This window comes from Trifolium pratense, linkage group LG2, assembly GCF_020283565.1.
Source record: "Trifolium pratense cultivar HEN17-A07 linkage group LG2, ARS_RC_1.1, whole genome shotgun sequence".
Lineage (NCBI taxonomy): Eukaryota > Viridiplantae > Streptophyta > Magnoliopsida > Fabales > Fabaceae > Trifolium > Trifolium pratense.
This window is the reverse complement of record NC_060060.1, coordinates 11,481,801-11,767,029: the sequence shown is the minus strand read 5'-3', so window position 1 is coordinate 11,767,029 and position 285,229 is coordinate 11,481,801. Positions and strand designations below refer to the sequence as shown.

The 285,229-nt window shown below is 33.2% G+C and overlaps 31 protein-coding genes, 6 long non-coding RNA genes and 2 other non-coding genes across 97 annotated transcripts; 13 read left to right on the top strand and 26 right to left on the bottom strand.

Annotated features, from left to right (window-relative positions):
* Positions 1-674: 674 nt before the first annotated feature.
* Positions 675-8,888, top strand: LOC123910321 (nucleolar protein 6). 2 transcript variants are annotated; one of them, XM_045961416.1, is made up of 26 exons: positions 675-1,133; positions 1,225-1,386; positions 2,038-2,203; positions 2,295-2,417; positions 2,506-2,639; positions 2,743-2,893; positions 3,318-3,385; positions 3,730-3,828; positions 3,926-4,041; positions 4,447-4,621; positions 4,718-4,828; positions 4,932-5,010; positions 5,139-5,282; positions 5,370-5,483; positions 5,721-5,842; positions 5,925-6,007; positions 6,095-6,207; positions 6,294-6,414; positions 6,492-6,629; positions 6,904-7,000; positions 7,158-7,283; positions 7,633-7,725; positions 7,840-7,945; positions 8,056-8,198; positions 8,297-8,386; positions 8,499-8,888. In XM_045961416.1, the coding sequence occupies exons 1-26, from the start codon at positions 996-998 to the stop codon at positions 8,625-8,627; spliced, it is 3,141 nt and encodes a 1,046-aa protein (XP_045817372.1). In that variant the 5' UTR covers positions 675-995; the 3' UTR covers positions 8,628-8,888. The 2 variants fall into 2 exon arrangements, with proteins under 2 accessions (XP_045817372.1, XP_045817373.1); XM_045961417.1 differs by having other exon boundaries at positions 688-1,133; positions 2,509-2,639.
* Positions 8,889-10,332: 1,444 nt separating this feature from the next.
* Positions 10,333-12,529, top strand: LOC123910320. Its single transcript, XR_006810190.1, has 3 exons — positions 10,333-10,540; positions 11,826-12,023; positions 12,114-12,529. It is a non-coding gene; the product is annotated as an uncharacterized LOC123910320 (long non-coding RNA).
* Positions 12,530-15,496: 2,967 nt separating this feature from the next.
* Positions 15,497-15,568, bottom strand: TRNAQ-CUG. The gene has a single exon. It is a non-coding gene; the product is annotated as a tRNA-Gln (tRNA).
* A 657-nt stretch (positions 15,569-16,225) lies between these two features.
* LOC123910319 (vacuolar sorting protein 39-like) lies at positions 16,226-22,974 on the bottom strand. Its single transcript, XM_045961415.1, has 12 exons — positions 22,277-22,974; positions 21,486-21,697; positions 21,238-21,369; positions 21,006-21,149; positions 20,744-20,856; positions 19,959-20,367; positions 19,290-19,613; positions 18,392-18,613; positions 17,878-18,120; positions 17,239-17,685; positions 17,012-17,110; positions 16,226-16,757 (listed from the first exon to the last, which is right to left on the bottom strand). Exons 1-12 carry the CDS (start codon positions 22,674-22,676, stop codon positions 16,557-16,559), a joined length of 2,946 nt encoding a protein of 981 aa, XP_045817371.1. The 5' UTR covers positions 22,677-22,974; the 3' UTR covers positions 16,226-16,556.
* On the bottom strand, positions 22,865-22,938 carry TRNAI-UAU. The gene has a single exon. It is a non-coding gene; the product is annotated as a tRNA-Ile (tRNA).
* A 692-nt stretch (positions 22,975-23,666) lies between the features above and the next one.
* Positions 23,667-32,963, top strand: LOC123910318 (protein AE7-like 1). Its single transcript, XM_045961414.1, has 6 exons — positions 23,667-23,919; positions 24,025-24,130; positions 24,226-24,325; positions 26,332-26,377; positions 26,617-26,890; positions 32,816-32,963. Exons 1-5 carry the CDS (start codon positions 23,808-23,810, stop codon positions 26,715-26,717), a joined length of 465 nt encoding a protein of 154 aa, XP_045817370.1. The 5' UTR covers positions 23,667-23,807; the 3' UTR covers positions 26,718-26,890; positions 32,816-32,963.
* A 3,567-nt stretch (positions 32,964-36,530) lies between these two features.
* On the top strand, positions 36,531-37,277 carry LOC123904180. The gene is made up of 2 exons (XM_045953870.1): positions 36,531-36,776; positions 36,903-37,277. The coding sequence occupies exons 1-2, from the start codon at positions 36,531-36,533 to the stop codon at positions 37,275-37,277; spliced, it is 621 nt and encodes a 206-aa protein (XP_045809826.1).
* A 5,029-nt stretch (positions 37,278-42,306) lies between these two features.
* Positions 42,307-44,323, bottom strand: LOC123910317. The gene is made up of 2 exons (XR_006810189.1): positions 44,050-44,323; positions 42,307-43,960 (listed from the first exon to the last, which is right to left on the bottom strand). It is a non-coding gene; the product is annotated as an uncharacterized LOC123910317 (long non-coding RNA).
* Positions 44,324-49,856: 5,533 nt separating this feature from the next.
* On the bottom strand, positions 49,857-56,290 carry LOC123908048 (succinate dehydrogenase [ubiquinone] flavoprotein subunit 1, mitochondrial). Its single transcript, XM_045958553.1, has 16 exons — positions 55,863-56,290; positions 55,553-55,720; positions 54,785-54,872; positions 54,354-54,500; positions 54,127-54,267; positions 53,781-53,866; positions 53,599-53,691; positions 53,438-53,501; positions 53,177-53,320; positions 52,644-52,831; positions 51,713-51,887; positions 51,459-51,629; positions 51,297-51,366; positions 51,079-51,199; positions 50,958-50,995; positions 49,857-50,185 (listed from the first exon to the last, which is right to left on the bottom strand). Exons 1-16 carry the CDS (start codon positions 55,953-55,955, stop codon positions 50,083-50,085), a joined length of 1,890 nt encoding a protein of 629 aa, XP_045814509.1. The 5' UTR covers positions 55,956-56,290; the 3' UTR covers positions 49,857-50,082.
* A 9,266-nt stretch (positions 56,291-65,556) lies between these two features.
* On the bottom strand, positions 65,557-66,985 carry LOC123909446. The gene is made up of 2 exons (XM_045960287.1): positions 66,725-66,985; positions 65,557-66,607 (listed from the first exon to the last, which is right to left on the bottom strand). The coding sequence occupies exons 1-2, from the start codon at positions 66,968-66,970 to the stop codon at positions 65,636-65,638; spliced, it is 1,218 nt and encodes a 405-aa protein (XP_045816243.1). The 5' UTR covers positions 66,971-66,985; the 3' UTR covers positions 65,557-65,635.
* A 2,653-nt stretch (positions 66,986-69,638) lies between these two features.
* LOC123904179 lies at positions 69,639-71,399 on the bottom strand. Its single transcript, XM_045953869.1, has 3 exons — positions 70,766-71,399; positions 70,049-70,660; positions 69,639-69,931 (listed from the first exon to the last, which is right to left on the bottom strand). The coding sequence occupies exons 1-3, from the start codon at positions 71,397-71,399 to the stop codon at positions 69,639-69,641; spliced, it is 1,539 nt and encodes a 512-aa protein (XP_045809825.1).
* A 5,221-nt stretch (positions 71,400-76,620) lies between these two features.
* Positions 76,621-83,822, bottom strand: LOC123908684 (cytochrome P450 90B1-like). The gene is made up of 8 exons (XM_045959397.1): positions 83,255-83,822; positions 82,731-83,055; positions 82,344-82,496; positions 81,909-82,160; positions 81,631-81,723; positions 81,118-81,196; positions 80,874-80,980; positions 76,621-77,465 (listed from the first exon to the last, which is right to left on the bottom strand). Exons 1-8 carry the CDS (start codon positions 83,467-83,469, stop codon positions 77,214-77,216), a joined length of 1,476 nt encoding a protein of 491 aa, XP_045815353.1. The 5' UTR covers positions 83,470-83,822; the 3' UTR covers positions 76,621-77,213.
* Positions 83,823-97,692: 13,870 nt separating this feature from the next.
* LOC123906106 (ATP-dependent DNA helicase DDM1-like) lies at positions 97,693-103,781 on the bottom strand. 2 transcript variants are annotated; one of them, XM_045955961.1, is made up of 16 exons: positions 103,625-103,781; positions 103,447-103,528; positions 103,014-103,250; positions 102,793-102,894; positions 102,185-102,531; positions 101,874-102,063; positions 101,576-101,751; positions 100,855-100,924; positions 100,580-100,769; positions 100,350-100,442; positions 100,166-100,260; positions 99,951-100,070; positions 99,154-99,273; positions 98,967-99,065; positions 98,767-98,877; positions 97,693-98,258 (listed from the first exon to the last, which is right to left on the bottom strand). In XM_045955961.1, exons 2-16 carry the CDS (start codon positions 103,516-103,518, stop codon positions 98,028-98,030), a joined length of 2,253 nt encoding a protein of 750 aa, XP_045811917.1. In that variant the 5' UTR covers positions 103,519-103,528; positions 103,625-103,781; the 3' UTR covers positions 97,693-98,027. The 2 variants fall into 2 exon arrangements, with proteins under 2 accessions (XP_045811917.1, XP_045811916.1); XM_045955960.1 differs by having other exon boundaries at positions 103,641-103,780.
* Positions 103,782-104,094: 313 nt separating this feature from the next.
* On the bottom strand, positions 104,095-104,879 carry LOC123904178. Its single transcript, XM_045953868.1, has 2 exons — positions 104,838-104,879; positions 104,095-104,706 (listed from the first exon to the last, which is right to left on the bottom strand). The coding sequence occupies exons 1-2, from the start codon at positions 104,877-104,879 to the stop codon at positions 104,095-104,097; spliced, it is 654 nt and encodes a 217-aa protein (XP_045809824.1).
* Positions 104,880-104,973: 94 nt separating this feature from the next.
* Positions 104,974-110,522, bottom strand: LOC123906107. 50 transcript variants are annotated; one of them, XR_006808745.1, is made up of 20 exons: positions 110,224-110,356; positions 110,085-110,121; positions 109,852-109,956; positions 109,657-109,747; positions 109,410-109,552; positions 109,160-109,229; positions 109,005-109,070; positions 108,817-108,874; positions 108,478-108,554; positions 108,261-108,320; positions 108,012-108,140; positions 107,839-107,892; positions 107,458-107,640; positions 107,129-107,205; positions 106,944-107,052; positions 106,599-106,735; positions 106,276-106,478; positions 105,956-106,163; positions 105,743-105,867; positions 104,974-105,655 (listed from the first exon to the last, which is right to left on the bottom strand). It is a non-coding gene; the product is annotated as an uncharacterized LOC123906107 (long non-coding RNA). The 50 variants fall into 50 exon arrangements; XR_006808732.1 differs by having other exon boundaries at positions 106,599-107,052; positions 107,839-107,899; positions 108,261-108,387; positions 110,224-110,362; XR_006808731.1 differs by having other exon boundaries at positions 106,599-107,052; positions 108,261-108,387; positions 110,224-110,361.
* Positions 110,523-112,123: 1,601 nt separating this feature from the next.
* Positions 112,124-116,486, top strand: LOC123909043 (cation/H(+) antiporter 15-like). The gene is made up of 3 exons (XM_045959825.1): positions 112,124-112,628; positions 113,992-114,996; positions 115,091-116,486. The coding sequence occupies exons 2-3, from the start codon at positions 114,130-114,132 to the stop codon at positions 116,321-116,323; spliced, it is 2,100 nt and encodes a 699-aa protein (XP_045815781.1). The 5' UTR covers positions 112,124-112,628; positions 113,992-114,129; the 3' UTR covers positions 116,324-116,486.
* Positions 116,487-129,624: 13,138 nt separating this feature from the next.
* Positions 129,625-132,428, bottom strand: LOC123908845. Its single transcript, XR_006809743.1, has 2 exons — positions 131,320-132,428; positions 129,625-129,907 (listed from the first exon to the last, which is right to left on the bottom strand). It is a non-coding gene; the product is annotated as an uncharacterized LOC123908845 (long non-coding RNA).
* A 5,501-nt stretch (positions 132,429-137,929) lies between these two features.
* LOC123904253 lies at positions 137,930-141,206 on the bottom strand. Its single transcript, XR_006808245.1, has 2 exons — positions 140,694-141,206; positions 137,930-139,282 (listed from the first exon to the last, which is right to left on the bottom strand). It is a non-coding gene; the product is annotated as an uncharacterized LOC123904253 (long non-coding RNA).
* Positions 141,207-144,130: 2,924 nt separating this feature from the next.
* LOC123904177 (cation/H(+) antiporter 15-like) lies at positions 144,131-146,770 on the top strand. Its single transcript, XM_045953867.1, has 3 exons — positions 144,131-144,307; positions 144,406-145,413; positions 145,520-146,770. The coding sequence occupies exons 1-3, from the start codon at positions 144,131-144,133 to the stop codon at positions 146,768-146,770; spliced, it is 2,436 nt and encodes an 811-aa protein (XP_045809823.1).
* A 2,276-nt stretch (positions 146,771-149,046) lies between these two features.
* On the top strand, positions 149,047-152,057 carry LOC123904176 (cation/H(+) antiporter 15-like). Its single transcript, XM_045953866.1, has 3 exons — positions 149,047-149,247; positions 149,702-150,706; positions 150,810-152,057. Exons 1-3 carry the CDS (start codon positions 149,047-149,049, stop codon positions 152,055-152,057), a joined length of 2,454 nt encoding a protein of 817 aa, XP_045809822.1.
* Positions 152,058-156,541: 4,484 nt separating this feature from the next.
* On the top strand, positions 156,542-159,228 carry LOC123904174 (cation/H(+) antiporter 15-like). The gene is made up of 3 exons (XM_045953864.1): positions 156,542-156,739; positions 156,867-157,874; positions 157,978-159,228. The coding sequence occupies exons 1-3, from the start codon at positions 156,542-156,544 to the stop codon at positions 159,226-159,228; spliced, it is 2,457 nt and encodes an 818-aa protein (XP_045809820.1).
* Positions 158,080-162,543, bottom strand: LOC123909570 (pterin-4-alpha-carbinolamine dehydratase 2, mitochondrial). Of its 2 annotated transcripts, none has more exons than XM_045960427.1 (7): positions 162,381-162,543; positions 162,260-162,306; positions 162,095-162,180; positions 161,782-161,905; positions 161,395-161,463; positions 159,740-159,867; positions 158,080-158,815 (listed from the first exon to the last, which is right to left on the bottom strand). In XM_045960427.1, exons 1-6 carry the CDS (start codon positions 162,518-162,520, stop codon positions 159,779-159,781), a joined length of 555 nt encoding a protein of 184 aa, XP_045816383.1. In that variant the 5' UTR covers positions 162,521-162,543; the 3' UTR covers positions 158,080-158,815; positions 159,740-159,778. The 2 variants fall into 2 exon arrangements, with proteins under 2 accessions (XP_045816383.1, XP_045816385.1); XM_045960429.1 differs by having other exon boundaries at positions 159,762-159,867.
* Positions 162,544-163,111: 568 nt separating this feature from the next.
* On the bottom strand, positions 163,112-167,754 carry LOC123909858 (sulfite exporter TauE/SafE family protein 3-like). Its single transcript, XM_045960787.1, has 12 exons — positions 167,319-167,754; positions 167,051-167,210; positions 166,688-166,888; positions 166,209-166,273; positions 166,079-166,118; positions 165,689-165,738; positions 165,515-165,601; positions 165,367-165,417; positions 164,805-165,026; positions 163,887-163,980; positions 163,651-163,791; positions 163,112-163,376 (listed from the first exon to the last, which is right to left on the bottom strand). Exons 1-12 carry the CDS (start codon positions 167,538-167,540, stop codon positions 163,294-163,296), a joined length of 1,416 nt encoding a protein of 471 aa, XP_045816743.1. The 5' UTR covers positions 167,541-167,754; the 3' UTR covers positions 163,112-163,293.
* Positions 167,755-171,943: 4,189 nt separating this feature from the next.
* Positions 171,944-177,555, bottom strand: LOC123907914 (proline-rich receptor-like protein kinase PERK4). 2 transcript variants are annotated; one of them, XM_045958374.1, is made up of 8 exons: positions 176,987-177,555; positions 174,606-175,260; positions 173,731-174,384; positions 173,560-173,630; positions 173,362-173,438; positions 173,079-173,223; positions 172,822-172,983; positions 171,944-172,551 (listed from the first exon to the last, which is right to left on the bottom strand). In XM_045958374.1, the coding sequence occupies exons 2-8, from the start codon at positions 175,129-175,131 to the stop codon at positions 172,303-172,305; spliced, it is 1,884 nt and encodes a 627-aa protein (XP_045814330.1). In that variant the 5' UTR covers positions 175,132-175,260; positions 176,987-177,555; the 3' UTR covers positions 171,944-172,302. The 2 variants fall into 2 exon arrangements, with proteins under 2 accessions (XP_045814330.1, XP_045814329.1); XM_045958373.1 differs by lacking the exon at positions 176,987-177,555 and adding an exon at positions 175,657-175,806.
* A 121-nt stretch (positions 177,556-177,676) lies between these two features.
* LOC123907916 lies at positions 177,677-178,349 on the bottom strand. Its single transcript, XM_045958375.1, has one exon. The coding sequence runs from the start codon at positions 178,347-178,349 to the stop codon at positions 177,846-177,848; it is 504 nt and encodes a 167-aa protein (XP_045814331.1). The 3' UTR covers positions 177,677-177,845.
* Positions 178,350-179,159: 810 nt separating this feature from the next.
* On the bottom strand, positions 179,160-182,046 carry LOC123910033 (plant-specific TFIIB-related protein 1). The gene is made up of 3 exons (XM_045961058.1): positions 181,327-182,046; positions 180,519-180,677; positions 179,160-180,212 (listed from the first exon to the last, which is right to left on the bottom strand). The coding sequence occupies exons 1-3, from the start codon at positions 181,936-181,938 to the stop codon at positions 179,454-179,456; spliced, it is 1,530 nt and encodes a 509-aa protein (XP_045817014.1). The 5' UTR covers positions 181,939-182,046; the 3' UTR covers positions 179,160-179,453.
* Positions 182,047-182,640: 594 nt separating this feature from the next.
* LOC123904173 lies at positions 182,641-185,005 on the top strand. Its single transcript, XM_045953863.1, has 3 exons — positions 182,641-182,667; positions 182,760-183,159; positions 184,902-185,005. Exons 1-3 carry the CDS (start codon positions 182,641-182,643, stop codon positions 185,003-185,005), a joined length of 531 nt encoding a protein of 176 aa, XP_045809819.1.
* Positions 185,006-185,074: 69 nt separating this feature from the next.
* Positions 185,075-187,656, bottom strand: LOC123911075. The gene is made up of 3 exons (XM_045962419.1): positions 187,181-187,656; positions 186,890-187,105; positions 185,075-185,422 (listed from the first exon to the last, which is right to left on the bottom strand). Exons 1-3 carry the CDS (start codon positions 187,412-187,414, stop codon positions 185,348-185,350), a joined length of 525 nt encoding a protein of 174 aa, XP_045818375.1. The 5' UTR covers positions 187,415-187,656; the 3' UTR covers positions 185,075-185,347.
* Positions 187,657-189,845: 2,189 nt separating this feature from the next.
* LOC123911076 lies at positions 189,846-192,386 on the bottom strand. The gene is made up of 3 exons (XM_045962420.1): positions 192,025-192,386; positions 191,231-191,572; positions 189,846-190,465 (listed from the first exon to the last, which is right to left on the bottom strand). The coding sequence occupies exons 1-3, from the start codon at positions 192,337-192,339 to the stop codon at positions 189,986-189,988; spliced, it is 1,137 nt and encodes a 378-aa protein (XP_045818376.1). The 5' UTR covers positions 192,340-192,386; the 3' UTR covers positions 189,846-189,985.
* Positions 192,387-195,465: 3,079 nt separating this feature from the next.
* Positions 195,466-198,578, bottom strand: LOC123911074 (probable polyol transporter 6). 6 transcript variants are annotated; one of them, XM_045962414.1, is made up of 4 exons: positions 198,365-198,495; positions 197,526-197,660; positions 197,255-197,306; positions 195,466-197,160 (listed from the first exon to the last, which is right to left on the bottom strand). In XM_045962414.1, the coding sequence occupies exon 4, from the start codon at positions 197,147-197,149 to the stop codon at positions 195,764-195,766; it is 1,386 nt and encodes a 461-aa protein (XP_045818370.1). In that variant the 5' UTR covers positions 197,150-197,160; positions 197,255-197,306; positions 197,526-197,660; positions 198,365-198,495; the 3' UTR covers positions 195,466-195,763. The 6 variants fall into 6 exon arrangements, with proteins under 6 accessions (XP_045818370.1, XP_045818373.1, XP_045818374.1 ...); XM_045962417.1 differs by lacking the exon at positions 197,526-197,660 and having other exon boundaries at positions 198,365-198,501; XM_045962418.1 differs by lacking the exon at positions 197,526-197,660 and having other exon boundaries at positions 197,255-197,303; positions 198,365-198,501.
* Positions 198,579-203,577: 4,999 nt separating this feature from the next.
* LOC123911073 (pentatricopeptide repeat-containing protein At4g38150) lies at positions 203,578-205,270 on the bottom strand. Its single transcript, XM_045962411.1, has 2 exons — positions 205,106-205,270; positions 203,578-204,869 (listed from the first exon to the last, which is right to left on the bottom strand). The coding sequence occupies exon 2, from the start codon at positions 204,857-204,859 to the stop codon at positions 203,708-203,710; it is 1,152 nt and encodes a 383-aa protein (XP_045818367.1). The 5' UTR covers positions 204,860-204,869; positions 205,106-205,270; the 3' UTR covers positions 203,578-203,707.
* Positions 205,271-206,557: 1,287 nt separating this feature from the next.
* Positions 206,558-217,519, bottom strand: LOC123911072 (DNA-directed RNA polymerase III subunit RPC5-like). The gene is made up of 13 exons (XM_045962410.1): positions 216,696-217,519; positions 216,528-216,596; positions 216,326-216,433; positions 215,190-215,258; positions 214,230-214,319; positions 213,361-213,420; positions 211,299-211,405; positions 211,140-211,208; positions 210,585-210,636; positions 209,322-209,956; positions 207,840-208,037; positions 207,508-207,628; positions 206,558-206,866 (listed from the first exon to the last, which is right to left on the bottom strand). Exons 1-13 carry the CDS (start codon positions 217,083-217,085, stop codon positions 206,795-206,797), a joined length of 2,040 nt encoding a protein of 679 aa, XP_045818366.1. The 5' UTR covers positions 217,086-217,519; the 3' UTR covers positions 206,558-206,794.
* A 2,156-nt stretch (positions 217,520-219,675) lies between these two features.
* LOC123911071 (probable protein phosphatase 2C 80) lies at positions 219,676-223,622 on the top strand. The gene is made up of 5 exons (XM_045962409.1): positions 219,676-219,883; positions 220,723-221,402; positions 221,858-222,182; positions 222,835-222,984; positions 223,102-223,622. The coding sequence occupies exons 2-5, from the start codon at positions 220,843-220,845 to the stop codon at positions 223,396-223,398; spliced, it is 1,332 nt and encodes a 443-aa protein (XP_045818365.1). The 5' UTR covers positions 219,676-219,883; positions 220,723-220,842; the 3' UTR covers positions 223,399-223,622.
* A 955-nt stretch (positions 223,623-224,577) lies between these two features.
* LOC123911070 (vicilin-like seed storage protein At2g18540) lies at positions 224,578-228,649 on the bottom strand. Its single transcript, XM_045962408.1, is given in 9 exon segments — positions 224,578-225,388; positions 225,485-225,820; positions 225,878-226,513; positions 226,622-226,906; positions 227,026-227,106; positions 227,195-227,370; positions 228,254-228,567; positions 228,569-228,606; positions 228,608-228,649. Coding segments are annotated over 9 exon segments (2,316 nt in total). The 3' UTR covers positions 224,578-224,980.
* Positions 228,650-234,101: 5,452 nt separating this feature from the next.
* LOC123910981 (HVA22-like protein k) lies at positions 234,102-237,867 on the top strand. The gene is made up of 8 exons (XM_045962280.1): positions 234,102-234,234; positions 234,448-234,506; positions 234,611-234,708; positions 235,516-235,567; positions 235,685-235,748; positions 237,026-237,121; positions 237,336-237,408; positions 237,501-237,867. The coding sequence occupies exons 1-8, from the start codon at positions 234,202-234,204 to the stop codon at positions 237,614-237,616; spliced, it is 591 nt and encodes a 196-aa protein (XP_045818236.1). The 5' UTR covers positions 234,102-234,201; the 3' UTR covers positions 237,617-237,867.
* Positions 237,868-239,471: 1,604 nt separating this feature from the next.
* LOC123904172 (serine/threonine/tyrosine-protein kinase HT1-like) lies at positions 239,472-244,214 on the bottom strand. The gene is made up of 6 exons (XM_045953862.1): positions 244,021-244,214; positions 242,340-242,475; positions 241,575-241,767; positions 240,821-240,942; positions 240,566-240,721; positions 239,472-239,840 (listed from the first exon to the last, which is right to left on the bottom strand). The coding sequence occupies exons 1-6, from the start codon at positions 244,212-244,214 to the stop codon at positions 239,472-239,474; spliced, it is 1,170 nt and encodes a 389-aa protein (XP_045809818.1).
* A 3,282-nt stretch (positions 244,215-247,496) lies between these two features.
* Positions 247,497-249,888, bottom strand: LOC123908546 (homeobox-leucine zipper protein ATHB-40). The gene is made up of 3 exons (XM_045959218.1): positions 249,707-249,888; positions 249,288-249,598; positions 247,497-247,910 (listed from the first exon to the last, which is right to left on the bottom strand). The coding sequence occupies exons 1-3, from the start codon at positions 249,792-249,794 to the stop codon at positions 247,668-247,670; spliced, it is 642 nt and encodes a 213-aa protein (XP_045815174.1). The 5' UTR covers positions 249,795-249,888; the 3' UTR covers positions 247,497-247,667.
* A 12,922-nt stretch (positions 249,889-262,810) lies between these two features.
* On the top strand, positions 262,811-266,297 carry LOC123904171. The gene is made up of 6 exons (XM_045953861.1): positions 262,811-263,935; positions 264,001-264,283; positions 264,373-264,600; positions 265,010-265,264; positions 265,346-266,016; positions 266,099-266,297. Exons 2-6 carry the CDS (start codon positions 264,008-264,010, stop codon positions 266,295-266,297), a joined length of 1,629 nt encoding a protein of 542 aa, XP_045809817.1. The 5' UTR covers positions 262,811-263,935; positions 264,001-264,007.
* Positions 266,298-272,900: 6,603 nt separating this feature from the next.
* Positions 272,901-275,624, top strand: LOC123909732. Its single transcript, XR_006810000.1, has 2 exons — positions 272,901-272,941; positions 275,553-275,624. It is a non-coding gene; the product is annotated as an uncharacterized LOC123909732 (long non-coding RNA).
* The last annotated feature ends 9,605 nt before the right edge of the window (positions 275,625-285,229 follow it).

The window sequence follows — 285,229 nt, the reverse complement described above, 5'->3', positions numbered from 1 at the left end:
ATAAACTTCTCGCAACTGCCATAGCTTGGAGACCAAGGTTCTCATCCCTATTTTCACGCCATACCACCGAAGAAGATGCTAAGGACCGGATTTTTAGGAATCCTTGCTTGGAGAAGAAGACTAGAAGCTCTATAAATAGCTCCATACTCTCATTTGTAAAAGGATCGAATCCTGAATTATTAAACTCCCAAGGTTGTTGGGAATTGAACTGAGTGTAATCACACCCTTTGATCAATAATACAAACCCCCTTGTTTTTTACCAGAACAATCCGTTTGTTATAGATTTTTAAAATAATCATAATCTAAAAATAATCAGAAAACAGCTAAAAATAAGAAGCTGCTAAGAGTAGCTTCTCAAATAATAGATTTTTTGTAGAGGAGAGAGAAAACAAATATTAAGAGGTGAAACTTATTTTGTAATAAAAAATCACTTTTACATGTTGTATCCAAACAAACTAAAAATTATTTTAGTGATTCTTACTATAATAAACAAACACAAAACAAATTATACTTTTCTATAAAATCTCTAAAATCTAATCTCTAAATTATTTGATATCAAAATCACTATTTTTTTAATTCGTAACAAACGGAACCTCAAATGGGGCCTAAACTTGAAAGAAAATACTATAGTATAAAAATTTATTAGTAATAAATTTATTTATATTTACTAGTTTATATTATAAACCTAATAAACCTAAGTTCAGTTTTGCTCTTCCGTTTCCGTCAACAACAAAAAAAAAGTTTTGCTATTCTCTTTCGTGCAATTCCTGCGCCACCGTAAACTTCCCGTCTGGCCACCCTCTTCCGGTGCTATTCCCTTCTCGCACACACCTTTCCGGTGTGACATCTCCCCTCCGTGTACGACCAGACCTGTCCTACACGCCGCCGCCCACATTGTCAAAGTCAAGTCACAAACAGTTTTATCACCCGCCACTCTCTTCCTTAAACCCTAAACCCCCAAACCTGTTACTATTCACACATACTTCACAGCTTCCATGGATTCAATGGAGTTCAAATTGAATGAACTATTGAAAGAAGTTCAACTAGATTACTCTCTTCAGTTTTCTAAACTCGTAAACGACACCGTTTCATCTATCAAATCATCCATTGATAAAATCCCTCAAGACTATAAGGTCATTGTTCTATCAATTTTTTTTTTATTAGTTTAGCTTTTGAAATATTCAATAATTATTGTGCTCAATGCTTGTTAATTGAATTTTGCAGGTAACTTCTGATTTGGCACCAAATTTTGTTAGGGACATTGGTGCTGATAAAGTGGATTTCAAATTTAAGAAGCCGTCGGTTTTTAAGATTGGTGGTAGTTACTCCATACAAAGTCTTACAAGGCCTGAATTAAATGTGGACCTTATTATAAGGTTGCCAAAGGTACTCATTAATATGAAGCAGATTATTTTTATACAGTATCCATGTATGTTAATCAATGTTTAATTTAATTTAGAGCTTAATTTGCATGCTCTGTCATTGTCAACGCGTTTAATGATCTTAGGGTGCTCCCAGTGAGCTTAACTCAATTGGTAGGTACATCGCACTATATGTGCGGAAGCCAGGGTTCGAACCTCGGACACTCCACTTATTCACCTTTAAGGTGGAATTTCTAGCCACTAGGCTACTTGACCAAAAAAAAAATGATCTTAGGGTGCTTCTAATTTGCTAAAATATGAAAGACTGTATAGGACAACTCCAATTGTACTCTGTTTGACTTTAAAACTGTTCCTGAGACTAATAGATTGGAGGGCAAGAGACTGAACAAAAACTGAATTTTTTGTCCTTCGCTAAATCACATGACAACTTTTTGTCTAGGTACAAGTTGTCTAAAATACCAAAATAATCTTTTGTCCACTAAGCATCCTACAAAACAACAAATTGTTCAATACCTTAAAAGTTTGTTCTGTGCTGTTTTGTCGGTATAAAAACTATATACACTAACTATGTATATGAATTAAATCCGTTATTATTAGTGTTGAGTGTACACTTTGATATTGTAACTGTTTATAACTGTATTTTCTGTTATGATAGGAGTGCTTCCATGAGAAGGATTATTTGAACCATAGGTACCATGGCAAGAGGTGTCTTTATCTCTGCTTGCTGAAAAAGTATTTGGAGAAATCTCCATCTATTGATAGGGTTGAATGGTCTACCCTACAGAATGAAGCTCGAAAGCCCTTACTTATTGTGTATCCGGGTTCGTACTGTGTGTTAGTTTAGCATTTAAATTTGAATGCATATTAATTTTAATACAATATTGGGATGACTAATGGGGGAAATTTTTGCAGCTGCAAAGCTTGTTGATTTTGATGGTTTTTTTGTGAGAATTATTCCATCTGCTACGTCTATCTTTAACTTTAACATAGCAAAGTTAAACCTGACGCGTAATAACATTCATAATTCGAATAACGGTTTGTTCCTTCAACACCTAAATCTGGTTTCTTTGAGATTTTGCTCCTTCTGATGCAACGTATTGATGATTTGATTGTTAATGTTCAGAAGGGAGTTCCGTTCAAGCTACACCGAAGTATAATTCTAGTATTTTGGAAGATATGTTTATAGAGGACACTGAATTAATCAATAATTGTTTTCTTGAATGGAAGGAACTAAGAGAGGCTTTAATCCTACTTAAGGTTTGATATTTGAATTTCTTTTGGGTGTTCGTGCATTATGTTAAGTAAAAATAAAATATTTACGTGGAAACACCGAATTTTATGTTGCTCTTCCGGAATTTAGGTATGGGCTCGACAGAGAAGTTCTATATATGCTCATGATTGCCTGAGTGGATTTTTGCTATCTATCATACTGGCACATCTCGCCTCCAGGCAACAAATTAACAAGTCAATGAAGGCAATTGAAATAATTCGCATTACCTTAAACTTCATTGGTATGTACATATAGACTCTCCTTTGCAATTTGAGCTCATTTTATTTAGCGCTCCTCGCCATGTGTGGACACCATAATTTTTTTGTTATGAAAGTGAACCTATTTACATGGAAGAGTTATGATTGTCATCTTTCAATATGCTACACATTTGTCTCTCCCCCTATACTGATTAATTTTGATGACTATCCGTGTTTGCCTGCCTTATTTTGGTATTCTCAATGCACAATCTAAGTTTCAGTTGACTAGTATATTTGAATTCCATCAAAAGTGTTATATAAACAGATCTTTGCTGCCATGTATAGTTAGTTTCTTACTGAATTTGTAGGCAATTTGCTACTGACTTAAAAATGGGCTTTAGACTGGAAGTGGGGGATTTTAAGAGTTTGATATTAAATAGACATTTATTATTGTGATTGCTTTTGCAGCTGCATCAGAGACATGGAGCCGAGGTCTCTACTTTCCAAAGGAAGGACAGGGAAATATTACTAAAGAGGTCCAGCTCTCTAACCTTTTTTTGTCTGCTTTTGTAAATCTATTTTATATATAGTTTGTGTTCATGTTCCGTTTATGATTGTTCTGATATCCAGATCTCTATTTATAGCTTATTTTCCGTGAAGTTTTTATTTTATTTGCATTCATGTTTCATTTGTTATTTACCCATTTTTAATTGATATGATGGTGTACAATTTTAAATAAATCATATTCTCGTAAGTAGCTTTGTATATTCAATCACTTGCACTACGATGGCTCAATCTATGATTGATGAAAGTTTTTCGATAAAAGTTTCCATTTATATTCTAAGCTATTCATTGATGTGTTCATGATTCCCATTTGCAGGAAAGGATGCAACTTAAAGGGTCCTTTCCAGTTGTCATATGTCATCCATCGGGGGCTTTCAATTTGGCTTTTCGAATGTCTACGATTGGTTTTACTCAGGTATTTTTTGGCTAGCACAGCAACTGCACCTTTTCGTTTCCTTTTTATATTATACATCTCACAAATACTAATTTTGATTATTCATTTGTATGTTCAGCTTCAAGGTGAGGCTGCTTCAACACTTAAATGCCTGGAAAAGTGTAGAGGTGGTGGATTTGAGGAAGTTTTTATGAACAAAATTGACTATGCCGTTAAATATGACTATTGTATGAGGTAATGTTTTTCATCCAGTGTTTCTTTATCAAAAGTAGCATGCATATTGAAAGTATAAAACAGGTTCATGGGACTTGCTCCTTTTGACCCTAAATATAAGCACCCATTTGACTAAAATTTGTCCCGAAATACAAGCTCCTTTTTAAATTACTAGATACATTTATTATTTATTTTCCAAATACACCCCTAATTATGATGCATGTGTATTTTTGTGTTACATGATAACATATAGGAGACTTGCCTTTTTTTCTTTCTTTCCTTTGATTTTCTTTTTGGTGATAAATACCATATTAATTCAGGTGCTGTATTAAATGATTTGTTATTCTGTTGATTAATTTTCATGATGGTTTGCTTCAAGCTGTAAAAGCTGCAAATTTATTTTATTACATGTTTTTGCTCTTATAGAATAAACTTTAAGGGAAACAAGGAGCTATATGCATCAAGATTTTGTTCGGATGATGAATGCTGGAGATTGTATGAGGAGAAAATACATGCTATATTAGCTAAAGGATTGAATGATAGAGCAAAATCCATTCGAGTTATATGGAGAAATGCAGAATGCCAGTGGAGCGTGAATGATGTATGGTTTCAAGCATGACTTTTCAGTATCTCATTTAAAATATGCTTCATGTTTTTCTGTATTCTGTGCTGTCTCTGATTGAATTCACAACTTCAGGGCTTGTCAGTACTTGATAAAGAGCCCTTGTTCATAGGAATTTCAGTCAGTGATTTGGAGAAAGCATTTAGGATGGTTGATATTGGACCAAATGCTGAAAGTAAAGAAGAGGTACATTCTTTTGTTCATGTTCACTCTGTTTTTCCTTTTATGTTCAATTTTTGTTGCTTTGAGTGCACCACAGTCCTAACTCCTAACTCGTGATTTCAAACAGGCTCTTGAATTTCGAAAGTTTTGGGGAGAAAAAGCAGAGCTTAGAAGATTTAAAGATAGTAGAATTGCAGAAAGCACAGGTGAGGCATCTACTGTTGCAATTCATTTATTTTGTTGATCAAGTATGACTAGTGTATCTTTCTTGTCTTGCTGTCTGGCATAATATATCTTGATGACTAACATGGTAGTGCTTTTTTCTCTAAAATAGTATGGGAGTGCAAGAAATGGGAAAGACATCTCATTTTGAAAAAAATAGCTGAGCACGTGCTCAGTCGTCATCTATCTCTATCTAAGGAAAATATTGCAGTAGTTGTGGATCAACTTGATTTCTCTTTGGCTCACGGTGCTGTAGGTAACAATCTTACCTATTCTCCTTTTTTTAGACCCCCTATGCTTATATTATTAACAGTTTCCGTTCTTTGAAATGGTTAACCCACAGATCCTATATCACACTCTGGAAGTTTGCTGGAGGCATTTGATGTTCTATCAAAGCGTCTGCGTCTTATTGGAAACCTCCCTTTGAAGGTGTCTAGCGTACAACCTTTAGACTCTGGTAATTGACCCACCTGAACAAACATTTATTTATTCTAATATGTACTCTTCAAAGGTTTTCTTGTATTAATTTTTAAGTCTTTTGTGTCAATGCTTGGGATGTGTTATTTTAAACCAAAACTGAGAACTTTTTGCCAAAGAAAAATAACAGTTTAAGGGTGTTTAGGTTCTACATTGTTGAATTCATTGAAGCTCGATCTCATCCAAATTAATGTTATGTGTTCATTATCATTTACAGCATTCAGGTTTACATCAGTCTTCCCACCTGAACCTCATCTTCTAGCTAATGAAAAAATTGAATCTCTCAGACTTAATAAGTTGGTCTCGTCATGCATTCAACCACTAGAAATTATGATTCAGGTATGACATTATGCTACAGTGGTACTCAATGAGTTGACCTATACATAGAAAATTTGCAAAGCTTATTTTTCACTCTTTACAGCTGGAAGGTTCTGGAAACTGGCCAATGGATGAAATTGCAATTGAAAAAACAAAGTCTAGTTTCCTTATTCAAATTGGAGAAAGGTGGTGACTTGTGTCCTTTATTTGCTTCGGTATCTTACTTTCTTTTTTTTCAGTGTTTAATTTGACGCAATTATGTTATTATGGCAGTCTTCAAAAGAAGTGGGGGATGACATGCACTGCAACTGAGGATGATGTGGATGTGTTAATGTCAGGATATGCATTTCGTCTTAAACTTTTGCATGAGAGGGCCCTTAGTTTAAGTACGGCTTATGCTTCTTGATGATTATTGCTGATTTAAACGGAAATGCCATTTGAGTTTCACTTATCAAACCTTTTTAATGTGCAGTTGGGAGCGATCAAAAATCGCGGGTACATTCTGCAGACAAGAAACTTTTGATTCGTAGTCAACATGCTAGCATGATCAATGGACTGCAAAGTCGTTACCCAATATACGGACCAGTAGTTAGGTGAACAATTGAAAATTTCTATGTCAAGTGTTAGTTCCATTTATAATCTGTAACTCATAGGTTTCTTATTTGTCCAGACTAGCAAAACGTTGGGCTGCTTCACATCTATTTTCCGCTTGTTTGGTAGAGGAGGCCATTGAGTTATTGGTTGCATATCTCTTTCTCAATCCTTTGCCATTTGATGTTCCCTGCTCGCGGATCACTGGATTTTTAAGGTGTGTTTTCTAATTATTGTTACTAATTTACTCGGAATATGATGGGAGATATTGAGTGTCTTACTAAGCAAAAGGAATTGTGCTCTTTAAACCTAACTTTCTCGGGAGAATGTCATAAATATCATTACCACAGTTAACATGGCCATTCCCTTGCTTAGGGGTTTCACAATTGGGTATGAAGTTAGGACAGACGGGACTGAAACTGAGCATCCAGATTTCTAACCATGGTTATTGATTTGTACATATTATAAACATTTTTTTATTTCATTTACAGGTTCCTGCAGTTGCTCTCAAACTACGATTGGACTTTTTCTCCCTTGGTTGTTGACATAAATAATGACTTGAGCCAAAGTGATGAAAAAGAAATAAATGTAAGTTGTGTCTCTTATTTAAAAACTTGTTGATTTCTTTGTAGTCTGTTATTTTTCGGGGCTCTCCTCTCTTCAATATAAAAAAATGAAAGTAAAAACTTGTTAATGTTGGTCTTGGGAAATATATGTTCTTGATGGTAACTGTATGAATTTTCAGGATAACTTTTTGCTAAGAAGAAAAGGTCAGGGAGAGAATGGAGAAAATGTAGGGCCAGTGATGTTCTTGGCTACATTTTATGATAAAGCATCTGAGGCTTGGACTGGATTATCACCTAGTGCACTGGTTAGTTATTCTTTAAATTGGATATAATTTGAGTTTTGTTCATATATATTTCATAAGGTCTGAAGTTTCTTGGTTGCATTCCTCTCTTTGTTAATTGTATTGTAGTGTCTGTCCTCACTCCGTTTAGTCACTAAATTCTAGGAATAATTTCTCTACAATATATGACTGTCTTGAAATAACAATAAGTTGATAGTAGTGATGATTAATATTCACAATAGTTGGGGTTCAGTAAAAGTTGATCATACTATTGTTTTGAACCTTTATGTCAACATTTCAGTTCTGTTTAATATAGCGAGTGCATGCTAATTGATAATGTGGTGTTTGTTGCATTGTAATGAATTATTAACAGGAACTTAAAAGGTTGGTTGCATATGCCCGGAGCAGTGCAAATTTGCTGACGAAACTCACATTTCAGGAGGAGATTGGTCCATATAGATGGGAGGTAAGTTGAGCAGAGTTTTTAGTTGTTTATTTGTTTCAACTTTCAGTTGTAGTCTTGTAGATTAGAATGAGATTTTTTTTAAAAGTCTAATGAATTATTCAAATCTTGCTGCAGTGCATTTTACGAACTCCTTTAAACAATTTTGATGCAATCATTATTCTCCACAAGGACAAACTCGCATATCCTCAAAGGCTTCTCTTTTCATCAGAAGTTGTTCACGGTATAGTTCTTCTCATTAGAAATTTATGTTTGACCTTCCCCCTGACTTCATCTATCTTCACTTTCACAAGCTTACTACTCAAATGATATTCTCATCGGCAATGTTAACAGGAACGCAAGTTGCTAAAGGACATGCTAGCAAGTTCTTCCAACCCTTTTTGTTGCCTAAAGATTTGAAAGGTAGGCCAGAGGAACTTAAAAATAAATTGATGGTAGACTTCAATCCATCAAGGTGCTTTATCAAAGATTTAGAGGTAAGTACAATGAAAATTATTTGATTTTGAACATAGCGATGTTGTTTCCATCTGGTGGCACCTTGACTAATTTTGATATCCTCACTTGTAATTCGTAGAAAGAGTTTTCTACCACATTCCAGTTATGGCATGATTCTCTAGGAGGTGATGCCATCGGCCTAACGTGGAGGAAATCGTCTCCTACCAAGGTACAGTGCATATATTGTTGATTGATTGCTAAATATATTATGAATTCTGACTACTAATAAAAAATCTAAGCAAATGGATCGTCTGATCACTGTTTTTTATTCTTTTTCAAAGAAGCGGAAGCAAGAGGAAGTGATTGAGGAAGGATATGACCCTCGGAAGGTGCTAAAAGCGGTAGGTGAAGTTGGAAAAGGGTTTGTGAGGAGTGTATACTTTCTCAGGCCACCAAGGATTACAAATTAGTGTAGTATTGTTATTTATGTAAAAATGAGAAAATTTTGTCTCTGGTCAATTTGATTAATTAGAAAAGCAATTTTGGTTAGCGTGGAGAACATAGTTGAATGTAGGATCGATCTGGTAGAGCACTCAAGTTTGTGTAAATTTGGTGCACGTTTATTCTCCTCTCCCACCCGAGTTCGACAGCCCAAAATGAATGAAGAGTTCCAGATTCTTATACATTGTAAAGAAGCTGATGTAATGTGGCATATATTATATGTTTCACCAGTTTTTTTGTACTCTAATAGGGAACACTGGAGTTTTAAGTATCAATTGAAAAAAGGAAAGGCTGAAAGTTGCAACAAGTTGGTGCTAATATGAATACACAAGTCAAAACTACAATGATCTTTACTGATATTCATCCGCCATATTTTCTGATAATAGTACATTGTATTTTTCTAAATAGCATGACTCTTTAGGATGTGATGGGATGAGGATAAACAGTTTTGCTGAAGAAAATTGATGGGTAGATAAAATTCTTATTTTGATTATTTTAGTAATGAATATAAAATAAAAATCGTTTATAATTTGGACGTCATGTTTCCGTCCTGCTTCATGCGACTCGACAATGTGTTTTAATATACATTTGTCTTATCAATCTTGCATTCCAATGTTAATTTTGCTGTGATTTATCAAAGCTACAAAAAACGCTAATAACCTTTCAAAAACAAGAAACACTAATAATGTGTTGGAAAAACATGAAAGGTGAATGAAATATTTGGTAAGGATGGATGTAAAGCTTACAAATCCAAGTACTTTGCTTCGTTTGGAACACTGTCAGGTAGAAAAAAAGCTTCATTCTACTAATAGGCGCGGGTCTCATAATTTCACTTTCCTCCCCATTTGGGTCATGTAATTTTACTTTCCTTGCTTTGGAGAGAAAACTAGATAAAACTCAAGAGCAGCCTTACTCTCTACAATTTAATCATACTTTTTTTTAAGTAGCCTAACGGTTAAAAATTTATCCTTTGATATACAAACTATGAGCACAAATTATCTTTTTTTATTTATTTACCAGTTGAATTGCACACGAATTTTATCCATGTGATGTAAAATTCAGAGTTAACTTTGAACTTTGAAGTGTTGAAAGGAGTGTGAAGATGGGTGCATGGTAAATGTATGTGAAATGTCTGTTTGAACTTTGAACGATTTCATAGTTTATATGATCATATCTATAAGCGTTATGAAGCACGGACACAGACATGTACACCGGACACAACACAAATATTGACACATCAACATCGATAATAATTTAAGAAAATGACATAATTCAATGTAATCATAAATATTGGTATCGTGTCGGTGCCCGACATCGGAACACACTTAATCTTAGAGATGTACTTACTTCATAATTTACAAAGTATAGTGCAACATCTAATTCTAACCAACAAACTAATTGTTATCTTGTTGACGGGTCCGGTTTTGGGCCATGGCAATAGGCCCCAACCCAAGGCCTCAATTAATTTTAAAAAAGATTTAGGTAGTTATAGAAAAATTCTTTTTAGGCCCTCAATATCCTCTAAAACTCATCAAATTTTCAAAGCATATTGAGATGCCTTAGAACATATTGAGCCTAAAGAGAATAAGCCTAGTTATATTGAGGGGTTTAAGTAGTAAATAGAAGGCCCAACAACAATAAAAGGCCCAGAAAAGCAAAAGTATATTAACAACAAAAAAAAATCTCACATTCTCTCCCCAGTAACACACTTCACGTCTCTGTAAGCCCTTCCCTTCACCGTCGAACTTTTCCGTCGCAAGGCCAGCCACCGCACCGCCACCGCACCGCTGCTACCTCCGGTGACAACCGCATCCACCGACCTTCCCTTTGAGTCTGACAAAGTGACCTTCTACTAACAATAAGGAAACTAAAAAAATTCAAAGTTAGTTGATCAGGTTTTTCCTTTTCTAACTTTTAATTTGTTCTTCTTTATTTTCTTTATTCATTGTTTATTGTTGATGATGTTGTTGTTGTTGATATGCTTCAATTCATATATATTGGTACTGTTATTGTTGTCGAACTGGATATTTGATATTTGTTAAAGAGTCCCACGTTGGTTGAGAGATGGTCCGACTAAGTGTTTATATACCGGAGGCAATCCTCACTTTACAAGCCGGTTTTGTAAGGATGAGTTAGGCCCAATACTCAATTCTAAGAATATTATAAGCAAAGTTGCAAAAGGCATTATTAAGATCGATATTTGATATTATAGTTTAAATGGAAAAATCTTGTCTTTTTTTACCAAAAAGAACTAAATTATTTGTTAAGCATTGATATTAGTTCCTCTACCTAAAGACAATGAATAGATTCACCATATTGTCTTTTTTCATCAGCATTGATATAATGATACATTGGTGTTGATGTATTGTTGTCGAACAGGAACTAATAGTCTATTACTAAACAAGGATGTTGTTGATGTTTTGAGAAATTTCTGTACATTTATTTTTATTATTCATCTATGCCTCCTAAGATTAGAAAGTTTGATTCTGGATGTGAGAAGCGTAACAAAAAGTAAAGACTTGACGAGTTAACACAATCTCAATCAGGAGCCCTTGATAAATTTATTATAAAAGAACCGCAAATTCCTGTTGAAAATCAGAATGTTGATATTGGAATTCTTGAAAATATGGTTTCTACTGAAAATATGGAGGAAAATGCTAATGTTAATACTAATGTAAATGCTAATGTTAATGCTCGGGAGAATTTGTTGGAATTTTTAAAAAAATTGTATTTTTTTTTATTAGGGGTCCATTTTTATTATTCGCCCAAGACCTCTAAATACTCAGGGACGGCTGTGCTTGTTGGTGAATCAAATAAATAACACCTTGATCACTATTTCTAGTTGTTGGCAAAAGGGAGTATCCCTTTAGGGTAACTACTTTAGCGGTGAGTTTCTGTGTTATTAACAAAAACTACACTAAGGAGTTTGTTTCAACAAAATCATGGTGCTACTATGATTTTATAGTTTGGTGAAACAACGGTGTGCCACTGTGTTATTAGTAAAAGCTATACTAAAGAGTTTGTTTCAACAAAATCACGGTGCTACTGCGATTTTATCAGATTCACTGCAATTCCAAACATGCACTCATTATTTCATAATTACAAGATGAGGTTGCCTACAATAGATTCTAAATGGGTCTTTGTCAACTGGGTTAACTTTTTGCCAGGTGTTTGTAAGAATGGATTCAAACAACAAGCAGATTGATGAAAAACTACAAGTCAAGCCAGCACAAAAAGTTACATTCTGTCAAAGAAATAAGTCTGGGAACGGGAGTTTTGTGTCGAAATTAAGAGACCACTTTCATGAATTTATCAATGCATCTGCTGATGAACACAAGAGATGCTTGAGAAACACCATTCAAAAGGTATATTTTCGACTGTGGATGTATATATACATATATGAAATCTCTGTTTGTGATTCTCACAAATGACTTATTATATATTGTTTGAAACAGATAGTAAATGCATCAAAGGGTTTTGGAAAAAACAGCGAAAGCACAAAGGAAGGTGAAAACGAAAACTCGGTACAACTTCATTCATCTACAAGGAACTAGATGTGTCAAAAAAAATCTACAAGGAACTAGATGTTTTTCTGAATCATCAGTGGATGAGATGAGTGTTTTGTAAGTTTATATTATATACTAGAAACCTTAGAAGTTAGAACAAATGATTATACTAAATTGTCGTTAATGTATTCAATTGTTCACACCACTTAATGAGTAATATTCAAGTGGGATTTTACACTTTCTTGTGATTATCATTGAGTTTGTATTTGTAGTTAGCATTGTAAACTTATTTGACATTAACTTTCTTCTTCGGTTGTAGAACTTTAGTCCTCTTATGAATTGATTGAAATTAATATTCAATTTTGCATAATAGAAAGCTGCAACAATGTTTATTTAAGGCTTTGATCTCTGATATTTGAAAAGAGGCGCGATAGCAAATCGTATGTATAGAGAAATTAGTTACAGACAGCTAAAAAAAGAGTTACAAGAGTGACTAGTCAATGCTCCTACCGTTAAACGACTTCTCAGATAATGGTGTTCAATAGAGTTCCAAGTTCCTTAGTCTGCACTGCACATAATTTGTAACAAAAAAGAACACAGTTAGAAAACTAAGATTCATATCATTTAGGCATAAATTTTCTGATGAGTACCTTATCATATCATCTTCGACGCAATAAACTTGAAACACAAAAGTAGAAGATTCATAATCATATTTTAAATAAGATATAAGATATTCATTAGAATTTAAAATGCACCTTTGAAGCATGCAAATATATCGATTATTGGATTAAGCTGTTGTGCTATGTACATTGTAATTTATGATTCATGAAAAAGAAAATATTAAAAAAATCTTGCAATGCCTGAGTTTTTTAAACCAGACCTTCTTAGAACTTAATAAGTTGAAATTAGTTTCTGCGTCTCAATATCTAAAAGCTGTTTAACTTGTAAGGACTTCTCTGCAAGTAAACAATAAATTTGTTTTAAATCTCCTATAAACATGAATTCTCATTGATGTTATTAGGAAGTAAAGGATTTAAAGTAAGTAGCTATTAGTTTAGGAAGCATTTTCATCCCACTATAGGTGCCCTTTGACTGAAAAATTGTGGCATAATTAATAATAGTAATCAGCAAAATCATACTAATCAGTAAGTGTTAGTTTCATTGATAGAATATTAGAATAACAATACTATTTATTGAGATAGTTGATAATATAATGTTTTGACAATGTTGTCAATGGAGAAACAGATCTGTTACCTTTAATTAGCACTGCTGATGTTTACTTTACTACATCCAGTGTCTATCCTATAAACAGGCAGGGGAACTTTGCCTGACTCGATGTTTTTGATGTCTTCTTCAAGTATCTCATATTGCTTCTTGATTTCCACTTCAGTTGTTCCTCCAACAAACATGGCTATATTATACCAACGGTCAGAAGTTTCCTTGTCATATATTGCCAATGCATTTTCAAATAGTTTGTTCTTCTTGGTTGTCCATTGTTGATTGGAATCATGAGAAGAAACCATGTTGGATGCTTTGGATGTCATTGCAACCAAAAACCTTTGGAGGATTTTAGATGAGAAGAAGAGGTGTTAGGTTTTTATACACCGTTGGATTTGGTGCGTCTTGAATAATTTGGTGGGTGGACCGAATGTACATTCTCTGATATGATATTAGGTTTTTATATTGGATCTAACTCATCCTTATAAAACCAGTTCTTTGTAAACTTTTTTAAGATATTACTGTACTATATTTCGATAAGATAAGTAATTTTTTTGGCAACTAGTCACTAAATTAGAAAGAATCATTGACTATAATAAGGATGTGAATGAGTGACAAAGCAATAGGTGGAAGACTATGGGGAAACACAAGGAACAAGGAAGTTAATACAATGTGATTATTATAAGTAAACTCGATTCAAGAGATGACACTATGAAACTAGTAATTGGTGTGTGATTTAAACTATATAGGAAAATGCTAAACAGTGCCCCCGGGCACTAGTTAAGGATATAAATATGGAAATTTTATCTCGTAAATTGTGCATTCAATGTTTTAATATGTAAAAAGTTATTCTCTCTCATCATTAACTTTTTCATTTGTTTCTTTTTTTAGTATGCTTAAGTAGTGCCACGGGGGCACTGTTTAGCATAACCCAACTATAAGGAAAGTTTCTAAGGTCCAAACAAAAGTACATGTTATTAATGTTATCCATATAGTAGTATATAAATATGATGATTGTGCAGCTGGTACATTAATTAACGAGATGGATTAGTTCTAAATAGTCTTTTGTGTTTTTGGTCTCGATGCTTTCATATTTGTTCTGGTGTTTGGGAGCATCTCCAATAGTAAACATCATTTGAGATTGTTAATTTATTTTTAATGGGTGTTACTATGCCACAACAGTTGTAAGAACTTCGCTAACTTTTTACCTTAAAATGTACTCTCAGAATTTAATATGAATCTTAAAAGATTCTACTTTTAAGAATTCTGTAATGTTAAACAAATGGAGACAGGAGAGAACAGTATATGAAGTGAACCAACGGTTAATATTTAGCCAATACAAAACAAAAAATAATTAAGCATGGTTAAATGTTTAAATAACATCAGCCAACAACAAATGTCCAACTTCGGCTATAAATAATCAATACTCCACTTCTATCACAACATTTACTCTATCCGGTTCTTATTATAAGCAATTTGAACTTTTCTGATACATTGAAAAAGTGATGTATACGATCCATATTACGTACCAGATACATCATTTTTTCAATGTAAAAAATCAAATTTGTTGATAATAGTGGACGGGGGGAGTATATTAGTCAAATCATCGGTGCATTTATTAGCTTTCATGTAAGAGCGACATATTCTAAATCAATTCTCATTGAACTCTCTATAATGGATTTGGATTTCACACAATTACTACATGGAGATAGTAATTGTTGATTGTTCTTGGCCGTTTGGTCAAAAAGGAATGTATGAGATTGAATATTGTGTTAAACTGTCAAATTTAACTGCTTAAATAGGAGTCGTTTGATCATAAGTTTATGATCGAGATTGTCTACTACGTGAAGCTGCTACATGCTACATTTGCCGATCCAAGTCCCTCATAATGGTGGCATTGCTTTTGTAATTGGTTTTTAACTCTTTTCCAATTTTGAAGAAAAAAGAAAGAAAATAATTTATCATTAGCACAAAGCATGGAATCAATCAAACATGTGTTAAATAAAAATTAAGATTTTAAAACGAACTTTAATTCGTTAGTTGCAACGTATTTGGGCAAAAGCAATAATCGTAGTGAATAGGAATAACCAAAAAAATGCAAAAAAACAAAAAATAGGTTCCACCGAGACTTGAACTCGGGTTACTGGATTCAGAGTCCAATGTCCTAACCGCTAGACCATGGAACCGATTGTTGATAAATATGTGGATTTAATACTTATAACCGTATGAATTTGTTTTTTTTTTTTGAGAAAGTAGCATATATTATAGTAATAATAATTATATATAGTGTTCAACACGCTCTCTTTTATTGGTCGAAATTCATATGAATCTTATAAAAAAAATATATGTCCCATATAAATTTCATGAGACTCATGAATTTTAACCATTAAAAGTATTATATATTGTTTTTATCAATTTATTTTATATAAAATCTTCGTTAATCAAGATAATAATTTGGAGGATTGAATTTCTTTTATTTAATTATGTTGAAATATCTCATCATAAAAGGAAAAACATTGTCCATTTTTAAGGTAGAACTATTTTTGTCAACAAATATACTTTGGGAATACTAATGACTATACCTTAGAAATAATAATTTACAAATGAGAGGAGTGCTATAATCCTCTAAAAGGACTTGTAAATTATTATTCCCAAAAGTATAGCCACTACGTGACCGTAATTTAGGATTAGGAATATACACCATATTTATACAACAATTTCCCACTGATTTTTTAATATATATTACAGTAAAACTGAACCTTTTTTGTTTTTGTACGATATTAAAACTGAACTTTAACTTTGACATTGTAAAGCAACAGTTAAATAGTAACAAGAATACTACATGTCACGGTAGAAAAATTGTGATAATAATGATACAATTATACAACACAGTTCGAAAATGAGGTGGGAAAACTGTCCCCTTTCAATGCTAAAATACATGCCTGACCTCTATAATAACCCCATATTTACAATCACAACAAAACAAAGGCAAAACACATCGCGCTCTTTACATATCAAAACTCGCTTTTCACACTAATGCACTGGAAAGAAACAAGCTTCAGAAGACAAATTACAGTGAAATTGTCATCATAATCCACCAACCAGCAACTACCATGGAAAAACAAGGCAGCTGGACCATCAATTGGTATTAGCCGTATAGCCACAGTTTCATTATTATCGCTTCCTCAATTGAGTCCCTTTGGTCACTGCTTTCATATTTTGAGAATCTTTAAAACAGACGAAGTGCACAAGAGTGCTCCCGTTGGGGTAGACAGCAAAAACACTAGTCCCTATTTTCTTTCGGCACAGAGAACACATGCTATCGCCAGTTACCTTTACAACTGATTTCCTCTGACTATACAGTTCATCTTTCACCTGTGCAAAACAAATTGAATCATGCTAGTTGCTAACAAAACAGAAGTATCTGCAATTATAAATATGCATGTATGTGCAGCTAGTTGTTGTCACGTTGCATCCAACAATACAAGCGCTAGAAAATAAGATGATGTGATTTTGTATGGTAAATCCAATCAGAAGCAGGAACTAACTAATAGTGACTATAGCCACCGATCCTACAAATTCCACTAAAATATTAAACAGATGAAATTTTGATTCCAGGGTACACTTACCTGAAGGTTCTCACTCTGTCTCAAGCTCTTGATCACCGAATAGTTACGGTACATTTCACTAGATTTTCTCAAAAGGGGTCCAAGAAATGATAGCAAATCCTGCAGATTACAGATAACCTTCTTACCAGACTGAATGAACTAAAATGATTGGTAAAAATATAAACTTTCTCCTAACAGGGAAAAAAAATAGTGTCTACAGTTATGGTGCAGCAACAAGCAATGGTTACCTGTAACTTAGTCTCTCTTGGTAAAAGTTTAAGGGCCTGAGCTCCATTTATTCTATCCCACCTGCGGCTCAACAGGTCAAGGACCTCATCAAGCATGATAGTAGAGCCACCCTCATTAAATTCATCCGTATCACCATCACTCTTGCTACTGTCAGTGCTGCTCAAACTAACTTTTGAGTCCTCTGCACCCTCAATCTCAGCAATTTTCTTGGTTCCTCGGCCTCCTTTGCTTTTTACAGATGTTGAACTAACTCTAGACATGGCTGAACTTGGTGAGGTTAATAATAGATGTGAAATTATATTTTCAAAGCTTGCTGTGGTCCTTCGAGGATTCAAATAGATTTGCAGAAGCAATAGGTATATGTTTCTTGAATTTTTTACAGATGGCTGATGCATAGACTCGTACACCCGATCACAATAGGATAATGCCAATTCTGGAACATGAAGCTGCAAACGAAAAGTACACTTAATTATTATCATAGTGTTGCTCATCAGTTTACAAGCCATGATTTATATGACAGTGCCACACTTGTACAATAAAGAATGAACTTAAGTGCATTTGGAATATCAGAAAATGGCTATATCGAAAAAAACTCCCCATCAGAGTAAATAGATGATAATGGATATGTACAGATATACCTTATGTACATACAGAGCCAACGCCAGTTCATGTTGGTTCATTTTTCCCAACAATAATGCACGCTCTTCGTATAAAGCATCTTGAGGAAGACGTTTCAGCAGAACCTCTGGATTGTATCCTGATATACCTTCTAAAGCCGACAATAATTTTTTCCTAGTTGGGGTGTAAGTTTTCTCGTCCCAATTTTGTTGAGCATTTAAGTCAGCATGCCAATCAAGTACTTCAGATAGGTAGATGTTTACCTACATTACAGATTACTGTAAGTAAATACATAATTCTCTTATTATTAACCATATTCATATATTGCGTCAAAAAAAAAAAATATTCATATATAAAACATGCTGATAAAAGAGCACTGAGCTTGTACAATCATCACCAAGAATATTTTTACAAAATTTTCAAAAGCTATTGTCAATTTGTCATGAAATAACCCAACCCTTCTCCACGACCAAAAGAAAACGGAAAACCGATTCATTTCTTAGAGCCTTTAAATAAGATGCGAGAGACCCTCACCATTTCGTTTTGCAGATTGCCAGATATGGCATTCTCATTCATCGCAAGCATGAGCTCCAAGTACCTAGCTTGCATGTTTGGAGAGTGCTGCTTCAAATATGAATTCACCATATCCGCTGGTATATTTCCGGACAGAAAGAGCTCAATAGTTTGGGATGGACAGCTTTCAAGAACAAGCATTGAGAATTCCAGAACAAGTATGGGGTCTGTCTCACATAGTGGCTGCATCAGAAACCCACCAAATAAAAAACTGAGAATCAGAAACTTCACTGAGTTGGAGGTTATGAGTCTTCTCGCAAACTTAAATCCATAAAAAAGGAAACTAAAGACATTTTTCTAATTAATCTGTAAGAGAATACACAAACAATGTTTTCCAGTATTGCAGAGGAAAAGAACTGAATTAGCCAAACATGAAAAATCTAAAACAATTTTTGTTAGCAAAACAATGCCACAGAACAAAAAAAATGTTGAATGACAAAATTTCATCTGATCTAGACTATCATATAAAGCAAAAGAATAATACCTTCATGTGATAAGCAGGTTAAACTCCCCATAACAACTAACATTTTCCATTTCCACACACAAAAAAAATAAAACTTCATGTGATCTCCATTTACACAAGAACCTAATGATAATAATACCACCCAATAACTTGGCCAAATTTTTTTTAAAGAGGGGACTTGCTCTATCTGATTCAAGATTATATGATGTCATACATTCAGACAGTACTGCTTCCTAACTCCCAAGAACCAATACAAATCAGTTTTTTTTTCTTTCTTTTATGAAACAGCCATTGTTAGAAATAAGTTCTTTAGTGTATAAGTCAGCATAAAATTTAGCCAATGTCAGCCCTTCAAAATTAACAAGAAAAATACAAACTGTTCCTAAAAAAAACTACCTTGAGATATTCAACGATGTCCTCAGGCTTGAACCTTTGTGTGATTTCAGACTGACTGGATATTGACTCTTCCACCAACTTGTGAAGAAGTTCAAGAGCTTGTCGGTGCAATGACTTGCACTTGTAAAGTTCTAATAAAGCAACATTAAGGTTGCCTTTCCGGAGTATTTCTTCACATATTTTCATATCACAGTAATTAACACCTCTAAGCAATTCTAAAGCCGCTGAAGTCTGTCCAGTAAGAAGCAATGCTTGGAGTAGAGCAGTATCTAATATTGCAGCCAACTCCCGAGCTACAGAACCAACCGAAATATTACCACGCCCCTGACACCAATAATTTCAAAATGATAGCTTCAGTAACAACTGTGGTAAGTAATAAATTATGATGATTAAACTATTTTGATATTTCAAAATGATTAAGGACAACATGTGTCAAGCAATCTACATTCATCCTGCATGTTCTACAAATAAAACGATATGTGTGGGCATGTGACATGTGCCTGTGTGTAATTGTCAATAAACCTTTATACGGGCATAACAATATCCAGGTTAGCCTCCAACTGAAAGGCGTGAGTTGCAAGTTGTACCAAATTTAATCCATAATCATTGTCAATACGCATCACACATTGGAGATATATTAAACAATGAATAAAAAATAACTAGTTTCACCTTGTTTGCTTTCTTAAACCTATTGTAGGATGCAAAGCTATCCCCAACTGCGTCTAAGACAACTTCTTCAGTCCCCTCTGCAGTAGCCTTCTCAATAAAATTGCCTCGCTTCTTCTGTAAATATTTTATGAGACCCATAAGCATATTATGGTTTGTTTTTTTGGATTCAAGTGCTGCACTCTCTTCAGATGATGAGGGTTCCATATCATCTGAAAGACCTGACGAAACTCTGGAGAGATGGGAAGCATCCCTTTCAATGTCCAACTTCTCTGGCTCATGAACAATAGTTGTCTTTGGAAGGATAATGGATGGATAAAGAGAAAGCACATAGGTTATATCTACTTGAGATGCCAGAAAATGGTCCATAGCATCCTCATAGCTTCCGTTCTCAAAAAGATAATGGGCATATCTATAACAACATGAAACAAACTCATTTAACCTCATTTTCAGAAAAATGCAAAGCAAGCAATGATTAATATGTTAAGCTCAACGTAATTTATAAAAGGAAAAATCTTCCACTAAACAAAGTTACAATTATTATCACTACTGTAGCCATCATTTAAAAACCCACATTAGTCGAACATATGTACACAGATAGAGCTAGAACACATTGTAGACATCATGATCATATTGATACATAGTACACATCGACAGTCAATCCAAACTTAATCAGCCAATAGGGGGCTCAGAAATAGGATGAACTAGTAAATCAAAGGTATTCAGTTCAATAGAGAAAATTGCCTAGTCTGTTTCTTTAGAAAGAATAATCCATGATTGCAAATAACCTTATATGAATTGATCCCTCCTTTGCAGCACGTAGACTTGACTCTTCAGGTGGAAGGAGCTTGCACAATGACAAAGCCTCTTCAAAGTTGCCAGAAGCAGTTAGTTGGACAATCTGCAAAGAAATATCAAAATTCATAACTTTCACCATCTGCAACGAAATATCAATATCCCTAACTTTAAAATAACCAATGAAGACGCATTATTTACTGCATTTCCATTTGTATTAGAGCTGTGGCAAAATGTGTCTATCATTTACAGTACCTGGGCTCCAAGAGGAACGGGGAAGAGGCCTTGAATAGAATTATCCAAAGCAAGTATCACGGAATTACTGCTTTGGCAAAGATGACGAACATTGCGAAGAACAATAGTTTGTATCAATGGATAAGGTTGTCGAAGAGAACGAATCTGTAAAACAATGGCCATATAAAGAACATAGATTCACAACCTCTTTCATAATAAGAAAAAACCATATTTTTTCCTAACAGTCAGTTACCTCCACGAATCTGGACAGCAAAGCAATAGCATACGGCTTCTGAATCACAACTTCCAAGGGCGCCTCTGACCATAAAATCCTGCCTTCAGGAATAAGTTTCCCATTTTGATCCACAAAGACCCCAATGTTCTCCTGAAAAAAATGCATCAACAAATCAAATTACTTCCTCTAACCTAACAAAACAAGCAACAAAGAAATCAGACACACAACATACAACATAAATACACATTCAAAGTAGAGAATAATACCTTTCCAAGAAGCAGCTCCCCAGATGGAAGCGGCACTACTAAAGGCGGCGCTAGTCTCCCAGAAGTAAAAACCTCAGACAAAGCACCGTTTGAAGTATTCAAAATCATATATTCTCTTCTAATCCCCAAACATATATTCTCCCCACACCAACTCATAGACTTCACCACATCCGGTACACCAAACTCTTTCACCTCCACAAATCCCCTACCACCTACATCCACAATTTAAATTTCAACTTCAATTTCAAATTTTAACATCAATTTCAATCAATATTGTCAAATACTCCCTCTAGTAGCAAATGTATCTAGTCCAAATTTTAGACAAGATACATCAACTTTTGTTGACCCGGTTTTTTCTTATATATAGGTATTAGCAACCTATGAAGCACAGACACTCCTTAGATTAGGCGTGTCCCGGTGTCAGACACCGACACGACACCGACACTTATGATTACATTGAATTATGTCATTTTCTCAAATTATTATCGGTGTCGACGTGTCAGTGGCCGTGGCCGTGTCGTGTCTATGTCCGTGCTTCATAGGTGGCACCTATAGCATATAGCATACTAGCGAAATTTGAACTAATCACTGTTCTTCTACTATACACTATTTAGTACTATAAAGTATTATCTCTATAGTTTTGTAGCTTACAGGAATTTAAACAAACCGCTATTTTCTGCTATCCACATCTAACAATTTTTTTCAATTTCGATTTGAATTTGAATTTCAATGAATCACAGCAAAATCTTCATCTATCTAACAATGAAATAACAGAGATACTGAATTATTACCATCATGTCTGAAAATGCAAACGCGCTTTTGCCTCGCGAAACAAAGAAACCCTCTCCGATCATCCCAGCAAAAAACGTTAGCACCTTTAGCTTTAGTAATAACTGCTATAGTTTCCAAACTAGAAAGTCTATGAAAAGCGATGGATTCAGAGAGCGATAAAAGGAGTTCTCTGGATTCAACAACTTCCATTGAAACAATAGGCTTCTTCGCGAAACCAGTAAGGTTCTTTTCAAGCAAGTAAGGTTTTGAATGATCGGAGGATTCAGTTTCCGGTGAGTAAATTCGGAGAGATCCATCGGAGCAACCGAGTAGAAGCTTTGAACCGTAGGATTGGATTGCTTCGATCTTGCCGTTGAAATTGGAGACGAGTTCTAAACAATCGTATGCACTGTGCACCATTTTGTTTCCACAAAACTGTGTGTGCGCTGTCAAATTATTTCGCCATTTTTATGGACTTGAAGTTTACTTGTTCGTTGTTACTCTTTGATGAAAAAGCAGAGACTTTATTTTTTATTTTTTTGTGACAAAAATTATTGATTAATAAAATGAAAAAAGAATTTGTCAAAAAAAAAATAAAATAAGCCGATTGGTCCCGGCGGGGCTCGAACCCGCGACCTTCGGCTCATAAGACCAACGCTCTAACCAACTGAGCTACGGGACCTTGTTGATATTTAAGCTGCACGATTTTATATGATTCATCTTCCACGCATTAATCTAAAATTCTAAATAGAACAATCACAAAACTCACGCACGCCCATATATTGCATCCACTGCACGTGAAGTGTCCGTTACTTTAGTTAATGATCTTAAGTTACTTGATAAGGATTTTGAGATGGATTACAAATGAGTGTGGTGGATAGTCTCTAAACGGGAAATAAAATGTCGGCTATAAACTTGTGTTATTATTAACAACCGTCGACATTTGTTATTTATTAGTTTAATGAACTCTTGTGTTGAATTCATTAGAAGACAAGTAATAAAATTAGTTTAGCTAGTTTTGTTTTTTTTTGTCAAAGTTTAGCTAATTTTAATGCTTTATTTTAGCTACTTTTATTCATCACTGTGTTTTTCTTTACCAATCAAATAACTAAATTTTAAAATAATCAAATAAAATTATACAACTTCAATTATTTTATCGATAAAAAACCTAAAGTAGGACACGAGCACATGCTAATAATAATAATAATTGAAAAAAGGAAAAACATTGTAGTTATCCCTTTAAATTAATCTCAATTGGTAGTACATAGTGTAATATATTCGAGTTTCAAGTGAATTTATTACAACAAGACTATTTAAAATAATAAAAAAGTTAATATAAAAAATTACATTTCAAGTGAATGTTTCATGTAAAAAATTGTGCATCTAAGTTTTACAAAAGTCAAAAATAAGAAAGAAAAGAAAAGAAAAAAAAACCGTAGCTATCCGCAACAAACATTGAACTGAATAAACAAACATCATCAATCACCAGCAGCAGAGTGAAGTAGAAGAAACATTGAAGAAATTCCGTGAAGACTTGTTGTTGTTGAAACGATGACACTTGGTTTGATGAATGCCAATCCTGTAGTTCACGCCAAGAAAGAGAGAATCGCTCGTTCCGAACAACCCAACTCCGATCATTCCATTCATCCTCTCGATATTTATGATATCCTTCTTTTATTTTTATTTTTTTATTTATTTATTTATTCTCTCAGTTTACTTGAAAAAATTGAAATGAATGTTTTGTGATCCTTGACTTTGATTTTGACAAATTTCGTGCGAGATATCAGGGATCCCGAACATCCTTATTCTTTGGAACAGCTCAATGTTCTGTCTGAGGAATCAATTTCTGTTGATCACAAACTCGCTCGGATTCTGTCAGTTTTATTTATGTTTTAATTTTTATAATGTTTTGTTTTGGGATTTATTTTTTTGATGAATTGTGAATTTGTACTTATGTTTGTTTGTGTAGGATAACTTTTACGCCAACGGTTCGACACTGTAGTATGGTTACTGTCATTGGTCTTTGTCTCAGACTTAAGCTCAAACATCACTTCCCTCCTCATTTCAAAGTATGTTCCTTTTCAACCCTTTTGTTTCAAAATTCATTAATATTGTGTTTGTGTTATTGATATGCTGTGAATGGATGGATATGTATTGTGATTGTGTTATTTTGTTTCTTACCTTATTGCATGTCTGGATTTGCGGTGACTTTAGCAAAATTAGTGTCATGTTTGTGAATGGATGGACGGATATATTGTGTTTGTGTTATTTTGTTTCTTAGCTTACTCTATGTTTGGATTGGTAGTGAGTTTGGCGAAATTAACATGGTGTTGTGACTTTGTTGAATCTCGAAAGTGTAGCTTTATGTGAAGCACCTTCTTCACTTTTGCGGGATGTGTCTAACCAACATGACACCGACACAGGTGGTTACATGCTAGTGTCGGTGCTTCATAGGTAGCTTTGGCAAATCATGGTTGCAGGCACACTGTTATTCCACCAAACTTAACCCCGATCCAAATATACACTTCCATTAACTGGTTTTTACACTTTTGCTGTGTTTCACTTAAATATATAATTTGCACATCAATCTCATACATTTACTATATAGAAATTGGTTTATATGTCTGGACCTTCAAAGCAACCAAAACTTGTGGAAAATGGAGAGATTGAGTTTGTGCAGGAGCTATACATCATTTGTAATTTGCGAAGATAACATTTCTACTTTTTTTTTTTTTTTGGAAACAGTAGAGTTTTTCTGAACCTGTAAGAGATAGCAATTTTCAACTAAAGCATTTTTAATGTAGGAAAAGAGTTTGTTTTTCATGATGAATACAAGTAAAATACAAACCAAATATTGTGTAAATTTGAAAACCAATGCTATGAGATAATGCAAGATAATTTTATTTTAACCAAGTGGTTAATGAGTTTTAGTTAAGGTCGAATTGATCGTGAGTATCGAAGTTCGATTCTTGGCTGGAATGGTCTTGGTTAGACTTTAATTACCTTCTAACCACAAACTTCAGTTTACTAGGATCACTTCCCCCTAAGAATCGGCTGGTTAAAAAAGTTGATGTATGAGAAAGAACAGGAGAAGCGTTAAGATTAATAAGTGAAAAGGAAAGTACTATCAATTTTTATATCAGAGAATGGTCTGTTTATGGTACACAATTCTAATCTATAACTTATACATGTGATCTCTAAGTCACACGGTTGCACAAAATTAAGTGATTAGTATTTCTTTAGAGCATTGCAACATAGAAGTGAAGAGAAGCTAGTCAAGAATTATCTATATTAGCAGCAGAAAAAAACCATTTTCAAAATAGTAGTATATGGTCAGACACTAAAGTTAAGCTATGTTTTCAAATTATGGTTCCATGTTAGCCATACCCTGCAATACTTAGGACTCCTGGGGATGTGATACTTGCACTGTGTATAGTGCAATGAAGCTAATCCTCACATAAATTATATTCTATTCTAGCTTTTTAATCAATAATATTGTGGTAGGATATATCAACATGAATTTCATATGTGGAAGTTTCCAGTGCCTCTATTGAGGTATCAATAAAGGCATATTTTGATGCGGAACGAGTATCTGATATTACTTTCTTATTGGTGCCTGTATGTAAATATGCACATTGTTTGATATTCTTCCCCTGTATTTGAGATCTGGCTTCCCTGCATTCACCGCAATTACACATTAAGGACGCCGGTCATTGTTTGACCAAGATCAAGCAGTTCAAATTTGATTTCGGTATTTTAAATTATAAACAAACATTGAAATGTGCATTTTTCTGTACCTTCCAATCTAAGTCGGGCGGCCAAGGATATTACAACTGCATGAATGCGGAAAATTCCTGGCTGCGGAGTATCCAATTTCCTGCATCCGGTGGCCTATTGGCAAGTGTTGTGTCGGTCTTTTAACCCCCATCTCTTGAATCCCTTCTCGCCTGCACACACACTCTCTCTTTTATTGTGAATCACAATTCTCAATGCTAAAATTTCATTTCTACACAGCTTAGTATAATTGTCTTCTCTATGGTTGTTATCTCATTTGTTAATCAAATTTTCATTGCAGGTGGACATCAAAGTGTCTGAAGGATCTCATGCCGATGAAGAATCAGGTAAAGTTTAAAAATTTGCCAAAACATTAACATCTAACCTTTCCCAATAACTTTATTTCCCCTTCTTTTATCTGCATTCAACATCAGGGGACACTGCCAAAAACAACTATACTTTGACGCACCACGGCACACTTACACTTTTACCCCTGCACTGCATCACACTGAGAAACTATAGTTTCCTTTGTATGCCTATTTTCCTGCAACATGAACTTCTAATAATATTTTCAATTTTCATGCAGTCAATAAGCAATTAAATGATAAAGAAAGAATTGCCGCTGCCTTAGAGAATCCAAACCTGCGCCAGCTTGTGGATGAGTGTCTCTACTCCAATGAACTGTGAACAAGAACTATCTGTGAAGACATTAGCAGCTGATGAACTAAATAAAATGTAACCTTTAAGTCTTTAGTTCTTTGGTTTTCATAGGTTGTGGTATCTATCTATGTAAATTAAGTTAGAAATCATTATGTCATGTGTTTGCATCTTTTAACTATAGATATGCATCTGTATATTTGGTTGTGTTGGAACAAAGTTCACATTGGTGTGTGAATTGAAAATAAAATTTTGTCCCTTATCGGGTACTAGAGCATATTAGTATGTTGTAGCATACTAGTGTGTAATTTTGAGGAAATAAATAAATTAAGTCTCATATTTATTTATTTATTTATTTAATTTATGGTGATTTTATTTTTCATCAATTTGTAACTGTCAAGTTTATGGGAGTATAACTCTAATTGATGGCTAGGCTAAGAAAACCGATTTTTTTATTTTCTCATCATCTATCACCCGTATCTCAAGTGGAAAAAAAAAACGAGATAGAGGTGTGTGAATAATTTTCATGGCTCTGATAATCACTTGTTAAGTGGCAAAGGAATATCAATGCAACATGTTCCTAATTCATTCAAATATGACAATATCTACATCAAAAGTCTACTAGAGTTTATCAACTCAATTCTTCCATCACAAATGTAGAAGATGAAAGAGTAAAATTGTTTTCCTGGTTAGTGTTACTTGAAATCTTTTTCTTGTCGGTGAAAAGTGATACATACATACATACATATGTGTCTTTCAATTTGCAAATTTCAGCCCCTTTTTGTTGGGTATTCGATCCAATTTTCTTTCCCTGGTTCTAGTTGAAATGTTATCTCTTTTTTCCTTTTTGTTTACATAATTCTTGTGGTACAAGTACTTTGGCATCACAAGTATATCCTTAAAATATTGCTTCACAACTAGAACTATAAAGAAATCATATGTTTATTGAATTGCTTATATGGTTATGTATGTATATGATATCTATTTACGACTGTATCATATAAAAGAAATTTTGTGAACATGTTGCCTAATTGAGGATCATTCCGAGAAATTGATAAATTTGATTTTATGAAAATAATTATTATCTTTGGAAGATTACTTTCAGTTTGTCATGTGATACTGGTATTAGTATTTACTATTTATGAGTGATCAAAGTATCGCTAGTTCCTTCAAATAAAGAATGGTCTTAGTACTATTGTCCCTTTGATTTGAGATTGGTCTTAGTACCATATTGGAATGACCTTAGTGTCATTATATTGATTGATATTGTAGTATCATCAATACATGTGGTATTGTAGTACCACATGTGGTATCGTAGTACCGTTGATTCATAGATTGATGTCGTAGCATCAATTTGAGTGGTATTATAGTACCACTGAATCACCGATGAATCATAGATTGATGTTGTAGCATCAATTCGAGTGGTATTGTAGTACCATTCAAGAAGGTGTATTCTTTGACCGATTTCTACCGTGCAGTAGCATATCGGTATACAGTTATAACTGGGCTGTTTTATCCTGGGGACGGCGTGGTTGATAGTCTGCTTGCACAATTTTGGGCAGTGCCACGAAACGTCTTAAAGAGAGCGACCTAGTCCGCGACTCAACCCAGTAATCTTTTCGGTGGCTGTAAAAATTATTTTTTAACTTTTTTTAAAATCCGAACACAACAATTTTAAGACGTTTCTTTCTGCCATGACTACCGAAGAAATTACTGGTTCATATTATTATGTCGCTGACTATGGCAAACCATTTTGGTTTAAAGGGAATCACTTCAAACATTAGCAACAAAATAAATCATATTTTTAGAACAATAAAAGAGTTGCTAACGTGTTGAAGGATTATATTTCAATTGTATTTGAAATAATTGAACAAGTTTAAAAATGATAAAAAGTCTAAAGAAGATGCACTTGAAAGTCTGATAACTTGTCTTCTTTTGAAAGAAAAAGTTGTAAAGCAAGATCAGAAAAATAACGAAGTGCTTGTTGTCTCGAACAACAACACTAGAAACAGAAAAAGATACTCATCACTTTTGTTGATGAATGTTGAGATTATTTTTCATAAATCTTATGGAAAATAAAAGTGATAAATGATGTTCTTGACATGTTTCAATTCTTTGGAATTGAAATTGAAAATTAGTTCAATAAGAAAGTCAAGTAACTTCATTTTGTTATAAGGCACAAAATATGATTCCCACATTTTTTTAATGAGAATGAAATTATACATGAAACAACTACAACTTACTCTTTTGAGTTGAACGGTAAAGAAAAATAAAATAAAAATAAAGAACCTTTTGCCGAGCTAGTTGTTACAGTCATGTTTAATTTCGGCATTGCGTCTCATTAGTGGGGGAATTCAATTAATTGATTGTTTTGTGCTAAATAGAGTGCCTAAGTGCAAGAACAAAATTCACTTGTGAAATTTTGTAGAAAAGACAATTTAACTTGTCTTATTTTTTGAACTTGGAGTAATTTGACGTAGGTTCAAATTCTCAACTCCAAGAGAGTTTAACTCACTAGTAGGGCCTGTGAATGTGTATTTGTTGATACACAATTAACATCAAAGCTTATAGGTTGTTGCCTAAATGCTAAAATGGTCATAGAATCAAAAAATGATTTCTATGAAAATGAATTTCTCTTTAAAATTGAGAAATAGTGGCTCTAGTGGGGGCATTGTACCTGGTCACATTCCAGTGATCAGAAGTTGTAATGAGAACATCGAACAAGATGTAATAGAACCTCGAAGAGGTAAGATAGCAAAAGTTGCTAAAAAGTATGAACCTGATTACATGGTTTATAGATTAGAAAAGGATCCAACGAACCTCCAAGAAACTGTCTTTCTTGGATGCTGATTTATGGTTGTAGCCGTAAATGATGAGATAGATTCTCTATGTTGATTTATGGTGGTAGCCGTAAATAATGAGATGAATTATCTATTGTCTAATAAGACTTGACATTTAGTAGACTTGCCTCATGAGTACAAATTGAATGATTATAAATAAATTTTAGAAATGAAAACAAATATATATCTTTTCAACATGTTTTCTCCAATTACAAGAATAATATCCATAAGGCCAAATGGATGTTATAATTACTTTTTTAAATAGTGAATTGGAAGAAGAATTTTTTATGGAACAACCTAAATATTTTTTTTAACTCATGGGCATGAAAACTAAAGTCGATAAGTTGGATAAGACTTTGTAGAGTCTTAAATAAGCCATATGAAATGACATGAAAAGTTTGACAATTTGATGATTGTCAAATGAATTTCGAAGTAAATGTAATCTTGGATATTGAGATTATTGATCCATGAATGCAAATTTCCTTAAATCAATCTCACTATGATGAGAAAGTTTTAAAGAAATATATTTACGGAAGCAAATTTGTTTGTGCATACTATACGATCATAGTGTAAAAACTATGGAAGAACACTGGTGAAAGTGTAAGACAATCAGAATATGAAAGCATATATATGTTGCCGCATTTGATATGTCACTGATTGTACTTGACTCGACGTTGCATATGTCGTAGCATTGCATATGTTGTGGTACTGTTGTGCCGGTTTGTTAGTAAACCGAAGAACTAGCATTGGTATGCTATTGAGAGATTCATGAGATATAAATGACCATGAATCTCATATCATATTATTATTAGAGATTTTCTGATATTCTTGAAGGATACAATGATGTAGATTGGAATACATTATTATATGATTCCAAAACAATTAGTGACTATATATTTGGAATATATAGTAGAGAAATTGTATCTTGGAAATCAGAGAAACATACTATATTGGCTTAATCCAATATGAAGTCTGAAATGATACCATTAGCCACAGCTAGTGAAGAAGCAAGTTGGTTGCTTGCAATTTGAGATTCCTTTATGGAATAATCTATGCCAGATGTGTTGATCCGTTGTGATAGTACCGCGGCTATTGCATAAATTGAGAACCGTTATTATAATGGTAAAAGACGTCGAATAAAAAGAAAGCACAACACAGTAAGATAGTTAGTCTCTAAAGGTGTTGTAAGAATGGGTCATGATCACACTGATGAAAAATTTAGCAGATCCTTTGACGAAAGGAATAGCTAAAGAGGAAGTCCATTACACATCTGGAAAGATGAGACTAATGCCTAAATGAATTTCTCATGATGGAAACCCAACCTAAATGACTGGAGATCCCAAGAAATAGGTTCAATGGGTAATAACAAGTTGTGAGGAATTAAAGATGATCATGCAAGTAAAAATAAGAAAAACATGATTCCTGAAAGCGAAAGGATGAGATAATAAAACTCTTAATGAGATCTATACTCTGTATGAGTGGAGTACCGAGCTTCAGGAGTACTCTTGATAGACTCACCTATATGAATGTGGAACTAAGGCCGGTTCCTATGGAATTTAGAGGTGAATTCCTAGAGCGTTCATGAAACTGGGATACACGTGCAGGGCCATTAAAGCACGGGCTATAAAGATACACCTTAAGAAAAGGTTGTGTGCGGGTTTGAGAAAAATCCGAGATAGAGTTCAAGACAAGTGTCACTCTTACTAAATCGGACTCTTACTTGCTATGTAAAGGTTCAAGTCATAGACACCTTTACTTATGCACAATCTTTTAGAAGCGTCCTACGATATTTTGGAATTTTCTTTTAAATTCAAGTGGGGGATTGTTGGAACAAAGTTCACATTGGTGTGTGAATTGAAAATAAAATTTTGTCCCTTATCGGGTACTAGAGCATATTAGTATGTTGTAGCATACTAGTGTGTAATTTTGAGGAAATAAATAAATTAAGTCTCATATTTATTTATTTATTTATTTAATTTATGGTGATTTTATTTTTCATCAATTTGTAACTGTCAAGTTTATGGGAGTATAACTCTAATTGATGGCTAGGCTAAGAAAACCGATTTTTTTATTTTCTCATCATCTATCACCCGTATCTCAAGTGGAAAAAAAAAACGAGATAGAGGTGTGTGAATAATTTTCATGGCTCTGATAATCACTTGTTAAGTGGCAAAGGAATATCAATGCAACATGTTCCTAATTCATTCAAATATGACAATATCTACATCAAAAGTCTACTAGAGTTTATCAACTCAATTCTTCCATCACAAATGTAGAAGATGAAAGAGTAAAATTGTTTTCCTGGTTAGTGTTACTTGAAATCTTTTTCTTGTCGGTGAAAAGTGATACATACATACATACATATGTGTCTTTCAATTTGCAAATTTCAGCCCCTTTTTGTTGGGTATTCGATCCAATTTTCTTTCCCTGGTTCTAGTTGAAATGTTATCTCTTTTTTCCTTTTTGTTTACATAATTCTTGTGGTACAAGTACTTTGGCATCACAAGTATATCCTTAAAATATTGCTTCACAACTAGAACTATAAAGAAATCATATGTTTATTGAATTGCTTATATGGTTATGTATGTATATGATATCTATTTACGACTGTATCATATAAAAGAAATTTTGTGAACATGTTGCCTAATTGAGGATCATTCCGAGAAATTGATAAATTTGATTTTATGAAAATAATTATTATCTTTGGAAGATTACTTTCAGTTTGTCATGTGATACTGGTATTAGTATTTACTATTTATGAGTGATCAAAGTATCGCTAGTTCCTTCAAATAAAGAATGGTCTTAGTACTATTGTCCCTTTGATTTGAGATTGGTCTTAGTACCATATTGGAATGACCTTAGTGTCATTATATTGATTGATATTGTAGTATCATCAATACATGTGGTATTGTAGTACCACATGTGGTATCGTAGTACCGTTGATTCATAGATTGATGTCGTAGCATCAATTTGAGTGGTATTATAGTACCACTGAATCACCGATGAATCATAGATTGATGTTGTAGCATCAATTCGAGTGGTATTGTAGTACCATTCAAGAAGGTGTATTCTTTGACCGATTTCTACCGTGCAGTAGCATATCGGTATACAGTTATAACTGGGCTGTTTTATCCTGGGGACGGCGTGGTTGATAGTCTGCTTGCACAATTTTGGGCAGTGCCACGAAACGTCTTAAAGAGAGCGACCTAGTCCGCGACTCAACCCAGTAATCTTTTCGGTGGCTGTAAAAATTATTTTTTAACTTTTTTTAAAATCCGAACACAACAGGTTGTTTGCGAGTTAAACCCAGCTCTCATACTCAAAATTCATGCCAAACTTTTGAGTTTGATGTTGAAAGCAAGCAAAAATGCTGTAGCATTTAGTAGAGGTTTAAATCGCCGCAGTATGAATTTTTCAACTGCCATAATTTACCTTATTTTTTCCCCCTTGCACAGTTGCACTGCTATTTGGAAAACCAAGAAAAGATTACATCTTGAAGATGAAACAATTTAGAATTATAAATGATTTTAACGGTCCGAGGCGCAATAGGCCGTGAAAACAGAATTTCTCATAGTCATAGATGTAAGTGCATATTTGGTATCATGTGGTGATTGACACCGAATTTGGTAGGGAGGACTACGGTTCAACCCCTGCAACTATGATCGATAGGGGCTGGAACCACTTGATGTCAGAACTGACCCCCCCGAATCAGATTAGGCGGTCTAGTAGGTCGGATATTGGTGGAAAAATAAAAATAAAATAAAAAAGTATTCATGCATTATTAGAAGCAAGTGTTGACATTAATAAGTCTTCCACCATTGCTTGCAGCTGCTACAAGTGCCAATGTTTGTTCACATGCATCATCCTGTCTTTGTTTCAACAACTGGCCTTATTAGAATTCCTTTTCAGTGCGTATTATCTGTGATCCCACCCATTTGGATTTCCTTTACAATTTCAAAACAATGATTTTTTGTGTGACTAGTTTCTTATTCGCATTAGGTAACTTTGTTGGCGCCATTAGTGGAAATAGTTGGTACTTGTTTGATCTTACTGCTTATGATAGGACCAATTTTTATTCGATCTATTTCGAGTTTAGTGTTGGGTTGAATAAGAGCACCTCCAACAAAAGTTCTTAAATTTAAAAAGTGTGTTCTTAACGAGTTTCACTCGTTGAAGCATATTGATGTGGCGACAACTTATAAGAATGATTGTTTGCTAAAGCAACTCTATCTTTAAGTATACGTTAGATAATATATGAGACTAATTATGCTCCTCTGATCTTAAAACCTCTGATCTTAAAAATAAGTAAAAATTGAATTGTATTTAGTTTAAATTTAGATCAAATATAAATATAATTTGATGTTTGCTTATATTTAAAACGGAATAATTGTTTTACACTATGTTTGGATGCCAAAGAGATAGTGAAGAGAGAAATAGTAAAGAGAGAAATAAGAGAGAAGAGAGGTAGAAGAGAAATCGGATAGAAATTTTATATGGTTTGGATGAATAGAAAAGTGAGAAGAGAGAAATTAATAAAAATGGAAAATAACAAATTTATCCTTTTTTACAATAAAATAAACTAGTTGAATGAGGTTATTGTTGTAAAATGGTTTATTTCACTTCTTTCCACACAAATCTCTCCTAATATGGAGAGATTTGTTTTTGACAGTTACAACTCATTATATTTCTCTCTTTTCTTATTTTTCTTCTCATCCAAACTATATCCCTCTTCATTATTTCTCTCTTTTGTAAATCTACCTAAACAAACACAGTGTTAAAGATTAAAGAATTGTTATCTAATGCAAGGCAAACACTACTCCAAGCAATCATCCTTAACTTGCTTCCCAATCAAAATATATTTTGATTTTTGACCATTGAATATTATGTAACGCGTAGAAAAAGTCAAAATATATCTAAGCAAATAAAACATGGAGACAAAATAAAAACAATAGACATCCAAAATTCCAAGCAGTATTTTATGATTTTTCAATATTCTTACGTCTCTCTCAATCAACCTCATCACATATGAGTTAACAAATTTAATTTAAAGTCATCAAACACACAGTTATTGAATAATGTCTATATAACTCAAAATTTAGTCTACTAATAAAAAGACAAATTTTGTACATGAAAATTGCTGAGTTTAAATTTTGTTAATTAATACTCTTAAAAAGAGATAGTATAAATATATTTGTAAATATTCTTTGAATTTTTTTTTTCCTAAAAAAATAGACTAGTGCATCAATTTTTTTTTTGTCAAGTAGTTTAATAATTAGAAATTTCCCTATTAAAGTGAATAAGTCGGATGTTCAAGTTTAAACTTATTACTTGCATATATAATATAATGTTCCTACCAAATGAGTTAAACTCACCGGGAAGCATCAACCCCTCGTTTAACGGAAAAGCAAAAGAAAAAATAATAAAAAATAATGTCCATATAGTAGTTGACCATCACTACCTTTCCTAAAAGGAATATGCAATGTAATATATCTAAATAAATATTATATATAGTCAAAAAAAATATTATATATATGATATTATATTATATTATCATAAACATTAACATTTCCGAACCAATAAATTCATCTCTGTTCCATTTATATTTTTGTTCTTTTCTTCCCAATACCAAAAAAAGCACTAGTTAATTTGGTATGTTTTTCATCTGTTAACCTAGTGCATAAAATTACTAATAAAAGAGACACTAAAAATATATTTATAATTTTGATACATTTAAAGATTAAAATGATGGTTTGATTGCGTAAAAAAAATGGTGGTTTGATAAATAAAAAATAAAAATAAATAATGTCCACATAGTAGTTGACCATCACTTCCATCCTAAAGGGAATATGCAATGTAATGTAATGTAACTAAATAAATATTATATATATTATCATAAATAAACATTAACATTTCCGAAGCAATAAATTTATAGTACCAAACCAGCATTTGTAACCAACCACATATCTCTGTTCTATCTGTCTTTGTTCTTTCTTTCCCAATACCAAAAAAAGAGCTAGCTAGATTTACCTTAATTTGAATTTAATGGAATTTAGAAGAAGCTTTAGATTGTCAAAATCAGAACACATATTACTATCATCAGAATCTGTGTCTAAAATTTCTGGATATGAAAGACTCTCACAATCAATGAGACTAAATGAGGAATATGATTATGAAGAACACAACAAGAATAAAAGGGGTGTTGGATTTCTAAGTAAAGTCTTAAATTTTACAAGAATTTCGACTACCCAAGAAGCTGCGGCGATGGCGGCGAAGAAGGAGAAGAAACGCAAACGCTCTTCTTGGCTTCCAGATCCAGACAAACGCTGGCCAATTCAAGGGTGGTGAATGATTTTCTATTCATTTAATTAATTTTTTGTGGTTTCTTGGTTTTAATTTTCAAGTGATTAAATCCAACTCAAGTTGTTCTTCTTTTGTATATCTGTTTTGTTTAGATGTGTGAATATTCTAAAGATTGATGATTTGAATGGTGATTGATTCTAGTTAAGTTAAGAAAATTTTTTGTTATGCTTTTGTGGTCAATTATTCTAACTATCAAAGATTTGTGTTTTGAATCTTTGATCAGTTTTTTACCCAATGTATTCACAAAATACTGTAATTCATGATTTTTTTAAAGTCATCTCACGCTTTTTTACCTCATTTTTTTTCTTCTTTTAAGGGGTGTAGATATCTCTTGTTATATTTCTACCAAAAAAAAAGATATCTCTTGTTATAAACATAAATGATATTCATTAAAATTGAAATTGATAGAGTGCATTGATGCAATATAAATTTAGAATGATAACAAAAACAAAAAAAGATGAATTTGTAAGCAAACTTTCAACATCCTTGTTAATATCATAAAACGGCAAGTTGAATAAGCCTACATATCTATATTGAAGTGTCTAAAATATTCATGTCTCCGAATTTGTAGTGTTGGTAATACCAAAGTAACTTAATCATTCAACCTCAAACAAATGAAGACCACACCAAAATAGGAAAACAAATGTATCGTCACAAGACACGAAAGCAAAACAAGAATACAAATGATGAGCAACGGCTTTTGGAACTTGAAGGGCTGTTTTCTGGTTTTTCTTTCCAGTCGACCGCTCTAGATCATTGGCGTTGGATACCAGACGTTAACGGTATTTTTTCGGTGAAATCCAGCTATGCTAGTTTATTATCTTCTAGGCAGGGCGAAACTTTGGATAACAAGGTGTTAGATGCTATACAACGGTTATGGAGAACAAATGTACCATCTAAAATTAGTTTTTTTGGGTGGAGGTTAATTTTAAACAAATTACCAACAAGGGCTGCTCTTCATCGCAGAGGTATATTATTTAATCCCCATGATCTGCCATGTGTTTTTTGTTTCCAGCATATTGAGGATTGTGCACACCTTTTCTTCTCGTGTCATTTTAGTAATGGAGTATGGTACAAAGTTTTATCTTGGCTTCAAAACTCTCTTCCTTTGGGAGCGGCAGGAATCGACCATTTTATGGCCTTTGGTGAGTTGTTCAATGTTAAAGATAAGGGGCGTATTCGTCATTTGGTTTGGTTGGCCACCACTTGGAATTTATGGAAAGTCCGAAACAACGTTATTTTCAATGGTGACATTTTGGATGCATCGGCGCTTTTGGAAGAGATTAAGCTTACTTCTTGGTTATGGTTCTCCCGTCGGTTTGGTCGTAAAGCTTGTATTCCTTTTTCTAGTTGGTGTTTAGATCCGTTGTCGTGTATCCATAACTTTTGAGTTATTTATCATTTGTTGTAAGGGTTTAAGTACCCATTATTTTATAATATAATATCATTTGCTTATAAAAAAATAAAAAAAAAGAATACAAAATATCTAAAATTAAAAATCTGCATTTAATTATTTAAAAGAGTTTAATATTTAAAACGGATAATGTACAAGTTTCAAAAGAATATTATCTCCTATAATGTGGTTAATGGTTTTGGTATATGACAATTATATGGTGCCCAAGTGAGAAAAAAATTACACTGTGTATAATTTTATTTTCTTTTAGATGAATAAGCGGATCCATATATTACATCACACCTCATTAAATATAATTTTGTTTTCTTTTAGATGAATAAGGTTGTGTGAGAGTGAAAAATATTTTCACCCTTATAACTAAACCTTTATCCAAGTAGGTGGAAATAATTGGAAGAACTTTTCTCTCCTGACCCCCCTTTCTTTTATACCCTCCAAAAATCTCATTTTGCCCTTGCGATTTGAAAAAAAATTGCCAGAAAATTTTGGTTTTTACGAACCGCAACCACAGGACTTCGGTTTATACAATGTTGTGATTACGTTAGCTTGATAATGTTTTGTGTTATTGGAATTTTTCAGATTTTAGCGAGAAATTTACATTGCATCGCCGGCGGAAAAAAAATTATTAATATACAAAAACCGTCCCGCCGCACGGACAGGTGGTTTTGGGATGCACTTGAAGCAGCGGGTTTGGAGCCGTTTACCCGGACTAATTTTAGCGTGCTTGACTACGGACTCCTCTGGGCATTTGCTAAAATATGGCATTCGGAAACGAGTTCATTCCACCTTCCATTATGTGAGCTAGCCATCACATTTGACGATGTCCAATGTCTGTCGATTCATAATACGCAGATCTATTGTCGATTGTCGATTCATAATACACAATTCTTTCTATTTTGATTTGCCTACCGTATTTGAAGCGATACATGACTTCGATCTAAGAAATAGGCTCTTAGTCCATCAAGTCCATACATTGATTGTATCTTATTTGACGAAGCTTTGGAAATAAAATTTAATTTTATATATAGAAGAGAAAAAAAAAATATGACCTGCTCCAACTGTAACCTTTTAGACTATAAATTTTATAAGTTTATTTTTTTTACAGTAAATATAAGAATTTTACAAGTTAAAATAAGTTTATTATTCTTCATTTTTGAAAAATGCTTAAAGTTAAGAAAGGTAGGAGGAATTAAAGTTAGAGAATTCATCTCCTAGTCGGTTTGTTGAAAAAGGATAAGGATATAGTGAGTTTTTGGAAGAAATTAGGGAGATGGAGATATTTGAAAGAACAATTTTATTATTCGCTTACTTTTTTGAATAAGCAAATTTTATTAAGGTGTAATCTTTGCACAAGGAGTACAACAGAAATTCCTAAAAGATAGGTACAAAGGGAGAACACAAAAGCAGGAAAAAAAATAGGCCAACACAGTTATAAACTGCTGCGCCTAGAAACAAGAAAAGAAAACACAGATACAAAAAATAACATGCTCCCTGCTAAAAACCAACTCTTCCTCATCTCAACAAGCATACGCTTACTAATAGTTAATTGTTTTTTACCTGCTTGCTTACGACTAGTTATCCTCTATTTATAGCTTTCAAAGAAGAGTTCTACATCTAGTAAAAAAAAAGAGTTCTACATACTTCAAGAACTATTTGATATACACTTCTTCGAAAATTCATTCAAACAGACACACTTTACATATATCTTAATGATTCTTAATTTGTGTTGCGAGAGGAATTATGATTTTTAAGATATCCAATCGAACAACGGCGTCGACGGCGCAACAAAGCACAATCTCATCTTTCCTTGAAGTCCCGCGACCCACACCACATTGCCATTTCGTTCCGATAAAAATGACTGCCCGAATTAGGGGTTAGGAATTGCTAGAGTAACCACTAGGTTTACTGTTTTTGTTTCACATTTGACTAAAAACACCAAACATAAGTTGCAGGAAACATTTAATTGCGGTTCAAAACCTCCATTCAATGAATGAAGAGTGATTAGTCGCTCACATTCATTGATTTTTGTTTTCCTTCAATCATTTTCAATTTTTTTAGCTGGGAACCGAACCCAATACTTATAAGGGTTATGTTAACTTGTGCTCTAAGGGCACATGTTAAGCTACCTAAAAATAGAAATATAGTTTTTAATGATAGAAAACATTTAATGTCTAGAGAATTGAATACACCACAAGTTCAATAAATTTTTTCCACATTTATCTCCTTAACATGTGCCCTTAAGGGCGCAAGTTAACATTCTCCTACTTATAATATACTAGTCAAATCTCTCACTATTAGATCAAACTTAGTGACTTAATCATTTTTAAATTTTGATCATTTTCAACCCAGTTGATACCTAATAGCTACCAAAAAGATATTATTAGAAAGACCGAAATTCAAAAAGTATAAAATGAAAGGAAAGTGAAATGAAAAAAAGTAAGTGGAAAGAAAGTTGATAATTTTATTGTTTGGTATTATTAAAAGTGAAAGGAAAGAAAGGCATGTATATTTAATAAATAAAATAAACACCCTTATACATATATATATATATATATATATATATATATATATATATATATATATATATATATATATATATATATATATGTGCTAGTGTATAATTATATCAATATGTAGAAAGGGGCTATAATGTATTTTGAACCAAAAAATTGTCTACTCAATTTCTTATCGTATTTGAGGGGAAAGAATATTTAATGTGGAACCATATATGTCCCTTTCTTTCCTTTGCCACTATCTTTTGGTCCAAAAGAGGGAAAATTCTTTAACAAGACTTTCGGACTGTTTGTTTCAAATTTTTCATCAAAAAAATCTATTTTTTTATTTACTTGTGTTTGTTTCATATTTTTTCAAAAAATACTTTAGTAAAAAAATCATTTTTTTCATCAATGAGAATTTATTTTCAATAGCTTTTATCAAAATCCATTTTTTTTATCATTAATCATCCTTCACTATCTTAAAAAAATAGATTTTAATGATTGTAAACAAACGGCAAATAACTTTAGATTTTTTTTAAAATCTCTAAAAAAAAAAAAGATTTTCTTGAAAAAAAAAAATTCCAAAAAAAACCATTTTTTTTTAAATCTCAAAACCATTTTTTTTTAAATCTCAACCAAATAGACTCTTTAAGTGCTGCAACATGCATTGACAGCAAAGAAAAAAAAAACAAAAATTACATAACATTTTTAATAAATTATACTTATTATAGCTGAAAATTAATCTATTGGTAAATAAAAAAAAAAAACTTATCTACTAATATTCATTAATATCATTATCAACTTGAATATAAGAAATTGTATATCCTGAAAATATAAAAACATTAATTAGAGAATAATGTAACACAATGTGAAAATGATATGAATCCAACAAGAAAACTACAGATCTGGGTGGATTCGAACCACCACATCTCAGAGCTATAAAGCTCAAAGCGCTCTACCATTTGAGCTACAGATCTTTCAAATATGAGTTAGAAGATGACTTCCATACAATATTGTGATTCTTAAATTCGCTAACAATTTTTTTTTTTCAAAACAAAACTACCTCCATTCACTAACAAAAATGATCGGGTTTTATATTGTTTATCTATAATAGAAGAGTTTAAAATTAATTAAACGACTTGGGATTTATAGTTAAAAAATCCTCTGGTTAAAGATAAATCGCAGGATAAACCATGTACAATAAAGTTGATAAATATTACAACTAAATCAAATTTTCAGCATATACAAAACCACTGTCACTAGACTTCTTTGTACAAGACTTGCTGTATAAAATGGGCACAAAAAAAAAACCAAGTAACAGGAGAAAATTAAACGAAAAGAAAATTAATATAAATGACTTCCAATTAATATCATGCAACTAATTTTTCAAAAAAAATTTTAAAAAAAAAATTTGCTAACATTATTATTATGTGATAATTAAAAAAACATCACGCAAAGTTTTTTTTATAGAAATATATTGCAAAAATGAATTTTTGATGATTAAAAGTAAATAGTAATTAAAAGCCTAAAAACAACCATTATTCTAAAACAAAATTCGTTTTTCTATGCTACATAAAAGAGGGGGCAAAGTTCCTATAAAACAAAATTCTAAAATCCACAATCTTGCTAATATTTTATCATATCGGTTCAATTATAACACGGAAAATCACAGTTAATTAAAAGTTCATGTAAATGCAGGAGAAAACAGAATTTCATGAATTCCAGAATAAAGTATATTGAAAAATATAATAGTAAACTAATTATAAAATAGTTTTAATCCACAATCTTGCGAATATTTTATCATATCGGTTCAATTATAATACGGAAAATCACAGTTAATTAAAAGTTCATGTAAATGCAGGAGAAAACAGAATTTCATGAATTCCAGAATAAAGTATATTGAAAAATATAATAGTAAACTAATTATAAAATATATTAAAAATGTATATTGATGTACAGTAATGAATAAAAACACTTTGAAAAATAGAAAATTAAAGAGTAAACCACCAAGTTAGGGACTCTGGAAAACATTTAGGTCCCTGACTTTAATAATTAGAAGACTACTCATTAAGAGACTTACTTAAGAGTGTATTTAGAGTCACCGACTGATTTGTAGATTTACTCAAGGTTACATCTTTTACCTAAGAAATTAGGTCAAACAATAAATATAAATTAAATATTTTTGGATTAATCAAAAATCAATCTAAAATTTCATTTCCTCAAGACTAAAATTTTTTAAGCTGCAAGTCATACTAAGTTTTCAAAAATGAAGCAATTTTCAATAATAAATAATATATAATAACAATAATAGTAATCTGGTACAAATCAAACCAATGAGTTGTTTTGAACAAAACTCAACTAAAGAATAAAGGTACTCAACAAATATTGTCACAACCAGTTTAGAGCTTTATTTCCACTAAAATTAGTCCAATGAGTTAAATTCCATCCTGAATATCAATTAATATGTTATATCACTATATTATATAAATAAGGAAATAAATACGAAATTAAAATAAACTGAATAATCCAAAGATCATATTATGTTAGGCGGACAATACAACAGGATTAATCATTGGGACATAACATCAATTAAAAAGCTTATAAAGAACTATAAAACATAGAAGTATGTATGTAATGCATTACTGAATTATTTAATTATACTGAAGAAACAGTTCGTTTCATTGCTTATCATAAAATATGGAACCGAAGTCATCTTCACCTTAATGAATGATGAGGATGATCTAACAGAAGACTTGATATCACAGCATTGCTTCAATGAAATTAAGACCAGTTGCATCTTCATGATCCTCTGATATACAACACACTCCTCTTGCTGGAAGACAATCTTAGTCCAAGATTATCCAAAATAACGGATCCATTTACAGAGCTAAATTGCTGACAACAGATTCTCACAATTCTCGAGATTGGAACTATCACTGCACTATAGAATTACAATACAATTGTTCACAGCCGAAGCTGAAACTCCGTTTTACATTTGTTATGTTACAAAAGCAACAGCTGATTAACATGACTGGGCAGATCAAATGAGATTAACCACTGGTAGTAATATTCATAAGTATAATACTTGAAAGAAACCAAGTAAATAATATAACTTGATAATATAATAACAAATTAGGGACCAAATTAAATTCGACCAAATTAATTAGCACAATTGATCATGTAGAAGATTGCTGATGAACCATAAGCGAAAGCTGAATAATAATAATATTGTTCAAACAACAAACGTGTCGATATGGGTTGATTCAAAGGGAGCCAATTGGATTTGAAATGTCTGACTTGATTTTAAGGAAGTTAAGTTGGATTTGAAATGTCTGATACTTTGAACAAAAGATAATTTAGACTTGAAGAAAACCTATGAAACATTTGTGATGATCTAATAAATTTCAATTAGAACTAATTTTAGCTGCATGATTAATTACTTCTAAATTTAAATCAATAATAATTAATTCGAATGAAATTCGATAGATGATACCTTGTTATGTAGTAGTTGAAAATCTTCGATGAATCCATCCCGTGCAGAGTATTGGAACGTAGATAGTAGCGCAAGATACGTAATAATAAAGAGGCATAATGAAAAGTAGCAAGGCAAGGCAACACCACACACAGGGGAAAGAGATCCCGGGCAAAAATCCCCGTGCGATCTCCTCCCAAAAACCAACGAAACTTTTTTTTTATTATTTTTTTTGACCTGCCAAGCAAGCGCACCTGACATGGCAAAGGTCGGATGACAAGATCAGTCAGGATTTAATCCTCAACACACTCAGCGTGCCGAGGCATATAATCCTGATACATCCTACATCCATATTATATTTTACCCTACCCGTAACTCTCAATCATCATATACAATAATACAATTTGAGATTTGCAACATCTTTGAATACGAATTCACCATCAACATCAATAGCTTGTATATCAGAAGCCGATGCATCCATAATTATAACCATCAAGGTGAAATCTCCATAATTCAACAATTCAACGCCGGATCTACGATCTGTTCAACGATCTACCGCCATACCTGCAAAAAATAGCTTCAAAGCTTCGATTTAGGAAAGAACAATTGACTTTTCTATGAACAGACTCCAGAAACTATGTCGAACGTGAAGATCGCACCTCTGCAACGTAGATCGGACCGGCGAAGTTTCAGATCTAAATGAAAACAGAATATCAGAATAAATAACGGTTAACAATATCAAGAACTTAAAAGAGAAACATAACCGATCGAAAACCGGTCATACCTCGATGAAAACACCATCGGCGTGTAGATCGTCATCCGATCTATACAGATCTGGTATCGATCGAGGTTAGAAAGAGGAGTTTCTAACGAGATCTGGAATAGATTGATAGGAGAAGGACGAAGAAAGATGAAACCCTTGAAGGTTGTGAACGATATAACTTTGGGGTTCTCAACCCTATCTTTTATAATGGGTTTTGGTGGAATGAACGGTTGATAGTTGTATTGACGGTGGAGATTAGGTGACGTGTAGCGTTAGGTGCGGCAATTTTTAGGGTAGGGTTGAAATTGTTTATCAGCTGTCACGTTTAAAATAATACTAGGGGCAATTTTGTCAATTGATAGCGTCATGGCGGTTTGGTGTGTTGCCCTACAAATACGGCATTGATGGGCTGGCTGGACAATGGACATAATAGAACAATATAATTAATCATGCTTAAAAAAAAACAATATAATCAATCATGCTTAAAAAAAAACCAATATAATTAGTCACCAAAAAAAAAAAAAAGAACAATTCAACTTTGAACTTTGCGTGCTCATCACATGAATTGCGTTGAGATTTCTTCTAGAAACTATAAAATAAAAAAGATTTGAAAAATAATGTTTTTGTTTTTAATTATCACCTTTTAAAATTAAAATTAGAGGTGAGAAAATATTATTGACCCGATGTAAAAATAAATAAATTATTGATGGTGCTGTGGTATTTCCTCCGGTACTATATATAGGTAGAGCTGTTAAAGGGCCCGGCTCGGTCCGGCCTGGCCCGGTCAAATAAAGGGGCCGGCCCAGTCTGGCCAGTTAATTTCATGGTCCGCCCCGCTTAGTTCGGCCCGATAAGCAAAAGCCTGCTTGGCCCGATGGGCCGGCCCACTAATTTTCATAATATTTTTTTTAAAAAAAAAAACATATTCTACTAAATTTATGTTATATTTCTCAACTAAATCTTCAAGAAGGTAATTCATATCCATATATTTCCTCAAATAATCTCCCAAACAACAATATCTTCCTCTTTATCCTAATCAAACAAACAAATAAATCTCTAACAAATAATCTCATTCTAATCCAATAAGTTTTTTGTCATATTATTATTATTACAACCCAAAAAAAATTCCAAGTTTTATATCTTTCATTCATCCATTGTAATTTAAGTAAAAAAAAAAAACAAAAATATAGAAAGAATATAAAATAAATACAATAAAAAGATGATGGGCTTAAAATAACCATATTCCAAGTTGTATATCCTTTGTTGTAATTGCACAAAAAAAATTAAAAAAAATATAAAAAGATGATATGCTTAAAAATAGGAATAAAACAGATTATAGATAGGAACAAAACACAAATAATAACAATAAAACAACAAAAATAATTAAAAAAATTATATATGAATTTATGCATAAAAATAGGACCAAAATATAACAATAAAAAGAATATAAAAAAATTTCAAATATTTTTTTTAATTCTTTAAGGGGCCGGCCCAAAATTTTGTGGGCCGGCCCATGAAAAAGCCTGACCCGATAAGGTCCGGTCCGATAAGGCCCAGCCCCTTTTTATGAAGTCCGGCCCGTGTAAAAGGATAGGGCTAATGGGCCGGTCCGATAGCTCGGCCCTTTTTGACAGCTCTATATATAGGAATGTTAGAGATATCAATTTCATCTGTAAATGGATTCCCTTGAAAATTGTTGTGTTTGAGGACTAGATGGGAATTTTTCCCATAGAGGAGAAAGTTCCTCGATAGAGGTTTGGGGACGAGGATGAGATTTTATCCCTGTCCCGCGGAGACTCTGTCCCCCGAAAAATTTATTAAAATAATATTTATTAATGTAAACTTTTTTTTTTTTTGGAATACAAGAGGGCCGAAGCCCGACAAATGTAAACTTAAGTACTTTATAATTTTTTTTTTCACCACCAGTTTAATCTGGTTTGTGAGTCAGTTCTGACATCAAGTAGTTTCAGCCCCCTCCAGATCGCAGTTGCGGGGGATCGAACCGCGGTTCTTCCTACCAAGTTCAACGCCATTCACCACTGAACCAACTAACGATGAATATTTTTAATTATATTTTGATACAATGTGTATATACATTTATTTATATATGACATTTATTTTTATCACAAGACTCACAATAATATTTTAACTTTTTAATTTATTTTGTAATTAAATTTTACCTTCTTTCTTTACGACTAGTTTTATTGAAAATAATATACCTTTTTTAAGGTTTATTGATTTCTGCAGGAATTGTGAGGATGATGATGGGATGAAGGAATAATACTCTCCGAAACTGGAAATGGAGAACATTTTATATGGTGGGGCAATGAGTGGTAAAGTACCCCGCTCAATCCCCGCCTCGTTGACATCCATAAGGAAGGTGCAATGGCTGAATCAACAATGACAAAAATGAAAAGATTAGTCTATTTTCTCTCTCTTTCTTCGCATGCCACAAGAGAAGCGAAAAAAGTTGTAGGCTGCACAATTTTTTGGCTTCTCTCGAAGTTCTCTCTTTTCAACTTCGCTTAATTTGTTCATAAAAGAATCCACCAATTATTACTTACTTTCATTGGAGGATGAGCCACAAAGGGCATGCAAAAGAAAGAAAAAAAATTATAGACAAAGTTGTGTTCTTATTTGTAGTAGCTAAATCCAGGATCGATAATGAAAGAAATGAGACACTCTTTAAAAAGATTGAAATGTTTCACTTTGTGAATGAGCAACTAGCAAAAAGGAGTAGGGTCAATATAGTGATTGAGACACTAGCTAGACAAAAAGCCCATAAAATTTGCCATAAGAGAGGTAAATAAGATGTTCCTGGTTTTTAGTAAAAATAAAGTTCCTAGTTAATCATATTTTACTGCCCATCGAGAGGGTATGCCGAAAGGAAGTTACAGGGAAGACAATATATTCATTTGCAAGACAATACAAAGTCTCATACTCTCATGTTGATAAAGATGATGCGATTTTATTCAAACAACAAATGAACATGGACGAGACATTCAATTGACTTGTCAACCACCAAATTCTCCCGATTTAAATATTTTGGATATATGATATGATTTTTTAATGTCATTCAAGTTTTATGGCATAAGAAATCTACAAAATCAGTTGATGATCTTATAAGGCAATAGAAAATTCATTTGATGCATTTTCTACAACATAATCGAATCAAATTTTTACGACTCTTCAATCATGTATGATTGAAATAATGAAGGTCAATGGATTATACAAGTATAAAACTCCATGTTATGTACAACCAAGGTGAATTATCAAGTCATTTGTGATTCATCATTAATTCAAAAGGTCACCCAATATATTTGAAAATGTAAATGCTTCTTAATTACGAGGATGACTATAAGTTTTCCAATGTTTTGGCAGAATTTTGAAAAGCGATATTGAGAAGCTTATCACGATGACGGTTATAACGATCTGTTGGAATTAATTTAATATTAATCATATAAGACATGCTCAACGATAAAGATTAAACATATAATCTTACTTTAATGCGGAAGCCAAATAGACATACGAACATGTATATAAACTAGGATCTACGACATGTTGATTTATCAAAGATCAACATTAGAAATACCTGGATAGAAGAATCCATTAGAGACTAACCGTTGGTGTGACACGTAGCACTCCTGAAACACAAAGAGAGATATCAGATGACGAGCACCTATTAGCTTGTGGTTCTTCCTCAACCGGGACTCCTTATGCCCTGAGCTCTCTTCAGATGGTGAGAAGAGGCGATATGCGGTGTGTCCGGTATATTGGGGACCGTAGCCTATATATAGTGTGATGGCCAATTAGGGTTCCCATTATTCCGAAATGGGTCATCCTGACATCCACTCATATTAAGCTCATATCCAATTAATTAATTAATTCTAAATAGAAATCTGATTAATCTTTTAACTTTATTTGATCACTTAATCAATTAAGGTTCCTAATTGATAAATAGCTAATATAATTATATAAAGATATTTGTCCACATAATATTATTGGAATATAATAAAATATTCCAACACGATCTCGCTATATAAGCGTGAAAACTTTATCGCTAAGGCACAATTCATTCATTTTTCTATTTTTACTTCACCTTAGACTTGAACATTAATGTGTTAATATGTGATGTAAAAACATTCGTTACCGTGGAGAAAGATTTGGATAGACACAAATTTAAATAATATTTTATTTGGACGCGCACACACTAATTTAAAAATGGACAAAACTTACATGCATTTCCATACATGCATTTCTTATTTTTCCACTCACAAAGAGGTGGTTATTTGTGTTTTTTCATTTTGAAAAAATAAAAGAAAATTATTTTTTAATAAAAAAAACTAACTCTTTGTGAGAGAAAAAGTAAGAAATGCATGTATGGAAATGCACGTAAGTTTTATCCTTTAAAAATTTAAATAAAAAATAATATTATTACATCAATCAACATTATTTTATTTTTTTTCTTTAATTTTTGCTTGTTTATGTGAATGTGTCTAACACCACATATTTATATTTGTGGCTATCAAAGAATTTTCCAATAACGTGTCTTCAACTTTGAATTGAAATATTAGTTTATGCTTAATAGCTTTTGACGTGTAACATGAAAATGCAGGTCATGTACTAGATTGTACTAAGCATGTGACCAGTGGAATAGGTTGTCAAAATAATATTGATGTGTGGCAAGGCAAGTTGTACATGCATAGCGTACAAGTCATCGATTTCGTTATAACGAATACGAATTTTACAAAATTCATCGTTGAAAATTTAATTATTTTATATGTTATTGAGACCCGTTAAGATTAACGATTTATGAATTTTTATTAAATATCGTTAATCTTTATGAGACTCAATAACATATCAAATGATTTTCATTTTTTTAATGCTTGTTCAAAAAAAACATATCAAATGATTTTTAATTTTTTTTAATGTATGATCTATATAATATTAACTTTCAATCCAACGATAAATTTTGTAAAATTCGTATTCATTATAATAAAATCGGCAACTTGTGCACCATGCACCATATCATGCACTTGTGCATATTAGCAAAAGCCTTGATATGTATTATTATTACAGATCCTAATTAACCTCAGTCTCCTTGGCGATATAAGTTTCAAGATCTCAACATAGAAAAAGATGCTTCACACAATAAAAACGGTTTTAACTAATCCACGAGCTTCTTCATTTCCACGCTAACTCTCTTCCAATATTAATTCAATGATTGTTTTTACCAACAATATTAATTCAATGATAAAATTTATAATATGTAAACAAATTTACACTGTTAATAAACGACAATCGAAATCAATATATTTGATAATTTAACAGTTACTATTTGGATTGACTTACTTTGAGTTTATTTATTGACATAATTATTTTTCAACTTAACTTATAAAAACACTCATTTATTTAAACAGGTCCTAAATACAATTTAAAACATTATTAAATTACTAGTGTGATGAAATCATTTTTTCATTGCTTTTGCTGGAGTCATCATGGAAATTAACTATGACTTGTTTCTTTTGGGGATATATATGTAGGAAGATTATATGACAAGACACAAGGAAGCGAGGTGAAAGAGAAGGAAAAAGCAGGCATCAGAGCAACACCAACGCTTACGTTTTTTGTGTATGTAGTGTAGTGGTTTATGCAATATACTCATGTATCTGGTCTCTTGCAAAAATAAAAATTGCTCCTAACACAAGTTTTTCAATTGTTACATAAATAAAATTAGAATGAAACACATAAGATGCTCAACTTAACATACAGAGTACACATCGAGTCAAAAAAAAATAACATACAGAGTACACAACTATAAATAACAATTTACCAACATACAAACCGATGAAAAATTTGTATTGCTATTACTCTCTGCTGCAAATACAGAGTATTATTTGAAGATGCTGTGAGCATTAGTTAACATTGGATGACCAATGCAACAATTATCATAAAAATCACACATCTAAGACATTTTATTGAATCTTTTTTCACTTGTGAACAAGCGGAAACAATATGCCTATGCCATCCATGAGTAATAATTAGTATATTATATTAATACACACGAGCCTTAGGAGGGAATGATTCAACCTCATCATCCAATGTATTCAAATGCACTGGCCTGTAATCCAATCGGACTTTCTCGTTCTCCCAGAATCTACAAATTAATACACAAAAGCTTAGTTAACAAATTCAACTTGCACAACTTTATCTCCTCAATTGAGTCATTGAACACCCAAATCAAAATCAACTTTTGTGCGTTAGCACCAACACACATTAAACAGCTTAAATAGTTGGCTTTTTTCGGTTGAATCAAAGCCTTTATGGGTCATAGTAAAACAGTTTGATTCTTTTACGCGGAGATATTTCTCATATTTAGTTTGAAACATCACTAATTAAAATAGTTGGATTATCTCAATTCCATCCATAACATGAATAGTTATATTATCAGAAAAAATGATAGAATCCTCATTCTATTTCACCAATCCACTAATTCGGCTTCAAAGTTGTATTTTAGTCACAACCTTGCACCAACTCAGGCTCAACCGGGACAGGCCAAAAAAATTGGTTGGTACAAATTGGGTCAAACAATAGTCATGAAAACATTCATTTTCATTTCATTCCCACTCCATCAAAACAAAAACACGACCCAAAAGTATGAAGTTTCTTGCTGGAAATAAGCAACTCAATTTCAACACTACACTAAAGTAACTATTTCGTAAGCAGAGGATATAAGGCTCATTTGGTGGTTTGAGTGGAGTGATAAGGAAGTCAATGGTTTGAACTCCACACCCAACATAATACTAACTAACTATACCAACATTTGTTTTTTTATTTTTGACCGTAACTATACTAACATATGTTGTTAAAAATAAAAATTGTAAAAAGCAAACCTAAAGTCATAACTGTATTAATGGAACATGACTTACCCCAATGTGTGTTTCATCCATTTCTCATCATCTCTTTTCTGTAGAATCCAACACAAGATATTCAGTTACCATGTTCATATCAATGGTATGAAATTTGCACATTAAGGGGGGAAAAACTAACCGTGAAGTCCTCACGGGCATGAGCCCCTCTACTCTCTTTCCTAGCTTCTGCAGAGTGCATTGTGATGCAGGCATTTATCAAAAGATTTTCCAACTCAATAGTCTCGATCAAGTCCGAATTCCTGTAAATATACAGATTAAAAACAATATACTTGTAAAATGAACAGGCAGATTCCTTGAAATATTAGGGATATTCAACATTTTCTAAAAAGGATTTACCAGATTAAACTTCGGTCCTCAACCTTGACATCATGGAAACTCTCCCACGTTTTATCAATTAATTGACAACCTGTTACAAAATCAGCAAAGGTAAAACACACACTTGGTAAAAGAAAAGAAAATGGTTGCATAATAAAGTAATATTGGCGAAAACTAGATTACCTTCTTCTAATGTTTCTTGTGTACGGAATACAGCAGCATTATTTTGCATTACTCGTTGCATATTCAACCGAATTTTTGAAGTAGGTAATGATCCATTTGAATTTCTCAATTTGTCCAGCCAAGCAATCGTTTTCTGGCCAGCATCCTTCTCTAAAGGCTTTTGTTTCTCTCCTGTAACATGGATAACATATGCATTGTTATCACACTAATTTTAGTGGGCACCATCCATTTCAATAACGGGAAAAGAGTCTTGCCTGGCTTATTAATTTCTGCAACTCTATTTGCACAAGCTCTACCAAAAACAACAATATCCAAAAGTGAATTTGCACCAAGTCTGTTGGCGCCATGAACTGATGCACAGGCTGCTTCCCCAGCAGCCATCAATCCAGGAACTAATGCATCTGGATCATCACCTTTAATGGTAACTACCTGCATATTGAAGCACATCAGTTCATAGTTTTCAATTTTATTTTGTCTTTTCCAAATAAAAAAGAAAAAGAAATAAATATAAAGAACAAGATTGCAATTTCTGTGCTTACTGGAAACATCATAGAATAAATCTTCCAACCCATTAATCTAAAAAACTAGTCAAGTTTACTATTTGTGATGTGATGTAGATGATTACAGAGAACACCCATTGTCAGTGATGTTTTGAATTTGGCGCAGTAATTGACACTACCAGTCTACCACCAAGTTATACTGTATTTGCAACTTACTGACGTGATGATTCTTTTCTCATTAAAACACAAAATGTACCCAGACCTTGCCATCATGGTATTTTATTTATAGAATAATATTAGATGATCATTTAAACAAATTCAATCTACTTTAGCTCCATACTATTCATATAGGGGTGTCAGTGTGCAACTGCAAAATGACTATATTAAAATTTTGGCTTGAAAACAAAACCAAAAAATTACTATTAATTATGTTCTACATTCTCTTGCTCATATATTATGCATGTTCAGAGCTGTGCAGCGTGCAAATACAGATGAGAGAAAAGTAAGCATAAAGCACTAATTCATCAAGTGATCAATATCAGTGATAGTTTTGATATAAGAAATTTAATCTTAACAGGATGGTGTGATTAATCAACCTTGGTTTTTAATCTTTTCTTCATTACTTTATATTTTTAAGTCTTTCAATTGGAAGTTTTACTTCAAAGTGGTTGTTTAAACTTGATACCTCTCCATGATGATTTGTGGGAATACCACCCATGTTATAATGCACAGTTGGCAAAACAGGAATGGGTTCCTTTGTAACATCCACTCCAGCAAAAATAGCAGCAGTTTCAGAGATACCAGGAAGTCTCTCCTTGAGCACATCTGGGGGTAGATGATTCAAGTGTAGATAGATGTGATCCTTCAGGGGTCCTGCAAAAGATTTCCACTTAATAACAACTTACATAAAAATACAGTGTCAACCTGTCCAACGTGACTGGGAAAACAGTACTTTTATTTATTTCTGATGTACAAAATAGAGTTCACTATCAACGATGACAACAACCGTAATGTACCACCGCGTGAACCAAATGACACAGTCATAATGCACTACCATAAATCAAGTACCACTTAATTCCAAATCCTTCTTAAAGGACACCATAGCATGAACGCTGTCTACTATTGAACAATTCTTCAACAATCTAATAGCATTCTAACTTCTTATACATAAACTCTATGAATACATGGATTGGACATATCAATGAAAAGCACACATACCTACACCGCGACCTTCCCGGATCTCCATGGTCATCGATCTTGAAACTACATCTCTGGATGCAAGATCCTTGGCTGTAGGAGCATATCGTTCCATAAATCGCTCCCCCTCGCTATTCCTAAGAATTCCACCTTCACCACGAGAACCTAAAATGTCCAAAATAGAAATGAAAAAAGTTATATTCCAATTTTACTGGACAAAGTGTCTTGTGAGGTGCAACCAAAGGCAAGCCCAAATTTGCAAATAAAACTTATACTACCAACCTTCTGTTATAAGGCAACCTGCTCCATATATACCCGTTGGGTGAAATTGCACAAACTCTAAATCCTACATAATTTAAGATAAAAGCATATAAACATAAAAGAATCGTTCCATAGGATATCATCTTATTATTAAAAAGCACCAAATTTTAAAGAATAAAAACCTCAAGCCCGATCCCAGCACGTGCAGCCATGGCATTGCCATCTCCAGTGCATGTATGTGCTGAGGTTGCTGAGAAGTACGCTCTACCATAACCCTGGCACAGAATAAAAGATCTCACTAATCCATAACAAGCAAGTATAACAAAAACTTCAATGACAAACATCCACAGAAAAATCATATTACCCCTGTGGCCAAAATTGTTGAAGCAGCTTGGAACCGATGTAGTGTGCCGTCCTCCATATTTAAGGCTATTACTCCTTGGCAACTACCTACACATCCAATATGGAAATTAGTTAACATAATCAATATCTATGAAACAGACACATATTTTTCTTTTTCTCTTTTTCACCATTGTAACATGTTTGATAAAGCAATTGGCATACCGAACATAATATATAATCTGTAGACAACACGTAATTCTATTTATGTGAAGAAACTGCTTATAAATGGCAATAAAACCTGAGACCTTGCTATTAGCGAAATTTGATGCAAATTAAGTGAAAGCACAATGTTTCCTGCAACAACTTACCATCGCTGTTCATTAAAAGATCCAAGGCAAAATATTCCACAAAAAACTGTGTATTGTGTCTCATAGCCTGGCCATAGAGAGTATGCAATAAAGCATGCCCAGTTCGATCAGCAGCGCATGCACAACGGTAAGCTTGACCACCTGTATTGTAGCCATAAATAGAGGCCCAGATCAGGTCACTTCTCAAAAGAAAAAACAGACAACCCTGCTGCAAAACCTGAATATACCTTTTCCAAAGTTTAAGCTTTGACCACCAAATGCACGCTGGTATATTTTTCCCTCCTCTGTTCGAGAAAAAGGCAATCCGTAATTCTCTAGTTCAATAACCGCTTTTGGTGCTTCCCTACACATATATTGGATGGCATCCTGATCTCCTGTAGATTATAGAGCTTGCATCAAGAGCATGAAAGATGATAACATTCCAAAAGAAAAATCTCAGTTCATGTATGCTCAGCTGCTGAAGGCTCGGAAAATTTCCAAAGCATCCTTTTACGTATACAACCACAGGCACAGGACATATTATGTTCGTCAAAGATAAATAATTTTAAATGAATATCTACATGCAAGGATATTTGCAACAATGAACACTTACCTTATAATTTATTCATATTGTATGATATATAATGAAAAATAATTCAAAGGTTGACTGAGTTTATACCTAGCCAATCACTTCCTTTGACAGTGTCATACATGTGCCACCTCCAGTCATCTTCAGTCATATTTCCCAATGCAGCATTTATGCCACCCTAAACATAATTTTTATTCTCATATGAGTTAGCATTGCCATCACATCAAGGGAAAAAAAAATCTTGACTCATGATGTCCACTTAATATAATTAATATACTTTTTATTTCACAACTAACTGTATGAACAGACAAAAACAAGAGTCTAAGAGAAAATCTCTAACTTAATATTTTTTATCAAAACATAAAGTCGACAGAGAGCTATTGAGAAAAACCTAAGTCCTACATAGGATAAAGATAAGGCCTGAACTTAGTTTATAAAAAGTGGCACCACTCATCTTATAAGCTGATTTTGTAAGATAGAGTTAAGCCAAACCCAAATCCTAATATGGTATAAGAGCCTATCAACCCGAGCCACCTACCATTTATTTATATCCACGCACCAAGCCCAATAGTGATGGGTGTGAGAGGTGTATTGAAAAAAACCGAAGTCTTACATAGGATAAAGATAAGACCTAAAATGAGTTTATAAAGAATGACACCCCACACCTTACAAGCCGGTTTTTGTAAGAATGAGTTGAGCCAAACATAAAAACCTAATAAGAGCTGATCAAATCCTTATTTTTTATAAATTTCATGTCTCACAAAGTAGTAATGGTAAATACAAGTCTATAACAGAACATAGAACAAATAGCCATATTAATAAAAAAAAAAACTAACTATTAAACAATATATCATATACCTGAGCTGCAACAGTGTGTGAACGAGTTGGAAAAAGCTTGGTAATACATGCAGTATTGAATCCATGTTCTGAGAGACCAATAGCAGCTCTTAATCCAGCACCACCAGCACCAACCACAACTGCATCATAAGTATGATCTACAACGGTGTAAGACGAATTTACACCACTCTGCGCACAATAAACAAAAAACGATTTAACATCAATAAAATTACTCAACCCTATAATCAATCAATCAAACAACAAAAACTGAATTAAACGAATCGAATTAAAGTAATGTAAAATGATGGAAGAAATCGGAAAGGATTCGTACGGAGAAGAATCTAGAAAGATGAGATCCGATAGAGTGATTGGATCTGTTGTTAGAAGATGGAACGCGAAGGCCACGAGCGACGCAACGCCACATTTTTTGGAAGTAAAGAGAGTGTTTGTATTTGTTTTGATTTGATTTTTGGTGATTCTGGCTCTATGTGCGTGTTTTCTTCTTTTTGCTCTGCTTTTTATATTGTTGTTGTGACTGACTTGTGAGAAAGAATTGTTGTGGTGGCTTCACGAAATGAGAAGAGAAATAATGGTTTAATTACAAACACGTCGCTCGAGGGTTAGATGAAGGAGAATCTAATTTCACTTTGATTAATCAATGGTGTAAAATAAATGGTTACTTGATTAATTCAATCTCATATAAAATTCCTTTCAACTAAATTTTCATATGTCTGTCATTTTATTTATTTTTTTGTTTAATTTGAAAATATTTTCAACAAATTCCTAAAGGTGTAAATCAAGATCATGAGTTTCACAGTAATAGGTAGGTGCTTGGATCAGCTTCGTGTTGGCGATAGGGGCGTCTCCGAGTTTTAGGAGGCTCTGTGCAAAATATAAAAGTGGCTCCTTAATAAAAAAAAATAAAAAAATTATCGATTTAAAATGCATATAATAAAAAAAAAAACATTCTTGTAAACATATAAATTATCAATATTAAATCTTACATTAAATTAAATGGAACAAGAAATACAAAATAATTATCTTTGAATATAACGTCAAAAAGGTCCTTCAAAAAAAAAAAAAACGTCAAAAAGGAACATCATAATCTAAGATTAAATTTTATGCAAAGATTAAAATGGACTAGAACTATATTTACGAGTATAGATAACTAATATATTGATACTCATGATATTTATGAACATTAACAATATATAACTATTATTTTAGGGCCTAAAAATTAATCTATTAATATACATATGATATTTTATAGGTATAAATAATATATAAGTAATATTATAGGACCTCAAAATTTTGAGTTGAGACCCTCAAATTTTGAGGCCCTATGCCGTCGCACACCTCGCACATGCATGCGAGCCTCCTCTGGTTGGCGATCTGATTCAGTCGCTGTTTGGCTTAAAAGAGCCTCTTGCTTGCTGTTGTTAGTGGCAGGGAGTTGTGGCACGTGTTTCGGTTCGTGTTGGCGGTCACTCATTCGCTTTTTAAGTTGCAAATGCACACTCACCACTTTTTTTTTCTATTTGGTTTCACATCCGCATGCTGGTTCGCTGGATAGTGTCTGTGATGAGAGTGCATTTACTTCCGTTTTTTAAGACCGTTGTATTTTGGTTTTTTAAGACCACTTTTGTTGTATTTTGATTATTTGTATACTTGTTTAGGGCTGACAATGTGGTTTGACTGAGTTTTGGTTTTTGTCCCCTCGGTATTATGTATATCTTTTATTTTCATTTTAATATATTTAGGTCGTTGAATAGGGTTACCCTCTGCACGCCATTTGCATTAAAAAAAAAAAGTATTCGGCAGCGTTACAAATTTTAAGGAAAATATGCCACTCAATTAGGTTACATAAGATTTGAGAGATTAGTCTAGGCAATTATGCACAGAATATACATAATTTATGTAAAAAAAAAATAAAAATCATAAACATGTGCAACGTTATAATTATAATGATAATTTCTATTAAAATTGTAAGTAAATCTTCAAGTGTCTATTTGTAATTTTATAGAAAAAAATTGATACAACAAGAATGATGGCCGGGCTAAAACAATATCCGTCATATGAAGGTGAGAGCGATACATGTAAACACTTTATTTTTTTTTTGAATCAACATGTAAACAGTTTATGATGTTTGAGTAACGAACTTTTATATCTAAATACTCTTCCTACAATGTTTCACTATGTTTTTTTTATCATCGATGAAAAACAAAAACAAGCGAACGAGAAATTAGGCTACGTCTCGTAAAATAAAGAAACTAAGCTATGGGAAATTGGATCTTCAATAATAGAGTTCGCTAGCCAAATAAGTATTAGATAAGGGAGAAAGATAGGTAGGGAAAATTTTCAAAGACTAATGATTAAGAAAAACACCCAACCCAACTTGGTTGGCCAATATACACTCCAGTTACCTTCATGCAAAATTTGTACAAGAACTAGTTGTCAATCCTTAGAAACCATTGAACTAATATAATCCACTAGAGAAAAATATGAACAGAGTAGGTAGAACACACCTTAGTTTTCTTTTGAATCAAAGAACACACAGTGTGCTATTATATATATATATATATATATATATATATATATATATATATATATGGCAAATGCTAAATAGTGCCCCCGGGGCACTCTTTAAGCCCTTAAATAGTATGTTTTTTATAGAATTTTTATCGAAATGCGTAAAGTCAACGCATTGGAAATTGTAATGTTTAACTTTTTGAATAAAAAGTTTCTTTAAATGGAATGCTTAAAGAGTGCCCCGGGGGCACTCGTTAGCAAGACCCTATATATATATATATATATATATATATATATATATATATATATATATATATATATATATATATATACAAAATAATTATGAAAGGCAAACGGACAACAAGTTGCGCCGCTAATCTTTTTTGGATGGCAAAATCAATCATTTTGAAAACTACATTCATAGACCTAGGAAAGACATATTGTTATGCATGATCCTTTAAACTATTTTTAAAAGATCAACAACATTTGGTACCAGGAAGCCAAAAATGTCAAACGTGAATGGTATAAAAGCGTGTTGATTCAGAATACGCTTTCTCATGTTTGGCCACTTTGTTTGAAGTATAACTAACAAAAATCTAATAATTTCGGATAATTTAACTTACAAAAATCTAAATCATTCAAAAGCATGCCTTAGTTAAAATATGAGAATTTGTTAATGGTGCACATTTCTCAAACCATTAACAAATTAAACCATTTTCCCAACTTAAAAGCCAAGCCTATTTTGTGCAACCGTAGGATGACTTTGGAAGGGAATGATTAATTAATATTCATATGATTGATATATATAAGTAGGCTGTTATTCACATCCTTACATTCGTTTTTTATTTATACGTATGTACTTGTTATCATGGAGGGGTGTAATTAGAAATAATTAAGCGTGGGTAACAATTTCGTGCAATATAAATGGAAAAGCGAAATCTAGAAGCCCAAGGAGTTTTACAAATGAACCAAGTTTTGGCTCAGGATGTCATAGTTTTTGTTTTTCAGAAGAGGTTTTCTTCATACCCATAGTTTTTGTTTTTCCACCCCAATCAAATTTCAAATTCTCCACAAGAGATGTATATTTATGAAAATTACCATCAAGAAACATAAAAGTTACTCTTAAAAAAATAACAAAAACAAAATATAGTGGGATGTGGCAAAATACATGCGACATTTGGAATTAAAATCAAATGAATGAAAGATGACTTTATTTGACAAAAAATAGCCGATAATTGATAATTCATAAACACCTTATAGCAAATTAATTCTTTGTAGTGTTTAGTAACCACACCTATAGTATTGTATCTAAATCATGTTATAAGAAATATGATTATCTTTTTTACCAAAAAAATTAAAAGAAATATGATTTAAAAGTTTTTACTACAAAATTCAAAAGCAGTAATAGAATAACCTATGATAGATAAGTCAATCTCCAAGGCTGCATTGCATAGTGAGGGTTTAGTTATAAACTTTAGTGTTTCAATGTAACTCTTGGGTATCAATCTCCTTATCAACCGAGGGTATAATATTTGGACTAATTCCTTAAACTCTATTTGTATTGTTACCTAGTTTATGTTGGTGGCTAGGGGTGTGCATGGTTTAAAAACCACATCACACCAAATCATATTTATGGTTTTGGTTTAGATCCAAAACCATTTTATGAAAAATTGATTATTTTGAAAAACTAATTTGGATATGGTTTATAACCAGTTCGGAATCAATTTATAATTGGCTTATAATAAAAATTAGGTTACTTATTTATAACCGGTTTATCTTAAATTTTATTTTATTTTTTATTTTTTAAAAAAATGCATTAATATAACTTTTAATTCATATATATTTAAACTTTTTTTTACAATAATTAAGCCAATTTTTTTTTGTTTAATTGATTAAAAGAACATATTTATTAATTATTGTTTATAAACAAAAAACATAATTTTTCTTTAATTTTATGAATTATTGGTTTATAATTAACTCATAAAAGTTTTTTTTCTAAACCCAAACATATTTCAAACTAAGCCCAAAAAATCAGATTTTTTTAAGCCCAAATTAATTAAAATACAGATTTTTTTAAGAATAAAACCATCAAAAATTTGTTTTTTATAATTATTTTAAAAATAAATAATTTTGTTAAATAAAAAAATAATTAAATATTAAAGGGTGGTTAACGGTGGCCGGCTGCCGGAGCGCCGCTGCCATCCACCGCGCCGGCCGCCGGTGGTCCGGCGTTGACCACCGCGTTGACCACCTCCCTCAACCACCTTATTAATTATTTATTTATTAAATTATATAATTAATTGAATTTGGAAAAAGACAAAACTTATATGCATTTCTTTAGATGCAGTTTTTGCTGTTCTCTCACAAAAAATGTAGTTATTTATATTTTTTAATTAAAAAAAGAAAAAGAAAATTGTTTTTAAATAAAAATAACTTCTCCATGTATCTAGCACAGTAAAAACTGTGTATATGAAACTGTACATAAGTTTGGTCCTTTGGAAAATTGTTTTTTTTTAACAAAAAACTATTTGACTTTTCCTTATTGGGCCTCAATTTAAAAATCAATTTTAAACCAATTATAAAAAATTGGATATGGTTTATAATTAGTTTTTTTGTATTGGATTGGTGAGGTTTTTTTTTTTAAATGGATTTGGTTATTAATTTTGGATATGGTTTGGTTAATGATTTAGTTAAGGATATTTGGATTTTTTGCACACCCCTAGTTGGTGCCTTGGTGGTTTTTCCATCTAACATGTGTTATTAATGGAAGCTCTTATAATATTTGACACACAAAAAAAACAACATTTTTTTAAGAAGCTAAATTAGTCAATTCAAATTGGCACAAGATAGAATCACCAATCCAAGTGGGTTTAAAAAAAAAAGACACTTTAAATAAAAGCAGGTGGAAAAGGATACACAATAATGATTCGGATCAAAAAACCAAAATCACTCTTTTTCGATAAAAAAGATGAAGAAAACTTAGAGAGAAAAATGAACTTTTATTTATCAATCAGTCAATACACAACACAATAATTTTGAGAGAGAGAAAAGGAGAAAAGAGAATAATTTAATTTATATGCACCGTCAGTGTAAAGTTATTTTACACATGCATCTAATAATATACTGACACATCATGTATGATATTTAAAAACACATGATGTGTCACATTCATTAAATGATGTGGCAACACATCATTGGATGTATGTGTAAAAAATCTTTACACCGACAGTGCACAACAATTAAACTCAAAAGAGAATGTAAGAAGAGTTACAGGAAGAAAATTAGCATGAACATTAAAAATGAAGAAAATTGCAATTAGATGTTTTTAAATGAAATTGTTGTCCGATAATCAAAAAGTTATCGCTCGAAGGAGGAGTATATGGATCATTTTGGATTGATTTATTTTTGAGTTTATGTAAAACAACTTATGCAAATAAATAATTTTTTTTATGTATTATTATAAGTTTGTCAAGGTAGTTTGTGAAATTTTTTTTTTACAAAAATACAGTTTTCACTAGTGGAATCTTATAAATTAACATATTTTTTTTGACAAATCTTATAAATTAACATAAAACTTTATTTATTTACATAAGTTGTTTTGTATAAACTCAAAAATAAGTCAATTCAAACATACTCATATGTTTATTCACTTTTAATCTATTAATTTTTCAAATCAATTATAGATAAACATGTTTATCGTTTTTACCAAAAAATAAAATAGTCTTAATGTTCATTCGAGTTTTTTTTTAACCAATGTTTAATAGAGTATTTAATCTATTCATAAAAACAAAATAGAGTATTTAATCTTTTGTTACGGTGAACTTAGTTCACTTGATAAGAATATAATATTTTATATATAAGAGTCGGAGTTCGAATTTTAAATTTAATTTTTTAAAAATTAAACGCACCCAAAATTGAAGTGAGTTTGACTACAATTTATTTTTATTTTTGAATTATTGGCTACAATTCATGATATTGAGTGATTTGATATTTCCTATTATAAGTTTGAAGAACCAACACATTAGGCCCCAAGTACTTTGATGAATGCTCCGGCCTCCGGGTAAGGTCAAAACACAATTATTATTATTATTATTATTATTATTATTATTATTATTATTTTCTAGTGTATATAATAGTAACTTCATTATGTTTAGTTTAGTGGTAAGAAAATTAAGTAATATGTATGAAGTCTTAAGTTCGATTCTTTTTTTTTTTTATGTCAATCTTAAGTTCGATTCTTGTTAACTCCATTATAATTATAGATTAAAATAAAATATGCATTCTCTCGTGATATTTATTTTTCCTTCTTACAATTTATTGAATTTAAATAGTTAATGGATTGACCGAGTTCCTGTTCCACTCAAGTAATTCAAATTTAATTTTTAAATAAAATAATTATAGATTAAATTTTACGGAATTTTAAATTAGCAGACTTTTTACTAAAAATTAAAGAGTTTATCCATACAACAAAAAAGACAAATTTCTTTTATACATCTCAAAATACTTAAATTTTGAGCCACCGTATCTAGATTTTGTTTGTGTCATCATCATATTATAGGCCAATAATGCTCTGGAATCCAACTTTGTTGGGGCCAGTCTAGGTGTACCCTTAAAATATGTGAAGTCCATGGATTATTATAAAGGGAATAATGCTAGCAACACACTCTTTAACAAACACACTCCAACACACTCTCTTTTATTGGTTGAAATTCACATGGGTCCCATAAAAAAATGTGGACCCATATAACTTTTATGGGACCCATATAAATTTTAACCAATAGAAGAGAGTGTGTTATAGTGTGTTTGTTATTGGAGTGTGTTGCTAGCACTCCTCTTATAAAGGAATACCACAACTCGTTCCATGTCAATTCATTATCGTTTATGCGGTTTTTATGAGTAAAAACAAACATGCTTATCCTGCCATGTCTTGCAATTGCATTATGGACCTTTGTATTGCCCCCTTCCCTCCGGTCAATAATTTCATTTCAGTCTACTTTTAAAGGTTGGAGCTTTATCACAAAGATTCTATTAAGGGATCGTTTAGCCCAGCTTTTTTTAGAGTTTATGCAAATAGTTTATGCAAGTTTTATATATTATTATAAGTTTGTCAAGGTAGTTTATAATAAAATAGCTTATAAAATTACAACTTTTACTAGTGTGAACTTATAAAATAGCATAAAACTTAATTTATATTGCATAACCTGTTTGCATAAGCTCTAAAAAAAGTTGGGCCACACGGAACCTAAGAGTTTTATATAATTGAGATGAGATGAGATATAGAGCCTGTTTGTTTCAGATTTAAAAAAATGTATTTTTTTTTTTTTTTGTATTTTTGAAAATAGATTTTCTAAAACCGATTTTCAAAATATTACAAGTTTTTTTATATTTGTTTTTTCTAAATTGAAACACTAGTTTTGACATCATATAACATAAACTCACATTATTGAAGATCAAAACATAGTCAAAATCACAATTTTTTCAAAAAGTTGTATTTCAAAAATGATTTTTATGAAAATCTATTTGAAATAGCTTCAAAATTAAGTGATTTTTTCGAAATTTTGATATCCAAAACAAGTTTCAATAAAATAATTAAATACCTAAAATCACATTTCAAGTATAACTATTCAAAGAATTTTTTTTTTGTCAAAATTCAAAGCAAATTTCTATTTGAAGCTTTTATAAAAAGTTTCTTTAAAATTTTTTTTTACACAAAATTATATAACACTACAAGAATCTATTTTAAAAAATCTATAACAAATATGCCCATGATTTGAAGCTACGTTCCGTTAGATCACTTGTCATATCAAATTCATAACAAACTATCATTAATTAGATTTGTTTCACATCAGGTCAAAGTTTAATCCGTTCAAGAATTATAGTCCATGTTTCGAAAGTTCACAATCCATCGAAAAGAATAATACCTGGGAGTTAGTACAACTTCCAAGAGGAGTAAAGAAAATTGGTGTCAAATGGATCTACAAGACCAAGTACAATGAACAAGGCAAAATTGAGAAGTACAAGACCAGGTTAGTTGCTAAGGGATATGCTCAGCAACATGGATTTGATTTTAATGAGGTATTTGCTCCAGTTGCAAGATGGGATACCATTAGAGTCATATTGGTTGTTGCATGTTCGAAAGCATGGAATGTATACCAGTTTGATGTAAAAAGTGCTTTTCTACATGGAGAGTTAGATGAATACGTGGATCAGCCACCAGGCTATCAGGACGAAGATGGCATGGTATACAAACTGAGGAAAGCATTGTATGGACTCAAACAATCCCCTAGAGCATGGTATAACAAAATAGAGTCCTACTTTGTTCAAGAAAATTTTGAAAAGTGCCCCCATGAGCATACTTTATTTGTGAAGCAAGATGATAATGACAATATGTTGATTGTAAGCCTATATGTGGATGACTTGATCTTTAATGGTAACAATGATAAGATGTTTGAAAATTTTAAAAATTCCATGAAGAACAAGTTTTTCATGACTGACTTAAGCAAGATGAGTTACTTCCTTGGAGTAGAAGTAAAACAGCTTGACTGTGGGATTTTCATCTACCAGCAAAAGTATGCACTAGAAATTCTTGACAGGTTCAATATGAATCAATGCAATAAGGTATGCAGCCCCATAGTGTCCGGGAATAAGTTGACCAAAGATGAAAATGGAAGATTAGTAGATGCTACCAGTAATAGGTAGATGATTGGGTGCCTAATGTACTTGTTAGCTACAAGACTTGATCTCACCTTCTCTGTGTGTTTAATTGCAAGATATATGGAGAGACTTACTGAAATTCATCTAGCCGCTACAAAGAGAGTATTGAGGTATATCAAAGGGTCTATGAACTATGGTGTTTTATACAAGAAAAACTGTGAATTGGCTTTGAAAGGATGGACAAATAGTGACTATGCAGGAGATTTAGATGACAGAAAAAGTACTTCAGGACACTACAAGAAAACAAGCATTTACTGGCGGCCAAAAGCCCTCAGTAATGCACAAATTTCGTCTAAAATGCATGCATTACTGACGGCCTTGGGCCCTCTGCAATTAGCTCGCCAATAATGTTTACTGACGGCCCAGGACCGTCAATAACGTTACTGACGGCCTGGAGCCGTCAATAATGCCCAACGGTCAATTCAAAAGACTTACTCATTTACGACGGCCTGCAGCCGTCAGTAATGCTTGCCTGTTTGAAAATTGTGACGGCCTGCAGCCGTCAGTAATGTTAAACGAATTAAAAAAAAAATTAATAATTTAATTATTTAAAAATCAATATTAATATTGATTTTTAAATAATTAAATTATTAATTTTTTTTTTAAAATTCTAGTTTTAATAATTTAATTTTTTAAAAAAAATATACTGCATAATAAATAATTAAAAAATATTAAATATAATTTTATTTTTACAAAAAAATATTAAAATTTAATTAAAAGCATAATAAAAATACTTAACATAAGCATAATTAAACATAATAATAATATTGTCATTACAAAAAGAAAACAATTAAACATAATATAAATTGTCGTTATGTTATACAAATAATTAAATCAACAACAGATAATTAAAATTACACATCAAGGTTGGTCAGGCGGCTGATATAGTGGTCGCTTCCCCTTGCCACTGTATGTTGGCTGACGCGACCTTCCTCGGCCTCGGCCTCGGCCTCTACCTCCCTCATTTATTATGACTGCGGGGAGTGACGTTCGCGGAGGTCGTGCCACAGGCCTATGAACGAAGTTAATTGGGGCTTGATTGGGATCAAAGCTGGCTTGATTCGGGAAGAAGTTGTCTTGGGGTTGATTGGGGTTGTCATGTGGGATTATGAAGTCTTGTTGATATGGATTTGATGATCTCTGTCGATGGTATTCGGTGAAAGCAGTTTGTTGATTATTTCTACCGCTTCCGCCACTACTGCTTCCACTTGTTTGCCCAACAGGATCAAAAAATTGTAAATGAATTGGTTCATTAAGCATTTGACTCATATCCTCTATGCTCATACTCAGTACTGGATCACCCTCTCGGTACTCCGGCAGCTGATTCAAATTGACCATGCTATTCAAATCCGGTCGATATTCTTGTTCACCGGCATTTTGATTTTGTCGTGCCGATCCCTGAGATGATGATCCAACCCCCGCCGGCGCCGGCGCCCTCTGCCGCGCAAAGAATTCCTGCAATACATGTTGGACCCGTTGGTCCACCCGCTGATCAAATGTTGCTTCGTACTCATCGCGGAATTCTTCTCGATACGTGGCCCTCATTCGCGCTTCATACTCATCATCGGTTTCCTCTCTTTGAGCTGGACGAGAGCGTCCTGTACTAGATGAAGATGAAGATGTGTAAGTGACATCTCTCAAACTAGTTGGGTCACTTGCATATAAAGAAGATGTACACCCAGCAGCGAATTTGCGACCTCGAGTCGCACCACCAGCATTCTTAACAAAAGCCAACGACATCTTGTTTCGACGAACCTCCTCATTATCTCGCCTATGAGGTGGTAGTCGTAGTTGGCTTGCATTATATTCTTCAGCCCAAATTTGCGTCAACCTCTACAATAAATTAAAAAATAATTATAATTAATTAATTATAATGTTTAAATATAATTATAATGTTTAAAAAATAATGTTATAAGAAATAAATAATAAATAATATATATAAATACTTACCGAAACTTCTTGCGCCCTTGCCCCCGTCCATTCACCGGAATCTGCATACTTGTGCATCATGTCATTCATTTCCATAAAGGTGGGTGGACGACCAAATTGTTGAATGAACTCAAGACGAAGCGTTCCGGCAGATTTCGACCCTCCAGAGTGTACGCACGCACGATTGGCTTCATCGGTATTTCTGTTGGCTTTGTTCTTTATACACTTTGCCTTATACTCTTCCTCTTCCCATCTGAGGCACAACATAGGGTATGAATTACCAGCGAGCCAAAGTGGTGATTTTGAAGGATCCTTTTTAATCTTTTTCCGCGCTTCAAAAAGTAAGGTCGACAGACGCTTGGTGACTTTTTTGTTGAATATAGCCTCAATAGCCGCTGTGTGGTGATTTAGCCAAGTTACTTGCGACTACGAAAAATAAAGAAAAATTGTTAATAAATTAGTAAATATATGTTTAGTAATAAAATTGATTGGATAAAAAAGTAATTATAAATAAAAACGTACCCTGAAGCCATTCCAAAATTGTTGATATCCACGCTCATCTGCCCTGACCTCCGTCCAGTTGAGATATGGAGCCTGGAATTTGGATTTCAATGCATTATTGATTGCCTTCGTCGCCGCATTTTGGGGTTGCAAACTGCACAATATATATATATATAAATATATATATATATATATATATATATATATATATATATATATATATATATATATATATATATATATATATATATATATATATATATATTAGTTAAGAATAATAATCATATATATCCAATTAATTTATTAAACACAAATTCTTAATAATAATTAACTTACTCTGTGGCGGTATATGGCATGATGATGGGTCTACCATACCGGTCAACCAACAATTCATTTTGAGGAGCTAGAAGTGCAATATCGGCAATTTCCTCGTCCTCGTGGTCATCATCGTCGTCGTAGGAGTCGTACTCCTCTTCCACACCATCTACGGTTCGAGACTTGGGCATACCCTCCAACCATCGATTCCGAACAACGCGGCGGGGTAATCTACGTCTACGTCCACCGCGTCCGCGTCCTCCGCGTCCGCGTCCTCCGCGTCCGACACCCGGTGGTGGTGGAATATCATCAATGTCATCATCGACATTGTCATCATCGAAATTTTCTTCATCTGGATTCATCTATAATAAAAAAATATATGACAAATATATTTAAATAATTAAGAAATACATGACAAATATATATATAATTAAGAAATACATGACAAATATATATATATATAATTAATTAAGAAATACATGACATATATATATATATATATATATATATATATATATATATATATATATATATATATATATATATATATATATATATATATATATATATATATATATATATATATATATATATATATTGTTTTATAATTCATCATCATTAAACGATAAACAAATGCAACCAAAAACAAATATTCAAGTACAACGATTAATATTATTACAACGCGGATAACTATATTATAAAATTAATTGTCATCCCAATCTGATACATCTTCATCATCACTGCCTTCATCATCACCATTAGCTTCGACGTCCTCTTCATCAACATCACCATCAGAAGGTACTTCTTCGGCTTCTTCTTGTACACAAAGTTGATTAAAAGTTTCAACTGCAATGACATCATCAACATTGGACATCTCATCTTCCTGATATGGTTCATCTTCACGTTCATCTATCTCATTTTTTTCAATCAGACCCCTTGGTTTTGATGTTATTGCGGCACACCAACCTCGCTTATCCCTTGTAGTCGATGGATAAGGGACATAGTGAACTTGTCTGACGTTATGAGCCATAGCAAACGGATCATACAATGGATAATGTTTGTTCATTTTTATGTCCACGGTATTAGTCTTTGAATCATATCTGGTACCTCTATTTGAAGGATCAAACCATTTACAGTAAAACAACACGACTGTTTTCTTGTAATCAAGGTAATTGTATTCGATTTCAAATATGTTCTCAATGACACCGTAAAAATCTCCTTCACCATTTTCAGTCACACCTTTCATACACACTCCACTGTTTACTGTTGTTTTTCCTTCACTCCAACTGTGTGTCTCAAATCTGTAACCATTGACAAAGTAGGTGTGCCATTGTTTAACGGTTGACTTTGGGCCATCAGATAAGTTTCTCAAGTGTTGTATGATACGAGTTACGGGTGTTTGTTGGTACATGTATTCTTTGAACCATGCTGGAAATTGCGAATTGATTTGAGCAGAAGTATGTTGTGTTAAAAACATCCTAAGTTATTAAATATCGTTAGTTATAAGCGAACTTAATTGGAATAAATAATTATTTATTAACTAATTAAAAATACTCACTGTAAATATGGCTCGACTTCATTGCAATTAATCAGCAAGTGAACATGCGCTGAATAGAGAACTTTGTCACCAGGATACAACACTTTCTCACCACCACCATTACGACCAGGCAAGCTGAATATTGACATGTTTAATGGGTGAATTCTCACAGGCCGAGATGTTTCAGTTTCATTGCGAATATGGCTTGATGACAACGTGTCTTTGAAGTAATGCGAACAAAAGTAAATTGTTTCGCGGTGTAAGTATGTTGCACAAATTGAGCCTTCGACCCTAGCTTTGTTTTTCACGGCACGTTTTGCATAACCCATGAACCTTTCGAACGGGTACATCCATCTATATTGAACCGGCCCACCAAGTCTAGCCTCGTATGCAAGATGCACCACAACATGCTCCATAGAATCAAACAAGGCAGGAGGAAATATTCTCTCCAACTTACACAAGATCAGTGGAATGTCATTTTCCATCTTGATGAGATCAGCCTCTCTTAGCGTTGTCGAACACAAATTCTTGAAAAATTGACTGATTTCAATAAGCGGATTCAATACATGTTGGGGTAAAGAACTAAATGCAATCAGAAGTAAAGTCTGGAAAAAAAACATGACAATCATGACTTTTCATCCCACGCATCCTTCCATGGTCAACATCAGCGCATCTCGCCAAATTCGACGAATAACCGTCTGGCATCTTCACTTCTTTTACCCATCGACAAACAGATTTTGCTTCGTCAGGAGATAAAGTATAGTTTGCACGAGGTTTAAGAAGTTTGCCGTTAGATGTCTCCACCAACAACAGTTCGTTACGTTTGCAATACAACCCTATGTCTCTCCTCGCGTTGTCATTATCTTTCGTTTTTCCTTTGACATTCATGACAGTGTTAAATATATTTTCAAACAAATTTTTCTCAATATGCATAACATCAAGGTTGTGACGTAAAAGGTTGTCTTTCCAATACGGCAGATCCCAAAAGATACTTCTTTTTGTCCAGTTGTGCGTTTGTCCATAACCACGCGGTTTAGAGGCAACACCACTTACAACCTCAACCTTTGGAATATCTTTCACTTTGTTCCAGACTTGTCGGGATGTCAAATAATCTGGTGGATCACGAGTCTCGGTGTCACCATGAACAAAAGCATTTTTATTTCTTCTAAACGGATGATCAGTAGGCAAGAACCGACGATGACAGTCAAACCAAGTAGCCTTCCCACCGTTGTGTAACCAAAACGCTTTGGTGTCCATCATGCAAATAGGACATCCTAGTTTACCATGTGTCCCCCATCCAGACAACATCCCATATGCAGGAAAATCATTAATGGTCCACATCAAAGCTCCTCTCATATTGAAATTTCGTTTTTGGTTGATATCATACGTCGCAACACCGTTCCACAATCTCTTCAAATCATCAATCAAAGGTTGTAAATAGATATCAATACCAACAGTTGGACTAGATGGGCCTGGTATTACAACGGCTAAAAACATGTAAGGTTTTGACATGCACATATCAGGAGGAAGATTGTACGGGGTAACCAGAACAGGCCAACATGAATATGGAGTGGCTGATACTTGAGTATATGGTGTAAATCCATCTGAGCATAACCCAAGTCGGACATTCCGTGGCTCCGAAGCAAATTCGGGATAAAATTGATCAAAATGCTTCCAAGCCATTCCATCAGAAGGATGTCGCAACTCACCTGACATTTTTCTCCTTTCATAGTTTTCACGATGCCATGTCATTTTACTGGTAGTTTGCATCGATGCATACAACCTTTGCAACCTTGATATTATGGGTAAATAGAACATCGCCTTTCTTGGGATTGGCTTCCTTCTGACTGACCGTGAATTTCTTGTTACACGATATCTTGGTTCTTGACAAAATTTACATTCAAGTAATGCACCGTCATCTACACCAAATTCGTTGCTATAGTACAACATACACCCGTTAACACAACAGTCAATTCTCTTCGCTCCGAGTCCTAACTTTGCAACCAATTGTCTTGCTTCGTAATAATTTTTTGGCAAATCAAGAGGACGGTCTATTGTTATATCCAACATCAGTTTCGTTATCAAGTCCATGGTGTATTCTGAAACAAGACATTCAGACTTGATACCCAAAAGTCTAATACACACCGTTAACTTTGAGTCTCGAGAGCCTTCACACAACAGTGTATTTGTCTCTTTCAAAAGATCAAAAAATCGCTGGGCTTCCTCATTTGGTCTCTCGACGCTAACATCAGCGTCATATTCATCATCAGCAGGGTCGTCGACATCATTTGGCACATAAATCGGCGTATTAAACCCAAGGGCATTAGTTATCATATTATCCATCTCATTAAACGGATCATAATGCTGATGATAATATTCGGGAACAACAACGGGCTGAAAAACACTGCTTGAAGCACGATTTTGATTCACGGGAACAGTCGTGGAACATCCCTCGCCATGACTTGACCAAACCCAATAATTAGGTTGGAATCCCTTTTTATATAAATGAGACCTAATTTCATCTTCGCTCCGTATTCTTGTACATCGACAAAGTACACACAGACATCTAATTCCCCCTTCACGTATCACAATGTCATTATATTTTACTGTATTGATAAACATTTCGACCCCTATTTTAAATTCCTCTTTAACCCGGCCCCTCTTTCCAGGATTATGTCTATCGTACATCCAATTACGATTGGTAAAATCCATATCTGCGTAGTTTAATTAATATATAATTAGATCAATGTATTAAATTTATTACTTTATTTTTCAAAAGTATTTTGGACATATATATATGTCTACTCAACAATAACATATAAACTTTTAACATTTTATTTTTAAAGTTTATGGTTTATTAAATCTAAAAAATACTAAGTTTTTTAGTTGACAAAACTACCGACTTTTTAACATATATATTATAATTTTTTAAAATATAATTTTTTTTCTTTTTTTAAATACATAGTAATAATAAAATGCTAGTAACTATTTCTAAGTGTACGGTAAAAAAAAACTATCACTAAATATTATAAATTAAAATTACATATATTACTTACTTGGGTGCCGGCGGGTAGAGTCTTACTTGGCGCGCTCCTAACCACAAACTCCGCTCCTAACCCACGACCTCCGATGACCACGAGAATTTGCTAATAAAAATTGTAAACAACAAAATATTAGAACATATACATTTAAATAACAAAGTAAAAATTTTAACTTTAAAAGTAAAACACAAACACTTACCACTTTTTAGATGGAGATATGAAAATTACATTACTTTTTTAAAAATACACAAACTGTTAAAAATTTTCTTTTTTAAAAAGAATTTTTTAAAAATTTCGTGTTTTAAAAAAAGAATATAAATATACTGTTTTTTTGAAAAAAAAAGTACTTATTAAAAAAAAAAAATCTGTTTTCGAAATAAACAAAATTAAATATATTTTTTAAATTTTTTTTACAAAAACAATAATTTTTATACATAGTGATAAGAAAATATTAGTAACAAATTACAAAGTATTAATTAATAACTATTACTAAGTATACGGTAAAAAAAAACTATCACTAAGTATTATAAATTAAAATGACGTTACTTACTTGGGTGCCGAGTAGATTCTTACTTGGTGCGCTCCTAAACCACGAACTCCGCTCCTAACTCACGACCTCCGATGACCACGAGAATTTACTAATAAAAATGGTAAACAACAAATATTAGAACATATACATTTAAATAACAAAGCAAAAATTTTAACTTTAAAAACACTTACCACTTTTTGGATGGAGATATGAAAATGACATTACTTTTTTAAAAATACACAAACTGTTAAAATTTTTCTTTATTAAAAATAATTTTTTAAATATTTCGTTTTTAAAAATAAGAATATAAATATACTGTTTTTTTGAAAAAAAATTACTTATTTTAAAAAAAATATTACTGTTTTCGAAATAAACAAAATTAAATATATTTTTTTAATTTTTTTTTACAAAAACAATAATTTTTATACTTAGTGATAAGAAAATATTAGTAACAAATTACAAAGTATTAATTAATAACTATTACTAAGTATACGGTAAAAAAAAACTATCACTAAGTATTATAAATTAAAATTACGTTACTTACTTGGGTGCCGAGTAGATTCTTACTTGGCGCGCTCCTAACCCACGAACTCCGCTCCTAACCTACGACCACGAGAATAAGAATTGCTAATAAAAATGGTAAACAACAAATATTAGAACATATACATTTAAATAACAAAGCAAAAATTTTAACTTTGTAAAAATAAAACACAAACACTTACCACTTTTTGGATGAAAATATGAGAGTTAAAAGTATGAAATTTAAGAGAGAAGTTAGAGAAAATTTAGAGAGAGAATGGAAATGTAAAAATGAAGTGAAGTGTAGAATGGATTTGTTGAAGAATTATAAATAGGAGAAGTGAGTTAATGTTGTTTCCAACGGTCAAAAATTTAATTTTCGTATAATTCAAACATTACTGACGGCCCCTGACCGCCATAAATGTCCAACGGTCATGCATTACTGACGGCCTGAAGCCGTCGTAAATGCTCCCACTTTTCCTTCCTTCAAGACGCGTTACTGACGGCCCCTGACCGTCACAATTGTCAAACGGTCCATTCATTACTGACGGCCTGCCGCCGTCGTAATGTGTCACACCTTTTCCGTCTTTCAAGAAGCATTACCGACGGCCCTTGACCGCCACAAATGCTCATTTTGACCGTTTTGAATTTTTACGTCCTCCAAGATGCATTATTGACGGCTGAGAGCCTTCAATAACTAAAAATACATTACTGAGGGCCTTTAGCCCTCAATAAGTTTGGTCAAGAATAACTTGTTTTCTTGTAGTGGGCTATGTATTCATGCTTGGATATGGCCCTATTTCATGGTCATCTAAGAAGCAAGCTATTGTCACTCTTTCAACTACTGAGGCAGAGTTTGTGTCTGTTGCTTAGGGGCTTGTCAAGCTATCTGGCTGAGGAGAGTGCTTGATCAACTAAAGCAAGTTCAAGGATGCACAATGATACACTGCGATAATAGTTCTTCTATTAAGCTTTCTAAGAACCCTGTGATGCACGGCAGGAGCAAACACATAGATGTGAGATTCCACTTTCTCTGAGACTTGACAAAGAAGGAGTTGTTGAACTCATTCACTGCAATACTCAAGATAAAATTGCAAACATCATGACTAAAGCTTTAAAGCTTGATCAGTTTTGTAATCTTAGGACTAGACTTGGTGTGTGTGATGTTAATAGTTGTGTTTAGATGCTTATGTCCTAGGTTTTATGTAAATTGTGATCAGTTTAGGAGAGTGGATGTTGGGCCTAGCTAGTAATCTAAGCCCATAGGCGCGCGCAATGACTTGCTTATGTGCCAAAGTCAATTGTGCTTTGTAATCTCCCTATAAAAGGGACTCTTTGTTGTTGCTTAATGATAATGAAACACTTTTACTCCTAACAAAACAACGATCAATAAATCGGCAACTTAAGCACAACCGAATAATTGAGTCTCCTTAGATGTACCCTCGCAGCTCACCATAAATTGAAAGATGAAAGATAAATACTCTATTGTAGTTAAATCTCTATAATCTTCTAAAATTTTCACTAAATTAAACATTGAAGTCCTTATGAATACACCGGCCGGCGGCCACCTATTCCGTGAAGCAGCCATTGCCTAATCCGTATTTGAGCAACTTCGGTCATAATCTTCATGTCTACATCAGACCAAGACTCACGAGCCAATTAAAAATAAGTAATTTATAATTGAATAAATTATAGTATATCTATCTGGTACTCTAATTTATTTATTTTGATGCACCTAAATTATTGTATATCTATTTGAATCTCCAAAGCTGGAGAAGTTGGATTTGTCGGTGCTTTTTTTGTTTGATTATAGCAAATCATTAGTTGTTCACTTGCCCTCCTCTCATATAATTCATTCATCCCCATCCGCATTTTTGTTAGGTTGGATATTTTGTAAACCTTACAAAATTCAGTTAGTTATTGTGTATTTTTTTTGAACGAGACTTTGATAATGAAATACTATAATAGTGTAATTCAAATCAATCAAATATGACACCAATACTGATATATTAACATCAATATGATAAAAATAATTATACCAATCGTTAGTTGATTCAGTGATTGATGATTGACGTTAAACTTGGTAGGAAAAATCACAGTTTGATCCTCCGAAACTACGATCAGAAAGAGTCTGAAATCACTTGAGAACAGAACTAACTTCGAACCAGATTAGGTGGCCCAATGGGCCGAATACCGGTGGTGAAGAAAAAATTATATACAATTTTTTAGGCACAGTGTAGAGACTAATTTTTCGAGTCTTCTGAAACATAAATGGATGACAAACTCTCAAATTTATGACAAAGGATTGAGTCGGCCAATTTTTGAATTTTGTTGTGATTTAAAAGGAGGTACGGTTAGATTTGTCTTAATAAGTCCTAGACCTTGGTGTGGATCTACAAACGTGCGTACATGTAGACCATAGATATTGAGAGGACGAAGGTGCATCAAAAGGAATACAAGAAGATTAGAAAGCGAAAGTTAGCCTAACAAGGAAGCTCTATCTACAACTTTGTGATCTTGCGCTATTCACGGTTCAAGCATGCACATACATGCCAAATTAGTAAGTGTGCTTAATTTGTAACTTAAGCTTAGCTCAAGCTCAATTGGCAAGGATGTTATATTATATATACAGGGACCGGAGTTTGAACTGCGGTAATCTCACTTATCCATTTTAAGCGTGTAATATCTAGTCATTATGCTATTTGATAAAAAAATAATAAAAAATAAATGTGCTTAAATGTTAATCTGGTCTATTTATAAATACAAGACTTTAAAGTTGACTTTTTTTGTGGTTAAGTAGCCGAGTGACTAGAAATTTCACCTTAAATGTGAATAAGCGTCGTGTCCGAAATTCGAAGCCCAACTCCTGCACATGTAGTGCGATATCCCTACCAACTGATGAGCTAAACTCATGGGGACAACATTGACTTTAATAATAAGAGATATTTTGTTTTTTGTTTACTTACAAGTTGATGGTCACATCACAACCACCGCAATATGATTTCCATCCTCTTCCTCAATTGCCTTTTGGGGAAAATAAGACAATTCCCACAAAAATCTCCACTAACGGATACAAATTGACATCCCTATACACATAGTTGACCTTCACTAAGAGTTGTGTAAGCACTGATGCCCACTTTGTTTTGAGGAGAAAACAAAGTCATATTATAGACACTTCTATAAAAGAAATGACCACAAGTAATTTGACTAATTAATAGTGGAAACACCATTGACATAAAGATCGTTAAGAACACACTCTCTAATGTAAAACTTTTATAAACTCGGATTAGGTTTACACTTTTATTTTTGACAAATAGTATACACTTTTATTAATTACAAATTCTACACAAAAGATGTCACCTTGAGGTAGAGACATTGTATTTTATGTGCAGGAGTTGGAGTTCGAATCCCGAACATTCCACTTATTCAGTTTTAAGGTAAAAATTTTAGTCATTAAGTTACTTAAAAAAAAATCTACACAAAAGATAATTGAATCTTTATATATAGTAAGAATAGTAGATTACAGTACTGAAATAATAACAATAATACAAATGAATAAATATTCACTCGTCCTAGTCTTTTGGAATATATAAAAATGTACAATGTAGGTGGACTAGCTACCATTAAAAACCTAATACAGCCTAGAGGTAGAAAGAAACAGATAAATGAAGTGGTCATATTGACATGCCATTGTACTTCAATTGGATTTTTTCCTTCTCCCTCCCTTCACACGTGTGTGAACTTCTAGAGCAAAAAATAACTTGATTGGTTCAAATGTGATGCCTTGAAATGATCTCCAAATCGAACTTAGATTGCCTGATGTAATGGTCACACCAAATTTTAAATCCCGCCTATTAATCGGAGATTGAACGACTCATATTACACAATCAATAGGTAGCATGGCATTACAAACGTTAATTTGAGATCAGATAACCTAGATCTGTAATTGCGTATAGCATGATATCCAAATTCTTCCAAATATACAACCGAAGGCTATATAGTAGGTAGCATTGTCATGTGGTAATTTTCTCCTTTATAGAGTGGGTGATCTAACTAATTGGACTTAATTCATATTAAAGAATGGGCTTGGACTCTAATTTGTAGGCCTTTAGGAAAATCGACAAAAGGGTAGGCAAAAGCTTGATCTTTATTATCAAGCAATTCCCAATTGTAATTAAGGATGAGATGGTGGATGAAAACAGCCATTTCAAGCTTAGCTAATTCTGATCCTGCGCATAGTCGTGGTCCTCCCCCAAATGGTAAGAAATTATTATTGCAAGATGTGCTTGAGTTTGGACAATTTCCATGATTACCATTGTTCTGCACCACCAATATCAACATCATTGTCAATTAAAATAATAGTACTAACTAACATATATTATGTTAACATTGTAAACATGACATGTATTACGAATTTGGATTCCATGCGATCGTAGGTTTTGCATTCACATGTAGTAAGACACATATTGCTTGTTAAACTGAGATCAAATGATGTAAATTATTTGAGTTTAAAATTCACACCACTCGATTTTAATTTAACTACTACTAATATGACTGACTGTGTGAATACGTAAACTTAGTAATCCTAGTTCATGGAGTAGTGACATAGTAATGATGTGAAAAAACAATGATTTGAATAAGTGTCTATTTCTAGTGGATATGCATATCAATATCAAATGGTTTTTATACTAACATTATTAAAAAAGGTAGTAGTAGTAGTAGAAATTAAGAATACAACATCAAATCATGACACATGAAAGCGTGGCCACATCTAACATCTCGAGGCTAAGGATAAATAATAGTATAAGATTGATGATTTCTGGTGTTGGAGCGGACTACGGTACTTGTCGCAAACAATCATAATTGTGTTATCTATAAATTGGTCACTCTTCCCACTTGGCTACATATGTATGTGTATGTTCGATACGGTATTCAACACTAATTTAAAGTAATGTAATAAATAAATCAAAATAGTTAGTTCTAAGTTATAAGAGATTTAATCGACTAAATAAGTTGTTGGAGATTCGATTTTGTAACAATTACTTATGGAGTTGGAAGAGCATAATCTATTCTTTTTGCTAAGTAACTTAGTGACTAAATTTTTTACCTTTGAAATGAATAAGTGACATGTCCGAAATTCGAATTTCAACCCTACATATATAATGTAACGTTTCTACCAATTGAGCTAAACTAATATAGACAATCCACTTTATATATCTAATAATTTTTTTTAAAAGGAGATTAGTTTAATACAGTAACCTAAAAAAATATGGATGAAGTGTCGGTTATTTCGCTAAAGAGAGTAAGAGACTAGAAGAGAGATCGTCGTATTAAATTTAGAGGAAAAATACAAAACGATAGTAAATTTTGTACTCCTCCGTCCCAATTTGATTGATACAGTTGACTGTTGTGCACTTTTCATATATGCTGTTTTAACCTTATTTTTCTACTAATAAACAAAAATAAACATTAGCATATAAGATGTTTGATTTGTCTCGATGAACATTTTTAAAATATCAAATTTTTATAATTTTTACTATTATACAATTAAAAATGTTAATCATCAAAATTATGCATCGGCATACGTGAAACAGTCAACTGTGTTAATCAAAAAGTATAATGTTAAATTAAAGGAATTTTAACTCATATTGATCATGTTGTCAAAAAAACTCATATTGATCATGTTACATTAATCTTAGATATTTACTTACCCTTTTCTCTCTTTTTTGAGTGTTTTTTTTGTTCTTTCTAATTTATCAATTTTTTTTTCAAGTAAACAAACATGCATTCACCAAGAAAATCTATTTCCATCTAAATATTATTTGGAATTTTTTAAAAAAATTCTTCCTCACAACACTTGACACGTCGTAACTTCGTAAGTGAGTTAGGACCATAATGAAAAAATGAATTAAAGAAAAAAGGCATATATGCACGTGCAATTGATAGGCCCACTTTCCACATGGGCATTAATTAGTGACCTGGAAACTAACCCACACGTTCACAAAAGAACCATGCTTGCTCATCATCATAACATCTTTTGGGACCTACATCCGTAGTACTACTGTTTACAACGTACCCGTCGCCGATCATGACACTTCAGCATCCTTCGACTGATCCAGATCGTTCTTAAATGTAAAATAATTTAGTCACATTATTTTATTATCTTTTTAATTACTTTTTTTAATTTTTGTAAAATGAAAATCATTTAAGATCGTGCCTATATAAGAAATATTATTATTTTTCTCTGCATTTTCTTACTATAATTTTGAATATGTATAGTTTTATGAACCCGACCCGAATTGCACACATTCATAGAATATATAACCGTATGATTAAGATTATATGGCCTAAATTTTAAATATGTATTAATTCTATTTATTTTAGCTAGCCATTTAAAATATTTGATTTCGATCGAACTATGGATCATGTAATTGTGTGAGGTCATTGAGCATACAATTTAAGTTCATAGTTTTATACCCTCAAATTCTAAGTTATGGCTTTTAATTTTTGAGTTTGGGTTTGAGTTATACTCAATAAAATTATTGAACCAAATTCTCTTTTGAGATATATGCTTAAAGTAAAAGTCTTGGTAGGACTCTTGTTTTTAATAAATTCTTTATAGGACTTGTGTAATATTCACCTTTTGAACTATTTTTTTTGAGTTGGGTTAAGCCTAAAAAGTAAAAACCTAAATTCAAAATTGGAACTTTATAAGCACATGCATGGAATGGACCCCGTTTGATCCTTTATTGTGATAGTTGACTTCTAATAAACATAAACTACTAAATAAAAATCAAACATAAATTCATAGTGCAATAAAAAAAACTTGTATATAATTTTATTTTATGTACAATTTTTTTACTAGCGTTAGCGATAATTAATTTCTGTTGAGGAACTTATTACATACTCAAGATGAGTCTTTTCTTCACAATTGAATTATTATACATGTTTTATTACAAATAAAATAAATGATTAATATTTTAAGATAATTTTTACTCCATGAACTCTAATCATTCCTTGAACAATAAGCATTGGTTGAGGGTGGTGTATCAATAGATTAGCTAATTAATTAATTAATTATTCATCTAAATGTTGACCCATCATAGAATAATTTATAGTAATTATTAGGGGAGTAGCATGTGCACTTGTGATGAATAAAAAATGTGCTAAATAGCTATAGGACCAAGTCAACATTAACAATGATCAAATATCAACGTTATTTTCATTTGTGTTTGTCAAAGCCGTGCAATGTGTGTACGTTATGTTAGGTCTGATTCTGAAGTGCCAACCATAAAAATTCATTGTGTTCTTCAAATTAGGAAGATAACTTAAAGAAGCTAAAAATCTCAATACTAAGTTACATTTTTGGCAAATTTCTCAAACTTTTAAAAGTGAACCAAATTTTGTTCACAACCACACCTCCAAAGGAAAGCCCAAGTTGGGTTCCACCACAACAACAATTTTAAGTGCTTGGGGACCCCTACCAATCATTATTCTTTTTCCCCCCTTTTCTTAATAATTACAATATTTATTTATATATATAGATTTTTAATTAATTAAGCTTTGGCTTTAAAAAAGAAGGGAAAAAAAAAGAAAGATGCATAATAATGATACAATGCATGCTTTAAAATAAAATAATTTAGTCAATCTCTGCATTCACATAGTCGGTATGTAAATGCTGGGATTACTGACTACTGAGAACCAGACTCGGCGCATTTAAGAACTAACCTGCCATCTCCATGGATTAAAGTGTTGAGGTTGGTCAAAAAGTAATGGATCCAAATGCACGGCTGCAATGACCGGAAGGACTTTCCACCCACATGGAATATCATAACCTTTTTCAAACACAAAAACAAATTTCACTTTACTATAACTATTCTCTATTCCTTTTTCTTATAAAAGAGATTTTGATCTTACTACTAAAAATGAATTTATAGTACTATTTATATATTATATGCTTTTAATGTACTACCTTTGTACCGAACATCTTTAAGAGCCTTCCTATGAAGGAACCTCACAACATTTCCTAGCCTTAGTGTCTCGTTCACAACCTGTAAAAAAATTAGCAACTAATAATGTTATGTTATGCATATATACACTTTAATACATGCTTAAATATAATCTAATTCTCACTTTACGTAAAGATTATCTATTTTTCTTCATTTTTTTAACCAATAATGATGTTCTGTTGCAAACACTTTAGAGGGGCTTTGTCATCTAATATAATATTCATATTCTTTCATTGTTAGTAATAACAATGCTGTGTTTGTGAGCATAACTCAGTTGATAAAAATATTGCATGAAATATGAAGGACTGAAGTTCGAATTTTGATATTTCAATTTATTCATCTTAAAAAGTAAAACTCTAGCCACTTGACTATTTCACCAAAATAAAATAATAACAATGCTTATATGTATTTAATAAAAAGAAAAAAAAGGACAAGAAGACCCTTCTAATTTACTGTATTTATCATATATGACTTACACAGTGAGTAAATTCCATTTTTTTGTAGTCTTCCCAAGTCAATTCTGTTTCCCCTGCTTGCTTTTTAGCTCTGGCAATTTCTCTGTGTTCTTCCTATTGTTTTTCAACAAAAAATAATTAATACAATAAAATTTTAATTTATTTTTTTGTAGATTACTGTATTATAAATTAGAAGCTGAAGTGAGAGAATATGTAGATATATTTTTTAGAATAATAATATAAAAAATTAATAATAATATTCATTGTATCTAACATCATTAATGTTTGTACTTGCTTACCCTTAATTGTTGTATAGCTTGAGGACAATCAGGAAGAAAGTAAATAGCAAGAGCTATAGAAACAGAAGAAGTTTCATGACCAGCAAAGAGTAAACTAAGAATCAAGTCAAGAATTTGCTCTGTTGAAAGATTTGAATGTTTCAAAACCCAATTCAAAAGATCATCTTCCTCCAAATTTTCATTTCCTTCTTTCATTCTTTTCATCCTTTCTTCCATTTTCCCCTCTATGAACTTCAATATTGTGCACCTAGACTATAAAATACAATTAAACATTAAAAACAAAAATTAAACTCTATTTGGATTCATATGAGAAAACTACGGTAACACTGTAATTTTGTCAAACTCACTGATACGTGCGCTAAATATAATGGTAGAGTAACAAATGAGGCTGTCTAAATTATTAAAAAAAGAAAGTGTCATCATTATCATCATTACCTTTAATGCTTTCCAGTATGCAGTTCCAGGAAAATTCAATGGTGGTGATACAACTCCTTTCATGAAAGTAACATACTCTTTTTTTAATTTCTCTGTCTCTATTTTCCCAGGTTGCAAACTCATAATATGTTCTGCCATCAAATTAAATGTGAACTGCAATTTAAGCCAAAAAAAACTTTAGTTTATCTATTGAAAAAACATCAAAAACAATTCTACTAAAAATCAAAATAAACTACTAAATACATGTTTGGTATCACGGTGGATATGTCAGAATCACGGTGATCCACCGTAATTTTCCAAAAGCTACACTCTATAGCTTCTGCAAAATTACGGTAAGTTACTGTGATTCTGGTATATCAATCGTGATACAAAACATAAGGCTAATACCTTTTTAGCTTCATCTTGAGCTGCAAATGTGGATTTTTCCTTCCAAGAACTTAAAACAAGAAGTGTATGTTTCTCAACCTCTTTCAATAGATGTGTTCTAAGTCTAGCATGACTCAAAAAATTGAGTGATATAACACGCATGTCTCTATGCATGTCACCAACCAAAACTAACATAGACCATTTTCCAAGTATTCCACCAATGCTTCTAGGATAACTACACTCAAATAATTTTCCTTCATTTTGTAATATGAACCTATTCAATCCTGCATCTGCTGAAACTATTGCTGGTTCCCCAAACAATTTTGACTTGTAAATTTTACCATACCTGCATATAACTTGAGGTGTTAGTTCAGTGGTATCAGTTTAGCTTATAACTTCAAGTTACCGACTACCGAGTTCAAATACTGTCGGCATGATTGTAAAATGGTCATTAGCGTCACCGATTAATAAAAAATTTCTTGAAAAAAGAAGAAAAGGGGTCATTTTTGTTTCTCTAAAAAAGAGATTTTTATTAGAAATTATACCTTGCTATGTGTTGTTCCATGAATTCACCTATTGTTGTGGCAGAATAAGGTTTCAAGTAACCAAATGTTTCTCCAATAAAAGGCAAACCCATTTTTCCTGGTGGAAGATTAAGCTTGGGTTTGGCATGTTTTCTTTTGATGAGAATGAAAATGAAGATGAAAAGAAGAGAAAGAATTGATGAAAGAAAATAGAAAGTTATGTCTGAGTCAGACATGGAGCTAAACCTTAATTGTTTGGTCTTAATTTATGTTTGTACTTTGTTCTAAGCAAAACAAAAAAAAAAAATTGGTAATTCTTATATAAGAAAAGAGGTACTAGAAAAGGGTTTTTTAGTTTTACAAAGATGTTCCATTTTGTGAAGTAATAAAATTCAATGAAGCAAGTGGTTTCAATGAAAGTGTGAAGCCAATAGAGGGTGCTTTTATAAGCTTCTGTTCTGTCTTTAAAGCAATAAAAATAAAGAAAAAAACGGAAAGTAGTAGCAAAATTGGCTTTACACTATGGAAAAACAGTGCACTTTGCTAATTAAATCTAGTTTATACTTAAAAACCAATTCTACATTTTTTAAAAATAAATAAATATGAGGTTTGGTCCTCTAAATATATCATTTTTTTAACTTTTTTAACTCCGGTAATTTTTTTGTTTGAGTTCGGTTGAGGAAAATTCAAAAACAGATATTTATAGTCATAATTCATTGAGCCATGTACCGCTATAGGATGTAACCCAAAATATTAAGATGTTAGATTTATGAGTCATCTCACTTATAAAATGCGCAACGTCCAATTTTCTAAACAATATGAAGGTTTTGGGTTAAAGTGTTGCGTCCAACTCATTTGTATAGTTGTTCTTAAGCCCAATAAGGATGATTCCCTGACTGTCCCCTCCTGACTCAATATGGTATTAGAGCTGATGGTTCGATGAATGTTTCGACCAGCTCCTTATATCAAAAGTCTTCCTGACGAAGGTGATAGGCGGCGTGTCCCGTTGAAGTAGAGGCAATGGCGGTACAAGTGTATGTGGATGAAAAAGCTTCTGCTTGAGAGTGAACATCAACAATTGAAGGACTCACACTTGAGGGAGAAATTATTGTGACAAATGTGATTGAGTTAAGTTCCACGTTACTTAAAAAAAGTGAAGGTTGAACACTTTATAAAGTCAGATGACCCATAAACCCAACACTTTAAGGTTTTGAGTTATAGTGTATTCACTTTTAAAAAAAAAATTTAGCTACTAAACTACTAAAAAAATATTACTCCCTCCGTCCCAAAAATATAAGATCTCGTTGACCACTGCTTGTATGTCAATACATAATTTTGATTATGAATATCTTTAATTCTCTATTAATAAAAATTATAAAAATTTGATATTTTGAAAATATTCATCGAAACAAATCAAACAAGATATTGTATGATAATATTTACATTTATATACTTTTAGAAAAATAGGTCAAAACAAAACATATGCATAATACATTTAGTCGAATGAAGTTTTATAAAATGTGACGTAGGAGTACTACCTATTGAACCCAAACAAAACATTATATTTAAACCTTAAAAAAAGTCTTCTTTCTTTATATTTATTTTTATTTTATGTGGTTCACTTTTTTCTGTTTCCCCTGTTCTGATCTTTATAGAGAAGTTCAATTCAACGCATGCAAAGATTAATGTGAGACACCTTGTCTTTTTGTTTGTGTATGCTTTTTTTATTAGTTCGTCTATTTGGTGTTTTTATTTTTCTTCTTTCTGAAATGACTAAATGAGTGGATAATTAAGTTAGTCAATTACTAATGTTACCAAAAAAAAATAACTTAGTCAATTAGAAAGTGATCTAATAATGTACCAAAAAAAAAAAAAGTGATCTAATGGGCTTGGATTTATATGTTTGTGGAATTACGGCAGAAAATATCGCCGCCCTTTTGGAGATAAGATGAGCTAAAATTTCCAGACAAGGATCCAAAAGGTTTTAATCAGTTCTTCCGTTTTTATCTGGTTGCTAGAAATTATGTGATGGATAATTAAGTGACTAAATTCAAGTAGTTTAACCAATTGTTAGTCGGTCTAATGATGAAGATTGGCGTCAGACTTGATAAGGAGCATTATGATTTAATTTGCGAACGGGAGGGGCATCAGATTAGACGGTTCGATGGACCAGATACCGGTGGTGAAAAAAAATCCAAGAAATTTTTTTTTTGGATAATACAAGTTGTTGATAAATTATCCTGTATCATCATATTTGAAAGAATTAATGTTCAATTTTTTTTAATAATAGATGAAAATGACAAAACCATCATAAATTTACACACACAAAGTAAGTGATGAAGTCCGAGTTCGAATCTTGGTCATAACGTCTAGTCTAACAATTTCGGCGTTCGGTCCCGGTACCCAAGGATCTAACTGGCTCTGATACCAATTGTAACGGGTAAATTAAATTCTAGGGACGAAACCGATAGAATCAAGTTTCAAAGTAGGAATTCTAATGAATTGAATATAATTCGGTACAAATGAGAAACTACGTGAGAATAGAATAAGAGTTTTTGTAAGAAGAGATGTTTGTTCATTTGTTGATTGATTTGTTGATTGCTTTTCAAAGTGAGGCACAATCTCTTTAAATACAATCCTAAAGGATAAAAAAATAAAATGACATAAAATAAACTATTAATTAATACTTAATTCTTGTCACAATACCCTCCCCTTCAAACATCGCCAATTAAACTAAGACCTTTGCACTTGGCGTTAAAAATCTACCTCATGCAATTAATTATCTAGAATCACGATAAATTAGCAAAATAGATTAAGACAAATGTCCCGATTCAAAAACCCCTTCATAGTTCTCCAATATCTTAAGGTGAACTAATATTATCAATGCATAAATGAACGTTAATTTCTTAAAATCACATTAACATAATTGAATATGTCTAAATTAATCAAGTAATTAATAGTTATTCTTGATGAAGTCACAAAATTTAGCGTTAATAATAGTGAATTATTTCTTCAGTTAAATTCATAAATGACCAAAATATAATAATTCTAGACTTTTAATTGCATATGACTTCAACATATAGTTCAAGTAGATCTAAAGAATATCATCTACTAAGCAACTATATTTTGTCTAATAGTGAGAGATTTTGATAGTATACTAGATGTTGTATGTTCGATCTTCAGTTCAATATTCAGTTCTATTTTTTTTTTTTTAAAAAAAGATCGTCTACTATTATTATAATATATAAAATAAGATAAGACAAAACTTTAGCTACACATAATAATTACAAACATTGCAAAAGAGCTGAGAAGGTATACATAAAATTAGGATGAATTGTAGCATTCAATCTTCTTCTAAAAATTGAATCTCAGTTTTTCAGCCATCATATATGCTCAAACCTTCAATTTTTTATGCAAAATTTGGAACTATATTTTAACTTGGCCCTTCACAAAAGTGTAAGTATATTGACATAATCGCATAAGACGTGACAATCATATTGCCAAGATCTCCCAATATGGTAGCAAGCATCCATAGAAACAGTACCTTGTCTTTGTACCTTGTACCAATAGAGAAAGATACAAGACAACATTTAGATGATTTTACCGCATTATCCTTGTTGAGCCTTAATTTGAAGCTTGTGTAAATGTGGGTGCTCCTTTGTTGAAAACTTTAATTTTTCCTCTATTTTCACAATTTCCACTATTAATCACATCAAAAATCTTTGATTTGGATCATCTTCTGTACATTCTCTATTGTTGTCATTCTGTCTTAATTCCAGTCATTTATTTACTTGTTTTTCTCTCTCCTTATATGTGTTTTTTTTTTACTTTATGATTCAATCCACCATTAGATTTAAAAAAAGAGCGAGGACTATACAAAACTAGTTGAACAAAATCCAAATCCACAAATCTTGCCTTGCTAGGTGTAGTGAGTGTGGAATATAGTATGTGTTATATGTGGTTTTTTTTAGTTATTATTGATGTGTGCATGTTTCTTCTAAAGTTCTAACTAAGAAACAACAATTAATAGTGGAAACTGTGAGTAGAAACATATTATTTGTCATATATTGCCTCACAATCTCTTCTTCAAATGTGTCATTAATATATCAATTCCTCTTGTTCTCGGAGATTTCTTGTACTGTTCCTTTAAAGATTGTGATGGATTGATTACCAAAAAAAAAAGATTGTGATGGATTTACAATTCGGAGAATTTGAGGCTATGTGTCTAAACCCTTTCACATATCATATTCAAAATTACTTATTTTGAAAATATGTCATTATTAGACCTTATAATATAATTAATTTAATAATTTAACTATTTAATCTTTAATTTTTGTTAATTTATTTGTAACTTCAAATTAAAGATTAATTTTTTTAATAAAAGTTAAATAGTTAAATAATTAAACTAATGTTATTTTAGGGTCTTAATAAAGAAATGTCATCAAAATAAGCCATTTCTAACATGTTGTATGAACTTTTATAAAAAAAGAGAGACTAAAATTTAAAACTGAAAATTTAGAGGGATTTTTTAGAGACTAAAAATAATTTTATTTATTTATTTAGAGGACTAAAAACATATTTAATCTTACGATAAAAGAAAAATATAGTTAACCCTTAAAACAATTTAAATTTATCATTGAATAAATAAATATTTTTTAAAAAACCATTAAACAATAGTTTTTGAGCATTAGCTAGAAATAGAATTTCCCTCTTAAATATTAATGTAGGTTATGTTTGGAGGTTAGAGGTGTAAAAACAAAATGGTTGGTGGTGTATAGTTATACTACTCGAAAAATGAAAGGCCCATAACCGAGCCACTCGTGCGGGTGGCCAGCATGGCCAATCATTGCAACCACGAGGCTATCATGAAGAATCAACGTGGCGGGACCACACGTGTGGATGACGTGACGTTTGTGAATAGAGAATACTACTATTAGGAAAAGAGACTAGCTATGGGAACACATAATCTACTATTACACGAAAACAACGATTCTACAAGTGAGTTGAACACCACACTTTAACATAAAACCTTAATTTGTTAGATTTATGAATTCTCTCACTTATAAAGTGTTTAACCTCCACTTTTCTAAGCAATTTGAGATTTAACTCATACACTTGCCACAATAATCTCTCCCTCAAGTGTGAGTTGTACCGCCCGTTAGCCACACTGCTCAACGAGACTCATCGCTTGACCACCTTTGTTAGGAAGACTTTCGATACAAGGAGTCAGTTCAACTCTTCGTCGAACCATCGCTCTGATACCACTGTTGGGTCATCACGATGAGACAGCCGAGGGATCATCCACATTGGGCTTAAGAACAACTCTCAAGTGAGTTGGACACCACACTTTAACCCAAAATATTAAGGTGTTAGGTTTATGGGTCCTCTCACTTATAAAGTGTTCAACCTCTACTTTTCTAAGCAATGTGAGACTTAACTCACATTTGCCACAACAATTTAGTCTCTTTAATTTTAATATAAATAAAAAAAAAACTTTTCAGTTCATTTGATCAAGCATGTATCTAGACCAAATGAGTCGGATACATGTTTTATATTCAATGAAGTTAGTGTTGGGTTTCAAGTTTGAGTGGTTAAGTCTCACATCGACTATGTATAAGACGAATGTTGGGTTTATAAGAGAGATGACACATTAACCTAATACCTTAAAGTTTTGGGTTTGGATGTGGCGTCTCCCTCTCTTGTGGTCATGGAACATTGGCCCATTGTTTCTCATGAGCTCCCCCGGACTCCCCAACAGCGGTATCAGAGCCTAGGTTCGGCTTGGTGGGGGGAGCATGAGGGGATCCTGGTTTGGATCAACTATAGTATGTGGGGGAACTCACACTTGGGGGAGAATGTTTGGTTTCATGTATGAGTGGTTAAGTCTCACATCGACTATGTATGAGAAGAATGTTGGGTTTATAAGAGAGATGACTCATTAATCTAATACCTTAAGGTTTTGGGTTGAGATGTGACGTCTCCCTCTCTTATGGTCCTGGAACATTGACACATTATTTCTCCCGAGCTCCCCTGAACTTCCCAGCACTTAGAAACCTATTTTTTTTACTTATATTCAAAACCGGAGTAGTACATCTCTTAAACTTTGAATTTGGCTGCATTTTAAACTTAGGAGGAGTACATACTAGGAGTAGGTGTTTGACTAGAAAAATGTGAAGACAGTAGCAACTAGCAAGCATGCATACAAGACAGAAAGAAGGAAATAAACCCATATGTTGCACAGTGTAAGCACAGTGCTTTGATTATAATCTGCCATGCGATGCTTACACTCCAATAATAACAATCTGGTCCACAATTGCACAGCTAGCAACACCACCAACCATGTACCAAACTTTTTAATGTGTTTTGACACAAACGAGGTGTTTGAATGTAAATGTACTGACACACATAGGTATATTCATATTCAACTGTAAGAACAAAGCAAAAACAAACAAATTAACCTTCAAAGTTCAAAAGTGCAGTAACTGCATGGGAACAGTCGCATGCAGATGAAGTGATGAACTAGTTAGTAGTTACTATAGCTAAGCTCATTTAAATGCATGTGTAAAAAAATGTGTCAATAAATGAATGAGTTGAGAAAATGAATTAAGAGGGGTCTCAATCATTGCTCACGCGCGGGTTCTGAATGAAAACGTGGCCGCATGATGCTCCAAGTATGTTTTTTCAGTTTCAGTCATATTATTTGTCACTTACCTATATTAATCATAGCTTTCCAAGAGCTCTGTTTTCCAAGTCATAAACATTTGACCAATTCAACTTTGTCACTATATGTGCAAGTGCATTTCTAAAACATATTACAAATTTTATAGCTTAGTTAGAATAAATTCTAATCCATTAGTACTCGTTTCAAAATCAAAATGTATTTAGTTTAAATTTGAACCGAATACATTTAGGTGGTTTGGTTTGAATGTGGTGGTACCAAGAGATCCAGTTGAGATATTCTGAAGATTTTGCTTGGGGAGGGGGGCGGCAAAAGACTTGAAGGTCTTCTTGCAGTGTGGCATGTGGTGGTGTGAGCTATTTGAAAAGTTAGAAATGATTTGGTTTTTAACTCACAAGTGCCGGTGGTGGATGATGTTCTAGATCGTATCATCTTTACTTCATGGAAGTGGCTGGTTGATAAAAAGATGGGTTGTGTATGTTCTCTATATGAATGAAAAACATATCCTATGGATTGTATTCGTAGGTAGTGAGTGGTTTTTTGCTCGCGCTTTGAACTTTCGGGCCAAGTACCCCTTGTACTTAATCCCAAATTGTGGGTGTAGTACCATTTGTACTTTCAAAAAAAAAAAAAGATTGGAGGGAGTATGTTTTAGTTCAACTGATAAAAATTAAAAGTATTAATAGGTTGAATATTTGTGGTATCTTGAATTGTGAATAGAAATTCCACCCTTAAGGTGGATACAAATGATTACCGGAGTTCGAACCCCAGCTCCCTGCATATAAAATACAATGTCTCTGCCAATTGAGTTAAGCTCACGAGACAGTTTCATGTGATATTTACCATTTCGTTGACGACAAAAAATTATAATAAAACCAAGACTTAATTATTTTTTTATAAGCAATGTTAGTTGTTAGTATTACAATGTTATGTTAGTTTTTTTTCCTTTGTCAGGACTTGAACCCTAAACCTCATACTCGTTAACCCTTAGCTCAACTAGTTTAACCAATTGAGCTACCCATCCCACCCACAAAGACTTAATTATAGTTTTGGTCTCCCCATTAACCACACATAAAATTCGACCTTACATTTCAAAATTCTTTTTGGACCTCCTAAAAAATTTAGTTTTAACTTCAAAAGTTATTCATTTTTATTATTTAATTAATAAAATGTAAATAATTAATTTACCCATATTATTCTACATCATTAAATTATATATCACGTCAATAAAAATGTCACATTATCAATTTTAAGCCCAAAAATATGAAGGAGAAATCAAAACCGATTAATTTTAAAATGTGAACTAATAGATGATTAGTTTAAATCACATTTAAAATTGTGAAATTATAGATAATCATATAGCTAAATTAACCACAATTTTAAGTGTAAATTAAATTGGGATCATGCTAACTATAGTGTAACGAATTTTACATTTTTAAGAGTTTGACTACACAAATCTTAAGATATATTTTCCTTAACTTAGTGTCGTGATATACTAACTAATATTTTTCATTAAATTAACTATCTACTTTTTAGTAAAAAAAAAAAAACTATCTACTCAATTCAATCAAATGGTTGTTTAACTAACTACATACTACTCATTAAAAATATTTTTAACGTGATTAACATATCATTAATGCATCTAGTCCACAATATATCTAAAAATAAACTTTATCTTATATTAAGGATCGGAGAAAAAACATTAGTTTATGTTTTATATCAATAATTTTTCTCCATTAAATCAAAATTTATGAACCCGTACGTTATGATAGTAATTATTAACCATTGACATTAGAAGACATCCCTTTTTCTATTAAGTGCCCAATGCTACCATGACAAAGGACAAACATGTTTAAACACCGTAATTACCTACGTGCACCGACTGCATTTAAGATTGATTCAACGACATGAACAAAAGAAAAAGAATGAATGAATTGAATGATATATTACCAAGCCTATATGGTTAAGACAAGACAAAACGTCTTTATTTTTCTCACTATGCCAACCACTTTTTAATCATGCAATGTTTTCATTCTTTCATATTACTACTACTTCTTCGGTTGAGACACACCATCATTTGTAGACAAGTAGACAAAGTTTTTATGATTGAAAAAAGAAAAGCACGATTAAACTATGAAAATTAACTTATAAATGTTAACATGTGCACCAATGACACATGTTAAGGAAATAAAAATAGAAAGTATTAAATGTTGAAGCATTAAATTTTAACTTTTTAAGCATTAAATTTTTGTATCATTAAATGTTAAATTTATATATTAAGATACCTTAACATGTGTCCTATATGCACGGAGAATGTTAACATGTGCACCAAGGGCACATGTTAAGGAAATAAAAATAGACCCCTTATTATTATTAGGGTAAATAGTGTCATACCCCCCTGCAAAATAGGCGAGATTTGCGTTACCCCCCTACAAAATATTTTTTTGAGATTACCCCCTGCAATGTCAAGATTCTTTGCGTTACCCCCCTGGCTCAACAAGTGGGCATATGACATGGAAGAATCTTGACGTGGCATGACACATGGAAATTAATTTATTTTTTATTTATTTTTAATTGCCAACTCATTAATTAATGTGGGTTTTTAATTAAAAAAATGAAAAAAAAAACTTAAAAGTTGTTATATTTTTATGAACTTAAAAGAAAGTTTTTATTTTTTTTTTACTAAAAGTTGTTATTATATATATATAAAAAAATTCTTATATATATATAATAACTAATAATAGAGTAACAAAAAAAAACGAAGATGAAAAAAAAACTAATAATAATAATAGTAACCAAAAAACTAATAATAATAATAATAATAATAATAATAACTAATAATAATAGAGTAACCAAAAAAAAAACTGCAATCACATAGTAACGCAAGAACAATCGCTTTGCCCCAACCCCCAAATTGAAATTGAAAACGAAGAACAATCGCTGCATATGAACGGAACAAAAAAAAAAATTTCTTTAAAAAAAAAAGTTTCTTTAAAAAAAAGTTTCTTTAAAAAAAAGTTTTTTTTTAAAAAAAAAGTTTCTTTTAAAAAAAAAAAGTTTCTTTAAAAAAAAAAGTTTTTTTCATTTTTTTTAATTAAAAAATATATTAATTTCCACGTGTCATGCCACGTCAAGATTCGTCCATGTCATATGCCCACTTGTTGAGCCAGGGGGGTAACGCAAGGAATCTTGACATTGCAGGGGGGTAATCTCAAAAAAATATTTTGTAGGGGATAACGCAAATCTCGCCTATTTTGCAGGGGGGTATGACACTATTTACCCTTATTATTATTATTATTATTATTATTGTTAAATATGCTTGGATTTCCTCCCCAAAAGCTAGCTCAAAGGGTGAGGTTGCTCTCACATATTTATATACACTTCACATCCCGAGAACCGACTTCAAACAAACTCCAAGAACACAATTTCACATTCAACAATTATGATCAACTCCTACTTTAGTTATGGCAATTAATGGTGCCGGTATATGCATTGACTATTAGTGTGAACAATGGTTAGGCATGAAAACATACACATGTAGTTTGTGGTCCATACCATACTCATGTTTTGGGGTTAATTTGTTTATGTTGAATCTTGTGTTTGGGACGGTTGCTAATCCTTGAATAGGAGGAAAATGAAGAAAAACATGATGATAGTTGATTAAATAAGTTTTAAAACGTGTTTGAATATATTAAGGTTTAGGCTTAATTTATCTCATGATTATTTTTATACAAATCCAATGCAAATATTTTGAAATATTTAACATGAATTTTGCACTCATAATATTAATAGGCGCAATTTTACATAATAAAGTCTATTGGTTTATATGACACTCCTCTACTTTAACATAACGTGTTTGAGATCCAGCTGATTTGAACCTCCGTCTGTTGGATCACAAGGGGGCAATCAGGGGATCATCCACATTGAGCTTAGAACAACTATACAAGTGAGTTTAACACTATACTTTTACCCAAAATCTTAAGAATATACAAGTGAGTTTAACACTATACAAGTCATTAGGTTGTTTATTGGTTAAGTCATTCAATTATTTATGCTTCCCTTCAAGCAGAAGCTTTGCCGCCAGACCACATTTTTCAAGAAGATTTTCGATACAAGGAGTCGGTCGAACCCTTCTTAAAACCATCAACTTTGATACCACTGTTAGGTCACGTAGAGGGCAACCAAGGGAATTCCACATTGTGCTTAAAACAACTATACATGTGAGTTGAATGCCACACAATATCCAAAAGGGTTAAGTTTATTGGTCATCTCACTTATAAAATGTTCAACTACTAAATTTTTAAACAAGATGACACTTAACTCAACTCACACTTACTACATTCTTAATATATTCAACCACGCGTCTCAAAAATTGGACTAATAAATACTTTATAAAATATTAAGAATATGCGCATTGTTAATTTACAATTTCATATAGATGGATTAATGACTTGATGTGTGTATATATTGGTTTGTGTGGCTCAACAACACACACACGTGAATCATGGTAAACTACCAAATCCTCATGGGAATGTAGGCCCATTCTTGTTGTAAGATCAAGAGGAATATTCAAATTGGATACGAAAACAAAGCGTGACAAAAGATCAATACTCAAATCCTAACACGACCATTACAAAAAATATAGAGGTTGGATCTGAGCTCTAAAAAAATGAATACCAAAGCTACAATATTTATATGTGTCAATAAGGAATTGTAAACAGATCATGGCTTATTCACTTTTGCTTTCGGCCACGTCCTATCAATATTTAGTCCCCACTCATGCATTCATACTTCAATCAAATAAAATTTTATATTTAGTTGAGGGACAACAAATACAGCCACAATGTAATTAATCACTCAAATACTAAGTTTGAGAAAGAAGCTTCTTCAAGTAGGATAAGGGAAGTAATGATTCCAAATTTGTTTAAACTTAAACATCAGTGGGATTAATAGTTGGCTGAGAATTTCGTCTTTTAGATATTGTAACTCAAATTATAAAGGATCAATGGCCAATTATACCATGAATATTATGATTATAACTTTAGGTTAAAAAGTTTAGCATTCCCTCCCACCCGCTTTTTTTTTTTTTGTTTATAATAGAGTAGAGGATCCAACCCAAAATACTATCTAAATAAATCACCAGTATTAGACCAAACCTAGTCAAAATTAGGATTGATTGTCCAATGTATTTATAAAATATTAATGTTAAGATATACAACTTTTAGATACCGGTTGGATTGGATGTCCGACTCAGACCTGTATGATATGATGATCAATATTGATTTCAAAATCAAAATTACTAATTAAGGTACATGACAGAAACATAAACCACCTCATTCAAACGCTCTTTTGTAAGCAGGAAGCTAATTTAAGCACAATCACATTTGTTGTCAACTAAAGTGCATGAATTATATTTAGAATGGAGCATTGACGCATGTCTTGGTTGTTGTGATGAGCTATCGGGATTTAACTCAGTTTTGTTATTATAAAAAAATAAATAAATGGGCAAATCAGCCAACTAAAATGAGAAACTCAAGTTTGAATCCTAGTAAAATAACGGATATTAGGAGATGTGAAATAAGGAATAAAGTCATTCTCAATCGCTTGAAATGGAGGCAGGTTAGTCTCATAGCCTAACTAAAAGTCCAAGTTGTGGGATACCTTGAAAGACTCGTTAGGGTGCCAAATATTTATGATGGATTCTAAAATTAATTAATATTTTAACAAAGTACCCAATATACTACTTTATTGTCTCCAGCTCAGAATGAGTGACATTTTTTTTTATTAATAGAATGAGTAACTTTACCGTAAAAATAAAAACAGAATGAGTGACCAATTTTTACTAAAATATCACTAATTATCATGTATTTTGTACATTGACATTTATCATAAATGTAAAATGAAAAGATATTGAATTTCGAGCGATGCAAGTAGTATTAATTAGATGATATTATTAAATAAAAAAAGTTTTTTTGAAAAAGCAAAAATTTTATTAAAGAGTGAAATAAGCACAAGTGCTAGAGTGATTTTTTTTTTATTAAATAAAAAAAGTAAATAATGTTGTAATGAGAATTGGAATGGGCAATCATTATAGGACAAATTTATTTATAAACAGGCCACTCATTTTAAAATGAAAAGAGTGTCTCTAAACCATATAAGCATTACAATGATTTATTTTATTTTTTTGACAAAAAACATTACAATGATTTAATTTCTATATTTCACCACAAATCCATACACTCTTACAGCACAAAACCAGAAACAGACAGGAACAACATAACAAAATGAGTGTCATGCATAGAGATCAAAATTATACTGTATTTCACAAAGGAGTATCTACTATCTACTATAAGTCTATAACATCAACATGTATAAACCATAAAGGCATAACATCCTTTCACCTAACCTACTTTCCCTAAACAGTAACTCTGTCACAGCATCTCAAACATAAATCACACAATTGAGCATATAGATTCTATATTAATTAATTTATCAGGTTGAATTATCAAAGATTATAACAAAATCTATGCAATGGGTGTGACGGCTTTAAATTACTATAATAATTGATATCCAATGAAATAATGTTCTATGATCCCCTCCTCCAAATGTGGCCTAAAGAAAAAAATAATTGTGATGCACCTATAATTATTGAGCATATTGTTTATACTTATCTAAAAGGAGGTCCTAAACACATTTGGAAGACCTCATGGAGGGCCACTTATATACTCATTACATTATTTTAGAGCAATAATAATGTCAACTTTTGAGCCACCACCTAATACAACCAGCTTTGATGATATTTTTCATTAATTTCCTTTTTTTTTTCCTTCCTTCTTGCTGATAATATTTGATACCTTGCGCAATGTCTTAAAGGTAAGGTATCACGAGAAGTTGGAGCTGTGGGGGACCATGACAGCATTTAGCCACTTACAACTCATGAAAATACATTAATCCAACAACTAAAGAGGCATTTACTTTTAAGATTTTGCTATTTCATAAAATATAAAATGGCAAAAAAAGAAAAATCAACCAGCTGATTGTATTTTATAAAAAATAAAAATTCTCTTAAACTGCTTACGGTGTTATGGATCCAATTGTTGAGAATGAGAGTCCACTTGATGACATGGAAAATACGTTAAAAATTGCTCTAGACCCTTCAATATGTTCACCGGTCCTCGATATATTTTAAAAATTGAGTGGAAGTGAACATAATGAAAAGTCTAAAGAATAATTTTCAAATAAGTTTGAGGAAGACCATTATGAAGCAGAAATGGACTCTACTCCACATGTACAGGCAAAGGGCGAAATAGCTAGGCCCAAATGGATGAATGATTCTGTGACCACTTAGATATTTGCTATACCCCTTTCCTACATTGAATAACAGTTTCTAACCTTGTTTGAAAGTTGTAAAATAAATAAAAAATAAATTAACATGAATCTCAGCAAATATAAGTAAGCATTGCAACATTAAATGTCATAGGAATAATTCAGCAACCCATGGGTTGAAAGAACATGTTTACTAGTAATTTTTGCCCAAGTTAATCAACATATTTGGACCACATTAGACTACTAACACAAGCTTCATAAAGTGTTTTTTTTTTATCAAGTGGTTTTTCATTAATAGAACATAATATACTATCTTTCATATAAATGCAAATGCTAATGAGTAAAGTACATTGCCCAAGTTACCTTGTTTAAAAACCTTAAACAATATATCCTTAGATACATGTTAGCAAGACTATTAAATGCATGAATATGATTTAACTGAACAAGCCGCGAGGAAAATCAAAACATAGCCTTTGAATCAATATAGTCTGACAATATTAAACAAACTAATCAGCGTAGTTACAAGCCAATATAAGTTGAGTAGATACCAATGTATTGGATTTGTGAATAGTTCCAAGCAAAAAAACATGACCGCTGGCGCTGAGTAGCTTCATTTCTACATCTAGTTCCGTTAGTAGACTTTACAAAATTGAATGCCCTCTAGGACATTACCTCAGACTATTGACATCACTGGCTGAGATCGTCTCAAAAAGTCAATTACATCTCATACCACAAAAAGTAATTTTTTAATATTTAGAAGTAAAAAGTTAATTTCGCAGATACGAAAATTTAGCTGTTAAGAGTGGAAAGCATGCTGCCAGACGCAGCAGAAATCACCACCTCCCATCCAGGCCCTTTAAGGGGAAAGGTACTAACTGGAGCTTTCTCATCGGTTGAGCTATTGATAACAAGATCACTGCGATCCAAAAGCTTCTCCAGGTCTTCATCACTGATATCTTTCTGTATCATTTTGTCCTCGGCTGTTTCTTCATCTCGAAGCAATGCCAAAACATCCTCACCCTAATATCACAGATAAAATACAAACTCCAAATTAAAATATGTAACTCTAAAAACTAATTTCAATAATCAAAATTGTTAGTGCAAGACTTTGAATTATCCTGTTCATATTTCCAGTAAATCTTGGAGTTGGGCTGATTCATTCACCCTAAAGATACAGTACTATCTTGCTAATTAACAATGATATAGCAGTGTTTTCAAAAAAAAAAAACAATGATATAGCAGCTAATCCTCCATAAAATTTTAGCAATCTGTAGTATGTTTATAAGCTTGAGTATATGAGACGAATTGGTGATTAAAAGGGTTGCATGTTCATCAAGTTAGGCCAATCCTAAACAGTTGTGAAAATTTTCTAGTCAAGTTAAATTAAAAATTATCTGGCCATGTAAATAACTAATGCCACACTTTCAACATCATTAGCATGATAGAATATCTTGACAACAAATCCATTTATACAAACACAGGAGAACAGGGGGAAAAAATTATTACAAGCTACTGCTAATATACAAACCTCCATTTCATCCACAATGGAAGGTGCTGTACGCTCCTGATGAAACTGTCCTTTCTCTATCACCACATGCTCAAGTTTCAACTTGCTGAAAGCTCTTTTCAACATTCGACCCTGTAAAAAGGACCAATGTCATGGTCATCTCAATATAACAAGCCACCAGTCTGCCGTACATATTATACTTAGTATACAATATTGCATACCTCTACTGATTGTGCAGTTGCGAGCCTGTAAACGTGAACAGGCTTTGTTTGACCAATTCTATGACATCTATCCATGGCCTGTAAATCCATTTGAGGATTCTGAAGTACAACAAAGTCATTAGCAGATAGTAAGTCAAATACTGTAAAACAATTAGATAATGGCAAACAAGAAAAGTAAAAAATGTACCCAGTCACTGTCATAAAGAATGCAAGTGTCAGCTGCAGTGAGGTTTATTCCCAATCCACCAGCCCTAGTAGAAAGAAGAAAGATTCTGCAATTGCTGTTTGTATCATTGAAGTCCTCGATCTGCTCGTGCACACCAACAAAACAAACTTAAAGTTAGCCTCTTGAATCAGTGAGAAATGATTCAGATCAATATTCTCAAAGAGAACAGCTGATGCCTGATGATAACAGAAGAGTGTTGCAACACAAATCCATGGTTTAAATAGAGATATAGCTTATAAAATCAGAGTTTGTCTACATACATTATGATACACATATAAATAGAGCTCCCACCAATTGCCACTGATGCTTCAGTTTTAATGAAATAATTTAATGCATAAAGACAACAAAAATGTCATACATAGGTTTAATTAAGATATCATAGATAGCAAACTACTACAAAAATCTCCTCTTAGCTTCAGGTGTTGTACAAGCTTCAAAAAAGAGCTTTTAGGATATGTTTTTTTTTTCAAGATACTCTAAACATGCTTTTTAAGGGATTTTTTTAAGAACCTAAACAAATTATCATAAAAACTACTGAACATTTTAAATAAAAGAATACCATTTCTTAATTTTATTTTAAAAAACAAAGCACAACAAAACAGACCCTTAAGTTGTCATTTGACAGAATTCACAATTTGAATTGTATGATTAAAGGTTGCACTATTAATTTCATATTCAAAACCTAAAACAAAACATATTAAAAAAAGTAGTTTGAATTGTCTGATTAAAAGTGGTGCTATCCAAGCATTTTTACAGACCTGACGTTTCCTATCATCCAATTTCACCGAGCCATCAATCCTGCAAACTTCAAAACCCTTTTCACTAAAATAGTAATCCATTATATCTAGCACTTTAGTCCATTGACTGAAGATCAGAACCTGATAGTAATGAGCAAAGGCAGGTGCACATGAGTAGCAGCTTGGCTACAAAAAAAGGAAGCAGAAAGGCACAAACAAGGCACTGTAAAGCATACCTTGTGATTACGTGCAAATAGCCGCTGCAACAATCTATCTAGCAAGTGGAATTTTCCACATTGTTCGATTATCTCATTCACCGGAGGAAACAAATCTAACACGGAAGCAAAATTTAGCTTAGTTTAAGTATCACAGGTCATTTATAAAATAAAACTTGTCATGATCCAATCACATGGTACTTACATGAACCATCATAGGCTGATTCTAAGAGATCGGGATGGTTACAGACTTTCCTAAGTTGAATAACCAAATTATTAAGCTTCGTCGCACCACATCCTGCAATAATTAAATCAGGAAAGTACAGTACATAATACAATTTCTTAGATAGAAACCCACGTAGCTGAAGGTGAACGTGTGTGAGTTGCAAGAGCACTTTTCCTTTCTTTCAAATGAAAAATTGAGAAAACAATTACCAACTGATAGTTTCGCTTCCAAATATTCCCCCAGTTTCTCGTTAATCAAATGATCTTGCAAGCTCTTCTGATGCTCAGTCATGTTGGCATAAATAATTATCTCTTTTTTTCGTGGCAACATTAACTCAACATCAGACTTCATCCTGCGCAAAAGAAATGGCCTAAGAATTCCATGAAGCTTGGCTACCACCTGCATGATACAGTCATTTAGCCTTCTAGTCTAGTTCACGAAATGAAGAATGCACAATTAGCATAAAATCTCATAGAACACTTACTTGATTTCTTCTTTTCTCTTCTATTTCTTCCATTGTTGCTCCATTAGTGCATTTTCCTGACAGATTAAACCTAAAAAGAAATTTGAATGCATTATGTGAAGAAAAACAAGACACACATGGGGTTTCCATCTTGTACTATACCGAGACCAATATTGCCAAAAGGCATAGAAACTGTTATAATATAAATAATATAAACTTCACCAAGAAGGAACAGCCATTAACCATGTTAAAAGATCACATAACAAGGTACAAGTAACAACCAGGTTTGGAAGAAACAGACCTTACATTTGAAGAATTGATAGTGGGTGATGATTAGAGGATGGGGGAGGGATGCCACAGATTCAAATGAAAACGACATCAAAGTTGAAGACACATTTGACAATCTTTTAAAAATTATGTTTGATTAAGTAAAATTCATTAGCAAAAAATTTTAAAAGAAAAATGTTAAACTGGTCAGAGTTTATTGAAATGTTGTAGTAATGGGTCAAATAAATTGCTTCCCTTTGATACGATAAATTACATTGATTCAGATCAGAACGGAAAAAAAAAACTACTTTGTCCTCTATGTTGTTTTCTTACCCCAACAATATAGTAGGGAATAATCAAAAGGATAGCACGTCACACAATCCAGGACATTAGATTTCCAACAGACACATATCACCATATGACAGTAGGAAAGAAGAGAAGTGTGGTCAATAACCCACAGGAAAAGAACACTAACCATTTCTCAAATTCATCAAGTGATGAGAATATATCAGGTAAGATGAAGTTCAGCAATGACCAAAGCTCTGCCAAATTATTCTGGAGAGGTGTCCCAGTCAAAAGAAGTTTATTGTCAACATTAATGTATCTCAATGACTTCACTAATTTGCAATTTGAGTTTTTGAGCCTGTGTCCCTGAGGTCACAAAAAATAAAATTAGAACAAAAACAAACTTATGTAAGTATCAGTGACTGTTGAGTAAAACACATACAACTAAACAGAATGTTTGATACATGCAAATGGGAGAATTTATGTACCTCGTCCACAACAAGATATTTCCAACTGTATGGCGCAAAACATTTCTTAGCATCATTCATCGCAATCTCATACGAAGTTATTACTATGGGAAATTCTGGGCCAACTGTTCTAGGCATATGTTTCCTTCTGATTTGATCTCTCTGACTTTTGTTACCATGGTAGATAACAACACGGAGCGATGGTGTAAACCTATTTACATTTATACAAGAAATGATTATCACAATGAAGAAGCGCAGCACGACAATATAATACTTGAAGTGCTATAAATATATATAAAAAAATAAAAATAAAAAAATAACATCAAATCTACCTAGAAAACTCATTCACCCAATTGGAGAGGGTTGATAGAGGAGCAATTATCATATATGGCCCATCCAATCCTCTTGATTTTAGATGAGAAATAAAGCCAATTGTTTGGATTGTCTTCCCAAGACCCATTTGATCAGCTAGAATCCCATTCAATCCATTTTGCCACAAGGAAATCAACCACTTTACACCCTTCAGTTGATAAGACTTTAATTTTCCACCAGTTAGTAAAGGCATCAGATCCTTCTGCTCTTTCTCAGTTCTTTCTTCTTCAGTCAAATTCACATCTTCAGTCTTCAGATTTTCTTTAGATCTTGTAATCATGGCTTCAACTGCCTTTTTAGCTTTCCTCTAAAGTTATTTCAAACATGATCACATACTACTGATTAGAATAACTCAAACTACATGCTAGCATAACAAATTCACAAAAATTATGAAACATAAAATGTGCAAGCTATAAATCAAATTGCTTTTGTACACTAACATATGAGAATATGCAACTCAAATTTACATCGCACTAATAGCAAAAAAAAAAGAAGCTAATCTGCTTTACGATGTTATTGTTTCTGTAACTCTTATACAAAATTTAATAGTACTCGGCAATGTACTCACCGTATTGCATTGTTTAGCCGCCTTTCGTTTTGCTCCACGACCCTTCTTTTTCACACTCGGCTGGCTCTCTTCCTCGTCCTCCTTCTCTTGTTCACTCGGATTCTAGCATTACAAATTCAAACAATGAGAACAAACAATACAACAAAATCAACAACCTAACATTCAAAAAAACAAAACTACACAGCAGAAACACCAAGAGGTTAGGGTTAAAAAGGGAATACCATTGTGATATCGTCCATTTTCTCCAAAAGAAACTCTGAGTAGAGTTTAGTCTGTGTCAAGAGTTCATCCAACTTATTAAACTGTGTATCATCAAGATTCGGCGCCTCCAACGGTTCCTCTTCTTCCTTAGCACGAGCTTCAAGTAACTTCTTTTCCTCCTCCGCCATTAATTTCGACACAAGCGAAGAAGACCCATCATCTGCAACCACCTCTTCCTCCGATTTCACTTCTACTTCCTTCTCACACACACCATTTCACAAACATCAAAACCAACAAAAAAAAATCACAAAAAATCAAAAAAATAACAAAAATCAAAATAAACCAAAAAAATAACAAAAATCAAAATAAACAAAAATCAAAACAAACCTAACAAGAACAATGAACAAATTTTTTTTACAAAATCACAAACGAAAAATACAAAAATACAAATACCTCTTCTTCTAGAACCGAAGTTGGTGACTCTACAGGAGGATCAACGTTCATCACATTGTTCTTGTCATCCATTTTTCAAACCCTAAATGTAAAACAAATTCACAAATCACAACAAAAAATATTTTAAAAAATAGCAATAAAATAAAATAAAATCAATAGCATTTCTATGGTTACGAATTTGCAATAGAACTTACGAAGAAGTGGAAATGAGAATTTTGAAGTGAAGAGTTTCAGAGAAGATGAAAGCAACGTAAAAAATAATGAGAATGTTGAAATTTTATTGTGAGTGGAGAAATAAATAGTAAAATTAATTAGAGTGCAGAGATTTTTAATTTTTAATTATTTTAACTAGACGGCTGCCCGTGCGTTGCACGGGTTTGGCGGAACGTGATTTGTATATCAATCATGGTTGCTATGTGCCGAGGTAATTAGTCATAAGCATATGCAAATTCCTTAGGGGGAGTATCATTTATATACCAATCATGGATGTTATTAGCCGAAAAAGTTAGTCATGAACATGCGGAAATTAACAAAGGGGGACATCATTTACATCGCAATTGAAATAGTATCATGTCGCAATTAAAACAAAGTAAATGAAGTACATATTCATATCAGAAAACAACAAAAACAAATTAAAGGTCAATTGGATCACAAAACTGGAACCAGCACGGGCACTCTTCTTGTCGTGGACATTTGCTCGTGCATTAGTTTACTATATTTGGCTTGTTGAATAGCAAAATATGACTCCCAAACAATAGCTTCTTGTGAACAATGTTGCTTCCATTGAACACACGTTGGAGGTATCGGACAACCATCCTTCAACTTGACATAGACATAATGATCGGGAATAGCTCCAACACAAATAACCAGCGAATAAGGGTCGGATGATGGGACACCACGCAATGGAAAAAATGTCTCGGATGCTCCTTGTTTCGTCAACTTAACGACTGCTTTGCCCAAAATAGAAGCTACAATGTGTCCCATATCCGGGAAGGTTAACCATTTTTCGATCAATGCAACACCGCGTCTCTTGGACTTTCTCTTTGATGGCAAGAGTGCATCTGTGATATAAGCCAAACGCTTCTCACACCCATATATTTCCAAATAGTCATGATTATGAAGCCGTAGCTCATCAAGCATGCTCTCTTTAATAAGTTCGTAATCATCTTCATTGTTCCTATCGGCTAAGGCAATCACACGATAACCGCAATTACCATCACTTTTGACATCAATAATAGATTCAATATTGAGGGAGCAAGGCTAAACAATAGAACTGATTTTTTAGGTGTATAAAAAACCATTGCTACTCCATGACATAACAGTAGCACCACAGCAGAATTCAAAGGCACAAAACAAAATATATTTCATACATTCTGAACCTATAAAATTACAATGTCACTGCTGTCTTTAGCATGTATTTCGCTCAGCCGCATGCCAATGGTAGTGAGACTGGTGATTCAAAAAAACAATGCTACAAAATTAAAAACATTGCTGCTGAATCAGTACACAGATTCACATCAAGGAGGATTCAAAGTATAAACTACTAATTTTATTCCAATAATTCAAAATAGATAAGATAAACCAACGTTGACATTAGCCTCCATATAAGGAATCAAAACAGTGGGTACATGACTTCAAATGATTGCAATTTAACTAACTTATGAAAACTAAGACACAGTGAGCCAAACATAACATGGACACAACACTAAAATTAAAGACAGGCAGAACCAATTATTTAGGATAATAAGCATCTCTTGCAACCCTTATCAATCATTCCTTCTCTATCTCCACTTTCATCAGCCGCTTTCTTCCTTCCACTTGAGCAACCACATTGAAAAGGATTCATTCATATTCCTCTTAAGAGTAGCTACAGAAGCCTCTTTTTCAACAACCTTCTTGGCTTGAGCAAGGGGAGTAAAGATTATGTCTTCCAGAAAAGCAAAGGGCTGGGAATCTGGAACAACATTATTATGGAAAACACTATAATACCAAAATACTTGTGTTCCAAGAAATACATTAACATGAGTGACAAATGGTCCTTCAACAGTCAGCACAAAATGTTTCAATTATTTTGTTATCCAAGCAAACCCTCTTTACCCTAAAGGATCCATCAGACACAATTGTTTGCCTCAAATGGTTATCAATGGTAAACAACATCTTTTTACACAATAGATTCAAATTCAGTGGGAAACTCTCCGTCATTTAAACCCTACATTAAAAAATAAATCATGATCCTTAAAAACCAAACAGCACTAAAAGCATATAAAAAATTCACAACACATAACATAAATTATACCTTAGATTGAGCAACAAAGAAAGCACATGACTTCTCCATTAGATAACTCATAACTCATGCCTGAATCAAAGAGAATGAACACAGTAGTGGAATCACCATCAATCACCTCAATTTAAACCTTGAACCTACAAAATATCCAAATCACACCCCTATTAAATACACTTTCAGAACCATTAGTATACTTGCAAGACAAAAGTGAATAATCAAACAGACCTTGGGGTAACTTGGAATATATGCTTCACACAACTATTGCAATAGTAAGCACCGAAATCAGGAACCACGACATTGTGACACTTGCAAGACAGATACCACCACTCCTCACCACCAACAACAACTCCACAAACAACAAAAATTCCATCTTCAGCCTAATCCACGAGCTCCCCTATCTTCAGCATCAAGGTCCATACCATAAAGAGCAATCCTATCAAAACAACAATTGGAATTAAACATTAACCACCAAATCAAAAGTGCACACATTAGCAAATGCATCTATGTTATGTTGAACCATCAGAAGACAGATTAGAATTAATTACAAAAGAAACTCCCAATTTGATCCTTGACTTGAAACTGATATGTCCAATTCCATTTAGGAGGAATCAGACAATTAGTACCAAGAACTCCGTCTTGCCACGAGTTTATCCGCATTTGAATACCAGGCCTACCACAAACATTTTTTGTATCCTTGAGAAATAAGCAGCTAAAAAACTTTGACACCAATAAAAAACTCTCTTCTGATCTGAAACAATTGAAAATTGCACACAAAACAAAATCAGAAACCTTGACTTCAACATGAATTTATATGTTAGACTCAGATGAAAGCATTAAGAATGGAATTGATAACACTCTAAATTCTTACCAGCTTGTTCTTGAAAGCAAAAATGATTGCTCCTGCATGTTCAGCTGCATTGCCAACTATTGGTAGCAAGATTATGCTGAGGAAGCTGACAGTAGTATAGGAAACACATGTGGCCTAATCTTGTACGTTTAAAAATCCTAACAGGGATATTAAAAATAACTCTAAGACTAAATGTTATATGAATACCTTGAACATGCCAAACACTGCTTCAATCCAACTTGATTTTAGTAATTTTCGATATTTGTCAGGATTTATGAGCCAATTGCATGACATAATATAGAATGAGTATAAGTGATTGGCTAATTGTTCAAAGGAAAAATCCTAAAGACAATGCTAAGTAATGACCTTATCGACATCTGCATCAGTGTACTGATGTGCAGTATCGTAAGATGATTCAAAACCCTGAGACCTAAGGAACTTGTAAACATGTCCGCGTTTGCTTCCATTCCAGTCACTGAGAAATAAAACATCGTAAATAAAACATTGTTCAAGAGTTTTGAGAAAAAGAAGTCCATATTGAGTTTAATTACCCGCATAACATGATTGGCATTGGCTTGAGTTGGAAATCATTTTGATAAGATTCTACATATTAAGGTATCATATAGACCTACGACAAAATTAAAATTTCACATAAATCAAAATTAATATCAAAATCATTCAAAACAACAATAATAATTAATTGGGATTCATTCATAATGAGAAAGAGAAAGATTATTATTATTACCCTAACACAGAAACCTGCAACACGAAAGTGGCAGAAAAGTTTTCAATTTTTAATAATCAAATAAAACACTACAATGTTGTGAATTCCTTAATCTTATTGAGAAAGAGCTAAGTGTGATCTTTATTGATTAATTACCTTTTTCTGTAATCTGCAACAAATCACCCACACATGGAGAAAGGTTTTCAAACATCTGACCCTCAAAAGCAAAAGCATGTGGAAATTGTGTTTCTGCTATTCCCTTATCATAGGGACTTATTGATGCATTCTTCTTTGCTTCTTTTGGAAATCTCGCTCTCAAAGCTGCTTCTCCTCTCAAAGCTTACAATGCAATGAAAAAAAAGAATGCATCAGACCAAATCATCGATATTGTTCCGTAGAAAATCTTACATCTTACAAGCATAGAAAACAATGTTTTATAAATCCAACCAGACAATGAACCAGGACAAAATCGTGATTGAACTGCTTAAATAACCAAACTATATATAATGTCAGTTCATAGAAAGATTAACAAAGTACCTGTTGCAGCTGCAACAATAAGAGTTATAAGATCACCCGGTGTTTGAATATCAACTGCAGACTTGACGGTCGAAGCGACACGGTCAAAAGCAATAATTGAAACTGAATCAAAACTACCCTCAGAAACTATTAAAGCTACTCTATTAAAGTGAGTTTTTCCTAAAGGAACCCACCTGAATGAGATTAACTCAGAAACTTTAAGAAATGAGCTACTCCACAGAATTCCCAATAGCTCAAGATGATGATCATGATGCTAACCTCAAACCCAAAATTCTGCACCTGACCCTGAACTTCAAACGCGTCTGCAGGATTCATTACAGCTCCATAATTCATATTATTGGCGTCGGAACGACCGGAATTTCGTTAGCTAACCATAGAGACAAACCACACTAAATTCAGAGTTATAGAGAAAGAGCAGTTACCGTTTTAGTGAGCCCCTGTCCAGAATACGGGTTTCACATACTTCTTCCAATTCCCAATTTCTATTGTACCACAAAATCACTTGTGAGTTTGAAAACCCATATAGGGAAATCAATGGCAGAACTGGATCTAAATAGAAATCATAAAACATAACCACCAAAATCAATAATATTAAGCAAAGATCATAAATAGAAGGTTTGATTTCGTTGTACTACTAACCGTGGAAATTCTTTTCCCTTTACCACAAACATTGCAATTTGAGTAGCAGAGCCCAATGCAACAACTAAGGAAATGTCCTGCAGCCATGAAAGTACATCAGTCTCATTCTCATAACCAATTTAATCAAACAAAATCAGAACTAAATGCATGTTTAGAAAAACGATGAATTAGATTAAATCATAACTGTAATTTTGTTAAAGCTCAAAATGTAGTTTTTGCGAGGATTATGCCGGGCAATGACACACAGTAATTTGTCAAACTCATGGTAAATTCAGATATAATGAATTCATCACTCCAACCTAAATATCAGAAAGAAAAACACACTCCAATGACAATAACCTTTTTTACTGCCAATCTATGTGAATCTCTTCGAGTAACCTCGTCTAATCTCTGCTTTCTACACAAAATTAATTCCACATTATTAATTAACAATCTTATAATAAACTCAAAATTTAAACAAAAAAATGATCATCAATTAGTTAGTATACAATGTGAATTTGTGATTGAATGAAAACGAAATTGAATACCTGAAGCACAACCTCAATATCGGCGTCGACTACGGCGTAGAATGTGTCCTATGAACATGGTGATAACTGATAACCATAAACAATGCAAGATCATCAATTAAGTCTATAAATTAACCTATCTTAAAGGTAGGTCTACATAACAATAACATGCTTACTAATCTCTTTGAATAGTGAGTAGTGTAATCAAATCAACACAAAAACCACCGCTAGCAACTCTGGTTTATCCTAAATTCCACAACATATAGTCATTTCAATCATGCTAAGAGCTTGTTTAAATCATTAATTAGTTCAATTATAGAGTTATCCGAATTAATCCTAAAAATCCTAAGTTGACATGCATCATGAATTTGGGGAAAAGCTAATAAAGCTACTCTATTAAGTGAGAGTTTACCTAAATGAACCCACCAGATTTAACAACAGTACGGCATTATTTCGCAAGCCTAAAACCATCCTTTTGTGCCGCTTGAGTACCCAAACCTGTAGTCCTCAAAACACCATTTTGACAGCTTCAGTACCTCAACTTCAAACGCGTCCCTAGACCTCATTTCCTAATCAAAAATTATGAAATTGGCGTCACAACGACCGGAATTGAGTTAGCTAACCACAGAAACAAACGGCATCTCAATCAGAGTTACGAGGAGTGAGAATTTACCTCTTTAGTGGAGCCTCATCCTAGAACACGGGTTTAACCATTTTGACAGCTTCAGTACCTCAACTTCAAACGCGTCCCTAGACCTCATTTCCTAATCAAAAATTATGAAATTGGCGTCACAACAACCGGAATTGAGTTAGCTAACCACAAAAACAAACGGCATATCAATCAGAGTTACGAGGAGTGAGAATTTACCTTTTTAGTGGAGCCTCGTCCTAGAACACGGGTTTAACCCAAACTTCTTCAAAAATCACCGATCAAAATTCCAAAGCTTGCATCTTGTACCCATGTTCATTGCTTCTGATATATTCCCAGAGAATCTCAATTCCATTAAACTCACATGCAATTTACCAAATGAGAAGAAGTGAAGAATGATGTTTTGGGTTTTAACTTGAATAGAAGAAGGAAAAAAAGTTTATGGTTCTTACCTCTAACTTCTCTGTAAAACTTGAACACCATCAGAACCTCACACATGCAATCAAGTTCATAATTTAGTTCTTAAAATTTGATGAACACATCAAGAATTCAAAGGAAATCCATGGATGTTTGATACAAAATTACACTTACCTTAGAGCTTGAGATGAGAGGAACCTATTTATGGAATTGCATGTTGATGAACAGGAGAGAGTGAGAGCACGAGAGAGAGAGAGTGAGAGAGAGATCGTATGAGAGAGAAAAGAGAGAAGAGAGAGAAAAAAACTTCACAAATGAGAAAAAAATTGGGAAAAGAGAAATATATATCCCACCAGGCCCAATGCATGTGTTCCATATAGCAGACCATGTGTAAGTTTCTGCTCCTCAACATGTGGTTTGCTAAGGCTATAGATGTCAACCAACCATTGGATAGAAATTAGGGTTTTGGATTAGGGTTGCAAAGTTTACCATCTTTTATATATATATAGATTTGATTGATTGATTTTGATTTCGATTTCATTTTCCTAGAGAAAAATGGCTTGGGCGGGAAAATTTGATGAAACAATTACCCTTGGTTTTCGATTTATTTACGATTCAGACCTACATGTTGAACGCGAGTTTGAACACTTGAGTAAGGTTATTTTGGAAAGTCGTGTCCAGTGTATTCATATGAACACTTGAGTGCGGTTACTATTCCAACTTTTTTTGTTGGCTTTCCATTTTTTTTAGTTTCCCTTATGTTTATTTTACTTTTTAATTTGTTCTCTTACGTTTAAAAAGTATTAATTTAGTCTCTTACGTTTTTATTAGGTTTCAATTTAGTCATTTCAGTTAGTTTTGTCACTAACGTCGTTTGAACTATACACGTGTCAATGTGTCAAAGTGTCCACGTGTCTGTCCACATATGCAAACTAACTGTCACGTGTGACAAAACTGACGAAAATGACTAAATTGAAAACCGAACAGAAACTTAAGAGACCAAATTAATACTTTTTAAACGTATGCGACCAAATTGAAACATAAAATAAATGTAAGAGACCAAATATATAGCTAAGCTTTTTTAACCTTTGATTAGTTTTGGTAATTTAGCTACCGTTTGACCTAACCTTTTTTTTCTCTATTCTTTTCCTTAAAATAAGAAGTTAAATCAAATAATAACTTTTAAAAGCTCTAGTAAGAAAAAATTAACTTCTATATTTTAAGAAAAATTAAAATATATTATCGAACATATTTTTTAACCTTGTTATAATTAAAAAATAATAATATTTTTTAAAAGGTAAGGTTTACAAAACAAATTTAATGTTAGTTTTAAAGTTATTACTTCTAAATTTATGATTAAAATAACTTCTACACATAAAAAAAGTTGGGTCAAACGATACCTTAGAGTTTGATCCGGAAGGTAAGTAAAAAGTAAAAACTGACCAAATATTATTCCAACTAGAAATTGAATTTGAATTCTCATGAACAATTTATTCCAAGGGGAGCTCATTTTTCTTTTCTCTTTTTGTTGACTCAGATATTTCTCCTCGCTTTTTATTGAGTCAATTTTTTCTCTTTCTAAAATTATATTTATATTAAATTATGTAATTTTAGAAACCATTTGACCGGAAAAGAATTTCATTGAATGATAAATTGTTTAGTCGAATATAAGATTGTTTTTTGAATAAAATAATTTTTTTATAGATTTTATTTATTTATTGGTCAAATATTCAATAACCTAATTCTTTCTCTGCCGCCGCATTCCTTCTTATTTGATTTTTCTTGGTTTATTAATTAGAGTGGTGGTTTATGATCAATTTTAATTGACGACGAATTTGAATGAATATTGATATCTTTGAGTCAAAAATACAGGAGTCCGGGTACGCTCAATTTCTCAAACTATCCAGTTATCCATTTTCTTTTATAGATGAATCACATGTGGCACTTAAAATTTTCAATGGCTGGGATTAAGAGTTTTAAATAAGTCTTTTTATTTTTTAATTAAATGAATAGAAAAGTAACAGATGTTTCGGCATCTCTTGGTATAAATTGCAGCAACTTGTTCTAATGCCCCGCTCTGCAGCGCCACCGTGCTGCTATAGAAGCATTTTTCTCTATTCTCCTTACATGATTTTTCTAAAATTACAAAGGGGAAATTAAACTGCACAAGATAACAACACAACATGATGGAGAGAGTATGGCGTTAGTAACCGTGACGGCCATACGGCTGCAAGACCACGGCATGTGGTAGTGGTAGAGACGACAATGATAGATGGATAGGTGAATTGGGTTTCAGATCTGTGAGAAGAGTTTAGAAAAAACTGACGGCGAGGAGCGGCGACAACAGCGGCGGTGAGAGAGAACAGTGATGAGGTGGTGTTGTGAAGAAGAAGACGGAGTTGTTTAATCAGAGAAAGAATAACAAAATGTTTCGTTTCTTTCTTTATTTAACCTTTTAATTTCAACCATTAAATTCTGTTTTGCCACATGTCACAATCTAACTATTGGGGAATAAATGGAGCTTTTGCTTAATGGAGGATACCCGGACTCAAAATACAGATGTTAGAATTTAAACCAAGGTTAGGAACCAAATTAATTACAATATTTTATTCACAACTCATTATTGAATATACTCCCTCCGGTCCTTATTATAAGGAACACTTTGAAAAAATCACACAGACCAATGAAGCACATTTAACATAGTTATTTTCATTTAATACTCTTATAAATTTTAATTTATTCCATGTATACCCTTATTTAATTACTCTTTATTCAACTAACTTACTTATTTTTAAATTCTCTCTCATAATAAATAAGGGCATAAGTGAAATTGAACATTTAAAATATTTGAAAATTGGTCAAAGTTTCTTATAAAAAGGACCAAATTTTTTGCCCTAAGTGTTCCTTATAAAAATGACCGGAGGAGGGAGTATTAGTCAATAGGATTTTTTTTTTTGGCCGATGACAATCGTATAGTGAGTGTAACATGTTGTAACTGAAGTCTTCAAATTATTTGGAAAAGTAAACTAAAAACAAATGCGTAGTATGTTTGTTTGGAGCTGTCTTTGTAATATAGGAAGGTAAAAGAAACCATAACTAAGCTAAATGCCACCTGAAATATATATATATAGTTGGAATTTTATTTCTAACAAAAAATATAGTTGGAATTAATTTGTTTTCTTCTATATTTAGATAGTTTATGTCATCAAAACTCATATATTTATACAAACATCCACTAAAACATATATAATACAAAATTTAAATCATTGTATTAGAAGAAAAGGGAGGAATTATTCAACTATGGTTAGCAATAATAATGCGATTCCTGCATGTTATCAAACACAAGTTATTCATCCAAATCCAATATGGCAAAGTGATAATGTCCTAAAATATGAGCTCCCTATTCTTGCCTTTCAAATTGGCTTCTGCGTATTGTTGTCTCGTTTTTTCTTCTTTATATATCGACCCCTTCATCTACCTCGACTCGTTTCACAACTCTCTGTAAGTATATATAATAATTTAAGAATTGATTATTTAAATTTGCGGTGACACAATTAATTGATATTTGAGAACTCTCTAATATTTCAAAATCAATTGTATGGATTTAGTTTTAGATCATTATTGTCTCTCCAAAAATTAAATTCAAATATGCAGTGAATCTACTATGTGTATGTTTGGTATCACGGTAGGTCCGTTAGGATCACAGTGAGCCACCGTGATTCTGATATACATACTGTGATACCAAACATAGGCTATATATTTATATTTTATACGTCATGTTTTCGTTTGAGCTATCTATGAAGAAAAAAGTTTGTGCACGGTCTTTATAACAATAATAACTTCAAAATTACATGTCTTCATGTTTTTATTTCTGACGTTAACCTTTGTGTTTATTAATACAAAATTGTCACTGAAGTGGGAATTTCAAATTATTAAATGTAGGTTGGTTTTATACTGGTTCAAGTAGTTGGGAAGTTCGAACGTCTGTACTTCTTTATTTTTCCTGTAACTGGGGTGCTTAACATTGAAGTTCTATCGCACATTGGTATCATCTACTATGCATTTCTCAGTGGTTTGGAAATGAATTTGAATGTCATTTTACATGTTAAAATGAAGAATTTAAGCATTGCTGTTTCTGGAATAATTTTTCCATTGGTGATGGGACCAGCTTTATACACTCTACATCGAAATTTTTATGATATGGGCGATGGATCTAAACTTGAAAAAAGTACAATGAGTGCTTATGTACTTTGGACTTTGGTTCTCACAGTAACAGGTTTTCCAGTTTTAGCTCACTCCCTTTCAGAGCTCAAACTTCTTTATACTGGTCTTGGCGAGGCCGCACTAACAACAGCTATGCTCAGTGACACGTATGCTTGGGTTTTATTCACATTATTTGTTCCATTTTCAATTAATGGTAAAGGGGCGATATACTCTGTGGTAAGCACTATAATATTTATTTTCATTTGCATCTTTGTGGTGCGTCCTATCATTGTGAAGGTCATTGATCGCAAGACAGAAAGAGATGAGTGGGATAATAACAAATTGCTATTTGTGGTTATGGGACTTTTGATTTGCTCACACATAACAGATGTTCTTGGTACACATGCTGTTGTTGGGGCTTTTGTGTACGGGTTGATTTTACCTCATGGTAAATTTGCTGACTTAGTGGTGTCAATCTCAGATGATTTTGCTGGTGGGTTTTTGGCACCGCTCTTCTTTAGTGGCACAGGAATGAGACTCATGGTGATCACAATTTTCAAGCAGCAAAATTGGCCTTTGACGCTTATGATAATTATCGTGTTGTGTTCTATAAAGATTTTAAGCACTATGTTTGCCACTTTCTTTTTTGGCATGCGTTCCCGAGACGGGTTTGCTCTAGGATTGCTTCTCAATACCAAGGGTGCCATTGCTTTGATAATGCTCAATATTGCTTGGGATAGATCGGTAATGATATACTTTAAGCACAATATTTTTTTATCACTTAAAAGTCAAAGTTATAGTAGTTTAATGTATGATTCGTTATAATTTGTCATTGCAGATTATTACTGTACCAACATATGCTGTTTTAACCTCTTCGGTCCTTCTAATGACTATAGTGGTGTCTCCCTTAATCAACGCCATATACAAGTCTAGAAAAAGATTTGAGCAAAACAAACTAAAGACTATACAAAAGCTAAGATTTGATGCAGAACTCAGGATTCTAGCATGTGTTCACAATAGTCGTCAGGCCACTGGAATTACCAGCCTTCTAGAATCTTTCAATGTAACTAGACTTTCCCCTATGCATGTTTTTGCACTTCACCTTGTTGAACTCGTAGGAAGTGCTGCTGCACTTGTCGCTGCTTATATGGAGAAGTCTAGTGGCTCAATTGGAACACAAAATCTTACAAAATCCCAAGAAGAACAAGAGAACATTGATAATACATTTGAAGCATTTGGAGAGGCATATGATGCTATAAGAGTCCAAACCTTAAATGTTGTGTCAGCTTATGCAACCATTCATGAGGACATATACAACTCGGCCAATGACAAACGCACAAGCTTGACCATCCTTCCATTCCACAAACAACTAAGTTCAGAAGGTGTTCTCGAAACAATAAGTGTGGTGTACAGAGATATAAACCTCAATGTGATGCAAAATGCGCCTTGCTCAGTGGGAATCTTTGTTGATCGTGATTTTGGATCAATATCGAAAATGAACTTTCGTATTTGTGTGATCTTTGTTGGAGGGCCTGACGATCGTGAAGCCTTGGCTGTTGCTTGGAGGATGGCAGGGCATCCGGGAATCCGATTATCAGTGGTTAGGATGTTACTATTTGATGACGCTGCAAAAATAGATACCTCGGATCATACTGAAGCACAAGGCGTACTATCTGATGTAATGAATAATGACAAACAAAAGGAGTTAGACGATGAATATGTGTATTCATTTAGACTCAAAGCAGTGAACAATGATGATTCTATATCCTATTCAGAGGTTGATGTCCATTCAGGTGAAGATATTCCCACAATCCTCAACGAGCTAAACACATTTGGATATGATTTATACATAGTAGGACATGGGAATTGTAGAAACTTAAGAGTCTTTTCAAATTTGTTGGAGTGGTGTGATTGTCCAGAACTTGGAGTTATAGGTGATATTTTAGCATCAAATAATTTTGTTTCACGCTCATCTGTGTTAGTTGTGCAACAATATGGGCATGGAGGAATGGTTTTTGGAAAGCAGTCCAACCATGTGACCACTAATAATGATGGTTTTGAGAGAGTGTGAAGACAAAATAAGAATAATGTTGATGAGAAACTAACTTGCCACCATGAAAGATCTTGCTTAGTTTGTTTATGGAAATTCAAGCAAGATTGAGACATTATCAGATTTTTTTGTACTTATATTTTTGTACTTGATATAGTATTGATTAGAGGGTGTTTCTATTGTTCCATTATGGCTTCCTTATGGTTTCCTACACAATGCTGCAATTGACTCCATTTGAATCTCATATAACATGAAAAGAAAAATAACTCGACTGGTTTGAAAATATATAGACAAATTATTGAGTATTCTATTTTAAATTACATGAATATTACACCGTACATGTAATCATGTTATATGGGATTTGGGTTTAGTGCAACCCGATTGTAAGTAATCAGTGCATCTGAATTGTCCGATCAAGATCAAACGATCTTAATTTTATAGTTGAATTTTAATTGTTTATAAAGAAAATCCGAGCTTAAATTATAGACCACTCAATCTTAATATAACCGTCTATATATGACCGACTACACTACAATCATTTTTTTTCTTTTCTGACCGTACACACAAAACCCCAATCTTGTTATGTGGCATAAAGAAAGCTGGACATATTTTGCATTTGTGCATTTTATTTTTAAAATAAAAATACCGTTTTCAATGTAAAATTTATTTGTTTTTGATTTTTTTAACTAGTGTCCTACATACCCATAAAGTATTAGAAAATGTTATAATAAAGTAGGATTAAAGATAGAAAAATCACATTAAATATGTTTTGATAATTAAACTTGCTTGATTTAAGTACATAATTTTAAAACAACAATATAAAAAACATTACACTGTAGGATTTAAAGTGGAAAACAACTTAAAATTTTTAATTACATGACGCATTTTGGATTTTTTTTTCCAAACTGCTCCTGTTAGAATTTTTTTCCAATTGTCCCAACTTTTTTAAAATTAACAGAAATGTCTTACTTCTTAAGCAAATGTTGGTCGCGTCAGTGCCAATGATGCGTTCATTGGGGGGTCGTGCCCTTTCCAATGGCGCGTCCATAACTGACTTTTTTTTTCCCCATTTTTAATTGTTGCCTTAGGTCTTAAAAGTATTTTCTTATATCGCTAAAGGCAATGATTTTTGATATATCATTCTCTTAGATGGTAATAGGCAATAATTTTAAACTGATCTATGAAAGTGTTCTTTAAACGCGAACGTTTTAAAAGTGTTACCTTTTACATTATAATAGAACCGTTTTATGGAAATGATAAAATTGTTGCCTTTAGCGATTTAAGAGAACACTTTTTAAGTCATAAGGCACCAGTTCTAATAAAAAATGAAAAATAATAATAACATAGTTAGTTATGTGAGAATGAATTCTCTCAAAAAAAATTCTTCAATCCTTCCTCAGTTGTTTCAATCTCTACCTTTCAATTCGTAATTTTTTTTTCTCTCTCCTCCCAAATCAATCGTTCAAAAAAATTTTACTCTAAAATCACATGAGAGAATCCCACACACAATTTTAGAAAAGGTGCGATGCGACCACCACTTGTCCAAGAAGTAGGGCAATTATGTATATTTTTTTATAAAAAAAGTAGTGACAATTTTGATATATATTTTTTTTCCGACAAGGGAAATTAAGTAACATTTAAAAGCATAAAAATATAGTTGTTTTTTTTTTTTTTTTTTGATCAAAATATAGTTGTTTTTTTAAGGAAGCATAAAAATATATAGTTTTTGAACCCAAAAAAGTTTTTCTTTGACAGAACCCACAAAAGTTCATAAATATTAAATAGTGGAGTACATACCAAATTAATGCTCTTCATTGATAATTTTTTTTTGTTATGAATAATATAGATGTGGATGTCCATTTGTCTAGGCCCATATTCTTGGCCCATGTAATCTCCTATATATATGACTATCTCACAATGTAAAACACACACCTTGAATAGAACAATACAATAGTCTATTCCTTTCTCTTCTCCCTTTCTCTCCTTCTTCTCTATTCTAGTTATTCTCTAGAAATAGTTCATAACACGTTATCAGCACGATAGTCTCTCTTCCCTCTCTAGAAAGGTATAGCAACCATGAGAGGTGATAATTTTATTTCTTGTATTTTTTATTCTATTTTTTTCGTGTTTTTTCATATTGATTCACAGCCTACGATCTAGAAGTATCGTAGTGAAATTTTTAAAATATGAATCCTGAAGATTCATAGTATGATGAAATTTTAAAATATGAATCCTGAAGATTCATAAACCTACACCTCTAAAATATCAATCCCTGAAGGATTGAAAAAAATAACTGATTTGATCTATTATATAGTTCTTAAAGAACTTAAAAATCCAAATTTTGTTCTCCATGAAATCTTGATGAATTCAATTAGGACACATCCCTGAAGGATGTACAAAATAATTGATAAAATCTATTATATTTATAGAGTTTTTGAAGAACTCATGAATAATTCAATATATTTATGCATCCCTGAATGATTGCACCAATATATGTATTCCTATTACATTATAATATATGTTATACAGTTCCTGAAGAACTCGATGTTGTATGCATTCCTGAAGAATTGCATAAATGATTAATTTTACATTATAATGATGTTATATAGTTCTTGAAGAACTTCTTATAAATTATTTCTTATGAATTACAGAAGAATTCAAAATACATATACATGCATCCCTGAAGGATAGCTTTATCAATTTTTTTTAGAGTTTTGGCAATTTATAATTTTTATTGAATTTATTTTATTTATTGTTATAATAATAATAATAATAATAATAATAATAATGTATAATCTATGCATATCATGCTGATTAAAAATAAATAAATAATAATAATAATAATTTAATATGTATCATCATATTGTAAAGCTAAAGCATAAAAATATTCCAATTTATTTTCAATAAGTTACTAATTAATCTCATTCATAGCATATGTTACATTATAATTATTATTAATTTCATTATGTTACTATTTAATTTGCATTATAAAATTTTAGTACGTTACATTATATTAGTATTAATAAAAATAATTGGAATTATCTTTTATTAGACTGTGTTTAGTATGTTTATCTAATTATTTGCTTAATTTTATTATTTGATGATAGTATATATCAATGATAAATGAATGAAAAATCATTCCCAGAAGTGAATGAAATCTAACCCACTGATGTTACTCCATTCCCATAAGTTAATGTAGTAACACACGATTACCATGAAAAAAAATTTGTGGTCATGGTCGTGGTAATAGTCATGACTGTGTTAATTTTAAAATTTCGGCTTCTCACTAGAAGTGAAAAAAAAAATGAAAAAAAAAGAGTAAAAAGTGGGCAAATTAGTTCCTGAAGAACTAAAGAAGAAAAAGGGAAAATCCAATCGAATGCACAAGGAATAAATTATTCTTAATCATTATGAAGATCACTTGTGATATAGTTCTTGAAGAACTAATGCTTTAATAATAATGATCTCCGATGGATTACTCAAAGAATATGAATTTCCCGAACCATTGTTAATGAAAAATTATATGTATAGTTCTTGAAGAACTTAAAATTCAATATTAAAGCATTTCTTGTAGTATCGCTCAAGAACAATTTTTCATAATCAATGTTTATAAATATTGGTGGTATAATTCTTGAAGAACTAATATTTTAATTTCCCTAAAGATATAGTTCTTGAATAAGCAAAAGTTTAATATCAAGTATTCCAGAAGGATTGGAAAATTGTAATTTTCCATAGCCATTGTTGATAGAGATATATTGTTAAGTTCCTGAAGAACTTACAAAATTTTACAACATGATTACAATCTATATGATATATTTGATCTTGGTATAAGGTGAACCAAAATTAAAAGGAAATCAATAGAAGAATTATTTATGTCTCTTGAATATGCTCTTGAAGTAGCAACTTTGAAAAAAACAAAGTTCAAGAATATTTTGTATATCCATTGTTGTACATACATTGGATGGATATTATTGATATATTAAACTCGTGATTGAATGCATGGTTAAAACGTTTTTTTCTTCCTCTCATAATAATGATTATTCTTTGCTCTTAAAAAAAAATTATTCCTTTTAAAAAAAAAAAAAATTATTCCTCGCAAACATAAATTGATTTTAATTATTCGGTTACATATTTAAATCAATTGATTGATTTTAATTTTAAAATCTTTTAATTGTTACTATATTTTAATTTCTAATTCTACTGAAATCCACATAAACATTATTTTGTTATACTTTATTTTTACTCTTTTAATTCTCATACAAATAAATTATTACTATTTTTTTATTGTGTTCCACCGAAAAGATTTTTTTTGTAGAAACATATTTGTTTAGCTTGAAAATATTCATCGATACTACTTGTTCTGGTAAAAAACAAGGGGGGTTTGTATTATTGATCAAATGGTGTGAATACACTCAGTTCAATCCCAACAACCCTGGGAGTTTAATAAGTCAGAATTCGTCAGAACATAGGGGTTTGTATTATTCAAGATTGATAACTGATACAAGTATGTCGGAGAAGAAATTGAATCTCTTTACAAGAATGAAAATATGGTGGTTTCTCATGATGAGAGTGAGTCTATGTAGAATCAGTGAAAAGTCCTCCCCTCTTCTCTTGAAGAAGATCCTATTTATAGACAAAACATCTCCCTCTTGTTGCTTGATAACCGCCTTGCTTGGAGAGGAATTCATGGGTAGTGGGCGGTTACTTTTACTTCTTCTCCAAGCTTCTTCCTTCTTCTCCAAGCTTCTTCCTTCTTCTCCAAGTTTCTTCCTTCTTCTCCAAGTCATGGTGGATCATGCTTATCATGTGTTTTTCATGGTTGTTTTCATGCTTCTCCTTTAGATGCTCCCATTGGGCTTTTTCGTATTGGGCCTTAACAAATCACACCCTGGTCCATGGCCCGGTACACAGCCCCCCAAGCACGAGGCTTCAAGAAGGCGAAGTGCTTTTGAATGAAGTAACTTGGCAATTATTATGTCTCGGCGTGGTTCTATGTCGCCTATTTGTTGCTGACTCATACTCTTTGTTTGCTTGTCGCCTTGTCCTTCCTTTTGTTGTTTATATTTCTTAGATAATTTGTACGTCCTTCTATGACTTTTGAATATCTTGATGCACGCCATTTGTGGCTTTGAATATTGTTGTCATTGTTTCTTGGCGACTTTGAGCAAGTTGGCAAGTCGCCCTTCCTTCTTTTCCATCGTATTTGTATTTTCGAGCCAGCGTTGTCACCAATCTCGCCTGTTCTTCTTTCGCGGATCGCCTTTCCTTCTTGGAAACGAACTGAAACTTTGTGGCTAGTAACTTTGTTAGTCTATACTTCTGCTTCTTCTACTCAACATGAGTTTCTTATTTTCTTTGACACTCTATATTTGAGGATTGTAAGTATTCTGGCGTAATCTGTCTCGCCACTTGTAGTTGATTTTCGTACTGCCAGGCTTGCACGCCTTATTTTGTAACTATTGTTTCTTTGGAGATTTAGAAAGAATTGGCGCTGCTCGGAGTCGCCCTTCCACTGTACTTTGTGTTTGGTGTTGAAAATAATCTCGCCTTTGAAATTTTTAACTTTGCACCTGCAATGTCTTTAGCACTTTAAATATAATTATATATCATTTATGAATAACTTTATACCTGATGCCTTTTTGGCGATTGTAACTAGTATGGCGATATGTCGCCTTGTTTCGCTGCATGACGAGCGATCTGGTTGTGTCCTTCTTGCTTTTAGAATCATATGACTTGACGTTATGGTGAATCGCCTTGCTTTGGTTGTGTGTAAGCTTCTTCTGGCGGTGTTGATAATCTCGCCTTTCTTTGCTGTATCTTTTTCTGACGCACTCAACTCGTAAGACTTACAGGTAACGCCAAGGCCTTGCAACCTTGTTTAATTTTTCTTTTTCTGACGTACCCAACTCGTAAGACTTACAGGTAACGCCAAGGCCTTGCAACCTTGTTTAATTTTTCTTTTTCTGACGTACCCAACTCGTAAGACTTACAGGTAACGCCAAGGCCTTGCAACCTTGTTTAATTTTTCTTTTTCTGACGTACCCAACTCGTAAGACTTACAGGTAACGCCAAGGCCTTGCAACCTTGTTTAATTTTTTCTTTTTCTGACGTACCCAACTCGTAGGTGACGCCAAGGCACTGTAACCCTTGTTTAATAATATTTTTTTTTTCTGACGTACCCAACTCGTAGGTGACGCCAAGGCACTGTAACCCTTGTTTAATAATATTTTTTTTTTCTGACGTACCCAACTCGTAGGTGACGCCAAGGCACTGTAACCCTTATTTAATAAAATTTTTTTCTGACGTACCCAACTCGTAAGACTTACAGGTAACGCCAAGGCACTGTAACCCTTGTTTAATAATTTTTTTTTTTTTCTGACGTACCCAACTCGTAGGTGACGCCAAGGCACTGTAACCCTTGTTTAATAATATTTTTTTTTTCTGACGTACCCAACTCGTAGGTGACGCCAAGGCACTGTAACCCTTGTTTAATAATTTTTTTTTTTTTTTTTTTTTTTTGACGTACCCAACTCGTAGGTGACGCCAAGGAACTGTAACCCTTGTTAATTTTTTTTTCTGACGTACCCAACTCGTAGGTGACGCCAAGGAACTGTAACCCTTGTTAATTTTTTTTCTGACGTACCCAACTCGTAGGTGACGCCAAGGAACTGTAACCCTTGTTAATTTTTTTTTTTCTGACGTACCCAACTCGTAAGACTTACAGGTAACGCCAGGGCCTTTCAACCTTGGTTTATTTTCTATTTTTGACGTACCCTACTCGTAAGGTTTACAGGTAACGCCAGGGCCTTTCAACCTTGATTTAATTTCTGTTTTTGACGTCCCCTACGGGTGACGCCAGGGCCTTTCAACCTTGATTTAATTTCTTCAGAGCTTTCATATGAGTTGATCTTGAATAATTTTTTGTTCAGAGCCCGCAGCTTAATCATGATTACTGCAAATAAGCTTTGATACATTAGAGGTTCAACGATAATAATATATGAAAAATAAAACAAACGAAAATGATACCGCCATGGGCGGTTTGTCGCGGCGCTCCTCGCCTAGCAAGAAAAAACAATTATGTTTTGGCGTGGCGAGACTGAGTTCCATTGCGGTAGTCATCGCGGAATATGCTTCAACCTGAAATATTAGTTGGCGGCTTCTATCTCGCCGAGTGATAATTATTGAATTTTCATGTTAATTTTCCACATTTGTTCGTTGTCCTGCACTATGATTAACATCAATGAATCAAAATAGAAATCATAGATGAATAAACTAAATTTCCTAATCAAGATTTCAAAAGAATAAATTTCAAAGAAGGTGACATTATAGCAAGTGCTTCAAGTATCTGCACTAAAAACAGGTCGGTTAATAATAAGTCTCATATACTCCATTAGTTTTGCATGTATGATTGATTTTAATTAATCGATAAACGAAACAGATAAAAATGTGATACGTAGAGAAAGCATATTCATGTTAGTTATAAGTAAAAAGCAAAATACTTTGTAAGAAGAATACTGATTTAGTTCTTAACCGAAAAAATGTAGAAACATATGAAAATTTTTATACTTTCTCTGTTGGTTATATTTGTCTTGGTCATTTTAATTTAAAGTGTTGACTTACTTATCAGAGTTGAAGTTCTTTCATGCAAAAGTTCTTTCATGTTTGAAATGTTTACATGAGGTCTTAAGAAAGTTAGTTCATACAATCACACAAAATATTTTATCGTGTGCTAGAATAATTTATAGCAGGATTAAAGATATCACATATCAAATAAGCACAAACAGTTTTGAACCAAACAGAACAGCGATTCTTGAATTTAGATCTTGTAAAGTGGCACACCCAAAGAAAAACAAGTCTCATTCTAGTGATTATTAACCTTGAAATACATAAGTACCGATGTTCTTTTCTTTTACTCATTGATGAGATTATTATTATTATTATTATTATTATTATAGATGGCGATAGAATGTGATTCATGAACTATAAATTAACCATGTTAATAAAACCGATAACGTATATATGCACAAATAATATATTATCACAATAGAGAGAGCGAGAACTATATGATTAAATGGTAAGTTAGAGGAAAAGAACGTTAACACCTGGATCGGGAGTCGCCTGTTTTGGCGCGGCGTGACTGAGTTCCATTGCGGTGGTCATCACGGAACATGCTTCAATTGGAATGTTAATTGGCGACTTGTATCTCGCCGAGTGGTACCAATGACCAATTACTCGTGTTTTATTATCACCTCTGTTGGGGCGATGAATCATTTTCATCGTGAAGGACCAAAACAGCGGTTTTACGAACGATTGTCGCTTGAAGCAGTGTGCGAGCTGATTAGCTCATCGGATCTACGCCATTGGATGATGACCGAGACCGGTTGATATGCTGTGAGCGTGTGACAATGAACGAGATAGAGCTTGCGACAACATCAGACTTTGAGATATCAAAACGCTGCATACTCTCCCTGTTATTTCCAAAGCCTGGCCATATTTCTAACTTGGTGCTATAATTTTATTCATTAGTCTCCCTCTGAATGACAGAACTGTTGATTTTCCTTCCATGTGTGAATTTGTAATTGATAATCCAATCCAAATTAGAGTTTGATGGCTTCATTGGATCAAACGTCCTCGAACTGTGTTATTTTCCTTAACAACAATGTATAATTCTTGCTATGTGGCCTGTCTACATTTTAGCAAACACGAAACAGGCATATACACTAGCACTACTATATTTCATATGTTTTAATGTATTTGTGACAATGAAAATCCCACTTCATATCATTATTATGCGGCCATTAACACCAACTTGATCAATCCACATGTTATTAACCATGGGTTTTTCATTAGTCTTGTGGTGTTACGTTTTGATGTAATACGGCATGAATGCCACTGCTAAATAAATCAAAATAATAAATTGTAGGAAAGTTTCACAGTTAAAACATGTTTTTAGAATACTTTCCTGAGGATTATGAACAGAGTAGATTCTAAGTAGATTGTTGTTCTTCATCGTTCTTTCCAAGCCTGGTCACTAGACCGGTTTCCTCATAGACCTGGTGACGACACAGTGGTTCCTACACGAATCTATCAGCGGCGAGGACAGTTCTTTTATGAATCCGATGGTGGCGACAAATCCTTCATAAATCAAACCGCGACGATATGGCGTGGTTGGTAACTAGAACGAACTCGTTTGGCGACGACACGATGGATTGAGATTCTCCAGGAGTTCTTCTCCATTGGTGATTTCGATGGTAATGGATACTGCGAAACAAACCAAGGCTACCTGTTCTCGCCATATATCAAAAATTGCTCCCTTCCTAATTGCCCCGTACGTGTCTCCCTTTCAAACTTTTCCGAATCAATTTTTTCTCGCGACGTTGGGAGATAATCACTGCTGCTTTGTATGACAAGACATTGTTGTTGTGTCGATGAACAAGATGAAACTTTGAGGCCTGGGAATCGTTTTACCGGGTGATGTTTAATTTTTGTCTAGTTTGATGTGGTAGGCTGGGATCAAATGTTTTTACCGCAGCCCCACGGTGGGCGCCAAAATGTTCTGGTAAAAAACAAGGGGGGTTTGTATTATTGATCAAATGGTGTGAATACACTCAGTTCAATCCCAACAACCCTGGGAGTTTAATAAGTCAGAATTCGTCAGAACATAGGGGTTTGTATTATTCAAGATTGATAACTGATACAAGTATGTCGGAGAAGAAATTGAATCTCTTTACAAGAATGAAAATATGGTGGTTTCTCATGATGAGAGTGAGTCTATGTAGAATCAGTGAAAAGTCCTCCCCTCTTCTCTTGAAGAAGATCCTATTTATAGACAAAACATCTCCCTCTTGTTGCTTGATAACCGCCTTGCTTGGAGAGGAATTCATGGGTAGTGGGCGGTTACTTTTACTTCTTCTCCAAGCTTCTTCCTTCTTCTCCAAGCTTCTTCCTTCTTCTCCAAGTTTCTTCCTTCTTCTCCAAGTCATGGTGGATCATGCTTATCATGTGTTTTTCATGGTTGTTTTCATGCTTCTCCTTTAGATGCTCCCATTGGGCTTTTTCGTATTGGGCCTTAACAAATCACACCCTGGTCCATGGCCCGGTACACTACTATTCATGAAAAATTAAATTTTATATTTGGTAGTACGAAAATTATTGAAGGCTCCAGAAGAGACAATGCATTGTTATATCGAGAAACAAAGTTGCACTTTGCTAATATATTTTATATTTTAAGTCTTAAAGAAATTTGTTACCGAAAGATATTCACATAAATGAATATCATATTGAAACAAGAAACGACGGAAATATTTTATCTCTATATTACGAGACATATTATCAACTTTTGTCTCTAGTTTGTGGTGTACTTATGATATTAGTGCAATTTAAGCACATGTTAAAGTAAACCAGAAGTTTACAAATAAATCATATTAATTTTATCATTGGCAAGATCAGTTGGGTCATTTCTGGTCTATTATGAAGCGAAAAATTTCTATGAATATGTATTGAATGACCAGAAGTTCATTCAATCTAACACTTTTTTGTGTATTACTAGTTCTCGAAGAAAATTGATAAATTTAGTAAACGAGCGTCTCTTATTTTATATATAAGGTGATATTTATAAATCAATACACCGATCATGTGGACCAATTAAATTTCTATAATTTTAATTGATGCATCAACTAAATAGTCACATGTATGTTAGTTATCAACTCACAACCAAAAGTTTGTGAGATTATTTTTGAGAGCTCATTATGTATATATTATTCTAGAAAGTATTTGATAAGTATCATATGTTAATTGAAATTTATACCGAATATCTTGTAGAATATGTTCATACAAACAAAAATAATAATGGACTTGAAGATCCATTCTTTAGACGTCTAAAGTTAATTACATGATCGATACTTATGAGATCAATACTTCTATGTTCTATTTTATATTTTGGGAACATTTAAATATATATGTTGAGATATTGATTCGCTCAAGCCAATAAGTTATTATACGAAAGTCTTCAACTTGCAATTAAGTTTAGTTTTATACTCTAATATTTTTCATATAAGCATTTTTGGATGTGTTGGTATGTTCCAATTGCTCCAATATAATGCAATACGATGAATTATTAAAGAATATTGAGCCAATAGGGACTTGTTTATAGCCCAAAAGGATAATTTTCAAGTGATGATGAATTAGTTTTCCCAATATTAGGGAGAGGGAATAAGCAGCTGAAAAATATGAACCTGAAGTTCAAATGAATCACTTGAAATAAATAGTTATTATTATCTCATCTTGATCCTCATATAAAATAGATTGAACCAGATGTTCAAAAGATGTATCATTTGCAAAGTTTATGAAATCAACTATCAGCTGCTAATGCTCCAATCAAAATGGATGTCCCTGTTGGACAATCTTATATTGCAAATGAATTTTAACCACCCTGTAGCGTGGTAGGTCAGTCGGTTCCAAAGATTAAAATCCTCAAATAAGAAAAGGAGCTAAAAAGAAAGATGACCCAAGTGATGATATGAAAAGATTATTTGACATAATTAATTTTCTAGTTCCATAAGAACTTATCAGGTACCTGAAATTTATGAAAATAAAGAAATCTCGACGAATTATGTCATGAATGGAATACGATGAAACCGAAAGAAAAATCAACGTTGACGATGTTTATTTATATAATATAGCGCTATATATGATAAGAAATAACGAGGATCATAAATCAAAGTCTATTAAGGATTATAGACAATGAAATGATTGACTAAATAGATAGACACAATTGATACAAAATTAAACTAGCTTTGCAAAACGGAATGTTTTTGGACCAATAGTCCATTCCATCTGCAGATGGAAATAATTCGATATGAATAAATTTTCAAGAGAAAAATAATGAAAATCAAATATTTAGAGTTTGAATTGTTATTCAAGTATATTGATAAATGTCTATCATTGATTTTCAAGAAGCATATTCACCTAAAGTGAATTCCAAAACTTCTTTGTAATTAATTAAGTTGAGTAGCATATGAAATACTCAATTTATGTGAAATATGTGTTTTAACGTATTTGACTAGCTCACTTGATAATGATGATTATATGAAAATCCCAGAATGATTTAATTTTCGTAAGACACATATATATTGGAGAGATGACTTAATAAAGATGAATAAGTCTCCTTATATACTCGAACAACATCTATATGCATGTTGAATATTTCCATGTGAGAAATATGAAAATGACAATTTGTTCATTTTAAGAAAATATTTGGCAATAAATTTGTTTAAGATTGTATCATCAAGAGACTCCCAAAGAGCTTGAGATATTGTCATTTATTACAAAATAAGTATTTGAAGAATATTTTGTGAATCATGAAGCTTATATACAAAAGGTTCTAAAATGATTCTATAAGATCAATTACGTACCCTAATTTTTGTACGATCGTCGATGTAAACAAATGCCATTTTAGAGTTCGAGTAAATGGTGAAGAACTAATTGGTTCTGAAGCACCACATTTTGGTTCTAATGGGGACAAATACATTGTTAACCTATTATTTGTTGTCAATATATCATCAAGTATATACTTTGCTATTTTAGATATGCAGGTAATTTGTTTAATCCTCGTAAAACAAACAACAATAACAATCTCATGAAACAAAATGATGAGGAAAGATGAGCACTATAGAAGATAAATCAAGAATGTGATTTGGTTGAAATATATGATTCATCAGATACAAGAATTTGTGAGTTTCCTTCTAAAGAGTTCTTGCAACGATTCAACATGAAGATAATGTCGCACAAACTACATATTTGGAGAAGAGTATATGATCAAGAAGATAAGACAGGTCTTTCTACAAAGTCAACTTCAAGTAAAACTTTTGAGCAACTACTACAACTACATAAGATTATTTGAGTTTCTTCGTCTCATATACAATTGTCTTTATGAGGGGGAGATATAAATATGTTCTGCACTCTTTTTCCCTTCACCGTGGTTTTGTCCCACTGGGTTTTCCTGGTAAGGTTTTTAACGAGGCAGTTCACACACAAAAGATGTTGTACTCTTTTTCCTTCACTATGATTTTTCCCACTGGGTTTTTAATAGTAAGGTTTTAATGAGGCATATCATCGATGGACATCCAAGGAGGAGTGTTATGAATAATATAAATGTGGATGTCCATTTGTCTAGACCCATATTCTTGGCACATGTAATCTCCTATATATATGACTATCTCACAATGTAAAACACACACCTTGAATAGAATAATACAATAGTCTATTCCTTTCTCTTTGTAACGCCCTAAACCCAATATTCAAAAGTTACTCTAATTCAAGAATGCTTTTCAAAATTACGCAGCGGTTATAAATAATAAATAGGCTTGGAGTCAAAATAACTTATGAAAATATTGGTTTAAGGTATTACATTTTTCTTCATATTGCTAATGAAAATAAATTAGCATAAGCATCACTAATAAAAATATTTTTCTTTTCTAACAAGAAACATTTTAAATTAAAAATAAAATGACAGAGTAAATGACTCTAAAAACTCTTCCCCGTGTCACAATCAGAGCGGAGCTTCATCAAGAACTCAAACACACGAGACTCAACAACCTGGAAAACCTGGACTCCCAAGAGTCCAGCACGTAACACATAACACAAAACAGGGTGAGTTTATGCAATAAGCAAAAAAAATAGGAAACATACAACAAGGTATAAACATGATTATATCACGTTAATAATTCATGCAACATTTATACCATTTAATCAACACCTCAATTTACACATCATTAATCAATTAATTAAATCAATCATACAACATTAGTTACTTAGAATATCAGAGATATATTACTAAATATCCAACTCACCACTATACATCATTTAACACTCACCAATTAACACCCACAAATTATCACTTATCATTTAGTACGCAATTATGCAAACATCAACCAACAATTTATCAGTCACACAACATTTCATCTATTGAAATTAAGTATGCAATGTCTCCCTAGACACGACCTATATGCATGTGGTACCCATTGTCATAATTTTGGAAAACTTATTCCAAATGTTTTAGATCATCGTCTCTAAAACAACAGTAAACTAGATCATCGTCTCTAGAATACTCATCAATAGACACAACTTATGAATGCATGAATGTGCATATACCAAACATATAGTTTTATCTCTATTATAACATCAACATAATATGGATAACATAATCCAAATATTCTAAATCATCGTCTTTAGAATACATCTACTCATGATAAATCATCATTTATCATCATCAAGAAATTGAACATCATAGTTATATTCATGAACAATCACACCTCGCCATTGTACATAAGCACGAAACACCGTCATTGTTCATACACACGAACACATCACTAATACACCAAAAGAATTCATACACCAATAAAATTCATCATTTAGTATACGAATAAAATTCATCAATAATCCACGTCAATGAAACTTTATCAACAAACTCACAAATAAAGTTTATCAATTAAATACATTAACTAACACATTAATTTAGTTTCATTCATATATTCATCACCATCATCTTTTCAATATAACGAACAAAGCACCAACTCAAACAAATCATCTCACAAAAATTGAGTAGATTCACACCACAATTTACCATGACTATAACCCACTATCATAGTATCCCATAACTCCCAAAACTCACATAAATGGATTCATGTTTAGTTCTCATTAATCCTAACTCAGCCTACTCAAATTAACAACAAAACAACAACCAATTCATGAAATTATCGATCAAAATTCATACTTTCAATCTATTCAAACATAACAACTTTAACAGTTCAAGCATGAATTTTTATTGTACAAATCACTACTAACTAATAACAACAACATGGATTATTAATGAGAAAGCATAAAAACATAATCTCTACTCATGGGTTTTCTCAAAAAACCCTCTCCTAAGGAGAATAATAGAATACTTGGGAAAGAGAAGCTTAGCTACTCCTTTATTCTATAACTCAATCCTACTTAAAAACATAAACTTCCTTTACCTTTGGTTGTAAAGAAAATGGAGGATGGCAATGGTTCTTGAAGCTCCACCTTGTTCTTGCCTTTTTCCCTCTTTTTCTCCCCAACACATCTGGTGCAATCCGAACTCAATTTCTTCCTCCTCAGACCTTGTTTCAACGATCCGAACGGTCAAAAGTTGGCCTCAGATGTTATGAACCTACCCTCAAAATTTGAAGGACATCCAACGGTTAACGAATCGGGAATCGAAGTTTTTGTGAGGCTGCTGTGTTGAAAACGAGATTTGCATTCCTCATCTCTTCTTTCTCTTCAACTTTCACCAAAACCCTTCTTTTAACTTCTCTCTCTACCTCTTTCTCTCATAAATAAGTCCAAAACCTCTAATTATTTATTTTCTCCCATAACTAACTCCTAAATTATAATACTATCTAATTTAATCTCAAACCACAATAATTACACAAGACATAAAAACACACTTAACATGTCAAAATCAATTTAAAATTCATAAACACACAAATACACATAAGCACATAATTAGACATCATTTAATAAATCATATATCCCTAAAGTATTCCTAATTAAAATTCGGGGCGTTACAACTCTCCCCCACTTAAAGAATTTTCGTCCTCGAAAATCATCTGACTGGAACAACTCCGATAAGACTCCTTCATCCGGCTTTCCAAAAGAACCACCAAAACTCTGCTCACTATCAAGTATGATAAAACTAGTCTATTCCAATCAACACAATTTCGTCTACTATTAACAAGAGATTAAGGGTGATCAGTTCCTCAATTTGTCAATAGATAGCCGACAATCATGACGATGACATATTCCATTTTCACCAAACTACAATAGTGCTCCCATAGCACGAACATCCATTGAGTATCATTCCATAATGAGTACAACACCACTACCGCAAGTAAAATTCAATCCATTATACTCCGGAAAAAACATCATCGCATAAAAACTTCACAACTTCTCAAATGCCCATAAGTTCTCAATTTTCCCTAAATCTCATAACTGTACCAAACCGTATGTTCATATTCGAATCTCATTCCAACCACCGTCTGAATACTACCATCTCAATCTTCGGTTGATGGCCAAGGCTTCCCAAATTCTCCTGACACAATGTCAAAACTTGTCATCTCTAACAGACAGATTCTTTTACACAATTTTCAATTTCTTTCGTAGAACTAACACGACTATTTTACTTTCAAATCATCACTTAACTACTTTCTATGCACCTCAACACAAAATATTTATCTCTTTTGACTTTCCCAATCAGGGCACATCATGTTTCGTCATAACTCCAAACTCTCCTCAAACTTTTCTTAGTTTTTTTTTTCCAAACTTTTCCTCATTTCCCTATTGTGAATCCTTAAGCCACATTCTCATTAACACACCTTCCCAAACAACTAGTCTTTCTCACTCCTTCTATTAGTCCATTGCTGATATACTTTAACCTCATCTCTACATCAAAAGCCTCGTGTGAAATGCTCCAACATACTTTTCCACCTAATGATTTCTCCGTCCTGATTTCTAGTGTAACCTTTTCTCAATCTTAAATCTCTTTTATTTATCTTTGATTATCCATGAGTATTATCTCCACAATTATTGTTCAACTTCCGTTTTGATACATCCGACTTACTACTCCAAGCTCTTATCTGAAAGGTGTTTTTCGTAACTTCCACCGTCATCGGTATACACATCTCAGTTGATACTCAACACAATCTCAACTCCTTATAAGGTACCTCACCATAGTCCTTACACAAATTCATCGAATACTATCCCACTTTCACTCTAGAATAAACTCGACTATCTGCTCAATCTTTGACTTATGACAAACTAAACAGACATACACAAACTCTGCGACATCTTTCTTTTTACTAAGTAATTCCTTACGGTCCCCCCCAACCTCTTTGAGAATATGGTTCGTCAATTTTTTTTTCTAACATGCCCAACTTCACACTACTAGGCGTCATCTCATACACCAATTTCAAATTTCTGATTTTTTTTCAATCAAATTTAATCCTCTTGTCATAAACGCAGAAATGTGCAAGAACTTCCTACTCGATGCATCTACGATCACATTCGCTTTACCCGGATGATAACTCAACCTAAAGTCATAATCCTTCAAAATGTCTAACCACCTCCTTTGCCTCATATTCAACTACACTACTGCTCCACGGCGAAACACTCAACTTAATAGACTTCTTCTCTAGTAGTTCTTCTAACTGTTCCTCTAACTCAGTCATATCTCTGAAGCAGACCCCACGAACGTATGAGCACTCTCCTTCGGACATCTCTACTTTTCCTAGCTTCCCACACTCGAAACATCTCGGAGGGATATAACATTCTCCCCCACTTGTCTCAAACCCACCTGCAACCTTCTGCTGAGACTCCTGATTCCCACACCTAGCTGCAGACCTTTACCGCTGATGGCGATTTTCGCAAGTGTACGAAATCGTGCAAGTAATATATTTAAAACGGTAAGACCGAGTGTCGAACTCAAGGATCGCGTTATACTGTTGAATTGTGATTTTTACTCGATTGAACAAAAGGTTTCAGTTTGATTGGTTGCAATAGCAATAATAATAATAACAACGAAAATTACTTTGTATTTGATAATAATAAAAATGTCAGGGATGAGTTTCACTAGACTACTATTTTAATGTAGTGACTTGATTATGACTATTGAAGGTATTTATCAAATTATTACCGAATTCCCTAAAGTATTCGTGCCCTAATTCCTTAGTGACAGAGTCGTTAATTCTAAAATAATTCCTAATTCCTTAGTGAATTTAAGATTAGAATTAAGCATGAATGAACAAGAATTCTAAATTGGTTTCAAGGGTTTGCATCTATTCCTAAATTACAAAGGCAAGAATTTCTTATATCAAAGCATTCATAAATTCAACTCCCGTATCACAATATGAATCGTAAATCAATTTAACGGTGATCAATCGATAAAAGCATTAAGCACAGATATAAGAAAAATAATCAATAGAATTCTTCAATAATCATAAATCAAATCATAAAATAAGAATAGTCATCTAGGTTTACTCATCCCTAACAATTGAGAAATTAACTACTCATAATATCAATTAGAGATAATAGAGAATAAAGAATTACACATAAAATTGTAGTTGAATGTGTACAAAGCCAACACAAAGAAACTGTTATTCAAAGGTGAAGCCTCGTCTGCGTGCGTGACTGCTTTTTTCTTTTCTCCGTCTGCGTGATCTTTCTAGGTCAATGAAAAGTTCCTATTTATATGAGGGAACAAAGATCCTTAAGAATTACAACCCGTGCCACTAGAAGCAAGTCCTCCTCCCATTACCTTTTGACACGTCATTTAAATATAGAATAAAGCTGATGATGTCATGCTGAACGTGCGCTGATGTCATGCTCTGAAAGGTGAAAAATCGCACCACTATTGGATCAGCTGGGGACGCGAGAAAAACAGAGAATGAAGCTTCTTTTAGCTTCAAAATATTGGGATTTTTTCTAAGTCTTTTTCTTCTTTGGTCTTTTGTCTTCAAACTCTTTTATGTGTTATTTTCTTCATAAATTCTTCTCCTTGACCATACAATACTCTTAAAAACTAACTAAAATACTATAAAATAATAATTAAAAATACTCAAATGACGGAATGTCATCACAACCCCAAACTTGAATTGTTGCTTGTCCTCAAGTAATATGTCTGTCGAAACAAAACTGTCAATGAATTAACAAATTAATTTGAATGATAAAAATCTCAAAAACTTTTTCTCTTCATCCGGCAATAGAACCACCGGTCTTAACTTCCGTGATCCTGCTCAATCAATGCTTTGGTTTTCAAGACTTCAATCAGCTTCGGTTCAATGATCATTCCACACGATGTTCAAAGTTCAACCTTATCTCTCACTCACTAATTCACTCAATTTTGACAGGGTATTCACTCCATCAACATGCAAATGCTATTTTACCTTAAGCTTGAAAAAATTCTAAACCGTCAATCAAAGTAAATACATGACACACATTTTCGAGGTCTTAAAGGTTGTAACTTGGCTTGGGTAAATGGTGGGATAAATTTGGGAAAAGTAGGCTAAATTGGAGTTAGGTATCAACTACTATTCCTTATTGAAAAATTACCATAACCGGGGCTCAATTCATTGTTGATTAGGTACTTAGAGAACTTATTTTTCATAATTTTTTTTTCTTCGAAGATGCCACTATTTTTCATGCTTAATGGCTCTTTATTCTTTTTTATTCTCCTTTTTTTTTTTAAGAAACTCAATTATTTTTTTGTGAGTCTCTATTATTACTATTTTTTTTTTTTTTAGTTCTCTAGTACCCCTACCCCAAACTTAAGATGTTGCTAATTCCAGAAGCAACCCCAAACTTAAAATGATACCATGACAAGGAAATTTAAAGCTTCTACCTAACTCCAAGGAGGGTAAACAGATAAAAAATTTCAGGTCTAAAAAGCTTATAATTGAGTTAGTCACCGAAAAAAAGGGGATATTTTTTTTTTTTTTTTGGCTCAAAGTGGTTTAGCAACAGATATATAATAACAGGGTAGCTTGAAAAGGCTCAGGGTACCAAACAAATATGCCTCTATGTGTGTAAATGTAAAACCAATCAACAGTAGAGAACAGTCGCAAGTTCTAGAAAATATACAAAATATGGATACACTCATAAGATGTGAAAGAAATAGTATACCGTGGAATTTATTTGGCTCAAAGTGCTCACCAGCTGAGGTATCTGAAGGTTGAACTAGTACACCGTGCAAAACTCCATCTTTCCTATTCATCTCTTTGTCTCTTTAACCATTGCACTTTCATGAGCAGTCACACGTCCGCATTCTTTTATGTGCAAGTCTAAGAGATTTTCATCGTGCAAATTCAGGTATTAACACACTGACAATTCTGAAAAGACATAAAAACATTAAACTTGATAATAAACAAAACAATAGAAAGATGAAACACAAGGGATTGTCAGCAGGTGACATCATTGATAGTCTTTTTTTTTTCTTTCTATTTTCTCTTTTCTTTTTTCTTTTTTTGAATGAAAAATGAATGGTAAAGCATAATGGATGGGTTGCCTCCCATGCAGCGCTTCTTTAACGTCATTAGCTTGACGCCTCAACCACTATTAAGGTGGCATATATGACACAAAGAACACATCATCCTTTTTCTTCATTTTGTTGGGTAAGAACTCCATGAACTTGAGATATAGATGATGTTTCCTCCATAACATTTTCAAGTGGAAATTGATGAACAAGGCATAACTGGCATCCAGAACTTCATCAATCTCATATTTTTTCTCAACCTTGTTGCTAAAAAAAATTTGAGGAATGTTTTTATGTTGAGAAATTTCTTGTTCGACATATTCACTTCTCAAAAGTTGAGACTTTTGAGTTTCCACTAGATCATCACCTTTCTTTTTCACAACAATTAGGTCATCTCCAATCTCCAAATTCTCATTCATCTTTTCAAATCCCACTATTTGTTCAAAAAAACTCTCACACCGGCTCTCAAATATTTCAATTGAAACTTGATTCATATGTATGAATTCAATCAAAACATCTTTGATGTGAAAGTTCTTGTCATATAAATCATTGGGTAACACTTGAGGAGGTAACATTTGTTCACAATTGATCTTTTTCATGTAACACTCCTCTTCTTCTTGTGGTGGAACATTATAATCAAAAGTTTCATCCTTATACTCTTCTTCACAAACATCATCCCTAAGAAATCGCACCTGAAGAAGCTCTTGTTCAAGTTCATCTCTCGTGATTTGTCCCTCAAGTATACGACATTGAGCAATTAGAAGACAAGTATCAAGCTCTTCCAATATTTGTTGTAGGACAGAATCATCAAAGTCTTTCATGCTATATGGTGGATAATTATCTCAAACAAAGAAGAAAGACACCACTAGCACGCAACATTAGTAATCTCAACAAATAAAACAAAAATAGAACAAAAATAAAAAAATAAAAAAAAAACTATAATTTTGTTGCAGAGCAAAAAATTCCAATTAAGCAAAAATAAAAATTCAACAGTGATTTGGCAATCCCCGGCAACGGCGCCAAAAACTTGATGGCGATTTTCGCAAGTGTACGAAATCGTGCAAGTAATATATTTAAAACGGTAAGACCGAGTGTCGAACTCAAGGATCGCGTTATACTGTTGAATTGTGATTTTTACTCGATTGAACAAAAGGTTTCAGTTTGATTGGTTGCAATAGCAATAATAATAATAACAACGAAAATTACTTTGTATTTGATAATAATAAAAATGTCAGGGATGAGTTTCACTAGACTACTATTTTAATGTAGTGACTTGATTATGACTATTGAAGGTATTTATCAAATTATTACCGAATTCCCTAAAGTATTCGTGCCCTAATTCCTTAGTGACAGAGTCGTTAATTCTAAAATAATTCCTAATTCCTTAGTGAATTTAAGATTAGAATTAAGCATGAATGAACAAGAATTCTAAATTGGTTTCAAGGGTTTGCATCTATTCCTAAATTACAAAGGCAAGAATTTCTTATATCAAAGCATTCATAAATTCAACTCCCGTATCACAATATGAATCGTAAATCAATTTAACGGTGATCAATCGATAAAAGCATTAAGCACAGATATAAGAAAAATAATCAATAGAATTCTTCAATAATCATAAATCAAATCATAAAATAAGAATAGTCATCTAGGTTTACTCATCCCTAACAATTGAGAAATTAACTACTCATAATATCAATTAGAGATAATAGAGAATAAAGAATTACACATAAAATTGTAGTTGAATGTGTACAAAGCCAACACAAAGAAACTGTTATTCAAAGGTGAAGCCTCGTCTGCGTGCGTGACTGCTTTTTTCTTTTCTCCGTCTGCGTGATCTTTCTAGGTCAATGAAAAGTTCCTATTTATATGAGGGAACAAAGATCCTTAAGAATTACAACCCGTGCCACTAGAAGCAAGTCCTCCTCCCATTACCTTTTGACACGTCATTTAAATATAGAATAAAGCTGATGATGTCATGCTGAACGTGCGCTGATGTCATGCTCTGAAAGGTGAAAAATCGCACCACTATTGGATCAGCTGGGGACGCGAGAAAAACAGAGAATGAAGCTTCTTTTAGCTTCAAAATATTGGGATTTTTTCTAAGTCTTTTTCTTCTTTGGTCTTTTGTCTTCAAACTCTTTTATGTGTTATTTTCTTCATAAATTCTTCTCCTTGACCATACAATACTCTTAAAAACTAACTAAAATACTATAAAATAATAATTAAAAATACTCAAATGACGGAATGTCATCAACCGCACTCGAACTTAGTCTCACAAAAGAAACAAGTGTAGACAGTGTTTAAACACACATTGCATACAAGGGAATGAAACACAAAACACAATGTCTCACACAAACATTTAGGTGACATATATCTTCCCTTAATTTTCAAAATTAAGAATCAGATCATAACGAGAAAGGATGAATATATCGTAACAATGAAATTCCTGAAACTAATCACACATCTTGCAAGATAGTTAAATAGTGACACTAGGTGCAAGTGTAACTATAACAATCAACACATAATAAAATACAAGCGATAGACAAACACAACTGACACCACGCCCACTCGATCTGACTAGACAGACCTGTTCTGATACCACTTTGTAACGCCCTAAACCCAATATTCAAAAGTTACTCTAATTCAAGAATGCTTTTTAAAATTACGCAGCGGTTATAAATAATAAATAGGCTTGGAGTCAAAATAACTTATGAAAATATTGGTTTAAGGTATTACATTTTTCTTCATATTGCTAATGAAAATAAATTAGCATAAGCATCACTAATAAAAATATTTTTCTTTTCTAACAAGAAACATTTTAAATTAAAAATAAAATGACAGAGTAAATGACTCTAAAAACTCTTCCCCGTGTCACAATCAGAGCAGAGCTTCATCAAGAACTCAAACACACGAGACTCAACAACCTGGAAAACCTGGACTCCCAAGAGTCCAGCACGTAACACATAACACAAAACAGGGTGAGTTTATGCAATAAGCAAAAAAAATAAGAAATATACAACAAGGTATAAACATGATTATATCACGTTAATAATTCATGCAACATTTATACCATTTAATCAACACCTCAATTTACACATCATTAATCAATTAATTAAATCAATCATACAACATTAGTTACTTAGAATATCAGAGATATATTACTAAATATCCAACTCACCACTATACATCATTTAACACTCACCAATTAACACCCACAAATTATCATTTATCATTTAGTACGCAATTATGCAAACATCAACCAACAATTTATCAGTCACACAACATTTCATCTATTGAAATTAAATATGCAATGTCTCCCTAGACACGACCTATATGCATGTGGTACCCATCGTCATAATTTTGGAAAACTTATTCCAAATGTTTTAGATCATCGTCTCTAAAACAACAGTAAACTAGATCATCGTCTCTAGAATACTCATCAATAGACACAACTTATGAATGCATGAATGTGCATATACCAAACATATAGTTTTATCTCTATTATAACATCAACATAATATGGATAACATAATCCAAATATTCTAAATCATCGTCTTTAGAATACATCTACTCATGATAAATCATCATTTATCATCATCAAGAAATTGAACATCATAGTTATATTCATGAACAATCACACCTCGTCATTGTACATAAGCACGAAACACCGTCATTGTTCATACACACGAACACATCACTAATACACCAAAAGAATTCATACACCAATAAAATTCATCATTTAGTATACGAATAAAATTCATCAATAATCCACGTCAATGAAACTTCATCAACAAACTCACAAATAAAGTTTATCAATTAAATACATTAACTAACACATTAATTTAGTTTCATTCATATATTCATCACCATCATCTTTTCAATATAACGAACAAAGCACCAACTCAAACAAATCATCTCACAAAAATTGAGTAGATTCACACCACAATTTACCATGACTATAACCCACTATCATAGTTCCCATAACTCCCAAAACTCACATAAATGGATTCATGTTTAGTTCTCATTAATCCTAACTCAGCCTACTCAAATTAACAACAAAACAACAACCAATTCATGAAATTATCGATCAAAATTCATACTTTCAATCTATTCAAACATAACAACTTCAACAGTTCAAGCATGAATTTTTATCGTACAAATCACTACTAACTAATAACAACAACATGGATTATTAATGAGAAAGCATAAAAACATAATCTCTACTCATGTGTTTTCTCAAAAAACCCTCTCCTAAGGAGAATCATAGAATACTTGGGAAAGAGAAGCTTAGCTACTCCTTTATTCTATAACTCAATCCTACTTAAAAACATAAACTTCCCTTACCTTTGCTTGTAAAGAAAATGGAGGATGGCAATGGTTCTTGAAGCTCCACCTTGTTCTTGCCTTTTTCCCTCTTTTTCTCCCCAACACATCTGGTGCAATCCGAACTCAATTTCTTCCTCCTCAGACCTTGTTTCAACGATCCGAACGGTCAAAAGTTGGCCTCAGATGTTATGAACCTACCCTCAAAATTTGAAGGACATCCAACGGTTAACGAATCGGGAATCGAAGTTTTTGTGAGGCTGCTGTGTTGAAAACGAGATTTGCATTCCTCATCTCTTCTTTCTCTTCAACTTTCACCAAAACCCTTCTTTTAACTTCTCTCTCTACCTCTTTCTCTCATAAATAAGTCCAAAACCTCTAATTATTTATTTTCTCCCATAACTAACTCCTAAATTATAATACTATCTAATTTAATCTCAAACCACAATAATTACACAAGACATAAAAACACACTTAACATGTCAAAATCAATTTAAAATTCATAAACACACAAATACACATAAGTACATAATTAGACATCATTTAATAAATCATATATCCCTAAAGTATTCCTAATTAAAATTCGGGGCGTTACACTCTTCTCCCTTTCTCTCCTTCTTCTCTATTCTAGTTATTCTCTAGAAATAGTTCATAACATTTTTATTATTTGATAATTATTGGTGATAAATTTTTGTTGCATTTGTAACAAAAAAAATTGTCGCATTTTTTAATATTTATTAGTGACAATTTCAATTGTCACTTTTTTTTTTGGTAATATTTATGGTTCATAATAATATAAATTCAAATCAAATTCTCTAAGTCTAAATAATCTAGAACGATATATATATATGATTTGTCCCTCTCTGTAAATCTGTTTTGTATGGGGTTTGTTTCTACGGTTAGCTAACGAAATTTCGGTCGTTTCGACACCAATTTCATAAATTTTGGAGCAGTATTGAGTTCAGGAGACGCATCTTAAGTTTGGGGTCTGATGCAGAATTTTGGGCTACGGGTTTGAAGTGTTGTGGCTGCAATTTCTGTTTTTCAGCAAACTCCGAATATGTCAATGGTACTGCTCAAGCGTCAAATTCAGGTGGGTTTCTTTAGAAGCTTTACCTTTAGATTAGTTAGCCCTTTCCCAAATAAACTATGCATGATAACAATAGATAGATTAGGAAAATAGTACCCGAATTATTAATGTATGACAACGTTAGGAAATTTAGGATTATATATATATATATGTAGATATTTTACCGTTGTATGCTATTAACTTGGATGCTGTGAATTTATTCGGAAATTCATTCTTTTCATTTTTAGTAATGTTGAATTTGTATTTGTCTCTAATTTACTCTGTCAATTATTGTAATGAATGAATATTATTATTTTTAGTATAAAAAAAACCAATATATAAAGGGTTATAAGATTTTGGTGTGGACTTTTTGTTTTTCCTATTTTACCCTTTTTAACAAAATTCAAATACTTTCATACCCCCTCCACTCAAGAATATACATCGTACACTCACGTAAGATAATACCTCTAGGAAGCGGTTTCCTACTTTCCTTCCCTTTATTTCTCCAATTCCCCAACTGATAAGTGGTTTCTTTTATCAAGCACAAGCTTTAAGACATTGTGGCAAGGTTCCGATGCACGTCTCTTAAATTAAAATAAGTGTGTTGTAAAATCACTTTTTTGCATTTTTTGTTGTTGTAATTAATGCCAATATTTCTTTTCAATAAAAAAGTTCATTTTTTTTCTTCTATGGCTTTGTTCTCAATTTGGGAACCCAAAATTTGGACTACTCACTAACTCAAGTTGTTATTAGCTTTTTTAAAATAAAAAATAAATAAATTCAATTCTCATATCATCTCTCTACCTCTTTTGTTTTTTATCTGAATTTTTTAAATTTACAACACTTTGGTTTTTGGTGGTTTACGATGTTATTCTTCCTCCAGTCCTAAATATATGAGAAAATTTACTTTTTAGATTCATTAAGAATCTAGTGTATATTATGGACCAAATACATTAAATTTTCAATAAATCTAAAAAGTAAAATTTCTCTTGTATTTAGGACTGGGGAAGTATCTACTATAAATATTTTAAGTGTATCTTAACCAGTGCCCCGAGACACTGGTTAAGGAACCCAAAAAAAGAAAGTTTTAAATTAAAAAATAACACTTTTTAGACTTGTGAGAAGTTGATTGCACAAACTCCAATATCATATTACTATATTTGTTTCCTTAAATAGTGTTTCAGACACTGTTTAACATTTTCCTTATTTAAATTGATGATGTTTGATTTGAAAACAATGCTTCTACTCTTAAACTAAAATGCTTTCCTTTTTTTTTTTTTTTTTTTTTTTTCTTTTCAAGTTATCTAGTGAGTAGAAATTTCACCTTTAAGGTGGATAAGTGGTATGACTGGGGTTCGAACCCCGACCTCTCGCATATATAACTTACTACCAACTAAGCCAAAATGTTTTCCTTTTAATTAGTTTGGGAGTGTCCAACTGGTTTATAATAATTAAGATAATGTTTGAAATTTTATAGGGATCATAAATCAAATTTTAAAATTTTATAGGGAGTAAATACATATTTGCCCCATATCGTAATTTTTCAAAAAGAAGATTAAAAATTTGTACAATTTAGTAAAGTTAAATTTATATTTGGTTAATTGTTTAGAAATGCTAAAATATATCATATATTAATCCTTGAATAAAAAATGTATTTAGTAATTAATCATAGTATCTTTAGTAAAAAAAATCATATTAACTAATATTCAATAATTTTTTTTAAGTTTTACTCAAAAAATATATTTTTTTTAAGTAAAATTAGATGTGTTTACTTGTTCTCTATCAGGAAAAAAAGATGTGTTTACTTGTGATGTATTGACATCCCAACCAAGAGAATTTGAGTGGCAAGAACAGGCACCAACTAGATTGATATTCCAATGACACACAACACCTCCAAATTAATATTAAATAACTAACTACTATCATATATATAATATATTACTATATTTTACAATATATGAGTTGGCATATATATATAATATGACAATATATCACTATATTTTACATGGAAAAGTAAAAATAACTTTACAGTTGTTTGGATGTGTCATCGTTGCACTCTAGAAATTATTCAACTAAAATAATTGTTGCACGGTAGAATAGGAGGATGTAGTAAAGGAGGGAAATCATAACAAATAACAAGTAAAATGCCACTTCAAATAGATAAATATGGTATTCTTTTTTGACCAAATAGATAAATATGGTCATAATTTGTTTTTTTTTTTAATCCTATATTTGGATTCTTTCTGTCATCATCATCATACATACAAAAACAAATAAAAACAATGCAATATTTAAGCTCAATCATTTACCTTCTTGTAGTCACAAATAAAAGGATCAATAGAAGAGAACATTACAAAAGCATAACACAATTTAAATTCATATATTAACTATGGCATGTTATGAAGTAGATGCGGTTAATCCCAGTCGTATATGGCAAACTGCTAATATTCTATCAACCGAGCTACCTGTTCTTGCCACTCAAGTTGTCTTCGTCGTAACCGTGTATCGATTTTTATTTTTTGTCTATAAACCCTTTCATCAACCTCCTCTCATTTCACAAATCTCTGTAAGTATAAGTTGTTTTGTTTATAGTAATAAAATGGAAATTACATTTCACCATATGCATGTTAATTAGTTAATAATTTGTGGGTGTTCCAAATGTAGGTTGGTTTTGTGCTAAGTCAAATAATACGTCGGATATCTCCTTCAGCTTTCTCATATGTTTATCCTGTAGATGGGGTGCTTAACATTGAAGTTCTAACTCATATTGGTGTGGTATACTACTCATTTCTTAGTGGTTTAGAGATTAACTTGGATACCATATTATATGCTAAAAAGAAAGCTGCAACAATTGCGATTTCCGGGATCATCTTTCCAATGGTGATGGGACCTGCTTTATACACTTTACATAGAAAAGTTTATGGCAATGGCGATGGATCTGAACTTGAAGAAAACAAACTGAATGCTTATGTACTATGGACTTTAGTTCTAACTGTGACAGGTTTTCCGGTTGTAGTTCACTCTCTTTCTGAGCTCAAACTTCTTTATACTGGTCTTGGTAAGGCTGCATTAACAGCAGCTATGATCGGTGACACATATGCTTGGATTTTATTCACATTATTTGTTCCATTTACAGTTAATGGTACAGGGGCAATATACTCGGTGTTAAGCACCATAATATTTGCTTTTATTTGCATCTATGTGGTGCGTCCTATCATTGTAAAGGTCATTGATCGCAATACTGAAAGAGATCAATGGGATGATAACCAACTACTCTTTGTGGTGATGGGAATTTTCCTTTGTGCACACATAACAGATGCTCTTGGCACACATGGTGTTGTTGGGGCTTTTGTGTATGGATTGATTTTACCCCACGGTAAATTTGCTGACATGGTGATGTCAATGACCGATGATTTTGGTGGCACGTTTCTAGCACCGCTCTTCTTTAGTGGCACCGGAATGCGACTAATGGTGGCTACCATTTTCGAACACCCAAATTGGCCTTTTACACTTATGGTTATAATCTTGTTGTGTCTTCTAAAGATTTTAAGCACTTTGTTTGCCACTTTCTTTTTTGGCATGCATGCTCGTGATGGTTTTGCTCTAGGCTTAATTCTTAATACCAAGGGTGCTATTGCACTAATAATGCTCAATATGGCTTGGGATAAATCGGTATTATTAATATACTTAAAAGTTATTATTTACTATATTTTTCGATTACTCTTAATTCGAAGGTATAACAATTTAAACTATGATTTGTTCTAATGTGTCATTGCAGATTCTTTTGGCACCATCCTATGCTGTTTTGGCCTCAGCCGTCATTTTAATGACAATAGTGGTGCCTCCCATCATCAATGCAATATACAAGCCCAGGAAGCGATTTGAGCAAAACAAGCTAAAGACTATACAAAAGCTAAGACTTGATGCAGAGCTCAGGATTCAAGCATGTGTTCATAATACTCGCCACGCTACGGGGATTATCAAACTCATTGAAACTTTCAATGCCACTAGACTTTCACCAATACATGTATTTTCACTTTACCTTGTGGAACTCACAGGACGTGCTGGTGCACTTGTTGCAGCCCATATGGAGAAGCCCAATGGCCAATTTGGAGTTCAAAATCTTACAAGATCCCAAGAAGAGCTAGAAAGCATTGACAATATCTTTAAAGCCTTTGGAGAGGCATATGATGCTATCAGAGTGCAAACATTAAATGTTGTTTCAGCCTATGAAACCATTCACGAGGACATATACAACTCAGCTAAAGAAAAAGGAACAAGCTTGATTATCCTACCATTCCACAAACAAATAAGTTCAGAAGGTGCGCTTGAAACAACCAATATTGCGTATCAAGATATAAACCAGAATGTGATGAAAAGTGCACCTTGCTCTGTGGGAATCTTCGTTGATCGTGATATTGGGCAATTTGATTTGGAAAGGAAATTTCATATTTGTATGATCTTTGTTGGAGGTCCTGACGATCGTGAAGCCTTAGCTATTGCATGGAGGATGGCTGGGCACCCAGGAGTCCGATTATCAGTGGTTCGAATGCTCCTATTTGATGAAGCTGCAGAAGTAGACACCTCAAGTCACAATGAAGCACAAGGCATACTATTAGTTGTAATGGATAGCGAGATGCAAAATGACTTAGATGACGAGTATGTGAATTCCTTTAGACTGACAGCGGTGAATAACAATGATTCCATAACCTATTCAGAGGTTGATGTCCATTCAGGTGAAGATATTCCCACAACCCTCAAAGAGCTAGAGAATTTTGGATGCGATTTATACATAGTTGGACAAGGGAATCGTAGGAGCTCTCAAGCTTTTTCAAGTTTATCAGAATGGTGTGATTGTTCAGAACTTGGAGTTATAGGGGATATGTTGGCTTCAGACAATTTTGGTTCGCGCTCATCTGTGCTAGTTGTGCAACAATATGGATATGGAGGAATGGTTTTGCCAAATCAACACAACCACATGAAAACGAATAACGATGGTTCTGAGTCACTTATCGTGAAGACAGAATAAGAGGAGTGTTTAATGATAATACTAGATTTTTGTTTTGTATTTAGATTTGGTACCCGGAGATATTGATTAGAATTATGCTTCTACTGTTTTAGTTTGGTTGCCTACAATGGTAAACATGACTCCATTTGTATCTAATAACATGAAAAGAAAAATAAGTCTTTCTGTTTTGAAAAGTATATTCTTGTTTATGAGTTGATAAAAATATATATAAATCATTGTCTTACCTTCAATTAAGCGACACAATATGGTATTCAAATATATTGGAGATTACTTTACCTTCAAGAAAATAAGAATCCATGTACTCAGTAGAGAAAGTCTTGGTGAATGCATAGAAACACATTGAAGTGCATCCACTAAATATAAGAAAATTTGGTAAATCTTTAAACAATGGAATAATTGATAATGCAAGATAAATTATTAACATAATTCTTAAATCAATTTCGAAAAACGGTTACTAAGACCACTTCATCTTGTATGTCACCTGTACCATATTTGTGTTAATTTGGTTTGTATCTAATTCAACTTTACTAAATTCATTTTTAAAGTGAGAATTGTCCGTACTTATAAATATATATTATTATCATTTTTTATAATAAAATGTAAGACTCTTAACACTGATTTTCTACTGATTGTTCGGTATTTGAGAGAAATCATGAGTTGCTTTCAATTTATTTTAGCAATTTAAAACAACTTACAACATATATGAATCATTTCACAATATATATTTTTCTAGGTATGTTTAATTTATTTTTTGTTGCTTTCAATAGTTAGTTGGTTCGATGATAATTGACATTAGATTTGGTAGGGAGGATCACGGTTCGATCCCTCGCGACTGCAATCAGGAGAGGGCTGAAATCACTTTCTATATAGAAGCTAAAGAGTTACTCTGCATGTTATAACCATATAGGCTTGTAAGGAATTACCACTTGTTTTAGGTTCTTCTTCCAACTGCTTGGTTGCTTCCTGCAAGTAGCTTAGTACCAATTAAGTAGTTTCTTCCAACTCTTGCCAACAGAAGTGGAAGGAACGAGACACAAGTACAACTTAAAAAAAAAAGGTACCGGTAAATTTACCCTATGCGGGAAAGGATTCCCTCCCGTAGAAATCTAACTGGAGAGAGGGCAGTGCTTATATCCACCATTAAAATCCCATATCTCTTTGTTTTGAACTTTTTATTTTATAATCCCATAGGCAGACCTAGATTGAATATATCGAATTTATATATCAACTACAAATCAACAGACTCGTGAGAATGCAAGTGTATTTTACTAGTTTAATGTTATTGGAGATATGAAATCATTTAATTTTTTTTCTGCCATTGAAGAGATTGCCGGGATGAATTGCGGTCGCTCTCTTTAAACCACGATGTCTTCAGAATAAAACAACTCAAGTACAAATGTATCGGAGTTCTACTGCACTAAAGAATCCCCTCTAAAAATACACCCTCAAATATAACATTAAGGCTCCTCAATTATGACACTTGAACCACTCTAATATGGTACCACTCTTAATATGGTACAAAGGATTTCATCAATAATAGAATTATAAGCTATCACTTTACTTTTCTTAGGTGTATTCTCAAAAAGCCCGTGCATTTAAGATTACTTGATAATTAATCATATTAAGTGGGTGGATTAGTGGTGTTGGCTTGGGTTCTTGGAGTATGCTCCTCTCAAGATCTCAGGTTCGATTGCCCCTGATGCCAAGTGGGCTAAGTCCATACAGAGAAAAAACTCTGACTTTAAGTGGGGTCCTCGCAAGTGAGCGGTGAGATTGGTCCCTTGAATTAGTCGGTCTTAAGGCCAGATACTAAATTTAAAAAAAAAATCATATAAAGTACGTAATATTCATTAAAATAAATGAGTTGGATATAAATCATATATATGACAATTGTATCATGTGTTACGTGTTAATTACATAGAGAAGTAAAATAAAAATCACAGTTTTTTGGAGGTGTCATTGTTGCACTATAGAAACTATTCGACTAAAATAATTGTTACACGGTAGAATAGGATTATCAATATATAGAATATGGAAAGGAAATAATAACTAATAACAAGCTAAAAGCCACCTCAAATAGATACATATGGTTATAATTAGTTTTTTTTTCTCTCTTATATTTGGATTCTTTCAGTCATCATCATACATACAAAAACAAATAAAATCAATACAATATTTAACCTCCATCATTTACAAGGGTCAATAGAAGAGAACATTACAAAAACCTAATATAAAATTGAAATTCAAATATTAGAAGAAAAAGGAGGAATTAAAAAATGGGCAGTGAAGGGTACCATCAAATAGCATGTTATAAAGTGGATGTGCATAATCCAAGTAGAATATGGCAAACTCGAAATATTTTAACAGATGAGCTTTGTGTTCTTGCCATTCAAGTTATCTTTACCGTAGTTTTGTCTCGTTTTCTATTCGTTATGTATAAACCCCTTCATCAACCTCGACTCATTTCACAAATCTCTGTAAGTATTAGATCTTTTGTATAGTAGTAATATCAAAAAACAATTATTTTTTTCCCAAGACAAGAGATTATATTATATAAAATCATAATGCACCACTAGCAGATAATGATAAAATATAAAATACACATATTAGTATATTACATTAAAATGTAGCTTTACAATTACACCCTTATAATAAGAAGAATAATTAATCTTGAACAAGAAGAATAATTAATATTGTATTAAAAAAAAAAAATTTATTTTAGGACAAATTATTTTTACAAATAAGTTGCTCATTGTATGATAGATGCAATAAATATCTACTGTATAAAGAGGCTAAAAAAATTTTGGTGTGGATTTTCTATACCTATTCTGGCCGCTAGTAATAATAAAGTCATCGGTACCACGTATCTATCTGGAACTATCTATGAAAGAAAACATATCGGTGTTATACTAATTCAAAATTAAAATGTAGGTTGGTTTTATACTAATTCAAGCACTTGGGATGTTCCCACCTCTGTTTGGCATTATTTATCCTGCATCTGGGGTGATTAACATCGACGTTCTAACACATACTGGAGTTGTATACTACGCATTCCTTAGTGGTTTGGAGATGAACTTGAATACAATTTTACATGCAAATAAGAAAGCTGCAACGATTGCGATTTCAGGAATCATCTTCCCAATTGTGATAGGACCACCTTTATACGCTATGCATCGAAAAGTTTATGCCAATGGGGATGTATATCCACTTGAAGAAAGTACAGTGAATGCTTATGTAGTATGGACTTTAGTTCTCACTATAACAGGTTTTCCAGTTGTAGTTCACTCACTTTCTGAGCTCAAACTTCTTTATACTGGCCTTGGTAAGGATGCATTAACATCAGCTATGATAAGTGACACATATGGTTGGATTTTATTCACATTATTTGTTCCATTTTCAATTAATGGTAAAAGGGCTATATACTCGGTATTAAGCACCATAATATTTGTTTTCATATGCATCTATGTGGTGCGCCCTTTCGTTGTAAAAGTCATTGATCGCAAGACAGAAAGAGATGAATGGGATGATAGCCAATTACTCTATGTGGTGATGGGGATTTTCGTTTGTGCATACATAACAGATACTCTTGGAACACATGGCGTTGTTGGAGCTTTTGTGTACGGGTTGATTTTACCTCACGGTAAATTTGCTGACATGGTGGCGTCAAAGACTGATGATTTTGGTGGTGCATTTCTAGCGCCGCTATTCTTTAGTGGCAGTGGAATGCGACTCTCAATGAGTACCATTTTCGTCCAGAAGAATTGGCCTTTTACACTTATGGTTATAATCTTGTTGTGTCTTCCAAAGATTTTAGGCACTTTATTTGCCACTTTCTTTTTTGGCACGCCTGCTCGTGACAGTCTTGCTCTAGGATTAATTCTTAATACCAAAGGTGCTATTGCACTCATAATGCTCAATACTGCTTGGGATAAATTGGTATGGATATACTAGAAACATATTATTTAGTCTATTTTTCAATTACTTATGAATCAAAATTATAGCAATTTAAACTATGATTTGTTCTAATATGTCATTGCAGATTATTTCTGGACCAACTTACACTGTTATAACCTCTGGAGTCCTTTTAATGACTATAGTGGTGCCTCCCATCGTCAATGCAATATACAAGCCCAGAAAACGATTTGAGCAAAACAAGCTAAAGACTATGGAGAAGTTAAGATTTGATGCTGAACTTAGGATTCTAGCATGTGTTCACAATACTCGTCAGGCTGCGGGGATTATTAGTCTCATCGAATATTTCAATGCCACTAGACTTTCACCGATACATGTTTTTTCACTTTATCTTGTGGAGCTCACAGGACGTGCTGGTGCACTTGTTGCTGCTCATATGGAGAAGCCCGGTGGCCAACCTGGAGCACAAAATCTTACAAGATCCCAGGTAGAGCTAGAAAGTATTAATAGTATCTTTGGAGCATTTGGAGAAGCATATGATGCTGTCAGAGTGGAAACCTTAAATGTTGTGTCAGCTTATTCAACCATTCACGAGGACATATACAACTCTGCTAATGATAAACGCACAAGCTTGATTATCCTACCATTCCACAAACAAGTAAGTTCAGAAGGTGCACTTGAAACAACTAGTATTGTGTACAAAGATATAAACATGAATGTGATGCAAAGTGCACCTTGCTCTGTGGGAATCTTTGTTGATCGTGATCTTGGGCTATTGTCGAAAACAAAATTTTGTATTTGTATGATCTTTATTGGAGGTCCCGACGATCGTGAAGCTTTAGCTGTTGCATGGAGGATGGCTGGGCACCCAGGAACCAAATTATCAGTGGTTCGAATGCTCTTGTTTGATGAAGCTGCAGAAGTAGACACTTCATGTCACACTGAAGCACAAGGCATACTATCTGTTGTAATGGATAGTGATATGCAAAATGACTTGGATGACGAGTATTTGAATTCCTTTAGACTGACAGCAGTGAGCAACAATGATTCTATGTCTTATTCAGAGGTTGATGTTCATTCAGGTGAAGATATTCCCATAGTCCTCAATGAGCTAGAGAGTTTAGGCTGTGATTTATACATAGTTGGACAAGGGAATCGTAGGAACTCTCAAGTCTTTTCAAATTTATTGGAATGGTGTGATTGTTCAGAACTTGGAGTTATAGGGGATATGTTGGCCTCAGAAAATTTTGGTTCGCGCTCATCTGTGCTAGTTGTGCAACAATATGGGTATGGAGGAATGGTTTTACCAAATCAACACGACCACCTGACAACTAATAACGATGGTGTTGAGGCACTTGTCGTGAAGACAGAATAAAAATAATGTCTGGTGAGCAACTAACCTGCACACCATGAGAAGGCTTGCTTAATTTGTTTATTAAAATTCAAGGAAGTTTTAGACAATACTAGATTTTTGTCTTGTCTTGTTTTGTATTTAGATTTCAGTTTTTGGTATCATCTAACAATTACCGCAATTTTTAATTCCCTTCCCCTTTGTTCCATCACTCTTGGTTTGACATGGTAATGTGTAAATAAATTTCAGTAAGCTACTTGTTATTTGCGGGGCCGGAGCCGAGATTTTGGAGGCCCGGGACAAATAATAAAAATAAATACTTGATAAAAAAACTTTTTTTTTCCAAAAAAAGAACATAATCTGTTTAGAAATTAATTTTTTTTTATAGAGTAGAAATTAATTATTTATTTTCAAAGAAACAATAAAATGTATTTTTTTTAAAAAAATAATAAAGTAGTCGAGTTATTTATAAATTTTAAAGTTTTTTTTTTTTGTGACAGTTATAAAGTTTTTTTTATTTCTTTTTATGCAAAGAGTATTTAATTTATAGAATATAAACAATAATTGTGTAAATTCATTATAAAAATCTTAAATAAAAGAAAATAAAACTGTCCTAGGGGGGAATCGAACTCACAACACAAGCACTATAACTTTTGGGCTAGAGCGCGCACCACCAGGCCAACGAACCTATTGTGATTATTTGTCTCCTAAATAATATATTACCAATATCGTTAATGTTGGGCCTTAAAAAAAAAAGAGGCCCCTAAAAATTTGGGGCCCTAGGCTGGAGGCCTGGTTGCCTTGGCCCAAAACCGGGCCTGGTTATTTGATACCACTGTTACTATGTAGGATTAAACTTGTAATAATTCTTGCTAATTGCTATATACCGCAACCATTTTGTTTCCATTCAAATATATCGGAGATTACTTTACCTTCAAGAAATAGTTTAGTGGTATGAGTTGAGACGCGAAAGAGATATTACCTTAACAATCTGAACGATGAGAAAGGCCACCCAAACATACATAAGGAGTGATATTTCTTTCCAATAAATGCTCTTTAGAAAAGGGACCAGCATGCATAAGTCATAAATTTTAATAGAGGATGAAACAAGAGAAACTATTAGCAGAATTCTAAAATCGATATCGAAAAACTGTTACTATATACATACCACTTCATCTTGTATGTCACCTGTACCATGTTATAATCAGAGAGGCTTATCACCTATTTTTGGTTCCTTTTTCTATGTATCTATGATTTTGAATAATGCTTTTGTTGATGTACCTACAACAAATTACTTATTTTCATGTTAGCAATCAATAAAATTGTAGATAAGACAAGACACATGCGAAGAATTGTCTTAAAATCAGGTTTTAAGTTGTTTGATTCGAATCAAGCAAGTCAGAGGGACTTGATGATTCAAATCAAATGGACAGATCAGAAAAGTCTGTTGATTCGAATCAATTAAACATGTTCAACATGTTCTGTGTTTTGAACTGTCATGATTCGAATAATGACATATTTGATTCAAATCAACGCACGTTTTTTCTACAAATACAAAGTTAAGAAGCGCCAAAACGGTCTTAGGTTGGACAAATAGATAATAACTTCATCTATAATCACTGTAGTTGGCAAGCGTTGACCGTTAGATGAAAATCAAACAGATTGTGTTTAAAGTCCATTTAGTGATGTTTTCCACTATAATAACTTAAGAATGTTTTCTATTTGTAAAGTCAATTTAGTGATGTTTTAAAATCAATTTAGTGAAGGATAAGAATATAATTACCTATGTAATTAACATTCTCATTTTCAATTTTTTATTTTAGAGCATTGCTATATTGTGCAACAATTGTTTAAAGTCCAATGATGTAGTACCTATTAGGTACTTATGATACTTATTAGGTACTACAATTGGAGTACCACCCATTTGAGTACCTATTAATTGCCAAGACCTTTGCCATAGGCCGCCCCATAAAAGCAATACTTTAAAGGTGAGCGTAGAAAATTTTTATGTGTCTATGTGGAGGTGGACCTTACTCTCCTGATTCTTGGTAAAATTTGGCACAATGGTCATTGGTATAAGGTGCAACAACAAAATAAAATGCACAAACAACAATCTTGAATATTATTTAAGGCGTTTGCAGGCTATGACCAACTTAATCGTAAAGCATTGCTCATAATAGAAAAACGGTAAGTTGGGTATATCAATAAAAAATGTGAAAACTAGCTAGAGATGGGACTACCCGTGCTAATAGTGACCTCATTGACTTATCTCCGAATAAACTCCACGCATGAGTTTTTAAAGAAAATGTTATGCAAATGTTGACAATCTTTATTGAGAAATGAGTTTTTGCTATGAAATTTCATAACAACTGTCTTGGCATCAAGCTCAAAATCAACATTTTCTAATTGTAAATCATGTACTACTCATTGAAGAGCAAGCAACGACCTTGAGCTTCACTGACTTCCATGTTGTGAAGATGAGCGATCCACTTGGTAGGACAGAGCTTCCATGGACATCTATGATGCATGTATTTATTCCAACTTTATTAAGGCTTGTGGAAAAAGAGGCGTCAATATTGGACTTATAACAACCCACACTCGGTTTAATCCACCTCAAACCAGTTGGTTGTTGTTGAAGTATGATACTCTTATACCCTTCTTGAGCCTCCTGCCAATCGGTTAAGACCATACGAGCTCTGTCATGAACTACTCTTGGTGTCTCTGAATTCCTTCGCCACTACTTATTGTTACGATGTTGCCACATACTCGAGCAACGATGCAAGCAAATAAAGAGTTGTGCTCTGCTGTCAATACTTGCAAAACCAAAAAAACCAGCGTTGCTACGTCGTTATTGGTTGACGCACACAGTTGAATCTTATTCCATAGACCTGTCATTTGCCAAACTTGCTTGCTAGTATCACAAGAGAAAAAAATATGCATACTGTCGTCTATATTGCCTTCGCACAAACACACAATTACTTAGGCAATTAACACCTTTTAGAGTAAGCAAACTCTAGTTGGGATACAATTCCGGCACAATCTCCAAATAATTTTTAATCTTTAGAGTACTTTAATTTGCCATATTAGATTCCAGTTACCTTAAACTTGAAGGTGAGATGTATCAATTGCATCCTCAACACAATAACAGCAGACACTTTTAACTTAATATTTTCCATTCTTTTCAAACCTCCAAATGCACTTATCTTGTGAGACCGAACCAATAATAAGGGGTTTGAAGAACTTTAGATCCCACTTGAACACCCAAAATATTTGTAATTAAGGGGGCATTCCATTTGCTGGTGGCAGCAACTAAAGATTTTTACTATAATAGCTCTAACTTTTTTCTAAAAAAATAAAATAGCAAGGAAATTCTTATGGATGCACATTCATTTAGTGTGACATTATTTCATATTATAAAATACTACATCCATCTTTAAAGAGAAGACCTTGTTGAAAAAGTTACGGAGATTAAAAAAGTGGGGTGTGATATTAAATTTGTTGACAATTAATATTGTTTTTACAATTTTATCATAAAAAAAAAAAGAATGTGTTAATGTTTTTTCCAGACCATTTATTACATATTGTAAAAAATATGCATTTTAATTATGAATATATTGTCCCCGTGAGTTTAGCTCAGTTGGTAGGAATATCGCACTATATGTGCAGGAGTCCGGGTTCGAACCTAGGAAACTCCACTAATTCACCTTTAAGGTGGATTTTCTAGCCACTAGGCTACTTGACAAAATTATGGATATATTGATAAAGAAATAATTAATGCCCTTAAAAATTTGAAATGAATCTTATAGAAAGGACAAAGAAAAATCTAAGAGTATTATATTTAAGGACGAAAGTAGTAAGTGCGGTTTTTTTTTTTTTTTTTTATAACAGAGCATGATGATTAAACCCAAGACTTCATGCATACTATCAAAACTCATCACTACTAGACCAAACCTAATGGCTTTAGTAGGCGCGATTTTAGTAAATAAATACACATTTAAAGGTACTTAGTTAATACTATTCTAAAAATAATTTATTTTGTAAAACATACGTTTGAATAAAATATCCAAACGTAGAAAAACCAAAAAAAAAAAAACATCCAAACGTAAATCATGTTTGACAAATTCATTTTTTTAACTTAAAAATTGACATTTACTTAAAAGTACATTTGCAAATGTTGGTCCAAACACACCGTATTCGTGTGTGTAACATGCTGTTAGGAGGTGTCATTGTTGCACTGTAGAATATGAAGTTAAATATAGAAAGACAAGGAAATCATAAATTCATAACTACTATAACTAATAATTACAAGTTGAATGCCACCTCAAATAGATAAAAATGGCTTTAATCAGTTTTCTCCTATATTTGAATTATTTCTGTCGTTATAAATAAATACAAATAATGCAACCTTTTAAGCTCATTTACCTCCTTGTTACATAGTCGCAAAAACATTACAAGAATATCACACAAAATTTAAATTCATATATGAGAAGAAAAAGAAGGAATTAAATATGGGTGGTAGTGGTGTGCTTCCAGCATGTTATGAAGTATATGTGCATAATTCAAGTCGAATATGGCAAACTGGTAATATCTTAAACGAAGAGCTCCCCATTATTGCCACTCAAATTGTCTTTATTGTAGCTTTGTCTCGTCTTTTATTCTTCATCTATAAACCTCTTCATCAACCTCGTCTCATTTCACAAATCTCTGTAAGTACATGATATCTTTATTCTTCATCTTTATATTTTTTGATAATAAAATGGAAATTACATGTTTGAATGTTAGCAAGTACAGATATTTTCAATGTAATAATTTGTTCCAAATTATTAAATGTAGGTTGGTTTTCTACTAACTCCACCATTACTTGGGAGATTCACGCCTATTTTCACATTCATTTTTCCTGCAAGAGGGGTGATTAACATTGAAGTTCTAGCACATATTGGTGTCATATACACTGCATTCCTCAGTGGTTTGGAGATAAACTTGAATACCATATTAAATGTTAAAAAGAAAGCTGCAACGATTGCAATATCCGGGATTATCTTTCCAATGGTGATGGGACCCGCTTTATACACTATACATCGAAAAGTTTATGTCAACAATGATGTTTTTCAAATTGATGAAAGTAAAATGAATGCTTATGTACTATGGACTTTAGTACTAACTGTGACGGGTTTTCCGGTTGTAGTTCACTCCCTTTTTGAGCTCAAACTTCTTTATACTGGTCTTGGTAAGATTGCATTAACGACAACTATGATCAGTGACACATATGCTTGGATTTTATTTACATTATTTATGCCGTTTTCACTTAATGGTCCAAAAGCAATATATTCAGTGGTAAGCACAATAATATTTGCTATCATTTGCATCTTTGTGGTGCGTCCTATCATTGTAAAGGTCATTGATCGCAAGACAGAAAGAGATGAATGGGATGAAAACCAATTACTCTTTGTAGTTATGGGGATTTTGGTTTGCTCGCACATAACAGATGTTCTTGGCACACATAGCATTGTTGGAGCTTTTGTGTACGGGTTGATTTTACCTCACAGTAAATTTGCTGACATGGTGGTTTCAATGACTGATGATTTCGGTGGCGCATTCTTGGCACCATTATTCTTTGGTGGCAATGGACAGCGACTCATGGTAGAATCCATTTTCAACCAGCAAAATTGGCCTTTGACAGTTATGGTTATAGTCCTATTGTGTGTTCCAAAGATATTAAGCACTTTGTTTGCCACCTTCTTTTTTGGTATGCCTACTCGTGACGGTTTTGCTCTAGGAGTAATTCTTAATACAAAGGGTGTGGTTGCATTGATAATGCTTAACACCGCTTGGGATAGATCGGTATTTATCAACTTGATAATTATTTTTTAATCTATTTTTCAGTTACTCTTAAGTCAAGATTATTGCAATTTAAACAATGATTTATTCTATTGTGTCATTGTAGATTCTTTCTGTACCAACCTATGCTGTTTTAACCTCCGGAGTCCTTTTAATGACTATAGTGGTGTCTCCCGTTATCAATGCCATATACAAGCCCAGAATGCGATTTGAGCAAAACAAGCTAAAGACTATACAAATGCTAAGACTTGACGCAGAGCTCGGGATTTTAGCATGTGTTCACAATACTCGCCAAACTACAGGGATTATCAGCCTCATTGAATCTTTCAATGCCACTAGACTTTCTCCTATACATGTTTTTGCACTTTACCTTGTTGAGCTCACAAGACGTGCTGGCGCACTTATTGCTGCTCATATGGAGAAGCCTAGTAGCCAACCCATAGAACAAAATCTTACAAGATCCCAGGAAGAGCTAGAATGCATTAGCAATACCTTTGGATCATTTGGAGAGGCATATGATGCTGTTAGAGTGCAAACCTTAAATGTTGTGTCAGCCTATGCAACCATTCACGAGGACATAAACAACACAGCAAATGAAAAAGGGACAAGCTTGATTATCCTTCCATTCCACAAACAACTAAGTTCAGGAGGTGCACTTGAAACAACCAATATTGCATACAAAGATATAAACTTGAATGTGATGCAAAGTGCACCTTGCTCTGTGGGAATATTTGTTGATCGTGGTCTTGGGTCATTATCAAAAATGAACTTTTGCATAAATATGATCTTTGTTGGAGGTCCTGACGATCGTGAAGCCTTAGCAGTTGCATGGAGGATGGTAGGGCACCCAAGAATCCAATTATCAGTGATTCGAATGCTCTTGTTTGATGAAGCTGCAGAAGTAGACACCTCAAGCCATGTTGAAGCACAACGCAGCATACTATCTGTTGTAATGGATAATGAGAAGCAGAAGGAGTTAGATGATGCGTATGTGAATTCATTTAGACTAACAGTAGTGAACAACAATGATTATGTATCTTATTCAGAGGTTGATGTCCATTCAAGTGAAGATATTCCTGCAGTCCTCAAGGAGCTAGAGAAAGTTGGTTGCGATTTATATATAATTGGACAAGGAAATCATAGGAACTCCCGGGTCTTTTCAAATTTATCAGAATGGTGTGATTGTTTAGAACTTGGAATTATAGGGGATATGTTGGCATCAGACAATTTTAGTCCGCGCTCATCTATGCTAGTTGTGCAACAATATGGGTATGGAGGAATGGTTTTGGGATATAAATCCAACCATGTGACCACTAATAGCAATAATTTTGAGGCACTTGTCGTGAAGACAGAATAAGAATAATTGTTGGTGAGGAACTAGCCAGCACACCATGAATAAGAATAATGCTTAATTTTCTTTTGAAATTTCAAGCAACTTTGAGAATTTACTAGATTTTTGTTATGTATTTATATTTGGTACCCCGAGATATTGATTAGAGGAAGCTTTTACTGTTGTATTTTGATTGCCTACTAAAGGTCACACTTACCATACTTAATCACATTTTCATACCATCGAGTAATTATTACACATCAGTTACAACCACCAGATTTCAATAATAAAATTGACTTGTGTCAATCATATATGTGGAGAGAACTAGGCTTTTTAAAATTTTGTTGTGCTCAAACTAGTGAGCAGTGGGTATTGGGGTTTTATCAAACAGTCAAAAATATAAGCACGAGAATCTTTCATTTTTAATCATTTCCACTTGAAAAACTAGCACAAGTGAAAAACAATTTCATTGGAACTATGGATAATAATTCTAGCTGATACTTGTTTTTCAAATGAAACAAATGGAGGAAAAACTTACTAACTAGAGTATTTACACTTTCCTCTTCATATTGACAATTCAGTCAGAAGTTTTCCTTCTCAGTAAGCCATGCACATTGAGCTCGTTGATCTTAGCAGCAAATATGAAGTCATTCTCTGTCAGCCCACCTACATGAACATGGATCACTTCAAATGATGCCCTATCGTGAATATAATACATACAAACTAATTCTTATGTTGGATCAAAAAAGAACTAGGGCTGGGTAGAAAAACATGAAAAATAACATCAAATAACAACAAACGAAATTCTGGGAAGAAAGTTAAGCACGATGTTGGAAGGACAATTCAAGGCTAATAGAATGTAATATATACTAATTAATGGCGATGCAATAAAGTTTAACACAGTTAATTTAATTTTGCAATTTTTAAGAGAAGCTGATAGAAACTAGATCATGACGCTCTAAATCGGGTATACACTTTACTATTTTTCAAATAGTATCGTTGTTACTTGTTAGCATGCAGTAGTGCCAATGTGGTTGCTTTTTTTATTTAAAAGAAAAGGGGGAATGAGTTAACTTTTATTAATTAAAATGACACTACTGACCATTTTACAACCGTCGCGGGTGGATTTGAACTTTGTACCTTGAGGTTACAAGGCTAAGCTCTTACCAGTACACACCCTCCAGCAATTCAATCCTGGCTCTGCCCCCGGTTGAACCCAAGCCTATAAGGGGTTTATAAATTGTTTTCAACCAACAATAGATGCGTGAGCTTGTGGTTACTAGTTAGTGCGAACTTCACTGACAATTGTGATTTAAAAATTGAGAAAAAAGTAGAGGGACATTTTATATACAAGATAATTACACTTGAATGGAAGGTAAACTGACAATATATAGGGCAAAGAATAACTCATTGGATAATTTATTTATTTTTCTGTTTTGTTTGGATTGTGTATTAATTGTTGGTTCACTTCAGTTAAAATTGCAATAGCTATGGTATGAAGCAACAAAACAAAAATGTGGTTAAACTAATTACCTGCTTATTTGAGACCTAAAATAATATACACACAACTTCTTTCCTAGTAGTTTCCCTTGAATAAACCACATTTTCATGGATGAAAAGATGATAACTAACACAGTCATTCCTATTCTGCATTCGTCTTCCATGCAGTACCAATACCACAAAGTAGTGTTCATAAGAGAACTTCCCAAATCTGTAGATATTCTATATAAAATCCAGAGCATGCAATATTTCTCTTGGTTTTTCCAGAGAAGAATAATAGTGAAATCAGAACCCTCGAGTACTTTTTTGGTCTTTAAGTAATTCGGGATAAATATATTGTATAGTGACGTTAATTGAATGGATTGATATTGGATAGATACCGATAGATAAATCCAAATCAATCTTTTGTGTGGGGGGATACAATTGTTTTGAAGAATAAAACTTAGGACAAATTACATAGGTCAAGTTGGTCATGCTCCTCACTATAAAGATGGAAAAGAACTATAAAAACTTGATCTAAACAACTTGATAAAGCAACTCAATTTAAATCTAAGTTTTATCCTATGAAGAAGAAATCATCTTATAAATAACGCCAGCCCTACCTATAACACACACTCTTGATATTTTTTATTTTTCATAGAGCAACATCTAATAACATAATTTGAAAGTGAACAATGTATAAATAATGCATACCAACAGAATGAGTCCAAATCTCTATAGTAACATTATTCCAACCCACAAGGTGAAGATCAGGATGATGACCTGCATTATTAACATCTCGTCATTATAATGTTTTCTATGTCCAATGTAATATCAAATCAATATATAGAGGTGACAACTCAGTGATAAAAGCAAGCTCTGAGACGTACTAGTTCATATCTCATACTGGGAAAGTCGTAAAATGTTCATTAATGTCACCGACACCGTTACTAATAATAATTTCTCATTCCCTAACATATAAAAGAATATCAACAACTGCGGTCGGGAGGGGCACTTGATGCCAGATCCCCCAAACAAGATTAGGCGGCCCAGTGGGTCGGATATTGGTGGTGAAAACAAAAACAAAAAGCAGAAAAATACCTTGAGCTTCAGCAAGATCAGCTACAATTCTGAAAAACTCCAATCCTTTGTTAAAAGATTTAACTTTCCATGATCTACTTAATTTCAAAGAACCGCCTTCATTTACCAAATTCCAGTCTGAAACCTGATAACTTAAATGTCAACATTGAATAGCAACAACTATTGATACTCATAGAAATATGCAGAAAACTATTAAGCATACACAGAGGCATCGACACGGATAATAATTTAAAAAAAAAATGACATAATTCAATGTAATTATAAGTATCGGATCCAGGAGTGTTAGTGCTTGACAGGCAGAAAATTGAATAACCTTTGGAATCAGAGAATTCGCAGCATCTTCTGTCATAGGTTTCAAATCCTTTGAATTGCACGGTACACACGTCTTGGTTGATAGATCTAAAGTAACAAAATCAAAAGGAAATTACAACTACAAGTGATAAAATGAAATTAAGAAAGGAAATTAGTAATTACGCACCGTTGGAAGCATTGTTGGCAGTGGAAAATGATGTGGAATCCATTGATCTGAAATTGAAATGTAAAAGAGAGAATGAATGAATGAATGAAAAGCGGAGAAGAGGAATTTGGGAAGAAATTACCGTTTTGGTGGGAATTGGAGAAAGGATTGGAATGGAAATGTAGGGTTGGAAACAGAGAGAGGAAGTAGAGAGTGGCGAAGCTTGAGAAGAACTCGATTCATTGCATTCAAGCTGCTACACATGTTTGTTTTTTGTGCCATTTTTTCTCCTCTATCACTCGTAAATAAATAATGACCGGATATATTTTTAGTAAGAAATAACCTACTTTTTATATTTATTAAATAATTGATTGATTTATTTGATTCATAAAGATCCATTATTCAATAATTTTAAAAAAAATCAATAATTTTTTTCATTATTAGTATTTGGTTCATTGGACCACATAATCTTTAAAAAATAACAAAAACCAAGACTATGTGTATGTGACACTTAAAGAACATGTGTGGGCAGAAGAACGATCATAACTGTAGGAATGACAGAAAGTTGTTGAATATCGATTTATTCTGACAAGCAACGTTTGTTGCAGAGTTGAAAACCCTCCATAATCATGCTCTAACAACATTTGAATGAAATGGTGACGATTCTCTTTCAACTTAACCAGGTCATAGATTCGAATTCAACCTCAAAATGCAGTAGTGTTTGCAGTTCAAAATATGACTTGAAAAATTAGTTTATGAGGTTGGTGTGTGTATATCCAATGTACATGGTTAAATTGGTCCCCTGTATTTAATTTTTGATTGACTTTTACTTGGCCATCTTATGCGTAAATGTTGAATGAATGAATGTTACCATTGAGATGACAAAGAATATATTGCAGCCAACCATTACATAATACAAAATAAATTAAGGAATACAATATTAAACACAATCTTTCCAAATTTGCTTGAATGAAAATGGAATAGCTTAGGTAGACCATATCACAAGTTTGAAAAATGTTATTCTCTCAATAGTTATACATCCCATAATACCACACCTACGATTGAAGGCAAAGATCTTCAAACCCCATATACTCATGATTTTCCATCTTCACAATCATGTTCTCTATTCCTACTCCACCTGTGACACATGAAAGAGAAAATATATCAAATAATCACATTTGACATTTCAAAGAATGAGATGATGCGGGTCTTTTCTAACTTAACTAAGGTCCTGAGTTCGATTCCTAGTTTAGGCATGCAACAACGTTAAAACTCTTAGGGAGAATTTGCTGCCCATTTGAGTCCCACAAAGCTTGAGCGATTAGTCTCCGCAGTTGTGCGTAAAAGATACCTTTTACGCCAAAAGAAATAATGCTAGGCTATGCATCTGAAATTAAAATCATAGAAAGTACCTAAACTGATTGCACTTATGAAAATGGTTGATGCTAGTATGAAGATAATAATTGATGCACGACCAAGGATTGCAATTATCTTTCTCACAACATGTTGACCAGCAAATGCAGCTATGGTTGCAATCAAGACAAAGTATGAAGCTGCAACAAAGTGTGAAAAGTAAATTAATAAAAAAACTAATAGGTAACATTTTTCACAATTGTTGATATCAAATTAGTAACAAATAAAGTATTACCATAAGGTACTGGGAATCGATCTAAATAGTAATATTGTACTACTGACATGGAGGATGAAAAAAGCATGGAAAATGTTGATGTAGCACTTGCTACCTGCAGGAAGACAACAAATTTATTATTAGCTAGAATTTGTATTAACTCAACATGCAAAGCTAGCTCTATGAGGGTGATAATCATCCTTTATAAATTTTAACTTTTTTTGGAATAAAAGTATAAATATATAATGAAATGTGATCCAAAATGAGAACTTCAAAAGTTTTGGTTCAAACTTGAAATTTCAAAAAGTTGAGGGACCGATTTGCAAATATGAAAAGGAGTCGACCTGCATTTTTCTAAAATTTAAGGACTAATTTGCAAATTGTGAAAATTCATAGGGACTAATTTGCAGTTTTTAAAAAATATAGGGACCATTTTACAAAATTAGAAAAATAAATAGGGTCTAATATGTAAATATTTGAAACTTATAGGAATCAATTTGCATTATTTGAAAGAATAATAAGGACCAATTTGTGATTCACAAAGTATAGAAGAAATTTCAAATTCTTAATATTTAGGTTGTATTTGAAATTCACTAAATTTAGTTTTGAAAAAATACTTCATAAAATGTTTCCGTGAGCTTAGCTTAGTTGGTAAGAACATTACATTATATATGCAGGGCCGATGTTCGAACCCCAAACACCCCACTTATTCACCTTAAAGAGTGAATTTCTAGTCACTAGACTACTTAACAAACAAAAAAAACTTTATAAAATACATTCATTTTGAAAATTCATCAAATTTATTCTCCAAACAATGAAATTTACTTTGAAAAAATTGAATAACCCTTTAAAGTTAAATTACCTCAAAAAATTCATCCATCTAACCACACTCATAAGATAGTAAATAGACAAGATCACAATAATTGTATAAGAATATACCTGAGGAGGAATTCCTAATTCTAGAAAAAGTGGTCCCAAAATGAAGCCACCTCCTAAACCAAGCAACCCTCCAACCATACCAGCTATTATTCCACATAAACAATATAGACAAATTTGATGAACCTTCCAATTTGTAATTTCCTTCCCCTTTGATCCAATCACCCTTGTTCCTTTGTATAAGCATACGGATTCAAAAAGTGTAACAGAGATAGCAATAGGAACCTTGTGAATTTGAAAATCAAATTTCATTAATTTGTCATTGGCTTGACATGGTATTATATTATATGTAAATTTCACTAAAGTTAAACATTTAAAAAACTATAAACATTTTATTGATAGTTGATACTTTATAGCAATATTAATCTACGAAGCACAAAAACAAACATTTCACAAACTCAGACACATCGACACCAATAATAATTTAAGAAAATGACATAATTCAATATAATCCTAAGTATTGGTGTCGGGACACGTATAACTCGAGAAGTGTCCGTGCTTCATAGATGTCAATTACTTAATAGGATTAGACTTAATGCATACTAAATATTGGAGATTACTTTACCTGCAAGAAATTAAGAATCCAATACTGAATGGAGCAAGTCTTTGTGTATGTCTGCATATAAATACATAAAAGTGCATCAACTAAATATAAGGAAAAATAGGTAAATTTTAAACAATAAATGATTATATTTAATAGATTAATATATTACCTTAACAATCTGAACAATGAGAAAAGCAATCCAAACATACACAAGGAGTGATAATTCTTTCCAATAAATGTTCTTTACAAAAGGGACCTGCATGATAAATTTTAAAAAGTTGATAAAGCAAGATAAATTATTAACAGAATTCTAATTTCTATTTCGAAAAATTGTTGTCATTACCACTTCATCTTGTATCTCAGTTGGACCATTTGGAAGGGGCTTGTAGTCATCTGCATAAGCATCAGAAATAAGGTTATAACTTAAAAAAACAGTATCAAGTATCAACTAAGCTGCAGTTTATTATGTGTAAATTTAGCTTTTCTGTTTGCATTATTTAATATGAAGTTATAATGGTACATATAATAATTAGTTTGTTTGAAATAATTTATTTACCGGCTTATTGCCGATTGTATCAGTGTTTGAGAGAACTTATGAAAATGTGCTACGACAAGTCTACGATCTAGTGAACTGAAATAACTTATATGAATCCTTCACTCTATTTTTCTATGCTATCTTCAATTTGCTTTTAGCTATAATCATGTTTCAAAATGATCTTTTATAGGGACTTACCACCTGTCTTTGGTTCTTCTTCCAACTGTTTGGCTGCTTCCTATAAGTCAAAGTAGTTTAGTTTCTTACCACCAAAGATTGAAGCAATGAGACTCAACTTCAAAATTTTATTTGTGCAAGGTAAATTTACCTTTTTCAACATTGTTTCCTTTTTCCATGTAGCTATGCCTTTGAATAATGCTTTTGTTGATGTACCTACCATAGATTAATTATTTTCATGTTAGTAGCCAAGGCATAATGGACATAATAGTAAATAGATAAATAACTTCATCTACAACATTGGCGGATTTAGATTGACTGCAATCACCAAAAAAATTTAGTCAAAATAGTCAATAAACATCGACCGTTAAATGGAGATCAAACAGTTTGTGTTTTAACTTAAAAAATCCGATATACAATACAACTTAAAATTGTGATCATATGATCGCAAACGCACGATCGAGATTACAACTTTAAGAAATGTTGACTGCAAGCAATCCATTTTTCATAAAAATTTCTGTTAGAATTAAGGTTCGGCCTAACTCAAATAGTTCATAGCCGTCGAACATTTATAACTACTAATTTGGCGATATATATCTAGTCGATGTGGAATCTCAACAATAATATTACCTATAAATAAGATGATAAGCAAAACTGTGACCATCCAATCAGCAAACATGACATTACATACAACTCCAATACTTATTCCAAGCATCAACATAGGTTGAAAAAGCAAAGCCAAATCATAATCTATAAGTGGCATGTCTAGTGTTGGATGCCTAAGCCTCATATTGTAGTAAACAGTTGACAATGCTGCACCCATTATCATACCTGCATTTACCAATTCAAATCAAGAATATAAGCAAACCACCAGAGTCTAGCGCAAGTGGTTAGTGCACAGTGTGTGTAAACTTTGGAGTACTGAGTTCGATTTCTACTGATAAAAAAAATAGCGAAATATTAGATATATTGAGGTATATTATATAAACTAACACTTGGAAATGGCTGTAGAAGACTTAGGATCAAAGCCAATGATCAAAGCAAGCATTGGAACAAAAATTCCACCACCTCCTACACCTCCAACACTTCCCAAAGCTGCCCCCAAAAATCCAACAATTGATCCAACTATGATTTTCCAATCAAATTTCATTTCCTACATTATAATGCATATCAGATAACTATATATAAAAACAAAAATAATTAACTAAACACTATATATAAATCAATTCATAGCATATGTTAATTAATTTCATGAACTCACAGGCCAAACAGGTTCATAAGAAGATTTTCCACTTTCCCATAAGAAATCAACCATTGCTTTTAGAAATCCATTTGTTTCTTTCTCAACATGATTTCTTGATTCTTTTTCTTTCAAAACTCTTTCAGCTAAACAAACATTGCTGATCATAGTGAGGAGGATGCACAAGGTTAGCCAAGTTGATGCCGTAACCGAAGAAGTTCCATGTTTTACTTCTGTAGCCATGTGTGGAAGATGAGAAATCAGAGATAGGAATGTATGAGAAATGATATGATGATTTAAGACCAATGTTGTATACCAATTTCCTCAACTCTTTTTCTATTGGATTTTTTGTTTCTATTAAGTATATATGGTTGAGAAAGGAAATTTCTGTAAAATTGAGGAGTACATTCTAACCCCTCATCTTGTTTTTTTATAAATAATGTTACATATTAACAAATGCACACTTCTTTCTTAATTTCACTCGATTATTAAGATAGCGGATAATAACAGGAAGTGTAACACATTCTTTAACACGCATTTGATAAACACACTTTCGTATTGGTCGAAGGGGACCTCGAATATGGCTGTGGTCCAATGGTGGACCTCATGGACTTACTTGTTACAACATGTTTCATTTGTGTTGTTACTAGATTGTAATAATATTAAATTTTCTTAACAGAATAAAAAGTTGGATTATATATTGATATACCAAGTTAATCTCAAGGGGCCATCTTCAAACCATATTTCTAAATAAAGTCTATTAAGTACGCTCAGATTGTAAAATGTGTGTGTGAGTTTCCAATAGTTTGTCATTTCGTCTATCTACCAGGAAAAAAAATTGATGTTCCAATGCTGCATTTTTGTTTTAATATAGAAAATCCATTAATTCAGATGTTTCCCTTATATTGTTTGTAGTTCAAATTGATACGAATAAAAACTCATGTTAGTGTTGAGAAAATGCCAACGGTCCTATAGGAAACTTCATAGAAGAAGCATTTTGCGTTTTTATAGTAATCTCGTCGTTTACATTATTTTGGAACAATGTAATCAGGTGTAATTAGTTAAGAGAAGAGAAACTGAAATGTATACATATCTTATATATACCTCGAGACAAATATGAGATTAAGTTTTAGACACTAACGATATAAAATTGTTTTACACACTCACTCATTCCATCTACGGGAGAAGAGGTTCGATCCATACGCGAGGTGGAGACTTTGGTATGGGGTCACCTGTTCGGCGCGCTAATGCTCTTTGGCTCCTTTACTTTAGTTGTAATTAAAATATGTCAAATAGATATTTGTATAAATATTTTATATATGAACAAATCTATAAAAAATGATATCATTTGAGTGATTTGAATTGATGCATGTATAAAAATATTTTAAATTGTATATACACACAAATTATATTTTATTTAATATATATTAATCATGAATTTTATTTTAGTTTTTGTTATACCACGTTAATTATAGATACAAAATTTTTACCGTTGTTTAAGTGTGATTAATCTCTCATTAATCAATTTTTTTCCATATGCAAGAGCTAAGGTTAGAACTGAACCCCTATTCATCTACTATATAAGAAAAGAACATGCATATGAAATTCCCATGTTACCCCTGCTTAAGAATGTGACACATCATCATTTTTAAGGGTATTTTGTGTCATATTTGAAAGTTGATAAATAACTTTAATTTTTTTATTTTATTTTTTCTGGTGGTTACTTCCATTATACTTGATTTATGGACTTCAACTCAATATTCAATTAAGTTAATTTTTAATTTTAAGTTCAACTAATACATTTAATTAATTTAATATGAGAATAAGATGGGAGAAAAACTGAAAAACTCCCGTAAAATAATGTTGAGACTAATATATTATGTTGTCTACTTTTTTAAATTATTTTACGGGTTATATATGTGAATCTAATTTTATTGTTTATATATACGGGCCTTATATTTTTACTCATATAATAATAAAGTTCTCGGATTATGTGGTTAATAACGGGGACATAATCTTTTGTGTTAATTCTGAGGGACCTATGTTTTTCCTCTTATTAATAAGGTTTCTCATTCTTTAATAATTTATGTAGATATTTATATTCATATATTAATACGAGATTTTTTTTTTTGTGATTTATACGAGACTTATATTTTTTATCATATATTAATAAAGTTTTTTTTTATAATTTTACGGGTTATACTAGATCATATATTAATACAGAGACCTAATTATTATTTTTTTTATTCTTACGATACCTATGTTTTTTATTAATATATTAATAAGGTTGATCATTCTTTCATCATTCATACATGACATATATTTATACTCATATATTAATACAAGGATCTAATCTGACACATTATCATTTTTAAAGATATTTTGTGTCATATTTGAAAGTTAGTAAATAATTTCAATATATTATTATTTTTTCTGATGTGGTTTCTTCCATTATACTTGATTTAATTTATGGACTTCAACACAATATTCAATTAAGTTAATTTTTAATTTTTAATTCAACTAAATACATTTATTTAATTTAATATGAGATTATGGTGGGAGAAAAACTGAAAAACTCCCGTAAAAAATTGGTTAGACTAAACCAATAAGAATTCTAAGTCATCTCGAGGTGATTAGTCTTTGCAGTTGCGCGCGGATGATACCATTAATTTACCAAAAAAAAACAATAAGAATAAAATACAAAGTTGAAAATAGTTGAAAAATAAATGACATTTTTTTAGAAGATTTTTTTTTTTTGGAATATTTTTTGTTGTTGATATAAGGACTAATTTTTTGAAAAATAAATTCCCTTTTTTTTTACCGGAACAAAAAATTCACTTGTTATCAATACATTGACCATTCTTTTGGAATAGATTGATCATGAATACATTATGCAGAATCTATATTTATTCTCACTAAACTTGTGTTTTTACTAATATATTATGTCGCCTATTTTTCTAAATAAGTTTATGGGTTTCGGGTTATATTCATATTAATACGGGAATCTAATTTTATTTTTTTTATATCTACGTGCCTTATATTTTTACTCATATATTAAAATAAAGTTTTCGAATTATGTAATTAATAACAGAGACATAATCTTTTGTGTGAATTATGAGGGACCTATGTTTTTCCTCTTATTAATAAGGTTTCCTGTTCTTTAATAATTTATGTATGACCTATATTTATATTCATATATTAATAAGAAAACCTTTCTTTGTGTGATTTACATGAGACTTATATTTTTAATCATATATTAATAAAATTATTTATGTTTTTTTTATAATTTTACGGATTATACTAGATCATATATTAATACAGGCACCTAATTATTTTGTTGATTTTTACGAGACCTATGTGTTTTTATTAATATATTAATAAGGTTGTCCATTCTTTCATAATTTCTACATGACATATATTTATACTCATATATTAATACAAGTTAATCTTTCATAATTTTTAATCATATATAAATAAAGTTTTTTTATTTTTTTAATAATTTTACGGGTTATACTACTAGATCATATATTAATACATAGACCTAATTATTTTGTTAATTTTTTACGAGACCTATGTTTTTTATAACATCTGCGGGACCTATATTTATACTCATATATTAATATGCAAACCTATTTTTTGAGTTGTCTATTTTTATTTTATTTTTTTACAATTTTACGGGTTATACTCATATTTAATATATGGTGACCTAATTATTTTGATGATTTTTGTGAGACTTATATTTTCACTAACATATTAATAAGATTGACTATTTTTAAATAATTTTAGGGACTATATTTATATTCAACAACATAGATCAAACTTATACAACATAGATTGTTGATGAAATGGTAAATTGTGATATGGTTTTACTCAGGGTTGAAAGGGTGACAAAGATGGAAATTGGTAAATTTGGTACTGGAAAATTGGAGGTGGGGAAGGTTATTATGGCCTATGGTCATCCTCATGATTATCTCGCATCGGGTTGCGTTGGAAAGAACTTTTACCCATGTTTTGCTAACATAACCACCAATCTTGGTAACCTAACATGTAAAAATCATGAAATTGATCATTTGTCAAGACAATCACGTTTTAAGGTTATGGAGGATGTCTGGAACCTAGGTTCTATTACAAGGGCGGAAAAGGAACCAGATATGTATGGGAAAAATCTGTTAGCTAGGCTTCCAATCATACAAGCGGGTGGGATGGTGTGTGGATCAGGTGCTTTTGGGGCTTCAATATTTAATTTCGACAATGAAATCGTGGGAATGCATGTTTATGGGGTATTAAGGATATGAATGTCGGCTTGAGTAACGCAAACATCCGCTACTTTTTTTTAAAACAAAAGTAGACTGAAGTCCATGAAGAAAAAAATACTCCGACAAAACTAAACAAATAATCAATAATGAATTGGTTCAAGTGGTAAGGGTCTTGGTCACCTTAAGCATATGCTCAGGGGTTCGATTTTTAGCTCATGCATATGGAGAAAATTCGATTGAGAGGGGAGAACCCATCTTGTGTGTCCCGGAGGTTCCCCGACAGAAATTAATCATCACTGACAACGGTGGAAACTTCGTAGTAATATCATGGTAACCAAAAAAAACTAAGAAGTACTAGTATAATTACTCTAACGTCAAGGCTGTTTTCACTTGCGAAACAAACACATATTAATACATATAGAAAGAAACTTGAATCCAATAATATGAGTGGTTAATCATGTCTATGCACTGCATTCCAAGGTATGACTACGTATAAATCTAAGCACACAGTAATCATATCATATTACATTACATTTGATATAAAAGCAGTGAACAAATTAATGAAACAATCCCCTTAGCATAAACGTACACCTCAAATGCACCCCCCAACAGAGCCTCAAGCTCAAATTCTCCACAGAATAACACATTAATTACTTTCCCATGATGACAAGGAAACAATATACATCAAACAAATACAACCCCTTTGAATTTTTGTCCCTATAATTCCTTCCACATGTATGATCAACAGCTTAAAGCAATGGTTGTGGCGGTCTCGCCTTTGGTGTTGGGTTCATATCGCCACTGGAGAAACTGCTGGTGCCAAAGTCATTGCTGTTACTGTTAAACACTGCATTTCTGAACTTCAGCATATCAGCGTTGTACTGCATTGTGTCATACTCTGAGCTACCTGATGAAGAGGTGTAAACAGTGTTGTGCCCTGGCTTAATTCCGTCCTTCAAGTCATCCAACGAGACATCTCCTTCCAATGTTCTCACAATCTACAAAGTCATAAACCAAAATTTAGGAATATTATGACATATTTATAAATATTTCCTTTTATTCTCATGTTAATTGAACTTAATTGCAGTTTTGGTTTCCCTATTTTTACTCTCTCACGAAATTGGTCCCGGTTTTGTGGTCAAAACTTACGTTTTTGGACCCAAAAGTAGTGACGGTAAGAATGAATTTATAATGAAGCAATGGTGCAATTTGCTCCACTGACATATACTAACTATTAATATTTGCTTTTTGATCAAAAATATATATACCTGGCTCATTTTAGGACGTTTCTTGGCAGAGTGACGAATGCTAGCGGCAGCACAAGCTGCCATTCTAGCGAGTTCTTGAGGATTGTAGTTTCCTTCCAAAAATGGATCCACCAACTCACCAAAGTTTCCATCCTCTAGTCCATGAGTCAATAGTGGTCGAGCCTACTCATATCACAATGGAGTAATTTCTAAAAATTATTAATCGAGAAAAAGAAGAACTCATAATATAAGTGATAGACTTGAAATCAAATACCAACCCAGTCCACTAAGCTGTCATCCATGGTAATTGAGGCATCCACAGGTCGCTTCCCAGTTACAAGTTCCAATAGCATGACCCCAAATGAGAAAACATCAGACTTCTCTGTCAATTTTCCACTTGATGCATATTCAGGAGCTAGGTACCTAAGTTAACATGAAAATATAAACATATATATTACATTTGTATGAAGCAAACCATGAAGAAAACATCATTTTTCTCACATTTATTTATTGAAGTTGATACAATTAACAACATACACAGGTGGGAAAAACAAAAATTACCCGAATGTTCCCATGACACGAGTTGATACATGAGTATTATTATCCGTTGTCAACTTAGCCAATCCAAAATCAGCAACCTACATTTTAAAATGCAATGTTAGCATAATTAACTATTATCTAGCTTAAGCAATAAAAGTTCGTTAACATGAGAGGTAAGAAATTAATAGTTGAAATAGATATAAATAAATAGGATGAAACCTTTGCTTCAAAGCTGTCATCAATAAGGACATTTGCAGCTTTGATATCACGATGGATGATGCGAGGATGGCCTAAGCGCATATGCAAATATATACAATCAGAGAAGAAATAAAATAAAATAAAAAATGAAGAGAAAAACATCATTATAATTAAGGGGAGCAAGGAACTCACAATCTTCATGAAGATAAGCAAGCCCTTTAGCAGAACCTATTGCAATCCTCATTCTAGTTGGCCAATCCATAGTAGGTCGACCTTTTCCATGAAGATGATATTCCATAGTGTTATTTGGAATAAATTCATAGACCAACATTCTTTGGCCACCAGATATACAGTATCCAACAAGTGAAACAAGATGACGATGATGAACACGACTAATGATGTCAATCTCGGCTTGGAACTCTCGTTCTCCTTGTCCGCTACCCGTTTTTAAACTCTTGACAGCTATTTCCTTTCCACTAGGTAAAACACCCTTATGGACATAACCAAAACCACCTTGTCCTATCAAATTTGACTCAATGAATCCATTGGTTGCAGCTGCCAATTCCTCATAAGTGAATGTGCCTCCTTTAATCCCTAAAGCAAGGGTTGGTGAAGGAGGAGGCAAAGGTGGTGGTCCAGTTGAGTAATTTGAGCTCATGTCTGCACTGTTCATTAGGTTAGGAGGAGGTGGTGGTGCACCCCAACCACCACCACCACCATTAGGACCCATTCCACTAGGACCCATTCCACCAGGACCCATTCCATTTTGTAGCCTAACAACATGATCCCCATGTGGACCTCCGTAGTAATTTGGGTTCGGCTCATTGTTGTAATAGTTACTATTCCCTGCATTATATATAGAAATGTTAACAGTGGAAGAGAGAATATGGAAGTTTGAAGAAAGACATAGGATATTAGTGAAAGAAATTAACTTCTATTAGAATAAAATTTGAGTCAATATTACAAATCAACTGGTAAAAGTTGTAACCTCAAGGACAGTTGAAAAACGGCAATGGCACTTCAATTAATAATAAATATAAAAATGAAGAAGGTTATGATTTTGGCACCTTGTGCACGAGATGGGTGATCTCCATAATAGTATGTTTGCTTTCTTTTCTTCTTCCTGGAGCAAACAAGGCAGACGACAACCAAAATGAGAAGAACTGCCCCCACCCCAAGCACGGCTCCAATTAATGCCTTATTGGTATTATCATTGTTGGTACTATCATTGTTATTGTTGTTGGAGTTTCCATTATCATACAAGGTTTCGCTTTCGGTTTGAATCTTTGGTAATGATTTGTGTGGAGGTGGTGGTGAAGAATGAACCGCTCCATTGGGTGATGGTGGGGATGGATTGTTTGATGTAGGTGGTGGAGGAGAAGGTTGTGATTGTGAAGGAGGCGGCGGGGAATCTGAAGGCGGTGATGGTGGTGGTGATTCTGGTGGTGATTCTGAAGGTGGTGGTTGTGAATCAGAGTTATCGGCGTCATCAGGGGTACTATTGTCAGGGGTACTATTGTCAGGGGTGCTATTGTCAGGGGTACTATTGTCAGGGGTGGCATTATCCGGTGTGGCGTTATCAGGGGTAGACATTGTTTCAATCCTTTTTTTTCCTCACAAATACATGTATGAGTAAGAATCTTTTAGGGTTCCGGCCAAAAGTTTTACGTCCAAGATTAACACGCCGCCGGAAGCACCACTTTTAATCAAAGGTTGGGACCCCTGAAAATAAATATATATGCATGTAAATGCATGTCATTTATTGTAAGAATCTCAACGTTGTCAAATAAAGGTGCATGCATTTGCAATTAACCTACATACTCAAAATTAAAATCTAAAATCTAAAATCTAAAATCTAAAAACCGAGTTACTAATCTTATATGATATTTTTTGTCCAATAAGTCAATTTTATTAAGATCATCAAGCTCAACATCATTAGTATACATTCTTCCCGCCTTCTATGAAGGGTTGAAGAAGATACTCGATGATTGAGAAGTTTGGTAATTTCTTAGAAGTTGGAAATTAAGTGTTTGTTTTGATGTTGTAAAGGAAATTGAAAGCAAGATAAATGTTTCTGTTTTTAAAATTTTCAATTGATGATGAATGGAGAAAAGATACCTGAGATGATGAACAACAGGGGTTCTCAACAAAAAGAAAAGGAAAACATGTGCACACTAAAAAGTCCGTAATACGAAAGGAATCGTTGTTTTCTGTCCTCAATAATCTCCTATAAAGCAGGACCTCTATCTTTTCTCAATCAATGCCTTTGTTTCTGCCACATTTTGCTTAGCTTTAGTTTGTTATAGTTTTTACCATTTTTTGACCGGTTTTCATTTCATCATATCGATCGTTCGGTCATAATTTGTTTCAAGATAAATAATTCTATCTCACAACACATATATATTACCTTGAAATAGGATTGCCAACCAAAACATACACACATATTTTAGCTAAAAATAGCAATTATAAAGGCTTTATTTTCAATGTGATGAACTGTAATACTGTGTTCTAGTTGTTTTTTCACACGAACAAGTTGCTATGATAATGTTTCCAGAAGTAATCTGTTAAGAAACTTCTATGATTATATACAATAATTCTTAACTTATAAAAACATATAATAATTTATCAAACTAAAATCAAATATCACGCAATCTTGTGCATAGCTAGGTAAATTTAGTTTACTAGTACAATTGTTTATCATATACTATGTGGAATGGAACATATATAAAAAGAATTATGAAATACAATTTGAAAAAAATTTAAATTGTGCAAATATTAGTATATTGATATCACACCCTTGAAGAAAAATCATTATATATATACACACAAATAAAAAAATGAAAGATAAACTTGATATTATCAGCCACGAAATTAATTTAACATCTCTATTATCAGCCAAAAGGAATTCTATATTTGAAAAATCAACAACACTTAATGCTTCCAAACTCATTTTATAGAAGGAAATTTTTTGTTTCTAATAAGTTTACCAATATCAGAAAGAGTGCTACCACAATTCCAATTGCAGTATAAACATAAAAAATATGTTGAGTTGATTGAACGCCGGCTAAAAGTTAGGTATGACTAACACTTCTGATGGAAAACGTGTTTAGTGTCCCACACACAGTGTCAGAGTACCGACACACAGACACGACCCTGACACATCGACACCAAAAGTAATTTGTGAAAATGATATAATTCAATGTAATTAATTATCTGTGTCAGTGTCGTGTCTATATCGGTGTCAGACACACTTAATCCAGTTTGAAGAGTGTTCGTGCTTCATAGGTGTCTGACACTTGATTGCATTCAATTAATTAATTTCCTATGATCAAGAATTCAAGATCAAGTGTGTGGATAAAGGTACAAGAGCACAATTCTGGAAGAATGAATCAGCAAGCAAATAAAAAAGCAAAATGTAAATGTAAATGTAATATTAACTTCTATATACCTTGTCCGGTGGTTCCAGCGAGGAATTGGTTTGGGGATTAGTCGGATAAGGAAGTTGAGAACCCCTTGCTCGGTGACCAACGAAAATATCTTCATCTGGTGGAAACAGAAGCAAATAACGGTGGTGATTCGAATGAAGCATGGGAGCAATTACAATTAGAATCAGAATCCCTAGTTAGAGATGGTTCGGTTAAAGACGAAACAAGCTTTTCCGGTGGCACCGTTGTTGGTGACTTCAGTGTTTGAGACTTGACTTATTATTCAAAGTGTTAAAGACATTCAAAGTGAGGATATGATATTCAAAGTGAGGATATCCATAGTTAGAGATGAATTTTTATTTTTTTTAAAGAGAGTCATGTTGTCAACTCTTTCAGTATCATGTTAATCAACGTGGATTGGGAAGTTGTTGTTTATCATTTCTATCATGAAGCTAATCAACGTGCACAAGCATTAGCTAATTATGATTGTTCGATGGATTATGGGAGTACCTACTTTGAGGTTTGTCCGACTACTTTTAGTCATTTATTGCGTGATTATCTCTCGTTTAATTTCTGTGTTCTTTTCCCGGGCTTCGGCCCTCTATGTTATCAGAAAATAAAAATTATTAATCTAATTAATTTTGTGATTCACTTAACACTAAAACTTTTCAAACTAATGTACACACAATAAATTTCCAATTACCATCACAACATTTGACACACAAAATATGTTAATTAACGCAATACATAAATAACAACAAAAGGAGTGAAAAATGATATTGCTAAGATACATGAAGCTACCACATCCACAAATTCAATGATACAACAGTAGTGGCTCAAATCACATTATCCTATTGAAAAATCAAAGGCAAAACAGAAAATCTAGCCAAAGCACTGATCAGCAGGGAGAGGACCAGGAATGTAACCTTGTTGAAAATACTGCAAACCAAAAACAACAATAATTGCAACCAATGCTAAATATGATAACCCTTCAACAGCACCTAATAACCCAAAAGGACCATTAGGAAGACCAGAACCAGTTTTTGTTTTAGTATATAAAGACCAACCAACAATTCCCACAACAACAAGGTAACTTATTCCTTCTAATGCACCAATTGATCCACCTGGTCCTGGTGGAAGACCACAACCAGTTGTTTTGAGTGTGTAAAGTGACCAACCTATAACTGGAGTTGAGATTAAACCACCTGCTATTGCTGCTATCTCTGTTGTGCTAATGTTTGTGTCACTTCCTTCCTTTGCCATGCTTTTTATCTTGAATCCTAGATTATGAGATTTTGGTCTTCTAAGTTGGGGGGTTGAATGGGTTATTATGTGCATCTTTGGGGTTGATAGTGGGGAGAATAGTAGCATCTTTGAGGCTTCCATGGTTACAAAACTTGATGAGAGGTTTTGAGAGTGCTTTGAAGAGGTGGTGGTTGTTGTTTTACAGTGAGGATATGATATTCGCAAATAGATAATTTCAGAATAAATAATAGAATTATATTTTGTGTGTGTGTGTGTTGTGTTAGAAATTGATTTTTAGAAAGTTATATTATTTTTTAAAAATATTAAAGTTATAATAAGCCAATTATCAAAATTTAAAATTCAAACTAGAGTATTTGACAAAAAAGAAATAGAACAAAATAAAACATTATGCTAGTATTTAATTTTTTTTTAATACACTCGATTAAAGATATTTTCACAGAATTATTCGTGGGCACAATAGTAGAATAGAGATTAATACTTTAAGATAACTGAGATCCATTTTAAATATTGACATCTTTAACATATGCTTTCTGTACGTACCGGTTAAATATTGAATATTAAACCAAATAGGTTGACGTTCTTATTATTGTCAAAATAAAAATGATGACATTCTTATACCAAATTATCAATATAGTTTGACATTTTTCAAACTGAACCTCTCAAGTGTGCGAGCATGAGTTCCATTTCTATATAAAAATAAAAAATCTAATAAAAATTTATTCTTTAAAATAAGTGTATTTTATAATTGTGTGAAGAATAACTTTTGCTTGTGTAAGTAAACCCAGAAAATAAATTGATTTTTCACACGATCTAAAAATAAAACTTTTGTTTGTTAAAAAAAAACGTTTCAAAAACTTAAACATATGTACAAAAGTCAACTGTTTTATTGTTTCAAAATTACAAATGTGAGAGACATACAAAAACTCAAGATGAGAAAACAAATTCCAAAAATAAAAACACAAGAATCCAATGTTTTCACATTCAAAGCAAATCTACCTTGTTTTGAGGAATGAAATCCAATGCAAATATGATGCAAGTTAGCGTTAAATCGGGTCTTATGGTAGGGGATGAACAATTCCAGCAGTCAACAAAATTTACACCTCAGAAATAAACCAAATGACACAATACATATATATACAATAGTATACTCCTGAAGAAACCTACTCATTTCATTTATCTGACTGAGTTATGTTAGTAACCTACAGGAAAGTGAAGGAACTCATCTCAGTACTCTGGAAAACCTGGCATTGTCTTAGAGGATTGCAGTAGTCGATTATTTGGAGGAGCAGATGAAGGAGGAACTGAAAACGATCTCATAATAGAGCTTGAACTCGAAGCAGGAGGACTGTAAAGTTGGCTTGATTTTAGAGAACTAGCTGTAGCAGGACCATTTGTGACATCTACCATTGATTCAGGTTGTTGGTGGTTGCATTGCAACGTATCAATATCCATTGATTCTAAAATATTCTGATTTTGATGATTTTGTGTCGCACTGGGATGTTGGGATTGCCAAAAAGTTGACTGTTGAATAGCTGTGGAATGGGTTGCATGAGCATTGCTTTTACCATCGGCCTCATCCTTTCCTCTTGACTGATGGACCACGACTGACACCTCATTAGGTTTGTTTGGTTTCAATTCCGGCAAATTTTCTGAGTCCAGAGAAGAGCTAACCTCTATAGCATCAACCTTAGTTGTTGAAGAACGTCCAGAAGCAATTAAGGTTGTGGGAAATGCCCGCTCCGGCGGAACAGCTGGGGTGTAATTAGAGGGAAGTAAATCATCCCAATTCTCCAGTAATTCTTTGTACACTTTACGGAGAGTGACTTCAGTAAGACCGGTTACTTTACAAATTTCGGCCTGGGTTTTGCGTTTGTCTTCTAGTTGGCAAGCCAAATATATAGCGGCAGCTGAGATGCTAATTGGATTCCTGCGAGTGCAGAAGCATTTGTTGATCACAACGTCTCCTATGTGAGTAGCCAGTTCCTAAAATGCAGCATAGAAGCCATTCTCAGATTGTCATATTTGTAATATATAAAGTAAGAGAATAAAATAAACACACTAAGGAGAGGTTTCTATTAACAAATTCACTACCACGAAGTGATCCTTGGACATCCCAGGATTAAATGCATGTCCACACTTTTTTTTTTTTTCAATGAGTACACAGTTCTCACTATGGACATAAAGACCTTTACCGTGACACAGCCCATTGGTTGAGAATAGACCAAAAACAGCAATAGAAAATTCAGAACCTTGTCAAAGCAGAGTCAAATATGTGATGTAAAATCTTACCTGAGCAGATTTATTGAGCTGAAGAAGAGTGCAAAATCTTGGCATATGAACTGATATAGAATTGCTGTTAATAGGTTGACTTAGCTGTAAAGCTTCTCCCAATATCTTGATATATTTCCCAATTTCCTTTTGCGCCACATTGGCTGCAATTGAAATTTCCTGTCATTTCACACAAGTTGCAAATAAGGTAATCAATATCGAGTTTTTACTTAGGATCAAGAAGGGGAGTAAAGGTTATAAATTGTAGAATCGAAACATAAACAGTAAGATCCTATGGAATTGATAAAATTGTGGGATTGTTAATTGAGGAATCATAACAAGGATCGTAAGATTAGGGGCGTGGACAATGTGTGACGTGAACCTTCTCCCTCTAAATCTGGATTCTTCTACCTATGGTCTGTTTGGGTTGGCTTATTTGAGCTTATCTATTAACATAAGCATTTGTGAGACAGCTTGGGTTGGGAGAGCTTATAAAACAATTTATAACATGTCCATAAGCCTTTTTCAGCTTATTTCTATAAGCTATCTAGGATAGTTTATGAAAACAGCTTATAACTTACATGAAAACAATTTGACTTTATTTTATCTCGTTTGTTACATAAATGACTTATATACATAAAGTAGTCTATGATGAAGTTGATTATCCAAACAGAGTCGTAATTTCTTATCTTCATCCTCTTCTACATTTTCTACACCATTGTATTGTACATTGTAATAGGTTACTATTCCTCCTAATTCATACACTAATAGCATTTTCTACATTATGATTCTAACAAAGTTTGAATGAAGAGTAATAGTATGATATAACCTGAAGAGTTCTAGGTTCTTGAGCTTCTCTAATAGCTTGAACAAGAGCAGCAGTAGCAAGAGCTTCAACACTACGATTTCTCAAACAAGTAGCAGAACAACAATCCCTAAATAATTGAAAAGCATGATCAGAAATATCACAATCTAATCCAAGTATCGAAGAAACATCGATAATCTGCATATAAGCCCTAAGATTATCAACAACAACACTAGAAGACGAAGCAGAAGTAGATGATTCAAGAGTGCGTTCGAGTTCAGCAAGATAGCCAGAGAAAGAGAGTGATGATTGAAGGTAAAGTGGATTATGCTCTAAAGACCATGTAGAGAAGGAAGTTATGAAACCCGTGGGTTCGAACGGGTCTTCTTCATCGTCGTTGTTTGTGGTGGTGGTGGTGGCGGCGGTGGTGTGTTGTTCTTGGTTGAGTGTGGGGAGAGGGAGATCTGATGTGACTAGAGATAGGGGATTGTCTTGGGCGCGGAGGTGGAATACGTGGTGAGGATGGGATTGTCGTTCTTCTACGACGCGGCCGCAAGATGTGCATTCTGTGATGGATTTTCCGGTGGTCGTTGTGGCGCAACGACCTTGCGCCGCCGAACAGTATGGGCACTTCATTTTCTTTTGTTTTTCCGTTGCTTTTCTTCTTGTGTTCTCTTATATAGTTATCTCTATCCACTCAAGTTAGCCAATGATTTCTAGTATCTCAAATTATCGGTTGAGATTGTGTAGTATAGTATTGATTTTGTTATTATGTAATTTAAATCATTTTTGGCTTTAAAAAAAAATTAAATTTTTTTTGTTTTTAATTTTATTTTTTTTGTCAAATAGTCTTAGGTACCGTTTGGCCTTGCTTTTTTTTTTCTTTTGAGCTTATGCAAATAACTTATGCAGTATAAATTAGGTTTTATGTTATTTTATAAGTTCATACTATTCAAAATTGTATTTTTATAAGTTATTTTATCATAAACTACCTTGACAAACTTACAATAACATATAAAAATTGCATAAACTGTTTGCATAAGTTCAAAAGAAGAGGAAAAAAATTTAGGCCAAATGGTATCTTAATGTCTACAAAATAATTTAAATTCACCATAAAGGTGAATAAGTGAAGTGTTCGGGATTCGAACCTTAGCTCTTGCACAAATAGTGCGATATTGCTACCAACTGAGTTGGTTTAGGGAGTATGTTTCGAGGAGGGTGGGGGATGGGTCGGATACTATTTTTTGGACCGATCCATGGTTGGAGGGGATTTCGTTACGGGAGCGGTTTGGGCGCCTGTTTGAGTTGGCGGTGACCAAATCTCGTTCGGTCGCAGAGATGTTTGCTTTAGGTTGGGGGAAGATGGTGGGGCGTGGGAGTGGCGGAGACGGTTGTGGGCGTGGGAGGAGGAGATGTTGGGGGAGTGTCAGTCTTTACTTCTTGACATTTCTTTGCAGGATCAGGCTATTGACAGGTGGCAATGGAGACTTGACCCTGACACAGGTTATACGGTCGGGGGAGTTTATCAGCTTCTGACGTCTCAGGATTCAGTTACTGTGGATGATGCGGATAATCTTATATGGCACTCTCAGGTTCCCTTGAAGGTTTCCATCTTTGCGTGGCTTTTATTGCGGGACAGGTTGCCTACGAGAGCAAACCTGGTTACTCGTGGCGTTTTGTCTCCTATGGTTGCCACTTGTGTTTTTGGATGTGGAGCGGCTGAGTCGGCTCATCATTTATTTCTATCGTGTAGTATTGCTGGATCGCTCTGGGATTTAGTTCGCGCATGGATTGGCATTTCCTTGGTGGATTCCACTTCTCTGCATGATCATTTTGTTCAGTTTACGGCTTTATCAGGTGGATCTCGAGCGAGACGGTCTTTTTTGCAGCTTGTTTGGCTCGCTTGTGTTTGGGTGTTATGGACAGAGAGAAATCATCGGTTGTTCAAGGGCTCAACGGGCACACCTCATATTTTATTAGACAAGATCAAACTTTTCTCTTTTAGGTGGTTGAAGACGACGAACATCACGTTAGCTTTAAACTACCATAGCTGGTGGTCTAGTCCATTGATGTGTTTGGGCCTTGTATGATTTTATTTCGATTGTATTTCTCTGACTCTTTTGTAATTTTTTAGTCTTCTTCAGTACGTCTTGTGCTGGGGAGACTGTTTATGTTAATATATATCATTTTGGCTTCTTCAAAAAAAAAAAAAGTTAACGGAGTTTTAATTATTGGTTAATATGTAAAATTGTCGGCTCGGCTCCTCTTATTATACAATAATTCAAGCAAATCCGGGAGCTGACAAATTAGGTGAATTCACCCATATTGTTGCAGTAATGAATTTCGATCGTCTATTTGTGATCTAACAACTCTAAATACACGGTATGGATCTCGATAGTTTCACACATTGAGATTTCGATCGTTTCATTTTCAATCAAATGACTCAGATCAACATTTACAAGTTATATAACATTGGAAAGTGAGAATTTGAAAGTAAATGCATCTAGAGATATGGTTAGAAAAATATACTTAACATTGTATTGAAAATTAATAGAAATATTCAATTTGAGATTTTTTGTTGTTGTTGCAAATATGTCAACTATTATGAACCAGAGGGAGTATATGTTTGATGTAAATTGAATATCATTTTCAGGCAACTATAAAGAGTAATCAGAGCTTATAAAAAATAAAAATCGAGAGAAGTCGGTCGGTTTGTACAAAATCAAAATGGACAATAAAATATTTAAGTGAGAGGTTTAACGTTGTTGCATTCTCAAACTAAATTTAAGTTCAGACATCTGATTAAGTTTAAAAATAAAAAACACATGAATCATCTCATTTAAACACATACTATGTGTATGGTTAATACAAACTATGGGATACATGTCCTATTTGAATCATCTCATTTAAATACATAAATGTGTATGGCAAGTAGTAAATACAAACTATGGGATACATGTCCGATTTTATTCTTTAATGTTCAAAGTTGCCCTTCAAAATTGCATAGTGAAACACTATTCTCAGTGTGGCATTATGAGCTTTGGAAGGACAAAGACTAACTTAGTTTTTCCTCTAGATTCCCTCTTGAGATTTGGATGGTCATTATCAAATATTTTTATTTTAAGATTAGGCTCCTGTACTACTATTTGGCAGAGCTTTGGGGCTTGATGCTTGGTATGAAGCTGGCATCATTTCATTGATAATACTAATATACTAATATCCGCAATACAAAGGGGTGAAGAATCAAAGAATATAAACTAGACATATATGTGGCCACTCGTCCAAAATGTCCGTAACTATATGAGTTTATCTCCTAAAAAACTTAACATCATAATTTGGTTCCGAAAGTAAAATGCTCCTACAACCATTGATAACATCTCCATACTCCAAGCTATCCTTGGAGCAAGAATTGACACTCGAAACATATCAGTTTGAGGCTTGAGTATCTAATTACTAAGGGATATAATAGCTTGTGGTAGTCCCAAGGTTTCACCTTCTTTGACTCCAAATGAAATGGGATACCAAGCTGTTTGAGAGACTCCAGAAAATCACCAATTTCACATCTCAAACACATTCCCCTGCTGTTGATATACTGTTAGGAAAAGCAGCATCTATGTTTAACTTGAGAAATCGCATCAGTGGTTTTGACCATGAATATGCGCCCTGGTTCGGTTCTGGTTATGGTGCAACTGGTGTTTTGTAAATGTAAACCCATGTAAATTTAATTTATACACCTATTAAAATATTTGTTTGCCAAATAATAGTAAAAATATAATTAAATAAACTTGTGCATTTAGCATAGTTGCTGTGTCTACAAGAAAATATAGTCAGTTGAATTTGTCTGACGAAAAACGTGATTTTAATTTACTACTACTGATTTTGAACTTGACTGCAAAACTTGAAAGAACCTATTAAAATACATAATCATCTCGCTTATGGAAGCATAAAAATCCGAGCAGGGCTTCGTTCACTGTTTCTTCTTCGCAATCCTTTGATAGCACTTTCAAGTACAAGCCAGACCTTTGACTGCTCCCTACAATAGTCTTTAAGCACGCCGAGAGGTTATTGTTTCTTTGCCTTTCTCAGCTTGCTTAAGGTTTTTACTAAATTCCTGTGTTCTCTGAAATAGTATGCAGTAAATACATCAGGCCAGAATATATGCATGCAGGGTATGATCATATATTTTAAAAAACAAAAGGGTGCAAAGGCATCAGGCCTGGTTTCCGGATGTTTCTCAGGGACCAGTATAAGTTATCACTCCGATGAGTAAATTAGCAATACATAAGTGCCAATTTTAGGAACTATTCTCAAGGACCAGAATAGGTCTTGAACAATAGCAAAGATGGTGATCATACTGCTTGACATGAATACATTTGGGAATTATTGCGCCAACATCATAGCAACCGATCAATGTATGAAGTAAAGAGAATTCTAATAAATCAAAGTAAGCAAGATCTCAGTTATGGCATAATAAAGCAGACTGATAAAGAAAGCTGTCACACCATATTGTAAACCAACTTCAAACTGATCTTACCATATGATGCAAACAAGCAGTGCTATTTAGTACAACAAATTTGTACTAAAACTATCGGATTGGAAACAAATGAATCTCAGTAAGCATAACCAAAATGGGTGACAGAAGATTACAGACGTTTTGCAACATAAGTCTAACAGACAAATTCACATGACTTTCGTTTCTAACTGTTCAGCATTTTGCTCATGCAAAACAAACCATGCATGTATATAATTTCAGGAGACATCCTGCCCAGAAAATGCTTTCAATAATCCTCAAAACAATGTGCTAAGTAGATAAGTTATCCCGAACCAAACAATCCCATTTGCAAAATGCAACAAATCTAATGAAACACTTGTGACAGAAACCATATTCCAATAACACTAATCACTAACACTGGAGTTGGATTAGCTTCTAGTTTATGAGAACTTTCTAATTAAAATAAGTCTATGCTTCTTTGTTCACAAAAAAAAACCTAAAAGTTTAGGAAAAATCGATTAAAAAAGTAAAAAGAGAGACTAATTTAAACTTATATGAAAAGCTTTTGTTTAACAAACTCCTAATTTTTAATATTTATTTTTTCAAAAGTCTTTTTGTTGAGAAATCTAACTAGTGTTTGAATAAACAACTTAAATAAGCACTTATAGAAAAACACTATCATATAAGTGCTTATGTATAAGCTATTTTTATAACAAAGGATAAAATAAGTTGTTTTCATACGCTATCCTAAAGAGCTTATGGAAGTAATATAAGTTGAAAACAGCCTATGGACGTAGCCTAAGATCTCCCAAGAAGTCTCGCAAGTCACAAGTACTTATGTCAGCATATAAGCTCAAATAAGTCAATCTAAAGATTCGAACAAAGCTCTTGCATATAAAATGCAATATCCCTACCAAGTGAGCTAAGCTGAGACTCTTTTCAAAAAGTTGTAAGCTTTGAACAAAACATAATCCAAATTTTGTAATGCAATATGAAATTAGAAAGATTGAACCAATTTTCCACACAAATAACAATCAACAATTAGTTGTTCTAACTGTAACTAACAGCACTACGGATCGAGGAAGGAAAACGAACCGCGGATTGAATAGGAGGTGGATCAAAATTAACAGAACGAACAGACATCTTAGCGATCTCAGTAATAGCATCATCTCTAACACCAGGAACATCACTCGTCAATTCTTCATAAGCAGCCTCAAATGCCTCTTGCCAAAACCTCGGTAACCTGATCCTACGACTGTTTGTATACACATCCCACATATGTCTCACCACTTTCTCCCTCTCCTCCATTTCCTAAACATACATAAATCCAAAAATGAAATCACATAATAACCAAAAATTACACGAACAGAATACGAAGAAACTTACGAGAACATCGAGGTCATCGTGAATTGGAGTATCCATATCAGTTGTTAAGGAATTAAGATTACCAGACCAACGAAGAGAAACGGTACCAGTAAACATGGACCAAAAAGCGAGAAGCAAAATAGCAGCTAATGCCCAAAATTTGTAACGACCTTTACCAAACAAACCTGAATCGATCGTGTTTTCTTTTTTTATAATACTTGTTGTTGAAGTTGGAAGCGCATCATCATCCTTCATTTCTATAGGTTGGGATTTAGATTTAAATCACACACAATCAATAAAAGATCTAATAGAAAATGTGAATTTATTATTAGTATTTATTATTTTGGTTGCGGTTGTTTTTGCGTCGGTTTGAGCTTCATCGTTGTTGTTTTTCTCCGATTTGATTTTGTGTGAATGAATTGGATGAAGGAAGGAATGTGAGAGAGACACCACCGGCACCGCGTTACTGACTCAGATAGTGATGCGGATGGAGATGGTGAAATGACGGATTTGGTGTTTGTGGGACAGTTTTTAATTAATTATTATTACTTGACTTTGGTCTTATCTTATGTGGCGATATCGTCACCGTTGATTGTTTCTTGTGTCTTTGACATATGCTGTTTGAGGCAACCGACACTCAACGACACCGTTTTCAATATGTGTGCTTTTTTTTTTGTTGGTATTTATTCTCAGAAACATGAGGCACTATTTTAGAGTTCGGTCCATAAATTATTAAAGTTCGGTTAAAAATTATTTTTATTGGGAATTATTAAACTTGAGTTCTTCATAATATTTTATTTATAAACCACTTAAGTCAAAATACTATATTTGATTCATACTTAGAAAAAATGTGGTGCACTTCTTAAGAACCGTATAATTATCTTAAAATTTGTCTGGTTAATTTCTTAAAAATGTAAAAAATATTTTTTTAATATTTTTTTTAACAAGTCAAAATGATATATATATATATATATATATATAGCAAACCTTGGTTGGGAGGTCGCCCTAAGGTAAGGTTACGATCCGTCGGGTTGGTAAAGCAACCAGGATCCTCTTTCCTCCAAAAAAAAAAGCTCTACCGATTGATATATATATATATATATATATATATATATATATATATATATATATATATATATATTAAGAAAAATCTTTCCAGCACAAGGCATGCCAAGAGAGACTGAGTAAGGATACAATAGAGTCAAAATACAAAACCGAAAGAAACTATACAAGACCCAAGCAAAGCATAGGACTAGACCACCAACTATGACAGTTCAAAGCTAAGGTACTACTCGCCGCTTTCAACCACCTGTAGGAAAAAATCTTGATCTTGTCCAACATAGAATGTAAAGAGTTTGCCGAGCCTTTGGATAACCTATAGTTTCTTTCGGTCCACACAACCCACACACAAGCAAGTCATATGAGTTGCATGAAGGAACGTCGAGCTCGAAGACCACCCGCTCAAACAGTAAACTGAACAAAATGCTCTGAAGGAATCTGAGCAGTCACCGATGAAGAGCCAATCCAAGAGCTGACAAGAGGCCAAAGAGCACCAAAAATGCTGCAGAACAAGTGCGGAGTCAACTCAACCTCTCCACAGATATTTTTTTAATATAAAAGTTATTTTTTTTATCTTTAACAAATGTCCAAAGGAATTAGTTGTTTTTATTTATTTTGGAAATAAATGAAAAGAAGAGTTGAATTGTTTGATTTGCAAAAGCTGACTATCAAAAATAATACAAGACAAAACTACACGTGCCAAATTTTAAAGGTATTTAACATTTGTAATATGGACAAAATGTTATTTTGATATTTTAAACAGTGTGTACCAAAGACAATAATTTGTCCTTAGGTTTAGTGTGATATAAGAATTTGAGTTTTTTTCTGTACATTTACTCTTAATATGTTCAATCTTAAAATTCCTTAAAAAAAATGTTTAATCTTAAAAACAATTTTAAAATTAAACACAGTGCAACTAGTGAGTTTATAAGTGTAATCTGCACCTTAGAAAGACGGTTTTGTATGATTGAGTTAAACTCAACCCAAATTCTAATATGGTATCAGAAAGTCTCCCTCAAGATCGGTTGGATATCATCTAATATCAAACCACCAATTATAGGATCACCCACCATTTTTATCGTCGCACTAAACTCAACCGTGTTGGACACGAGGGGTGCATTAAAAGTCTCACATTAATGTGAGATGACCTCAAGATATGTGTATAAATGGGAGCAGTTCTCAACTTACAATACAAGCCATATTTGTAGGGTTGTGTTAGGTTCAACTCAAATTCTAAGATGTCTCAGAGCCTCCTCTAAAATCATTGGACCACTTGCTATTAGACGACCTACCATTTATATCCACACACCAAGTTAAATAGAGATTAGTAGGGCCGATTCCGACAATTTGGAGGCCTGACACCGAATAGCAAAAAAACGCTGACTTATTGAGGATTGACAGGTTTACTTCTTCCGCATGTATAAGTAGACAAGCTAAGTCTGGCTTACAGATTAAACTTTATTACGAGTTCTACTTTTATTCCTCACCCTCCTCCTAATTTTATTAAGCTATTATGACAGAATGTTGCTAAGGTTTTTTTATCGTCGTGTTCAAATGTAATTTGACCTAACGACTTTCCTTTCGGTGGAAAAAAAAAAGACTGAAAATATAATGCAAATACACAAAATTTGACTATCACTAAGAGAAATAATTAAAAATTTGAGCGACAATAGCATCATGCATGTCAATACAAAATATATATATGATACTTATTACTATTTTAAATTTTGGCAAAAAATACATAATGTGATTAAATTACAAAGTATTTTATGTTTTTCCTAAGTTTGATGGAGGCAAAAAGCTTTCAGAAGTCAAACCCCGTATATTAAAATCTACCTCTTCAATCTTCCATCTTTCTTCCAATTCCCTTTTATGATTTGCTGATGCTTCACCATATCTAGAAACAGTAACACGAGTTGTGCCACTATGTGACACATTAATTCCATCAACATACCTATAATCATCAATTACTGACTCTAAACTTGTTTCCCAAAAAATATCATTATCATCTTTGGTTCTCATTGTTAGTAATCTCGAGTCTTCAAATTGAACTAAGAGACCTGATCTTTGACTGAAATACCCCCATATTGTGTGATGGATTACTTCAAAATTTGGGCCACTTTGGGCCTCACGAATTGCTGGGCTTGTTTCTAATTTTAGAATGAAACACTCTTCATCGTTGATTATTTTCTCTCCTATACATGCAGCATCTAAAAATAAGTTTGCTGTAGCCCTTGGATCCAATCCCTGACAAACAAATACTTTAGTTACATTCAACAACATCAACATTCAAATTATGATACTATTATATGTTATCATCATTTGTAAAAAAAAATACATATATTCGATCGAATGATTTAGGTTTGAGAAGTACTGGTAACACACTATCAAACACATGTTTTTCATCACACGCTTTTATTAGTTAAAATTTACATGTATTTCACCAAATTATGTAGGTTCCATATAAATTTGATGGGACTCATGTGAATTTTAACCAATTTTATAGAATCAAATAAAATCTATTTCGGACTGGGCCAATGCCCAATCTATGCGGCCCAACCACTCCATATCCAACCTAACGCCACTCCCTCGCAGAAACTCTCTCGTACGCCAATCACGACAAACATGATAGTTAATGTGCACCACCTAAAGTGGATACACTTCTCCTACGCTCAAGTAGTGTTGGATTCATCTCAATGGCCTTCATCAGCCTAATGTCAGTTGTCCTCAGCTGACACATACGGTTATAATCGTCTCCCCCTATATAAAAGCAAGCTTTGACGCTAAGATACACAATTTTGAACCATTTTTCACTTCACTCTCTCTCAATCAAATACTAACCAGAACGTTTGAGTGTTAACGTGTGTTTTGTAGGTACTTTCCCCACTATACCTGAACTCTATTGCCATCGTAACTTCCTCAGGTCTCACCATCAGAATCACCTAATTCTGTTCGTGGTAGACCAAAATCAATTCACTAAAAAACAATTTTTCATCGCAAAATCAAACATACCTGAAGGAATCGACGAAGAGGTCTTGGAGCACCTTTTGCAATGGGTGATTGTTGATTAGAAGAATGACGCCATGAAACCTTACCATTACTACCACAACAAACCTTGCAACCAGACACAACAAGCTCTAAACACCACAAATCTGGGTCCTTTTGCCATAAAACAAATCCTCCATTTTCTTCAGAGGTTTTTTTCACCTCACAAGTATCACTAGTATGATGAAAATCTGAAGCAGTAATCTTGATTTGTCCCGTTACACACATACTTTCCACTGCATTCAATGCTGGTTGTCCTCCTGTTGCTGCTATATATTGTTGCACTATATATTTGGCCGTTGATGCTTCCTACCACACAATCAATCACCCTTTTAGTCATAATCAAAATTATACTACTACCAATGAACAAAAAAATAACACACATATACGGTTAGTCACACTCATAAAAGTTAAGTACGGGACAGAAGAACACGTGACATAATTGTATAAGACAAAATTATTGAACGAAATTTTTTTAATTTTTTTTGTAATCTATAACAAAGGGATCTTCATTATGCATGAATCTGACAGATAAAAAGATGACAACTTTGAGAATCACATCTTATGATATTATTTGTGTCGTTCTCTTATTAGAGTATGATATGTGGAAATAATATTCTATTTATCATTTTCAAATAATTGAATAGCACAAACAAAAACATAATAATTGTTCATAAATTTTGTGCATAAAAAAAAAGGTAGGTATATGTATTCTTACATGTATACTAAATAAAAAGATATTTACATATTCTAATACTTACGATTGAACAATCTCTAACGGGACGATGAATGGAATGTCCTAATTGAACTTGAAGAGGAATAAGAGGAGAACCAACAAGATAAAGCAAAAACCGAAGCTCGTTTAACCGTGCCGAAACCGTCGGGGAAGACAATTTATCCTCAGTTTGAGCCTTCATCCATGTTAACATATTTTGCCACCTTATTGTCACATTACTTCCCATATTTGAAAACATTTCTTCAGGTATAGGAATTTCAAGAACAGTTTCCAATCCATCTTCTTTATCTATGTTTGGACATAGCCTCCTTAATGATGATTTTGTAGCTGCTTGTTTCATTTCATTAGTGTGAAACAAAAGACAAAGAAAAGAAACAAGACAAGGTATGTAATGTAATGTATGTACGAGGATGAAGTTGATTGAAGATGTGAGATGAGTGAAGAAAATTCAGAGAGAAAATTAAGGAAGAGGGTTACAGTCAAAAGCTAAATCAATGTTTAATTAATGTGAGGGTGTGGTTAATTAGTAGGCTCTCCTTGTTTATAGGTGTCGTGTGGGTACAAAATTGTGGTTTGTTATGTTTTATTGTTTTTGTTTAAGTGTCTATTTAAAGATTTAATCCATGATTTGTGCTTATATAAATGAGTCAGGATCCGTTGACACCAACTAGTTTGACACCAAATGTTACACCTCTCAATAACGTTTTAACCGATATAAATTTTATAAAATCCACCGTTGGATTGAAAGTTTACATCATATAGATCATTTGTGTAAAATTTCAGACAAATCCAAAATCATTTGATATGCTATTGAGACACATAAAGATTAACGGCATTTAAAAAAATACAAAAACCGTTAATTTTGATGTATCTCAATAACATATCAAATGATTTTGGATTTATTTGAAATTTTACACAAATGATCTATATGATGTAAACTTTCAATCCAACAGTGGATTTTATAAAATTTATATCGGTTAAAACGTTATTGAGAGGTGTAACATTTGGTGTCAAACTAGTTGGTGTCAACGGATCCTGACTCTATATAAATATATCCCTTTTACTATATTTTCAAATTTGCATGTATAAACGAAAATATAAAAACTTGACAATAACAATTAGTATTGTTTTTATTAACTTTCGAAGGGTCTCAATAATTTCGACTTCGATCGTGAGGTAAATAAAGTCTAATTAAAAATAGTTCTCACTAAAAATTGAACTCGAGTTTTTCCGAACAATTCAATCTGAAGGAAATTCATTAACCACTTGAGTTCAGTGTCTATTATAATAATTGGTATTTTACATTATGTTTGTCCACTAACAATTAGCATAATCTTGGTTTAAATATGATTTTAGTCGCTGCAAATAAAGTGTTTTTTTTATTTAAGTCCCTATAAATTTTTGTTTGGTTTTAGTCTCTACAAATTTAAAAATTGATGGTTTTAGTCCTTGATAGTATATGTCTCAATATAATCATGACATGTGGTGTCACGTCGTCCAATAAGATATTTTAAATTTTAATTAAAAAAGTGATGACAACACATAGTATACCTTAATATGCCGGTCAGTTTGATCTAGTTGTGAGAGGTTTAGATAGTATGCATGATGTTCTAGATTTGATCCTCATTGCCAACATTATAAACCAAAAATATAGTATACCTTAATGTTTTTTTTTGTTGAATATTTGATAAATAATATGCAATTTGTTTTCCCTCATTTTCCCGTGTTAAATGTGACTTTTGAAGTCATACATATCAATCATCAAAAATATCATCAACCAATTACATGCATCACACCATCAACCAATTCTGAAATTTAAATTAAAAAATTAAAATTTTAATATAAATAAATCATACACAGTTACTCCATTCTCATATATTAAACATTACTATTTTTGAGTCATACGTATCAATTATCAAAAACACATAAAACCAATTATTACATGCATAACACCAACAATATATTCAAAAAAATTCTCCTTAATTTTTATTTAATACTACATGCATGATTATTTAGTTATTCTCTTATTTTTATTTTCATATTTTCTTTTGTGTTTTTCTCTTTCCTTTCCTTTCATTTTTTTTTTGCATATATTCATAAAAATAAAAGACAATTGTGCAAACTTACAGAGGACATTGCTATTACAAAAATAACAACAACAAAAATCCTCTAACCATTTACAACACTATTAAAATAAATTTATGTTCATTAATTATAAAAAAAAATTATGTCCATTATATATATATATATATATTATGTGTATTACAAAAATAAAATATAAATTGGTGTCTCTTTAAATATGGGGTCCTGAGCAGCCGTCCATCTTGAACCGTGTTTAGGACCGCCATTTTTTACAAGTACTTCCTATATAAATTTATTTTATCTTCATGTATTCGTTAAACTATTTGTCCCGGGCGAAGCCTGCTTTATCCCTTAATGTCGAGATGATCTTCGCCTTATAAAAAAATTAAAAAACTATTTGAATATATACCTCAATAGATAAATTTCTTGCTATCATCATACTATTTGACGACAAAAAAATGTGTTAAAAACTTTGGTCGCTTAAACAAGTAATTAGAGGATAGGATGCGGTTGTTACTTGTTTAAGGAACCGAAGTTTTTAACACTTTGTGATCGCCTAAGATCGTAGTATTTGTTGTTTTCCTTTTTGTTGGGTTATCACGAGGTGGACATACGAGGGATCATCCACATTGGGTTTAAGAACAACTTTACAAGTGAGTTGGACACCACACATTAACCCAAAACATTAAGGCGTTAGGTTTATAGGGTCTCTCACTTATAAAGTGGATAGTTTGTCTTCCCGCCCCCATGTTTCTTTTTCATCCCTCTGGCGCGCGCTAGAGGGGTGAAAAAGAAACATGAGGGCCTAATGAGAAGTCATCTATAAAGTGTTCAACCTCCACTTTTCTAAGCAATGTGAAACTTAACTCACACTTGCCACAACACATTTTGTCTTTTCTTTTCTCCTTGATTCAAAAAAAAGTTTGGTCTCCAACTCATTTATATGAAAAAAATTGGTTGAAACGGAACAACCACCACTTGGGAGTAAAGTTTATGTCTATGTTCTCCGACAAATTAGTCATCAACACTGCAGGTGAAAACTTCGTGGTAAAAAAAATTAAAGCAATAATTAAAAAAGAATAGATAAAATAGTAATAGTCACTGAGTTAATTTCAATAAAATAAGAATTAGGGGTGCAATGTGCATACTTGGAGTAAAGTTTCCTAGTGAGACAAAGACGCAACGACCAGAATCCAAATACTAACCAGTTGTATGAATTTTAATTTCTTTATATAAATAAATGAATCGCTAAGTAGGATCTTTTTCACATTCATTCATTTTTCACCATGCAACAACAATTCAATTTAAATTTTTAGTAGAAAGTGTCATATGGTAATATTATAGTTTATTGAGATAGACAAAAAAAAAATATTAAACTTAAAAATAAAGAAAAAAAACCCGATTTAAATACTTTAAATTAAACCAACTCTTACACTTTTATTTTTTAAAAATGAACTGTTACACCACCTCCATTTATTTTGTACCAAATAAGCTATATACAAAGAGTCCTTAATTGTGTCAACAACTCTGAGTTAGCCTAGTAGAGTATGATTTGATTTACATACAACATGTTGCATGATCAACTTCCTATTAGTCATTTTAATGTGAAGCAAATGTATTACAAACTCACTAAGTTCAGAGTCATCTTTTCCTGCTTAAATCTTTAATCCTTATATCTCAAACTAAGCATTATTGCTCCCGGACTTCATTTGTACCTCAACCTTAGAATCTTTCCCAAAGATAGTCTCCATATCTTCTAATGATCTTCCTTTAGTTTCAGGCAAGAAAGAATAATAAAACCACCATCCCAAAGCATTAATACCCACAAGCATAAAGAAAGTTCCACCCAATGTTATAGTCTTAAAAATTGAAATAAAACTAGTAACCACAGCCACATTAGTAATTCTATTCACAACCACACAAACACCAAGACCTTGTGCTCTTAACCTAAGTGGAAAAATCTCAGAACTATAAACCCATGTCACTGGCCCAATTCCAATAGCATTAAAAGCCATCAAAATATACACAACTACAACTATAAAAATTATAGCCCATAATGGTTCTTCACCTAACTTAGAATTTTCAACTATAGCTGAAAAAATACTTAATCCTAACATTGACACAACTACACCTCCTGAACTTACCAACAATAAAGTCCTTCTCCCAATTTTATCTAACAAAAAACTTGATAACAATGTAAATAATGTTTGACTTATTCCAATACCAACCGTGGCTAAAAGTAATGTACTTTTTTCAGTGATTCCTGTTCTTTCAAACACTCTTGGACTATAAACTGCAATACCTTCAACTCCACAAATTTGTTGAAAAATATGAACACCAATAGCTGCAAATAATATCCTACTAACATGTGGTGGGGGTTTATAGAACATTTCTTTTAATGCACCCCCACCACTTTTAGTTTTATGTGGCACATGAACAATGTTTTGGATGCAATTTTCGTCGATTCCAACGGCGATTTTTATTTCTTTCAATCTTTTTTCAGCTTCTTCTTTTGAACTAGAGATTAATAAAAGCACTTTTCTAGAATCACCTAACCTTCCTTGCATTACTAACCATCTTGGTGATTCTACTAATTTTAGCATTAGAATTACTAACCCAATTGAAGGAATTGAAGGAATAGCTAACATTATTCTCCATCCAAGTCTTAAAGATAACTTTCCAAGGAAAAAATTTGAGACATAACCAAGTAAGAAACCTATGTTAATGGAAAGATCAGGTAGAGAAGTTAGAAAACCTCTATAAGAAGGTGATGAAATTTCTGCACTATAAACAGGTGCTATTATAAGTGCAAAACCAACACCGAATCCGGCAATGCTTCTTCCGGTAATTAAGATTGGAAAAGATGAACCATATCCCATTAATGTTGAGCCTAAGAAGAAGAATATCGAAGATAACATGATTGTGTAGCGTCGACCAATGTAATCGGATAATCTTCCGGCAATCATGCATGCTGGTAATGCACAAACATTTAAGATTCCTGCTAGAAGTTGAACTTGCATGTCACTGATCATGAGTTCTTCTTTTATGAATAAGAGTGCTCCAGCCATAACTCCTGTAACTGAAAAATTATTTTTGTTTATTAGTCGATTTTGTTCGGCTAGTTTATGATAAATTCATAAGCTAACAATTTCACATTGTTTAATTTGTATTACTTCTTTTGTACACGTCCAAGAAGTGTAAGCTCAGTAGTAAGATCTACGTCTTCTGTACATAATATATATAAGTCAATTTCACATTGTTCTACCAAGATTATTCTTCATTAACTCTATTTATAAATAATATGTGAAAAAGAGAATAAGAAATTGTTAAGAGTATAATAAGAAAATTAATAAGGAGGAATATATAGGGAGACAACAAAAGGAGAAATTACAAAAAATTTGACATGAAAATAGACTATGGTTACTAGTTAGAAGTGAACCACACCTTTCAAATTTGATGGACTGGTGGGGACTAGGACAACTGCCGAATCAGGAAAGCAATTGTGTACACCTTTTAGGTTTGATGCTTGGTGGTCTGTGGCCTAGGATGATCGCGAATCATGATGACAAATGCGTAGACCTTTCAAGTTTGGCGATTGGTTGATTGTGGATTCGAATGATCAAATTCGTACACCCATTGGCCAATTATGAGTTGTAAGCAATGTTGTCACAAACACGCATTGTGTTTAGGTATGAAAATTGAGTTAAATCAATGGTAAGTAAACAACCCGTTTTTTTATAAACTCGTGAAAACATCAATTTTGAATAAGTTAACTCGTGGTGGAATCGGTAAAATCGAGATAAAATTGAGTTAGTTTATTTTAATTTTATCCGATTTTAAAGAAATTTACTCTTTTCTTTTTAAGTTTGTTTTAATTTTTAATAACCGTAGAAACTTATTAAACTCTTGTTTTTTTAATAGTCTTTTTTTTTTTATGTTTGTATAATTTGGTGGGATAATTTTAGAGGTTTGATACAAGCTTTGTTTTTTTGGATGTTTTTATTACTTTGGTGGGATAATTTTAGATGCTTTTATACAAGTTTTTATTCTTTGAGGTGTTACTACAAGTTTTACTCAAGAGTTTCAGTAATTTGATAATATCGGTCCACATTAACTTTTGGTATAATCAAACGTATTATTATAAATTATAATCGTAATATGATATCGTAATATTAAAACACAACTACTCACCAAAAAAAAAAAAAAAAAAAAAAAAACACAACTATAATATATTAGACAGACAATAGACAACAAAATAAAAATAAAAATAGAAAGTCACTCACTATAACCAAATATTGCAGAGATAATAGTGGCAGCCAAAACACAAGCACAAGCATGCTTGTTGAGACTATTTTCATTTGCACAAATATCTTCCATGGATACTACTTTGTTGTTCCCATTTGTTTCTTTTCCCGTAGACATTTTTTTGAGCCAATTTGTATGATTGGAAAATAATTTTAGTGATGTCCTTTATATATAGAATGAGGAAAACTTTAATTTGCAAATAGTTGTCACCATTAATTTAAATTTTTTGATTGTTCAAGTGACCAAATGTTGTTTCATTATAGAAAGAAATTTTGTCTCTACCTTCACCTCAAAGAAATATTATAATATACTTATTATTATATATTTTTTCATTTCCACATAAAGCCTCTAAAACCCTAGTTGTTTTCAAAAACTCACTAAAAATTACCCTTTGAAGTTATTTTTGTTTTTATTTTTTTAGCCTTTGAAGTTATTGTATAGATAATTAATTAGTATATGCATATATTCTGATCGAACTGATTCCTTCATTCATTTTCAAATTAATTACCAAACTCTATATATACCATTCATTTAATAAAAACTAATTTAATTCGTACAAAAAGAATAAGAAACTAATTAAATTATATCTTTGATATTTTTCCAAACGAATCTAAGATATTTGTCTAAAATATTTGTCCTAAACTCATACGTGTCAAAATATTTTTATGTTCGATGGAATTTAAAGATTATAAAATTGAGTAATACTATTAAAATTAATTTCCCAAAATAAAAAACACCTAAATTAGTTTACACAATGACATTGACATGACAATGATAATATGCCCCCTCTTCTTGAAAGCTTCAACGGCTCCTAAAAAACCCAACAAAGTTATAAGGGTAAATGAGAAGAGTAACATCACACTCTTCAATGCATATTTTTTCAACACATTCTCTTATGAACAGATCCTCTGCAGCTTAAATTTTTTCCTGTGAAATCTTAGCCCTTCATTCAATACTATTTTTAATTAGTCAAACATAATTGAAGAATTGAAGGTGAGGATTATTACTGGACAGTCTCTCGTGTAAAACCCACTAAAGAGGATCTTTCTCCATTCTCTCTGATCAAAGTTTGGTGGAATTCAACCAAGATAATGAATTCAAATGATTAATGAATTTCTCTTGGAATGAATTATTCAGAAGACCCCGAGTTTAATTTCAGGTGAAATTATTCTAATGAGAAATATGATATAACACTTAAGCCATAAAAGAAAAGAGTGTGTTGCTACCACTATTCTAATGAAAAATATGATATATAGAGACATGCTAGGGGAACACAACATTGGCTAAACCGTACATACATGGTGTGCATACATTACAACTATACATAAAGCTTAAGAGATACTCTTGTGTGGTCATATGACCAAATAATTTGGTAAATTTCAATCGATAAAAGAGTGTGTTGCGATCATTATTCTAATGAGAAATATGATATAACACTTTGGTAAATGATCTATATTAAAAACGCGCTTGAAAATCACTCAAAATATTAACAAATGTTGATATTGCTTTGTAAAAGTAGAAGTTTGTGATCTTCATTATTATTATTATTATTATTATTATTATTATTATTATTATTATTATTATTATTATTATTATTATTATTATTATGAGTGGGATGATGACTTGATCGTGTAGGTTCGACAAAATAAATATAATCATGATTGAATTTGAGGTATTTATATTCTTTTTCCCTTGAGTTTTCAAACTAACGTCAATCAGATCATCGTCTCACTCATTAGGATGAAGAGAATGTGAACTAATACTTCCAAAATAAGTATGGTTTAAGGTTTTTTCACATACTAGTATGATAAACATTGCTTATCCAAAAAAAAAAAAAAAACTAGTATGTTAAATTGACACAGACACATAGATCCAACTAAATTCGGGTTGGTATGGATAAATGGACAACCTCCTATAGTCAAGGTAACTCGGTATTCAACAAGAGTGTCTTGATGATATCTCAGACTTAAGTGAGACCTTCCTTCTAAATAAAAGACTTAGGGTTTACAAGGCTAATACCCTAGTCATCAAGAAAATGACATAAATAGAGGCTAAAGAAATAAATCGTAAACTTACTCTCAGCATGGTGCAAGAGCTGTCAAAACGGGCGGCCCGGCCAAATTCGGGCCGGCCCGATTGGGCTTCGGGCTTCATCGGCCGGGTTAAAAAGCCCGGATAAAAAACGGGCTATCAAAATTAGTGTCCGAGCCCGGCCCGGTACGGGTTGTCGGGCTTTCGGGCCGCCCGGTTTTTTTTATTTTTTTTATTTTACATTTATTGCTCAAACTCAACATTATAAATATGATCAATAATTTTCGCGCGTCCTATTTTTACTCATCGGATATATATATATATATATATATATATATATAATAATTCTCGCGCGCCGTATTTTTACTCATCCGTTATCTACAAGTTTCTCACGCACCCTAATTTTACTCATCTGCTACCTACGAGTTTCTCGCGCGCCCTATTGTTACTCATCCGCTACCTATGAGTTTCTCGCGCCCTATATTTTTACTCATCCGCTACTTACGAGTTTCTTGCGCGTCATATTTTTACTCATCCGCTACCTACGACTTTCTCGCGCGCCCTATTTTTAGTCATCCGCTACTTATAAGTTTCTTGCGCGCCCTATTTTTACTCAACCGCCACGTACGAGTTTCTCGCGCGCCCTATTTTAACTTATCCGCTACCTACGAGTTTCTCGGGTGTCTTATTTTTACTCATCCGCTACTTAAGTAGCGGAGGTGTTTTATAATTTATATTACGAACTAAGTTCAAATCATCCAAAACAAATTATTTATATTTATTTTTAATTTTAATTTTTTTATTTTAATTTTTTCGAGCTTGTGGGCCGTCCGTGGCCCATTCGGGCTAGCCCATATTTTAATCGAGCTTTATCGGACCGGACTAAAAAGCCCGGAAATAATTCGGGCTAGGATTTTCAAGGCCCGAGCCCGGGAAAAAATTGGGCTTGGTGGGCCGGCCCATTCGGACTAGCCCATTTTGACGGCTCTTTGCAAGGGAGTGAAAGCTTCTCTATTCCTGGCTTGTACATGTAACAGGAAAATCTCATTTTGTTGTGCCCAAATCCACATACCATAAGTTGAGCATAATTGATCATTTTTAGAAACAAATTATGCACCACTCACACTTCAGTGCCTTACAAAATTGGCTTACAAAATTTCACACATTTTCATTTCTTCGTTCAAAACAAACGCAGCCAATTTTTTCGTCTTCATGAGCTTGATCTATAATGATCTGATAGTCTGATCATATACATTTGAAATAACAGTTTCTTGCATCAGATGTGTCATTTAGACACACGAAAATCAACACCTGACACTGTATACGAATAACTGTGGATGTCGGGTCCGAGAGAGAAAAAGGACCCGAGGTGAGAGGAAAAAATATATAAAAAATTGTATATTTATCCGATTTTGATGTCATAATTTGTGTAAAAACAGCGAACAGTTTCTCTTGCGTAGAGGTGGGAACAGGCCAGGCCGGCCTACATGGCCTTAAGGCCTAGCCTACATAGGCTCAGGCCAGGCCAGCCTATTTCTTTAAATAGAGCAGGCCAATGCTTTATTATAAGCCTATTTAGCTAAAAAGGCCAGGCCGCAGGCCATTAAAAAAGCCTTTGAGGCCTACTAGGCCGGCCTATTTAAGTTAACATGAATAATATTTTTATTACGATTATTATTTATATATTAAAATTTTTTTTTTGAAGCATTTATATATTAAAATTTATACTTTGATTAAATTATAAATCTATTAACTTTTTAAGTAATTTAAGTTTATTAATCTACATTAGTTTTTAACATATATAAATGTATTATTATAAACTAGAATTGAAATATGATGACATATATAGTCAAATTCTCTAAAATATCAAATAGAACATTATTTTATTAGTTCATAAGTATATTTCAAAATAAATATAATTATTTATTTAAATATGTTCATATGAAATAGGCTTTTAAACAGGCTAACAGGCCACATCAGACTTTCAAAAGGCCAGGCTCAGGCCTAGAATTTAAGCCTATGATAGGCCACAGGCCAGGCTCAGACCTTCGATTTTTTGACAGGCCAGGCTCAGGCTTGGCAAAGCCTAGCTCGGCCTAGCCTATTCCCACCTCTACTTGCGTCATCAATGACTTACTTCTCTAACATCTCCAAAATGAATTTATTAGATTTGTTAGCTAAAAATCGGTGTTGGGCATATTGCTCAAAAAATAAATGGACACAATTCACAAATAAATATATCGATGTTGGGCATAGTTCCCTGATAGCTTCAGCTAAGGCATGCTAGCTTTAGGAATCATAGGAAGGCCAATGAACAGAATGTAATTAGCCTTCACTTGTTCAAAAAAATACGTAGCATTTGAGACCATTACTTGTTTGTTACTGGTTCAATCAAAGGACTCAATCATGGAAATGTATGAGAACTTTGCTTTGTCGAGCAAGACAGTATCAAACATATTTGTGCTTTTAGATTGATTGAGTAGAAGGGTTTCAATGAATGTGTCATACATAGTCCAAAATCTTAAAAGCATAAATTCTGGCGAATGCTTTTGTGAAATTGGAAGAGAGAAAAATATAGTAGAAATTTGGAGACCTAATTTGTGATTTGCATACTCTAAATAGTGTGCTCAATTGCATTACATACACCAACACCCAACTGCTAAAATAACTGCCAAAACTAACTTAACCATAAACCCAAATAACTTAACAAACTGTTTACACAAAGGGTGGCAACAGGGTATGAATAGATGGAAACCCAACCAACCTGAACCAATTCGATGTGAAAAAAGATTAGGTTGATTTTGGTAATTACAGTTTGATCTGCATTTTTCCAAACTCAATGTATTTGGTTACTCTAGGGCATGTTGTGTACTTCTAGAACAAACACTAACTTAATTTGAACCAATCCAATATGAAAAAAGATTCGGCTGGTTTTGCTTACGCTATATAGTTCATGTTGTGTACTTCTAGGACAAACATTAACTAATTTGGGAGTAGCACATTTAAAAAGGAAAATGGGGCTTTTATCAACAAGTAAATATAAAATAGTCGGTGGAGTTGAAGGAGTTAAAGGATCGTACTTCAAACTCTAATGAAGGAGAAAAATACTAACACGGACAACTAATATATTAACATTTGCCTATAAAAAATAACAGCAAACTAGTCGAACATTCTTTAGAAAACATTAATAGGTGAACCTATGGTAATCATACATTACACAAGAACATAAAAATAGTTTGGCAAAAGAGTACAATAATCAAGAAAAAAACTTACATGGTCGGAAAATATATTTAAAACGGTCTCTGTGGGATTTTCTTGCCAAAGATGGCCTCCCAAACGGAGGGTGAAAATGGTGCTTTCTTGTCCAAAAACTCCCTAACAGCTTTCTCATCAAAATCATAACCCTTTTCTTTTAATGTCTTGATAACACCTTTTGCTTCTTCAATTCCATTTTCCTTGCAGAAACCATCTACCAAGCCAACAAAAGTCGTCACATTTGGAGAATAATCTTCTCCTAACATCTCTAGACAAAATTCAACAGCATCTTGCAATCTGCTACATTTGTAGAGTCCTTGTATAAGAACTGTGTAACTAAAAGCATTCGGCTTAATGCCATTACTCTGCATTTTCCTGAAAATTCTTATGGCATCATCAGCCTTGTGAGCTTTTGTGTAGCCCTCCACTACAGCAGTGTAAATGACAATCTCCGGAATCGTTCCCCTTTCCCGCATCGAACCGAAAAGCTTCAAAGCTTCTTGAACATTACCATCTTTACATAAACCATCAAGCATAGCCACTGCATTAGGGATAAGACCAGTTTCCTTCATCTTCTTGAAAATCTCATCAGCATCTTGAGGCATAGACTCTTGTGCTGGTTGATTGGAATTTGATGAATTCAACACTCTCGCTTCTTCAGATTGGCTGCTTGCTTCAACCTCTGACTTATTCCCTATTTTATCATCAAAACCAAGCTTAAATTTATCGAGAAAACTATCTCCTAATCGACCACCCTCTCTACTAATTTCCTCGACATTTCTCCCCTGAAATCCAAGATCAATTTGCGACGACTTATTGCCATGATTTTCATCGAACCTTGGACGACGGCCACCTCGATTAAATTCTTGAGAATGCAAAGGAGGCTGATTACTTGGCCTCTGACCTCTCAAAACCCTACCTGGAATCGGTTCCACTGAACTTTGTCCAATACCGAATCCTTCCTCTCTCCTATTACCACCATTTTCATTAAAACTCGTGTCTCCCCGTTGACGGAAAAACTCATCATCCGATTCTCCCGCAGCAGCTTGTTTGACAGTGCCGCCGCGATCACCATTGAAACTAAAATGGCGCACAGTAAAAAGCCATTGTGGCAAAATTTGTTTGGAATTTAAAAGGGAAATTAACCCTTCAATTTTATAAACCTTACGCCCTAACAATGGTGTCATTTGGATGAACCTGTTTATCAATTGCATCAAGCATACATACAAAAGATTAACAATTTCTCAAAAAATCAAAAGAATAAATAAATAGAACATAAGAAAATGAAGCGGGACCAATAATGAGAGAATCAAATCAAATGTGGAAAGATGAATTAAGAAATTAACAGGTAAAACAAAAATGAAGTGATGTTTGCGGAATTGTATGCGAAAAATATATATTTAAGAATAGGAAAAGATGAACGGCTTTCTTACAGTTTACGGTGGCCGGCGACGAAGTCCGTGCGCGATATCCGGCGAGGATTAGCTTTTTTCGGGCGGTTGAGTTCAGTTGGACTCTAACTCGTTTCTGATACAAAGCGAAGGGTTTAATGGATGGAGCTATGGGTATTGTTGTTTTAGGTTTTTTTTTTTTTTTTTTTTTGTTATATACGAAGTAACAAAGCCATTATAAATTAATACGAAAATACATAGATGGAAGAGTCGGGTTCAAAATGCTGATGAATTACATACATTTTTTGGGTTTTTTCACTTACTGCCATTTTTAAGAAAATAAATAAGTGTATATCCTCACCAAAATTCTTACTTTTTACACTAGAAATGAGTTATCTTTTTCATTATTATTTTTTAGTACAAAGAAATGAGGTTTTTTTTTTGACAAGAAGAAATGAGGTATTTATTCATTTGAAAATAACACAAATTTTGTATTTTTTTTTCTACGCAACAAATGTTGTATTATTAAAACTCAAAATGATGAATATGTTAATAAACTCGCATTTCTTAGTAATAGCATAAAATTACATAATGCCTATAAAAGCGACAAAATTAAAATGGTTGAAATATTCAGGTCTCTATATTCATAATGTTAATATTCAAGTCATCATTAGTTGGATTTGTAATAATGAGTCAAAATTGATCTTTCAATTTGCAATAAGGCAAGAAAATTAAAATATCCGCACTCATTGAATTTATTATTTTGTGAATTAAACATGAAATTGGATGAAATTAGTTAAATTTTGCTTATATTCCACCAACTATGACTATTTTAGTGATTATTATTATTATTATTATTATTATTATTTTTTTTTTTTTTATTTACAATGAGTCGGGGATCGAACCCATGACTTATAGCGTACTACTCAAACCCCTCACCATTAGACCAAACCTAGTGGCTTAGTCATTATTATATTTTTGTCCATAGTAATACTTGATAAGGGTAATTTAAAATTAGTGATTGTTATATTTTTGTCCATAGTAATACTTGATAAGAATTTTACCACTGAAGTGAAGTGTATTAATATGAGATAAGTAATAGTACATGCTCATATTAATAAAAGATTATTTTTTTGTCAATATAAGAGATTATTTATCATAAACCTTATGTATGATGAAGCATATATGATTCCGGTTACATGTTATTAAAGTTTGCTCAAAGAGTATATAACACCGTTGCGTTCTTGTCAACAAAAAAAATGACACCCTTGCGTTTTATCAAGGGACCGCTAAAAAAAATTCCTATCAAATTAATAAATCAATCCAAACAAAAATAGATATAAACCAACAAAATTGTTATCAAATGTACTTTATTTACAATGGAAACCTGCTGAGCATGCATAATTAAATTATACGCCATTTTCCGTATATTTCAAAGCCGTTAGAAGACGAAGAAAAAAAGAACAATATAACAACATGAGCTTAGGTTTACGATTATCAAGGTTCAAAAACATTCTGCAGATATTTTATAAACCCAGTTGTAGTTGAAAATTTGAATAAGATGCACGTATATTTGAGTGTGAAATCTATTACCAATAACTATACCTCTCTTAATCGCAAGCAAAAGAAGCACCAAGTATGATTCTCGATAATTCAGTTAATTAAAAGGAAAAAAAAAAAGTGTTAGCAGGATAATAAAAATTCTGCTGAACCAATCAGCTGGCCCTTGGATCATTGCTTACTTCCATCTCCGCTTTTCAAGACCCAATACGAACCTTTTGAGATGCATAACTCACTCACGGCCTGATAATTTGTTCAGAACAAGAAAAGCAAAACAACCATAAGCAATATTTCTTGACACAAGGGAGACAAATGGTACAATTGATAAATATTTCCAGACATTTCACTTGATATGGCTTTGCAGGGCAACATTCATTTTGTTTTATTTAGCAATTGATTAATTATTGAAGCAACTACTCATTTTGGTTGTTTTTGTTTTAAGTTAGTTAAAGCCATTTTGGTTGTGCACGGTTATTTGTATCTACGCTACCCTAACATCATTTCCATGTTCGAACAAGTCATAAAGAAAAAGCTTCACACACCTAGTAACCAGTAACCACCAGCCAAAGCGAACCAGAGAAGGCATTTACAAACACACATTATAGTACGCATGTATATATTGATAAAACTTGTTAGCTTTATACATGCCAGTGACTTATTTTTAAAATTTTTATAAGGGATTAAAAGCCTATAATGTTATAATCATATTACCCAAGTACATAGTTATGCTAATGAGGAATTTGATAAACAAAACATTTTATGGGAATTCGTATGTCCTTGGTGTAAAAAAACCATTGAAACCACACATTAGTTAACTCATCCTATAACTTCAACAGTATCCATATACCTTAAAAAAAATCTAGTTAAACTAGAAGAAAACTAACCTTGATATATTCAGTGTTAGGGACATCCCTACCGAGTTTTCTCCTTGCAGCTTCAAGTATCTCAGCCTTCCTTAGCTTGCCATTGGGTCCACTTCCACGAAGCATATCAATTACAACATCTCTGCAAGGAAGGAACAATATCACCACAAGTGATGTAAGCAAATGGAATGTGTTACTTTCCTTTAAACTCTTTGAACTCTTGTTGTAGAGCATAAAATAATTATTTTTATTTTCCTTCTAGAGTACAGAAGCAAGAGAGATGAAGAGAGATAGATAGATAGATAGAGAGAGAGAGAGAGAGAGAGAGAGAGAGAGAGAGAGAGAGAGAGAACCTGAATAGATCATCTTTCGATGATTTTAACACAAAACAACCATGGATATCGCATGCAACTTCACCCAAGACAGCCTTCAGCTCGTCTTGTGGAACGTCAAGACTATTAGCTGCATCCACATCAATTTTAGAACCTCCTTTTGGAAGCATTGTTTTGGCAAGTGCCAATCCACGCAATTCTTGGCATATCAACTGGAAGCTGCCAATATAAATAAAAGCTACATGAGACAACAGTCATCCAAACAAGAAAATAAAAAATATAGAATTTCCGCCGGGCCAAATTAATTGAAAATTTAAAGCAGCAGCTGGTTAAGATTTTTTCCCTATGTGATTGTCGTTACCCAGACCAAGAGTTATAAATTCGTCAGAAAATACACATCCCTGAGAGATGAGGTTCCAAGGATTGGCATTCCCACCCATCCAAAAGTCTAAACAAGATTCAATCCAAATAGCCCTATGCTGCCAAATAATTATGCTTAGGAAGAAAAAAAGTTCCTACACCTATGACCCCTCATCCTTTATATCAAGTCCCGACTAATAAGATGATCTCTCTTCAGATCTCCCCTCACAACATGAAGCCCCTCATTAAATTCTCTTTCTTGAGACAAACCCTTCACACCTCAAATTTCAAGTGTAAAAGCTATGGATCTTTGACAGGTCAGCCGAGCTTACCCCGTCAAACAATATACTCCCTCCAGTCTCATATATAAGCAAATTTTCGCTTTTTAGGTTCATTCAATTATTAATGTATAATATGGACATTAATAATTAAATGAATCTAAAAAGTGAAAATTTGCTTATACATGAGACCACAGGGAGTACTATTCTATCCGCTTTGTGGCTGCTGCAGTACTATTCTATTATTGCTTATATAAATTGTGTCTACGTAGCTGCTATTTAACTGCTGTAGGAAGTTAAAATCACACATGTGACTGAAAAGGAAAAAGTGGGTATTCGGTTGGTCGGGAGAGACTGGACTCTTGAATTCCTAGGGCGCACTTATTCAACACATCCTTCTCTTTGTAACTACCAAATTATGTGTGTAATCTTTGTTGTAAGTTAATTCTGGAAGTCATATTAATAATAGCAGAATTATCTTCGGTAAAGTTGATCTATATCATACCAATTCTATCATATTTCAAGTCATGACCCATATATACCATCCCTTTTTCTGCTTTCCTCTTCCTATCACACACATTCAAAGATCCTACAGTAGGATATCCATGTTCTGCATTTAATTTTGAATTTCAGTCTATTACAGAAGCAGGTTGAAATGGCAGAATGCTTTAGGTGGAAGGAAATAGCATTAAACGTACTATATTAAAATTCTAGTTTGCTCCATAAATATAAGACATGTTGACAAATACGAAGCATAACTATTGAAATTGAAACATGAGAGTGTTGCAGCGCAATATGGATTAACCTGCCAATGTTTGGCCTTCCAAAAATGACTAAGGGGTTATTTCACAATGGTAAACCTTACCTGCAAACTTTGTGAGTCTGAAAAAGTTTCTTGAGGGCAATTGGCAGAGCATGACGAGTTTCACTTGACATGGTCATATTCCTAGGAGGAGGATCTTCACCCAAACTTGTTGCCGGCGGATCAGAATTTGTTGATCTAACAAGAGCACTGTTGACACCACTAGTTGTTACAGCATTTTTAATTGATTTTTGTTTTTGTTTTCCAGCAACACTAACAAAACCAGATACCTCTCGTTCCAAAATCTTATAAATTTCTTCTTGTTGTTTAACAACAATTGGAAAATCTTTTATAAAGGACTCATCTGGTAGCTCTTTGAACTTCCAATACATTTCTCTTTCTTTTAGATCAAGTTTTTCCAAAGCAAATTGCATCAGAAAGTATTTCACACGATTAGCAAGCTCGCCACCGAGCTTTCTCAGTTCACCTGACTGAACTCTCAAACTCTTGTTAAACGATACGAGGACAAAATTTCTTGCCAGTAATTCTATACCGCCCTCAGGATACAGCAATTTACCTTTTGGGACCCAGTATCCACGCAGCAATAGTGCATGGTTCTGCAGAAAACTGAGCAGCTCGTCATCGGAGTATTCAGGAGCAAAGTGCTTGATAGCACTAAAACGATGAAGTGGAAGGCCCTATCATAAAGTGTTCTGTTAGATATGTTAAAAAAATATATAATAGATGGAATATTACTCTACTCGATTGTAAGGGTATTATAAAATTAATTTAATTCATAAATTCAATTCATATAAACTGTCAGTGTAGGTTTTACACTATCAATCATAACTGACAAACTGTTGATCATTAAAAATGTTTGTGATGGTTGTGACGGACTGACAGTGTAAAACTTTTTACATTGACGGTACTTGAAAATTAAACTATTACCCCCCCCCCCCCCCCCCACTATTACCAACAAAATTATTCTAAAACATAAATTGTTAAAAACAATTAAATAATTGCCCATAAACGTAGTAACAGCATTACAAAATGCAAATGTATTGCTATCTTGTGAATGAAGAACTTCGCCACATGTTAATGATATATGCAGAGAAATATGTCTAATAATAGCTTAACAGTTAAAACACACAACAAAAGGCATAGTTGAATCAGGGATGGAGAATAACTGCTAAGTGAGAGAGAAAAACATTTGGATGCAATCAACAATAGACAAACATAAAAAGCAAGATGCAGAGTGTTGTTGGCTTTAAAGCCACTTTCTCAACAACAACAAGAAATCAAGGTCAAACTAAGGATGCTACAAACCTGAATAAGAAATGTCTGTAGACGCTTTTCCACCGGCAATGATAGGAGATACCTGAACAAAATTAATATAGCATTATAAGAAAAATAAACATACTATTGAGGAGACAAAATCAAGAAGAGGAAGAATACAACAAAAAGAAGAGAGAGATGGATGCATTTGCAGGTACAGCAGAAAGATAGCAAATTTGTAGTCAGAACTAGGATGCACAGATACGGGTATGAGATAGTCAGTTTTAAAAAAATAAGGTACGGGTATTTAAATAAGAAACATGAGCTTTTTTATATAATATGCCATGAGAGAGCTAAATTGTTCAATTCACACGAAAAACATCACAATAAAGTTTATAAAGTCAAAAAATATTTTTGGTTACACCAACAAAGAAGCTCAAATACATAAATGATATTATATTATTAAATAAATATATGAGAAAATGGAGTACTGGACAAGTACCGGTACCAAGTACATACCCGGCTATTACAAGTACCCATGCTTCAGATTCAGAACTAAGGGCTAAAAATAAAGATGTCTGCTTCATATTAAAGGAAGATATTTACCGTTTAGAAGGACCTTTAGCTAAAGCATTGCTGCTCCCTCCAGGACAGATTGTACCAATGTAGTCATACCTTGAACCATTCAAATATTCACAAAAGCATGAATAAATTTACGTATTCATATAAAAGAGAGTACAAAAGAATAAAAGGGCATATTCTTACGTGCTCATTTCAAAGTTTATGGGAGAACTTTTGTGTGCCACCATTTGCTGAAAATATCTAGATGAGATATCATCCTTGCAACCATGGTACTTGAGAGGAACCCAGCCCTGCACAAGATATAGAGATAAAGACTAATTTAAAAAGCAGGGAAAATAAAAAGTACAAACAAAAGAGTTATCATTTGCTTTTGTAAAATATTTCTAATTTGCTAACAAGGAGATGGAAGACTTGTGTAGTGAACAATAGTGATAGAGAGATGGAAGGCGTGCCAGGAAGAATGCATTTCTAGAAACCATGAAAACAATAATTTGGCATTTTCAAAGTTTCTGAAAATACTAGATCCGTTTTCAAAAATTGTAATAGAAAATGGTGAGAAAAATATTGGATTTATATTCTCTTATGTTTATTAGTTGAAATGAAAACAAGAAAAATGAGAAGTAAACAGGCCCTAAAGTTCTAAGCAAATAAAATCACCATTAAGAAAGTCCAAGCGAATAATGGAATAACATACTTCTTATCCATGCATTACAACTATTTTATAATTCATTTTGATAAGACAAGCAAATAGTACTATTACAATAACTCTCTTGACACGCAAGTACCTCTATCAATCTTACTCAACAAGAATGTTTAACAAAATCTAAAAAGTCTCAACAACTATAATGCAAGTATGAATCTCTCTCTCTCTCTTGAAGAGGATTACAACACTCACTCTATGAAGGAGACAATCTTGATGATGGAATGTTAAAACTCCTAAAGGTGAAATATTTACTCCATAACTTTGGAATTTGCATATTTAATTTCCCATGCATTTAATGTAATCAAGTTTACTTGAATGTGGTGCTCTGATAAATTTATGGAGGAAATTCAAACATAAATTTATGATTTAATGTTTGAATTAGTCTTAGGTTTTGATTGGAGTAATTAAGTGTAAAAAATAGGAAATTTGAAGGATCATTGGGCATGTGATGTGACGATAAGGGTGTTGTGCAAGAGCACTGGAGATTTATGGGCAAGATAGAAGGTTTTTTTGGGTATGGAAACTGTATCTGAGAAATTAGGATTTGTTGTGAATTCGTAGGAAAATTGGAAGACATGTAGGGTTTTTATAGTGAAATTAACTGTCACCCAAGGGAAGAAAAAAGAATTAGTTGAGATAAATAATGCCTTTGTTAGTTCGTTACTGTTGATTCTAATCATATGTGTAACCCTTCTATCCCTTTGCTCTTAGTTTCTAATTTTCTTCTATTATTATCTTATGAATAATAGTCTCCCTTTGTTAGTGTTGATTATGTCCATATTTAGCATTTAATCCTACATTCTGTTATTAGTCTTTTCTCTTATTAGGTTTTCATAGATGGTAGCCTAGGCTATTCCATTTGATCCCAAAATTAAAGGATGATGTACTATTTGCTCTTGCATACATATGTATAAGAATTCTTTTAGATATATATGTGAAACATTCAAATTCAAGTAGGTACCTAACTTCTTTGGTTAGTTCCACTTTTTCCCTCAGCTTTTACGTTTTCAGCTACTGTGAGAGACCCGCTGTCCATAGTCAATCAGTGACCAAGGTAGCATTGTTGTCCATTTCAAACATATTTTATCTAATGTCTACCCCAAGCACTACTTCTTCCAAGTAACTGAAGTAGGAACTATTTGGACCAGTATAATGTAGTGGATATATGTTTAATGGATCAATGATTGGCTGATCATCTCACACCACAAAGGCTACTGATAATGCTGAATCTGAAAAGGATGAGTGGCAATAGTTTCATTACTAGCTTGTTTGTATCCATGTCATGGATAAGAGAGAGAGAGAGAGAGAGAGAGAGAGAGAGATTCGCCGGAAAAACACATCGGACTCATGAGTTTGCCTGAGTATGCACGCGTCATTAAAAAACCAATAATGAAAGCGAGTCAACTCGTGTTGAGAAGGTGGACTCGTAAACTCTATCGAGTCTACGAATAGACTCGCGAGTTTAACAACCAATGACATAATTGCATCCCGTTCACAAATCATAATGAACAAAAATTGCTATATGTAAATTACATGTTATACCTCATCACCATCACTCTTTTCCTCAATTGAAGAAGAAGAAGAAGGCTCCGTCTGCTTATTCTGCAACAAAGAAACAAAATCAATTAGCTAATTTGATGCCCAGATATGTGTTGACAGACTGTAGATAGAGAACAACAATAACAACAAAAGCCTTTTCCAACTTGGTTGGGTCGGGTTCGTGAATCGATTGATGGCATAATATCATGGCGTGCATTAGGTTTGAAAAAAACAACAACTTGATAGATAGTAGGAAAAAGTACAAAATAATACTAAGGTAGAGATTGGTGTACTTCAAAAGGACTGCTTGTAAACTATCGTTCTGATGAGATAACAAAATCATTAAGTAGAGACGGCACAAATGAAACAAAGATGCTGATGACTAAATATTAAATTGAACATATGACTAGAAAAGGAAATGTTCCTACAAGCATGCAGCAGCAATTTAAAATTTTTGGCTTCACATATTCTTATGAGGGGGAGGGGGAGTACAATCACCAAGCATGTGTGAATATAGAGGGGGTTTGTTAAACTACATTTAACGAATTATATTTGAATACCTGTGAAGAATCATAAACATTGGACGACTCAAACACAACATATAATCATATTTTTAACGAGTCTGAAAACTATAGGTGAAACTATTAAGGAAGATTTAGAGGTAAATAGTTTGGCTATCAACATGATTAATGATAGATGGTGTCGTTTGATCCATGATAGTGGGCGGGTAAGACTTAGTTATTGTTGTTGTAAAAAGTGTGTAGAAAAATATTTCAAGATTAAAGTGACATTAGGGCCATCCTGCAAAAATTACAATTCCTGCAGCTTATACTTGTGCAGTCATTTCTAGTTAGCTGTAACAAAAACAGTACCTGCGTCTTTGACGTAGCAACCTTCCCAGAATCAAGATAATGTCGTGATGGTCGGAGCTGCACAACTGCATGAACTGGATGAAGGTGCAACTGCAACGAAGACAGAGGCAGTCAGATATACAAATTTTCCCAAATTAAAAATAACTAAAGTTATCACCATGATGTAATTCATAAATCTCTCATGTTATCAAAAGAAACAAGAAGACATCAATCATAAATTTTTTAAAAAATGACTGTGGGTCAGAACTCCGAAATATTCTAGACAAGCAAATTGAGTATCACAATGATAAAATCCATGAAACCTTCAAGTTATCAGAAGAGAACAGAAGACAGAGACATAAATGAATCACAAATTTGCAGATAAGAGAAATATGATGGGTCTCAATTCTTAAGTATTTAAAATGCTGCATGTAATCATAAATAATAAGTTGACAAGTGAAAGTAAGTCAAGCTTGCTGGGTTGTTCGTGTGAGAATCTAATAAGTATAACCTGTTAAGAGTCTTTACAAAATCAGATTTTATCATTCAAACATACTCACTACTCAAATATCTAAATACCGTGATAACAATAAAATAGTCACAAATTAAAAACCTAAATCATGAAAATAAAAATCCTTAATAATTTACATCTCAGGAGGAAGTTGATTTCAAGGCATGATTTTATTTCAATCTTCCTCATTTTCACAATTTCATTGAAACATACCTAGCAACACACTTCTAGCTGGACTAGCTTTTCATTAAGAAACACATTAATTAATTGCCCCTTCTTCAGTTCAAGACCTGAATAAGATATAACTCGACTCAAAACAAGAAGCTCAGCCTCGGAAGCATTTTTGCAAAATTCACCCGTCCGAAATTTATGAAAAAATTAAATGTTCAAACCCTAACACAATGTTGTTCAGGTAATATACCACTTTGAAACAAAACTAGACATCGTAGAATAGAATGAGACACAAGTACCTTATCTCCCATAAGAAGCCCAACAGCACAGCCATTAGCAGGAGGTGGTTTCCACGTAGTTGATAGAGTCTGGAGAGGATTAAAATTATAGCAGCAAATTCATAAGTTAGTATATAATACTTTTCTGAGACAACTTCACAAACAATGCACGTAATGTTTGCATTCAACATTGAATCAAATATATCAAAAGTCTGCCCAGCAATTCGATAAACAAAGAGGAGTATATTTAGAAAATAGAATTAAAAATTAGAAACAAAAAATACATCTACAACAACAGTGCAAGTGTGCAACCAAGCTACCCCACTAGACGGGATTAACAACATGAATCAAAGCTCAAACAATGTATTGGGGTCTATAAAATTAGCACAGTTGTATCTTCCATGCAAGCTTTTCACATTTTTAAATTTTTCTATTGTAACTGTTTGAAATATTTCAAAAAACGGTATGCTTCTTTAGAGCAAACCGGCAGATTTTCTGCTAGTGAGTGAAGCAGGCTTTCAACAAAACCTAAAATTTCATTGTAATTTGCACATCCAATCAAACACACAATACACATCAAATTCTAAAATTGAACCACAACAAAAATATAAGCTATGCTCAGAAGCAGAAAGTAAACAATAACACTATTCTCAAATAATCTAAGCTAATTCTGATCTTGGATCCCTCCTTTTAATTATGATGAACCATTGTGTGGGATCAGTCATAGGTCTAGACATGGTGGAATCTTTCTTTCAACTTCAGGTGGAAGCGAGAAGTAGAGTCGCCCTTGAGAGAATCCTCCTAGACTAACACAGATTTTCCTAAAAAATGACTTCTTGCTTATACATATAGAAGGAGGGGAACAACGGTTATCCGAAGAAGCAAGCCACAACCAGGGCCACCGCAAAGATAAATTGATCACGATTGATTATATATATAGGTCTTATTCAGAAATACAAAGATATCAACTTTTTACCCCAAACACTAAACACACCAGACCTTGATCACAGTTCATTGCCGGCAAGGTCTATCTTATAAATTATAATGCTTAGCAAGAACATCTAAAACACCATATTGCTAGTCTTTGCAGCAATTTGGTGTGTTAACTTTTATAGCATCATTTAATCAATCATTGTAATAAGAGTTAATGAAAAGACCTGCTTGGTATAATTGAGTCCATTGGCATTGTCTCTATCAATATTACTTGACTCCAAATCAACAGATAAATCAACCTGCACCTCTGAAGTTTTAGGTTTCAACCTAATCTACACAATAAAAAAAACACCATAATTAGTCAATACAATACAATACAATCACCAATTATTTACTAAAAGAAACAAAAAACAATAAGAAACACACCTCTTCGCAATTCTCCTCGAGTTCATACGGTCGCCATGAAGGTCTCAAAGGATATTGCATAACATACAACTAAAAACAACAACAACAAAAAAAAAAATTAAACAACCGATGTAAAATCGTCAAATCCATTTTGAAACACACAGTATATTTCAGTAAGAATTAACAAACCTTAGTTTCATCATCAATAGAAGGCGAAAAATACACATCAATTTCGCGAACAACTGTGTCTTCTTCATCCATTGGAACGACTTCATGATTGAAATCCTGTACAGCTTCAGTCATTTCTACATCTGTGGAAACAACAGTCCTTGAATCATCCTCTCTAGCTTCAAAGTTGGATGATGATTCAGTGCCATTAGGTTCAGACTTGGTATGTTCTACTTCGTTCTGTTTAACAGTTAAATCAATTTCTTGTGGTTCTGTTTTGGTGGAAGGTGGTTCGGGTTTGGGGACGAGTTGAGGTTCTTTTTTAGGTTTAAGTTTTGATGCTTTTGGCGCGAATCGTCGTGAAGTGGTAACCGGTGGTTTTAGGTCGTCGTCGTCGTAGTCGAAATCCATGAGAAAGTTTTGTGATAGTGTTTGGTTTGTGTTTGATGAAGAGAAAGCGGCGAGTGTGAGCGTTTAATGGGAAGAAAATATGGTGGTAGATGGTGTTCCGGTGGAAATAGTGGTGTTGACGGTTATGAGTGGTGAGTGTGAAGAAAAAAGGAAGGGTTTAAGGGTAGAAGGCGGTTTAACGCCGCGAGAAAGATGGAGCAGTGGATTGCAGAGTTTGAGTTCAGATCCACTACAGTTATTATTATATGCTCTAGTTTCCAGTTCTTCGACTGATGTATGACACGTGGCAGGAAAACAAATCAACCATTCTGATTAGAAAGAGCAAAATAATATATTTTTAATTAGAAAACAAAAAGAAAATACATTAAATTACAACGGCAAGTTGCGAAGAAAGGAAAGAGCGGCGGAGTGGATCAGTGAAGTTGTTGTGTGAGGAAGTAGAAGAAAAGTTTATGTGTTTCGTTTTTCTTTTATTTGTTTTATTTTTATCTGGACTGTTGAATTATTTTTTGCCACTAATAGCGAACTGGAGTAAAAATGGAGGATAATCAAATGGAGGTGATCTCAACTAGCTGAGTATCGGCTTTGGTTAGTGCTATAATGTAACGCGCTAGTTCGGTTTGATTTTTTTTGTTTACGATTAGTTGTAAATCAAACTCATGACCTATGGCGTACTATCCAAATTTCTCGGGACTACACCAAACCTAGTGGCTTATTAGTTTGGTTCAATTGCGAGAAGAAGAAAAAAATTGTAAAAAAAATAAATATTGAGGAAAAAAAATAAATAATCACAATCAAGAAGTAAAATGAATTATCAATAATTCTTTTTTTTTTCATTGACTTAAAGAAAAAATTCAAAATAGTTTAAGATTCTGCAATCCATAGACTCTTTAATCCGTTAGTCAATTTGGTTCTATGTTAAAAATAACTTTTTTTTTATATAAGCATTAAAAATGGCTGTTAACTTTATAAAAAAACCGGATGTGACACTTTTTGGCCATGTGGCACGCTGAGTAGACATATATGTAAAAGCCCGATTTTCGTTACTTTGTAGAGTTTACTTTATTTTGAGTTTTGATCTCTCATTCTTTCATGCATTGTTAGTTTTTATCGTGTTTAATATTTTTTGTGTCCAAAGCTTTTCCAATTTAAAATTTTACAGATTTGAAAAGTAATAGTTATGCATATGAAAAACAATTATTTTTCACTCTTGTTTAAGTTGATAAAATATTTAAACAAATTTATGATTCAACAATACCTATGACTCTTGATCATAAAAATAATGCCTATAACTCTTGTTTTATATATGTTGAGCATTCTTTGATTTTCAAATGTCTACCACATATATGATAACATAGTTTTCACATAACCTTGAAATTTCATGTAAAATCTAGATTTCCACATAATACCATCTCAAACATTACATTCTTCATTGTTAAGTAATTCATCCAAAGTAATACACCTCCAACTTAAAGAGAAAACCATATTATGATTAGTGTCCATCAACTTGGCAAGATAGTGAGATCTTGACCTGTTTTCTTAGGGCGTCTGACTTATAACACTTGGACTCCACGTGAAGTCAAGTGGCGTAGCTCTTGGTAAATGGGAGTACGTTGGTGGCAAGGGGATCTGATTTCATGCTGTAAAGTTAGCCACTATTTTCACGCAGTTTTAAATTACAGCCGTCTGATCTCAAATGTGTGGTTCAGATCATTTTGAATCACTTTTTAACTTTATTGATCTGAACCGTCCGATTAATAATGGACAGCCGAGTTTGAAAACAACGTCAAACTTACATTTATTGGTCTGAGTCAGCATATAGTTTAGAAATGCATTAGGATAGATAAAATATATTTTGGAGAATTTGGAGAAAAACACAGTTGATTGATTACTTGTGTTTGATATATATTTCATCCGTACCAAAATGGGTGACACAGTTGACTGTTTTACGTATAGTGATGCATAACTTTGACGATTAAAATTTGTAATTGTATAATAGTAAAAGTTAATTTTTTTTGATATTTCAAAAATACTGATCGAAACAAATCCAACAACATCTTATATGTTAATATTTATTTTTGTTTATTAGTAACATATAGTCAAAACAATATGTGTGAATAGTGTACAACAGTCAATTGTGTCGCTCAATTTGGGACGGATGGAGTATATTCATATTTTACACCTCATCCCCACTTTCTAAACTTTTTTTGGATAGCCAGCAGTGTCTTTTGTATAAGTCGTAAAAAAGAAAAGAGTTTTTAATAAATATTTTAACCTTTTATTATGCAATAAACAAAATAAATATATCTAATCTCATACTTTTTCTTTTTTTATCATAAACCTAACCTTCTATTGGTTTGAAAAGTCATTACATAAATAATTTAATTCATAATATTTAATAAACTCATAATATATAGGAGTTTAAAGTGTTTCAAGAGTAAATGAAAAGTATAATATTTCAAAATATAGTTTTGTTTTATTAAAAAACAGAATTTTATCCAAAGATTAGGAGAAAAAAAAAGCGTAGTAAGATAATCCAACAAATTTCTAAACAAAATAAATAAATAAATAATCAAATATGAAATATCCACCACTATAAATAAAAATCCAAATAAAATAAAACACCAAGTAGCTGAAGGCGGAGAAATAAAAGTTTGATACCTTTATTTAAAATTGAAATTTGAAAAACTCTATCCCCAAATCCAACCTCTTAGGTTTTTGTGGTTGCAAACTCTCTCAAATTTTCCACAGAACCCTCCAATTCCTCATCGTCAATCTCTCGTTATTCTTCTCACCAGGTTTGTTTCCCATTCGTTGCTACTCTTATCCCTCTCATGTTCACTGTTTAGGGTTCACAATTTTTTCACCTGTTTAGGATTTTTTTACTGATTTAAAGTTGCTTATTTTCATGCTTTATCGTTTTTTTTGTTATTGGTTTATTAGTTTTTTTTTAATACTACAATTGTTGTCCTTATAGAAACATAGCTATAATCAGAATATACAATTTTTATTGGATTAGAGAAGATAATAGATGACGTATTTAACAAAAAATAATAATTAAACATTTAGGGACTATTTTGTAGTTTTTCATTATAGTTTAGGGACTATTTTGGTTTTTTTTTTTTTTTTTTTTTCCTTTTCTCGTGATAGTTTACCAACTAAATTGGAGAATTTTAAGGGTAGAGAAGTGAGGAATCTCTAATTTGAACTCAAGTCTTTGCAAATCAATGTCTCAAACAATAACTACCGACTGAACTGCAACTTACTGAATACTATAATTTAAACATCTCCAGTCATGCAATTTATGAAATTTTTGATATATTTAATAATATTTTTTATTAAATTAAAAGGTTAAATTTGTTATCAAAGTATTACTATGCTAAGTTATACTTTATAAAGTTAATTGAGAGTTACTGAGGGTTAATTTTAATAGTTCAAGGACCACTAGGGTCACTTAACGAAAAAGTTAACCGAGGGACCAAATAGTTGGATGTGAGTATAGTTTAGAGACTTTTTAGTTGATTTTAATAGTTTAGGGACTAGTTTAGAGACTTTTTGGTATGAATTATCATGCATGCCTTTCTTCTCATAAAGTTGCAAACTTTGAATACTAATTGTTAAAATTTCAATTTTTCAGAATCCGGGTACAGTTCAAATCTCTCAAGGGAAGTGTTGGTGTGCAAAAGGAATGTGCTTTTTCACTTTCAAATTCTTCTCTGAATTAAGACTATTTTGTATACGAGCTTAATTGATTAAGATGCTATGTGGTAATCTTTCAAAGGTGAATGCTTCAATTAACTGTCGCATTCATCAAATAATAAGGAAACAACATAGAGTACCAATAACAAGGTTGAATAATCCTGTTTTGTCTCTTTCTCCGTTGAGTACGTCTGCTTTTTTATCCAATTCAAGTAATTGCTATTCAAGCAATAAAGTTGGTAGAAAATCAATGGCTTCTTCATCTTCCAATGCTATGTTTGGAGATGTTTATGTTGATGATTTAATCTCAAGTTATAGTGGCGTTCAAGATTTCACAAAGCATGCTGGTGTGTCATTCAAAGACAGAACTAATAAAGGGTTCATGAAGGCTGGTGTGAGTTTGAGAAGACCACAACAACTTTTGTATGGTCCTTTGAATTTTGGGCGTTCGACTTTTGATGCTAGTTGGAGGATCCAGAATGCGGGTTTGCTTCATGGGTTGTGGTCGAAGAATTTATCCACATCTTCTGCTTGCTGCTTAGCTGGGACTGCACATGATCTCTCATACGAGAGCAGCCCTCCTGATGAACTGGAAGATTCCTCCACTTTGCCTAACTTGTATGTGATTATTGTTCTTTATATTCTAATTTCTGCTTCTGCTTGAATTTTTGTCAGATAAGATAATTTAGATGTCAATTCTAATATACTGTTAAAACTTATCCTATTTAGGCTGATTATTATGCATTATAAGCCAGATTTGAGTCCTACTGTTTTCGAACAAGGTTTTGAATTACAGTTGAGGTTATGTTGTGATGCTTGTATAAAATTGAGCACTAATACAGCCACAATTGCGGTTGCGATGCAGTTGCAGACTCCAAAACCTTTATCTGCAGCTGCAATTGCGAGCCACAATTTAAAACCATGATTTCAATTTTCCAGTGTCATTGATTTCCAGTGAGATCCTAAGTTTCCTTTGTCACGGATTAACTAAATAGCTTAGTAGCGGAAAAATATACTTATAAATTTTATTTTATACTACTATGTCTTACGGCCCGTTTACTTTGTATTTTCAGAACTACTCTCGACCGCAAGCCCTTGAAAATGTTATCAGGATCATCTTACCTACCACATCCAGATAAGGAGGCGACAGGGGGAGAGGATGCTCATTTTATTTGCACGGATGAACAAGCAATTGGTGTTGCAGATGGTGTAGGTGGCTGGGCAGATGTTGGCATTAATGCAGGACTGTATGCCCAGGAACTCGTATCCAATTCAGTAAAAGCAATTCAAGAGGAGCCCAAAGGTTCTTTTAATCCAGTAAGGGTGTTAGAAAAGGCTCACTCAAATACAAAGGCTAAGGGTTCTTCAACCGCTTGTATCATTGCTCTTACTGATGAGGTATTACAGTTTTCATTGTCCACTTTGACAGTCAAAACAGTTTTGTCAATTTGCTGGTGGAGTTGTTGAACTTAACTTAATATCTTAATAGCATGCTTCATGCATACTGCATAATTAACATTGGATGGTTTGTTTTCTTGTCATCTTCATCAACATGGAAATTTTCTACAAGTTTGCTGATGTGTTATAATGAAAACCATGATCATGATTCATGAATCCATGATGTGCATTTTTCTTCAATCTTCATGTTTTGGTGTTAATTTTCTCCTATGAAGCACCAACACATACAGCACTAGACACAACAACACTGACACATAGACATCAGTATATTAGTTTATTAAAATGGAAGTGATTGTATTGGTGTCATGTCAGTGTCTGACACTTGTTGGACATTGGACATGTCTTAAACCTAAAATGTCAGTAGTACATAGTCTTTCTCTACAAAACTGATGTCCACATGAACAACCGTGTATTGTTTTTTATTCTTAAATGCTGTCTTTCCTGTTCACGAGTCCTAAGTTCTCAAGTACACTGTCTGATATTGTTTTAGCTGCATCATGATTGACTGAATGCAGCCTTTCTTGATTAACATGATTGGAATATTAACACCACTTATTAATTTTCATTCATTGTTTTTGGTTTCTTGGTCCAGGCACTAAATGCTATTAATTTGGGTGACAGTGGATTCATTGTGATTAGAGGTGGAAGCATTGTTTTCAAGTCCCCAGTTAAACAACACGGCTTCAACTTCCCATATCAATTGGAGAGTGGTAATGCAGGTGATAATCCAAGCTCTGCCGAGGTACAGCTCACTCATTAAATCACTATCCTCTGTAATGGAGGATCGAATTTCATTGTTCTTTTCTTTTAAACATAAGTTAAAACAAACTAAGCATATCTTATGCGATAATGTGTGTAGGTTTTTACAGTACCCGTTGCATCAGGAGATGTCATTGTTGCTGGAACAGATGGCTTATTTGACAACTTGTACAACAATGATATCATTGCAGTGGTTGTAAGTGCAATTAGAGCTAAATTAGAACCACAGGTAACTGCGCAGAAGATAGCAGCATTGGCTCGTCAGCAAGCACTGGACAAGAAAAGGCAGTCGCCGTTTGCAGCTGCAGCTCAAGAAGCTGGATACCGGTTTTATGGCGGCAAACTTGATGACATAACAGTTGTTGTGTCTTACATATCCAACTCAGTCAGTGAGTGATGTTTTTGCCAATTTCATTTTTGCCTCATTTTGTGTATATTTAGCTGCTATATGGCTAAGCCGCTTCCTTTGCATTTTTTATTTTTTATTTTACTTTGAATTTTAATTCATTCTTACTTGTTCTAGTACTTAGTTATCTCAAACATTAGTGTCAAGCTACACTTAAAGAATACAGTACTTTTTTTTCTTTACAAAAGGTTAGTATGGCTTCCTTATTTGCATTATACAACAACCCTCCACAAAAAGAAAAGAAATATTCAGTTTTATTGTCACTTGTAAACATTAGTCTGAAATTGGATGTGATGAACTAAGGTCTATTATCCTGTGATGATGTTAATTGTTACTGGACGCAAGCCACTAGGATCAATTTAGTGGTAAGGATTTGAATAGTAAGCATGAAGTTATTGGATGCAAGCAACTAGGATCAATTCAATGGTAAGGGGTTTGAATAGTAAGGATGAAGCCCTAAGTTAAAGCCTTAGTGCCTCCATTGTACACAAAAAATAAATAAATTGTCATTCGGCTTAACAATATAAATTGCATAAGGTGATTGTAAATTCAAAATTTCAGCTGCAATTAAGATACACTGTTTTGATTTCAATCCCTCCAAAGATATTTTCTCAAAAGAACCCACTGTTTTGATTTCAATCCCTCCAAAGATATTTTCTCAAAAGAACCCTTTGTCATCTTGCTATCATTATTTTTTTACTTTTACTGGTAACTTTGCTCCGTTAAATGTTGATATTTATATAAGTAACTTACCACACAAGCATTATCATGTGTGTTTTTGGTCTTCATTGTTAGTTTTACCTTCTTATTTTTGTTTTAATGGTTTTTAAAATTAGTTAAGCTCTGCAATTCAAGGCATATATGCATAATTTGTCAGCTATAGAAAATTACTTAAAAATACTATATTTTGTCACCAGAGCTTTTGTATCTGTGCACAAGTATTCTATTGTTATACTTATAATAATACTATATTAATCAAATCAAAGCATACAACATTGATGAGAGCGTGATATGAAAACTATATCCATAAAATTATACTATATCAAGTACACTTCTCATTCATTTTCAGCAATAGAGAAATTTAAATGTTAAAAAAATAAAGCAATTCTTGGATAATAATAGAAGTACCCTCTTGTGTTTAATCATTCATACAAGGGTCCCTCTATTTTAAACAAACACATCTTATATAAACTTTTTGGCAGATAACTACATACTTTTTGGACAGACTTGGCCTTTGTATGGTATCTATCATTTCAAAGTCCCTCCCATTCATATTAGTTCACTAGTATACATTGTATTAAAATAAGATTTATATACTATCTAATAGGCTTCATAAACCACAGAACAACTTTATAACAAGCTGACAGGAAAAAAAAGAAATTGCAGACTATAACAAAAGATTGAAGACTGAAGGTTTTTATTGTAATACATACACATCAGTGCCAGCCAAGCTTCATGAAACACAGACCTTCAACTAACAAACAACCGGAAAACATACAGAGAAACATACATAAAAAGTTATGATACACATTATATAAGCAGTGAACCCTCTTGCAAGTTAAGACTCAAAATATCACACGCCTTTTCGGATTTTCAGAATTCTCCTTCCTTCAAAGCTGCTCTCACTTTCTTGCTCTCTTTTCCTTTCCCTCTCTTCTTGTTGTCTTCTGGCTGCTGCTTCTTCTTCTTCTTCCCATTCTGTTGATGCTTCTTCTCTGCTTCTTCTTTCTCTGTCCCCACCCCTTTGTCTCCCCTGTCCTCCTCTTCCTCTACTTTGGCTCTCAGTGTCTTCTTCTTGTTCTTCTGTTTCATCTTCTTGTTCCCTTTTTGTTTTCTCTTTTCTTCTGCTCTCTTCTCGTTTCCTTTCCCTTTTCTCTTGTTGTTTTCTAGCTGCTTCTTCCTCGCTCTCTGCCTCTTCTCTTTTCCTTTCTTTTTCCTCTTGTCTCCTCTTTTCCCTTTCTATTTCTCTTTTAGCTTCCTCCTCTTTTCTTTCCCTTTTCTCTTGTTTTCTAGCTTCCTCTTCCATTTCTCTTATAGCTTCCTCTTCCTCTTCTTCCCTTTCTTTTTCTCTCCTAGCTTCCTCCTCTTTCCTTTCCCTTTTTTCTTGTTGTCTTTCAGCTGCTTCTTCCTCGCTCTCTGCCTCTTCTCTTTTCCTTTCTTTCTCCCTTTCTATTTCCTCTTTTCTCCTCTTTTTTCTTTCTATTTCTCTCTTAGCTTCCTCCTCTCTTCTTTCCCATTTCTCTTGTTGCTTTCTAGCTTCCTCTTTTTCCCTTTCTTTTTCTCTCCTAGCTTCTTCCTCTTTCCTTTCCCTTTTCTCTTGTTGTCTTCTAGCTTCTTCTTCCTCCCTCTCCGCTTCTTCTTCTCTTTCCTTTTCTTTCCGTCTTCTAATTTCTTCTCGTTCCCTCCTTGCTTCCTCCTCTTCTCTCTTCCTTTCCCTCTCTTCTTCTTGTCTTCTAGCTTCTTCCCTTGCCTCTTCTTCTTTCCTCCTCCTTTCCCTCTCTTCTTGTTGCCTTCTAGCTTCTTCCTCCTCTCGTTTCCTTTCTTCTTCTCTTCTTCTAACTTCCTCCTCTTCTTTTTCTTTTCTTTCTCTCTCCTTTTCCTCTTCCTCCTCTTTTTCTCTCCTTTTCTCATCTTCCTCCTCTTCCTCTCTCTTCCTCTTCTCTTCCTCCTCCCTTTCCTTCTCCTTTTCTTCCTCCATTAGCTTTTCCTCTTCCTCCGCACAAGAACTACACTCGAAAATAATTGAATCATCCGGGTTCTCCAAAAGCTTGTCAATGGTTGTTTTATTTACACCTAAAGAGGTAGCAACTATCTGTCTGTCAAGAATTTGCAGCACTGATCCTTCACCAGCCAAAAACTGAGGATAATTTTTCTTTGCAGCAGTGCTGAATCCCATAAAAACAAGTGGCTCATTATCAAATGATATTTGAGCCATTGGATGAAACCTAGAAACCACAAAAACATCTCCTTGCTTAACTCTAAACCTCTGGTTTTTGCATTCATCATCAGTGTTGCTACCACATACTACTCTCACCATACCTTTCCCTTCCAACACCACTGCTACTTCTGTTGCCAATGGATTCCAATGTGGCCCCAACATTGATCCCTTTCATAAAACAAAATGAATATTACTAACTTTACTATAAACTTTTACAACAAACATTTAAGTTATAATTTTAACTAATATTAATGAAGTTATAATATAATCACTTACCCTGGTCAAGTTCACCATGAAAACTCCAATGTTGTGACTCTTTAATCGTTTTAGTTGCTTTTTGGTCACTGTTGAAGTCCAACCATAACAATTTTTGAAGTCAGGGTCATTATCAAAGATGTTGTATGTTTTGAGCTTCTTGGAGTTGGATTCAATGCCTGTGAAGTATTCAAGAAGTGAAGCCTCCAATTCCAAGACATTGTTATGCTTTTTCTCTGGAACTGCATGCACTATTGCTGGTGTCTCAGTCTTGTTTGTGATTGCTTCAGTCAAATCTTCAGGCACCTTAAAAATGGAAATCAGAATTTAGAGTTTTGTCCACACTATTTATATTTGCATCAAAGGGCCTTTTAGTTTTAACTATTGATATTATGAATACATACATTATGAGTGTATTTATATACCTTAAAAGCTGCTTGGATGATTTTTTCATCAAAGCCTTTGATTAGTTCATTGATCCTTGAGTAAGCACCAATTGATGGATCCTGCATTTTTTGGTTAAAATGAAAAGTTGAAACAAACAAGGCTTTTAAAACTTTAGTTTAAGAAAAGAATAAAGGTGCAGTGACTTACAAAAGTGCTATCATCTCTATTGGTAAAAATTGCATAAATCCTTAGTTTCTTCCTTTGTGGTTCCAAGTTGCTGTGTATATAGAAAACAGATCCTTCTTTGAGACTGGCTACATCTCCTTCATGTATATCTATTGTGCTAGTTCCATCTTCATTTGCCCAACTCAGCTTTCCACTACCTGATATACCCGGTTAAGTTAAATGTTTAGTAAAGTTAATTTGTTTTTGAGATGAAGTGCAAAAAGGAATTCAACAGTAAATGATAGTATAAGTTTATAAGTAATAACAAAACATTCATTGAGCTACCATATGTAATACACTTTTTAATGGGCTAATTCTAAGTGAGTAAAGAGAATAAGAACTTTATGATTATGCACAGAGACTGACTAATGCGAGCTACACCAAAGACCGATTAATTTGAAAGAGACTAAAATCTCATCATCAACTAGCGGCCTTAATTAGTGGCCTAGAGAGTTCGAATCTGAAACCTTAAAAAGAGCACACTAGTGTCTCAAGATTCACCACCATACAAAGGTATGTGGGTTGCAATCTCACTATTAATTACACACTCATGGGATTAGAGTTTCCTATGTGACATGTGTCTGATAAGTCACAAGTGTGTGTCTTGAGTGAATAAGTGGGAGTATAGGGTTCGAATAAGTGGGAGTATCAGGGTTCGAATACTAGTTTTGTCTTGCATATTACATGTAAGATCCTTGTCAACTGAGCTATGCTAAAAAATAACAATATTTCATCCCCCATTATTTAATCTAAGATTTTAGTCATTAGTTTCATAAATTACATTATTTTTTTCATGTAACTTAATTGGACCATAAATATTGAACTTTCATTCTCAATTTAGATATCAATGGTGTTGTGTCCAGTGTTAGTGATTCATAGTGCACTCACTAGGTAAACACAGACACACATTTAATCATATGTATCACATCTCACTATATATGTTGAGATAGTATTTAACAATTGATATAACAAAGTGTTATGATAAACTTTCTTAGTTAATCAGAACATTTTTATAAATCCAATTCCAAAGTGTACACCTACCTGTATGAACATAAAAGACCATAGCTGCATGTAAAAGCACAGGAAGAAACACAGAGTTAGGTTCCAATGTAAAGAACTGAATATGATAATTTGGTGTTTTATTTTGTCCTTCTTTGACATCAGTGGCAGAAATCTCTCCATATTCAGTGTCAACTAATGTCCTTCTTTGATCCCTCTTCACCACAGGTCCCTTGTGAGACTTCACATTCTGCTCCTCACTTGATGCATTCAATCCACACAAGGAAATGGTAATAAGAAAGAAAATCAACAAGAATGAAAATTTGGAAGATAAGAAAGATTTTTTAGGCTCCATTGTTGAAGTTGGAAAAAACTATTGTAGTGATTTTGCACTTAAGCAAAGGTGTCTACTATATAGAGAGCGGTGGTGGCTAGCATTTTTTAAGGCTGCATGTTTTGGTTTTTGGACACGTTAATTGTTTGAACAGGTGGCAATTTGGTAGGTGCATGTGTGTGACATGACATTAAATAAACTCCAAAGAGATGAGAATGAATGAGTGAGTGAAAATGTGAGTGAGATCACTATGAAATCTTTGATGCCAAATTTGTGAGTTTTGCCTTTTATTTTTAAATTCAATTTCAAATATAACTCAGATAACCTCCAATTTTTACATAGGGCTATATTTTTACTCTTTCAACTTTCAAGGTAGCATATAGTATATATTTTTTTCTTCACAAAGTGCTAGTACATTTACTACATGCTCTTAGATACAAGACAATGTAATAAATTTTCTTATATTTTTTTATAAGACTCTTTAAATTTTAAACTACACTAATTATATGGAAACTTATGTTGAGTTAATTTAGACATAATTTCATGGTAAGATAGATTAAAAGATGTAGTACTAAAATCACCATTTCATACAAGCAAAGTTATAGATCTATGGCTTAGTTACATCAAATTCATGTTATATTATACTTTTTCCCTAAAAAGGAGGGTGCGAATACATAGTATTTCTGATATGAGCTAAATTGCTAAACTTACTTAAGGGCCCGGCCTCTTTCAAAAGAGAAGATCCAGTTACCATGGTTGGGACTTTTTTTTTTTTACGCAGCCATGGTTGGGAAAATTTCTCATCCCACTACCCACTTTCTCACCACACCCATGGAAATTCCATTTTTGCCCTTGTTCAAAAAATTTGGAACGCGTTTTCCGAATTTTTTTAGTTCAAATTTGGAAAAAATTCGGAAAACACATTCCGAAGTTGTTTTTGAAGGCAAAAAAAATTCAGAAAACACGTTCCGAATTTTTTGAATAAGGGCAAAAATGGAATTTTCAGGGGTGTGGTGAGAAAGTGGGTAGCTGGGATGAGAAATTTTCCATGGTTGGGACTTGGGACAAATGATATTGAAAAAATGGTCAATAATTAGGATGAAGAATAAATCTAAAACTTTAAGTAAATCGAAGGACTTTAATGTAATTTTGTATAATTTTTTACTAATTTTTGTTTTGTTTATATTTCAGGACGGATGAAATATGCTGTCAACACCATTCCGCTAATGAAAAAACACCATTTAATATAACTCATCAACCACTAACTAGCTTATCGTTATCTAAAACTTTTCAACTATATCTTATAATGATCTTTTCCGTTAATTTTTTAGGTTTAATTGCATATTTAGTCGCTTATTAATATATTAGTAGAAATATAAGTCATCGTAGAAATTACTACATTCATTCCTAAATATAAGACTATATTCAGATTTTTCTTTGTCCCTTTTTATAAGACTCCATTCAAACTTCGAATGACATTAAATTTTGCGTAGAAATTATAAACTACGCGTATTATTATATGATTAGAGATATATCTCTCCTAAAAATTATAAGAATATAGACACTCATTAATATATGAGTAGAAATATAGGTGTCCGTAAAAATTACTACTATAAAAAAAAAGCATTAATACTGATGTATGAATAGAAATATAGGTTCCTGTATTCTCACTATTTTACATTATTTTATTTTGACAAAAACTATTTTACATCATCTTAAATATATATATTTCTTGCAAGAATATAAATATATATTTTTGCTCGTTTGGGATTTTCAGCTAAATCACCGTGTACACATGAAACTCTCATATATAATTGAATTGTAATCCACCTATATTTTTTTAAATCCTTATGCAGTGTCCGGGGATTTATTTGTGTTTCAAAGTTTTCACTTGCTAGCTTTGGTTTTTTTTTTCTTGTGTGCGTTTAATTTTCATTTGGATATGTGAACTTGGCGCAATCATAGTTACAAAATTCGCTACATAACAAGAGAACCGCGAATTGGTTTATACGTAGCTTTTGCGAATTGGTTCGTTAAAATTCTTGTGGAATTTACATGAAACAAGAGAATATACTCCCTCCAACGTATATTAAGAAATACTAGTAAATATTGATAAGTTAAGTCAATTTTATCACTACTTTTTAACTTTTTAAAATTTTGAACTAGTAAGAGATCCGTGCGGTTACGACGATATTTTTTTAAGTTATATTTTAGTAGTTAAAATTGGTTGCAATTATAAATATTTAAATTGAAAGAAATAATTACATAAAACATATTTATATCACTTAGAATTTATCACGTGTAAAATAATTTTTTTTTGAAATTTTTGTTAGTTAGAACTTGTTTCACATATGATAATTATTGTGAATTTTTTATCAAGTGATAATTTGTCTCGTATATGATAGTTAAAATTTATCTACCAGTTAGAATTTATCCCGTGTGAAATAGTTTTTTTTTGGAATTTTTATTAGTTAAAACATGTCTCGCATATGATAATTATTTTGAAATTCTGTCAATGATAATTTGTCCCGTATATGATAGTTATCATTTATATATCAGTCAGAATTTATCCAGTATAAAATAAATTTTTTTATCAGTTTGAATTTGAATGAAAAGTGAAAAGTTTGCAAACAGTGGGAAATGTGTGATTTCAAAGTATTGATGTGACAAAGTCACATGTGCCAACTCATGTGACTTTCCTTTGTAATCGGAGTGTCATTGTCATGAATATGGTTTAATGGCTTGGTCAAAACTCAACTTTTATCTTTCTTTTCCACTCATAAAATGCAAAATGACTTAGATGGCTTGGTTTGTTTACTAAATAGTGTGTACTTTTAGTTCCATTACAAAAATTTTGGACATCAAATACCCTTACTTTGGACACATGTCACCAAATGAAGTGATGACAGTTTTGATCTTTAACCAACATATAACTTTCTTATATTGTATAGATTATAATTTTAGCAGTTGAGCATTATGTACGAGATAATGAAAAATCAATGCAGAAAAAAGAACCAAAAAACATGAATGAATTTTCTTTCCTTTTGCATATGAAGATGCATGATTTGGATTCTCTACATTCAAAAATCATACATTCACCTACATTTAGTTTATTTTCAAGGTCAATTTTGTCATTATAATTTATCATATTATCTCTCTTCTTTCTCTCTCCTAACTTTTTGCACTAAATGTAGGTGAATATATGAATTTTTGAATGTACATAATTCAAAGAGAGGATACTTATTTATTTTATTTAAAAAGGGTTATTATTTTTCAATTAATTAGGGATATCATCTTTATTGTTACTAGCCTAAACATGGTTCATAACACCATTTGTACAATTGGTCCATGGAGGCATCAACCCTTTATGATTTAACTGTTACCAAACATGACTTTTTTTTTTTTTATCATACAAGCTTATAAGCTATAATGTGTTAGCATTTTTAGTGTGTGTGTGTTACTTTGTTTGTATAGCGTGCGCTTTGTGCTGTCGAGCCTAGCGAAGCCAAGCAGGCCTGGCGAGGCTAAACGTGTTTTATTGTAAGCTCTTGTGTACTTGCCTATATAAGGCGTTGTTGTTGTGGAATAAACTTGAGGATTACACTTTGAAAACTAACATAATGCATATTCTTTTCGATTTTCGGTGTTGATTTCTTGGACAAGATCAATGAAATCCCTAATTAAAATTTTCGCACAACATGATGAGAAATTTATAACAAAGTAGGCTGCTTGGAAGTAGCAGCCATCAACTCTGATAATTAAGTGCTCTTAATAATTGATACACATTGCAATGATTTTTAACTATATATACAACAAGTTTTAAGAAACATAAGGAATGCTTCCAAAGTCCATTCAATTCTTCTATGTTTGGAACTGTCAATCTCTTCGTACAGTGTTTTCGAGTTACACAACTGAATCGGATGATCAAGAAGAAAGAATTCCTCCAACGGAGAAATAAAAGCAACATGTTTTTGGAACTTCCTCGTCAAGCCTGTGAAATATTAGATGAAATAGAAGACTTGAGGTAATCTGGCCTTCTAGCACTCGTTATAACGATAACTTCGTGACTAAATTAGTTTACATGCTCTAATCTATTTTATGTTTATGAGCAGGTGTTTACTTGAAGAACTCAAGCAAGAGGTTATAAATCTCAATATTTCTCAATGTTTTCACGTTGTAGGATAGCCGAGTATGGTTAAAACAAACTAAATGTGAGGGCTTTCTAGTTGGCTTGTCTTGTCAGAGCAATCTTGATGAACATTAATAACTAGAATGATGATCGACTGACAATCTAAATCACAAAATTATGTGTTAGGATTGTAAAGTTTAGCGCAGCCACCCGTTATGAAATTGCATATGTACCCAAGCTGGAACCAACCATCAATCAGTCAAGTATAACTTCCTCTTCTTCTAAAAATTAATTCTAATATCAGGACTCAAATAATCAAACTATACCACCATCGACAGAGAACTTTGTCAAATATGAAATTTTTAAAATTTTGAGTTCAAATTATTTATAAAGAGCTACAATTAGTTTGGATCATCTTTTCTAAATTAAGGTTGATTTATAGTTACTTTGACATATCTGTTCTTAAGGAATGCAAACACAGTATCATCAAGTTAGAAATAAACACTTCATAACTGACTATGACTTTGCTATAGCAGTAATCATAACAAGTGAAATACAAAACTGATAATCAAACCAATATCTTTTAGCTTTGTGTGAGCTAGGCCTCGTTCATCTCAATTCAAATACATTAAACTAAATAGATCATCCAAACAGAGAAAATCAACTTAGATATAGATCATGGAAACACAAAGCAAATTTACACATATAAAAAATAACAAAACAAAATTTTTTATTAATTATATAATAATATTTACATCTCTCTGCCTCATTAAAACCCTTAGTGAAGCAGAGTCGTCCTTGAGATTTTGAATGCCCTATGCAAGTTATAATTTAAGATTAACTAAATCATTTTGTCATTGTCTTCCTTTAGTTTCGCCAAGTTCACTCTCTTGCCCTGATTTCTCAATTTATGAACCTTAGCTCTTTGAGTATTTAGCTCATTGGTAACTTTATCAATGGACATTTGAGTTTCAGCAATAAGTTGGGCTTTGGATTTGGAAGAAGCCATGACTCAAAATGTGACAATGTTAAAACACAATTTACATCTTCTTTTTATAATACTTCTTCAAACAACCTTAACCTTAACGTGACACACAAGGAGACAATTTTTACATTTTTGTCATTTCTTCTCTTTTTTCATGCAGAATAAGAGTTTGTTTTGAATCATAATCACTATTGAATCATACCATTACCACGACTATTGAAGGAATTGTTTCTTCATAATAATTGCAATTGTTGTAATAATTTTTTAATGTCTCGATGTAACGGTGTTTCGTCACACGTGCATTTAATCAATTCATGCGATGTAGTAGTTTAATAATGTTAGAAAGAAAAAAAAAATTATAAAATATTAGATTGATATGATGAAATGTTGTAAATATACTATTATAACCTTGGATTTAGTTAGGTGTAAAAAAATGAAGAAGGATTGAAAGGACTATTCATTAGTATCCTTGTTTTAATATGATTATATGATGATTATATTGGAAACGAAAACAATGTTGCTCTGCGCTTCGAGATTGTAGAATGGCTCTCCTCGGATCAAACATAGCAAGCGAGGTTCAATTCATTCTTTCTTTCTTCTTTTCCTCTCATATATATGTTTTTCGCCATTCATGATTCTTCAATTAGGTTTTTCATTCCGCTTAATTTCTATTTCTTTTACCTTGATCGTTTTCTTAGTTTCTAGGTCATCATCACCAATTTCCCCAATTTCTATCGCTTTCATTACTTTCTAGGGTTTTGATTCATCTTTTAACTTTTTCGGTACAGGTTGGACTCCGTTTACTCCTTTCTCCTCTTGGTTCCAACGTTGTTGTTCGAACCGCATGGTAACCTATTTTCAATTTCACTATTACTGCCATTTTTATAATTTAAATGTTGTTTTTTATGGTTTAATTCGTTGTTTTAATTGTTAATTTCATGTTTATTGTAGCTGTTCTGTGGGAATTGCTTTGCCGGTGTACTCTACGTTCAAGGCAATTGAAAGTAAAAATCAAGATGATCAACAAAGGTGTCTTGTCTACTGGGCTGGTATGAATTTATCTAAACGTTTTTTATTATGAAGCACCGACACAGACACCAGACACGAATCAGAGGAACTTCAGTATTACTATTTTCTGGAACTAAGGGCCCGTTTGGATTTAGCTTATAAAATTTTATGTTAATTCATGAGTTTTCATTAACAAAAATTGTATTTTTATAAGTTGTTTTCTCATAAACTACCTTAAAAAGCTTATAATAATACATAAAAGCTTATTTATATGCATAAGCTGTTTCACATAAGCTAAAAAATAAGTCAATCCAATTGGGCCCTAAGTACACATTCTAGTCTGATATCTAATATAGGCCCTGTTTGGGAAAATTGCTTATTTTGGTGCTTATAGCAGAAGTGTTTATCATACAAGCACTTATGAATAAGTTATTTCTATAACAACAAGATAAAATGAAGTCAAATTGTTTTTGTATAATATATAAGCTGTACGCTATTATGCAGAGCTTATGGAAATAAGTTGAAATTTGAAAACAACTTTTGAACATGTTATATACGCTATTCTAGAGAGCTTATGGAAATAAGTTGAAAACAGCTTTTGAACATGTCATAAGCTGTTTTTATTTTATAATTTCTCCCAAACAATGTCATAAGTGCATGTCATTAGATAAACTCGAATAACCCAATCCCTTCAGCCCCTAAAGTCCCCAAAGTTCTAAACTCTAACATGCTCATGCCTACCGATGTGATAGTCTAATTCAATCTCTTTGCATAACTGTGTCTAAATATAACCCTTGTTCTATTATATTTATCATGATATTATTTTTCTCCACTTTTGTTATTTACAGCCTTTGGCTCATTCAGCCTCGTTGAAGTATTCACAGACAAGATTATTTCATGGTATAATTTGTTCCATTTGAGTTGGTAGTATTTTTTCATTCTTTCATTGGGATTTTTTTCTTTGTGATTTGTAACGAACCAAGTTACTTGTTGTAATTTTTCTTTTCTTTTTCTCAGGGTTCCCATGTACTATCACGTCAAGTTTGCATTTCTTGTTTGGCTTCAACTTCCACCTACTAATGTGAGTTTCATAAACATTCAGAGTTTGGTTGATTCTTTGATGATGTTTTGAGCCATCTGTAACTGAAATAGATTTTGTTACATCCTCCTTCATGTCTTTTTATATATCTAATTGAATAAATAATAACGTGTGAATTTAATTACATGTAAAAGGTTCAAAACTTTACTAATCTTTTTTCTTCCAAACTTCCTTAATGATGATCATATCATATGGCTAAATGAAGCTCTGATAGCTATATAGTTAAGTAACATTTTATCAGAATATCAGTGTGGTTTTTGAGTTTACTTCAAAATCGCATTGAGTCACTTACAAAATTGTTTGAGGATAATCTCGGGTAGCTTGCATAGACATGTGAGTATGAGACTGAGTGAACTGAGTCTACAATATATTGATTTTATTTTTTAATATGTCTAAAAGGTTTAAATATATGTTTGGTGCCTGTAAATAGAGGATTTTTTGTTTTTGTTTCCTGTAATATATATATTTTTTTTAAATTCCCACCCTGCAAAGTCATTTTTAGTCCATGAAGTCAATCTCCGTTACAAAAACACAGACATGGCTAATTGAGTTCTATTTGGCACCTCTAGTCTGGCACTTAACCACTAATCAACATATCAACCGTTATTTTAATAAAATAAGATTATGGTTCAAATTTTTCCTAATCATCTCTCTTTGCATTTGACTCTCCCCCCAACTCTCTTTTCTCACTCCATCACCGTTTCCTCTAATAGTTGGGTCATCACTTGGATCAGAAAGTACCAATTTAGCTCCCTCCTCAGATTTTGCTGCTACTTCTTAATCCTATCAAACGGTGTTGCCTAGCCCTATCCCCTTTATTTACCACCCACATTTTCCAAGCTCAAGAGAAACAAGTGAGTACAGCTGTACAGGGAGAGATAGGGGTGGTGGTGGAGTTTGGCGGGGGGAATGAGGCGAATTGAGGTTGTCAGGTTGAAGGCAACGAGCTTGAATGGTAGGATCCTAGGAGGGGATGGGGAGAGATCGGTTTGGGGTGGACAGGGACCAATGCACGTGTACAAGAGATTGGGGGGCATTTGCATATAAAATTTAAATAATCTTAGATAATTCACTTAACAATAATTTTATGTAACTATGTTCTGAAAGTTTATATTTAGAATTAGGATTGTCTTTCTATTGCAGTCATTTTTAACACTGTATTGTCTTCTAGGTACCACATTCTATTGTTGAAAATTTGTCTCTTTAATGCCTCAATTATGTTCTGTTATTTTGCTAACGAACTTCTTGCATTCAAGCAGGGAGCAAAACAGATATACAGGAATCACATTCGGCCCTTCTTGTTAAAGCATCAAGGAAGTGTTGATCGCGTTTTAGGGCTTGCATATTGTGAAGTGGTTTGTCCCATACTGTTTATTCTTTTCAAACTAAAGCAATAAAAATATCATGTATCAATGATGAAAAAAAATCCAGAAATGATTGTGTAGCTTGTTTATATTTGAAGTATAAAATTGATTGGTGTTAATATTGCCAAAAGCTGGTAGAATGGAACTTTCTCAGGCTCCTCTTTTAAGCTTATATATTTAACAGCTCAATCTTAAACCCATGCAGATCAAACTTGTCAGTTCATATCAAAAAGAGATCAAGTCAGTCAAGACCATCGTAGGAAAGATAACCGAATCAGGTGAAACACTCTTTCTATGCTTTGCAATATAGCTTTTTCCCATTGTGTAAGTTACAAACTGCAAACTGAATTTCTCTATCTGTATGAATCAGCTGATAAAATGTTGAGAAGCCCCCCTACTGCATCAGATAGATCATCGCAACATAGTTCAGTTGATGAATCTACGACGCCGCCATCTGATGCTGAGCCTGGCCAAAACGATAGCTAATCAACCAAAAGGGTTCGGTCTTCGGTGCATTGAAACTCATTAGTCGATGTGCTGTCCCTAACAGTTCCTGTTAGACTTTAAATATTCTATTAGTCTTCTTAAATGTTGAAATCCTTTTACTCTAGAAAAAAAACTTGAAGCTTTCTCTTGATAGGATAGTAGGTACATTTTATGAGGTTTGCTGCATTTGCAAAGATTGGAAGCTGTCTATATTTTTGTTGATTCACTTTTAATGATTAGTTTATAATTTATTTGTTTGTTGATCTTATAGATTAGCTTTTAATGAATAGTTAATAGTGAAATTCACACTTGCAATAATACACGCGACAATCGCACATTATTTTATACAATGAACAAACACAGGTTACGAGTCAGAGTTACGCAGGTGCGCAATTGATGAACTTGCATCGTATATATAGTAAAATATAAATGTGGTTCCACAGGTACATCTTACAAGGTACTCAAAATTAAAACAAATAAGCACAAGTTCTCAATTAACCACAGTTGACTAACTAATGAAACATCAGGGGAATTATGATTCAGGGTTACTGTTATAAATCAGTTAACTAAAAAAAATCATATCATATTCTCAATTAGACCATTGATGAACTTTCAGCAGTAGGTTTGTCTCTTCGACCAATTGATCAATTTTTGCAGTTGCCTATATTATTCAAGATTAGCAAGTAGCAACTGTTTCTGGCCTGCAGAACCGTTTTAATACTTCCTGTAGACAACAATCAATACAAACTGAGGTTGTAACTTGACAACTTCGAAAATGGTTTGTTGCAAATATTTGTCACATTCTTCACATGCTTTCTGAAGCTCTTACCTCTTTTGTAAATCCAACAATTTTCCAATATTTAATCTCATACTTAACTCTATTGAAATCTTGTTAAGATCTTGCTAATAAGTTCTTAATTGGATTTAGTATGAACAGATTACCTACCTATTCGTTTAAAATATTCCTGACCGAGTTTACACAAGATGGTGAAACATTGACATAGTATATCAAGAAATTTAACACATTTGTACTTTAATATCAATCTTGACAATAATGATATGTATCTCTTGTTCATTCGAGACTTATATCAATGAACAATAGATACAAATCATTATCAAGGCTAATATCAAGGACAATTATTTTAAATCTCTCATCTATCTTGCCAATGTTTCTCCATCAGGAATTTTAAATCAATGGACAGGTCTTTGTTTAGACTAAAAAAAATCAAAACCTTGTTAGCAAGATCTTGAAAAGATTCAACAGAGTTAGGACTTAGGAGGAAGATTAAAGAACTAGAAAATTACATATTTTTTTTGTCAAAGTAGAGGGGAAAAACTTTGCATTTCACAGCATCAGAGAACCCATGCAAAAACATCAGCATTGGGTTCGGGTGTCCGCTATCAAACTTCAACGATTTTTGGAAGCCGAAAAGTGAGATCACCCGTGGCCGTGGGATGGGAACAACCATGATTTGAATTCGAGGATGGGAGACAAAGTGGATCATGGAAAATATGATTCTATTAGTAAAATGAGTAAAACAATACGTTAGACTTTATGCAAAATGAGATAAAAAACAGTGGTCATGGAAAAGAGAATTTGACATTACAAACCAAAATGGTGGTTGCTTTGCTTTGCATGTCATGGTAATAACTTAGTAACTTTTAAAAGACAAAATTCAAATTTCCTTGAAAATGATAGTAAAATAATCATTAACTAAAAAGCATATATAAAATTCACCAAAAAGATATAAATAAATATAAATCCGAGTTCTGGTATTTTTGCACCAATGAAAACAATGAAAAATCTTTAGATGACACTTCTTTAAAAACTAAAAATAAAGCATGACTTGTCATATTAAAAAGCAATACAACTGCGGAAGTAAGAAATAAAGCGTTTGAATTTGCTTTTGTTCTTGAGTTTCTTTTCATCCATCCTAGGATACTGAGCAATTATGTTATCAGATTCTCCATTAGCTTCGACATCACGTTTGAGAAGGTTTTTATTTTCCTTTGAGGACTCTGCCTCACTTTCTCCATTAGCTTCGACATCCTGTTTAATGCTAGCAAGAGCATTGATCTTTGTTGTGTAAATATTTTGGAGAATCCTTATCAGTGTTCCAGTGATTTCCTTAAATTCCGGTCTGAGTTTTGGATCTTCCACCCAACAGGATTGCAGCAGAGGAACTATCTCTTCAGGAAATTCATCCAAACTTGGCCTTATATTCTGCAACCATATCAACAATACGATCGAATTAAAGTCATGTTTGAATGAACAACTAAATTAAACTTTTATAAGTATCTATGTCTATCATATAAGTGTTTTTATATATAAAAAACTATTTCTATAATCAAAGATAAATTAAAGTTAAACTATTTTTCTATATGTTATAAACTGTTGGTGAGTTAGGGGGAGCTCAGGAGAAACAATGGGTCAATGCTCCAGGACCACACAAGAGAAGGAGACGCAACATCCCAACCCAAAACCTTAAGGTTTTAGGTTAATGGGTCATCTCTCTTATAAATCCAACATTCTTCCCATACATAATCGATGTGGGACTTAACCACTCACACTTGAAACCCAACATAAACTGTTTTCATAAACTATTCTAGAGAGCTTATAAACATAAGTTGAAAACAACTTATGGAAGCTTGTTCATACAATCTCACTTGTATTTTTATTACTCCTAATAAATAAATTCAAATAAGTCAATCTAAATAACTTCTAATTGTAGTTAATTAGTTATATATTGCAAATCTATATACTACAATGAAGTGAAGATAAAACAAAAATTGTGTTAATGTCATGTAGCATATATGGCAAACACCTCATCAATGAAATGAAGATAAAACAAAAAGCTTTGTAAGATACACAAAATTTAATTAAAATCTATTAAATTAAAAGATTGTGTAAACAAACATAGAAAGGATTAAAAATTTAGAATTGCTTACATTCATAGTAGCATAAGCAGCCATTAAGTCTTTCCGATCTTTGAAAGGAATTTGATTTTTGATCAAAGACCAGAGAGTTAGTGCAAAACTGTACACATCTGCCTTATGATCATAGCTTTTCTTTGCTCCTTTTGGAAGTGGATTTTTGCTCATTAGCTATAGTTCATGCACATATAGAAAAAATTTAGCAATAGAATAAACATGTACCACAAATTAATAATATAATCTAAAAATTAATTAATTAAATATGTATACCTCAGGAGCCATATATCGATAAGTACCAGCTTCACAAGTCATCTCATCACATATATCATCTCTAGCAAGCCCAAAATCAGCAAGTTTAACATGATTCTGGTCTTTTGTAAGCAGTATATTACCTAAAAATAACATAATCACACATAGTATTTATTAACTTTAAAATATACATAAATAAAAATCAAATATAATTTTATAATTTTTTTTTTAAAAAAAAGAATCTAATTTTACAAGTTAAAATCCAAAGAAAAAATACATCACTAAATACATAAATTAAATACATTAGGCTTAAATGCGCCTTTTAAGAATTTTAGTCATCCGGCTTATTTATGAATCCGGGATTTTAGCCATTAATTTTCATAAATTGTAGGATCATTCTCCACAACTCAATTTGTGGTTTAATTAATATATCAAAAAAGAAAAGAAAAAAAAGAAAAATTGGGGTGACATAAATCTAACTTAAAAAGTAAAATAAAACAAACAATAAAATTAAGAATTTCAAATTAGCAATGTTAGATCAAGTATAATTCTACATCATTAATAAAAAACACACTTCATAAAAAATAAGCTCGAGACGAGACTAAGATTGTCATAAAAACGACAATTGATAAAAAATAAGCTCGAGACTAAGATTGTCGAAAATGATCCTAAAACTTCTTAAAAAGAAGGACTAAAATTTCGAATTTAAAAATTTCGGAATATGAACATTATGCATTTAACCCAAAACTTTAAGAAAAATAAGGAAACTGATTACCAGGCTTGAGGTCACGGTGAATAATGCCATTTGCATGCAAATATTCCATAGCTTGTGAAATATCAAGAGCATAACTTAAACATTGTTCCAAACTAAGAGTTATTGGATAAATGTTCTTCAGATGTTTCTGAAGAGAACCACCTTCCATAAGTTCAGTGATTAAAATCATTGGTCCATCAGAGGCTGCAACAAACTGCATGACAAACTTAAATATCTTAAGCAACTTGCTAACTTTGAAAAGTTAAGCAAAAAAATATTTGGATTAGTTTGGGGTTCCTTTAATCTACAAAACATAAATACCAGAACAATACAAGACAGAACAATAATTAAGGTATTGAAAAAATGTTGTTTTGTATGATGTTTGATGGACAAAATATTATTTTTCTATATTAGATAACTTGTGCATAGGACAAGAATTTTAGTTTTTATTTTGTTCCTTAGCCCCTAGTTTGTCAAGTCCCAGAACAATTTGAAAATTAAACACAATACAACTAAAGTTATTCTGTATAATCCCTTATTTTTTAGCAGATTGTAAAAAATATTTAAAAATTGCTGAAAAGAAAATTATCATCAATAACCGTAAATTTATCTTCGTACTGTATGAGATTTGAAACTCTGTCTCTTAAAATTATAAAATCAAATTATTATCATTAAGTTGACACCAAACATGAACAATAAATTTGTTTTGAATAAAAAATAGTAATTAATTTCATAATATTTTGAGAGGAATTAGCAAACAAATATTGGCATTTACTTAAAGAATACCTTGATAACATTTTTATGTTCAATCTTAGATAACAGGTTAACCTCCCTCTGAAAATTTGCCTTACATTCTAGTGTAGCTTCATCTGTTGTTTCTGGGAGTAAAACCTTCTTAATAGCAACAGGACGATCTTCATACCTGGAAGTTTGAACCATTATGCAAGGAGAAAACACACCATTAGTTATTGTGGAAGGGGTTCTGCAAATTTAGAGTTTAGCTAGATAGTAAGCACTTAAGTTCAATTATTTGATTATATTTTATAATTAATTTTGAGACTAAAAATCGGATAAGATTTAGATACATGAATTAACAAATACGATTAATATTATAAAATATATATTCTATATTTTATGAAATACCTTTATTATATCATACCAATTACAAAAATGATAAAAAAGAAATTAATAATTGTTTAGGGTAAAATAGAAAGAAAAAAAATTAATACTTTATCAATATTGTAAAAACAATATTTAAATATTACTCCATCCTATCTTAAATATAAGAAACAAAACACTTTTTAGATTTACTGAAAAATGGATGTATTTGGTCTATAATATAGACTAGATACATCCTATTTTCAATGAACCTAAAAAGTATTTTGTTTATTATATTTAGAACCAGAGGGAGTAGTATTATTTTTATTTTTTGGGTTCCGATAGTGGAAGACTCAATAAATCCTATCTAGCTGACTCTGATATCATATTACAATTTGAGTTGAGTCCGATTCAATTCTTAAAAAAATCAACTTGTAAGGACTAACCACCACTTATAAAATTTGAGTGACTTGATAGAAGTAACTTGATTGATGATGGACCAACAAATCTTATTCAAACTTTGATATCATTTTGAAATTTGAGTTAGGTTCTTAATAACCCTTACAAAATTTATTTATAAGATGAGGACTATTCATCACTGATAAATATACTTTCAGATCTCATATCATCCGTTATAACACTTTTGAAAGAATTTTTTTATCTTATAAGTAGATTCAACTCAAATTCTAATATAGTATAAGAGTTTACCGAAGATCTAATATATCATTCACCATTAGATCACTTGCATCACGTTCTAGATGTTCAATTCTAGGTGTAAGAGAGGTGTGTTAAAAGTTCTCACTTTTGCGGACACTCTTAACACACTTCCCTTATACCAAAGACTTATATAAATTAAAGCCTAAAAATAAGTTATTAGTAAGGGATTTCCTATAATTACAAGATGATTTAGTATAATCTAGATCAAGACAAATTCATATATATTAGAGTTTATCTAAGATTTATTATGTCACATGCTATCATACAACTCAGATCACGATCTATATAAAACATTTTTATGTCTTAACTCAGATTAGACATCTAGATCCCGATTTGAATTATCCGATAGAAAACAATCCAATGAATCTTAGATAAAATGTGATCATTACTCTGATCCTTATTATAAGATAAATTTTACTTTTTAAGTTCAATGAAAAACTAATGTATCTCAAATATATTATAGCCCAACACATTAATTTTTTAATGAATCTAAAAAGTATAATTTATCTTGTAATAAACACTAGATCAAATACGAATTATATTTTTACATGACAATTACACAAAAATGATATGCATGCAATTATGAAAAGGCTAATCATCATAAGTATAAAATTAAACAAAATTCATAGTAGCAAGCATTATAGGTACAAACCATCCATTGTATACATTTGAGTTCCCCCCTTTTCCGATCAAGTCACCAACGACTAATTTCGTATAATCCAAAAGCAAACTACGATCAATATGAAAGACAAAACCATCATCATCATCATCAACACTTCTAATGTCTCGAATAGGGTGCCGTACTGTGTCTGAGGTTGGTAGTGAGTGTGGATTTTCTTTTGTCATTTTGCAAAAATTATTACAAACAAAAAAAAATGCATGAATGGGTTTCACATCATTTAACAATGAATTTAAAGAAAACATTCAAGTTAAAAGTGTTGGCTTAATTGGAAACTAGTTTTTTTACCTATTAAATCCTTCTACATCATAAGGTATCTACAGCTGGTAATTTCAATAAAGTAACTATAACTCTTTTATTCTATGTAAAGATTTATTTTCTTAAAGTAAAATGTAGAGTCTCATGAGATTAGCTCAATTGATAGGATATTACATTATATATGCAAGAGGTCGAAGTTCGAATCCCGATTATCCTATTTATAGTGAAATTTCTAGCCACTAGACTACATGATAAAAAATAAATAAAATGTAAAGTGAAAAATTAAGATATTATTTTTTATTGTATTGAATTACCATCTATGATCTCTCGTATTAATTACAACAATTGCAAAATAGACATTAATAATGATAATTATAATTATAATCAGAAAACTAATAATTAATTCTTCATTCATATTGTAAAATAGCTAACCGCCAATAAATTGTTGTTTTCTTGTAGTGAATATAATAAAAAATAATTTTCTGTATAAATGACTTTTAATAAAGGAGAGTATATTATTGTATTTCCATTAGAATGTTGTCAAATTAATGAATTCAATTTGATTCAAAAAAAAAATAATGAATTCTATAGGTACGTACCATTTAATATATAACTTTATTTTCTATTAAATTTATAATTTTTTTTATATTTTAAAAGAGAAATAGAAGATGCACCGATGGTCTAACATAGTTTTACACTGCATCCAATAAACAACTTGTATTTCGTCAAATCACATAGATGTTCTAAAGTTAGTTGTGTGACATGATAAAATGAATGTTTCTTATTTAATTATAGTGTAAAATTATTTTATTTTGTCGGTACATGTCTCTTTTTAAAATACATTTAAGTTCTGATTAAAAATAGTTTGCAAATAAATAAGTTGTTTATAGCATATCAACATACATTTTGAATTCTTTGTTACATGAGATAAAATATATAAAGTCATGTGGCATCAAATGATTGGATATTGGATACTATACGTAATAAAATTCTAGAGTATGAAAAGTAATTTAATAATAATAAAAAGGAAAAAGCTAACATGTGCCCTTAAGACACTTGTTAATGTACAAAGGTGGTAGTTTTGTATAGAAAATTGTGTATTTTATCATTTTAGAAGTGAAAGATTGTTTTATCCAAAACTTAATTACTATTTCAAGTATCCTTAACATGTATCCTTAGGGTACATGTTAGCACGACCCCTTAAATATTACACTCAAAATAAATATTATTCGAGACATACAAGAATTATGAAATAATTCGTCAAAAAAAAAAAAGAAATATGAAATAAAGTTATGATTCTGGATTAATTGTAACCAAAACAATATTATTTTATATCTTTTCAAAATTAAACAAAATATCATTGGTTAATGAATTTAAAATTTTAATATTTAATTTTTTTGGACAGAAAATATTTATATGCTAATAATTATTAAATTATAATAAAAAATTAATTAAATGTAGATTATAATAAATTATTTAAAGTCTATTATTGTTAAGTAATTATATTTTTTCCATAAAAAAAAGAACCAATTATATCCTGATTTTATTATTAATTGTTTTTACTATTATATAATATTTACAAATTAAACAAATTTAATGTGTATATATCCTATTCCTATGTAATACATAATGTTTTGTACACTAACAAGTGCCTTAGGGCACATGTTAGTTTTCCCCATATTTAAGTTGTGTGGGATATATTATTGCAAAAAAAAATAAAATCAATTGAGTCTAATATTTTACTCTTGGTCCATCTAGGTTTTCAATTTTTTATTTTCAGCTGAATATATTTTTAGTCCTTATCAAATGTGGACCTTTTAAATTTAATTCTTATTCTGTTTCAAAAAAATTTAATTCTTATTTAATTTCTATTACATTTTCTCATCTATAAAATGGGTCATAATCATTCCACCACTTGGGCCTAGTCTTGATGCATTTGCCCCTTTCACGTGTAATGTATGTCATAGGCCCAATTACTAAATACTACCTAGCTATAAAAATGAGAGTTTCTTTTGTCGCTCTACGAGTTTCTTGCGCGTGTCTTATTTTTACTTATCTACTATTTAAGTAGCATATATTATAAAATGATAAATTTGAGAGAAAAAAAAACATTCGCCACTTAAATAACGGATAATATTTGAGAAAATGATAAGACGGCAAAAAAAACTCCCAAAGAAAAATGTCCTCCCTCCACTTCTTCGTCTTCTTCTTCAACCATCGGCCTTATGACATTTATTCTATAAAATACTAACTACAAGCTCTTGTTGCATTTGTTTTATGCTTCTTCGGAACCAAATTTTTTCCATGTATAATTTATTATTATTATTATTATTGGATCAATAAATCTTATTATTGGATCAATAAGTCACATCGATCACACCTTATTTAATTTAATGTTAAATATCCAATAGTTAAACCAAGTCTCAGTATGGGAAAAACTTATCTAACTTGTACATAATAGTCTTGTCTTATTGTATATACTACATATTTTTGTAATTAGACTTCTAAACTAATTGGTACTCTTTATACTATCTTTAATATAAAAAAATGCTTATAAAACAACCCTTAAATTTTGAGTGAGGAAAAAAAAAAGACTAGCTATAGTATTAAAAACAGACAACATTTCTTTTTTGTAAGTGATCTAATTAATGAATAAAATTTTACATTTTAAAGATGAATAAATAAATTTCTATATATCCCTATCAACAAGTGAAGTAAGTTCATGACATATAACACTTTATACCTATTCATTCCATAATAAAAATATGTAGAAATTAAAACTCAGTCTTGCATATATTGAGGCCATGAACGGGATAATTATCAAGATTAACTTGAACGTGTTCAATATGCACTAGAAATAATTATATGCAAAATTATTGATCAATAAGGAGATATATATCCCAATGTTATCAATAAAAATTTCTCAAATAATAAATCAGAAGAAGCATATGCATATATTGTTAAAAATAAGGTGATCCGTTTGGTTAGAATTCAATATCATTATCACATAAAGCCAAACTTATCCAATGAATAGTTTGACTTAAATTAAATTTAACTTTCAATTTGCAACTTCCATTCTAAAAAATCAATGTGAAAGGATAACATTGATGGGAACACACGACACATCAATATATCTTCATATAGGAGTAAGTGACAAAAACTAATTTAGTGACACCAAAAAAATATAGCCATTTTAGGTCAAAATAAAAATCATCATTATGTTAATGGATAATATATTTCCCAAACAAGTCAAATAAAACACACTAGTTATAATAACAATTAATTTACATATTGAGGGGAATATAATTCACATTATCTACAAATGCTAAATTAGTAAAACATACTTATTATGTTAATTTTTTTTAGACATACAAAGTAACCCAATCCATGCCATTGAAGTATTGTGTCTCATTAGGTACCAAAAACACATCATCATCATATCCATAATCAACTCCAAATTCACCCAAAAATGGAGGATCCACTACTTCCATTGATTGTGACATTGATGAAGTGCTTGAACTATTGCTTGTGACATTTTCAATAGGCTCTCTAAGCCTATGAATTTCCTTCTCTGCCTCACAAAGTTGTTCTCTTAACTTCAATACCTATAAAAAAAATTAATGCAACATATTTAGTAATTGAAGTTAAGATGCTGATAAGATCTAATCTAATCAAATATTATTACAATGTTAATTATTATTAAGATAATGAAGGAGACACAAGGTAGACATTATTAAAGGATAAGAATGAAGTTTCACGTGGGAACATATGTATGTCATGTTTAATAGTATGTACTTCATGATAATAAGTGGGCCTTGAGAAATTAGGCCCAACATGAAATAATGTCGTACGGAATTAAGAAACAAATTTGAGATTAAGGTGACATTTTTGTTTGTTGTCTACTAAGGTGACATTTTTGTTTTTCCTTAATTTTATGAATTATATTTTTAATAAAAAAAATTAATTTCACATGACATGACTAATCTTGTGGCTGAGAAGTGAGATCTTAATAATGTGAACGGCTTGGATTTCTTCGAGCCCAGAGCTTATGTGGTGGGTCTAAGTTTTCACTTTATATTTTTTTTCCATTGAATTTCTTTTCTTTTTGCTTTGTCCTGAAGAACCGGTTGCATGTGATGATTAATTAAGATTAAACTAAGTAAACAACTTTTTTAAACAATTAAACAAAAATAATAAAGGCAACAATGACATGTATAGCTAAAGTAAGAGAATTAAAATTAAAAATTATCATCACCACTAGAGAAGAAACATCGCAGCATGCCTTCCCCAAATTTACGTTATTGTTGTGTTGTTACAAAACAAAACAAAACAACACTATACTATAGTACTACATTTTTTTTAAGGATATACTATAAAAAAAAAATTAATGTAAAATGATCTAAAATCTGAGTTTGGTTAGCTAAATTGTATAATTGAATTAACTGTGAGTTGAAAAATCACTATATTCTGGCTACCATAATTTTGATAAAATTACTCTTCAAATTAAAATTTTAACACAATTAGGGTGTCTGATTTTGCTAAAGTTTACGACAAACATATGCACTTATAATAGGATAAATTTAAGGCAAAATATATTAACCAAACACTAATTCAACAATTGCAAGTGTATAAAGCTAGAGTGCACTAAAAAAAACACCAATTTAGCAACAATACTAAAAATGAGTGATTCTTTTAATTAGCCACTTGTGTTTGAGTTCCCAAGACTATATCATATTAAGTAACCTAAGCACAATTTAGAGGTATATGAACCAATGAAAATTCAAGACCTCTTAATTACTTTCAAATACTCGATCCAAAATATAAGAGACAGTTCGCTCAATAAAAATTGATTTATTTGAGTCAAATTTTAGACCAGATACATCAACTTTTGTTGATTCAAATATTTCTAATATTTAAAATCAGAGTAATAGTTAATGAAAACATATTGATTGTAATTAAATAAGAAATAGAACAAGGTATACCTCAGTTTCTAGGAGACATTTCTCAAGCATAGTAGATTCATGAAATTTCTTAAGACTATTGTATTCTTCTTCAAGTTTTCTGTTCTTCCACCTAGCTCTTCTATTTTGGAACCAAACAGCTACTTGTCTTGGATCCAAACCAAGCTCCATTGCAAGCTTATCTTTCCTTTCAGATTCAAGTTTATGTTCATTTGTAAAGTTTTGTTCAAGTAAATTAACTTGTTCATCAGTTAATTTCCTCTTTTTATTCATTTCATTAGCAATATCTCCTTTGATCTTCTTAGTACGCCTTCGTCTCGGCTTCTTCTCTCCTAAAAAAATACAAAAAATATAACTTAGGTATAGAAATTAAAATTTGATATTATACACAAAAAATGTTATGTATTAATTTGATGCTAATTAATTAACTAATTAATTACCTTGTTGAGGAATTACTTCATTGTAAGCACTAGGGAATAGTTGAGACATGAGCATCATTTGATCTTGATGGTTCATTGTGTTGTACATAAAATTGTGTTTCTCTATTTGTTCCTAATTTGCTAGCAATAGTTTCTCTTTTACCCTAAAACTAAAACAATGAGTGAGATGTGTTTTGGGAGAGACAACATAGGATATTTATATAGGGGAAAAGGAAATGATGCGTGTCGTCTTAGCTTTTGTTGTTGAAGGATAGCTTTTTAACAAATTGCTCCAAATTTTTCTTAAATTTGCAGATTAGTGCCACTCTTTATTTTATTATCAAAAATTGTTCTTAATACATGAGTGTACGTACGGACGTAGCACATGCAATGGATAGTATTAATATGTATAAAAATGTTTTTTTTTCTCATTTCCTCTCGTGAATGGATTTTTTTACTAACACTTATACTTTAATGAGTATTAAATTTTTACACTTGAGTTTTACTCGTATTTAGACAATCGGCTTCGGCTTATAAAATGAGTAGTTTTTTTGTTAAGTAGTCTAATGATTAATAATTCACTTCTTGAGGTAAATAAGTAAGAGATTTTAGATTTGAATTTCGGACCATACATATAAACTGTAATATTTCTACCGACTAGACTATACTCATATATCTAAAGTGAGTGAAGGATATAAATGTTGGTTGAAATGTATTGACCGAAATAGCATATTAGTTTATTTTTTATTTAATTAAGCCCAATTCATTCTAATTACAAAATTCATCTGTACGTTAAGAGTATATATATATATATATATATATATATATATATATATATATATATATATATATATATATATATATTTTAATAAGCAATTTTAAGAGTAAATATATGATTATCACTCTTTATAAAATAATTTTTTTTCCAATGGGTATAAGTAATTAGTGGTCGTATATATATAGACTTTGATATCATATTACGTTTATTATTGATATCTCGTTATGCCAAGTTTCACTCTTATAAATTAATTTTGTCCTATTTTTTTTCTTATTTTTTTTGTGTAGTAATTTAATGACTAGACTAAAACATTTTAAATATAGAGAATTGTAAAATTTTAGATTCAAACTCGGAGATCATTGTATCCTTAAAACTAACAACTGAGTTATATTTACGGAACTGCCTTATTTCTATTATATATGGGACTTGAATATTGTTCCCAATAATAATCAACTTCTCAATTAATGTTTTATTTTTCAAAATATATAAGGTGTGAATTATACATACATATTAATATGATAAAAAAAAACAACTAAATTATCTACAATGTATAGGTGGCAGGTCATATATATACTCACACAAATCACATGCCCACATCTTATACTTTTTCTTTCTAATATTGCAAACAAAATAGAGTAACAAGATAAGTATCGATATAATGTTAGTGTTTTTTTTATGACAAGATATAATGTTAGTGTTTGTATATAAGCGGAAAGTGAAAGTGATCCACAAGTTAAGCTTTCCAAAATAAGTTTACTATAGAAAGGAAAAAATAGAGGGCATTAATTCATAATGGTGTGTGAGAACATAAAGAATGGCCCCCTACCCAAACGAATACTTAAATACAGTAACTTTTTTATTTTAATAAAATGAAACGTAGAAAATTAGAATGGATGGGTTGTGATCCCAAAGTTAAGCAATTGGACCTTAATAAATAATGAAGAGTCGTTAGCATATTTTAAAAATGTAATCCACTTTAATTTCTTATCCAATATGGTAGTACAACTACTAGTACTCACTCACTTCTATGTGTGGCACCAAAGCCACACTCATACAAGTTTGCAACTTAGTTGTTGTTTTTTTTTTTTAACAAAATGCTTTTCTAATGTTTCTTTTCATATAGACGAAATAATAAAACCATGATAAATTCACACATATAAATAAGAGAGTCAGAGTTTGAACTCCAATCATAATATTATATTTAACAATTTCGATAATTTTTTACCGTTAAGGTAAGACTTGTGAACAATATTTTTTGAGTTCTTTCTAGCTTTGTGTTTGTGATTAAAGCCATGCGTGGCTCGAGATGAGTGAATATTTGAGAGTGCTTGGCAAATTAAATAGTGTAAGTGACAAATCAACTTTCTTTCTATAGGTCCCCCCATCCAGCCTCTATTAGACTTGTCGTCATTGTTGACGTAGTTACAACAATTAACTATTCAAAAATATACTCCTTTCATCTTAACATAACTAATCTAATCGATCAATTTACACATAATAGTAAAAAAAACTGAATTGAGATAAGGTGGTTGTAGGTACGTTGTCATAAAATAAATGGTGGTCTTGGTGTTCAACCTTAGTTTGTTGTCTGTTGACCAACCGGAGGTGGCGGTTACCAGCAGCGTATAATCATCTTTATGATAAAGAGGTTATGGTGACTAAATATGAACGTACGTCTTTGAGGTTCTAGCTCAAGTTATCTTGGAAAGATTAAGTTCTCTAACTAGTTAATATTTTGTATGGTGCCGGGTTATTTTGTAGGGTGGATAAATGGCCGAGTGAGGGTACTGATTGATTTTCTTCTAGCATGATGATTATTGGACTCTTTCATCGCTAGAGATATTAGTTGTAATCTAAATCATCTGATTGCAAATATGAGAAGGAATCTCAAATTAATTGTTGTACTTTTGAAATGATCTAATCTTAATTATTACGTGAATGTGCGATGATAGGGATTTCGGACCCTTTTGCAATTTATGGGTATTGTATTTAAGTTGATAGCTTGATGCATAAAAAAAACAAAAACAAAAGTTGTTTGTTTTGTTCACCGTACAATATAATTGTTATCAATGTTTTAAAGCCAACCAATGAATTGGGTCTTGGGACAAGTAGCATATATACTCTAGGCTCAATTCCATGTAGGAAAAGAAAAAAGAAAAACTTGGCATTACATTTAGTCCATTACATGAATTGGTCACACTTTAATTTTTTTTTTTCTTCTTTTTCTCCAATCTTTGTTACCCCTTATAAAAATAGAGCGATACGTGGCAATAATGTAGTCAACCTATTGAGGAATATTCAGATTCAATCTTATACAAGAAAAAAAATAAAGTGTGACCACTTTGTCTGTCCTACTTAAAAGGTTTGGTTCTCTAGCTAATGTGTTGGACTTGATTGATTCATGGTGGGATCAATTAATTGGCCAAAAACATTGGAAAAATAATTATAAAAAGAAAACATAGTGGTGATAGTATGAAGCCACGGCGATATGAAAAAAATTTCAAAATTCTTGATATGATACGGCCGCGATACGTTATTTAAAAATTAATTTTAAAATTAAATATATATATATAAATGCACAATATACAAACATAACTAAAATCGATAATGATAAAAAATTAACATTCAAATTACTCAAATTGAGCAAACAAGTAACAATTAGATATCTTAAGTTAAGTACTATCCAAAAAGGGGAGTGAGATTGGTAACTTAAATGGTTAATTAGTTGAGCTAAGAGTTAAGGAGTTGGAGATCCAGGGTTCAAGTCCTGACAAAGAGAATAACAAACATAACAATATAATATACTAACAATTTGCTTATAAAAAAAATATGTATTACCCAAAGACATAGTTGGTAACATCATACTTTAACATTCAATACTTAAGAGAAAATACGAATTGTATCGGTCTCCTTGTTGAGGAAAAATCCACTTTTGATGTTTTAAAGATTACAAACATCTTTAATTATATTTTAAATTATTCTGATCATTTTGTTATCTAACAAGTGCTTTTGAGTGGTATAAGTTTAAACAGATTCTAACAAACCACTTGTAAAGTTAAAATCCTGCAAAGTTGTTTTAAGATCAATCTAAGAACATTCTTCAGACACAGACTACAATTTTGAATATAAGCACGTTTTGAATAAGTGTTTTCTGATTTTATAAGTCAACTTTGGACAAAACATATAAGCACTTTACAATGGAATTATGGATCAAATCTCTACAGAAGATAATCCCTTTTGGGATCAACAACATTTGATGGAATTTAAGTATATGCTTTCCTAGTCATAATTCATGCAATGGAATATAAGTTTGATCTTTTATGGTATTGATCATCCAATGAAAATACATGATTATATATCATAGGCCAATCAGATTGCAACAACACATTGTGAACTATGAGTTGTATTGTACTTGAGCAAAGTACATAAGGAAACATTCTTCAATGCAAGTGTCATAACAAGTACATTTTTCTCTCACATACCATGGTAATATTCCAGATGTTTTATTCCCAATATGAAGCTATTTCTAAGTTGTCATTGAGGCTACTAAACAGCTGCACATCACAAAGAAAATAGAGATGAAGCTTCATCACACTTGCTGATACAGTCAAGAATGGTTCAAGAACGTTCCTGCACACAGTTTTGCAAAGCCACCTCCAACTGTCATGATTTTTTTCCCTGAGGTTCCAAACGACTATATCTGACCTCTGATATTGGAAGGAAACAGGAAACAACTCATTTGTACTTACCAACATCTCACACTTCCTTGACTTTTACGAATCAAAGATCAAGACTCTTTCAAGCATGAACAGAGAATCTGACATTTATGCATAAACTGTCTACTGCTTGTTATGCATTGAGTAACGGCCCTTTTTTAGTCTCTAACTGATATACCTGAAGGCCAAGCTTCAACCTCAAGCAAGCATCTATAAAAGGCAACCAGAACCAAGAGAAAGAGCAAGAGTTTTCAAGCAATCTAAGTCTCACAATCACATTAAATCTCTCATGCTCAAAGCTCTTTTTAAGTCACTCTATTTGTTTTATAATCTGAGTATCAATCTCTTTTAGAATGCTTTCATCTAAGCTTCTCATTTTGTATTAAGTCTGAAAATAGCTTAGAACCAAATCAATCACATTGTAATAGCTCAAGTCAATACGTGACTATTGATTAAATGTTTTTGGTCAAGGTGACTAGGAAAGTGTAAAGCTCTAGGAGCTTTGGTAGTTGTTGATCTTAGGTCAAGATCAAAGAAGAATTGTAGATCTTAGATCTGTAACCTTTAAGTGATTCTAGTGGATAAACTCACAGGTGGTGGGGATTGCACGTAACCCAAAGATTAAGGGTGAACCAAGATAACTCTTTGTGTTTATCTTCTTTCCCTTAACTTTTATTTTCTGCTACTTACTTACACTGTACAGATCATTCTTAGAACGATCTCACTGTGCACAGATTTATTTTAATTACTAACATTTTATATTGTGACTTAAAGTTAAATTTTAAACGGTTCACAATTCAAACCCCCCTCTTTCTTGTGAAAATTTTTGCTACTTCACTCTTTTCCTACGTTTTCATCATCAAAGAGCATTAGTGATCCGATACTTTTCCGATACGTGTATCGGAGAAGTATATGACACGTATCGATTATATTTTTTTAAAAAAAATAATATTAATTTCTGATACTTTTCCGATACTTGTATCAAAGAGTATCGAACGAATATCGATATCAAGTATATATCGGACACGATCCTTCACCATTTTTAGAGTATCGGAGCAGGAGGTTCAGAGTTCAAGTCTTGGCAAAGGAGAAAAAACTAATATAACATTGTAATACTAACAACTAACATTACCGTAATTAAAAAATATATATTTTTAAATAATTAAATGATATATAATTTTATGTGTGTCTAAATAATTTATATTTGGGGTTCCCAAATATTTTTCTAAATTGCTTCTATTAAAAAAAGTAAAACCGAACTACACATTTTCCAAGCATGCCATTTTTTAAAGAAAATACCACGTAATTTTGCTCTCTAAAGGCACAAAATTTAATTTTAACCTTTTTTGTATAAGCATTTTTTTTTAAAAAAAGGAATGGTACATTGGAGTAATTGAAATTATTTAACTAAATAATGTTATAATTTGGAGTAATTGAAATCACTTAACTAAGTAATTGATAGAGGGTACTTTGGAGTCAAGTAGGTTGGGAATAGGCCAGGCGGTCTACAGGGGCCTTCGGCCTGGCCTGTATAAGCCTGGTCTGGTCTAGCCTGATTATTAAAAATGTCAGGCTTAGGCTTTGAAAACGGCCTGTTTACATAAATAGGTCAGGCTTAGGCTTCTAAAAAGGCCTACGAAGCCTGATAGGCCGGCCTGTTTATAATAATAATTATTTATATCTTATAAAAAAATATTATTTATAATAATTATTATTTTTCGTAATCGTATTTATTATTTTATTAGTTTTTAATTATTGTGTTAATCATATTATTAGTTTTTTCTTAATGTTGTAGAAATTATAAAAATTTAAATGTTAACTTTTTAAGGCCTGTTTAGCCTATTTAAAAAAACTATATAGAGAAGTTTTAATGTAACACAGACTTTTAAACAGGCTACAAGGTCAGACCAGGCAAAAAAAAATAACATTTGATAGGCCGCAGGCCAGGCTCAGGCCTGAAAAAAAATCGTTGGCCAGACTTAGGCCTGTCAAGGCCTGGCCTGGCCTGGCCTGTTCCCAACCCTAGTCAAGCGACCAAATGAAGAATTTTAGGTCTTAAAATTTTGAGTTAAAAAGATCGACCTTTTAAAATTTCATTTGGTTATAAATATATAATACGATAATTAAATTTAAAATATTTTTCTAGTTGAATTGATAAAGTTAAAAGCCATGAATCCTTCATCCTAGACAACCTTTCATCTTAGAAATTTTTTATTTATTTATTTTTCTGAATTTATATATAATTTTTTATTTTATTTTAGGGTAAATGATCATTTACCCCCCTGCAAAATAAGCAAATTTTCGTTTACCCCCTATGCAGATTTTTTTTCTGTTTACCCCCCTACAAAAAATAAATTCACTCATTTTGCCCCCCGTGTGTACAGCAGGACATGTGAATGTGCAAATCTGCTGACATGGCTTGTACACGTGGAAAAAATAATTAATATTTATTTTTTAAATTCCACGTCAGATAATATATTTTTTTTAATAAAAAAATTCCTACAAAATAAAAAAATGGATTTTCTTTTTTTTTTTTTTCCAAAAAAATCCTACAAATAAATTTTTTAAAAAATTTCCTGCAAAAAAAATAAATTTTTTTTTCCTACAAAGAATTTTAAAAAATTTCCAACAAAAAAAAAATGAATTTTCTTATTTTGCTCCCAAAATAAATATTTACTCCAAAATAAAGTTTATTTTCAAAATAAAAATTTTAAAGATTTATTTTCAAATCTTTTTGAATTAAAAAAAGATGATCTTTATTTTTTAAAAACAAAACATTATTTTTTTGTTAATCTCTTTGAATTAAAAAAAATAGAAAAAGAAGTTTTATTCGAGTTTTCCTCTTATACCAAAATCATTTTCCCTAGAACTAGAAAAATAGAAGAAGTAGAAGACAATTCCGGTGATTGAAGAAGACGACGACGAATATGATCACGACGGTGGAAGCAAACTGGCGAAGATTCTGTTTTTTTTAAACCAAAAAGATTTGAAAATAAATTTTTAAAATCTTTATTTTGAAATTAAACCTTATTTGGGAGAAAAATATGAAAATTCGTTTTTTTATTTTAGGAAAAAAATAATAATTTTGTACGAAAAAAAACTATTTGTAGGAATTTTTAAAAATTTTGTAGGGAAAAAAATTTTATTTGTAGGATTTTCTTTTAATTTTGGAAAAAAAATTCGTTTTATTAACTTTGTAGGAAAAGTTTTTGTTTTTGAAAAAAATATTATCTTACGTGGAATTTAAAAATAAATATAAATGTTTTTTTTCAAGTGTACAAGCCACGTCAGCAAATTTGCACAATCACATGTCCTGCTGTACACACAGGGGGCAAAATGAGTGAATCTATTTTTTGCAGGGGGGTAAACAGAAAAAAAATCTGTATAAGGGGGTAAACGAAAATTTGCTTATTTTGCGGGGGGGTAAATGATCATTTACCCTTTATTTTATTAGGTTTTTTATTATCCAAGCTGAGATATATGAAGAATGACTTTTTGGTCCTTTGTCCGGTGGTTAGGACATCGTTTTTTTCATTTTAAAGACACATGTTCGATTCCCATAAAGAATAACAATAAAATTTGTTTCGGACTTTGCCATTAATCATTACTCTTCACAAAATTAAACCGAACATTATCTATAACAATATATAAAGGGGATAAGGGAGTTTAGGCTGAATTTTTTTTTGTCCATTTTGCCCTTAACTTCCTTTATGGTTTTTTAATTATTCCATAATTGCCCTTAACTTCCTCTCTTTTTTTTATGGTTTTTTCATCTATATCTATTCTATACTATAATATATAAAAAAAATACATGAGTTTTGGGGTTGAATTTTCATAATACCAACATTACCCTTACTTTTTTTAGTAGCAACAAAAATCAAAAATCATTTATTAACAAACTCACCATAACATAAGACGTATCTTTTTTTTTTTGTACATAAGTTAGACACAGGCAGGCGCGAAACGCGCCTATCTGGCACGCTAGTCTGAATAAAAGGGACCAGGCCTAAAACAAGCTAAACATTATCTACTAAGCACAAGACTAGAGCAAACATAACTTTTATCCATAGGAGTCTTCAACTTCGTAGCAAGTTACTTTGCAATTGCAAAATATGTTGAGAAACATTGGGATAAAACCATACACTATAGTATAGATAGGCCGGTTTTCTTTTTTCTAAAAAGAATATATGCTTTTCTAGTGATATATGCATGATAGTAATGTTAACAGGTAGACCTATTTACTAATATAATGTATTTTGTATAGAAACTTAATTTCATTAGACGGCTCTTGTAAAAATGATTAAAAAATTTACAAATTAAAATAAAACAATAACAAACAATAATGAATTGGTCTAAGTGATAAGAGTCTTAGTCGCTTTAAATATATAATCAAGAGTTTAATTTCTGACTCATATGTCCGAAGAAAATTTGATTGGGAGGAAAGAATACACCTTGTATACCTCATAAGTTCTCCGACGAAAATTGGTTATTGTTAACGTTAGTAATAATTTCGTCCCAATATCATATCATGATAACAAAAAAATAAAACAATAACAAAATGTTTTTAATGAATAGAAAAGGAGAGCTGATTTGTCAAGGGTTGATTGGTCGAAAGCTCTATTTGAATGAGACACAAAAGTGAAACCAATTAGTCAAAGGGGTTTGGAAATGGGAAGAAGAAGCTAAAAAAAAGCTGAAGCAAAACTTCAGAGGAAAAGTTAATTAGGTTGAAAAAGATGTACTATCCATGCTAAAGAGAAGCACATGGGTGCAATTCAAAAATCTATGTTACGTGTCACACCCCCTATATATTACTTAAAGGGACCACACCCTCTATCTATATTACACGTGTTGGTCTTTTATTCATCTAAGAGGAAGACTTTGAGAGAGTCCCCCCCTTCCATCCACTCTTCTCTTCACCTACACCAACTATAGCCGCCACACTTGACAAAAGCCAATTAAATTTCATAAGGTTAAATATAATTTATTACACTATCTTGTAGTAATTTTTTTTATACATATTTTTTTTAGATAGAAATGGTTTGATTGTGTCCAGTGAGCTTAGTTCACGCATTTTATATTTAGGAGTTTAAATTCGAATTATGAATATTTCATTTATCTATTTTAAAAGTAAAATTTTAGTTACTAAATTATTTGATGATGAAAAAAAATAAAATGGCTCAATTGATAAAAAAATTTGATTCTTAAATAAATGGTCAGACGATATTTGATATTCAATTAGAAAAGAAGAATTTATCTTATATATGTTTCATATACGGCGGTAACGGTAACTATTTAGTAGCCTATTTTGCTATATATGGCGATCAATAATCATGTGTAAATTAATCATGATAATTGGTTGTGGTATATTTTTTATAAAATACTTGGCTAAATTTTGACAACATAAAAAATCAAAGAGTTTTGAATTTCCATTGAGAAAGAAGTTCATTTTTAATATTCGAATGTGTATAAGATAAGACTATCGTCAGTGGAGAAAACCTATATGAAACAAGAAAAAAAGGCTACTTATTTTTTGTGAAAAAAAGTCTAAACATGCATGCACTTGGACGTTGGCCAAACTCAATTTTCATTCCAAATTTACATTCATCATTGCATCATTTTTGTCACTGACATAGTATAACATATATGAATGTAAATTTTACTAGCGTGAAGAAGACTTACAAGAGAAACCATACTTAATATGGTTAAAGTTTTTGTTCCCTTAGACACTTTAAAACTTGCCATAGAAAATAATACCTCATCACAAATACAATATGAGGAATGAATGCAATGAACCTATCTATCAAGAAAAAGCTTGAAAGTGAGATGTGAATATATCATAACCATGCGGGACACTCATAGTGAAGTTTGTTTCATTACATCCAAAAAATCACATCGTTTTCAAGCCAAAAGTGAAAACGGATATTTTTTAGCATTTTTCCATTTATGGGGGTGAAACTTGGAATTGTATTTTTAGTGTGCAAATTTGAATGTTTATTTTAAGTAGTTAGGATATGGCATGAGATTGCAAAGTAGGATATGATTTGCTTTTATTACTACTAGTAGTTAATTAAATAAAGATAAAGTAGTGGTAATTAATAAAGGATAAGGATGAGGATCATAGAGAGAAAGGTCAGCACTCAATAGTAAAATAAAGATATAGAGAGATTTGCTCTCAAGTTATTTATGCTAACAATTGAAGTTAATTTTGGGATTAATCAATTTGACATATTTTAATTGTTGGAATTAGTATTTAATTTTTTAATGGAGGATGGATAATAAAATATGGTAGAGAACATGCGCGTGACACGGGCAAGATTCCTTTTGGTTATGCTTTTGAGTTGTTTGTCAAGCTAATGATCTTACTTTAATTAAACTAATCAATCAAATCAAAAGAAAATTTGTGCATTAAAGAAGTGGGTGTCATGTTTATTCCAACACATCAAGCCCTTGTTTCCTATCTTCCAACTTTCATTAAGTTTGATTAGATATCGTAATCACGATTTATATATAGTCACACACCCTGGCTAATTAAAGTGCAATATTATTGTAATAAAAAAAAAGTGCAATATTATTAATTGACAGCAAAAAAAAAAAAAAGTACAATATTAATAATTCCAATATTTGACATTTCTCATAAGTCATTGTTTATAAGTAAAGTATTTTTGGATGACTTTTCATATATAAGTCTTAAAAGGTTCAGATTGATCTTAATTAGTGCAGTGCGTAAGGATTTATAGTCTCTTGGACTCATATCGCCTATTATATCTACTTCATACAGTTATATGCAGTAATCTCAATCAATAATTTCTGACCGAATGACTCACTTAAAAAGTAATTATGTAAAATTCAAATCCAATTTTTATTTTTTGAAACCAATTTTATTAGAAGTCAATCATAAGCATAAAGAATACTCATGAAGAGAGTACAAAACCCTACAAAAATAAGCATGAAACCAAAACCATAGATTATACACATGGTCATATGGATAATGATATAGAAATATTTTTTATTTATTTTATGAAATGATATATTGCAATATTACTAGCAGTAGTATACATACATGCATCGAGGTTAGTTATGTTTTGTGCTGTATACGTCACACACAATAAACTTCCATGTTTCCCTCCTCCCATACTAATCCATTTCACACTAGCATTAGCCATGATTAAAATATTATTCCTATATATATATGCTATGCTTAATTAAATTTCAGTAGCTATAGTCTATAAATATAATATATGATTCCTTCAAAAAAAAAATATAATATATGATATTTTTATGCAAGATGCATGGTTGTGAACTGAACGAGTATACCTCTACTGTTTCTTTCATTGTTTTACTTAAAAATGGTTAGCCTATAGGCCTAGTTTTCAATAACCCCTAAATTGTGCCACAATTTGGGCCATTATATCTAGCTTAATTTTGTTCAGTGGCTAGCTCTAACTTCAAGGTTGAGAGACTATAGTGGCTCACGAACCTCCACAAATTACTAACCAATCACTCTAAAGCACATGGACCAAGGTACGTAGTGTAGTTGGATCATGGCCAAACAATTAAGTGCATGTTTGGTTTGGCGTTAGAATACCTCTAACGTGCGTTTGGAGCAGTCAAACGCGGTTTGACGGTAAAAATTTATGTTTGGCTTTGGATATGTGTAAATCGATTCTAACCCAAACGCACGGTGGGCCTGAAGCTAGGATTCAGAGCTTCTACGTTTGATGGAATCGATTCTGAAAATTCGATTTTGTTTCCCAAAGCCATTTTCCGTTATTACCCTTTATAAGCATCGATCCGCCATAGTTGAAAACAATATGTTTTTCATAAGGAAGAAGTAAAGAGGAAAAATTGGTGTTGCAGGGAAGAACATATGTTGTTTCCATGGTATCCCACTTTGCTTTTTATGGCAAGGTAGTGACTCAATTTCTTCAACATAGAAGAATATGAGCAGATGGGGGAAGGAGAAACAGTAGAAAACACTAGTAGAAAAATGACTTTTGGTTTGGAGATACCACTACCGGTATGTGAATACCAGTAGTGAAATACATTTGACCAAAGGATTCCACTACTGATATTTTTAAAACGGTAGTGGAAAGTTCAGAGACAAGGGATTTCACTACCGGCTTTGCTAAATCCGTAGTGGAAAGTAGACACGGTGGCAATGTCGTAATTACGTACAAATTTGTTTTAATTATCTTCCACTACCGATCTAGGATTCACCGGTAGTGGAATCCTAATAGTGTTATTATTTTTTTCATATTCCCACTTTTCACTACCGATCTAGGATTCACCGGTAGTGGAATCCTAATAGTGTTATTATATTTTTCATATTGTCATTTTCATTCCCAATTTTCATACGCGTTCAATCTCCCTCCCACTGCAAACTCTCCATTCTCAATCGTCCCAAGTTCTTCCAAATCGTCCCAAGTTCTTCAAATCAAACACTCCAATTTCCCAATCATTCTCCAATCTCTCCATTCTCCATTCTCCATTCTCCAATCTCTCCAATTTCATTCGGTTTCATTCTCCAAACCCTAGAATGCTTGATTCGCCTCCAAATTTCTTCGTTTTTATTCGGTAAAGGTATGAATAAATCAAACTTCCTCCAAATTTCATTCGTTTTCGTTTTCATTCATTTTCATTCTTGTTCATTCGTTTTCATTCGCTTGGGTTTTCATTCGTTTTCATTCACGTCGTTTTCGTGGGTCTGTGATGTTCATTTCTGTGTGGGTCTGTGTTTTTTTGTGTGGGTTTTCATTCTTCTTCTGCTTGATGGCTTGATGATGAGAATGTCAATATAAAAATACAAATTTGCATGAGATTTGGAAGTCTGTGTAGGTCTGTGTAGGTCACTTTAGCATGAGATTTAATGAAAAGTAAAAAGATATATGGTCATTTCTGTTTATGATATTTATTTTGCTGCTATTTTGATTATTTTTTACTTCATAGATGATATGTAATGTTTTAAACCAAGCCATGTTTTGCTGCTATTTTGCTGCTATTATATCAGATTTTATTGTTGAAGCTAAACTCCAAATAGGCAAGAAAATTCAAATAACCAAGCCATGTTTTAATGTCAAAGTGTGATTCAAAATTCGTTATGTTGCTGCACATGAGGGTGTTAGGTATAAGCAAGTATATAGAAGTCACTCATGTTAACCTTGTGCTTAATATATTCAAGGTATATAGAAGTCACTCAAGTTATAGTGCTTAATATATTCAAGGTTGGCTAAGGAGTGAAAATATGGAGTTAGAATAGTGCTTAATATCTCTGCCATATAATATACTTACTCAAGGTGACCAAGTTTGATGTAGTTAGAATAGTAAGGGAAAATATGGAGATGGTCAAGAGGGTTTTGGTATGAGCCTAAGATAGCTGAGTAGTGTCTCTCCAAATACCCTTCAGCTTCACCACATAGCCTTATAAGATGGGATCTTTTTTCTTGCAAATACCCTTCAGCTTCGGCTTCAAGAAAACATACAACTTGGCCATGGGCAGGGGTCAATATTTATGGCCAATTGTATAAACATACAACTTGTTTTGATATTAACTAAGTTGTATAAACATATTTATAAAATTATCAATGCTTGTGCTGTGCAGGGGTTGCTGTGTTAGGCGGTGATTGCTGCTCCTGCGTTAGGCGGTGATTGCTGCTCCTGCGTGTTGCTTGTGCTGTGCAGGGGCTGGTGTTGCTCTTTTTTGGTGTTGTCATCTTTGTTTGAAGTTAGAAGGTTCAATCACGGTCTCATCTACAGGTACCGATTCTATTTCAAAACATAGAAGCTACTGCTACTGCTGTATTGTTTAAATACTTAAACAGATACGATATGGCTGATTCAACCGACAACTCTGCTGAAACTAGTCAACGTAATAAAAAAAGTGTTAGAGGTCCCACTATGTTGAAAGCAATTGAAAACGTTCGTAAAACGGGTATAAAGATCCCTCTCCAGTTTGATCTAGAAACTGGAGAGTGTTATGGTAACAATGCCTCCCATTTTAAGAGTTACGTAGCACTTCTTACTCGAGAAAGATGCAGTATTGCGAAAGAGTTGTGGAAACATATACCTGAAGGAGTAAAAAATGCTATGTGGACAGATATTAAGGTATTTGAAATTCAACATTTTGTTATATTTTATTATCATATCAAATACATCTTATGCTAACACCAAATTTTTTAATGTAAATATTTTAGGCTATTTTTGTTATACCCGAGTTTGATGATGCAAAAAGGAATGATCATTTTAAGAAAATATGGTTTCACTATGCGGCGGAGCGGTGGAAAGATTTTAAATCACGGTTGACTAGAACTTATATCACAGACCCCAAACCAGATGACGTTCCTCCATACGTCAAGTATCCTTACATCAAAAAAGATATATGGGAAGAGTTTGTGAAGTATCGACAGACCTCTGATTTTAAGGTTAGTGTAATTTCAAAATCATTAAACTGTGTTGACTGCTGCTACTGCTGCTACTGTGTTAAATATTGTGTTTTGTGATTTGTGATTTTGTGATTTTTATGTCTTGACTGCTGCTACTGCGCTAAAACCGCGCTAAAACTGCGCTAAAACCGCGCGAAAACTGCTGTTTCTGTCTTTAACATTGCCTAAAACTGTGATTCTGCTGAAACTGCGTTAAAACATTGCCTAAACTGCTGAAACTGTGACTGAAACTGTCTTTAACATTGTTGGTAGTCTGCTGAAACTTGACTGAAACTGAAACTTGACTGAAACTTGACTGAAACTGTCTTTAACATTGCCTAAGTCTGCTGAAACTGCTGAAACTGCTGAATGTGATTTTTACATTACTAATTATTTGAGTTTATAATAGGAAAAAAGTCAAAAGGGTAGGGAGAATCATGCAAAGAATGTTTACCCACATGTATTATCCCGTGGAGGGTATAAGAGGCTCGAGGAGCAGATGATCAATGAAAAGAGATTGTCCTTATCGAAAGATAGTTCTGGCTTAACTGATGATGATCGTCATCCATCTCCACCGGAACGCTATGAGACATGGACGAGAGCACGACAAAAGAAAGGGGGAGAATTCACATCCGAGCCTGTAAAAAAAGTTGCTGAGAAAATTGTAAGTAACATTATAATCATGCTTTTGCTTCAAGTAACACAATTATTTACTATATTGTGACTTTGTTTGTGCATGTTGTAGGAGAAAATTGTTGAAGACTCAAAAAAGGGTGACTTTGTTCCAACGGGACGTCACGATGTCCTAGCAGAAGCCATTGGAACACCTGAGCATGGTGGTAGTGTTCGTGGTGTTGGAAAAAAACATAACATTACCACTTACTGGGGAAGATCAAAGGTTTCACGTCAAAGTCAAGGTATAGATGTCAAAGAGCAACTAGCAGCATTTAAAGCAGATTTGGAAGCTAAGTTTGAGGAAAAGTTGGCGCAAGAGCGTAAGATGATGCAAGATTCTCTTATGGAGACACTAAAGTCCATGGGTTTATCCCAAACCTCTGATACAAATAATAGAGTCATGGTACCTGAAGCGCAAACTGAACAACTTGTTGTCACCGGAAGCGCAAAAGGGAGTTGTTCTCCTGCACCGGTCAAGATGCAAAATGAACTCAAGGAGGTTGTTGTCACTGAAAGCGCAAAAGGAAGTCGTTCTCCTGCACCGGTAGCAGAGGCTCAAGATAACATGGACGATGTTCAGAAATTGTTAATCATGGTTCTGAAAAGGGGTGATGATCATTTGGATGTAGAATTAATTCATTGTTCAATGTGTACTAATTTTCTCATGTCTTGCAAGTGTATAAGAGAGTTGTTGGTGGGTTCTATTTGGCTCGACATGAGTACTCTAAGTGTTTGGTGCTCGTAAGTGTACTTTCTTATTTACTACTATCTCAATATCTGTTAATATGTTATATATCTCTCCTAACTTTAAAATTATATTCAGGTACATTCATCGTTTATGCATTGAAAACAACACCACAAATGTATATGGAATTTTGGAACCAACTTTTCTGAACATTGTTGGTGATGCTGGGAAAAAAAGTGATCAGAGAATATCTCAAAGTAAATGCAAGAAATACATCCAGCATAAGTTACAAAATGAAAAGAAAGAGTGTCAATTATTACCATTTAACCATGCGTAAGTTTGTATGAATTTGTGTATTTTTTTAATACTTATTTATTTTTTATAACTCATAGTTATTAACAATATAATACTGTTCTTCCACGCACGCGTACAGAGGACATTGGCAGTTGATAATACTTTGTCCAAAGATAAATACCGTGGTTGTTATTTGTTCACTACATTGGAAACTTAATCCAATAATGGAGAAAATTGTTTCAAGGTAATTAAGTTTATACTTTAGGGGTTTTGGTTATATACTATAAACATAAATTATTACAAATTTTATATGATTTTATGCGGCTTTTTTTTCTTATGAATTAGTGTTTTTACGGATGATCAAATGACGAATGGCAATAGAAAGAACAATACCGTATGGCTTTATCCACAAGTAAGTGTGGTATTCTAACTTTATATATATTTACTTTTTTGATAAGTAAGTGTGGTATTTTTTGATCAAATGTTACTATATATAATTTGTAGGCGAGGAAACAATATAATTCAAATGACTGTGGATACTATGTAATGAAAAATATGTTGGACATTGTCACTGCTAAGATAACTGATTCTTGGATGGAGGTAATAATTTTTATTTTTTATACATCAATAATTTTTTATAACCGAGTCAAGAATAGTTTTATATTATTATTTACTTATTGTAGGTATTTAATGACCCAAAAGAGTTAACAGCTGAGGAGATGTATGAATTGCGATTACGTTGGTCAACATATTTTTTGGAGTTATTGGAGGGTTAAGATTTATCTGGTGAGTTATAGAATAGTTAATTATTTGAACTTTGTTTTTGCAAATTGGTCTATTCAATACATTGCAGCAATTTTAGTTTACACTTGTTTATTTGAACTTTGTTTCTGTCAAATTTGAGATTCTGCAGGGTGATGAATTGGTTATTAGCTTTAGTTTGAGTCTTGGAAGCAGATCAGGTGATGGAATTGGTATTTTGGCTCGGATGTGCATCTCACTGTTTTGGACTGTTTATTTTGGACTATTTTAGGATGGTTTTATGAAGGAATTGGTATTAGAATTGGTATTTTTGTGATGGAATTGGTATTTTATGAAGGATTGGTATTTTAGAATTGGTATTTTAGGAATTGGTATTTTAGGATTGGTATTTTAGGAATTGGTATTTTAGGACTGTTTATCAGGTGATGGAATTGGTATTTTAGGATGTGCATACTGTTCTAGAGTTTTGATTTTTCATATTAATATGCAGGCACAGGAAGCTACAAAAAAACGAAAAAAAAAAAAAAAAAAAACTAACATACCACTACTGATATTTATAACAATCAGTAGTGAAAACTAACATACCACTACGGGTATTTGTAATTACCCGTAGTGGAATCCTCAATTCTAAAAAAAAAAATGGAATAGCATACATACCACTACCGGTATTTACAAATACCGGTAGTGGAATCCCAGATTCTAAAAAAAAAAAAATGAAAACCATACATACCACTACCGGTATTTGTAAATACCGGTAGTGGAATCCCAGACTCTAAAAAAAAAAAATGAAAACTATACATACCACTACCGGTATTTACAAATACCGGTAGTGGAATCCCAGACTCTAAAAAAAAAAAAAATGAAAACCATACATACCACTACGGATATTGAAAATACCCGTAGTGGAATCTCATACATACCACTACCGGTATTTGTAAAAACCGTCGTGGAATCCTCATAAATTTAATTAATAATACAGTAGAAACCTGACATACCACGACGGGTATAAAAAGACCCGTCGTGGAAAGTATTGACTTACAACGACGAGTGTGTTTACTACCGGCCGCGGCCAGTAGTGGAATCCCTATTTGGCCGGTAGTGGAATCCCCTTTCTGCACTAGTGAAAAGATAGTGATTGTGTTAAAGGTTCTAGAGAAAAATATAATTTTATTTTTTTTTACGGTAAAGAAAAAGATGATGAATATGGGCTTCTTTTTTTTCAATATTGGGTTGCAGTATTTTTTCTAGTAAACCATTGGGTTGAAGTGTTGTGATTTCTTATAATTAATATTACATTATTATTATTATGTTAACCTTTTGGCAATTTATACATTTAAAAGTAATTTTCATCCAAATTACCCAAATTTAATTTTTTTTATAGAAAAACCAATTTTCATTTAGAATTTAATTTATACATTTAAAAGCAATTTTTTGGTAGAACGTGTTCAATAAATATTTATATATAATACATTTAAAATAATAAATATTAGGTTTTTTTTTTTGGGTACACTATCAGATTGTATTGAATATATTTTTTTTACTAATCTTTGATTTATTTTATTAAATTTAAATAGTTATCTATAATATAAATGAATTATATAGTTTTAATAACAATTAAAACCCATTTTGGTCATTAGATCTCTAAAAGTAATTTTGATTCAAACTATCCAAACAACATAAATCGATAAGAATCACTTTTACATAAAACTATCCAAACATAAATCAATTCTGCTCAACTCACTTTTAACCAAAATCAATTCTGTCAAACTCAATTCTACCAAACTCAATTCTAACCACCACTAAACCAAACACACACTAAACTGTTTAAGTCAGCAAGTGACATTGTCTTAGCTAGTGAGCTACACTAGGGATCAAAATATGAATGTTGATTAATTACATTCTTCAAAATTCAAAAAATCACTATGGTTAGAGACTTAGATATCATAATAATATATGTTTTTATTTATGAATGTTGATTAGTTATATTCTTCAAAAAATCTCCATCATAGTGTTCAATATAATATTTAAGTTATATGACTCTATTATCTATTAGATTAGTTTTTTGGTTTGGAATATTCTCATGTGCTTGAATCCTAACAATTGGTGCTTTCATTGAGTCACATAAATGGCTATGTATATTAACTAGGTGAGTGCAGCCGCCGAATACCGAATACTGATAGGTAAGTAAAGCTGCCGAAAAGGAAAAAGCTACCATTGGGCCAACGTCGATAGAGTGAAAGTGGTTGTAGACGTCGATCTTAAAGAGTGTGACAATGTAAGGAGCGTCACATCGAGTATATCAAAGTTCTGAATATAGTACTTAATCCATGAGACTCTCACTTATTAAGTTAGTCATTTGAATTGGACTTTTTTTTTTTGGCAACAAAATTGAGCTCTTCTTATGTGCTTAAGTTCTAACATCAAGTTTTTTATCTCTAATTACGACTAACAATATTAATAATTTTAAGTTCAACTCAATCATGATAAATAGATTTTACAAAATTAATTTACTATAAGAATAAATTTTCTAGACCAAATAATCAAATAGACACTTAGCTAGCTAGTAAAGAAATTAAAGAAGAGTGAAGAAAAAGCCATCAAGAAAGAGCCAAGCTTTCCATTGGAAAACAAAGCCAAAGGTAGTCTCTTTTCATCAAAAGGTTGAAGTACCCCACAATTAATTAATTATGAACACACATATGCAAACATAAAGGTTTGATTATTCCCCTATTAAAAGCAACAAATCTCCACAGCTAAGTCATATCTTCGAGAGGTTTGTATCATAGAATCTCCATTTATTTTTTAAAATCCCCTAATTGATACTAATTAACAGATTGTTACTATTAGTAGGGATGGCAATTTGACCCATACCCAGAGGGTACCCGCAAAAATTACCCACAACGGGTAGGGTAAAAACCCGCATTTTGGGTACGGGCACGGGTATGGGTAATTACCCGCAAAAATGAACGGGTATGGGTGCGGGTACGGGTACCTTAGTACCCACCCCGCCCCATACCCGCATAATATATATTTATTTATTTTATTTATATTATTATATTATAATATATATAAATCAATTTAAAACAATACAACTCTACTAAACTATTACATATTTTTAATAAAAATGTTTATTTATAACATAATATAAAAATAATGTGAATATTTAACATAAATATGAACTTTAAGATAAGGTTAGTAATAATTTTGTTTATAATTTTTATTAGTCAATATTAAAATCTTTGAAATTTTTTTAATTCTATTAAAATTATATGATATTTTATAATTGATCAATTTATTTTTAGTAAAAATGCGGGTAACGGGTACGGGTATGGGTACCTAGGTACCCATAGGGTATGGGGACGGGGGCAAAAGTTGTTACCCACGCGGGTATGGGGATGGGTACGGGTATTTTTTCAATCTGCGGGTATGGGGATGGGTACTATAGTACCCTACCCATACCCTACCCATTGTCATCCCTAACTATTAGAGAGAACAAGCAAATGTACGAAACGTGGCAGGTTGAGTAGTGGGTATATGTGCCCTTTGCTTAGTCCTTTAGTTCAATTTATTTTACACTCTTTAAGGCAGTGTTTTAAAAACCGGACCGGTCGTCGAACCGACGAGGACACTGGGTCACTGGTTCATTGGTCGAACCACTAAGTCACTGGTCGAACCGCACGATAAACCGGATTAAATCGGATTAAATCGGTGGAATGAACCGGTCTCTATATAGTTATTGAACCGGTATATATATAGACTATAGTTATATTATATGCTAAAAATAAAAAATAAGTATACAAGAAAATATGCTTTAGACAATGTTTCTTGTCTAAAAAACGTATTATTAGAGTTATTAAGCACACAAAAAACTTAGAAAAAAAAACACACACACAAATAGCAATGGGCCACATGATAAAAAAGCCCAAAATAAACTAAATAACAGCTGGGCACATAAAGAAAACCTAAATACAATACAACTGCTCTTTCTTTCTCTTAGCCGCCGCTGCTGCTGCTGTAACTTCTTGCTTCCTTCTTCCTTCTTCCTTCTGTTTTTCTTTTGTTGCCTGCATCTTCTCCCCAACCTTACTTTTCTCTATTTTCTTTGTCATGTGTTTTCTTCTTCTCTTTGGTGGGCGCAAAGGTAAAGTTTCAGGGGATTCAAAGTGCAAACTATACAAAATATATACATAATTTTTTCAACTTCAGGGATTCAGTTGAACCCCCTCACCACAACGTGGCTCCGCCCCTGGCTATGACGACGGCGAAGTGCTAGGGTTCAACGTTCTAATTTCTGCTTTTTCTGTGTTATGAACGATGCGTTATGCGTACCGTATGTTTTTTTTTTTTTTAATATTAATAATAACAAAACGATTTGATGACAAAAAAAAATAAATTAACAAAACGACGTCGATTTGGGCTAAAAAAAAAACGCGTGCAATCCAACCGGCGGTTCGGGTAAACCGCCGGTTCATCGGTTTTTTCGGGTTTTCCGGTTTTTTTCGGTTCTCGCCGGTTCAACAACATGGACGATCCAATGTATGAACCAGACCGGACAGGCTCCGGTTTCCGGTTCGACCGGTTCGACCGGCCGGTCCGGTCCGGTTTTTAAAACACTGCTTTAAGGGATTCCAAGCTGGCATGTCTTTCATTCTGTAAACTACCACTGGCCTAAGCACATGCATGCCACTGATTTTGTTGCAACCTTTTCTATAGTTTCTTTTCTTGTTCTATTTTTTGTTCTTAATATGGAGCTGAAAATTAACCAATACTGAATACTTTTGATAATTAACATTGAGTAGTAGTAGTACTAATTAAAGATAATTAATGTATGATACAAAAATGGGACATGTGATAGGCATAACATGTGGGACATGTGTCCATCAATTAGATAGGGAAATGGAATCTTTGGACACCAAAGAAGATCATTACCTAGAATCCTAGCTAGATTAATCTCTCAGGTGTTCTTTGATCTCAAGACAACTATCCAGATTTCTCACCTACTCTCTTTTCTTCTACTTTTTAATTTTGCAATATGCATCACATTGCTACGTGCTTCTTAATTTTTTTTAAAGGTAAATCAAGAAATTTTAGAAGGAGAAATAAAGACATTTCAACTATGTCGGTACCTCTTTACCCATCCTACAATAAAAATATATTGTCGTCTAAACAACTTGAATCACTTTGCTACGTGCTTCTTGAACTTAAAGCACACTTAGCTTTAGTAAAAATATCTTAAAATTTTTCAATTTTTTTGTTTTTAAATTAGTGTTCCAAGAGAACCAAAACATTAGTTAGCATCACACATAATTAAATGGGGCTATATTACTGTTAGTGACCGGGTATATGTGAGTAAGTCTTATCTCCTTTTTTTTTCGAGAGAGTCTTATCTCTTATAGTAGTTCTTTTCAATTCACTTAGAAAAGTAAATTTGGGCTAGCTAAAGATAAATATGGATAGGGAATGTTTATGGTTTGGATTGTGTCGATTTTATCCAAACAAGTTATTTGATCCAATTAAATTTAATTGAATTAAATTGGATGTAAAATTCATATTTTTTATATCAAATTTTAATCGACTCAATTTAGTGGTGAGCGGATTGAATGGGTCATCAAATATAGCACTTTAAAAAATTCTAAAATATATATATAGTTAGATGACACTCTATTTTATAAAATGTAATTCTTTGTCAAATTTTACTTTTTTTTTTACACACATATTTTACTTATTTTGTAGTCGAACTTTAGATTATCAGATTTGGAGTATTACAGATGATCTTAACTGTTGATCAGAACAGGTATGAGGCCAGCTGGAAGTCCGTTGAGCAGGTGGTAGGTAGCAATCCGAGCAGATGATCCACGGAGGGGGGGGTTGTACCTGCAGGTGCTCCGATGCCAAAGTCAGACAAGGAATATAGAGAGCAAAGAGGTACTTAGAGAGAGGTTAGAGAGAGAGAGTAATTGCAATAATGAATAGTGTCTACCTTGCTCTCCCATGAGGGAGAGTATTTATAGCCCCCAGCTCTGGGCCAAAGGTCCTCTTAGTGGGCTGGACTAGCCAAGGCCCATTAAGAGGGACTGCCAAGATATCACCCTTAGATGGTGGGTAGAGTAGTAATTTTACCCTATCTTGGTGGAGAGGTTGTGCCATGCTGACATGGAGGTGGTTGGGCAAGCCATGTGGACTTTGTGAGGGTCTAGGTGGACTAGCATTAGTCTAGTCCAGAACAGGAGCCCCCCAAGTCGTTGCTCCTAGGCATAGGAGTGATGACTTTAGATGTGTACCCAAGTACAGAAAGAAATCTCCTTGCAACCTCTCTTGAACAAAAGTGGACGAGGAAGTTGCTCGTCAAAGACTTGCTCGTAGCAAGTATCTGCAGTGTTTTGCTCGAATCGATTTTTCGAGGGTGTTTAATATCCTGCTCGTAATTATGGTTACGAGGAAGTATGTGTTGCTCGTATCTCCTGCGAGGAGATATTGCACAAGATGGAACAGTTGCTCGTTGCTATAGCGAAGAGATAACAACGAGAAGTTTTGTTGCTCGCAATGATGACGAGGAGACGATTTTTCAAGAAAGAATTGTTGCTCGTTGCTATGACGAGGAAGTTAGCAACGAGGAGGTTTTCTGCAAAGCGCAGCCTTTTGCTTGAGGAATTGCTCGGGTGAAATTCGAGCATCCTTTTTTATTGGGGATGTGAAAGGGTGCATTTACTGCTTTGATTTTTACGAGGGAGTGTAAGGACCATTGGATCAAAGCGTCTCTTCACTCCCCTGGCCTGATCTATATAATAGAGGAGAGTGAATTTCATTTTTACTTTTCACTCTCTCTCTTCAATTGCGAATCTCTCTGAATTTCCAATTCACAAGTCAAATCGTTCTTCAGGTTTTCTTCATATTCAAGGTAATTCTTTCAAATTTTCCTCTTTAGATCCATTTTTTGTCATTTCTGCCCAGTTTTGGGCGTTTTTTCATGAAGATTGTATGAATTTATGAACATTAGGATGAATGTGCCGGGCACCATATGAACTTGGTACCGGGGAGATTTCCTCCCCTTTGAAACTCTAAGTTAGATAACTAGTGACGGGGAGCCTATCTCCCCGTTTGAAACTTTTAGATAGTTTGTTTAGGTGACGGGGAGCCTATCTCCCCGTTTGAAACTTTAGATAATTTGTTTAGGTGACGGGGAGCCTATCTCCCCGTTTGAAACTTTAGATAGTTTGTATTGCTGGGGAGCATGCTCTCCCTTTTTAACTTAGGAATTTTTTCATGAAATTCGTTGTGTGAAATTCAAAGACGGGAAGCTTATCTCCCCGTCTTTCACCTGGGCTACCTTCCTCGGTTTGATTTTAATTGCCATTTGAAAAGGGCTTTGGTCGGGGACAGCGTCCTCGTCCTATCCTGCGCCCTTTCACTTGATTTGCGGTGAAAGGGTGGATTTGATCATCGAATTGACTTTGTTTTTGCTGCATTTCAGGTTGTAAAATGTCAGAATCCGAGGAGGTTGTGGAAAGCCAGGGTGCGGAGAAGTATACATTGGTCGACTGCATAACCGATCCTGCGCTGGATTGGGTTGCTCCAGAACCCCGGGGGATAGCCTCGGCGCTTACTTCCCAGGACCCAAGATTATATATGATCGTCGAGCAGCAGAGAGCAGACGGGCTTCAGAATTGGTCGACCCGTATACCCGGGGAGGGTGAACGGGTGTGCTCGTCCTTTGCCGGGCACGACTTTGCTATGTACGAGTTTGTTTTTAAGGAGATGGGGCTCAGGCTCCCGTTCAGCCCCTTTGCGGCCAGCGTGCTTAAAGCCTTGCAGGTGGCTCCGTCGCAGCTGCATCCAAACTCGTGGTCTTTTATTATGGGGTTCGAGCACCTCTGTACGTATAAAGGCGTTCTTCCCACTCTTCCCCTTTTCTTTAGAATTTTCAAGATTCAGCGTAAGCCGACGAGGGAGGTTGGGCGAGCACCTCGTCAGAATTGGGTTTCATTAAAGCATCACGAGGATGTTAAACTATTCAAAATGTTTGTGGATTCCGTTAAGGATTTCAAGGAGAGGTACTTCGTCGTCCGGCCAGAGTCTTCATCTGCCCGGGAGAGTTTATTGGAGCTGGAGGAAGATAGGGACGAGCAAGATATTGCCCGTAAGGATGCCAGCGGGCAAGTTATAGTTCGGGCAGTCCCTAAGTTCCCGTTAAGCTGGTCGTACACCCATTTCCTGAAGGAGCCTAAGGAATACACAACCGGGGACGCAGACTTGTCTCCCGAGGACATGGCTGCCTTCGAAAGTTTGAAGACCTTTGTGGCCGGTTTTACTCCCGGGGTCTGGACGACTTGCAAGGGAGTTACTATAAGAGATGAGCACGGGGTGCCTAAGGCCTCTCCTCGTCTCATTAATACTAGGACCCTCCTTAAGTGCAGAAATGCCGGGGAGGTCAAATTGTGTTTGGGTATTGTTTCCTCTCTTTTTAACTTAGAAAGATTTCTGTTATTATTGTGTGTATTCCTCGTCTTTTACTAACTTGCTCGTCATTTGTTTGCAGACGAAATGGAAACTATTGCCGAGCGCATGCTGAAGGCCAAGCAGGATGAGAAGGCGAGCAGGTCTGCTCGAGGAAAAAAGAAGGCTGTTGCCAGAACTTCCCAGGAAGTGAGACCGGGGACCCCCTCCGTGCAGGTTATTGGGACCTCGACGGGTACCCCCTCCTCAGCTCCCCGGCCTCCTCCAGCGAAGAGGACAAGAGAGGAAGATCCCCCGGTTGAAGATGCGGGCATGGGAGGGTGCAGCAAGTTTCCAGTTCCTCGGTGCTTTACCGTGGACAAATTTTTTGAGAAGTTTCCTCCGGAGGTCTTTGAAACTGAAAGGGCTGCTATTCTTGACCAGGAACCAGAGGCCCGTAGGCAGCAGCATGCTCGTGATATGGCTGCTATGGTACGGATGGTCTCAAGCTCCCTCGTCCTTGGTGACGAGCGGGAGTCGTTAGTCGAGCAGCTGAACACCGCCCAGGTCAGGAACGAGCGGGCCAAAGGTCGGATCAACCAGCTTAAAATTGTTGTGGATGACCTCAAGGAAAAGCAGCAACACTGGGGTGACCAGCTTGACGAGCACCGTAAGAGGGGAGAGGAGTTAGAAGCTGCCCGGGCAGAGATTGAAAGACTTACTGCTGCTATGGCTCCGGGCGAGAACGAGCATAAGGCTGCCGAGGGGTTGACCACCCGAGCAGACTTGGTCAAGGTGATTGCTCAGCTGTCCCATGATTTTGTAGAGGGCACTGAGTACGCCTTTGAAAATGCCGTGCAGCAAATCAAGTGCCTTAATCCTGACGTGGAGCTGGTGACCCGAGGAATACATGTTAACGGGCAGGTCAAGGATGGCCAGATTGTTATCCCGGCCGGCCTGGCTGACTCTGACGAGGAGGATGAAGATGCTGAGGAGGAGGGTCGTGAGGGCGAACAGGGTGACGAGCAGGAAGATGGATGCGAGGAGTAGATGTCCCCATCCTTTCTATTGTAATTTATTTTTGTCTCTTTGGATTTTTGGGGCCTTTGAGCCATGATTTGTAATATTGGAACAAGTGGGCTTTTGTCCCCGTCTTTTATTTTTATGACAATTCCGGGCAGGTGCCCTTTTTATTTATCTACGCTTGTTTATATCTACTCGCATGTACGTTTTCATTTTCTGCTCGCGTGTATGTTTCCTCCTTTTTTAACTTAGAAAATTTTGCGGAAATTTCGTTGTTTAAAATTTCAATCGGGGAGCCTCCCCGTCTTTTTAACTAAGAAAATTTTTATGAAATTTTGTTATCAATCTTGAGCCGGGGAGGTTCTCCTCCCCGTTTCTAACTTGGATAAAATTTCGCCTCTGAGATTTGAGCCGGGGAGTTTTATTCCCCATTTTTAACTTAGCGAAATTTTATGCTAATTTGTCTGCCAACGTTGGGCCGGGGAGGTTTTCTTCCCCGTTACTGGTATGACTGAAATTTCGTTGTTCGAACTGGAACCGGGGAGTGTCCCCTTCCTGTTTTGATCGTTCGAGCGCGTCATGTGTTCGTTCGAGCCGGTTGATGGGTTCGTACGAGCACGTCGCTGTGCTCGTCCGAGCACGTCGCTGTGCTCGTCCGAGCAAGTTAGTGTGTTCGTCTGGGCACGTTAGTGTCCCCGTCCGAGCAGTTGGTGTGCTAAGTTTTGCCTGTTTTGTATACTTATCATATTTTTGCATGTATGAATGCTGCGCTCGTTGTTATTTTGCCGGGGGGTTTCCCCTGCTTGATACTGAGCATGTTTTATTGAGGGTAGCCTCCTCTGTTTTGACTTAAACAGTTTGGGGAACTGTATAAGCACTTAGAGTTGTTTCTAAGTTACGCGAATACAAGCACGCTAGTGTACCCTTCTTCGCAACCTGAACCTCCCATCGCGAGCTGGGTGCTAGGTCGTGGCACGGGGACGATGGGCTCGTTTCGAGAGTTATCCTCGTCTAGCAGGAGTTCCATTTCCCTTATGGTGAATTAGTTCCCCTGCTATGGTTTTTAGATGAGCACGTGTGCCATGGTGCCCTCCGTTGTTTAAGGTGCTCGATTCGTTGTGTTCTGAAGTGCAAGCAGCCTTTTTAGTGTGGCAACAACTTAGCTGTAATATTGTTTCAATTTCTGGGCATTCCAAGGTCGAGGAAGTTTCTTCCCTCGGAGGTCCTCGAGATAGTATGCACCATTTTCTGTTTTGTCAATGACGCGGTATGGTCCTTCCCAATTGGGTGCAAGTTTGCCATCCTGGGAGTCTGCATTGCGTCTCAGGACGAGGCTGCCCACCTCGAATTCTCTTTTGATGACTTTGGTGTCATGACGGGCAGCTATCTTCTGCTTCAGGGTGGCCTCCTTTAAAGAAGCTCCTGTTCGAATTTCTTCGACGAGGTCAAGCTCCTCTCGAAGTGCTTCGTCATTTTGCTCCTCGTCAAGAGGCTGCTCAGTCCGACGAGATGGTTCCCCAATCTCTACGGGGATAACTGCCTCCGTTCCATATACCATTCGGAAGGGGGTCTCTCCAGTTGTGGAGTGTGGGGTTGTTCGATAGGCCCAGAGTACATTGTCAAGCTCTTCGACCCATTTCTTTTTGTTCTGGTCAAGTCTTCTTCGTAACCCTCTCAGGATTACTCTGTTGGCTGCTTCAGCCTGCCCGTTGGTTTGGGGGTGCTCGACCGATGTGAAGTGCTGCTTGGTGCCCAGGGCAACAAGGAATGCTTGAAAATCTTTGTCTGTAAACTGTGTTCCGTTGTCTGTGACTACCACCTGTGGTATTCCGAATCTAGCTAGCACATTTTTTTGAAGAAGCGCAGGACTCTGAGTGATGTGATGTCGGAGAGGGGTTCGGCTTCCACCCACTTTGTGAAGTAGTCCACTGCTACTATTAGGTAGCGATTTTGATAAAGTCCTTTGGTAAAAGGACCAAGTAAGTCCATGCCCCACCAGGCGAAGGGCCAGGGGGAAGACAAAGACTTTAGTTCTCGAGGGGGAGCTAAGTGCATATCCCCATGCCTTTGGCATTTGTCACATTTTTTGACGTGGTCTTTGGCGTCCTGTTGCATAGTAGGCCAATAGTACCCTGCTCGTAGAGCTTTCCTGGCAAGTGACCTTCCTCCCAAGTGTTGGGCGTTAATGCCCTCATGGACTTCGCGCAGGATGTAATCTGCTGTGTCCTCGTCTACACATTTTAGGAGAGGAATGGAAAATCCTCTCCTGTATAGTTTTCCATCAAGGATGACATAGGAGCAGGCTCTTCGTCTGACTATAGTTGCTTGTTTCTGGTCGTCAGGGAGAGTTCCGTGCTCGAGGAAGTTGTATACTGGAGTCATCCAGCAGTCTTTGTCGCCAATGACGTTTATGTCCACAACCTTGTTTGGTTTTTCTATGCTTGGACGAGGGAGTATTTCTTGGATGACAGATTTGTTTCCGCCCTTCCTTTTTGTGCTTGCCAGTTTGGACAGGATATCTGCCCTTTTGTTATGCTCGCGGGGAACATGTAATATTTCAACAGAGTTGAACTTGGTGATTTTTTCCTTTACTAGCACTAGGTATTCAGAGAGGTTATCATTCTTGGTCTGATACTCTCCTAGCACCTGTGAGGCGACTAGTTGCGAATCTGTGTAGATTTTTATCTCCTTGGCTTGCAAGTCCTCGGCCAAACGTAGTCCAGCGAGGAATGCTTCATACTCTGCTTGGTTGTTCGAAGTTGGGAAGGATAGTGCTAGGGAGACCTCGATTAGTAAGCCATTCTCATTTTCAAGAATGATGCCTGCACCTGCTCCTGTAGCGCTTGATGCTCCGTCTACAAAGATTGTCCATTTATCTGCTCCGTCCACTGCAGGGGAGGAGCTCGTCATCTCTGCGACGAAGTCAGCTAGGACTTGGGCTTTTAGAGCTTTTCTGCTCTCGTAACGAATGTCGAATTCTGAGAGCTCGAGGGACCATTTGAGCATCCTGCCCGCCATATCTGGTCGGCCAAGCAAAGACTTGATTGGTTGGTCTGTTCGGACCACAATTGTATGGGCCAAGAAATAATGTCTTAGTCTCCTTGCAGCATAAACTAGTGCAAGGGCTATTTTTTCAATTTGCTGGTACCTTAGTTCAGGACCCTGTAAGGCTTTGCTTGTAAAGTATACTGGTTTCTGCCCTTCGTTTGTCTCATGAATAAGAGCTGCACTTACAGCCTCTGAGGCGACGGAAAGGTACAGGTATAATACCTCCTCGTCACTTGGTCGTGAGAGGACAGGTGGCTCTGATAAGGCCTTTTTCAGATGTTGGAGAGCTTGCTCGCATTCATCTGTCCATTCGAAGACTGCTTCTTTCTTTAGTAGTTTGAAAAAGGGGAGTGCATGTTGTGCTGATTTGGATACAAATCTGGAAAGCGATGTTAGCATTCCATTAAGAGTTTGTATGGACTTCTTATCGCTCGGAGTGGGGAGCTCGGCAAAAGCTCGGCACTTGTCAGGGTTGGCTTCAATTCCTCGCTCAGTTAGGTAAAATCCCAGGAATTTACCTGCTCGGACCCCGAAGGTGCACTTCTCTGGGTTGAATCTCATGTTGTATCTCCTGGCCTGCTCGAACACCTTTCGAAGGTGCACGACATGGTCGAGTTCCTCGGGGGATTTTACGATCATGTCGTCCATGTATACCTCGAGCATGTCTCCTATTTGTCCTCGGAAGACTTTGTTCATCATTCGCTGGTATGTAGCTCCTGCATTTTTGAGACCGAAGGGCATTACGTTGTAGTAATAGTTGCCCGACTCGGTCATGAAAGCTGTTTTTTCTCTATCTGCTACTGCCATTGGAATTTGGTTATAACCTGAATAAGCATCCATAAAAGACAATAATTTAAAGCCAGAAGAATTATCTACAAGTCTATCAATGCAAGGTAAGGGATAAGAGTCTTTAGGGCAAGCCCTGTTAAGATCGGTATAGTCGCAACACATCCTCCACTTTCCATTAGATTTTTTGACGAGTACAACGTTGGACAGCCAGGTTGTATACCTGGCCTCCGAAATAAAATTTGCCTCTAGGAGGTCTTTTACACATTTTTCTGCAGCCTCCGATTTCTCAGGAGACTGCCTACGCCTACGTTGTGCAATGGGAAGTGCAGTGGGATCAATAGTCAGCTGGTGACATGCTACGTTGGGGTCCAAGCCGGGCATCTCGGAAGCGTGCCAGGCGAACAGATCAGCATTTTCTTTCAAGCAGGCTTCAAGCTGCTTCCTAGCAAGTTCGGGGAGCCCGGTCCCAATCTTCACTGCCCTGCTCGGGTCTTCTCCGAAGGGCATCAGCTCGAACTCGCCGTCTGGAACTGGACGACGGTGCTCTTGGCTTGCCTCGTCGTCTTCCTTCTTCTCCTTGCGGAGCTTCTTCTCGTCTTTGTTTTCCTGTTTGGAAAAGCGGCTGTCAAGGTCAATGGAGCTGATTTCTGGCAAGGGCAGGGAAGTTGTTGCCTTGGACTTCTTTGACTCGGGGAGTTGCCCGATATACTCATTTCCTTTGGAGGATGCATTGAAGACTCTCCTTGCAGCTTCAATGTCTCCATGCAGTGTCGCAACTTGGCCTTTATGAGTATAGTACTTCATTTTGAGGTGGGCGGTTGAAGGGACAGCCATTAAGTCAGCAATAGCTGTTCGGCCCAGGATGCACTGGTAGAGAGAAGGGCAGTCTACTACCAGGAATTTCACTTTGATAGTTTTTGCAGTTTCTTCAGAGCCAACGGTGACTAGCAGGTCTACATAGCCCCATGGCTTAGTTGTTGCTCCATTAAATCCGGAGAGATCAGATCCAAAATAAGGAGTGAGGTAGGTTTCATCTAGTTGCAGAGTCTTGAAAAGTTGGGAATACATGATATCACAGGAGCTTCCTTGGTCGACCAGAACCCTGCGGACGTCCATGTTTGCCATGTCTACTCTGATGAGCAGGGGTATCTGGGAGTTTGCAGTTCCACCGGGCAGCTCTTCCATGTAGAAGGCTAAGGGCTTTGATTGCCCTTTCGGTTTATCTAGAGTTGCGCTCAGGTTGGAGGAGCCATCTATCAATTCTTCAAATTTTCTCTTGACGGACCCCACAGTCTGTTTGTCAAAACCTCCACCAGAGATAACCATAGCGTGGGCAAGTGCGTCCCATTTGCTCAGCGTGGGGGCAACTGGCTTGTGCCCGGATCGTTCTGGTGCAGCTTCTTCAGTGTTGCTGGTCTCAGCAGCTTCTGCCCGGGGAGCATTGCTCCTCTTCACGTATTGTTTCATTTGCCCATTTCTAATCAGAATTTCAATGGCGTCTTTAAGTTGTATGCAATCGTCAGTCAGATGGCCGTAACCTTTGTGATACTTGCAGTACCTGCTCTTGTCTTGGCCAGGCTTTGTGGGCTGTTGTCTTGGAAATTTAATTCCTGCTTTAGTGAACTCAGCTGAGTTGCACTCTTTCCAAATTTCTTCCTGGGATTTGCTAAGGGGAGTATAGTTGCTGAACGTGCTAGGAGGTCCACGGGGTTCCCTAGGCCTTTCGCCTCTTCGTCTTCCTCCTCCTCGGCTGGACTGTTCAGCATTCGAACGAGGAGCAGGTTGACTGTTTCCTGCTCGCCCATAACGGGCAGCGTCTGCAGCTTGTTGCTCTTCATATTGGATATAGGGTTGAGATTTGAGAAGGAGGTCGCCAAAGGTGCGCGGTTTTTCGATGCCAACAGCTTTAGCAAAGTCGGAGTTTGGCCTAAGGCCCCTTTGGAGCAAGTATTTCTTCATATCATCAGTTGTTTCTACCTGGACGGCTTCTTTGTTGAACCTCTCTATGAAGCTGCGAAGAGATTCGTTATCAGCTTGGAAGATGGCGTCCAGGACTGCTTCGGTCTTTGGTTGCTTGCGGGAAGCAGTGAAGTGCCTGCGGAATTGGTCGGACAGATCCATCCATGAGGTTATGGAGCGAGGAGCTAGGCTGTGGTACCAAGCCATAGCTCCCTTTCTCAGAGTAGTTGGAAATATTCTGCATCTAATTGCTCCACTGACCCTCAAGAAGTTCAGGGTAGCATTAACTGATGCGATGTGTTCATCTGGGTCAGAAAGTCCATCGTAAGCTGGGAGAGGAGGAGGTCGCTCACATCCCTTTGGAACGGGTGCTTGAAGTATGTCGTGGGATAAAGGGCAGCGGGGATCATCCTCGTCACTCTCATGTGAGTTTAGGGGAGGTGAGCCCTCACGATCAGGAGTTGGGCTCCTGGAGAATTGGTCGGTGTGATGGCTGCGGCTAGCTGGCTGCCCTTGTTTGGTCATCAAGCTGAGTCCCTGGGGAGAATGACGACGAGGAGGTGTTCGGTCCACAATTTTTCCTTTCTTCACATTCGGAGAAGATATACCCTCGCGGGGAGGGGAGACATGGTCTCTTTTTCTGCCAGGTTGCTCGATCCTCTCAAGGGCAGGTCGTCGTTGTCTGACAGTTTCCTGACGAGGAGGGGATGGAGAAGTAGGAGCTCTCCTCGGGGGAGAGTTATTCCTTGAGAATCGCTGGTTCCTTTCCAAGCGATCAAGTCTCATATTCTGCTCGTCCATTCGGCGATTCTGGCCCTGGAGAGCTTCGGTGGTTTGCTTTAGGGCAGCTATGAGTGCTGCTAGTTCAGCATTGGTAACTGAAGCAGTGGACAAGTCGGTTTCTGCTGATCTGCCCTGCTCGGACTGAGGGCGCTTCCCTGCCTGCTTCTCAGTCAAGACGACCAGGTCGCCGTCCTCAGAAGTCCAGGAAGTTTCCTGCCCGTCTCTAGGGTCAGACTCGGGGAGGGCCTGGAGGTCAGTGATGAGAACAGGAGGCAGACGGGGAGAAGAAGGAGGAGCAGCGTCCTCAACGTCATTGTTGAAATGAGATGCACTGGCCATGATGAAAAAGTGATTGATTGGTTTTGTTCTTTGGTTTACTTGCTCGAAACAAAGAAGGGGAGAACTCAGATCCCCACAGTCGGCGCCACTGATCTTAACTGTTGATCAGAACAGGTATGAGGCCAGCTGGAAGTCCGTTGAGCAGGTGGTAGGTAGCAATCCGAGCAGATGATCCACGGAGGGGGGGGTTGTACCTGCAGGTGCTCCGATGCCAAAGTCAGACAAGGAATATAGAGAGCAAAGAGGTACTTAGAGAGAGGTTAGAGAGAGAGAGTAATTGCAATAATGAATAGTGTCTACCTTGCTCTCCCATGAGGGAGAGTATTTATAGCCCCCAGCTCTGGGCCAAAGGTCCTCTTAGTGGGCTGGACTAGCCAAGGCCCATTAAGAGGGACTGCCAAGATATCACCCTTAGATGGTGGGTAGAGTAGTAATTTTACCCTATCTTGGTGGAGAGGTTGTGCCATGCTGACATGGAGGTGGTTGGGCAAGCCATGTGGACTTTGTGAGGGTCTAGGTGGACTAGCATTAGTCTAGTCCAGAACAACAGATCACATATATGAAATATAATGGAAGATACATTTAATGTGCCCTGCTTAAAATTTAAGGAAACACTTGAAATGGATAACTTTTAAACAGAAAGGAAAATTTGGCAATGAAGGATAAGGTTCCACCTTATCATGATGTTGGTATACTAAATATATGTTTAATTTTAACCAAAGATAGGATTTTGAATAATGTATCTGGATGTAAGTATGGAACTATTGAGTGCACTATCTAATTAGAAACATTTACACAAGAAAGGCATTGATATATAGGGCAATTCCTCACTTAGGGGATTTGGGGACCTTTTACCATTTATGATTAATTCGATATGACTTAGGCATATGAGACTTGTAAGTTGTAACAGTTATGCTTTTCTATCTCACAGTGAACGATAGTGATGTTCGTGTCTAAATCTAACCGTCCAATAATATACTTATTAGCTTAATTGGCAAGAAAACTATTTAGACTAAAGTTTTCTTTTTTGATAAGATTATTTAGACTTAGGTTAATAGGTTAATTCTCATGGAAAATATATATGTATTGATAATCTTTTTAGGTTTGATTTGGACTAGTGATACAAGATCAACTTTGTTGGACAGAATTTTAGGCTAGATTAAGACCATATTGTTAAGAAGTCCCACATCGGTTGCGAGATGGCCTGACTAAGTGTTTATATACTAGAGGCAATCCTCACCTTACGAGCCGGTTTTGTAAGGATGAGTTAGGCCCAATACCCAATTCTAAGACATATCACCCTATCCTAACAAAAACTATTACACTAGATAACTCTCAAGGCAAGACTAGATAAGCATATTACAATCACCAATCAAAATATATATGTTTCATTTTGTTGGAATGTGATATTAAGTGTGAGTTGAAATTTCACATTGAATAAAAGATTATTAAAGGTTGAATAACATATAGGTCTCGTTAACATGAACACTCATTAGCATTTTCCTAACATATAAGTAAGATGACCTATAAATTTGATATTTTGAGGGTTTTTATGAAGATGTGTTATTAAAGTCGTTTGTGTGATTGTTTTTATCTTAATATATTGATCAAACTCAGTGAGACTCCGTCTTATGACCCAACACATTTTAACACCAAATCTCTCACTCGCCTAAATCATTTATCGACTCGATTGCTAAAGTGTATAAAGATACGTACACTTCATAATTGGTTTGTCATGGTGAACGAAAAATAACAGTTGATTTAACAATAATAAAAAAATTCAATTTTAACTATTGCGTTTTTTATATTATTAAATTAATAGTTATTTTTTAGTCCACT

Bases quoted from the DNA above. Each gene is read 5' to 3' on its own strand.
- LOC123910321 (XM_045961416.1), top strand. From the start codon at position 996: ATGGATTCAATGGAGTTCAAATTGAATGAACTATTGAAAGAAGTTCAA. The intron at 2,894-3,317 runs GTATGTACATAT...TTGCTTTTGCAG, and splicing joins CATTACCTTAAACTTCATTG to CTGCATCAGAGACATGGAGC. The intron at 7,001-7,157 runs GTAAGTTGTGTC...ATGAATTTTCAG, and splicing joins GTGATGAAAAAGAAATAAAT to GATAACTTTTTGCTAAGAAG.
- LOC123910319 (XM_045961415.1), bottom strand. From the start codon at position 22,676: ATGGTGCACAGTGCATACGATTGTTTAGAACTCGTCTCCAATTTCAAC. The intron at 21,150-21,237 runs GTAACTGACTGT...ATTGTTTTACAG, and splicing joins TGCTGTCCAGATTCGTGGAG to ATTCGTTCTCTTCGACAACC. The intron at 17,111-17,238 runs GTAACCATTGCT...TGTAATCTGCAG, and splicing joins CAAGAGAGACTAAGTTACAG to GATTTGCTATCATTTCTTGG.
- LOC123910318 (XM_045961414.1), top strand. From the start codon at position 23,808: ATGACACTTGGTTTGATGAATGCCAATCCTGTAGTTCACGCCAAGAAA. The intron at 23,920-24,024 runs ATATCCTTCTTT...TGATTTTGACAA, and splicing joins TCATCCTCTCGATATTTATG to ATTTCGTGCGAGATATCAGG. The intron at 26,378-26,616 runs GTAAAGTTTAAA...ATTTTCATGCAG, and splicing joins TCATGCCGATGAAGAATCAG to TCAATAAGCAATTAAATGAT.
- LOC123904180 (XM_045953870.1), top strand. From the start codon at position 36,531: ATGTATCGTCACAAGACACGAAAGCAAAACAAGAATACAAATGATGAG. The intron at 36,777-36,902 runs GTACCATCTAAA...TTTTGTTTCCAG, and splicing joins AACGGTTATGGAGAACAAAT to CATATTGAGGATTGTGCACA.
- LOC123908048 (XM_045958553.1), bottom strand. From the start codon at position 55,955: ATGTGGCGTTGCGTCGCTCGTGGCCTTCGCGTTCCATCTTCTAACAAC. The intron at 51,888-52,643 runs GTATCAAGTTTA...TTCAATATGCAG, and splicing joins CCACAAATCATCATGGAGAG to GTAGTTACCATTAAAGGTGA. The intron at 51,630-51,712 runs GCAAGACTCTTT...TCCATGTTACAG, and splicing joins TGCAGAAATTAATAAGCCAG to GAGAGAAACAAAAGCCTTTA.
- LOC123909446 (XM_045960287.1), bottom strand. From the start codon at position 66,970: ATGTTGTGCCTCAGATGGGAAGAGGAAGAGTATAAGGCAAAGTGTATA. The intron at 66,608-66,724 runs GTAAGTATTTAT...AATTTATTGTAG, and splicing joins CAAGGGCGCAAGAAGTTTCG to AGGTTGACGCAAATTTGGGC.
- LOC123904179 (XM_045953869.1), bottom strand. From the start codon at position 71,399: ATGGATAATATGATAACTAATGCCCTTGGGTTTAATACGCCGATTTAT. The intron at 70,661-70,765 runs GTGAGTTGCGAC...GGTTATGCTCAG, and splicing joins TGAAAGGAGAAAAATGTCAG to ATGGATTTACACCATATACT. The intron at 69,932-70,048 runs GTATCTTTTGGG...TGAATGTCAAAG, and splicing joins GCACAACTGGACAAAAAGAA to GAAAAACGAAAGATAATGAC.
- LOC123908684 (XM_045959397.1), bottom strand. From the start codon at position 83,469: ATGTCTGACTCAGACATAACTTTCTATTTTCTTTCATCAATTCTTTCT. The intron at 81,724-81,908 runs GTAAGCAAGTAC...GAAAAACAATAG, and splicing joins AAGCTATACAACAATTAAGG to GAAGAACACAGAGAAATTGC. The intron at 80,981-81,117 runs GTAGTACATTAA...TGTTTGAAAAAG, and splicing joins TAAAGATGTTCGGTACAAAG to GTTATGATATTCCATGTGGG.
- LOC123906106 (XM_045955961.1), bottom strand. From the start codon at position 103,518: ATGGATGACAAGAACAATGTGATGAACGTTGATCCTCCTGTAGAGTCA. The intron at 101,752-101,873 runs GTACATAAATTC...TTGTGACCTCAG, and splicing joins AATATCTTGTTGTGGACGAG to GGACACAGGCTCAAAAACTC. The intron at 98,259-98,766 runs GTTTGTATATTA...CTGTGATATTAG, and splicing joins CCATTGTGGATGAAATGGAG to GGTGAGGATGTTTTGGCATT.
- LOC123904178 (XM_045953868.1), bottom strand. From the start codon at position 104,879: ATGCGGCTGAGCGAAATACATGCTAAAGACAGCAGTGACATT. The intron at 104,707-104,837 runs GTAATTTTATAG...TCTATTGTTTAG, and splicing joins CTAAAGACAGCAGTGACATT to CCTTGCTCCCTCAATATTGA.
- LOC123909043 (XM_045959825.1), top strand. From the start codon at position 114,130: ATGAATTTGAATGTCATTTTACATGTTAAAATGAAGAATTTAAGCATT. The intron at 114,997-115,090 runs GTAATGATATAC...TTGTCATTGCAG, and splicing joins ATATTGCTTGGGATAGATCG to ATTATTACTGTACCAACATA.
- LOC123904177 (XM_045953867.1), top strand. From the start codon at position 144,131: ATGGCATGTTATGAAGTAGATGCGGTTAATCCCAGTCGTATATGGCAA. The intron at 144,308-144,405 runs GTAAGTATAAGT...TTCCAAATGTAG, and splicing joins CTCTCATTTCACAAATCTCT to GTTGGTTTTGTGCTAAGTCA. The intron at 145,414-145,519 runs GTATTATTAATA...GTGTCATTGCAG, and splicing joins ATATGGCTTGGGATAAATCG to ATTCTTTTGGCACCATCCTA.
- LOC123904176 (XM_045953866.1), top strand. From the start codon at position 149,047: ATGGGCAGTGAAGGGTACCATCAAATAGCATGTTATAAAGTGGATGTG. The intron at 149,248-149,701 runs GTAAGTATTAGA...ATTAAAATGTAG, and splicing joins GACTCATTTCACAAATCTCT to GTTGGTTTTATACTAATTCA. The intron at 150,707-150,809 runs GTATGGATATAC...ATGTCATTGCAG, and splicing joins ATACTGCTTGGGATAAATTG to ATTATTTCTGGACCAACTTA.
- LOC123904174 (XM_045953864.1), top strand. From the start codon at position 156,542: ATGGGTGGTAGTGGTGTGCTTCCAGCATGTTATGAAGTATATGTGCAT. The intron at 156,740-156,866 runs GTAAGTACATGA...TATTAAATGTAG, and splicing joins GTCTCATTTCACAAATCTCT to GTTGGTTTTCTACTAACTCC. The intron at 157,875-157,977 runs GTATTTATCAAC...GTGTCATTGTAG, and splicing joins ACACCGCTTGGGATAGATCG to ATTCTTTCTGTACCAACCTA.
- LOC123909570 (XM_045960427.1), bottom strand. From the start codon at position 162,520: ATGGCACAAAAAACAAACATGTGTAGCAGCTTGAATGCAATGAATCGA. The intron at 162,307-162,380 runs GTAATTTCTTCC...TTTCAATTTCAG, and splicing joins CTCCAATTCCCACCAAAACG to ATCAATGGATTCCACATCAT. The intron at 162,181-162,259 runs GTGCGTAATTAC...TTGTTACTTTAG, and splicing joins TGCCAACAATGCTTCCAACG to ATCTATCAACCAAGACGTGT.
- LOC123909858 (XM_045960787.1), bottom strand. From the start codon at position 167,540: ATGGCTACAGAAGTAAAACATGGAACTTCTTCGGTTACGGCATCAACT. The intron at 165,418-165,514 runs GTAATATATTAA...ATTTATATGCAG, and splicing joins TCATTGTTCAGATTGTTAAG to ACATACACAAAGACTTGCTC. The intron at 165,027-165,366 runs GTAAAGTAATCT...CAAATTCACAAG, and splicing joins GGATTCTTAATTTCTTGCAG to GTTCCTATTGCTATCTCTGT.
- LOC123907914 (XM_045958374.1), bottom strand. From the start codon at position 175,131: ATGTCTACCCCTGATAACGCCACACCGGATAATGCCACCCCTGACAAT. The intron at 173,631-173,730 runs GTGAGTTCCTTG...ATATGCGCTTAG, and splicing joins TGCTTATCTTCATGAAGATT to GCCATCCTCGCATCATCCAT. The intron at 172,552-172,821 runs GTATATATATTT...ATGACTTTGTAG, and splicing joins AACGTCCTAAAATGAGCCAG to ATTGTGAGAACATTGGAAGG.
- LOC123907916 (XM_045958375.1), bottom strand. From the start codon at position 178,349: ATGGAAGCCTCAAAGATGCTACTATTCTCCCCACTATCAACCCCAAAG.
- LOC123910033 (XM_045961058.1), bottom strand. From the start codon at position 181,938: ATGAAGTGCCCATACTGTTCGGCGGCGCAAGGTCGTTGCGCCACAACG. The intron at 180,678-181,326 runs GTTATATCATAC...GTGAAATGACAG, and splicing joins AAGAACCTAGAACTCTTCAG to GAAATTTCAATTGCAGCCAA. The intron at 180,213-180,518 runs GTAAGATTTTAC...GCTGCATTTTAG, and splicing joins AGCTCAATAAATCTGCTCAG to GAACTGGCTACTCACATAGG.
- LOC123904173 (XM_045953863.1), top strand. From the start codon at position 182,641: ATGTTTGCTTTAGGTTGGGGGAAGATG. The intron at 182,668-182,759 runs GTGGGGCGTGGG...ATTTCTTTGCAG, and splicing joins CTTTAGGTTGGGGGAAGATG to GATCAGGCTATTGACAGGTG. The intron at 183,160-184,901 runs GTGGATCTCGAG...ATATACTGTTAG, and splicing joins TCAGTTTACGGCTTTATCAG to GAAAAGCAGCATCTATGTTT.
- LOC123911075 (XM_045962419.1), bottom strand. From the start codon at position 187,414: ATGAAGGATGATGATGCGCTTCCAACTTCAACAACAAGTATTATAAAA. The intron at 187,106-187,180 runs GTAAGTTTCTTC...ATGTATGTTTAG, and splicing joins ACGATGACCTCGATGTTCTC to GAAATGGAGGAGAGGGAGAA. The intron at 185,423-186,889 runs GTTCGTTTTCCT...ATACTATTTCAG, and splicing joins CACCTCCTATTCAATCCGCG to AGAACACAGGAATTTAGTAA.
- LOC123911076 (XM_045962420.1), bottom strand. From the start codon at position 192,339: ATGAAACAAGCAGCTACAAAATCATCATTAAGGAGGCTATGTCCAAAC. The intron at 191,573-192,024 runs GTAAGTATTAGA...ATTGTGTGGTAG, and splicing joins CCGTTAGAGATTGTTCAATC to GAAGCATCAACGGCCAAATA. The intron at 190,466-191,230 runs GTATGTTTGATT...TTTGTTTGTCAG, and splicing joins CTCTTCGTCGATTCCTTCAG to GGATTGGATCCAAGGGCTAC.
- LOC123911074 (XM_045962412.1), bottom strand. From the start codon at position 198,503: ATGTCTACGGGAAAAGAAACAAATGGGAACAACAAAGTAGTATCCATG. The intron at 197,161-198,364 runs GTGAGTGACTTT...ATAATTTTTCAG, and splicing joins CTCTGCAATATTTGGTTATA to TTACAGGAGTTATGGCTGGA.
- LOC123911073 (XM_045962411.1), bottom strand. From the start codon at position 204,859: ATGACACCATTGTTAGGGCGTAAGGTTTATAAAATTGAAGGGTTAATT.
- LOC123911072 (XM_045962410.1), bottom strand. From the start codon at position 217,085: ATGGATTTCGACTACGACGACGACGACCTAAAACCACCGGTTACCACT. The intron at 209,957-210,584 runs GTTTGTAGCATC...ACTTTATGATAG, and splicing joins TACAGACATTTCTTATTCAG to GGCCTTCCACTTCATCGTTT. The intron at 206,867-207,507 runs GTTAGTTTTCTT...ACAAATTATCAG, and splicing joins CTAACACTGAATATATCAAG to GCCGTGAGTGAGTTATGCAT.
- LOC123911071 (XM_045962409.1), top strand. From the start codon at position 220,843: ATGCTATGTGGTAATCTTTCAAAGGTGAATGCTTCAATTAACTGTCGC. The intron at 221,403-221,857 runs GTATGTGATTAT...TTGTATTTTCAG, and splicing joins TCCTCCACTTTGCCTAACTT to AACTACTCTCGACCGCAAGC. The intron at 222,183-222,834 runs GTATTACAGTTT...TTCTTGGTCCAG, and splicing joins TCATTGCTCTTACTGATGAG to GCACTAAATGCTATTAATTT.
- LOC123910981 (XM_045962280.1), top strand. From the start codon at position 234,202: ATGGCTCTCCTCGGATCAAACATAGCAAGCGAG. The intron at 234,507-234,610 runs GTAACCTATTTT...TGTTTATTGTAG, and splicing joins GTTGTTGTTCGAACCGCATG to CTGTTCTGTGGGAATTGCTT. The intron at 237,122-237,335 runs GTTTGTCCCATA...AAACCCATGCAG, and splicing joins GGCTTGCATATTGTGAAGTG to ATCAAACTTGTCAGTTCATA.
- LOC123904172 (XM_045953862.1), bottom strand. From the start codon at position 244,214: ATGACAAAAGAAAATCCACACTCACTACCAACCTCAGACACAGTACGG. The intron at 241,768-242,339 runs GTATTCTTTAAG...TTTGTCATGCAG, and splicing joins AACATAAAAATGTTATCAAG to TTTGTTGCAGCCTCTGATGG. The intron at 240,722-240,820 runs GTATACATATTT...CATGAACTATAG, and splicing joins ATCGATATATGGCTCCTGAG to CTAATGAGCAAAAATCCACT.
- LOC123908546 (XM_045959218.1), bottom strand. From the start codon at position 249,794: ATGTACAACACAATGAACCATCAAGATCAAATGATGCTCATGTCTCAA. The intron at 249,599-249,706 runs GTAATTAATTAG...GTATTTTTTTAG, and splicing joins TGAAGTAATTCCTCAACAAG to GAGAGAAGAAGCCGAGACGA. The intron at 247,911-249,287 runs GTATACCTTGTT...TTTTTTTTATAG, and splicing joins AATGTCTCCTAGAAACTGAG to GTATTGAAGTTAAGAGAACA.
- LOC123904171 (XM_045953861.1), top strand. From the start codon at position 264,008: ATGGCTGATTCAACCGACAACTCTGCTGAAACTAGTCAACGTAATAAA. The intron at 264,284-264,372 runs GTATTTGAAATT...TAAATATTTTAG, and splicing joins CTATGTGGACAGATATTAAG to GCTATTTTTGTTATACCCGA. The intron at 266,017-266,098 runs GTAAGTGTACTT...AATTATATTCAG, and splicing joins ACTCTAAGTGTTTGGTGCTC to GTACATTCATCGTTTATGCA.